The sequence below is a fragment of the Hippocampus bargibanti genome, linkage group LG12, assembly GCF_051943395.1.
Source record: "Hippocampus bargibanti isolate YZ-2025 linkage group LG12, ASM5194339v1, whole genome shotgun sequence".
Classification (NCBI taxonomy): Eukaryota; Metazoa; Chordata; class Actinopteri; order Syngnathiformes; family Syngnathidae; genus Hippocampus; species Hippocampus bargibanti.
Window position 1 is genome coordinate 20441170 of NC_142745.1, and position 288358 is coordinate 20729527.

General features: G+C 42.8%; 1 protein-coding gene and 1 long non-coding RNA gene across 2 annotated transcripts; one reads left to right on the plus strand and one right to left on the minus strand.

Annotated features, from left to right (window-relative positions):
- Positions 1–11096: 11096 nt before the first annotated feature.
- LOC148890849 (uncharacterized) lies at positions 11097–13057 on the minus strand. The gene is made up of 3 exons (XR_016116660.1): positions 12897–13057; positions 12606–12707; positions 11097–11209 (listed from the first exon to the last, which is right to left on the minus strand). It is a non-coding gene; the product is annotated as an uncharacterized LOC148890849 (long non-coding RNA).
- A 44808-nt stretch (positions 13058–57865) lies between these two features.
- On the plus strand, positions 57866–218653 carry tafa1b (TAFA chemokine like family member 1b). The gene is made up of 5 exons (XM_089010948.1): positions 57866–58617; positions 68978–69102; positions 191330–191470; positions 206968–207092; positions 218602–218653. Exons 2-5 carry the CDS (start codon positions 68979–68981, stop codon positions 218626–218628), a joined length of 417 nt encoding a protein of 138 aa, XP_088867074.1. The 5' UTR covers positions 57866–58617; position 68978; the 3' UTR covers positions 218629–218653.
- Positions 218654–288358: the final 69705 nt, after the last annotated feature.

Below are 288358 nucleotides of genomic sequence, written 5' to 3' on the forward strand. Positions count from 1 at the left end.
ACCTCGTGTTGTACCCAAAAGCCGCCAGAAGGCCAGAAGAGGGCGTCCAAGCGCCATATAAGGAATTTATCAGCCTGTGGAAACGGAGGTGGCCACAGGAGGTCGCCATTTTGTGCCTCTTTTTTGGGTGAGAGATTTACCCCCAATTTGGCCTCAAAATGGCACAAATAAATTCTTTAATCGATTGCAAACATGTATGCTTTCCTCTTCAGAACTATTTGAATCATATTCATAACAGGATGTGTAACAAGAAAGCATATTCTCAGAATCTGAAGCCATTGTTTTGATTCACTAGCAATGCATTGATTGGCGTGACGTCACGAACTGGGGGGGACTTTCTGAAAATGCCCAATTCGCAGCTCAATTTTTTGCAGATTTTGGACACTTTAAGTCATTTTTATTGGTGTTTTGCATTTGACTAAAAATTTTATACTGCATGTTTTGGGTATTTTAGATGCTAAAAAAACGTTTTTCTGATGTCAATTAAAATAACAAAAAAGTGACATCGGTTGTCCTTTAAGTAATTTTTATTGGTGTTTTGCATTTGAATAAAAATATCAGCTTGCGTGTTTTGGATATTTTACATGCTATGAAACATTTTTCTGATATCAGTTAGGAAACAAAAAACTGATGTTGGTTGTCCTTTAAAGTGACGTGTTTCTTTCTGCGCCAAGCTCTCCCCCACTTGAAGGAAAATTCAAGGCAAACAATCACCATGCAGGAGTTTTGCATCTGCGAGTTGACAATTAACAGTTGTAAATGCCAATCCTCAAGTCAGGAACAAACCACGCTCCTCCATCCCCGAATGGCATATTGGGGCCGCTTTGATTGACGGACGGAGAAAAGGTATCAAACTTGTTTCGAGTGACAACGGCGATGTTTGGTGGAAATGGAAGGTGGATTGAGGAGGAGCGAGGCCAGCGCATTACACACACAAACACCACCTAAAAATGATGGAAGTGCACAAAATCCAATTCCAAAGACTAATCATAGCGATGCCGAAGGGGTGTGAAAAGCGGGTGCTGAGGTGGAACCGCGTGTCCGATGAGATTACAGGAGCACACGTTAACATCCAGTTCACCCAGCGTCTCGCAATGGAGACAAATCAGCCAGTCTTTAAGCACAAAGGCTCGACTTACATCCATTGCCGAGTTCATGAAATGAAAAGATGAAAATTCTTCTTTATACATTTAAAGGACAACCAACGTCACTTTTTTGTTCCTAACTGACATCAGAAAAACGTTTTATAGCATCTAAAATACCCAAAACGTATGATATTTTTAGTCAAATACAAAACACCAATAAAAATGACAAAGTCTCTAAAAAGTACTTATTAATGGGATATTTAACCTTCCAGTCTACACTCTGCTTTTGCATCAAAGTTGAAATGAGTCCAAATTTCACTGTTTTCTATCCCTTTTCTCACCATTTTACTTGTTTTTTCCTCCTTTTCTTTTTTTTGGTTTCAAGCTCTGTCTTCTGCCTCTCGTGTGTGTGTGTGTGGGTTTTCTCTCTGTCTCTGTCTGCCTGTTTCTTTAATGTTTAACCCTCCTACACACACTGCTGGGTTCTTTACCAATCACGTGGCTTTAACCGAAGACGCCATTTTGTTTTTTGCAGAACGGCCTTACTCTCTCTCTCTGTCTGTAACCCAAGCCCCCACTGCTGCGTTCTTGACTAATCACGTGGCTTTAACCGACGACTGGGGGCGGTGAGTAGAGGACAAAAGAAGTCTGCTGCCATTTCCTTGTTTGGAGAACGGGCTCATTCACGAACGACACATCACTCATTTTGGCAGCTGCGTGTGTATCCCGAAAAATAGTTCCTATGCCAAGGTAAAATTTTCATAAATGTAACGTTCGTAAACCGAAAAGTTCGTAAGTCAAGGGGTTCGTAAACCGAGGTCTCACTGTAGTTTTGTGACACTAAGTCATTTTTATTAGTGTTTTGCTTTTACCTAAAAATATCAGCCTGCGTGTTTTGGGTAATTTTAGATGCTATTAAACGTTTTTCTGATGTCAGTTAGGAAACAAAAAAACGGTGTCGGTTGTCCTTTAAAGCCATTCATACATAACCTTGCCCCCCATACCTATCTAACCTCCTTCAAATTTCTATTCCCTCTCGATCCCTCTTCCTGTCTCCACTTCTGTGTGCCCCCCCCCCTGCCCATCTCAGCACGATGGGGGACAGAGCTTTCAGCTGCTCTGCCCCCACACTCTGGAACTCACTTCCTCCCACCTTCAAATCCCATCTCAAAACCCACCTATTGCATTTTCTGTGTCGCTCTTTCTCTTGTTTCTATTTATAATTGTATTTTATTTATTGTATTCTATTTGTAATTGTATTTTATTTATAACAATATCTATGCTTGTCTGTGACTGTAAAGTGTCCTTGAGAGCTTTGAACGGCGCTTAAAATCAAATATTATTAGTATAGTATTATTATTTATAACAGCCCGGCACGGTTCGGACGTGTTGCAAGCTGAGACAGTACGAGAAGGGAGGAAATAAAGAGGAAATAAAATTCACAGAAAGGTCTCGCCTTGGTTGTCATGCCGGGCCAAACTTGCAAAGGCGTTGCTCACCTCTCCTGGCGAAGGGGAGATGCCGTGGAGCAAAGTGAGGAGAGGAAGCGGCATTTGGCATTCTGGAAGCAACTCAGTCCTCCTTGTCACTAGTCCACCCTTGCCGGCGAACACAAAGAGCATCATGCATGAAGCCCAGAATGTTTCTGAGCGCGTGCCATGCGGTCGCCGCCCTCTGGAAAAAGTCTGTCCGGCATCGGCTGCGAACGCCGCTCGGCGTCGGAGGGGTCGCGACTTGCAATTTTCACCCTTGACTGCAACCGAAATCCTTTGACCGAAAGGCGAATGAGCGCCGAACACCTTTGAAATCCAGTTTTCTGGTCCCCATCAAATCTGGTTCCAAATGGGACCAAAAGTCAACTGTTTTGAAGCATCGAGCCAGAATTCCATCATTCCTCCCTCCATTGCGAATCATTTGCCATTCACGCTTGGTATTGAAATTGGCCATGTCATTGGCAGAAAGACTCGCCCCCTTTTTTGAAATAGATTTTTAGGCTATGAGGGGAAGCTCCATTGGGAATTCTTTCTTCTTCTTAATAATAATAATAATAATATACTACTACTACTCTCATCTCATCTTCCGTACCGCTTATTCCTCATTAGGGTCGCGGGGGTTGCTGGAGCCTATCTCAGCTGTCTTCGGGCACGAGGCGGGGGACACCCTGAATTGGTTGCCAGCCAATCGCAGGGCACACAAAGACATACAACAGTCACTCTCACACTCACACCTAGGGACAATTTGGAGTGTTCAATCTGCCTGCCATGCATGTTTTTGGAGTGTGGGAGGAAACCGGAGGACCCGGAGATTCCCACGCGGGTCCGGGGAGAACATGGAATCTCCACACAGGGAGGCCGGACCGGGACGCGAACCGGCGACCTCTGCACTGTGAAGCCGTTGTGCTAACCACTAAACTACCGGGCCGCCGCCACTACTACTACTACTACTACTACTACTACTACTACTACTACTACTACTACTAATAATAATAATAATAATAATAATAATAATAATAATAATAATACAAGGCGGCCCGGTAGTCGAAGCAACCGGCTTCAAGTGAGAGAGTTTGCAGAAGACATGAAGGCAGAGAAGAGTGTGAGAAGAAGAAGAAGACAGCTGAGATAGGCTCCAGAACCCCCGCGACCCTAATGAGGAATAAGCGGTACGGAAAAGAAGAAGAAGAAGAATAATACATTTCTAAGCGCCTTTCAAAACTCTCAAGGTCACTTTACAGTCACAGGATCAATTTTTCTGCAGGTGAGAAGCGGCAGTGGCAGCGACATGCGCCAGCGTTCACTCAAGCCGGAAGTAACTCAAATAGATAGAAAGCTAGCTAGCTAACTCATAGACAGATAATAGATAGCCAACTATCTATCTAGATAACTAGCTAGATAGCTACATAGCTAATAAATAGCCAGCTACATAGCTAGCTAGACAGATAGCTAATAGATAGCAAATAGATAGCCAGGTAGGTAGCTAGCTAATAGATAGCAAACGTAAAGCAAATAGATAGCCAGTTAGGTAGCTTGCTAATAGATCGCAAATAGATAGCCAGACAGGTAGCTAGCTAGTTAATAAATAGCAAATAGATAGCAAATAGATAGCAAATGGATAGCAACTAGATACTCAGTTAGGGAGTCAGCTAGATAACTGGCTAGATACCCATATAGCTAATAAATAGCCAGCTACATAGCTAGCTAGCTATACAGATAACTAATTGATAGCCAATAGATAGCCAGCTTGGTAGCTAACTAATAGATAGCAAATGGATAGCAAATAGATAGCGAGATAGCAAATAGATAGCCAGCTAGGTAGCTAGCTAATAGATAGCAAATAGATAGCAAATGGATAGCAAATAGATAGCCAGAAAGGTAGCTAGCTCACACGTAGCAAAATAGATAGCAAATGGATAGCAAATAGATAGCCAGCAAGGTAGCTAGCTAATCGATAGCAAATTGATAGCAAATGGATAGCAAATAGATAGCCAGCTAGCCAAATAGCAAAGAGATGCAAATTGATAGCAAATACATGACCAGCTAGGTAGCTAGCTAATAGATAGCAAATAGATGGCAATTAGATACCCAGCTAGGTAGCTAGATAGATAGCTAAATAGCCATATAACTAATAAATAGCCAGCTACATAGCTAGCTAGCTAGAGAGCTAATAGATAGCAAATAGATGATGACAGGTCATGAATCCCGGGCACCATTCCGGTGCAGACAAACATTGGCTGTCTGTCAAAAACGGTACTTAAAAGTCGGACGTGTTTATCTTGGCGCTGGTGGGGCAGGCCAATGCCTCCTCATTATTCCTTGCTGATGGTGCCTGGCCAAGGTTAATTAGCGGAGGTTCCCCTGAGGTTCCTCCGGCGACGCAGGATGTGTTTAGGATTGTGGAGGCAAGTCGACGCAAGCAAGGTTAATGCACGAGCGGCTCGCTTTCGTCCGTCCGCGCTCGACCGTATGCTGTGGGAGCGCCGACCGTTGACGCCAAACTTGTTTTGATGACCGTTATCGACGTAACATTATTTGGGTGGGATTGCCTTTGCAGCGCAGGAAATGGAAAATGGCTACAGTGATAACTTGGCTTACAAACTTAATTGGCTCCTAGACAGAGTGTGTAAGGCAAAAGGCGTGTATCCCAAAAATTAATTTCCCATAGGAAACCATTAAAATGAGAATAATCCGTTCCCAGGTCCCCATAAAACATAATTTCTACTTTCTAATTTTCTAAGCATTAAAACTACACAAAATATACCTTATTGTATGTATAATAAATGTGCTATGGTATTATAATTAAAGAAATAAACTGTACTGTATAATAACTACTGTATGCCCTCTGCCCGTCTCACCACGATGGGGTGCAGAGCCTTCAGCCGCTGTAATCCCAAACTCTGGAACTCACTTCCACCCAACATCCATAATATTGACTCCCTTCCTACTTTCAAATCTCACCTCAAAACCCACCTGTTTAAACTTGCTTTCATGGTCTAGTTTAATCTGCTATTTTACTATTTATTGTTTTATTCATGGTTTTATTGTTTTATGTATTGTTTTTGTTGTAAAGTGTCCTTGGGTGTTCAGAAAGGTGCTTGAAAATTAAATGTATTATTATTATAATTAAGTTGTTTTATTTACCTTTGTGATGGTCCTTGGTGGCTTGATGGAATGGGGTGGCCGGTTTCATTAGCATTAAACACTTGATGAGGAACCTTGCCTTCTTCTTTCACCATCTTGAGGAATAATGCCTTGTAGGTGCTTTCTCTGCAATGATTTTACCTTGTTCCTCATCAATTGTGTTCTGTTTAGCTGGGTTGATAGCTTTTTGCATCAAGCGTACAGATGGCTTGTGTGGGTTATTTGTGGAGCCTGATTGATGCAGTCTACACTTTGTCTTTGAACGATCAAAGTTGAAACGAGTCCAAATTTCACTGTTTTCTATACATTTTGTCACCCTCTCTCTGTCATCTGCCTGTCTCTTTAATGTTTAAACCACCTCCCCTCACTGCCGCGTTCTTGACCAAACACGTGGCTTTAACCGACGACTGGGGGCAGGGAATAGAGGACGAAAACAAGCCGGCTGCCATTTTCTTATTAGGAGAACGGGCTCGTTCGCGAACGACACATCACTCATTGTGACGCTCCGTGTGTATCCCGAAAAATAGTTCGTATGTCAAGGTAAACTGTTAATAAATTTAACGTTTGTAATCCGAAAATTTGTAAGCCAAGGGGTTCATAAATCGAGGTATTACTGCAGAGTGAGACCTCAACTTACGAAAACCTTATCTTATGAACTTTTCGTCTTACGAATGTCAAATTTATGAAAATTAAACCTTATAATAAGCACTATTTTCATAACACACACCCACCACGGCTGGTGGAGTAATCTTTGGCGGAAGAACACCAAAGCACACGACCTTCGGATCTGGCGGCGTGATCTTTGGCGGAAGCACACGACCGAACAGCGCTCCAGCCGCCGCTACTTTCCACATCCCCTCATTGAATGCACACGTCGATCGCCTTCTTGGAGCTTTTTGCTGATAATTTTACTATGATGGGACCGAAAAAAAACCCACCACAGGCTCTTGTTCAGCCCAAGAACACACAAAATAAAATGACCGTCGCTTAGAAGAAGGAGATAATTGAAAAACACGAACAAGGTGTGCGTTTGTGTGATTTAGTGGCCGAGCACGGCTCTGCTAAGTCAACCATTGCTACCATTCTGCGGAACAGAGAAGCCATCAAAGGTGCGTCTGTTGCAAAAGGTGTTTCCGTGCTCTCAAAGCGACGGTCTCGAGCAATCGAAGAAGTTGAAAAACTTCTGTTAATTTGGATTCACGAAAAGCAGCTATCCGGCGACAGCGTGATTAAAGCTATTTTGTGTGAGAAAGCACGGCTAATTCATGCCGATATCGCCATCCGCCAACCTGAAAGTTCGGCGCTTATTGAGGATTTTAAAGCCAGTAACGGATCGTTCGAGAACATCTGAGGAGGAGATGGCTGCAGCATCAAGTGAGCTCATAATGTTGGCAAAGTGGAATGATGTGCAGGCTTTTACCGAACAGTTCCATCCAGAAAATACTGTGGCTCTGACAATCATCAACATGATGAACGATAATGTGATGCCTCAGCTTCGTAAGACCTTACAAGTCAGAAAGCAACAGGTGTCAATTAAGAGGTTTTTAATCAGCAAAAATGATGAGTCTTCAAAGAAAAAAGAAGAGAAGCCACACCAGAGGTTAAGTTACCAACAGTCCTTATGGAAGGTGACTATCCTTCCATAAGCCATCAACGACCATCAAAAAGGTAAATAAAACTTTATTTTACAGCACAGTTTATTTCTTTAATTACAGTCCTCATGTAATGTGCCTCTCTTTCCAAACAGCAATTTCCTTTGACCTTCGACCTCCAACGCCATTCCATCAAGCCATCAATGACCATCACAAACGTAAATAAAGTGACTTTATGATACAAAGCAGTGTATTTCTTTCATTACAATACAATAGCACATTTATTATCCAGAGAATAAGGTATGTTGTGTGTAGTTTTAAGGCTTATTGAGTTGAAACGTATATTTTATGGAAACCCGGGAACGGATTATTCCAATTTTAATGGTTTCCTATGGGATTTTTTTTTAGATACACACTTTTCGCCTTACACACTCCGTCTGGGAACCAATTAAGTTTGTATGTCGAGGTCTCACTGTATTTGCAGCCGTAAGGCTGCGGCTCCATCACTTGCCCCTCCCCTGCCCACTCCCTCTCTGGAAATGACCTATTACTGACTGCCTTCAATTATGAATGGAAAAATAAACGTCATCATCATCATCATCATGATCGCCCATCAGTGGCGGAGCTGTTTGTCAGTTTTGCAATGAGCGTATTGTCCTTTACTGCTATTGTGGCAGGAAGAAACGTATTTCTCCGTTGATGAATACCATAATAACACGCAAGCGCATTCATACAACTCTCTCCCAGCCCTGCCCCCCTGCCCCTTCCCACTGCCACACTCACTGAACTCTGAGTACATGCTACACCCTGTACTATCATCCTGAATTGTTTTTTTTTTCTTTTTTTCTGCAAGACCTCACTTCAACCTTTTTTTTGTTTTTTGTTTTTGCATTACTACACTGTGTCACTTTACATACGACACTACCTCACTTTACATTCAGAAATGACATGTATTGTCTGTTGTCAATTGTCTGTCTTTTTTTAGCCACATTATAAGTGCCTTGCACGCTGCGTCCTAGTGGACATTAATTTCATCTGTGCTGTATGCAGTGTTTGAAATCATGTCTGCCCGGAGGCCGGGGTGTACAACTTTTACGTCGGGTGTACAACTTTCAAAGCGTTTTGGCCCGGGTGGCCGACAACTTCTTCAAACAGAATATTTTTTTCAAATCAAACGTTTGTTTTATTCAATAAAGCAAAAGCTACAAGCAAATTGCTACGAGCCATGTGGACCCCTCTTTCTAAGAGCCTTTAGACACTCTCAAGTACATTTTACAGTCACGGTATAGTCCGAAGCACGAAACAGGCTTCTGATTGGCTGTCGTGTCAAGTATGCAAATTGACAAACAAATGTTCGTTTGGCAATTTTCATTGGCAAATTGGCATTTGCACTGTGACTGTAAAGTGTACTTGAGAGTTTTGAAAGGCGCTTAGAAAGAGGAGTCCACGTGGATTCTAGCAGACAATGCAAAACAAACATTGCATTGTGCGCCATGACGACAAACGACAACTGGAGCAAAATCTTCAGCATGTGATATTTACCATAAATTAAGCAAGGGATCATTTGCGGTAGGTACTTCTTTAATTAAAAAAAAAAATCTTTATACAGAGTTGTCTGCCTGGGTGTCCGCTAACTTTTTGTCATGTGTTTCAAACACTGTTATCAATCCTTAATACTTTGCAACAATGTTTTTTTGTGTGATTAGTCATCTTTTTGTGTTTCAAGTTGTGAAAAATGGGGCAGGCAACTTTATGGCCGGGCAGGCAACTTTATGGCCAGGCAGGCAACTTTTTAGAGTTGTCTGCCCTGGTGTCAGCTAACTGTTTGTGTGAGTTTCAGGCACTGCTGTATGTCATGCATATTAGCATATTTGACAATAAAGCTGACTTTGACTTTGACTTTGATACACCCTGAATTGAACCTCGACCAAAGTCCATCTTCAAACGTTTCCTTGAAGATGATTAGGCAAGCTGCACATTGATGACAAAACTGTTCAACTCCATAACAACCTCCAGCCCACCTCGTGCCCCCTCCAACAGGAACAAGATGATTTATCACACCAATATCCCCTTCAGCACCTTCCTGATTACTTTGATTCCTCTATTGACATTTCCTACTTCCCCATCCGCATGCATTTTTCATGCTTACCCCGGAACTCCACGGGGTAAGCACTTTGGGCATGCGTGCTCGCATGCGGCAATCGGACACACTTTTTAGCCTCAATTAACACATTTGCCCTCTGTCCCGCCGGTGTGTCACTGTTGAGTGCTATGCACAGTTGTTTGAACACGCCGAGAAAACATATTGACCGGGGCATTCTCATTTTTCAGCAAACTGAGCCTAATTTAAAGGACAACCGACACCATTTTTTTTGTTTCCTAACTGACATCAGAAAAACGTTTTATAGCATCTAAAATACCCAAAACACGCAGGCTGATATTTTTTGTCAAATGCAAAACACAAATAAAAATAACTTAGTGTCCCAAAACTGCCACAAAATGAGCTTGGTACTGGGGAGATTCAGAAAGTGCCGCCCCCTTGTTCGTGACGTGACTTTTGGTCACACACTGCCTTGCTCCAGAATCCAAACAATGGCTTCAGAGAGTTCAGATTCGGAGAAGATGCTTTCTTGTTACTCATCCAGTTATGAATTTGATTCAAATACTTCTGACTAGGAAAGCTAAATGTTTGCAATCGATTAAAGAAGTCCTTCCGTATCAATTTGAGTCGTCTGGACTCCAATGTAGCACCCAGGAAATGCACAAGATGGCGCACAAACTCCGTTGGAAATGGGCTGATTTGTCCGCTGGGAATTTGCATCAACTTAACACCTTCTTTATGGTGTTACCACTACTGGTAGTCTTGGTGCGACACACAACGATTCACCATTGCGTTATTTATGTAGTTTTCCTTCTAATTTCGCAATCAACATGTTTTTTTCAGATGAAAAAAAGTACCCAGAATGCATTGTGTGTCGCTTTCTCGGTCAGGGGCGTTCCCTCCGTGACGTCACTTTGGGCATCGTCATCAACTCGAAAACAGACTTCCTGAATATTCAGCGCAAGTCTTAAAACGTAAAATATAGCTACATGCGGTGGAATCTTTGTAAAATGCGATCATTAGAAGTCATTTCAAGTGATTTTACAAATTATGGACGCAACTCGCAACTTGTCCGGCCGGAGGTGTCGGTTTTCCTTTAAACCTTTCTTTTATATCCGAATCTGAATCACTGAGTAGAGCCCCCACCTGATGCTAGATGTAAATAGGGGTCCAATTGGAGAAGCTTGATCAAGGCATACGGCGTGTTATTGGCAGAGCCGTGACACTTGATATCAGAGCTCAAGAGACAGTGGGGATTGACAGGTTGTTGCAGACTCCCGGCAGGGTGGGCGCTATCTCGCCGTGACTGTTGCGAGACCGTCTGGAGCTGCACTGCTCTGATTGGTGCCGTAATGACCCCTTGCTGAGCGTACACTCATGATAGATTGTTGGGGGAAGCCGCAAATTTCTCACAGCACCTTTACGTTGCTTGTTTCTCGGGGGGGGGGGGGGGGGAGGGTGCGAGGAGACTGAAGACGAGATCAAAAAGGGTCCAACTTCATTAGGTCCACCGCCACCTGGAAAGTCAAAGTGGGAAGCAACCATTCTGTGGTGAGCCCCCACCCATGATCTTTTTCTAACCCTCCTCCCAAGCATGTTTCTCTTCTCCTCCACTTTGTCTTCTCTTTCCAAGCATGGTTTTGGTCTCATCTCTTGCCCTGTGCTCTTTATTATTGCGTTGCCCCTGTGCCCACCAGAACCCCCAGTGACCTTTCAAGATGTGCTATGTAGTTGTCACGATCTGGTTGGCGACCAACGGGTGGCGCTGCTAGGCCCCGACTGCAACCTGCAAAGCTATTGGTCATTCCAATCAGTGACAGTTAAAAGGACTCCCGGCACGATCATTCATTGTCAGGTCATTGTATGTGTTTGCTTCACCCTGTCAGGTTTGTTTCATCTTGGTCGATTTTTACTCATGGTTCTCTTTGATACTTTCTACTTTTCTGTACAGATGACTTTGACGTTTGAGATTTTGTTCCTGCTGACTTTATTTTAATACAATTTGTCAATTACACCTTGCTGCTCCCTCCTGCCTGCTTTTTTGGGACCCACCAGCATCACCACCTTGCAAACCGTGACAGTAATGACGAGCTATTTAGCTAACTATCTATTAGCTATCTATTAGCTAGCTAGCTTTCTATGTATTTGAGTTACTTCCAGGTTAAGTGAACGCTGGCGCGTGTGGCTGCCGCTGCTCACCCAAAGAAAAACTTATCCAGTGACTGTAAAGCGACCTTGAGAGTTTTGAAAGGCGCTTAGAAATGAAATGTATTATTATTATGAGCTCGCTATTAGCCATCTAGTAGCGTTCTAGCGGACTGGCTAGCTATCTATGTAGCTATATATTATCTATCTATTAGTGGTCTAGCTGGCTGGCTAGCAATCTAGCGAGCTATCTATTAGCTATCTATTAGTGGTCTGGCTAGCTGGTTATCTATCTAGCTAACTATATATTCGCTATCTATTAGCTATACGTCTGTGTAAGCTCTCAGTCGTACAGGAGTGGTCCATCGATGAGAAGGTTTCTTCAGCCGTCATCTGTACAAAAGTGAAGGTTTCGGACGTTTCGCCTCCTATCCAAGAGGCTTCGTCAGCAAACACTGACGAAGCCTCTTGGATAGGAGGCGAAACGTCCGAAACCTTCAAAATTGTACAGATGACGGCCGAAGAAACCTCATCGCTATCTATTAGCTGGCTAGCTTTTTATCTATTTCAGTTACTTCCAGGTTGAGTGAATGTTGCCGCGTGTGGCTGCCGCAGCTCACCCACAGAAAAACTTATCCAGTGACTCTAGCGACCTTGAGAGTTTTGAAAGGTGCTTAGAAATGTTGTATTATGATTATTATTATTATTACTTTTGAGGACTGTCTGAGGGAGCTGTTTAGAAATCCAGAAAGGACCACGGCCTACACCGGGCGGTTTCTATTCCTTCTCTGTGCCGACCAATGTGCATTATCGTCAACAACAGCATGCAGTCTGTATAAAAAAGCATTTTTTTGTCAATTCAGTCACGCGTCCGACAACAAGTCATCCAACAAAACAAAAATTGACTCCGAAGAGAGCCTGTAGATTTCTATGAAGTCATATACAAATATGTGGCTTTGTATGTATGAATACAAACACCAGGGACTACAAGCAGCAATGATGAACACAACCTCACGCAGCAAAAAGAAAGAAAAGCAAATCATACTTGGAGTCGCGCTGCCATCTTTCAGCGATAGAGCCATCGTGCGCAGATGTGATTGGGAATGGAGCCGGGGTACGCGTATGACTCCAGTGGGGACCCAGCAGCCTGCAGAGCAATTTCCGTAAGATTGGGTGCTAAAATTTGATTTACAATCTACTCAGGTGAAAAGACTGCATTTGCAATAAATTACAGTGATTCTTCAAGCTGCACTTGCGTTTGCCTCGTGTCAGTATTGTTATGCGAAAAGGTAGGCGCAGCATGTTCTTCAAAACAATGCCAGCCATGTGAATCCACCTTAATATGTCGTTGCACAGCCGTCGTCTATCCTGTCCGCCGGCCTGTAAATTTAAAGGACAACCGACGCCACCACACAAGTTGTGTCCATAATTTGTAAAATGGCTTCAAATGACTTCTACTGAGTGTATTTTACAAAGATTCCACCGCATATAGCTATATTTTACGTTTTAAGACTCGCGCTGAATATTCAGGAAGTCTTGTTTTTGAGTTGGTGACGAGTCCGTACGTGACATCACTAAAGTACCGCCCCTGACCGTAAAAAAGACGCATTGTCGCGGTCCTTCCATCACGTCAATGTATTTTGCTGTACTTGTTTGGTCTGGGGACCTCGTGTTGCACCCAAAAGCCACCAAAAGGCCAGAAGAGGGCGTCCAAGCGCCATAAAAGGAATTGATCAGCCTCTGGAAACGGAGGTGGCCACAAGAGGTCACCATTTTGTGCCTCTTTTTTTTGGTGTGAGAGATTTCCCCCCAATGTTGCCTCAAAATGGCACAAGTAAATTCTTTAATCGATTGCAAACATGTATGCTTTTCTCTTCAGAAATATCAGAATCATATTCATAACTGGATGTATAACAAGAAACAAGCCATTGTTTTGATTCACAAGCAATGCAAGGCGTCTTGGCGTGACGTCACGAACTGGGGGCGGGACTTTCTGAAAATGCCCAATTCGCAGCTCAATTTTTTGCAGATTTTGGACACTTTAAGTCATTCCGATTGGTGTTTTGCATTTCACTAAAAATATACTGCGTGTTTTGGGTATTTTAGATGCTATAAAACGTTTTTCTGATGTCAGTTAAAAAACAAAAAAGTGACGTCTGTTGTCCTTTTAAATTAGGCTCAGTTTGCTGAAAAATGAGAATGCCCCGGTCAATATGTTTTCTCGGCGCGTTCAAACAACTGTGCATATCACTTTAAGACTCACGCTGAATATTCTTGTTATCGAGTTGGTGACGGTTCCTGACGAGAGGTCACATCAGGAACGCTCCTGAATGAGAAAGCAACACACAATGCATTTTGGGTACTTTGTTTGGTCTGAAAACATCGTGTTGATCAATGTTGAGGGCGAAATTAGTAGGAAAACATAAATAACGCGATTGTGAATCGTGTGTTGCACCAAGACTACTATTTGATACTATTTGCCACAAATTCCCAGCAGACAAAGCAGTCCATTTCCAACGGAGCTTGTGCGCCATCTGTGAATTTTCTGGGAGCTACATTGGAGTTCAGACGTTGTTACGGGTTCATCACTGGATGAGTAACAAGAAAGCATCTTCTCTGAATCTGAAGCCATTGTTTTGATTCAAGAGCAAGGCACGACGTCCTGCCGTGACGTCACGAACAAGGGGGGGGGGGGGGGGGGGGGGGACCTTCTGAAATTCGTCATCTCCGAGGCCATTTTGAAGTAGTTTTGGGACACTTGAAGTCATTTTTATTGGTGTTTAGCATTTGACTAAAAATATTATCCTGCGTGTTTTGGGTATTTTTGATGCTATAAAACGTTTTTCTGTTGCCAGTTAGGAAACAAAAAAATGGTGTTGGTTGTCCTTTAAAGCCACACTCGACTCCCTTTCTTGTCAGGGAGCCTCGAGGAACAGCGGTCCTGAGGGTGAACATTTGGGCGAGTGGGGGAGGAGAAGCATCTCTATTCAACTCACCTACCGGATAACAGTCCGCCTATTTACCCAAGTGAGCGCACACTGAAATCTGAAATAACACCTGGGCTACTCTGTGATGCCAAGGAGTACTTGGCAACCGCCCCCGAATGAATGACGGTGGACAATTCCTGTCTGTCACGACCTTGGGACCTTGGAGAAAAGCACACGCTGCTCAGCGCTCTCCGGGGAAAGCAAGTGGATCGCAGGCTCATGAAGAAATACACAGTCAATGTTAATCCTTCTGGGACCGAGTTGGGAGGGGAGAGGGCAGTTTCCAAAGGAGCCAAACAATGGCGTGTGTGTGATAAAGGCGGAACGAGAGATGCACTCCAGTGGAGAAAATTGCTTCTGCCCGGGCAGAGGGGAGCAGTCAGAGTGTCACGAAAAGGTGACATGCGTGTACAGGAACAGGCGGGCGTGCAGAGTCAACCCAGGAAAGGGAAGGATGGAGCCAGGACACCCAGATGGAGAGACAAGGGCACATTCACATCATAGCTCTAAGCCTTCAGAATTTGACACAATGAGCAGTGGGACTGGGGGGGGGGGGTGTTCTACGCAATTGCACACAAGTTACCGACGTGCAAATCAACAACCCTGTGATGGCTGTACTCTACCTACCTCACTATAACTTCACTTCGGTCTTTTACTAACATGATTTGAATACAACAAAGCAGTGTCTGAAACTCATGCCAAAAATTTAGCGGACACCAGGGCAGACAACTCTGAAAAGTTGCCTGCCTGGCCATAAAGTTGCCTGCCCCATTTTTCACAACTTGAAACACAATAAGACGACTAATCACAAAAAAAACATTGTTGCAAAGTATTAAGGATTGATAACAGTGTTTGTAACACATTACAAAAAGTTAGCGGACACCCGGGCAGACAACTCTGAAAAGCCGCCTACCCGGCCTTAAAGTTGCCTGCCACATTTTTCACAACTTGAAAGAATAAGATGACTAATCCCCCCCAAAAAAACATTGTTGCGAAGTACAAAGGATTTTTTAAATTAAGGAAGTACCCACCACAAATGCTCCCTTACTTAATTTATGGTAAATATCCCTCGCTGAAGATTGTGCTCCAGTTGTTGTTTGTCGTCATGGTGCACAATGCAATGTTTGCTTTGCGTTGTCTGCCATGCCGAGTATGCAAGTTGCCAAACAAACATTTGTTTGGCAATTTGCATACTCGGCACGGCAGCCAATCAAAAGCCTGTTTCGTGCTTTGGACTACACCGTGACTGAAAAGTGTAGTAGAGAGTTTTGAAAGCCGCTTAGAAAGAGGAGTCCATGCACGTGGCTTGTAGCGCTTTGCTTGTAGCTTTTGATTTATTGAAAAACAAAACAAATGTTTGACTTGAAAATAATCTTTTTTTTTTTTTCTTGAAGAAGTTGTTGGCCACCCGGGCCGAGACATTTTGAAAGTTTTACGCCCCGGGCCTTATTTAAAACACTGTTGATAATCAGAATATATAACAGAACAACACTTTAAAATGAAGTAATTGATGTAACTACCACAAATGCTCCCTTGCTTAATTTATGGTAAATATCCCTTGCTGATGATTCCGCTACAGTTGTCGTTTGTCCATACACTGTTGGGCATGTTGCACAATGCAATGTTTGCGTTGCGTCGTCTGCTACAAGCCACGTGAACTCCTCTTTCCACGATGCTTTTAATGTATGTTTACCTTTTGTTAGCTTCTTTTGAATCTTTCTTCTGGGGCTGAGGTTTTGGCTTGATTTCTAACCACTTATCCATTTTTCTTGTGTTCTCTGTGCGTCTGCCTTGGAAAATGATACGCAAATGCACCCGGAAGCATGAAGTTATTTGATGCAGGCTTCTGATTGGCCGCCAAGTATACAAACTGCCAAACGAACTGAAATTCCCAAATTTCCAAACCGAACGAAGATTTCGAAATCGGAGAGTAAACGTTTGATTTGAAAAATAAATCGTTCTTTTTTTTCTTAAAAAAGTTGTCGGCCACCCGGGCGGAGACGCACGCCCCGAGCATCCGGGTAGACGTTATTTCAGACACTGCAACAAAGTCAAATTTGTGTGAGAGCAGAGTGAGCAGATGGCCAGAATTCATTCATAGGGGGATGGAGCTGGAAATTAAAATGGAACTGAGCGGCTAATGTTCAAATAATGGGGCTCACGATGAAATGCTGCGCTGATTCAGTTCTCGATTGTGTGATTCACAGGATCCCCGAGACATTCCGGGGACTGATTTTTATCAAGCGGTCTGGACACAATAACCCATTTGGGCTACTTGTCGTCAATCCACAAACAAACAAATGAGCAATACACTCAAGGAAATTACATCTGTCTTTGGAAAGGATCCAGGTCAAACTGTCAGGGGAAAAACTCTGAAAACTAAATCCATAACAAAGTCCTGAAAACCAAAAGAGTCCAAAGTAATAAACAAAAAATATGGCTGAAGCAAAAAATAAATAATAGTACAGGAACCGAAACACAAACAAACAACAACCCGATGCTGAGTGGTCTTGCCCGGTGGAGTGCTTTTAAAGCAACAACCGGATAATGACCAACAGGTGCGCTACCTGTTGATCACAAACATGATGCTACCCTGCTATGCCCCCGCCTTTACCCTGAGAGAAACCAATCTGCATGCATCTTGATGAGTGTGGCACGTCACCAGCCAGCAAAACCGTAGGAAGGTCTATAATCGATAACTGTCATGAGGAAAGGACAACCGACACCATCGGTCAAGTTGCGTCCATAATTTATGAAATCACTTCCAATTACTTCTACTGAGCGCATTTCACAAAGATTCCACCGCATATAGCTATATTTTACATTTTAAAACTCCCGCTGAATATTAAAAGGAAGTCTTGTTTTCGAATTGATGACGATGCCCTAAGTGATGTCATGGGGGGAATGGCACTAACCGAGAAAGCGAGACACAATGCATTTTGGGTACTTTTTTCGTCTGAAAACACTGTGTTGATCGCGAAATTAGAAGGAAAACTACATAAATAACGCAATGGTGAATCGTTGTGTGTCGCAGCCAATTGCGGTAACACGCATAAAGACGGTGTAAGTTTACACAAATTCCCAGCGGACAAATCAGCCCATTTCCAACAGAGCTTGTGCGCCATCTTGTGCATTTTCTGGGCGCTACTTTGGAGTCCAGACGGCTTGAATTCATACGGAAGGACTTCTTTAATCAATTGCAAACATTTATGCTTTCCTCTTCAGAACTATTTGAATCATATTCATAACTGGATGAGTACCATGAAAGCATCTTCTCCGAATCTGAACTCTCTGAAGCCATTGTTTTGATTCTGGAACAAGGCAGTTTGTAAAGGCGTATCCTGGCGTGACGTCACGAACAAGGGGGCGGGACTTTCTGAATCTCCCCAGTTCCGAGCTCATTTTGTGACAGTTTTGGGACACTTGACGTTATTTTTATTGGTGTTTTGCATTTGACTAAAAATATCAGTCTGCATGTTTAGGGTATTTTAGATGCTATAAAACGTTTTTCTGATGTCAGTTAGGAAACAAAAAAATGGGGTTAGTTGTCCTTTAAATATAACAAGATGACACAAACCTGACAGGGTGAAACAAATACAATGACCCAATGATACAATTGGTACAATGGTTGTGCCGGAAGTCCTTTTAACTGCCACTTATTGAAACGAACAACACCTGTGCAGCTGCAGGCGGGGTCGACAGCGCCACCCATTGGTAGCCAACTAGAACGTTTCAGGTAGGTAGGTAGTGTAACTGGCGGGTATATTGTCATTGGTTGCCATGACAACAAAAATATAATTTCTTTGGTCTTGTTGTTCTGTGTAAAAGTGTTTAATAACGTATCTATGAGAACCTTTATATGTGTGTTTTTCTTAAAATCGTCTTCAATAGTTTATTTATAATGTTTTGTGATTATCACTTCCACTTCCGTGGCATGTGTTTCGGTGTACTACAGTAATCACTAGAGACAGGACGAGCGTAATGCTAGATAGAGAACGACAGTCTAAAGTCTACGTCACAGTCTATCTACTTTCGGTTCGTAAGGTGCACACGGTACGTTATTAATTTCCTTATTTACTGTATGTCTTGTTGAACTTATTGTAATGTGGTCATTTTAATGTCCTTTAGTTTTCACTGTGTTCCAGGTGTTCCAAGTGTTCCACAATGAACGTTGTGACATCAGTATGAAGCGTCATCCTTGACCGGGGTAGATACAGGGAGGTCGGCAGGTAGCAGTGACATGCGGTGAGGTTCATGGCTGGTGAGGCATTGACGTCATCACAGTCAGATTTACAAACCTATGAACTCCACAGAGTAGCTTATTCACCATTTGATTGGCAACGGTTAACGTGTTTTGTTTAAAATGTCATGTCAGCATTCTTTATATACTGTATACAAACTGTAGCATAGAAAAAAAGAATGAAAAAAAATGTTATTATCGTGTTACCTTTACTTTAAATGAAGTCCAAGTCTCTCTGTCTCAATGAGATCACTGCCAGTGAAGAAAGTCGTCCTTGATCAGTCCTGTTCCGACTGTATGTTTTCAGTCTTTTGTGCTGAGAATGACCGCTCCACTGATGCTGTATTAGCTGGAACAGTGAGCACGAGCTAGAACAACTTTGTCGCTTCAGGAATAGTTTCAATGAGATCCTTCTTGGCCAAAAAGCTGAGAAGCTGTCCAGGAGATTTATATTCATCCCTCACCATTTGTGAGCTATACAGTCCGGTGTCGGTCTTCCTTTAATTATTATCTCCTGCTTCAATTGAAAGTCCAATTTAGAAAAGTCTTTCAATTTCAATTTAGATATGTAATCCACCATTCTGAAAATAAACCCAAGCAACACGAAAAAAAAAATGACTGGATGGTTGCACTTAACTTGCTAACTGTTTACTGTAGCTTGCTGTCACTAATTCTATTATTCTGCAGCCGAGGAGTCGCAAGAAGAATCTGTAATCACCAGCGCCCCCTGTCATGAGGCAGGAGAACTGTGTGCTTCACCTATGCACACAGTTTTGATTAAAAAAAAAATAAAAAAACAAAAACTGTCGTACAGTGTTTATAATGTACAGTGACTGTACATTATATACACTTATCCATTTTTCTTGTACAGTGACTGTACATTATATACACCAGCTAAACTGTAAAAATTTAGTTCATATACTAAAAGCTTTTGAACACTTTAATAGCGATATGCAGAGGGACAGCAATGCGGTCTCACTGCAGAGCAAGCTGTTCGGTTCTAATTCCTGTTTCTCACCTGGTTCGGAGTTCAACAAAGTTCTGTGATGAAATACCAGCGGGGACGATAGATGGTGAACAGAAAAACTACTTTATTCTCGTAAAACAAAAAGAGATATCTCTCGTCGGAGCGGGGAGCCAAGAACACAAACACAAGAAGAGCAAGAAGAACAAAGCCCGCCCGCTCAACTGGTTTTTAAAAGTAATCAGCAGCGATCTGTCGTCCAATCAGCTACGGACAAGTATTGGAAGTCACACAGCAGCGATCTGTTGTCCAATCAGCTACGGACAAGTATGTTGGGAGAACATCAGACTGAAAGTTAATATTGTTACATTCTGCTTTCACAACTATTCAACTAATAAGCTTCATAGATCCATGTAGACTAAATTAACATGCAATAACATAATATGTACTAAGCTAAACATGGAATTGGATTGGATTGGATATGCCTTTATTAGTCTCACAGTGGAGAAATTTACATTTCACAGCAGCAAAGTGATGAAAGGAATGAAAGTAGAAAAACGAAATACATGAGCTGCTGGAAAGGCAGCCACTCTCGCGGCGCCGTCTTGAAGTCAAAAGAACAAAAAAAAAAAACTAGAGACAATATGACAAAACAAAGACACAGAGAGACATTCATTCTTCAGGACTTGCTGTACCTTCTTTGTGATGACATGAAGCAGTTCTAGATGAAAGAGGAGAGGATCAAAGCGTCTTTCCACCAGTGGATCAGGGACATCATGGTGGAATGTGCATGTCAACTACAAGCTAAATGTTGAAAGCAAACACTCAGCTGTAGCATCGATTGACGAAAAGAGATTGTCTCACATCTCCTGTTCCACATAAATCCGCTTCAATTCCAAGCCGCGACAGTTACACATACGCATCGGCGCACTGCGCTGACGCTCCTTTCTTCTTATCGCGGGTTCCTCAAGCCATGCATCCATCCAGCCGCAGACTGTCCAACAGCACTGACCTTTCCGCTAAACAAAGCGGGGCTGTGAAGATGCTGCCCATTACAGGCGCAAAAAAGCACAATGGCCCCTTTGGTGTCCAGCGATGGCAGTCAAATGGCTCCGACATTCCTCCCATTCAAATACAGTACTGGCATATTCATGCTGCCGAAAAGGCGCAACCGCTCAGCACAGTCTCCTCCTTGATGAATGTCATGGTCAAAAATGTTGAAAAACAATCTGTATCCGTTCCACACGATGCACAACAACACAAAGTGACAAAAGAAAACACAAAACAAGACAAAAACAACCAAAAAAAGCAAGGTTCATGAGAGCACTTGCTGAGGCTGCCTACTCGGGCGCCATCTTGGACTTCTTTAACAATAAACATATGTTTACTAATCTAAGCATGAAATAACATAATATGTTTACTAATTTGCATAAGCACTCTATCAAAACCAGCACAGTTAGCATAGTGATTGCGCAATCCACGGTGAGGCTCAGCCGGCTGGTGCCTCACCGCTCGTCTCTACTTAGTATTTGAACGGGAAATGTGAAAATTCAGCGACTTTGAAAAAAAAAAATCCAAAAATGGTGAATTTAAATGGAAAAGAAGGTTAAAGTGCAAATCAATAAATAAATATAACTGTTTAATTTATTTTGTCATTTGATATTTCCATGATGACAGGTGAGGCACAGCCTCACCTGCCTCCCCTGACTGTACGTCACTGGTAGGTAGATAGATTTCTTTTTTTTCTTCTTTGGCCAACTTGCTGTATGTCATTCAGCAACTGATCAATACATCATTCAGGGCGACCAGCAGCTGGGCACCCACGAATCTCCCATCTATTTTTCATGGCTATGTTTTGCATTCGTCACACTGGCCGCCTCTCTCGTTAGCCATGTCCTTTATTTTGTCTGTTGTGAGTAATGTTCTTTCCCCCACCCCTCTTGCGATATATCTCATCACCCACTCACGCACCTTTTGTATGGCAGCCCGCTCCGCACCCATGAACCCGCCCGCATTGTGCGGCTGATTTTTGTGCGGGTCTGCCCACTCGCTCCGCTGGCTGTCTTACTTCCATCTCCTTCAGTCAACATCCTTCGAGCTTCACTGTGGAGCGCAACGGTGAACCTTCGTCTTCCTACAACCATCAGCGTAGCGACAGGATTTCAGTCCTCAAATGAAATACTGTCAGAGATGTTCGGTCGGACACTGTGGACAAAGGCTCGAACACAGGAAGATTGTCTTTTACTGCCGGCAGGGGAAGGATTCATTCAAGACAGACGTCCGAATTCTGCAGCCCTCTCCCATGCTACAGTAAAGTCTCATTATATCAATATCATTTATATTGATAATACTGCTTATTATGACACTATTTTCATTTCCCGTGCACATTTCTAGTCTTTTTAAGTATAATTAGTTCCGTTTAGTACGATTCGTGGTTTTTACGATAATCCGGTTACTACGGTGCTCTTTTTCATCTCCCGCCGGCCATTTTGCTATGTTCATATCGATACAAAAGATATTTAAGATGAATCAATATTTGCTTAGGGGATTCTATACAGTACCACCATTATCGAAATCTGTATCGGTCGCTGTATCGGTCGCTGTATCGGTCGCGCCATCGGTCGCACCATTGGTCGACTTTGTCACGTGACTTGGTCACGTGAGTTTGTTACGTGACCAGCTCCCGTGTAGCAGACGCCATTTTCATTTTTAGACGCCAGCTCGTGTGTAGCAGACGAGATTGAAGTGTTTGTGTTAAAAGGTAAAAATGGGAAGCAGAAGAAGATTGATGACTGTTTAAAATTGCATACATAATACAGTAAGATGTAAGTGTTGCAGTTTCCCTATTGTGTTATGTACATGGCCACTGTACTGTATATGAATGCAATCGTTTTTTTTCAACAATGTTTATTGTTTTGTCTGCTGAAGCGTGATGATTTTGAACCACCTAAAGAATATCACCGGACCTCTGCTAGATCCTCTTCAGTTTGCCTACCGGGCAAACAGGTCTGTGGAGGATGCAGTCAACATCGGACTGCACCACATCCTCGACCACCTTGACAACACAGGAACCTACGCAAGGATCCTGTTTGTGGACTACAGCTCTGCGTTCAATACCATCATCCCAGAACTCCTCATCCCCAAACTTCTCCAGCTTGGTGTGTCCCCCACGATCTGCCAGTGGACCCTCAGCTTCCTGACAGGACGGACACAACAGGTCAGACTGGGAAATATATCATCCACAACACGAACCACGAGCACTGGAGCCCCGCAGGGATGCGTCCTCTCTCCATTGCTCTTCTCTCTCTACACGAACGACTGCACCTCAACGCACCCAGCTGTCAAATTCATAAAGTTCGCAGATGACACCACGGTCATCGGTCTCATCAAAGACGGCGACGAGTCTGCGTCCCGACAACAAGTGGAGCAGCTGGAGCTCTGGTGCAGCCGTCACAACCTGGAGCTGAACACGCTCAAGACAGTTGAGATGATGGTGGACTTCAGGAAACATCCATCACCACAGCTACCCCTCACACTATCCAACTGCCTGGTGTCAACCGTTGAGACCTTCAAGTTCCTGGGAATCACAGTCTCCCAGAACATGAAGTGGGAGGTCAACACCAACTCTATCCTGAAAAAGGCCCAACAGAGAATGTACTTCCTGAGGCTGCTAAAGAAGCATGGCCTGCCACAGGAGGTGCTGCAACATTTCTACACGGCTGTCATCGAATCCATCCTGTGTTCTTCCATCACCGTTTGGTTCGGGGCCGCCACAAAAATGGACAAAATCCGACTTCAACGGACAGTTAGGACGGCGGAAAAAATCATTGGCACCGCCCTACCCACACTCGAGGACTTGCACACTGCAAGAATCCAAACTAGGGCGCGGAAAATCCTACTGGACCCTCCGCACCCTGCCCACCACCTTTTCCAGCTACTCCCCTCAGGCAGGCGCTACCGATCCATGCGCACCAAATCCAGCAGACATTTAAACAGCTTCTTCCCCCAAGCCATTAACTCTTTGAACTCTTTCAACAGTAGCCAAAATGGAACTGTATAGTGCCACTTAGCAGTTTTTTTGACAACGATACTAGTGCAGCGTGTTCTACCGGAAACAAATTCCTTGTGTGTTCTACATACTTGGCAATAAAGATGATTCTGATTATGATTCTGATTCTCATCTCATCTCATTTTCCGTACCGCTTATTCCTCATTAGGGTCGCGGGGGTTGCTGGAGCCTATCTCAGCTGTCTTCGGGCACGAGGCGGGGGACACCCCGAATTGGTTGCCAGCCAATCGCAGGGCACACAAAGACATACAACAGTCACTCTCACACTCACACCTAGGGACAATTTGGAGTGGTCAATCTGCCTGTCATGCATGTTTTTGGAGTGTGGGAGGAAACCAGAGGACCCGGAGAAAACCCACGCAGGTCCGGGGAAAACATGCAAACTCCACACAGGGAGGCCGGACCGGGATGCGAACCGGCGACCTCTGCACTGTGAAGCCGGTGTGCTAACCACTCGACTACCGGGCTGCCCCTGATTCTGATTCTGATTTTGAAAATTACTGTACAGTCCATACTGTGTATTAAAGGACAACAGATGTCACTTTTTATTCAAATGTAAAACACCAATAAAAATGACTTTACGCCAAGACGTCTTGCATTGCTTGTGAATCCAAACAATGGCTTCAGATTCGGATAACATGCTTTCTTGTTACACATCCAGTTATGAATATGATTCAAATACACTGTAGTTCTGAAGAGTAAAGCATACATTCAAGTCCAAGATGGCGCCCGAGTAGGCAGCCTCAGCAAGTGCTCTCATGAGCCTTGCTTTTTTTTGGTTGTTTTTGTCTTGTTTTGTGTTTTCTTTTGTCACTTTGTGTTGTTGTGCATCGTGTGGAACGGATACAGATTGTTTTTCAGCATTTTTGACCACAACATTCATCAAGGAGGAGACTGTGCTGAGCGGTTGCGCCTTTGTGGCAGCATGAATATGCCAGTACTGTTTTTGAATGGGAGGAATGTCGGAGCCATTTGACTGCCATCGCTGGACACCACAGGGGCCATTGTGCTTTTTGCGCCTGTAATGGGCAGCGTCTTCACAGCCCCGCTTTGTTCAGTGGAAAGGTCAGTGCTGTTGGACAGTCTGCGGCTGGATGGATGCATGGCTTGAGGAACCCGCGATAAGAAGACAGGAGTGTCAGCGCAGAGCACCGATGCGTATGTGGAACTGTTGCGGATTGGAATTGAAGCAGATTTATGTGGAACAGGAGATGTGAGACAATCTCTTTTCGTCAATGGATGCTACAGCTGCGTGTTTTCTTTCAACATTTCGCTTGTAGTCGACGTGCACATTCCACCATGATGTCCCTGATCCACTGGTGGAAAGACGCTTTGATCCTCTCCTCTTTCATCCAGAACTGCTTCATGTCATCACAAAGAGGGTATAGCAAGTCCTGAAGAATGAATGTCTCTCTGTGTCTTTGTTTTGTCATATTGTCTCTATGCTGTCATATTATTTGTTATTTATTTTTTTTTGTTCTTTTGCCTTCAAGACGGCGCCGCGAGAGTGGCTGCCTTTCCAGCAGCTCATGTATTTTGTTTTTCTACTTTCATTCCTTTCATCTCTTTGCTGCTGTGAAATGTAAATTTCTCCACTGTGAGACGAATAAAGGCATATCCAATCCAATCCAATACATGTTGTCACGGTTTGCAAGGTGGTGATGGCGGGTGCGGATCCCAAAAAGCAGGCAGGAGGGAGCAGGAGGTTGTTTGAGAAAATGTATTAAAATAAAGTCAGCAGGAACAAAATGTAAAACATCAAAATCATCTGAACGGAAAAAAATATGAATTAGCAAAAGAAGACCAAAAGTAAAAGTCTGCCAAGGTTAAACAAACACATACACAATGCATGCAGCAACCAAGCAGCAAACAAACAATGAACCGGCACCGGATGGTCGTTCCGGGTGTCCTTTTGACTGCCACTGATTGTAACGACCAGAACCTGCGAGGCTGCAGGCAAGGCTGACAGCATTACCCGTTGGTCGCCAATCCGAACGTGGCAGTCTGCCACTGATCGGGACGACCAGCACCTGTGAAGGTGTAGGCGGGGCCGACAGCGCCCCCCGTTGGTCGCCAACCAGATCATGACACATGTTTGCAATCGATTAAAGAATTATATGTGCCATTTTGAGGCAACATTGGGGGAACATCTCTCACCCCCCCCAAAAAGAGGCACAAAATGGCGAGCTCATATGGCCAGCTCCGTTTCTTATATGGCGCTTGGATGCCCTCTTTTGGCGGCTTTTGTTAATGCAGTTCGGCGCAGGACGGATATATCGACTGTACGGTTATATCGACATTTTTTCTAACTCCCGAGAATATCGATATAACGAGACTTTACTGTATTTATTGAGAGTAGATGCAAATTAATGTGATACATTAGTAAAACATGATTTTCTTGATGAGAATACCACACCCCTGGACGTTCTAAGCACAAACAGCTGTAAGCAATAAAACATAGATATTTCAATTGGTTGTCTCTTCCATGAACTGATAGATTTGTAACCTGGCCAATGAGCTCTTGCTGTGAGGGAGTTTCAAGTCCTAAATCTAAGTCTAAGGAAGGTGTAATAAGTTATAATAATTTACATAATTACAGTGAGACCTCAACTTTCGAATTTAATTGGTTCCCAGACAGAGTGTGTAAGGTGAAAAGTGTGGATCTAAAAAAAAATCCCATAGAATACCATTAAAATGGGAATAATCCATTCCCGGGTTTCCATAAAATATATTTTTCAACTAAATAAGCCTTAAAACTACACACAACATACCTTTTCCTTTCGGCTTTCCCCTCAGGGGTCGCCACAGCGAATTAATGTCCTCCATCTATCCCGGTTTTGTGCATCCTCTTCTCTCACACCAGCTACCTTCATGTGCTCTCTGACCACATGCATAAACCTCCTCTTCGGTCTTCCTCTCGGTCTCCTGCCTGGCAGTTCAAGGCTCAGCATTCTTCTCCCGATATAGTCACTCTCTCTCCTCTGGACATGTCCAAACCTTCTCAGTCTGGCCTCTCTGACTTTCTCTCCAAAGCCTCTAATATGAGTTGTCCCTCTAATGCACTCATTCCTGATCCTATCCAACCTGGTCACTCCCAAATAAAACCTCAACATCTTCAGCTCTGCTACCTCCAGCTCTGCTTCCTGTCTTTTCTTGAGCGGCACCGTCTCCAGTCCAAACATCATGGCTGGTCTCACCATTGTTTTATACACTTTTCCTTTCATCCTAGCTGAAACCCTTCTATCACACATCACACCTGACATTTTTCTCCAGCCACTCCAGCCTGCCTGGGCACGCTTCTTCACCTCTTTTCCACACTCTCCATTGCTCTGGACAGTTGACCCCAAGTACTTAAAATCCTCCACCTTCTTTATCTCTTCTCCCTGTAGCATCACTCTTGCACTTGGATCCCTCTCATTCACACACATATATTCCGTCTTGCTGCGACTGATCTTCATTCCTCTCCTTTCCAGGGCATATCTCCACATCTCTAGTTTCTCCGCCACCTGTTCCCCGTTATCGCGACAGATCGCAATGTCATCTGCAAAACATCATGGTCCAAGGAGATTCTTGTCTAACATCGTCTGTCAGCCTGTCCATCACCAGAGCAAACAAGAAGGGGCTCAGAGCTGACCCCTGGTGGAGTCCCACCTCCACCTTGAATTCCTCAGTCACACCAACAGTACACCTCACAACTGTCTTACAGTTGTGATACATGTCTTGTACCGCTCTGACATACTCCAGACTTCCTCATGCAATGCCACAGCTCTTCTCTGGGCACCCTGTCATACGCTTTCTCCGGATCTACAAAGACACAATGCAATTCCTTCTGACCTTCTCTATACTTCTCTATCAGCATTCTTAAAACAAACACTGCATCTGTCGTACTCTTTTTTGGCATGAAGCCATACTGCTGCTCACAAATGTTCACTTCTGCTCTTAGTCTAGCTTCAACTACTCTTTCACACAACATACCTTATTCTATGTATAATAAATGTGCTATTGTATCGTAATGAAAGAAATACACTGCATTGTATCATAAAGTCACTTTATTTACATTTGTAATGGTCATTGATGGCTTGATGGAATGGCGTTGGAGGTCGAAGGTCAAAGGGGATTGCACATTACATGAGGACTTTAATCAAAGAAATAAACTGTGCTGTGAAATAAAGTTTTATTTACCTTTTTGATGGCTTATGGAAGGAAAGTCGCCTTCCATAAGGACTGTTGGTAACTTAACCTCTGGTGTGGCCTCTTCTTTTTTCTTTGGAGAGTCCTCATCATTATTGCTGATTAAAAACCTCTTAATTGACACCTGTTGCTTTCTGACTTCTAAGGTCTTACGAAGCTGAGGCATCACATTATTGCTCATCATGTTGATGATTGTCATAGCCAGTCTTTTCTGGATGGAACTGTTCGGTAAAAGCCTGCACATCATTCCACTTTGCCAACACTGCCTTTATTACGGCGTGAATTAGCCGTGCTTTCTCGCATAAAATAGCTTTACTCACGCTGTCGCCGGATAGCTGCTTTTAGTTAATCCAAATTAACAGAAGTTTTTCAACTTCTTCGATTGCCCGAGACCGTCGCTTTGAGAGCACGGAAACACCTTTTGCAACAGACGCACCTTTGATGGCTTTTCTGTTCTGGAGAATGGTAGCAATGGTTGACTTAGCATATCCGTGCTTGGCCACTAAATCACACTAACGCACACCTCGTTCGTGTTTTTCATTTATCTCCTTCTTCTCAGTGACTGTGTGTCTTCTTGGGCTGAACATGAGCCTGTGGTGGGGTTTTTTTTGGTCCCATCATAGTCAGCAAAGAGCTGCAGGTAGGCGATCGACGTGTGCATTCAATGAGAGGGGGTGTGGAACGTAGCGCCGGCTGGAGCGCTGTTCGGTCGTGTGCTTCCGCCGAAGATCACTCCGCCAGATTCGAAGGTCGTGTGGTTGATGGACCAGCCGTGGTGGGTGTGTATTATTAAAATAGTGCTTATTATAAGGTTTAATTTTCATAAATTTGACGTTCGTAAGATGAAAAGTTCGTAATATAAGGTGTTTGTAAGTTGAGGTCTCACTGTAGTTACATAATTTAGTACTTCTAAATTATGTGCAAGGCTGGATCTCCTAGATGAAGATGGCAGGTTAACAAGCTGTGTCTGACCCATGGTTTCTGTGCTTTTATTGTGTACTCGAGTCACACATGTTCACTAAGCATATAACATGAAACCTTTAAATATAATAACTTAGATTCTGCCGAATATCTATCCAATACCACCCAAAAAATGTTTTTTAAAGTGCAAGTAATTCTGCAAATGTGCGCGTTTAACAAAAAAAAAAAAAAGAGGACCTTGTCGTTGGCATGAATGTGGGCGGAAAAGGAGTCTAAGATGGCGCCTGAGTAAGCCGTCAGCGAGTGCTCTCATGAGCATTGCTTTTTTTGTTGTTGTTTGTGTTTTCTTTTGTCACTTTGTGTTGTTGTGCGTCACGTGGAACGGATACGGATTGTTTTTGAGCATTTTTGGCCATGACATTCATCAAGGAGGAGACTGTGCTGAGCGATTGTGCCTTTTCGGCAGCATGAATATGCCAGTACTGTTTTTGAATGGAAGGAATGTCGGTGCCATTTGACTATCATTGCTGGACAGCTCTGGGGCCATTGTGCTTTTTTTGCGCCTCTAATGGGCAGCATCTTCACAGTCCTGCTTTGTTCAGCGGAAAGGTCGGTGCTGTTGGACAGTCTGCGGCTGAATGGATGCATGGATGCAGCATGTCCACGTTAAGATGGATGGATGCATGCCTTGAGGAGCCCGCAATAAGAAGAAAGGAGCGTCAGCGCAGAGCACCAATGCGTCTTTGGAACTGGCGCGGCTTGGAATTGAAGCGGATTTATGTGCGACAGGTGATGCGAGACAATCTCTTTTCGTCAATGGATGCTACAGCTGCGTGTTTGCTTTCAACAATTCGATTGTAGTCGACGTGCACATTCCTACATGATGTCCCTGATCCACTGGTGATAAGACGCTTTGATCCTCTCCTCTTTCATCTGGAACTGCTCCGTGTAACAAAGAGGGTACAGAAAGTGCTGAAGAATGAATGACTCTGTCTTTGTGTTGTCATATTATTTGTTATTTCGTTGTTTTGTTCTTTTGACTTGAAAACGGCGCTGCGAGAGTCGCTGCCTTTACAGCAGCTCCTGTATTTTGTTTTTCTACTTTCATCTCTATCATAATTTAGCTGCTGTGAAATGAAAATTTCTCCACTGCGAGACTAATAAAGGCAAATCCAATCCAATCCAATCCAAAAGAAAAACGCCAGGATGAAGGCCTTTCGTTACTTTTCTTCCCTTGGATTGACTTTAGCAGTGTTTCAAAATGGGGGAGAGCCCCCCCCCCCCCAGCCCCAATATTTTCACGAGTCATCGTAAGAAAGAAGCAATCCACTTTCATAGGATACCTTGTAAAACATAGATGAATGTTTTTCCAAAGTGGAATGAGCGTCACTCTGAGCTGTGTTCGACCTTGACGATGGTTTATGTATAATACATGGAAGAGCACAATGACAAGACGTGTCCCCTGCCCATCCATGTTTTATTTATTTTGCAACATTTGATCTGCGCTGACCTGGGATCAATTTGTGCTCTGCTCTTTTCCAGCCCCAGAGCCCAAAAAGAACAAAGATGAACGAGCTTCATTTCCCCGTCACCAACGCACGGTCGCACGCAACCAAACAGCAGTGGGGCAAACAATCTTCAATCGACATTAATTGGTTGCAGATGCAGCGTAGACCGGGAAGGCGGGGTCCAAACTTTCACCTTGTGAGAGGAATACGTCTGTGTAAGCTCTCAGTCGTACAGGAGTGGTCCATCGATGAGAAGGTTTCTTCAGCTGTCATCTGTACTTCTTTGAAGGTGTTGGACGTTTCGCTTCTTATCCAATAGGTTTCGTCAGCGAACTAAGATTTGCTGGTATACCTACTGTCCAGACGTAGCGGTGCCAGACTCTGCTATGATAGGTCCCTGCTCTCAGTTTGTGGGGATTGCCCAGTTTGCCATGGTATACCAGAGCAAATGGGGCAATCAGGCCAGTCGTAGACCCAATAGTCTATAGAAGTGATCAGTGCAGCCTCAGGGAATAGTCCTCTGCAGGAGTCTTGCACCGCCACCTTTGGACAGTAGGCACACACATATATATATATATATATATATATATATATATATATATATATATATATATATATATATATATATATATATATATATATATATATATATATATATATATATATAGGGCCAAAACTACCAGCAAATTTTAGTTAGCTGACAAAGCCTCTTGGATAAAAAGCGAAACATTCGACACCTTCGTAGAAGTACAGATGACGTCTGAAGAAACCTTCTCATCATTGTGAGAGGAATGGCGTTTTGGGGATGTAGCTCAATATTTCCCGTTGCTTCTGCGTCTGAGTTTTCATCCTGAGCAAGAATCATCTAGATCAGGGGTCGGGAACCTATGGCTCTTTTGATGATTCCTTGTGGCTCTAGCTAGCTAGCTTTCTAGCTATTTGAGTTAGTTCCGGGTCGAGTGAACGCTGGCGTGTGTGGCTACCGCTGCTCACCCACAAAAAAAAACTGATCCTGCGACTGCAAAGTGACCTTGAGAGTTTTGAAAGGCGCTTAGAAATGAAATGTATTATTAGTTATTATGGCTCGCCGATAAAACTACATACGAATAAAGGTTTTCTGATTCTGATTATTCTGGCTTTTTCGCTGTTCATTTCCTGTTTGGGCGGCAGTTGGTGGAAAGCGCAATTTTGATTGAATGATACTGACCTATGGTTGTTGCAGGGGTCGGGAACTTATGGCTCGTGAGCCATATATGGCTCTTTTGATGATTGCATCTGGCTCGCCGATAAAACGAAATACATATTCTCGCTTTTTCGCTGTTCATTTCCTGTTTTGGCGGCAGTTGGCGAAAAGCGCAATTTTGATTGGATAATACTGACCGATGGCCGTTGATGTCAAAACAGGTAAACGCCCCCTTTTAAAATAAGCCTGACAAGTAAAAAAAATACGAGTATCGTACACTTCAGGTTGAATGGACGGAAGGATTCGCCTTTGTGGAGAGAAAAAAACTTGATTCTAGTTTGCAATGACACAATACAATAAATGAAACAGTTGAATATCAATGGCACTTTGACAAGCCCCATGCTAACGTTTGCATCAATATACTTCTGTGAGAGACAGCAGAAAGCAAGCGTGCAAGCCAATGAGCAGTGTGCAGGCTAGCTAGCAGTAACTTTGCATATGGACCCAGAAAGTTGACTTTTATTCCGATCGTTTGGCTGGATTTTTTTTAACAATCATGAGGAACGGAAAATTATTCATATTAATGGTGAGTATTATCACAAAGTTATTTTAAATAATACATTCTGACATTTTGTCGAAATCACATGCATGCCTGTTTGCGTGTGTGTCACTGTAAAACATTTCTAAATATTTTCGTCAAAAAAGTTCCCGACCACTGTTCTAGAGGCACGTCAACACATGGACCATCTCAATCCTGTCGTCCGTTCGAAGTGTTACGCTTCATACCCACTTTGGTTTGACACCGTTGCTCCCAGTGTCAAAGATGGTGACGTGCGTTGAGACCACCTTCGGAGATGGCTCACATCACTCGCTGCCGACCAGCTGTTTTCCAAGGCCGGCTTGTGGTTTGTGCTAAAGGGCACATATCGAAATCGTTACGCCTTTGATATATGCAGCTGGAACACTTTGGAGAACAGAACTCTCATAGGTCGCTTTTGTGCTTTGGGCACAATGAATTCACCCGATGCCTTTGAAAAGGTCAGTCATGACGGGCTCGGACCCCTCCGGGTGAAACGCCGATATCCTCATATTGGCCAAACGCGCCTAAAATGGTTCCCGCGGTGCCTTTCTGTGAAACCCGGGGATCCGTCACTCTCTCAGCAGTGACAAACAAAGCCAATTGTGTCAGCGCTCATTTATTTTAATCCGAAAGACCTGTTGCCCGGAAGCATCAAACAGTGGGGGGATTGGAGGGGTCGGGATAATATGCAGAGGGGGTTGACGATGGGGCACGGTTGCTTTGACAAAGCTGCAACGTAATGCCTCATGTGTTGGCTTGCAAGGGGCAAAAAGAGCAATGAGCAGTGTTTGAAATAACATCTGCCCGGATGACAGAGGCGTGTAACTTTTACGCCGGGCGTACAACTTCCAGAACCTCTCTGCCCGGGTGGCCGACAACTTTTTACAGAAAAAAAAAATATATACAATATTTTTTTTAAATCAAACGTTTGCTTTATTTTGATTTCGAAGTATTCGTTCGGTTTGAAATTTCGGGAATTCCGGTTCGTTTGGCATTTTTTAATTTTGGTTAGTTTGGCAATTGACATTCTCGGCAGCCAATCAGAAGCCTGCATCAAATAACTTAGCGCCCGGACTTTCCCGAGCATTATCAGGTCGTGTATTTGCATATCATTTTCCAAAGGAAATGCACAGAGAACACAAGAAAAATGGATAAGTGATTAGGAATCAAGCCAAAACCTCAGCCAGAGAAGAGAGACTCAAAAGAAGCTAACAAAATTTATGACGCTACAAAACGTAAACATACATTGAGAGCATCGTGGAAAGAGGAGTTTGCGTGCCTTGCAGCAGACGACGCAACGCAAATATTGCACTGTGCATGCTTCCGGGAAGTGTATGGACAAAAGACAATTGGAGGAAAATCATCAGCAAAGGATATTTACGACAAATTAAGCAATTTGAGCATTTGTGGTAGGTACATTTTAAAGTGTTGTTTGTTATATATTCTGATTATCAATCCTTAATACTTTGAAAACAATGGGGTTTTTTTTCGATTAGTCGTCTTAATGTGTTTTAAGTTATGAAAAATCGGGCAGGCAACTTTTCAGAGTTGTCTGCCCTGGTGTCCGGTATCTTTTTGGGATGAGTTTGAGACACTGCAATGAGAGAGTTGAGAAAAGCAGCTTTGCTTCTGGAAACGTGATTGGATCCATGTAAACAAGTTCTCTTGAAAAAAAAAGGCTACTTAGCAGTGTCTGAAACAACGTCTGCAACTTTTACGTCGGGCATACAACATACAAAACATCTCCGTCTAGACGGCCGACAACTTCAAGGACAAAAAAATGTTTTTTTTTTTTAATCAAACGTTTGCTTGATCCAATAAAGCAAACGTTTGAACGAAGATTTCAAAATTGGAATAAATTATTCCAATTTTGAAATCTTCGATAATTTTGGAAATTTCTGAATTTCAGTTCATTTGGCAATTTGCATACTCGTCATGTCAACCAATCTTCGTGCTTCCGGTGTCACGTTTTGCAAGGTGGTGATGGCAGTTGTGGATCCCAAAAAGCAGGCAGGAGGGAGCAGCAGGTTTTATTTGAGAAATTGTATTAAAATAAAGTCAACAGGAACAAAATCTAAAACATCAAAGTCATTCAAACAGAAAAATACAAAGTATCAAAAGAAAAACCAAAAATAAAAGTCTGCCAAGATGAAACAAACACATGCACAGCATACAATGCATACACAATGCACAATGCATACAGTGCATACAATGACCCGACGCCGAATGGTCGCGCCGGGAGTCCTTTTGACTGCCACTGATTGTAACGACCAGAACCTGCGAGGCTGCAGGCAAGGCTGACAGCACTACCCGTTGGTCGCCAATCCGAACGTGGCAGTCTGCCACTGATCGGGACAACTAGCACCTGTGCAGGTGCAGGCGGGGCCGACAGCGCCACCCGTTGGTCACCAACCAGATCATAACATCCGGACTTTCCCGAGCGTTATAAGGTCGTACATTTGCATGTAATTTTCCAAAGTAGATGCACAGAACCTCAGCCCCAGAAGAAAGATTCAAAAGAAGCTAACAAAATTTATGACGCTACAAAACGTAAACGTACATTATTCCGTGACTGTAAAATGTCCTTGAGAGTTTAGAAAAGCGCTTAGAAATTAAATATAATATTATTATTATTAAAAGCATCATGGAAAGAAGAGTTGTAGCTGACGACACAAAGCAAACATTGCACTGTGTAACATGCCGAACAGTGTATGGACAGATGACAACTGGAGCAAAATCATCAGCAAGGGATATTTGTGATACATTATTTTTTTTTGCGATTAGTCGTCTTATTGTGTTTCAAGTTGTGAAAAATTGGGCAGGCAATTTTATGGCCAGGCAGGCAACTTTGCAGAGTTGTCTGCCCTGGTGTCCGGTAACTTTTTATCATGAGTTTTAGACACTGCTACTTAGGCAAAAGTAAGCGGGTGGAGAAAAACTATGACATGAAAAAGAGGAACGAAACATTTTTTTGGACTGCATGAGCTGCGATAGCGACAATCGTCAGCGACATCTCTGCTTCATTCATTGTCAACATTCTTGCCCAAGCGCGTCCTGACAATATCACATCCGAAAGCAGTCAGACGGCAGTTTTCGGATTCGGAGGATGATCTGCGGTCGATGTTTATTTTTCTCTGGAGCGGCCTTCTCACAAATGTGACAAGTAAAATAACAACATAAAAACATCGATGGAACAAGAAATAAAAAGGCGATTTGTGTTGCAGAGGGACGCCCGCGGAAAAGGTGGAGGCACAAACGGCGTGAAGAAATTTGCAATTCAATTAAACCAGAGCAATTGTTTTTATCTGGAGTGCGGGTTCATCAAGCCAATTAGTCTTTTCAGCATGGAGGCTAATCGCTAGAAGCTTTAGATAGCGCCAGTCAATTTTAGCTGACCGAAGTGCAGGAGAAAACACACAAAGGCCGTCTTATCGGTTCGGCAAGCCCCACGTTTGGGGTTTCTGTCAACAGCGGGAATTCTTTTGACCTACCTGGTGACATTCATGCACGAACCGAAACCACTTGATCCTCTGCTGACTGCTTTTGGGCAAGCGGGTGGTGAACATCATCAACAAGTGCCACACAGTGCTCCAATTGGCTCGGAGAGCTCGCGGATGCAAGGCTGGAATTCACTGGCAAGTCGTGACGTGTGATGATTACAGCCGCCAAGGTCAAGGTCTGGGTCAGTCAACAGCAAAACCAAACAAATACAAGAAAGGTGGAAGAAATAAATGGAATGGATGAAAAGGTTTCTTGAGCCGTCATCTGTACTTCTTTGAAGGTGTCGGACATTTCGCTTCTTATCCAAGAGGCTTCGTCAGTGAACTAAAATCTTTTGCTGGTAGTCTTGGCCCTATATATATCCTTACTGTCCAGACGTGGCGGTGCCAGACTCTGCTATGATTGGTCCCTGCTCTCAGGTTGGGGGAAGCAGAGCACTACTCCCTGCGGCTACACTGATTATTTCTATTGTCTGGACTGATTACTTCTATTGTCCTGCCTGAGTATGGGGTCTACGACTGGCCTGATTGCCATATTTGATCTGGTATCGCCTCATCAACATAACTAAGCCTATGTTGCCTAAGAAGTTAGTTGTAGGAACGATCCAAATATAACTTCATCTCACCATGGCGATATAGTGAAGGGTTTTGCTGTTTTATGAAAATAGCTTCTTTTACTCCCCGTTCAAACAATCTATTTTCTTTCGCTAAGATTTTAACCTCATTGTCGTCAAATCAGAATCAGAATCAGAATCAGAATCAGAATCAGAATCATCTTTATTGCCAAGTATGTAGGACACACAAGGAATTTGTTTCCGGTAGAACACGCTGCACTAGTATCATTGTCAAAAAAAACTGCTAAGTGGCACTATACAGTTCCATTTTGGCAAATGAGTGGTTGCTAGCTTTTACGTGCATATGTACTGACGATTGAGGCCCACTAGTAGCAAAACCCTTAAATAAATGTGCCCGTCATGGTAATTCCCATTGATCAGTTATCATTTCAGTGATTTCCACTGTATGTGGAACTGTCGCAGCTTGGAATTGAAGCGGATTTATGAGGGACAGGAGATGTGAGACAATCACTTTTCGTCAATGGATGCTACAGCTGCGTGTTTGCTTTCAACATTTAGCTTATAGTAGACGTGCACATTCCATCATGATTTAATTAATTTTATCTGTGCTGTATGTCATGCATATTAGCATATTTGATAATAAAGCTGACTTTGACTTTGATGTCTCAGATCCACTGCTGGAAAGGACGCTTTCATCCTCTCTTAAGCGTCCCAGTACCAGTACGCTAAGTCGACCATTGCTACGTGTGGCTAAGGGTGTTTCTGTGTTGTCCAAGCAACGGTCTCAGGCAATAGAAGAGGTTGAAAAACTTCTGTTGATTTGGATTAAGGAAAAGCAGCTAGCAGGGGACAGTGTGAGTGAGGGTATTATCACAGAGAAAGCATGGCAAATTCACTCGGATATCATCAAGAGGCAACTACATCAACGGCCATCACAAAGGTAAATAAAACAACTTTATTATATGGTCGTTTATTTCTTTAATTATTTTTCATCTAGAACTGATTCATGTCACAAAGAGGGTACAGAAGGCGCTGAAGAATGAATGACTCTCAGTGTCTTTGTGTTGTTGTATTATTTGTTATTTAGTTGTTTTTTGTTTTTTGACATTATGTTACGGGTTGAGTGAACGCTGGCGCGTATAGTTGCCGCTGCTCACCGGCAAAAAGGAATATCCTCTCACTGTAAAGTGTCCTTATGAGTTTTGAAAGGTGCTTATAAATGAAATGTATTATTATTAAACCGACGTCCTCGCTCAGGAAGGTTTGGGAGAAAATACATTTGATAGACGCCGCAGATTAATCATCTGGGTTAAAAACAGCCATATTTCTGTCCCGACCCCCCTGAGCAAATATCATCCGACAACTCACCCGTACAAAGATTGATGGTTGAAAACAGATTGTCGACGTCTGCAAATCATAACGGCTGCGCTATCGGCCGATGCCAGGAAACATGTTGATGGTTTTTGTCGCAATTTATCACGCATGCCGGTTTAGGCCGCAAATCTAACAGTGACATTTGTGGGCTTCAGACATCATTGGCGGCAGAGGGAGCACAAAGGGGCTTTGTTACTCTTGCAATGCGACGTGAAGGGGTCTATGGGGTGCTGGGACTTGGAGTGGTGGGATAGTCACAACGAAAGCAAAAGGTCCTCATCAAGATCTCGTTTGCGGGAAGTCGGTGCAGTCACCAAGAGGGATTCGGGATCCGTGATTAAAGGACAACTGACACCTCTGGACAAGCTTCGTCCATAATTTGTAAAATCATTTCAAATGACTTATACTGAGCGCATTTTACAAAGATTCCACGGCATGTAGCTATATTTTACATTTTAAGACTCGCGTTGAATATTCAGGAAGTCTTGTTTTCGAGTTGATGACGATGCCTGACGTGACGTCACGTCTGGGACGCCCCTGTCCGAGAAAGCGACACACAATGCATTTTGGGTACTTTGTTTGGTCTGAAAACATCGTGTTGATGGCGAAATTAGAAGGAAAACACATAAATAACGCGATGGTGAATCGTTGTGTGTGCACCAAGACTACCATTTGATAGTAGTTGACACAAATTCCCAGCAGCCAAATCAGCCCATTTCCAACGGAGCTTGGGTGCCATCTTGTGCATTTTCTGGGACGCTACATTTCAGTACAGACACCTCAAAATGACACGGAAGGACTTCTTTAATCGATTGCAAACATTTATGCTTTCCTCTTCAAAACTATTTGAATCATATTCATAACTGGATGAATAACAAGATTCAAGATTCAAGACTTCGAATCTGAAGGCATTGTTTTGATTCTCGAGCAAGGCAAGACGTCCTGGCGTGACGTCAGAAACAAGGGGGCAGGACATTCTGAAACTCGCAATTTCTGAGGTCATTTTGAAGTAGTTTTCGGCCACTAACTCATTTTTATTGGTATTTGACATTTGACTAAAAATATCAGCCTTCGTGTTTTGGGTATTTTAGATGCTATGAAACGTTTTTCTGATATCAGTTAGGAAACACAAAAATGTGTTGTTGTCCTTTAACTGACAATTAAAGGTTAGGTGCAAAATTGGCGTTTCGGGTGCTCGCAGAGAGAGCGGGAGGAAAACAAAGGACGACTGGCATTGACAAACCTGAACTGGGCGCTGTTAAAAAAAAAAAAAAAAAAACAGTGTGTCGCAGCGCCAACCAAGAGTGCGCTGGTTGCGCTCAATTCCATTAAGCGTGCAGTGTGCAGGGTGAGCAGAAAAGAAGATGAGGCACCCCGGGGAGTCTTCAACTTGTATTTGGTTCTCCGTGAACATCCTCTCGGTGGGCAATTGAATCGGTTTCGCTTCTTCACTCCTTGCGCGCTCGGGTCACATTTTAGCCTCATAGAAATACATATCAGCTCACAAAACACGATGTCAATGTCGGGCAAATTGTTCTACTCAAAATGATGCTTTGCTGCTGACCGAGTATAGTGATACCTCGGTTTACGAACCCCTTGGCTTACGAACTTTTCGGTTTACGAACATTAAATTCATGAAAATTTTACCTTGGCATACAAACTTTTTTCGGGATACACACGGAGCTGCCTCAATGAGTGATGTGTCATTCGCGAACGAGACGGTTCTTCTCACAACAAAATGGCAGCCGGGTTGTTTTGCTCTATTCCCTGTCCCCAGTCTTCGGTTAAAGCCACGTGATTGGTGAAGAACGCAGTTGTAAGGGGGGGTTACAGATAGAGAAGCCGTGAAGCCGTTCTCCAAAAAGAAAATGGCTGCCGACTTTTTTTTGTACTCTATTCCCTGCCCCCAGTCTTCGGTTAAAGCCACGTGATTGGTCAAGAATGCAGCAGTGAGGGGAGGTGGTTTCAACATTAAAGAGACAGGCAGACGACAGTGAGAGAATATCAACTTTGATCGTTCAAAGTAGACTGCAAGGTTAAAATATCCCATCAATCAGGCTCCACAAACCCGCACAAGCCATCTGTACACTTGATGCAAAAAGCTATCAACCCAGTTAAACGCAACACAATTGATGAGGAACAAGGTAAAATTATCGCAGAGAAAGCACCTGCAAGGGATCATTCCTCAAGATGGTGAAAGAAGAAGGCTATGTTCCTCATCAGGTGTTTAATGCTGATGAAACCGGCCACTCCATTTCATCAAGCCATCAATGACCATCACAAAGGTAAATGAAACGACTTTATTACATAGTAGTTTATTACTTTAATTATAATACCATAGCACATTTATTATACATAAATAAGGTATATTTTATGTAGTTTTAAAGCTTAGAAAATTAGAAAGTAGAAAATTATGTTTTATGGCACAGATGTCAAAGTCAAGGCCCGCGGGCCAAATCCGGCCCGCCACATCATTTTTTTTCGGCCCGCGAAAGCAAATAAAACTTTTTAAATTCCATGATGATTGCTAAAATTTCTCCACTGTGAGACTAATAAAGGCATATCCAATCCAATCCAATCCAATCCAATCCAATCCAATCCAATCCAATCCAATTCAAAATCTGAGCCAAAATTTCATATTTTTGGATGTCAACCACAATAAAAGTCATTATTCTTGACTTCAGATTTGAAAACGAGTTATTCATTAATTTGCTGTGTACTCTATATATAATATTTGAGGGGATTTAAACATTCTAATGGGTTCCCCAAATTCATAACGGCCCTCGAGAGGAAACCATAACTACAATGTGGCCCGCGGCAAAAAATGACTTTGACACCCCTGTTTTATGGGGACCTGGGAACGGATTATTCCCATTTTAATGGTTTCCTATGGGAAATTAACTTTTGGGATACACACTTTTCACCTTACTCTGCCTGGGAACCAATTAAGTTCGTTTCACTGTATTTCTAAAAATATTTGTATTTCTGTGTTGTCCTGTGTTGTATTTTAGAAATACAACACAGGAAAATAAAGCGGTACGGATGGATGGAAACATAGAGAAGGATTTTCCATTTCACACCAATGCTGAAAAGGTTGACTGGCGATTAAAAGCAATAAATGAAGTGCCATTTTCCACAGCAATCAAACTCGGGTAAGGATAAATCGGTGTCTTCTTTTTCGATTGATTTGACATGGAGAATATCAGCCGCGACTTTAAATGAAATGGGCTGGCTCCTCGGCGTGCTAAATTTTCCCGCGGTTAGCCCGGGTGCTGCCACATTTATTGTGTGAAATATAAGGCAATAAAATGTATCTTTGAAAACGGCGATCATTCTCTTTGCAGCGCAGCCTTGTCATTCATGTTTTTTGTTTGTTTTTAATTCACTCATTGAAGATCGGGAGTACGCGAATTATGAATTTTACAGCTTCATAGATACGAGGAGATGCACAAATGCTTTGTTTGTGCCGTACGCCATCAGATAGCCGTGACTCAAAGGTCAAGTACACCCTTGCAGTGTAAACGCCTGATGGAGTATGTTACAGGTGTCAAAGCCAAGGCCCGGGGGCCAAATTTGGCCCGCCACATCATTTTATTTTGCCCGCGAAAGCAAATCCAACATCTGAAATTCCATGATGCTTGTTAAAGTCTGAACACAAATTTCAAATTGTCCCATGTAGACTACAATAGCAGGCCATCATTCTTGATTTCAGATTTGAAATCTAGTTCTTCCTTGATTTGTTGTGCGCCCTATATGTAATAGATGGAAGGGATCGAACATTCTAATGCTTATTGACTAAGAGAACCATAAAAGTAAAATATTTAGAAATGATTTTCAGTGAAAGCCACACCCATGCGAGCACGCGCACACACACAAACACACACATACACACACACACACACACAAAGCCCAGGAGCCGCATTGAAGCAGCCAAAGGAACCACATGTGGCTCATAAGCCACGGGTTGGCCACCCCTGATGTCTCATCTCTCATCTCATCTCATTTTTCGTACCGCTTATTCCTCATTAGGGTCGCGGGCGTTGCTGGAGCCTATCTCAGCTGTCTTCGGGCACGAGGCGGGGGACACCCTGAATTGGTTGCCAGCCAATCGCAGGGCACACAAAGACGTACAACAGTCACTCTCACACTCACACGTAGAGACAGTTTGGAGTGGTCAATCTGCCTGCCATGCATGTTTTTGGAGTGTGGGAGGAAACCGGAGGACCCGGAGAAAACCCACGCGGGTCTGGGGAGAACATGCAAACTCCACACAGGGAGGCCCGACAGAGACGAGAACCGGCGACCTCAGCACTGTGAAGCCGGTGTGCCAACCACTCGACTCCCGGGCCGCCCCACCTCTGATGTATGGTATAAAATGTTAGTGGTCCTCACAAGACTAGTCATACGCAAACACGCACACAAACATGCACGCAAACACGCACACAAACACGCACACACGCGCGGCCACTCTTCAACAAAATGTCAGAATGCATTATTTAAAATTACTTGGTGATAGTACTCACCGTTAACATGAATTGTTTTCCGTTCCTCGTGATTGGTAAAAATCCAGCCAAACGATCGGAATGAAAGTCAACTTGCCGGGTCGATAGGCGAAGTGACTGCTAACTAGCCTGCACATGGCTCATTAGCTTCCACACTTGCTTTCTGCTGTCTCTCGCAGAAATATATGGATGCTAACGTTAGCATGGGCCTAGTTAAAATGCAACTGACATTCGACTGTTTCATCGATGGTATTGTTTCATTGCAAATTAGAATCAGAACCTTTTCTCTCCACAAAGGCGAATCCTCCGGTGCATTCAAGCTGAAGTGTACTCGTCATTTTTTTTACTCGTCATCTCAATCCAATCGAAATTGCGCTTTCCCCCAACCTAGGTCAGTATCATCCAATCAAAATTGCGCTTTCCGCCAACTGCAGCCCCAACAGGTAATGAACAGAGAAAAAGCGAGAATATGTATTTTGTTTTATCGGCGACCCATATGCAATCATCAAAAGAGCCACAGGTTTCAAGGTTTGCGAGGTGGTGTTGGTGGTGGATCCCTAAAAGCAGGCAGGAGGGAGCAGCAGGATGTATTTGACAAATTGTATTAAAATAAAGTCAACAGGAACAAAATCTAAAACATCAGTCATCTGAACAGAAAAGTACAAAGTATCAAAGTAAACCAAGAGTAAAAGTCTGCTAAGATGAAACAAACCTGACAGGGTGCAGCAAACACATTCACAGTATATACAATGACCCGACACCCATTAGTCGTGCCGGGAGCCCTTTTAACTGCCACTGATGAAGACGACCAACACCTGTGCAACTGAGGGCGGGGCCGACAGCACGACCCATTGGTCGCCAACCAGAATGTGACAGTCTGCCACTGATCGGAACGACCAACACCTGTGCAGGTGCAGGCGGGGCCGACAGCGCCACCCGTTGGTCACCAACCAGATCGTGACTGTAGGTTCCCGACCCCTGTTTTAATGGCTTCCCCAAATTCACACCAGCCCCCGAGAGGAAACAGGAACTACAATTTTGCCCGCAGCAAAACATGGCTTTGACAACTTTGGTGTCTGTTGTGGTTCTTGTGTCCACTTAGCAGGCCCTCGATACGCAGATGTCTGCCGGCCGAAATTGGCCCAACGCTCGCCGGGGTCACCTGATTCAGAAGAATGGGTTCAATATCAAGCTTCCTGGTGATCCAATCTTTTGAATCGAGTGTGTTGCAACAGAGGAGCCCCCGAAAAACATGCAGAACAGGGGCTCTCCTGAGTTGGACGCCCCCTGCCCCTGTGTTAAATGATCTAACCTGTTTACGAGCACAAGTGTATTGCACCTTCGCAATGCATGACTTTGTTGCACAATACAGTGATACCTTGGCACACGAACTTAATTGGTTCCCAGACAGAGTGTGTAAGGCGAAAAGTGTGTATCCCCCCAAAAAAATCATTTCCCATAGGAAAACATTAAAATGAGAATCATCCGTTCCCAAGTCCCCATAAAACACTATTTTCTACTCTCTAATTTTCTAAGCCTTAAAACTACACAAAATATACCTTATTTTATGTAAAATAAATGTTCTATGGTATTATAATTAAAGAAATAAACTGTACTAAATAATAAAGCAGTTTTATTTACCTTTGTGATCGATGAGAAGGTTTCTTCAGCCGTCATCTGTACAAAAGTGAAGGTTTCGGACGTTTCGCCTCCTATCCAAGAGGCTTCGTCAGTGAACTAAAGTCTGACTGGTCGTATCGGCCCCATTTATATATCCCTAATGTCCAGACATGGTGGCGCCGGACACAGCTATGATAGGTCCCTACTCTCAGGTTGGGGGGGCAGAGGACCCCTCCCTGTGGCCCCACTGATTGTTCCTACATTCCTGACTAACGACTGGCCTATTACCCCCACTCCCACCGGTATCACCTCATCAGCATAACGACCCTCATCAGCATTACGAAAGTTGCCTAACCTGTTTTGCCTAAGCAGGCTATTGTATGAACGATCCAAATTGAACCTCACCCCACCAGACCGGTTTAATGAAGGATTTTGTTGTTTTATAAGAATCGCTTCTTTTACCCCCCTTTCAAACCATCTATGTTCTTTCGCTAAGATTTTAACCTCATTGTCATCAAATGAGTGGTTGCTAGCTTTTAGGTGCAAATGTACTGCCGATTGAGGTCCACTTATATTATCCCTGCGATGTTGATAAAGTCTTTTTTTGAGAATTTGTTGAGTCTCCCCAATGTACTGCTCTTTACAATTTTCATTCTTACAATGTATGGAATAAACTACATTACTTTGTTTTTCATTTGGTAGCCTATCTTTTGGATGCACCAATTTTTGCCTTAACGTGTTTATCGGTTTGAAACAAGTAGGAATTTTATGTTGCCAAAGGACTCTTTGTAAATTTTCAGAAACTCCTGCAATGTACGGTACTGCTACTCCTCTCCTTTTTTTATCTTGAGAATTATTGGTTTCATTCACTATTCTTTCTTTCTGACATTTGTTGAATGACCACTGAGGGTACCCACAGTTAGTGAGTGCGCTCCTGATATGTTTAGACTCCTTTTCTCTACCTTCAGTGCTAGTTGGTATTAGTTTAGCCCTATGCTGGAGGGTTCTGATAACTCCTAGTTTATGTTGTAAAGGGTGGTTAGAGTCAAAAAGTAAGTATTGGTCAGTTTGCGTAGCCTTCCTAAAGACTTCTGTTTTTAGCGCTCTGTCCTCTTTTATAATTACTTTACAATCCAAGAAGGCTAGTTGGTTCTCTTGAATGTCCTCACGAGTAAATTTAATGTTGAAGTCTACAGAGTTGAGGTGATCTGTGAAGGATTGAATTTCTTGTTTCTTAATTATGACAAAAGTATCGTCCACATATCTGAACCAGTGTCTAGGTTTTGTCCCTGGGAAGGATGTGAGGGCCTGTTTCTCCATCTCTTCCATGTAAAGATTAGCCACTATGGGTGAAACTGGTGAGCCCATAGCACAACCATGAATTTGTTTATAAATTTTTTCCCGAAATTGAAAATACGTAGTATTAAGGCAGATTTCTAATAATTGGCAGATGTGATCCGGTTTAAGTTTGGTTCTTTCATGCAGAGAAACATCCGCCAGCAGCCTCGTCTTCACCACTGAGACTGCTGCTGGGGTTGGGACAGATGTAAAGAGAGAAGTCACATCGTATGATGCCAAAGTTTCCTCAGGTTCCAATATGAGGTCTTTGATCCTCTCTACAAACCCTGTGGTGTTCTCTACGTGATATTCTGTGTTACCAACCAACGGAGCTAAAATAGTTTAAAATATTTGGCTACATTGTATGTAGAGGAGTCAATGCTACAAACAATGGGTCTGAGGGGGAACCCTTCTTTATGTATTTTTGGCAGGCCATAGATACATGGCGTGGCCTCTCCCGGGTATAATCTAAAATACATCTGTTTGTCTATATGTTTTCCTTTCTCTAACTTTTGGAGACAGTCAATCATTTCTTTCTTGTATCTATTGGAAGGGTCCCTTTTTAGTTGCTCATACGTGTTAGAATCACTGATTAACCTATTTATTTTGTCTTCATAATCCAATGTGTTGAGAAGCACTGTGCATCTGCCCTTGTCTGCTGGCAAAATAGTAATATTTTTGTATTTTTGTAGAGTAGTTAACGCCTTTCTCTCTTCTAATGTTATGTTGGACGGAGGAAGTTTGGCACTACTGAGAAGAGCTGATATTTTAATGCGTAGATCATCTGCCTCTGCATACGAAAGTTTGTTATTTTTAATAGCCGATTCAGTAGCTGTGATATAATCTATTGTAGGTATAGTTTTAGGAGTCACTGAGAAATTTAAACCTTTGGTAAGTACCGCCTTTTCTGTCTCTGAGAGATCTCTGTCTGACAAATTTTTGATCCAATTCTCCCTTGCAAACTGTTGATTCCTAATTTCTCGCGTGTTTACCAGTAGCTGAGATTGTTTCAGTAAAAGTAATTTTTGAAATTTACCCTTTTGTCTCTCTTTGGTTTTGCTGTGGTGCCTCATATAACCGGATTTAGTAAATTCACACACTTCCTGATATATTTTGTGGGTAAGTTTAGTTTGTAATCGCTGATAATAAGTTTCTATTTCTGACTGTTTGTTTTTTATCTCTATGTTAAGTCTCCTAATTCGCAAATTTAGAATTTTCCTCGTATAATTTTGTTGAATTTTATCGGCTAAGTATCCGGGTTCCAGGGGTGCTTGCTTCAAGCATTTAGGAATTAACCGGCTCTGTCTACATCTAAGATTGAATCTGAGGTGGTTCTTTAAGTCAGCTAATTTAAAGGTGGCCTTTTCTAAGTTACGTACCAGCAGAAGGATGTCTCTCCCAAAGTTGGCAGCAATACGTCTGTGTAAGCTCTCAGTCGTACAGGAGTGGTCCATCGATGAGAAGGTTTCTTCAGCCGTCATCTGTACAAAAGTGAAGGTTTCGGACGTTTCGCCTCCTTTCCAAACTGACCAATACTTACTTTTTGACTCTAACCACCCTTTACAACATAAACTAGGAGTTATCAGAACCCTCCAGCATAGGGCTAAACTAATACCAACTAGCACTGAAGGTAGAGAAAAGGAGTCTAAACATATCAGGAGAGCACTCACTAACTGTGGGTACCCTCAGTGGTCATTCAACAAATGTCAGAAAGAAAGAATAGTGAATGAAACCAATAATTCTCAAGATACAAAAAGGAGAGGAGTAGCAGTACCGTACATTGCAGGAGTTTCTGAAAAATTACAAAGAGTCCTTTGGCAACATAAAATTCCTACTTATTTCAAACCGATAAACACGTTAAGGCAAAAATTAGTGCATCCAAAAGATAGGCTACCAAATGAAAAACAAAGTAATGTAGTTTATTCCATACATTGTAAGAATGAAAATTGTAAAGAGCAGTACATTGGGGAGACTCAACAAATTCTCAAAAAAAGACTTTATCAACTTCGCAGGGATAATATAAGTGGACCTCAATCGGCAGTACATTTGCACCTAAAAGCTAGCAACCACTCATTTGATGATAATCAGGTTAAAATCTTAGCGAAAGAACATAGATGGTTTGAAAGGGGGGTAAAAGAGGCGATTCTTATAAAACAACAAAATCCTTCATTAAACCGGTCTGGTGGTGTGAGGTTCAATTTGGATCGTTCATACAATAGCCTGCTCAGGCAAAACAGGTTAGGCAACTTTCATAATGCTGATGAGGGTCGTTATGCTGATGAGGTGATACCGGTGGGAGTGGGGGTAATAGGCCCGTCGTTAGTCAGGAATGTAGGAACAATCAGTGGGGCCACAGGGAGGGGTCCTCTGCCGCCCCAACCTGAGAGTAGGGACCTATCATAGCTGTGTCCGGCGCCACCATGTCTGGACATTAGGGATATATAAATGGGGCCGATACGACCAGTCAGACTTTAGTTCACTGACGAAGCCTCTTGGATAGGAGGCGAAACGTCAGAAACCTTCACTTTTGTACAGATGACGGCTGAAGAAACCTTCTCATCGATGGACCACTCCTGTACGACTGAGAGCTTACACAGACTTACCTTTGTGATGGTCATTAACCACGGCTGGCGGAGTAATCTTCGACGGAAGAACACCAAAGCACACGACCGAACAACGCCCCAGCCAGTCGACCTTTCCACACCCCCTTTCTGTGAGTGCACAAGTCGATCGTCTTCAACGATACTTTTGCTTTTATGGGACCAAAATCAGCCGAAGAAGACACAAAACAAAATTACAGTTGAGGAGAAGAAGGAGATCATTGAGAAACACGAACAAGGTGTGCATTTGTGGCGTCACAGGTGCGAACCGCGGCTTTATGTGACCTGACACATCTCCCACGCTTGGAAATGGTATAAAGGTGCATCCGTCGCGGGACAGAAGATCAGAATCATCTTGGACTCAGACACACACGCAACTCCCAGAGACCTGCTCAGCATCGGACGGAGTTTCACAGTACGACTTGCTGGACTCCACGCCACGATCAAGCGCTGCGAGACATCTGTGTGTCACTTTCCTGAGAGTACCTTTCTACTAGCATTCTACAAATAAAGAGCCCTGTACCGATATGCTAAGTCCACCATTGCTACCATCCTTCGCAAACGGACAGTTAGGACGGCGGAAAAAATCATTGGCACCGCCCTACCCACTCTCGAGGACTTGCACACTGCAAGAATCCAAACTAGGGCGCGGAAAATCCTACTGGACCCTCCGCACCCTGCCCACCACCTTTTCCAGCTACTCCCCTCAGGCAGGCACTACCGATCCATGCGCACCAAATCCAGCAGACATTTAAACAGCTTCTTCCCCCAAGCCATTAACTCTTTGAACTCTTTCAACAGTAGCCAAAATGGAACTGTATAGTGCCACTTAGCAGTTTTTTTGACAACGATACTAGTGCAGCGTGTTCTACCGGAAACAAATTCCTTGTGTGTTCTACATACTTGGCAATAAAGATGAGTCTGATTCTGATTCTGAACAAAGCTTTACACAAAGGCGTTATTTACTCGATGCTTTCACGTGACTAATTACACCGAACTTGTCACGTGCGAGATGACAGCGGTGAGGTGATTGTTAGCCGCAATTGCGTAAGTTTGTTGCTTTCCTGGATCGCAAGTTTTTGCACCCCATATGCCATTTTATGTTGCCAAGCTCGATAGGCTGGACGGATCGCCCCCGCCTGCCTTCTTTTGTCGCGTCATTCCGGGTCTGTGGAATCATCGGACTCGTGCCTTTTGTTGTAATAAAATCTCTGCCAGCACCTACGTCTCTGCCGCCTACTTAGGGACCCAACCCCTTTTATTAATGTTCTGACGAGTCAGGTATCCCTGTCAGGCTCGGAACGTGACAGTATCATTGTGTTCAGCTGATAGAAAAGTCTTGGCATGATGTTATCCTTCGATCCTTGAAAGCAGCATGGAATAATTTGTGATGTGCAGGCATTTATTGAACAGTTCCATCCAGAAAAGACTGTGGCTATGAGAATCATCAACATGATGAATGATAATGTGATGCATCAGTTTCGTAAGATCTTACAAGTCAGAAAGCAACAGGTGTCAATTAAGAGCCATCAACGACCATCACAAATGTAAATAAAGTGACTTTATTATAGATCTTGCTCTCACTATAAGCAGTGCCTGAAACTCATGACAAAAAGGGGCAGACAAAAAAAGTTGCCTGCCCCATTTTTCACAACTTGAAACACAATAAGACGACTAAACGCAAAAAAAAAAACATTGTTGCGAAGTATAAAGGTTTTTTTTTTAATTAAGGAAGTACCTACCACAAATTTCCAGCAAGTCCTGTATTTTGTTTTTCTACTTTCATTCCTTTCATAACTTTGCTGTTGTGAAATGTAAAATTCTCCACTGTGAGATGATTAAAGGCAAATCCAATCCAATCCAAATGATCCCTTGTTTAATTTATGGTAAATATCCCTGGCTGAAGATTTTGCTCCAGTTGTCGTTTGTCGCCATGGTGCACAATGCAATGTTTGTGTTGCGTTGCCTGCTAAAAGCCAAGTGGACTGCTCTTTCTAAGCGCCTTTCAAAACTCTCAAGTGCACTTTACAGTCATGGTGTAGTTCAAAGCACGAAACAGGCTTCTGATTACACTATAACGTGACTGTAAAAAAAGTCCGGCGCCACCAGGTCTGGACATTAGGGATATATAAATGGGGCCGATACGACCAGTCAGACATTAGTTCGCTGACGAAGCCTCTTGGATAGGAGGCGAAACGTCCGAAACCTTCACTTTTGTACAGATGACGGCTGAAGAAACCTTCTCATCGATGGACCACTCCTGTACGACTGAGAGCTTACACAGACGTGTGACTGTAAAGTGTATTTGAAAGTTTTGAAAGGCGCTTAGAAAGAGGAGTCCACATGGTTTGTCGCGATTTGCTTGTAGCTTTTGCTTTATTGAATAAAACAAACGTTTGATTTGAATTTTTACTTTTTTTCTTAAAGAAGTTGTCGGCTAACCGGGCCGAGGCGTTTTGAAAGTTGTACCCCCGACGTAAAAGTTGTACGCACCGAGCCTCCAGGCAGATGTTATTTCAAACACTGCTGTAAGGCAGATTTCACCACACGTTCATCCATAAAAAAAGGAAACGAGCTGGGTTTAGGGCTAAACACATTATTAGTATTATCATTTGCTAGCTATCTGCTGTTAGCTGTCTAGCTAGCTAGCTATCCACTATCTAGCTTGCTGGCTATCTGGCTTGGTAGGTCGGACCACCCTGGACCACCATTAGATTAGATTGCAGTCCAAAAATGTATCCTGTGACTGTAAAGTAATCTTGAGAGTTTTGAAAGGCACTTATAAATGAAATGTATTATTATTATTATCATCACTTGCTAGCTGTTTGCTAACTATTAGCTATCAGGCTGGCCAGCTATCTATTCACCATATATCTGACTGGCTATCTAGCTGACTGGATATCTATCTAGGTATCTGTTGGCTAATGATTGGATAGCTTGCTCATTTTCTATCTATTTGAGTTACTTCCGGGTTGACTGAACGCTGGCGCGTGTAGCTGCTGCTGCACACCCACAGAAAAAAACCTTATCCTGTGAGTGTAAAATGACCATGAGAGTTTTGAAAGGCGCTTATAAATAAAATGTATTATTATTATTATTATTAATGTATTTATTAATTTATTTATTTTTATTTATTGTATGTATTTATTACCCCAACCCCATCCCTCTTCAATTGCTGCTGTGGACTGCAAATTTCCCCATTGCGGGACGAATAAAGGTATTCTGATTCTGATTATTTAATGTTTTTCTACTTTCATTCCTTTCATAACTTTGCTGCTGTGAAATGTAAATTTCTCCAATGCGAGACTAATAAAGGCAAATCCAATCCAATCCAATCCAATTATTATCACTTGCTATCTATTTGCTATCGATTAGCTATCTGTAATAATAGCTCTCTAGCTAGCTATCTGTTCACCATCTAGCTGACTGGCTATCTAGATAGGTATCTTTTGGCTAACAATTGGCTAGCTAGCTCGCTTTCTCTCTATTTGAGTTACTTCCGAGTTGATTGAACGCTGGCACGTGTAGCTGCCGCTGCTTACCCACAGGAAAGAAAACTTATCATGTGACTGGCCCGGTAGTCGACTGGTTAGCACACCGGCTTCACAGTGCAGGTTCGCGTCCCGGTCCGGCCTTCCAGTGTGGAGTTTGCATGTTCTGCCCGGGCCCGCGTGGGTTTTCCTCCGGTTTCCTCCCACACTCCAAAAACATGCATGGCAGGCAGATTGACCACTCCAAATTGTCCCGAGGTGTGTGTGAGAGTGACTGTCTTTGTGTGGCCTGCAATTGGCTGGCAACCAATTCAGGGTGTCCCCTGCCTCGTGCCCGAAGACAGCTGAGATAGGCTCCAGCACCCCCCGCGACCCTAATGAGGAATAAGCCGTACGGAAAATGGATGGATGGATCATGTGACTGTAAAATGACCTTGAGAGTTTTGAAAGGGGCTTATAAGTGAAATGTATTATTATTATTATTATTATTATTATTATTATTATTATTATTATTATTATTATTATTATTCTCATAAAGCACATGTTGGACGAACTGATCTTCATTTGAGCGGCGGTAAACAAACTTTGGTCCAGAACCTTTTGTGGCACGCCTTCCATTTCTCAGCGGCCGCACGACGTAAGGAAAAAAAAAACGTCACGCTGGGACGCTTGACTTGAAGTTGAAACTCTCTCTCTGTCGTCTGCCTGTCTTTTGTTTGTTTAAACCACCTCCCCCCACTGCTGCGTTCTTGACCAATCACGTGGCTTTAACCAAATACTGGGGGTGGGGAATAGACTGACAATAACAGTCGGCTGCCATTTTCTTGTTAGGAGAACAGGCTCGTTCGCGAACGATACATCACTCATTGTGGCGCTTTGTGTGTATCCCGAAAAACACATAAAGAGTGCCAAACAGGAAAACGGGGGCGATCAGACTGGAAACAGATGAATGAAAAACTTTACGTGCAGCGACATTTTTTTGTGTTGTCAACCAACCTCCTTGAAGTGAGAATAATAATAATAATAATACATTTCATCTGAAGCGCCTTTGAATGAATGACCTGAATGAGAATAAGTGACCTTCTTTATTCCCGAAATCTAGACAAGTCATCAGAATCAGAAAACCTTTCATTGTCCCACAATGGGGAAATTTGCAGTCCATAGCAGCAATTTGAAAAGGGGTGGGGGCGGGGTGAAAGGATAAAAATGTGAGAAGACTGAGGTGTACAAAAGTATGAGAAGGAGCGCTGCCTCTCCCGGTCATTCTCCACCTGCTGTCAATTCTCTAATCACGGACATGGGGCATTTATACGGTTCGCGATCACCTCGTCAATGCCGGATGATTGACTCACCTCACCACCGTACCTGGACTCTTCCTTCGAAGCGCGAGTGTATCCGGTCCGAGGTATTTTCCCTGCGTCCCGTAAATGTATGTCATCTTCCGGGATTGCGTAATTTTGCACCATCGTGTGCCATTTGCTTTTTGGCGTAGTAAGCGGGTCGGATCACCCCCTGCCTTCTTACTCGCTGTGTTTTCTTTTATTTGTGAATAAACTTTCTGCTTCGTTAGTACGTGTCTGCTTTGGATCCCAAACATTCCACTACGTTCCGACGAGTCAGCTGCCGTCACTCTCGCTCGGAACGTAACAGGTACGGATGACGTGGCTACAGGATGTTCTTTTCTCTTAAAATATCTATCCAATGACACTTGCTCTCACTCCCACAGTCACATCACTAGATTTCACAGCCTCCTTATTCTTTAATATCGTACTGATCGTAGATTTCGCCATGCTGTATTCCCTAGCCCAGACATTGGCAACCCGCTGCTCCGGAGCCGCATGTGGCTCTTTCACCCCTCTGCTGCGGCTCCCTGCGGCTTTAGAAAATAAATAATGAGTATTTAATTTAATGTATATTATTTTAGTTCGTTCGTTTTTAAAATGTAATTCTAAACTTGAAGATTATGGTCATTATAAATAATGCAAAATAAAACGTATTCAATTTTTTTGTCGCTCATAATATACGTCACAACCATCGACAGTGGACGTATATCCCGTCACAACCGCCAAGTTGCACACGATTTCTTGAATTTTTCGAGCCCCAGGTAGGCCAACTATGGATAAATCTAAGAAAAGAAAAGTGTCTGAAGAAAACAGAACGTTTAATGATACGTGGGCAGATTCGTTCGCCTTCACCGCTGACGAGACGGATTTACCAGTATGCTTAATATGTAATGAGAAGTTAACAAAAAGTCAAATGTCGCAAGACATTTCCAGAACAAACACACAGCTTTTGCTAAAAAATATCCGGATGGAGATGAGAGAAAAACACGTTTCGGAACTGATGCGGAAGGCTGATCAGAGCAAAAATCATTTTCTGAAGTGGATGAAATCTACAAATTCAGCTACATATGCTAGTTTTGTGGCCGCTCAGGAAATAGTGAGGCACGGGAAGCCGTTCACAGATGGAGAATATATAAAATAATCATTCATTAAGATGTTAGAACATCTATTCAGACTTTAAAAACAAGAGTGAAACTGTGCAGAAAATCAGGGACATGCCCCTCTCTCACGCCTGACAGACGACAGCTTACAGTCCTGTGTGAAGATGAAGGTAATGTCATACAGCCCTGATGTGCAGAGGCTGTGCGCTGAGGTGCAGGAGCAGAAATCACATTAACCAGGTGATAAATATTGTATTTGCCATTTTGCAAATATTCTTTTTTTTTTCAAATAGACATTGAGTATTCTATTTGAAAGTAATCTTCAAACCAACGTCTTTTTTTTCGGACTTTAAAATGTTTTTGTTGCGTGCAGAAATGTAATTTCGCTTCTCTGTAACAGTTCATTGATTCATAAATGCAACACACTAGTTTGTTTATGCATATATAAAGGTAAAAAACGATGATGAAAAGATGCAGTGTTGTATTCATTTTAAATGTCAAAAGGATTTTGTGGCTCCCAGTGTTTTCTTTTCTGTGGGAAATGGGTCCAAATGGCTCTTTGAGCCGTAAAGGTTGCCGACCCCTGCCCTCGCCAGATCAGACACTCGCACACCTCCTTCATATTTTGTGATTATTTCTTTCTTAAATGCAATAGTTGTACGCACTACTTTTGTTTTGTCACTTTAAGCAGCACTTACTTTCTTTGGAGGCATGATTAGGGGCTAAAACTCTTCGTACACCTATATTAAACGCTACAGCAAAACGCAGCACGTCCGCAAGCGACAACAGTTGGTCACAGAGAGAGCGATACACCCGTACGCCGCTCAGCACCCCACCCTCGCATACGCACTCACGCGTCGTATTGGCATTCGAACACCGCTTGGTGTTCGAACACCTATACGTTCGAACAACGATTGGTGTTCGAACGCCCAAGCAAGAATATCTCGAATATTTTGTTCGAACTCCGATTTGTTCGAACTGTGGGGTGTTCCAGAACCGAGGTACCACTGTACACCCCTGACCGCAAGAGAGGGCAAATTCAACTGCAGGATGGCGCACCTTCTCATACTTTTGTATACCTCAGTCTTTTCACATTTTTATCTTTTTACCCCACCCTCACCACCTTTCAAATTGCTGCTTTGGACTGCAAATTTCCCCATTGTGGGACAATTAAAGGCTTTCTGAAAAGGAATTTCTTGATGAGGCTGTTTCTGTTACTGAATCACGATTTTTTTCCTCCACCAAACTTGACTGAATGGTCCATGCGGGTTCCAACAGGTCTTCTGCAGTATTTGCACTTCAATGGACGATTCGTCAGAAAAATCATGGTTTGGGCTTACATCGGTTGCTGAGAGTGGTAGTGAGACCTGTTGTGACTCAATTTAACTTCACATAGGGTCGTGCCTCGACTGGGATTACCACCTTATCGTGGTGAGGCACTTTGCAGGATTCTTGCGAAAATGCTTTTTCGTCTTACATCGCACATTACTGAAGATATCCTCCCAGAGCCACAATGCGGTATCAGAAAGGACCGAAGCACTCTGGACATGATCTTTACTGCACGACAAGTTCAGGAGAAATGCAGGGAACAAAGCAAGGACCTCTATATCATCTTCATTGACCTTACCAAGGCCTTTTACACAGTTAACCCTGGATGGCAACATCAACAGCCTGAAGTATCAAAAAATTCTTGCTGCCCATTACATCCCAAACCGCAAGGGAGGGAAAATTCTGCAGCAGGATGGTGCTCCTTCTCATACTTCAGCCTCCTCATCAAAGTTCCTGAAAGCAAAGAAGGTCGAGGTGCTCCAAGATTGGCCAGCCCAGTCACCAGACATGAACGTTATTGAACATATCTGGGGTAAGATGAAGGAGGCTTGGAAGATGAAACCGAAGAATCTTGATGAACTCTGGGAGTCCTGCAAGACTGCTTTCTTTGCCATTCCAGATGACTTCATCAATAAGTTAATTGAGTCATTGCCGAAACGTATGGATGCAGTCCTCCAAGCTCAGGGGAGCCATACACGATATTAATTATTTTTCTAAGGCATTATGACTTTATGTTCTGGCATTATTGTAGCATATTTGTGTATTCAAAATGGAATATATGTATAATTTCTACATTATTTTTGTATGTGACAAGACTTGTCCAAGCAAAATCCGAACTTTCTGTCCTAATTAAATAATACAACTCAATGAATGATACAAAACTTTATATTGGTATAATAAACATAATCTCGAGGGTTTTGACTTTCATATAAACCATTTCTAATTCCTATAGATCAACGACAAGTCAAGTTATTATTTGTTGTTCCTACAACTTGGATAAGCGACAAGACTTTTGTCAGGGACTGGTATAGTGTAACTGTGCAAAAATGTTTCATAAAAAAACTGTCCATAGTGCAAGTATAAAAAAAGCATATTGATATATGTAGCTGTATTACATCAGCATAAAGTTTACTTATTAGTTTATGAAATGTGATACGATAATTTTTTTCTGCTACTTTCAACAACGCCAAAATCACTCGCTAGGTATTAGCTATCTGTCATGATCTGGTTGGCAACCAACGGGTGGCGCTGTCGGCCCCGCCTGCACCTGCACAGGTGCTGGTCGTCCCGAGCCCTGGCGGACTGCCATGTTCGGATTGGCGACCACCGGGTAGCGCTGTCAGCCCTGCCTGCTGCCTCGCAGGTGCTGGTCGTTACAATCAGTGACACTTAAAAGGACTCCCGGCACCACCATTCGCTGTCGGGTCATTGTTTAATGCTGTTATATGCATGTGTGCACGTGTTTGTTTCATCTTGGCGGAATTTTAATCTTGGTTTTCTTTTGATACTTTGTATTTTTTCTGTTCAGATGATTTTGATGTTTTACATTTTGTTCCTGCTGACTTTATTTTAATACAATTTTTCAAACACAACCTCCTGCTCCCTCCTGCCTGCTTTTGGGATCCGCACCCGCTATCACCACCCTGCAAAACGTGACGCTATCTATTTGCTAGTTATTAGCTATATAATCGCTATTTATTAGCTATCTATTTGCTAGCTAATAGGTATCTAATCGCTAGCTATTAGCTAGCTAGCTAGCGATTTGAGTGAACGCTGGCGCGTGTGGCTGCCGCTGCTCACCCACAGAAAAAAATATCCTGTGACTGTAAAGTGACCTTGAGAGTTTTGAAAGGCGCTTAGAAATCAAATGTATAATAATAATAATAATAATTATTATTATTATTATGGCGGCGCGGTAGTCAAGTGGTTAGCACTCCGGCTTCACAGTGCAGAGGCCGCCGGTTCGCGTCCCAGTCCGGCCTCCCTGTGTGGAGCTTACATGTTCTCCCTGGGCCCGCGTGGGTTTTCTCCGGGTGCTCCGGTTTCCTCCCACACTCCAAAAACATGCATGGCCGGCAGATTGACCACTCCAAATTGTCCCTATGTGTGAGAGTGACTGTTGTACGTCTTTGTGTGCCCTGCGATTGGCTGGCAACCAATTCAGGGTGTCCCCCGCCTCGTGCCCGAGGACAGCTGAGATAGGCTCCAGCACCCAACGCGACCCTAATGAGAAATAAGCCGTACGGAAAATGGATGAATGGATAATAATAATAATAATAATAATAATAATAATCCCCTTTCAAATTGCCCTGTGGACGACTAAAGGTTTTCTGATTCTGAATAATAAATTGTATTTCAAACGCCTTTCAAAGCTCTCAGACACTTTACAGTCACAACCATAGATACAATAAATAAAATACAATTATAAATAGTGTATTAGAAATAATATATTAGAAATAAATTATAAATAATCTATAAATAATACAAAAATATGCTTGTGCTTGAATAGTGTATTAGAAATAATATACTATAAATAAATAAATTATAAATAATCTATATAAATAATATAAAAATGTGCTTGTGCTTAACTAATTCAAGCTTTCAAAACGTGCAACTCTTGAAGAAAAACAACCAACCAACCAAACAAACAAACAAACAACCAAACAAACAAACAAACAAACAAACAAACAAACAAACAAACATACACACACACACACACACACACACAAACAAACAAACAAACAAACAAACAAACAAACAAACAAACAAACAAACAAACAAACAAACAAGTGCGTTGCCAGCTGCTTATGTAAAGCTCTGGCAAGACTCCTCCCGCCCACCGAACGAGCGTCGTCCGGTTTGGCTGGCTCTAAGAGCGAATTGGACTCTGAGGCCTCGAGCGCTGCGGGGTGACGCCGGCCAGAGTATCACGGATACGCTCGAACGCGCTCGGGAGCCAGTGGGAGGCTGCTCTGGCGTGTCAACAACGGCGGCTTCATCGAGCATTGCTTTGCGGATGAAAAGAGTCCATGCAGAAAAAGGCGTTCGTGCTCCGAGGCATTTCACTCTAAACCCCCCCCCCCCTTCCTCGAGCTGGGCTCGATTGCGCTCGGCACCCGCTCCCTCACACGAGAGCCGAGGCTCTGTGATCCAGACGCTGTTCAGTGTTCTGCGAGCGCCTCCGAGAGAGGACCGAGAGGAGGGGAGAGGGACGCAGCAGAGGGAAGACAGAGCAGACGTTTCATGCGTCCCCACGAGCGCGACCAGCACAGAAGAAGCTCCCGCTCCTCAGCGCAGAGAAACGGAGCGAGAGAGGAAGAGCAAAACACGACTGCACACAAGACAAGTGCACATGACCACGTGATGACATGAGCCTCCTCCCCGTTGTCCGTCCGGGCGGGTGACACCGAGCCGGCGCTGCGCTGGCTTTGGTGACTCTTTCCAAGGAGGTGAGCGGCGCACATCCACAGGACGGACTACCCGGGATCGAAAAGAAGAGTGCAGACCCCCTCATTTTTTTGGCTTCTGGGTCGGGCTCATCTGCAATCTCGGGGAGAAAGCTTTCTTCATGATAGGTGAATTTCAAGGCGCCTGAGTCCGCTGTTCCAACCGAGCCTCGGTCCTCCTCAACTCGTTCTTCAGGTAAGAGGGCTGAGGGGCATACGCGTTGACTTAGGCACGGGGGAGGGGCTTATAAATGAAATGTATTATTGTAAGAAAGCCTCCTGAACTGTGAAATGTGTTATTATTATAATAATAATTATTATTAACTTCTCGAAGCGTTCGGATCACACGCGGCTGCGAGTAAAAGCTAAACCAATAAGTAGGGATGTGACAAAAATTTCCAATAATCATTTATCACACATTTTACCATATTAACGTGCATTTAAATATATTTCAAATTGTGTATAGATAATTGTTCTATGACAATTATTAAGGAAATAATGGACTGTTTAATTTTCGAAATGAGGGGATTTTCTGCTTGTAATTACACAGTTCAAAAATAGAAAGTCTGTGACCGAGTTCTTTATTACAGTTTAAACGATCATAACGTTCTTAATTTTTGGCAGTTCTTAACGGGTTAGGTACCATTTGGAAAGCTTTTGAAATTCTAAACAAGAACAGAAACTACAAGAAAAGATTCAAAATATAATTTAGCAAATATCAACGATCGAATGCAGGCAGATTTTGGTCTGAAATCAAAAATCTTCTTCTTTTCCTTTCGGCATTTCCCTTCAAGGGGTCACCACAGCGAATCAGTGTCGAATCAGTGTCCTCCATCTTCAGAGGTTTGAATGGCTGTCACTAAATACTAGGAAAGGAAATTGTGAGCTCTAGAAATATATATGCTAATGCTTCGTATATATATATATATATATATATTCTACCACTTTTATGACTTATAAAAATACAACTTACTCACCTTTATAACCTGTAGTGTTTGCAAAAAGAGCGTAAACGTAATTGATTTTTTCCCCCGTTTCTCGTTGTCATATTCGGAAATTCCAAGAACCAGCATGGAAGGAAAAGTGTAATACGTCATCATAAGGTGCATAGCGTGGAATATTCCACGAAAAACGATTATGTACTTCACAAAAATGCAATAATATACGACTGCGAGTACAGAGTGCGCTCAATTCACTGGACAGAAACAATCGCGGTGGAATATAGGTCACTGCAGCGTACCTACAGTAAGGTTGAGTTCATCAAGTTGGGTTTGTCGCCGCCATTTGCTTCAGGTCCGGCTGATGTCTCAATGCAAACCAAAAAGTTTGCTTGTTTCTCCCGCTGGAGTGACTAATATATGCCGCTGGCCGTTCAAAAAAAGGTTGGTTGAGGTCTTATTGGTTTGAAGGGGAAGCTTTGCCCCCGCCCCTGCCTCTCGATTGTGATGCCGGCAGAAAGCAGCTCCTTTTGATAGTGAGTGTGCAGATGTCTTCCACCGTACTCTGCACAGTTGAGCATCTTCATCCTGTTAGGTTAGAATATTACGAGCTAATATTAGCGTTAACAGTTACGTTTAAAGGACAACGACACCACTTTTTTGTTTCCTAACTGACATCAGAAAAACGTTTGATAGCATCTAAAATACCCAAAACACGCAGTCATATGGAAAACACCAATAAAAATGACTTAAAGGACAACCGACGTCACTTTTTTTTTTAACTGACACCAGAAAAACGTTTTATAGCATCTAAAATACTCAAAACACGCAGTATGATATTTTAGTTAAAGGCAAAATACCAATAAAAATGACTTAAAGTGTCCAAAATCTGCAAAAAATGAGCTGCGAATTGGGCATTTTCAGAAAGACCCGCCCCCATTTTGTGACGTCACGCCAAGACGTCTTGCATTGCTTGTGAATCAAAACAATGGCTTCAGATTCGGAGAATATGCTTTCTTCTTACACATCCAGTTATGAATATGATTCAAATAGCTCTGAAGAGCAAAGCATACATGTTTGCAATCGATTAAAGAATGTATTTGGGCCATTTTGAGGCAACATTGCGGGAAAATCTCTCACAAAAAAAGAGGCACAAAATGGCGACATCCTGTGGCCACCTCCGTTTCTACAGGCTGATAAATTCTTAAATGGCGCTTGGACGCCCTCTGGCGGCTTTAGGGTGCAACACGAGGTCCCCAGACCAAACAACTACAGCGAAATACATTGACGTGATGGAAGGACAATGCGACAATGCGTCCTTTTCACGGTCAGCAGGCGGTACTTTTCTGACGTCACGTGAGGACTCGTCACCAACTCAAAAACAAGAGTTCCTGAATGTTCAGCGCGAGTCTTAAAACGAAAAATATAGCCATATGCGGTGGAATCTTATTAAAATACGCTCAGTAGAAGTCATTTGAAGTGATTTTACAAATTATGGACACAACTTCTCCGGGGACGTCGGTTGTCCTTTAAAGTGTCCCAAAAGTTTCAGTTCAGAAGGTCCCGCCCCCTTGTTCGTGACGTCACGCCAAGACGTCTTGCCTTGCTCGAGAATCAAAACAATGGCTTCAGATTCGGAGAAGATGCTTTCTTGTTACTCATGCAGTTATGAATATGATTCAAATAGTTCTGAAGAGGAAAGCATAAATGTTTGCAATCGATTAAAGAAGTCCTTCCGTGTCATTTTGAGGCGTTCTGGACTAGAATGTAGCGTCCCACAAAATGCACAAGATGGCGCCCAAGCTCCATTGGTAATGGTTTTGTCTGCTGGGAATTTGTGTCAACTAGTATCAAATAGTAGTCTTGGTGCAACACACAACAATTCACCATCGCGTTATTAATTTGTTTTCCTTCTAATTTCGCCATCAACACGGATCAACACGAAGTTTTCAGACCAAACAAAGTACCCAAAATGCATTGTGTGTCGCTTTCTCGGTCAGGGGCGTTCCTGACGTGACGTCCCTTAGGGCATCGTCAACAACTCAAAAACAGGAAGCGTCGGTTGTCCTTTAATCTTTTAACAATTTAGAATTTTTCCGTGACGCTACATTGGAGTTCAGATGCCTCAAAATGATCCGGAAGAACTTCTTTCATCGATTGCAAACATTGCTGCTTTCCTCTTCAGAACTATTTGAATCATATCCATAACTGGATGAGTAACAAGAAAGCATCGTCTCCGAATCTGAAGCCATTGTTTTGATTCTCGAGCAAGGCAAGACGTCCTGGTGTGACGTCACGAACAAGGGGGCGGGAACTTCTGAAACTCGCAATCTTCGCAATCATTTTAAAGTAGTTTTGGGACACTTTAAGTCATTTTTATTGGTGTTTTGCATTTGACTATAAATACCAGCCTGCGTGTTTTGGGTATTTTAGATGCTATGAAACGTTTTTGTGATGTCAGTTAGGAAACAAAAAAATGGTGTCTGTTGTCCTTTAAGATGAAAAAGAAATGCATCCAGGTGACTGTTGATGGAGAGGGGGTGGGCATCCATAAGGACGGCGTGAACGGGGATTTCAACTAGCCCAGTTGAGCTCGAACTGAGAGCGCCAGGTCTCGTTGCAGCGTATTCGCCGGCGACTGAAACGATAGGAAGACCCAAACGGACAGGCTCTATTCAATCCGCCTCCGTACATAACACACGATGAGCGACACGATGACCCCCAATGATCTTTCAGTGTCATTTATTTGATCCATGGAAGAGTAGAGGCAGAAACAAAAACAAAAACCAGGAAGGTGGGCTTTGCATTGACACAAAGCTCCTTCCTCCTTTCTGCTTTTGCGCCATGAATTAAAGATGAGGGCCCCAAAGGCCCGCCTGGAGCGCAGGTCCAGCTCACCCATAGATGGAAATCCATTTGCTCCTCTTCTTCCTCACCGTCGCTGAACTGTATTGGTCAGAGAACCTTAAAATGCTCTCAGATGCAACGACGTGGCAATACAATTGCTTGTTTGCAAGAAATCAGGACACTTTTGTACAGATTGCTTGCATCTTCTTCTTTTACTTTGGCATTTTCCCGTCAAGGAGTCGCCACAGCGAATCAGTGTCCTCCATTTTCAGAGGTTTGATTGGCATGTTTGTTTTGGCCAAGCTTTTACGTCGGATGCCCTTACTGACACAACCCTCTGTATTTATCCAGGCTTGGGACCGGCACAATAAGACACTGGCTTGTCTCCCATTGGGGCTACAGAACAAGCAACTCTATGAACTTAATAAAGATGAAGATGCTCAGGAAAAGGCTCCCAAAAACACAGTGGTCATCGGCACAGCAGCATGTGCAATGTCCAAACTGTTCCAGCTAAATAAATGACATGTTGTTAGAAAATGGATGACATCAGTAAGCTGTTTACTGGCTATTTTTTTTTTGAGTGAACGAAAAAAAAAATCACAATGACTACAACAGGATTTTGTTTTCTTGATTTTCTCTGAACAAGACACGTTCACTTACCTCTCAGACAGATTCCACCAAATCAATGAGGCCAATTTTCGCCCTATTTAGTGGAGTACATCTTAAAGAAGGGGTCGGGAACCTTTTTGACTAAGAGAGCCATAAAAGTAAAATATTTAAAATTGTTTTTCAGTGAGAGCCACACGCACGCGCGCGCACATACAAACGCTCGCGTGCGCGCGCACACACAAACACGCGCGCAGACGCGGCCACTTTTCAACAAAATATCAGAATGTATTATTTAAAATAACTTTGTGATGGTACTCACCGTTAACATGAATGGTTTTCCGTTCCTCGTGATTGGTAAAAATCCAGGCAAACGATCGGAATGAAATTCAATTTGTCGGTCCACAGGCAAAGTTGCTGCTAGCTAGCCTGCACAAGGCTCATAAGCTTCCACACTTGCAGTCTGCAATATACTTCTCGCAGAAGTATGTTGATGCTAACGTTAACATGGGGCACGGACATTCGACTGTTTCATCGATGGTGTTGTTTCATTGCAAATTAGAATCAGAACATTTTCTCTCCTCTAATGCTCCGGTGCATTAACGCTGAAGTGCACTGGTTGGGCTCATTTAAAGGGCCGTTTACCTGTTTCAACATGACGGCCACTATCATCCAATCAAAATTGCGCTTTCCGCCAACTGCAGCCCCAACGGGAAATGAATGGTAAAAAAACGAAAATATGTATTCAGTTTTATCGGCGAGCCATAGGCAATCATCAAAAGAGCCATATGGCTCGCGAGCCATAGGTTCCCGACTCCTGCCTTAAAGGATAACCGACGCTTCCGGACAAGTTTTGTCCATAATTTGCAAAATCGCTTCAAATGACTTCTACTGAGCGTATTTTACAAAGATTCCTCCGCATATAGCTATATTTTACATTTTAATACTCGTGCTGAATATTCAGGAAGTCGTGTTTTTGAGTTGGTGACGATTCCTGATGTCACGTCACTGAAGGAACGCCCCTGACCGAGAAAGGACACACAATGCATTTTGTGGCACTTTGTTTGGTCTGAAAACTTCGTGTTGATCCGTGTTGATGGCGAAATTAGAAGGAAAACACATAAATAACACGATGGTGAATCGTTGTGTGTTGCACCAAGACTGCTATTTGATACTACCTGACAAAAATTCCCAGGAGACAAATCAGCCCATTTCCACGGAACTTTGTCGCCATCTTCTGCATTTTTTGGGTGCTACATTTCTGTCCAAATGCCTCAAAATGACACTGAATAAATTCTTTAATCGATTGCAAACAATTATGCTTTCCTCTTCAGACCTATTTTAATGATATTCATAACTGGATGAGTAACAAGAAAGCATCTTCTCTAAATATGAAGCCATTGTTTTAATTCTAGAGCAACGCTAGACGTCCTGGCGTGACGTCACAAACAAGGGGGTGGGACCTTCTGAAACTGAAACTTTCTCAGATCATTTTGAAGTAGTTTTGGGAGACTTTAAGTCATTTTTATTGGCGTTTTGCATTTGAGTCCAAATATCATCCTGCGTGTTTTGGGTATTTTAGATGCTATAAAACGTTTTTCTGATGTCAGTTAGAAAACAAAAAAGTGGTGTTGGTTGTCCTTTAAAGCCAGGGTGCACAGCCCACAAAGGGTGCTTTCTCCCACCCTTGCATACGTCCCCAAAATACACGTCCATTTAGGCAACAGGTGTCAAAGTCAAGGCCTGGAGGCCAAATCTGGCCCACCACCTCATTTTATTCGGCTGGCGAAAGCAAATCAAAACTGTGAAATTCAACGATGCTTGCTAAAGTCCCAACCCAAATTTCAAATTGTCCCATGTAAACCACAACAGCAGTCATTATTCTTGACTTCTGATTTGAAAACTGGATCTTCATTAATTTGTTCTGCGTTCTGAATGTAATAATGTAACAACAATAATAATAATACATTTCATTTTAAGCGCCTTTCGAAGTTCCCAAGGACATTTTACAGTCACAAACAAGTATAGGTACTATAATAAATAAAATAAAATCACAAATAGAATACAATAAATGAAATACAGTTATAAATAGAAGCAAGAGAAAGAGCTACACAGAAAATGCGATTCTAAATAGGTGGGTTTTAAGATGGGATTTGAAGGTGGGAAGAGAATCGATGTTACGAATGTTGGGAGGAAGTGAGTTCCAGAGTTTGGGGGCAGAGCAGCTGAAAACCCTGTGTTGGGGTAATTCGGCATATAAACATCCCTAAACATCGCTCTGTAATCTTTGTTTACATTTTGAACTTCCTCATACGTCATATCCTGCCTTCCTTTACATGATGTCACATTTTCATTACGTCACATCCTGTCGCGTCATATACTATGCGCCGTATAAATACTCCTGCAGCCCGTTTTCTCTCTCTCTCTCTCTCTCTCCATGCTCCCTCCACGGCCGACACCGCGATGCCTCCCCGCTCTACTAAATTAAATCAACTTTCTGTTCAAGACCTGGCTCCCTGATGGTTTCACCATCCATCTCCATCAACACCCGTAGAAGCAATGAACCAAGGGCGAACGATAAAAATAATCCAACACCCTGTCCCCCATCGTGCTGAGACGGGCAGGGGGGAGCACACAGAGGTGGAGGGAAAAAGAGGATCTGAGGGAACGAGAGGGAATAGAAATTTGAATAAGTATGAAGAATATAATATGAAGCATGTAGGTAATATAATATGTAGTATCAGTGTCTGAAACTCATGACTAAAAGTTAGTGGACACCCGGTCCGGCAGGCAGACTACACTGAAAAGTTGCCGGCCCGGCCATAAAGTTGCCTGCCCGATTTTTCACAACTTAAAACACAAAGACGTCTAATCGCCCAAAAAAATACAAACATTGTTGCAAAGTTTAAGGTTTTTTTTTTTTTATTAACGAAGTACCAACCACAAATGCTCCCTTGCCTAATTTATGGCAAATATACCTTGCTGAAAATTTTGCTTCAGTTGCTGTTTGTCATCACGGTGTACGTTGCAACATAGGCGTTGTGTTGTCTGTTGAACGTTACGTGGACTCCACTTTCTCAGTGGCTTTCAAAACTGAAATACACTTTTCAGTCAGGGTGTAGTCCGAAGCAGGCTTCTGATTGGCGAACGTTCGTTTGGTCTTTTGCATACTCTGCACTGGCAGCCTATCAGAAGCCTGCTTCGGACTACACCCTGACTGAAAAGTGTACTTCAGAGTTTGTAAAGACGCTGAGAAAATGGCATCCATGTGGCTTGTAGTGGTTTGTTTGTAGCGTTTGCTTTATTGAATAAAACAAACGTTTGATTTGAAGAACGTTGTTGGCCATCTGGGCTGAGATGTTTTGAAAGTTGCATGCCCAACGTAAAAGTTGTATGCCCCCCAAAAAATGATTTTGTCACCTGTGGTTTAGGCGAAGAGTCTGGGCTGCGCACAAGAGTTTGTCTGAAATGGTGTCAGGGATGTTCGATCGGACACTGTGGACAAAGCATCTGACACAGAAAGATTTTCTTTTACTGCCGGCAGGGGACACAGCCGTTCAAGACAGACGCCCAAATTCTGCAGCCCTCTGCCAAGCTATTTATTGAGAGTGTATGCAAATTAAAGTGATACATTAGTAAATCATAGTTTTCTTGATTAGAATACCACGCCCCTGCACGTTCTAAGCACCAACAGCTGTAAGCAATAAAACATAGATATTTTAATTGGTTGTCTTTTCCGTGAACTGATAAATTTGTAACCTGGCTCTTCCTGTGAGGGAGTTTCAAGTCCTCCTGTGACGAAGGAGTTTCCCAAGTCCTAAATTCTGTCCAAGGCCAGATCTCCTCGATGAAGATGACAGTTTAACTGGGCTGTGTCTGTTTCACTCAGATTGACTCTGGCCATCTGCACCTTTACTGTGGGCTATTGTTTGGTTGGCCAGCTAAGCATTGGACTTTTAAATATAACTTCTTATTCTCCATTAAAGGGGGCACTGAGGTTGACTGGTCCAGGGTATCCCCAAAGTCAGCGAGGTGAGGCTGGCCATCACCCGCTCATACCAAGTTTGCTCCTCATGCTAGACAGGATTGCGGACGTTGTCGTGATGGCCGCACGCTCGTCTCTCCCCGTCGGCCACATTTGGGCCAATCAGAAGTGACGGCCAATGGCGGCAGGTGCTCCCGTTTTGGCACGCTCGCTAAACGGTGCTCCTCCAAAGTCCGTCGGCGGGAGATGACGAGAGAGTTTGCCCGCGGGTCGCTTTTCATGCTACTCAATGGCCAATGCGTGACAATGATGCCGATTGAAATAACGAAAGACCTTCAGCCCAAAATGAATGGCCGCCTTTTAGAAGATGAGGTGCAATGAACATAAACGACTCAGCCTGCAGGCAAGGATAAACACGAGCGTTAATACGTATTGTTTACCATCGATGGGTAACTGCGCCGACGTTTGCGTCCACACAACAGGAACCCATGAAAAATTCATGCCTGTTAAGCAAAGAAAAACAGCCCTCTTACCCTCAGATCATTTTGGCCACCTGCCCATGAGCTTAAAATGGCGGCAGCTGTCCAAATTACAATGCAATACATTGATTTATATAGCGCTTTAACAACAGCTGAAACTGGAACAAAGCGCTAATATGGAAAAAAAGGAAATGCTGCCCCCATTTGGAAGGGAAAAATCATTGCCAGGGGCCTGGCCAGCACTTTATCGGCCCCCAAACAGGAAAAAACAAAACCTGAATATATTTGGGAATGGTCATATTTTCCATTCCCAAATAACTTTGTGAATGGCAGTTCACGAATTAATTCATGAACTAATTATAATTCACATCAGTTTGTGATTCAGAATATTTTTAGGCCAGCAGAGAACGCTTTGCAGGCCTTGACAGTTTTAAGTCATGTTTTCAATTGCCGAATAATTAACCGTGATAAACGAGGGATTACTGTGTACCAAAGCAAACAATGTTTGAGACTTTACCGCCCCCTTTTGGACTAAATGTGTAACACGCTGTTATGTTACCTTGTATTCAAATTATCTTTCCGTTCTATTCCAAAACAGTTGGAACATTGTAATTGTTCTTATCCCGTGACTGTAAAGTAATAATACAGTGATCCCTCGGTTTACGACCCCCTTGGCTTACGAACTTTTCATTTTACGAACGTTAAATTTATGAACATTTTACCTTGACATACGAACTATTTTTGGGATACACACGGAGCTACCACAATGAGTGATGTGTCATTCGCGAATGAGCCCGTTCTCCTAACAAGAAAATGGCAGGTGGCTTGTTTTGGTCCTCTATTCCCCGCCCCCAGTCGTCGGTTAAAGACACGAGATTGGTCAAGAATGCAGCAGTGAGGGGAGGTGGTTTAAACATGAAAGAAACAGGCAGACGACAGAGAGAGAGTGACAAAATGGATTTCAACTTTAATAGTTTAAAGGCAGAGTGTAGACTGCAAGGTTAAAATATCCCATGAATCAGGCTCCACAAATAACGCGCACAAGCCATCTGTACACTTGATGCAAAAAGCTATCAATCCAGCTAAACAGAACACAATTGATGAGGAACAAGGTAAAATTATCGCAGAGAAATCACCTACAAGGGATCATTCCTCAAGATGGTGAAAGAAGGTTACGTTCCTCATCCAGTGTTTAATGCTGAGGAAACCGGACACTCCATTCCATCAAGCCATCAACGACCATCACAAAGGTAAATAAAACGACTTTATTATACTGTACAGTTTATTTCTTTAATTCTAATACCATAGCACATTTATTATACATAAAATAAGCTATATTTTGTGTAGTTTTAAGGCTTAGAAAATTAGAAAGCAGAAAATTATGTTTTATGGGGACCTGGGAACAGATTATTCTCATTTTAATGGTTTTCTATGGGAATTTTTTTTTTGGGATACACACTTTTCACCTTACACACTGTCTGGGAACCAATTAAGTTCGTAAGCCAAGGTATCACTGTACATTTTATTTATTAGCAGCTTTCAAAACTCTCAAGGTCACTTTACAGTCACAGGATCAGTTTCTTCTGTGGGTGAGCGGCGGCAGCCACATGCGCCAGCGTTCACTCAACCCTGGCTGGGCGGGGGGTGAGTACGTCATCCGCATGTTCCGTCTCCTTTCTGAGTGTGTGTGCCCTCCCACAGAATGGCCTGTTTTTTGGCGGCGTGGGTCGGCTTGGGCGTCCTGCTGCTGTCGCAGGCGACGCTCTACCAGTCCATCCAGCAGCACCAGGTGGCCCGGCCTGCCCGCACCGACATTCTCACCCTGGGTAAGCGTCCGCACATTTTTCTGGGCCAGCCGACGAGATGCTTTTGACTTTGCTTCGAGCGCTTCCCTCAACGACTCATTGCGGGACATAAAGCCTTCAACTTCAAGTCTTGCTGAACCCTCCGACATTGGTGGGGAGTTTTTGCGCAATGGTGACCGGCTGTTAAACAAACGCCGCTGGATTTTGTACCTCTCACTTTGCTTCACGCATCAGATGACTTAAAACGATCAATCCGGGCCAGTTTTTGTAAGCAGCATGTCAGAAAATTGAATTCCAGTCGCTCTTCTCCCAAATTGCTGACACGTTAAAAATGGAAACGGTGACGGGAAGCGTCTGATTGGCTTGATGGAGGAGCCATGAGAAGGACTTTGGGAAGGAGACACGGATTACATGGATTATAAAGGGAAATGTTTTGATTTGCCACCACATCGGTTTGCGAGCAGGTTTCTGGAACGGATTATGGTCGAAAACACAGCTTTTACTCTATCAAATTTGTTGCGTATGTCACGAGACTGATTTGAACTTTGGGGCTTCACGCAAAATCAACAATCGCAGAAAAAGGCATTTTTTACATACATTTCTTCCTCCTTATCTGATGGCGTCCGAGGGACGATCATGCTTTGTGTCGGCTGTATTTATTTGGATGTATTTTTTATTGATTGATTGATTTTAATGCTACTGGGCAATGAAGTCTCGGTCCGGTTTACTGTCTTTTGCTGAGGATGAGACATCAATCTTACTCTGCCGCTGACCAGAAGTGCTTGCTCTCGACTGAAATGCAGTGATGAATATTTCTATTTCAATTGATTTTGTAATCAGAGAGAGGCTCCCGTTTCACTGCGGCCCGTACCTTCTTGTATAAATAGATCTGACTGTAATAATGATGATGGTGATGATGATGACTTCTTGGAAAAGCTGCTGTACCTTGAACAATGACAGGAAGGAGGGTTGTTTTCTGTAAGTTTTGTCAAGGTCACCTGGAGCTCAGAGTACCCTTTCACTTTCTCAAGCCTAACAGCGAAAAAAAATGAACTTCTCCTTGCCGGTACCAAATCCACCCTACACAAAGCAAACAGTTTCTCTCTCACCATTGACAGTTCAACCATGTACCCCTTCCTTCGACTTTATTATATAGTACAGTTTATTTATTTAATTATAATACCATAGCACATTTATTGTACATAAAATAAGGTATATTTTGTGTAGTTTAAGGCTTAGAAAATTAGAAAGTAGAAAATTATGTTTTATGGGGACCTGGGAACGTCTTCTTCTTCTTCTTCTTCTTCTTCTTCTTCTTCTTCTTCTTCTTCTTCTTCTTCTTCTTCTTATTATTATTATTATTATTATTATTATTATTATAATTATTATATATTATTTAAATGGTTTCCTATGGGAAATTAATTTTTGGGATAAACACTTTTCGCTTTACTCTGTCTAGGAAGCAATTAATTTCGTAAGCCAAGGTATCCCTGTACTTCTGTGAGAGGCAGCAGAAAGCAAGTGTGCAAGCTAATGAGCAGTGTGCAGGCCAGCTAGCAGTAACCTTCCGTATGTAACCGGCAAGTTAACTTTTATTCCGATAGTTTGGCTGGATTTTTACCAATCATGAGAACTAGAAAACCATTCACATTAATAGTGAGTATTATCACAAAGTTATTTTAAATAATACATTCTGACATTTTGTTGAAATCACATATATATATATATATATATATATATATATATATATATATATATATATATATATATATATATATATATATATATATATATATATATATATATATATATATATATATATATATATATATCTTCTCGTCCATCTACGCCCGGGCAATAAACAGCTATGCCCTGCCAGTGATCAGATACCCTGCAGGAATAATAAGGTGGCCAAAGGAAGAGATTCAGAACACGGATGTTAAGACCCGAAAACTCCTCACCATGCACGCGGGTTCCATCCCAAGTCCAGCACCCTGAGACTGTACACAAGCCGTAAGGAAGGAGGCCGGGGACTAGTGAGTGTGAGAGCCACTGTCCAGGATGAAACATCCAAGCTCCATGAATACATCAAAGAGAAGGCTCCAACGGATGATGTACTCAGAGAATGTCTCGGACAATGGGGAACAGTGGATGAGGTAATGTAAGAGGGACAATCATGGGAGGAAAAGCCCCTACACGGGATGTACCACCGAACCATAGTAGAAGTGGCGGATCTCAATAAGTCCTATCAGTGGCTAGAGAGGGCTGGCCTAAAGGACAGCACAGAGGCACTCATCCTGGCTGCCCAAGAGCAGGCCCTGAACACCAGAGCCATAGAGGCAGGGATATACCACACTAGACAAGACCCAAGGTGTAGGTTGTGCAAAGAGGCACCTGAGACAATCCAACACATAACTGCAGGGTGTAAGATGCTGGCAGGGAAAGCCTACATGGAGCGCCATAACCAGGTGGCTGGCATAGTCTACCGAAACATCTGTGTGGAGTATGGACTGGAAACCCCAAGGTCAAAATGGGAAACACCTTCCAAGGTGGTGGAGAATGACCGAGCAAAGATCCTGTGGGACTTCCAGATACAGACCGACAAGATGGTAATGGCCAACCAAACAGATATCGTGGTCATAGATAAAGGGGAAAAGAAAGCCGTTGTCATGGATGTAGCGGTCCTGAGTGATGGAAAGAAGGAACATGAGAAAATCGAGAAATACCAAGGGCTCAGAGAGGAGCTGGAGAGAGCCTGGAAGGTAAAGGTGACAGTCGTGCCTGTGGTGGTCGGAGCACTCGGGGCAGTGACCCCCAAACTCGACGAGTGGTTGCAACAGATCCCGGGAACAACATCGAATATCTCGGTCCAGAAAAGCGCAGTGCTGGGAACAGCACGGATACTGCTCAGAACCCTCAAGCTTCCTGGCCTCTGGTAGAGGACCCGAGCTGAAATGGGGGACAGACACCACCCATGGTGGGTGAGACGAGGATTTTTTATATATATATATATATATATATATATATATATATACAGTAAAGTCTCGTCATATCGATATCGGATATATCGATAGTCCCGGTTATATCGATACTATTTCTATGCACGCACGGAGAAAATTACATGCAAACAGGGTCGGATATATCGATAGTCCCGGTTACATCGATATTTTTTCGGACTCCCTTGAATATCGATATAACGAGACTTTACTGTATATATATATATATGTACACACCAGAAAATATGGTCCATGTTGTCTCTCCTCCTGTTGAATAATGTTGGACATATCACCCTCCGCGACACAAAGACAAATGCTGACAGTGCATACCACAAAAATGAGTTCAAATATATCTTCTATTATTTTTCTGTGCTCGAACCCTATGTTTCCCTTACAAATAGCCGCACTGAGGCAGAGATTGAGTAAGCAATCGCTTGACAGCTTGTTCATCTGTGAAAGAAGCAGCGTAGCTGGTGCCAGCGAGCCTCTCGCCTTCCTCACGTCCTGCTCGCCTGCCTCAAGATTGATGGCGGCTTGATTCTCCGCAGCCAATTTCGCTCTCTCTAGAAATAATCCACTTCATTGACGGATGGGCTGAATGTGACGTGACAGGCAAGGTGGGAGAAACGTTGGACATTAGGGCCACCATTCCATTTGACAACAACCCAGGAAGTCGTTTCGCGCAGCCCTCTGTCCTGCCAAAACTAAGCGTTGCACTTTGACGCTAAAGTTGCGCGATTCGACCTTGTCGTGACAAATAATAATACATTTCATTTATGAGCACCTTACAAAACTTTCAAGGTCACTTTACAGTCAGAGGATTAGTTTTTTTTTCTGTGGGTAATAATAATAATAATAATAATAATAATAATAATAATAATAATAATAATAATAATAATAATAATAATAATTATTATTATTATTATTATTATGACATTTTAAGTGCCTGTCAAAGCTCTCAAGGACACTTTACAGTCACAGACAAGCATAGCTACTATAATCAATAAAATACAATCACAAATAGAATGCAATAAATACAATACAATTATAAATAGAAATGCAAAAGCAATGATATGAATTGTTCAATGCTTCAGAAGACATTGGGCCTGAAGACACAGGGGGCCTGTCGCAAGATTAGATTGTGTTGGATTTGCCTTTATTAGTCTTGCAGTGGACAAATGTACATTTCACAGCAGCAAAGTGATGATAGGAATGAAAGTTGGAAAAACAAAATACAGGAGCCGCTGGAAAAGCAGCCACTCTTGCGGCATTGTCTTGAAGTCAAAAGAACAAAAAAAAAAACCTCAATAACAAATAACATGACAACACAAAGACACAGAGTCATTCATTCTTAAGGACTTTATGTACCCTCTTTGTTAGATAACGGTGTTTAAAGGACAACCGACACCACCGGTCAACTTGTGTCCATAATTTGTACAATCACTTTAAATGACTTCTACTGAGCGTATTTTACAAAGATTCCACCGCATATAGCTACATTTTAAGACCCGCGCTGAATATTCAGAAAGTCTTGTTTTTGAGTTGGGGACCATTCCTGACAGGAACGCCCCTGACCGAGAAAGCGACACACAATGCATTTTGGGTGCTTTGTTTGGTCTGAAAACTTCGGGTTGATGGCGAAATTAAAAGGAAAACACAGAAATAACGTGATGGTGAATCGTTGTGTGTTGCACCAAGACTACTATTTCATACTAGTTAACACAAATTCCCAGCAGACAAATCAGCCCATTTCCAACGCAGCCTGGCCGCCATCTTGTGCATTTTCTGGGACGCTACGTTGGAGTCCTGATGGCTTGAATTGATAAGGAAGGACTTCTTTAATCGATTCCAAAGATTTATGTTTTCCTCTTCAGAACTATTTGAATCATATTCATAACTGGATGAGTAACAAGAAAGCATCTTCTCCGAATCTGAAGCCATTGTTTTGATTCTAGGGAAAGGCAAGACGTCCTGGCGTGACGTCACGAACAAGGCGGGACCTTCTGAAACTCGCCATCTCCGAGGTCATTTTGAAGTAGTTTTGGGACATTTTAAGTCATTTTTATTGGTGTTTTGCATTTGACTAAAAATATCAACCTGCGATGCTATAAAACGCTTTTCTGATGTCAGTTAGGAAACAAAAAAATGGTGTCGGTTGTCCTTTAAGCGAGCGTTTTATTTTATTCTCAATCTGACGGCGGAGTTTACGACACGAAAACCCAGTGACGAGGAGTTCATTTCCATCACCGAATCATTTCCGAGCGCTCCAGGTGAGCACACACATACGTGGGCCATCTGAAGTCATAATCTGGGTGCCTCTAGCGCTGAGGTGTCGGGGTGTCTTGCAAATTCATTCACCCATACCAGCCCCGAGAATGTCTTTGCACGTAAGCTTTTAGGGCTTCATTTACTACCTGGTTCTTGCGTGATGGCAAATTAGCATGACCGATTGAGGGCTAAACAAAATTCTATGTAATTCCATGGAGCTCTGGTCATCCCATTTTTCTGATGTTGGTGAAAAGAGAAGGATGTGACAAGCACCGAGCGCTCGCCCTGCCATTAGCAAGCCATTTTGGAAATACAGTGATACCTTGGCTTACAAACTTAATTGGTTCCTAGACACAGTGTGTAAGGCGAACAGTGTGTATCCCAAACATTAATTTCCCATTGGAAACTATTAAATATGAATAATCCGTTCCCAGGTCCTCAATAAACATAATTTTCCACTTTCTAATTTTTTAAGCCTTAAAACTACACAAAATATACCTTATTTTATATATAATAAATGTGCTATGGTATTGGAATTAACTAAATAAACTGTACTGTATAATAAAGTCGTTTTATTTACCTTTGTGATGGTCGTTGATGGTTTGATGGAATGGAGCGGCCATCTTGAGGAATGATTCCTTGTAAGCTTTGGCAGCTTTATCGTCACAACTGGTTGCCTCACCATGACGAATGACACTATTAATCCCTGTACGACGCTTAAAGTTCTTCAACCATCCGTGGCTAGCCTTGAAATCATCAATGGATAACGAACTTCCAGGTTGCCTCTTGACAATGTCCGAGTGAAGTTGCTGTGCTTTCTCTGCGATAATTTTCCCTAGTTCCTCATCAATTGTGTTCTGTTTTGCTGGGTTAATAGCTTTTTGCATCAAATGCAGAGATGGCTTGTGCAGGTTATTTGTAGAGCTTGATTGATGGAATATTTTAACCTTGCAGTCTACACTCTGGCTTTGAACTATCAATCAAGTTGAAATTTCATTGTGTTTTCTATCCATTTTTTCACTGTCTCTCTGTCGTCTGCCTATCTATTTTTATTTGCAGGTCCGTATTTCTGTAACCCCCCCCCCCACTGCTGCGTTCTTGACGTGTGGCTTTAACCGAAGACTTTTGGCGGGGAATAGAGGACAAAAAAAGTCGTCTGCTATTTCCTTGTTAGGAGAACGGGCTCGTTTGCGAACAACACATCACTCATTGTGGCGCTCTTTGTGCATCCCGAAAAATATTTTGTATGTGAAGGTTAAATTCTCGTGAGTTTTACATTCGTAAGCCGAAGAGTTCGTTAGCCAAGGTGTTCGTAAGCCGAGGTATCACTGTATTGCAAAAGCAAGGATCACCGCACCGTGTCGTAAAGACGTTTTTTGTGGGGCCTTCCGGCTGTCGTCGAGTGCCTCATGAGGTTTCTCATCCTTTGGAGGGTCACTTAGTGATTCAAGAGTCCTTCAAACCCGCGAAGTGAATTTGGTGAAAATATCATTTTACTTTTTGTAGTATGAACTTTTTACTGTCATTAACCACGCACACAAAAACATGAACACACACAGTGAGTAAAAAGTGTGTGTATCCGGGTGAAATGAAAATACACACAAAAAAATCATTTTGGGTGAATTTGTGAGGACCTCTCTGAAACTTTAACAGATGCATATAGAGACCCTCTAGAAGCCTTTAGAATGAAAAACTTGTGAGGACCGGCCAAGGTCTTCACTTGTCAAAAATGTCCTCACTACGTATGGTATAAAATATTAGTGATCCTCATAAGACTAGTCATACAAACACACACACACCCTATGACCGGACCCTGCGCCAGTTCACTTGGAGTAGCAGTAAGACCATGGACTGATCGGCAGCCAATCACAGCTATGCAGTGGGCAAAATGCGCCAAAACACAAGAGTCGGTCAGAAATGAGGCAGCCTTAAATCAATGGCAAGAGCTTTTCTTGAACTTGAGAAGGTTTTCACTGTCTCTCTGTTATCTGCCTATCTATTTTTATTTGCAGCTCCGTATTTCTGTAACCCACCCCCCCACTGCTGCGTTCTTGACGTGTGGCTTTAACCGAAGACTTTTGGCGGGGAATAGAGGACAAAAAAAGTAGTCTGCTATTTCCTTGTTAGGAGAACGGGCTCGTTTGCGAACAACACATCACTCATTGTGGCGCTCTTTGTGCATCCCGAAAAATATTTTGTATGTGAAGGTTAAATTCTCGTGAGTTTTACATTCGTAAGCTGAAGAGTTCGTTAGCCAAGGTGTTCGTAAGCCGAGGTATCACTGTATTGCAAAAGCAAGGATCACCGCACCGTGTCGTAAAGACGTTTTTTGTGGGGCCTTCCGGCTGTCGTCGAGTGCCTCATGAGGTTTCTCGTCTTTTGGAGGGTCACTTAGTGATTCAAGAGTCCTTCAAGGAGGAAGCCCTTGAACGCCTTTTAAATGATCTCCACTTTTCCGTCACAGTATTAGAATGCTTATTGTCATGCATGGCCTTTTGCCCAACGCAATGTCGGATTTCGATAAAGGTGTTCAGACGCACCAGACGGCGGTGATTTAGAAAGACAACCCAAAATAATGAATGGATGAATGCCTCTTGAGTCGCCGGGCTTGTCGTTTTCCAGCCCCCTCACATCTCACGGGATGCCTTTGCGCCATCTGATAACCTGGTGAAAGACTCTAGGAGACTCACCGGCATCATATGATCGCTTGCGCTTCGTGGCTTTTCAAGACTCAGCTCGGCCGTTGTCATTCAGGTGCCATCCGGCGCTTTCTTTACCTCGGGACTGGGAAACTTCTATCTATCTCCTCAACGCTATCGGCCCCCACTCGGACGATTTATCATGGATCAAATGAGACAATTTGTCACGGATTAGTGCACTTAAATGTCGGCATGATAGTGGGAGCAGTCAGTGGGAGCAGTCCGGTATCCTATTACACTGTGCCTTATGGCCAGAAAGACCTTTTTCTACCCCTCCCCTGAGGGGGCAACAGGGCCTAATCAAAGAAGCGGCATCGACAGCTTGAAATTTGGAATATAAGACCCAGCGATTAATTCCACAGCGGCGATATATGAGCACGTTTTATGATGGGTGGCCAATCCGGACTCAGAACAGTGAGGCCCTACCATAGGTAGATGTTTATTTCCATAGACATGCCATGCCACTCTCATGTTTAGCATCATCTTGATGACAACTTAACTCTCAACTCCTTAAGATGAAACCCAATGGGAGCCGTTTAGTGAGAACAGCAGATGTCCCAAAATTGAGCCAAGTGGAACACCACAGGACAGAGGGCCGGATAAGTGACTCAAATTCAGACTTGACAGTTTTACAGCGATACCTCAGTTTATGAACTCCTTGGCTTACAAACTTTTCGGTTTACGAATGTGAAGTTTATGAAAATTTTACCTTGGCATACAAACTATTTTTCGGGATACACACGGAGCGCCACAATGAGTGATGTGTCGTTCTCCTAACAAGAAAATGGCAGCCAACTTTTTTTTAGTCCTCTATTCCCCGCCCCCAGTCTTCGGTTAAAGCCACGTGATTGGTCAAAAACGCAGCCGTGAGGGGGGGGGGGGGGGGGGGGGGTTAAACATTAAAGAGACAGGTAGTCGACAGTGAGAGACTGAGAAAATGGATAGAAAACAGTGAAATTTGGACTTGTTTCAACTTTGATAGTTCAAAACTAGAGTATAGACTGCAAGGTTAAAATATACCATCAATCAGGCTCCACAAATAACCCGCACAAGCCGTCTGTACACTTGATGCAAAAAGCTATCAACCCAGCTAAACAGAACACAATTGATGAGGAACAAGGTAAAATTATCGCAGGGAAAGCACCGACAAGGGATCAATCCTCAAGATGGTGACAGAAGAAGGCTACGTTCCTCATCAAGTGTTTAATGCTGATGCAACTGGCCACTCCATTCCATCAAGCATCAACGACCATCACAAAGGTCAATAAAACGACTTTATTATAGAGTACAGTTTATTTCTTTAATTAGAATACCATAGCATATTTATACATAAAATAAGGTATATTTTGTGTAGTTTTAAAGGACAACCGACGTCACTTTTTTGTTTCTTAACTGCCATCAGAAAAACGTGTGATAGCATCTAAAATACCCAAAACTCACAGTATGATATTTTTATTCAAATTCAAAACACCAATAAAAATGACTTAAAGTGTCCAAAATCTGCAAAAAATTGACCTGCGAATTGGGCATTTTCAGAAAGTCCTGCCCCCAGTTCGTGACGTCAATGCAAGACGTCTTGCATCACTGGATAATCAAAACAATGGCTTCAGATTCAGAGAATATGCTTTCTTGTTACACATCCAGTTATGAATATGATTCAAATAGTTCTGAAGAGCAAAGCATACATGTTTGCAATCAATTAGTTGTAGTTATTCCCTGTCATTTTGAGGCAACATTGAGGGGAAATTTCTCACCAAAAAAGAGGCACAAAATGGCGACCTCCTGTGGCCACCTCCGTTTCCACAGGCTGATAAATTCTTTATATGGAGCTTGGAAGCCCTCATCTGGCGGATTTTTGGTGCAATACGAGGTCCCCAGACCAAACATTACAGCAAAATACATTGACGTGATGGAAGGACCGCTACAATGCGTCTTTTTTCGGTAAGGGGTGTTCCTTTAGTGACGTCACGTACGGACTCGTCACCAACTCAAAAACAAGAATTCCAGAATATTCAGCGCGAGTCTTAAAACGTAAAATATAGCTATATGCGGTGGAATCTTATTAAAATACGCTCAGTAGAAGTCATTTGAAGCCATTTTACAAATTATGGACACAACTTGTTCGGAGACGTTGGTTGTCCTTTAAGGTTTACGAAATTAGAATGTAGAAAATTATGTTTTATGGGATTATTCTCATTTTAATGGTTTCCTGTGGGAAATTAATTTCTGGGATACACACTTTCCGCATTACACACTTTGTCTGTGAACCAATTAAGTTCGTAAGCCAAGGTATCACTGTATTTTCAAGTGACAACTCAATCTCCATCCATTTTTTTAAAAATTGCTTTTGTATAATGACGCTTATTGGGAGCGCCCCCATCACTACTGAACTTTCTATTTTAAGAGGTCGTGGTTGTCATTTCCAACCTCCTCTTATTTGCCTACAGCGTCATGCATCATTAGCTTCTTTGTTTTTACGATAACATATGCGGGTTCTCTCTCACCTCTGTGTCCCGAGAGCCCTCAAGGAATCTGCTTTTTAAAAGGAAATAGTGAGTTTATGTTAATAGGATGAGGGATATTTTTTACCAGCAGGTAATTGTGATGCGGTGGTACGATGCAGTGGCAACATTTAAATCCACACTAAAGGGGAAAATGGGCCTGCTTGACGCATATGTTTCTGGCCGACTCGCTTTCTTTTCATTTACTCCGGGGCTGTCAAATTGGGTTGTCTTGTTTACGTTTCTCATCAATGCCTAAATCTCAGTTTTTTCTTTAATGTTTTTTAAGACCACTCTGTGTGTGTGTGTGTGTGTTTGTATGACTGATCTTGTGAGGACCACTAACATTTTGTGAGGACATTTTTTACAAGTGAGGACCTTTTGGCCGGTCCTCACAAGTTTTTCATTCTAAAGGCTTCTAGAGGGTCTATATATGCATCTGTTAAAGTTTTCGAAATTCACCCAAAAATATTTTTTGGTGTGCATTTTCATTTCACTTGGATACACTTTTTACTCACTGTGTGTGTGGTTATGTGTGTGTGTGCGTGGTTAATGAGAGGAAAAAGTTTATGCCCCAAAAAGTAAAATGATACCACCACATGGGTGAGGACTTTGAATGTACCCATTCAGAAACCTCACTCCTACTTTATTTCTGTTTCAAGTCCACTTTTTATTTCTTTGTTTTGAAAGAAGTTGGAGTGGGAAATGGGGTGACATTTGTGTTCAAATGTAACTCTAGTTCTTCTCTAAACTTATCATCAGCGGTAGTTTTCACTCCTTATCTGGAGTTATCAGGACCTCACAAAACATTGAAACAGAAATGTGTGTGTGTGTGTGTGTGTGTGTGTGTGTGTGTGTGTGTGTGTGTGTGTGTGTGTGTGTGTGTGTTCACTCGATAGTGTTGCACAGCAAATAATAAGTATAGACAACATCACCGCAATGGAAAGGTGGCAGCTGGCTGATTTTGTGATGGGAATCCCCGCAATAAATGAACAATGTATGAGGCAGCATTTGCATGAGCCAATCTGTGGCCAAGGGTCCTTCTCTCTTTCCTGCTTTGTGCCCTTGATAGATTTTTAACCTTTCAACAATTCTCCAGTGGACGCCGCCAACAATCAGTTTTTTCAGTTTGTTGTGAGCTCAGCAAAGAATGACTGAAAATTGTTCTTGAGTCTACCGGGGGGGATGGATGAACGTGTGACTGATATGTGGCTTTTCTCGCTGCCACTTCCAGCCGTTATCAGAAAATAGAGCCGCTATTAAGTCCACATTTAACGGGTGCAAATCGCAGTGACTACATTGTTGATGGAGCATGCTTATTCTCCTGAATTTCCTGATTGGTCTTTGTGCACAAAGCACAATTATTATCTACACCGGACAGGGTCGAAACGCTTTCACGGCTCGCATTTCCCCCTGGATGCACGCATGGATGGACGGATGCCTCTCTGAAGCATTCATGCCATGAATGCGTGTTCAATGGTACTACCACTGCAGGGCAGTCAAGTCGGACCGCCGATTTGATCAAGGAGGTTTTTACGCTTCCATTCAATAATACAGGTAACATCCGACTTACGACTGAGTTCCGTTCCGACCAAACGATCGTAAGTCAAAATGGTCGTAAGTCGAAATCCTTTCAAAATGTTGAATAGAAACACGGAGGCTAAATGACTCCCAAACTCCCCTCTTAAAATGTTAAAAATAGGGTCTGGATAATATAATATAATATAATATAATATAATATAATATAATATAATATAATATAATATAATATAATATAATATAATACGTCTGTGTAAGCTCTCAGTCGTACAGGAGTGGTCCAGCGATGAGAAGGTTTCTTCAGCCGTCATCTGTACAAAAGTGAAGGTTTCGGACGTTTCGCCTCCTATCCAAGAGGCTTCGTCAGCGAACTAAAGTCTGACTGGTCGTATCGGCCCCATTTATATATCCCTAATGTCCAGACCTGGTGGCGCCGGACACAGCTATGATAGGTCCCTACTCTCAGGTTGGGGGGGGCGCGGGACCCCCCCCTGTGGCCCCACTGATTGTTCCTACATTCCTGACTAACGATTGGCCTATTACACCCACTCCCCCCGGTATCGCCTCATCAGCATAACGACCCTCATCAGCATTGCGAAAGTTGCCTAACCTGTTTTGCCTGAGCAGGCTATTGTATGAACGATCCAAATTGAACCTCACACCACCAGACCGGTTTACTGAAGGATTTTGTTGTTTTATAAGAATCGCCTCTTTTACCCCCCTTTCAAACCATCTATGTTCTTTCGCTAAGATTTTAACCTCATTGTAACCTCAATATAATATAATATAATATAATATAATATAATATAATATAATATAATATAATATAATATAATATAATATAATAATATACTGCACACTCTTCATTGCTTTTGATAGTCAGACACTGCCACTGCGAGTGAAACTGACGTGCCCGAAAAGGGATGTAACCAAGCAAGCACTAAGTCTGTCTCTCAGTGGCTTTAGGTCACCGAGCGTGACCAAACAAATTGAAAAACAAAAGCGCGCAAGCTGGTTGAAAATGCTTTGCGTGTCCGCCTCACAGTCAGGAGGCTCTGCTTTGCAATCTGGGATTAGTCTCCCTTGAGTGGTGTCTGCATGTTCTCCCCACGCTTGTGTCGCTTCTCGCTTTCACTTTCTTCCAACTCCCAAAAACAAAAATATGCTTTTTAGTTTACTTTATTTTCTGGTGTATATGCAGTGTCTGCAATAAAGTCTGCCCGGAAGCCCGGCGCGTGCAACTTCTTCGTTGGCTGTACAATTTACAAAACGTCTCCGCCCGGGGGGCCGATGACTAAAAAAAAAAAAAAAAAACGATTTTTTTTTCAAATCAAACGTTTGTTTTATTCAATAAAGCAAACATTTGAACGAAGATTTCAAAACCGATTTCGAAATCTTCGTTCGGTTTGTAAATTTTGGTTCGTTTGGCAATTTGCATACACGGCAGCCAATCAGAAGCCTACTTCGTGCTTCCGGACTTACCCGAGCCTCATAAGGTCGTGCATTTGCACATCATTTTCCAAAGTAGATGCACAGAACCTCAACCCCAGAAGAAAGATTCAAAAGAAGCTAACAAAATTTCTTACGCTACAAAAGGTAAACATATGATGATGATGATGATGACGATGATGATGATGATGATGATTATTATTATTATTATTATTATTATTATTATTATTATTATTATTATTATTATTATTATTATTAAAAGCATCATGGAAAGAGGAGTCCACATGGCTTGTAGCAGACAACGCAACGCAAACATTGCACTGTGGACCATGAGCAAGGGATATTTACCATAAATTAAGCAAGGGAGCATTTGTGGTAGGTACATCCTTAATAAAAAAATCTTTCATACTATGCAACAATGGTTTTTTTTTTGCGATTAGTCGTCTTATTGTGTTTCAAGTTGTGAAAAATGGGGCAGGCAACTTTATGGACGGAGAGGAAACTTTTCAGAGTTGTCTGCCCTGGTGTCCGCTAACTTTCTGTTATGAGTTTCAGAAACTCGTATAAGACTTGATTTTCTTGAAAATTTGACCACCATGCGCCTTAAACACAGGTCAGTGCACCTTAGATGTGAAGTCATATTGAGCCACAACCGGTCTCGCAACGACTGTCAGCAGCCACCAACTCCCCCTGGAAAAAAAATTGAAAATACACCATTCATTGGGGGTGCGCCTTAAACGCCAGAAAATACGGTAAATGGACACTCACAATTATGTCTCTATGTCTTGGCCAATCAAGATGATTCTGATCACACGCATGCACACACACATGCACACACACACACACGCACACACGCACGCACACACACACACACACACACACACACACACACACACACACACACACACACACGCACACACTCATACAAACACACACACACACACACACACACACGCACACATTCTTGTTTCAATGATTTTGTGAAGTCTGGATAACTCCAGATAAGGAGCGAAGACCACCGTTGCTGATAAGCTTAAAGAAAAGTGTTACATTTGAACACTAAATGTCACCCCATTTCCCACTTCAACTTCTTTAAAAACAAGGCAATAAAAAGTGGACTTGAAATTGAAGTAACAGCAGGAGTGAGAATTCTGAATGGGTACATTCAAAGTCCTCACCCCTGTAGTGAATTTGGTGAAAATATCATTTTACTTTTTGTAGTATGAACTTTTTACTGTCATTAACCACGCACACAAAAACATGAACACACACAGTGAGTAAAAAGTGTGTGTATCCGGGTGAAATGAAAATACACACAAAAAAATCATTTTGGGTGAATTTGTGAGGACCTCTCTGAAACTTTAACAGATGCATATAGAGACCCTCTAGAAGCCTTTAGAATGAAAAACTTGTGAGGACCGGCCAAGGTCTTCACTTGTCAAAAATGTCCTCACTACGTATGGTATAAAATATTAGTGATCCTCATAAGACTAGTCATACAAACACACACACACCCTATGACCGGACCCTGCGCCAGTTCACTTGGAGTAGCAGTAAGACCATGGACTGATCGGCAGCCAATCACAGCTATGCAGTGGGCAAAATGCGCCAAAACACAAGAGTCGGTCAGAAATGAGGCAGCCTTAAATCAATGGCAAGAGCTTTTCTTGAACTTGAGAAGGTTAATCACCGCTGGAGAATGGAGCAGAGCTCTGAGTTTTCCTCCCCGAGAGGTGCGCCGCACACCGCCTGTGCTGTCGGTACACTTTAATTGAAAGGAAAGCGCCAGCCCCTCGTAAGGTCTTAAAGGCTTTGCCGAGCAAACCGTGTCATTCCCTGATGAAACGGTGGAAGACGAGCGAAAGACCTCGTAATTCCCTCGTGGCCGAGGCCGCTTTTACTAGGGCGCTCGAATTAGATTCTTTGCGTTTGATATTGGGGCAGTAAAACGAAGACATGCTCCTTCTTCACGAGCTGGGGAGACGCAGGTGAGTTTTCAAACAGCACGATGACCGCGATCAATTGACACCAGTGATGGAAATAGGACTACACGACGGAGGCACAAATGTCACCGCCCACACTCAATGTACAAAATTGTCCTGAGGTGAGAGCGTGTGTGCTAACTGGGACTGGTTGGCCACTCGCTGAGGTTTGTAACGGAGATTCCCTTTAGATCACAGGTATCAAGTCAAAAACAAAAAACATAAACAAGCCAAAAACAAAAGATGGACACTTAAAGGACAACCCACGCCTCCGGCCAAGTTGTGTCCATAATTTGTAAAATCACTTCAAATGATTTCTACGAAGCACATTTTACAAAGATTCCACCGCATGTAGCTATAGTTTACATTTTAAGACTCACGCTGAATATTCGGGAAGTCTTGTTTGTCGCAGACAACGCAACGCAAACATTGCATTGCGGACAAACGACAACAGTGGCAAAATCTTTACACAGAAATGTTTTTTCTGCGATTAGTCATCTTATTGTGTTTCAAGTTGTGAAAAATGGGGCAGGCAACTTGGTGTCCGCAACTGTTGTCCGCTAACTTTGTGTCATGAATTTTAGACACCGTTTTTCCAATAATTTTGACAAATTCGGCGGGACGGATTAAAAAAACGGCTGTATGTGGCCCGCGGACTGTAGTTTGCCCATGTCTGCTTTACAGTCACAGACAAGCATAGATACAATAATAAATAAAATGCAACTATAAATAGAATACAATAAATAACATACAATTATAAATAGAAACAAGAGATAGAGCTACACAGAAAATGCAATTTTAAATAACTTTGCTCCATTTAGCAGGAAAAAAATGACACAGACAGGTGGCAGACTGTCTCATTCCATCACTTTTGCGTCTCCCTCTGTCTTTAAATGGACGGAATCCACAGAGAATGAAGCCATCTGTGGCAAAATGATTTGTCAAGGTTGAGAACACAGACGACCGTTTGAGCAAACAATCAGGTCGCTCCTACGGCAGCAACGAATGTCAAACGTGCACAAACAAAAGATCGGACCAGTAACGTTGACGCAGGGGCGTGGTATTCAAATCAAGAACACTATGTTTTACTAATGTATCACTTAAATTTGCATCTACTCTGAATAAATAGCTTGGCAGTAGGCTGCAAAAGTTGGGCGTTGGTCATGAATGGCTAAGTCCCCTGTCGGCAGTAAAAGACAATCTTCCTGTATCAGAATCAGAATCAGAATCAGAATCAGAATCAGAATCAGAATCAGAATCAGAATCAGAATCATCTTTATTGCCAAGTATGTAGAACACACAAGGAATTTGTTTCCGGTGGAACACGCTGCACTAGTATCGTCGTCAAAAAACTGCTAAGTGGCACTATACGGTTCCATTTTGGCTACTGTTGAAAGACTTCAAAGAGTTCAAAGAGTTAATGGCTTGGGGGAAGAAGCTGTTTAAATGTCTGCTGGATTTGGTGCGCATGGATCGGTAGCGCCTGCCTGAGGGGAGTAGCTGGAAAAGGTGGTGGTGGTGGTGGGCAGGGTGCGGAGGGTCCAGTAGGATTTTCCGCGCCCTAGTTTGGATTCTTGCAGTGTGCAAGTCCTCGAGAGTGTGTAGGGCGGTGCCAATGATTTTTTCCGCCGTCCTAACTGTCCGTTGAAGTCGGATTTTGTCCATTTTTGTGGCGGCCCCGAACCAAACGGTGATGGAAGAACACAGGATGGATTCGATGACAGCCGTGTACAAATGTTGCAGCACCTCCTGTGGCAGGTCATGCTTCTTTAGCAGCCTCAGGAAGTACATTCTCTGTTGGGCCTTTTTGTTTTTTTGTTTTTGTTTGTTGTTTGTTTTTGTTTTTTTTTGTTTTTGTTGGGTATTTGAGCCTTTGTTCACAGTGTCCGACCGAATATCTCTGACACCAGTATAACAACTCAGAGTTTACAAACAACCATTTCTGACATTCAAAAACAACAAAAAACAAATCAGTGACCCAAATAGCCACCTTTCTTCACAAGGACACTCCAAAGCCTTCCATTCATTGATTCTGTCAGCTTCATGATATGTGGAGCATCATCATTGCGTGCAGAAGCAACCACAGCCTCCCATACACTGGTCAGAGAAGTGTACTGTTATCCCTTCTTGCAGATCTCACATTTCATGGGGAACCACGGGTTCTGTATGGGGTACAGATCAGGTGAAAAAGGGAGCCACACAATTATTTTTTCATCTTTTCTATCCTTATTGACCAGCCACGCTGTGGAGTATTTGGGCGTATGTGATGGAGCATTGTCCTGCATGAAAATCATGTTTTTCTTGAAATATACCAACTTCTGTACCACCGATTGAAGAAGGCGTCTACCATGAACTAGCAGTATGACTGGGAGTTAAAGGACAACCGACACCATTTTTTTGTTTCCTAACTGACATCATAAAAACATTTTATAACATCTAAAATACCCAAAAGATATAAGCTGATATTTTTGTCAAATGCAAAACACCAATAAAATGACTTAAAAGTGTCCCACAACTGCCACAAAATGAGCCTGGAACTGGGGCGATTCAGGAAGTCCCGCCCCTTTGTTCGTGACGTCACGCCAGGATACTCCTTCACAAACTGCGTTGCTCCAGAATCAAAACAATGGCTTCAGAGAGTTCAGATTCGGAGAAGATGCTTTCTTGTTACTCTTCCAGTTATGAATATGATTCAAATAGTTCTGAAGAGGAAAGCATAAATGTTTGCAATTGATTAAAGAAGTCCTTCCGTATCAATTCGAGCCGTCTGAACTCCAATGTAGCGCAGAGAAAATGCACAAAATGGCGCATAAGCTCCGTTGGAAATGGGCTGATTTGTCCGCTAGGAATTTGTGTAAACTTACACCTTCTTTATGTGTGTTACCGCAATTCGCTGCGACACACAACGATTCACGTGTTATTTAGGTAGTTTTCCTTCTAATTTCGCTATCAACACGGATCAACGCGATGTTTTCAGACCAACCAAAGTACCCAAAATGCATTGTGTGTCGCTTTCTCGGTCACGGCCATTCTCTCCGTGTCGGGGATTGTCATCAACTCAAAAACAAGACTTCATGAATATTCAGCGCGAGTCTTAAAACGTAAACTATAGCTATATGCGGTGGAATCTTTGTAAAATGTGCTCAGTCGAAGTCATTTAAAGTGATTTTACAAATTATGGACACAACTTGTCCTGATGTGTCAGTTGTCCTTTAAGTTTGACTCATCCTCAACCTGAAAAGGTCCCACAAGCTCATCTTTGATGATACCAGCCCATACCAGTACCCCAGCGCCACTTTGCTGCCGTCTGAGTCGGAGTGGAACTTTCTGCCCATTATTGATCCAGCCACAGGCCCATCAAGACTCATTCTCATTTCATCAGCCAATAAAATCTTAGAAAAATCAGTCAGGAGATATTTTTTTGGCCCTGTATTGGCGTTTTATTTTGTGTCTCTTGTTCAGTGGTGGTCATTTTTCAGCCTTCCTTACCATGCCCTTGTCCCTTAGTATAGCATACCTTGTATTTTTTGACACTCCAGTAATGTTGACACAATGAAATATGGCAGTACTGGCGGCTAATGACATCTTGGCAGTTTCATGCTTGATTTTCCTCAATTCTTGGGAAGTTTCTTTGCACCATCTTTTTAGAAACGCGCTTCCTGCAACCCTGTTTGCTGTTTGCCACAAAACGCTTGATTGTTGCAGGGATGAGAATTTTCCGCCGATGACCATATAAAACTAAACATGTATTCTTGCTTTTTCGCTGTTCATTTCCTGTTTCGGCTTGTGTTGGCGGAAAGCGCAATTTTGATTGGATGATACTGATGCTGGTTTGCGGAAAGTGCCATTTTGATTGGATGATCTTGATTTAGGTCTGATGATGTTGAAACAGGTAAACGCTCCTTTTGAATAAGTGGATGAGTAAAAAAAATAGTTTGAATAGACTGAAAGATTCGCCTTTCGTTCTAATTTGATAGATTCTAATTTGCAATGAAACAATAGCATCGATGAAACAGTCGAATATCAGTGGCACTATGACAAGCTCCATGCTAACGTAAGCATCAATATACTTCTGTGAGAGGCAGCATAAAGCAAGCGTGCAAGCTAATGAGCAGTGTGCAGTCTAGCAGTAACCTTGCGTATGTACCCGGCAAGTTGACTTTTATTCTGATAGTTTGGCTTGATTTTTACCAATCCCGAGGAACAGGAAACTATTCACATTAATGGTGAGTCAGGGGTCGCCACAACGAATCAGTGTCCACTAGAGTATTAGCACAAAGTTATTTTAAATAATAAATTCTGACATTTTATTGAAATCACACATGCATATACAGTGACACCTTGGCTTATAAACTTAATTGGTGCCCAGACAGTGTTTAAGGTGAAAAGTGTGTATCCCAAAAATTAATTTATTTAATTAATAAAACATAATTTTCTCCTTTCTAATTTTCTAAGCATTAAAACTACACAAAACATACCCTATTTTATGTATAATAAATGTGTTATGGTATTATAATTAAAGAAATAAACTATACTATATAATAACGTCGTTTTATTTACCTTTGTGATGGTTGTGATGGCTTGATGGAAAGGATAGCTTTTTGCATAAAGTGTCTCAAGGAGCTCTGGGTTGTACATCTTGGAAGTTGTGATATTGCAGCAGCAACAGATTCAAGCAGACACACTAGAAACATCATTAATAGCTGGTTCCCTTGCTTGTCTTCATTTCAAATTGAACTGATGGCTAGTGCGGGTTATTTGTGGAGCCTGATTTATGGGAATTTTAACTTTGCAGTCTACACTCTGCCTTTGAACTTATCGAAGTTGAAACAAGTCCCAATGTGACTGCTTTCTATCAATTTGCCATCACTCTCTCTGTTGTCTGCCTGTCTCTTTAATGTTTAAACCACCTCCCCTCACTGCTGCGTTCTTGACCAAAAACGTGGCTTTAACGGTAGACTGGGAATAGAGGACCAAAACAAGCCAGATGCCATTTTCTTTTAGGAGAACGGGCTCGTTCCCGAACGACACATCACTCATCCTGGCAGCTCCGTGTGTATCCCGAAAAATAGTTTGTATGCCAAGGTAAAATTTTCATAAATTCAACGTTCGTAAACCGAAAAGTTTGTAAGCCAAGGTGTTTGTAAACTGAGGTATCACCGTACGTATGAGTGTCTGTGTGTGTGCGTGCGTGTGCGTGTGTGTGTGTGTGTGCGTGTGCGGCTCTCACTGAAAATATTTATAAATATTTTGCATGTATGGCTCTCTTCGTCAAAAAGGTTCCGACCCCTGCCTTAGCGCATGCTTCACTTGGCAGCACCCTCCCCCATCTAATTCCTTCTTCGAGAAGAGTCCCTTTTTTTCTTTTTTTTTAAATTTCCCCTTCCATCTTGAGCAAAGGTAAAGTCTTTTGTTCCCTTTCGTCTCATCTTAATAAGGGGACGCTTTTTCCGTGCCGCTCAAAGCTCTCATTTCATCACTTTTCCACCGCTGACTTTCCCGAGACGCAAGTGTGCGCTTTCACACACTTCAAACTTCGGCAGACGCTGCACAATTGTACTTGGTAGGTAGAAGGGCACGTACGTTATGTGGCTTAGGTCGATCGGTCGCCATACAGAAAGTGTACCCTGGGCCTTTTTATTGCTCGTGTTGTTTCCATCAAAAGCCCTCATCGGATCAGAGCCAAGCCAGAAAAGACCTGAACTGACAATCTAAAGGTCACACTTGCCTCCATTATTCATCAAGTCAGCCATACCCAAGTGTTGGCAAAGAAAAGACATGGCGATGAAGATATGGCTTGGAAAAGGTGCCCCCTTTTTCTTACCACATGCAGTCTTGGGAAAAAAGTATTTGTGGGTGGGCAGGGGGACAAAAAAAAGAAAGACATGAAGGGCACGAGCCATGTGTTTGAAAGCCCCCCTTTTGGGGAATTGTTCTTTTAAAGGACAACCGACACCCTTTTTTGTTTCCTAACTGACATCACAAAATCGTTTTACAGTGATGCCTCGCTACTTCACGGTTCACTTATCTCAGCTTCAGTGCATTGCAGATTTTTTTTCAGCGGAAAAAAACGTTTTTTAATTAATGGCATGCAAATATGCAAACAAACAAAGTAAAAGAAACAACACTGCAAATGACACTGCATACAAAGCGGAATAAAATCAAACACACTGGCTTTGATCAGCTCATGGAGCATTCTACTTCTAGAAATCGGGCCATATCGGTTGATAAAAATCTTCTTGCTAAAAAAAATAAAGAGTGCCAACAACTACCGATAACAATGTTCTTCTCTCGGAGAAAGACTCCTTCAGTCGAAAAAGACGCTACAGCGCAGCGCAGTCAGGACGAATAGGCACTGCAGCAAAATATTGTTTTACAACACCGTTCTTTAAACTATTAAAAAAGAGGTTTGATTTTTTTTGTTTCATTCTGTGGTATGTACAGTTTTGCATTGTTTAAAAAAACAAAAAGCTAACTACATTGTACTTTGCGTATTTCACCTATCACAGGCTATTTTTGGAACGTATCTCCCGGGATAAACGAGGGTTCACTGTATAGCATCTAAAATACCCAAAACACACAGGCTGATATTTTTAGTCAAATTCAAAACACCAATAAAAATGACTTAAAGAGTCCCAAAAGTGCCACAAAATGAGTTTGGAACTGGGGAAATTCAGAAAGTCCCACCCCCTTGTTCGTGATGTCACGCCAGGATACTCCTTCACAAACTGCCCTGCTTCAGAATCAAAACAATGGCTTCAGATAGTTCAGATTCGGAGAAGATGCTTTCTTGTTACTCATCCAGTTTTGAATATGATTCAAATGGTTCTGAAGAGGTAAGCATAAATGTTTACAATCGATTAAAGAAGTCCTTCCGTATCAATTTGAGCCGTCTGGACTCCAACGTAGTGCCCAGAAAATGCACAAGATGGCGCACGAGATCCGTTGGAAATGGAAACACAATGATTCTCGTTATTTATGTAGTTTTCCTTCTAATTTTGCGATCAACAGGGTGTATTCAGACAAATCAAATTACCCAAAATGCATTGTGTGTCGCTTTCTCGGTCAGGGGCGTTCCGTTCGTGACGTCACTGAGGGCATCGTCATCGACTGGAAAAGAAGACTTCATGAATATTCAGCACGAGTTTTAAAACGTAAACTATAGCTCTATGCGGTGGAATCTTTGTAAAATGCGCTCAGTAGAAGTCATTTGAAGTGATTTTACAAATTATGGACGCAACTTGTCGGCTGTCCTTTAAGAATCCCACCTCTCCCAATTGAGGGCGCACATACCAATATTTTTTTCGGCTATGCAACACATCCATCGACATTTGAAAGCTCACATCCTTTTTGGTGGTGCTCGCACAAATTGGTTCAGAACACCACATGCTGCGTTTCACACACGCTGCGTTTCACACACGCATGGCAAAACAATGAGCACTTCCAGTGTCACCTAAAGGTGTCATTCAACATTCCAGCATAGTTGCAGTCAAACGTAAATTGAATAAGGATTCATTTACTGATGATTTGGTGGCTATCAAACAACAACAACAAAAAAAAAAACACAAACCCAATTCAAATGAGTTGACGGTCATCAGCAGTGAGTCTCAATCGACTCTCTTGTCATGTACTGTGGAGAAAAGTGGCAAGTGAGATGCTGCGGAAGAGTAGTCTGCATTCACACCCCACAAAATGAAAATACAGTGATACGTTGGCTTACGAACTTAATTGGTTCCCAGACATAGTGTGTAAGGCGAAAATTGTGTATCCCAAAAATTAATTTCCCATTGGAAACCATTGAAATGAGAATAATCCGTTCCCAGATCCCCATAAAACATTTTTTTTTACTTTCTAATTTTCTAAGTCTTTAAACTACACAAAATATACCGTATTTTATGTATAATAAATGTGCTATTGTATTATAATTAAAGAAATAAACTGTACTTAATAATAAAGTAGTTTTATTTACCTTTGTCGGTGAAGGAAGGTATACATACTGTGTGTCCAGGAGATAAGGTGGAAAGGGAGCAAGGCTAGAAGCTTAGGGTCAGGGTTTAAGTTGTTCTATCGTGGTGAAGACAGAAAGAGAAATGGAGTTGGGGTTATCTTAAAAGAGGAGTTTGTTAGGAATGTCTTAGAAGTAAAAAGAGTATCAGATAGAATGATGAGTCTGAAGATAGAAATTGAAGGCGTGATGTTCAATGTTGTTGGTGGGTATGCCCCACAAGTACGATGTGAGCTGGCGGAGAAGGAGAAATTTTGGTTGGACTTTGATGAAGTCATACAGAACATCACAAGAAGTGAGATGGTTGTAATTGGTGGAGACTTCAATGGACATGTTGGGGCAGGAAACAAAGATGATGAGGAGGCGATGGGCAGGTTTGGACTCCAGATGAGGAACGCTGTAGGACAGATGGTGGTTGACTTTGCTAAGAGAATGGAAATGGCTATTGTGAATACTTTCTTTCAGAAGAGACAGGAACATAGGGTGACCTACAAGAGTGGAGACAGAAGTACACAGGTAGACTACATTTTGTGTCAACGGCGCCATCTAAAGTAAATCAGTGACTGCAACGTAGTGGTTGGTGAGTGTAGCCAGACAGCATAGGTTGGTGGTGTGTAGGATGACGCTGGCAGTAAGGAAGATGAAGAAACCAAAGGCTGAAGTGAGGACAAAATGGTGGAAGCTGAATAAAGAAGAGTGTTGCATAACATTTAGGCAGGAGGAAAGACAAGCACTGGGTGGGCAAGAGGTCCTTCCAGATAACTGGCAAGTGCAAGAGTGATGCTCCAGGGGGAAGAGATAAAGAAGGTGGAGGATTTTAAGTACTTGGGGTCAACTGTCCAGTGCAATGGAGAGTGTAGAAAATAGGTGAAGAAGCGTGTCCAGGCAGGCTGGAGCGGCTGGAGAAAAATGTCAGGTGTGATGTGTGATAGAAGGGTTTCAGCTAGAATGAAAGGAAAAGTGTATAAAACAGTGGTGAGACCTGCCATGATGTTTGGACTGGAGACAGTGCCACTGAAGAAAAGACAGGAAGCAGAGCTGGAGGTAGCAGAGCAGAAGATGTTGAGGTTTTCTTTGGGAGTGACCAAGCTGGAAAGGATCAGGAATGAGTACATTAGAGGGACAACTCATATTAGAGGCTTTGGAGAGAAAGTCAGAGAGGCTCAGATGGTTTGGACATGTCCAGAGGAGAGAGAGCGACTATATCGGGAGAAGAATGCTGAGGATTGAACTGCCAGGCAGGAGACCGAGAGGAAGACTGAAGAGGAGGTTTATGGATGTGGTCAAAGAGGACAAGAAGGTAGCTAGTGTGAGAGAAGAGGATGCACAAAACCGGTTTAGATGGAGGGGAAAAGCCGAAAGGAAAAGAAGAAGTGATGGTCGTTGATGTCTTGATGGAATGGAGTGGCCGGTTTCATTAGCATTAAGGACTTGATGAGGAAGGTAGCCTTTATATTTCATCATCTTGAGGAATGATCCCTTGTAGGTGCTTTCTCTGCGATAATTTTACCTTGTTCCTTATCAATTGTGTTCTGTTTAGCTGGGTTGATAGCTTTGTGCATCAAGTGTACAGATGGCTTGTGGAGATTATTTGCGGAGCCTGATTGATGGGAATTTTAACCTTGCAGTCTACACCAGGTATGGGCAAACTACGGCCCGCGGGCCACATATGGCCCGTTAGGCTTTTCAATCCGGCCCGCCGAACTTGCCCAAATTATAGTACAAACAGTGTCTAAAACTCATGACAAAAAGCTCGCGAACAACAGGGCAGATAACTGAAAAGTTGCCGGCCCCATTTTTCCCAACTTGAAGCAAAATGAGACCAATCCCATTAAGAAACATTGCCACAAAGTATAAAGTTTTTTTTAAAAAATCAAGAATGCACCAACTACAAATGCTACCTTGCTTAATTTACGGCAAATGCGCATGGCTGTAAATTTTGCTACAGTAGTCGATTGTCATTGTGGTGCACAATGCAACGTTTGCATTGATTCCTACGAGCCACTAAGCCCCTTTCATAAGTCTCACGTACACTTTACAGTCACGGTTTAATGTAAATTTACGTTTTGTAGCGTCACATATGTTGTTAGCTTCTTTTGAATCTTTCTTCTAGTTTGAGGTTCTGTGCATCTATTTTGGAAAATGACATGCAATTGTACGACTTTGTAACGCCTGCGAAAGTCCGGAAGAAAGAAGCAGGCTTCTGATTGGCTGCCGAGCCGAGTATGCAAATTTCAACTGCAGGTAGTCTATGTTTGTGTGCTCGGCGACAGTACACGTGTATTGTTTGCGCGTGAGTGAGGAGTTTGTTGAGCGCGCGGTCAGGACAAACCATCTATGATTTGGCGGAATTTAACACAAGTAGGTATTATTGAGCTTGAATATTTCGTTGTGTAATAATATGTTTTGAATGTTGAAAGTGATTCAATTTTTCAATAAATGTTGATTTCTTTGCCCCTTCGATGGAAACTTAAAAACAGACGCAATCTTGATGCATATGTTATTTTAATCTATTTCCATTTCCTCCTCCAAGTATCTGCGAAATAGTCTGTAAATGCCATATCTTGCATATTCCTTGAGACAAATTTATTAACTGATCAGGGATATTTTTCACATTTGAAAGACAGTTAATAAATTGGGTTGTAGTGTTTTTACTGTGCTATGAGGTTTGTACATACTACGTTTAAAGGACAACCGGCACCATTTTTTTGTTTTTGTTTCCCACTGACATCAGAAAAACGTTTTATAGCATCTAAAATACCCAAATCAGGCAGGCTGATATTTTTAGTTAAATGAAAAACACCAATAAAAATGACTTCAAAATGAATCCGGAAATGGTCAGTTTCAGAAGGTCCCACCCCTCTGTTCGTGACGTCACGCCAAGAGGTCGTGCCTTGCTCGAGAATCAAAACAATGGCTTCAGATTCGGAGAAGATGTTTTCTTGTTCTTGTTCTTCTGAAGAGGAAAGCATAAATGTTTGCAATTAATTCTAGGAGTCCTCCCATATCAATTCGAGCCGTCAATGACAGCAATGTAGCACCCAGAAAAAGCAGAAGATTGCGCCCAAGCTCCGTTGGAAATGGGCTGATTTGTCAGCTGGGAATTTGTGTCAGCGAATATCAAATAGTTGTCTTGGTGCAACACACAACGATTCACCATGGCGTTATTTATGTGTTTTCCTTCTAATTTCGCCATCAACACGGATCAACACGGATTAACACGAAGTTTTCAGACCAAACAAAGTACCCAAAATGCATTGTATGTCGCTTTCTCGGTCAGGGGCGGTCCAAACGTGACGTCACATGGGGATCGTCATCAACTCGAAAACAACACTTCATATATTCAGCGCAAGTCTTAAAACGTAAACTATAGCTATATGCTGTGGAATCTTTGTAAAATACGCTCAGTCGAAGTCATTTGAAGTGATTTTATAAATTATGGACATAACTTGTTCGGAGTATATCCGGCCCAAACACTCCCTCCAAATGCTCCTGGCCCGGCCCCTCTGTCAAATTTTAGAACTCAATGCGGCCCGCGAGTCAAAAAGTTTGCCCACGAGTTGAAACGAGTCAAAATTTCACTGTTTTGTCTCAAAATTTCTCATTCTCTCTCTGTCGTCTGCCTGTCTCTTTAATGTTTAAACCACCTCCCCTCACTGCTGCGTTCTTGACCAAAACCGTGGCTTTAACCGAAGACTGGGGGCGGGGAATAGAGGACAAAAAAAAGTCGTCTGCCATTTTCATTTTGGAGAACGGCCTCACTCTCTCTCTGTCTGTCAACCACCCCCCACCCCCACTGCTGCATTCTTGACCAATCATGTGGCTTTAACCGAAGACTGGGGGCGGGGAATACAGGACAAAAGTGAGTCGGCTGCCATTTACCTCTTAGGAGAATGGGCTCGTTCGTGAATGACACATCACTCATTGTGGCACCTCCGTGTGTATCCCGAAAAATAGTTTGTATGCCAAGGTTAAATTGTCATAAATTTAGCATTCGTAAACCCAAAAGTTCTTCAGCCAAGGGGTTTGTAAACCGAGGTATCACTGCAGTTGGGTTGGCCTTTTTTACATCTCTTCTTCAGACGCTGTTCCCAAGGAAGCATCTACGCGCAGCGTGTCTGGTTTGATTGATTTGTGATTTCCAAGCATACTGGGGCTTCACCACCGGGCACTCTCCAATTCCCGTTGTTGCGGTTTTGGGTAAAAATTTTGACGAAGCGAGGTGGCAGCGGCCATATTTGATTTTCTTGAGCGGCTCACCTCCTTTTGCTGTATTGTGTCAACACACCGCCTCCGCAGAACAATGATCATATTGTGCGATCCCCCGTTGCGCAAAGAGAGCACATTTCCCCACTCCACTTCTTATTCCTTTTTTATGATTTTGAGCTCACTGTATCAGCGGAATCACTGCAGCGCTTTCCACCGCTGCAAAAACAGCCTTGCTCGAGTGTGTCGAGCCCGCAGGGCTCTGCGGCTTTGATCCAATGCACAATAGTGAGTGTGCCAGGGAGCAAATCAGGCATATGTGCTCACACACCCTTACGCAAATGAGAACAATGCTCACATCCACCAACGAATGCTCACACACATCACCCCCACACCCCTGCCTCCCGCCTATATATCCTATTTGATTGCGTCTTACTGCGGTTGATAGGGAGATGAGCCCGATTCGAGGTCGTCTGGGATGGAGGCAACTAACTTTAGTGCAAAACCCATCCTCCCCTTATAGACTGACAAGTAATTATGCTTAGGGGAGGAGCCAAAGAGGGGGAGCAGCCAATGAGAGGGAAGAACAAGTTCCCACTATGTTGCCAATTAAAATTCATCCCCAAGGATGTTAAGGTGCAAATGCGTGTGTGGCGGAGCATACACTTTCGGTCTTACAGTACAAGGTGAGGCGAGGAGTTTTATCCATTGAACTGCTTTTCCACACGGCGGGGTTTCGCTGGAGCCTCTCCCAGCTGACTTTTCTTCAGTGAAAAAACTCAAATTCTCCTCGTTGGTACCAAATCCACCTTGAACAAAGCAAACAGTTTCTCTCTCACTAATGACAATTTGACCGTTTCTCCCTCCCATCAGGTCAAAAGCCTGTCAAAAGTGTCATCCTTGACAGCACACTATTTTTCCCCTTTCATGTAAATAACTTAACCCGATCTGCGTACTTCCATCTACACAATATCAATCGTCTTTGCCTCTCACTCCTCACACCACTGCTATCCTCGTTCATAGGCTTGCCACCTCCCGGATTGACTATTGCAATTCACTTCTCCTTGGTGTCCCTCAGAAACTTCTCTACAAACTTCAACTCGTCCAGAATTCTTCAGCCCGGATCATCTCCAGAACTTCATTCTTTCACCACATCACCCTCATCCTCCAAGAGCTCCACTCCCGGTCAAATATAGAATCCACTTTAAAATTATTATTTATTCATTTAAAGCTATCCATAACCTTGCCCCCACCCATTCCTATCTGACCTTCAAATTTCTATTGCCTCTCGTTCCCTCAGATGCTCTTTCTCCCTCCACCTCTGTGTGCCCTCCCCCCACGTCTCAGCACGATGGGGGACAGAGCTTTCATCTGCTCTGCCCCAAACTCTGGAAGTCACTTCCTCCCAACATTCGTAACATGGATTCTCTTCCCACCTTCAAATCCCATCTCAAAACCCATCTATTTAAAATTGCATTTTCTGTGTAGCTCTTTCTCTTGTTTCTATTTATAATTGTATTTTATTTATTTTATTCTATTTGTGATTGTATTTTATTTATTAAAGTACATATGCTTGTCCCTGACTGTAAAGTGTCCTGGAGAGCTTTGAAACGCGCTTAAAATAAAATGTATTATTATTATTCTTTTCGCCAAAGGCAGAGGCTCCACCGAACTGCTCGCCTGCAAGTAGTCATAGGGCGTGCGTACCGCGCCGCAATGTGTGGCTGTGGTAGGCCACACATCAGATTCCTCCACGAGCGTGTCGTCTGACCTGCGGCCGCGTGGGACATGCGCACTGTGAATTCACTCTGAGGCGATGCAATATTAATGGCTACTTTGACTTAAAGGACAACCGTCACCTCCCGACAAGTTGCCTACATAATTTGGAAAATCACTTAAAATGACTGTGACTGAACGTATTTTACAAAAATTCCACCGCATATTGCTGTATTTTACTTTTTAAAAGTCACGCTGAATATTCCGGAAGTGACATTACATTCGGTACGCCCCTGACCAAGAAAGCTGCGCATAATGCATTTTGGGTACATTTTTCATCTGAAAACACAGTGTTGATTGCAAAATTAGAAGGACAACTACATAAATACATGTAACGTGATTGTGAATTGTTGTGTGGCAGCCAATTGCGGTAACACGCATGAAGAAGGTGTAAGTTTACACAGATTCCCAGCGGACAAACGAGCCATTTCCAACGGACCAAAGCAGTATAGCGCCAGCGGAGGCGAACGAGGAAGCTAACCGGAGTTAGCGAATCGGCGCTAGGATAGCAGAAGTCTGATGCATGTTAACTCATTTAGTCACACTGCATGCTAACTGTGAGCTCAGCTGGTGAAAGAGAGCAATCGCCATATTAGTGGAACAAACCTATCAGACAAACATCTACTTTCCGCCGTGTCATTTGTTACTCTGTAGCGCTGTCTGAGCTCTCTCTCTCGTCTCAACATCTTTGATGTTCGTGTGCTACTCAAATTGTGCCGCTGTCTCTTTTGTGTGTGCTTAAAACCCACCCCTCTGTCTTCGACCACAGATTTTAACCAATTACGGGTAGCTTTACGGCTCTTATAAACGTCTCCATATACTGGACGAAACGCTGCTTGTGCGCCATCTTGGGCTGCTACATCGGAGTCCATATCTCCTTCATTGGTTTCATCGCTTGCAGACGGATCAAATTGATACGGAAGGACTTCTTTAATCGATTGCAAACATTTATGCTTTCCTCTTCAGAACTATTTGAATCATATTCAGAACTGGATGAGTAACAAGAAAGCATCTTCTTCGAATCTGAAGCCATTGATTTGATTTTAGAGCAAGGCAGTTTGTGGGTGGGCCAATCCTAACGTGACATCACAAACAAGAGGGTAGGACTTTCGGAATCTCCCCAGTTTCGAGCTCATTTGTGGAAGTTTTGGGACACTAAGTCATTTTTATTGGTGTTTTGCATTTGACTAAAAATATCAGCCTGCGTGTTTTGGGTATTTAAGATGCTATAAAACGTTTTTCTGATGTCAATTTGGAAACAGGAGATGTTCTCACAATGTTTCTTCCCTTCAGAACGGAGGCTGCGACAATGTATGTACCTCATGCTTGTGACAACACAAGCTCATCCAAAAAAAGGTTTTAGTATCCACGCCAGGGACTGGCCAGATGTTTGGCCCACAACATTGCAGTGACATCAGCTCAACTAAGCAACAAGCGCATGCAATAAAGGCTCAGTAATTATTGGAGAACTTTGCGCTCTCTCTCTCTCTTTCTCTCTCCACTAATTAAGAAATGACAAGTGCTCCAGCTAATTTGGGCCAATCAAACAGAAACAGGCTCGTTTGTCACAGAGTTTCAATCACACCAGCGGGGGAGAGAGAGAAAGAAAATATAGGAAGGTTGTTACACCAAGTCTCCTTTGTTTGTTTTCCCCCTTCGGGTCTGTATTTGATCAAGCTCAAATATTACATTGAACGTTCAGGTAGCATAGACTCGACAGAAGCATTTCCCTCAGTACATCCGGCATCCACTTGTCCTTCATGGGAAGTCACGCCACACAGACGAAATTATACAAAAAGGCTTCTTAAAGGACAACCGACACCTTCGGACAAGTTGTGTCCATAATTTGTAAAATCACTTCAAATGACGGGCGGCCCGGTCGTCGAGTGGTTAGCACACCGGCTTCACAGTGCAGAGGTCGCCGGTTTGCGTCCCTCCCCGGCCTCCCTGTGTGGAGTTTGCATGTCCTCCTCGGACCCGCGTGGGTTTTCTCCGGGTCCTCCGGTTTCCTCCCACACTCCAAAAACATGCGTGGCAGGCAGATTGACCACTCCAAATTGTCCCTAGGTGTGAGTGTGAGAGTGACTGTTGTATGTCTTTGTGTGCCCTGCGATTGGCTGGCAACCAATTCAGGGTGTCCCCCGCCTCGTGCCCGAAGACAGCTGAGATAGGCTCCAGCAACCCCCGCGACCCTAATGAGGAATCAGCGGTACGGAAAATGAGATGAGATGAGACTTCAAATGACTTCTACTGAGCGCATTTTACCAAGATTCCACCGCATATAGCTATATTTACGCTGAATATTTAGGAAGTCTCGTTTTCGAGTTGATGACGATCCCAGAAGTGACGGCACGGAGGGAACGCCCGTGACCGAGAAGGCGACACACAATGCATTTTTGATACTTTTTTTCATCTGAAAAATTTAGAAGGAAAGCTACATAAATAACGCAATGGTGAGTGTCGCACCAAGACTACCAATTGCGGCAAAACACATAAAGAAGGTGTGAAGTTGACTCAAATTCCCAGCAGACAAATCAGCCGATTTCCAACGGAAATTGTGCGCCATCTTGTGCATTTTTTGGGACGCTACATTGGAGTCCAGTCGGCTCAAATGGATATGGAAGGACATCTTTAATCGATTGCAAACATTTATGCTTTCCTCTTCAGAACTATTTGAATCATATTCATAACTGGATGAGTAAGAAGAAAGCTTCTTCTCCGAATCTGAACTCTCTGAAGCCATTGATTTGATTCTCGAGCAGGGCAGTTTGTGACGGTGTATCCTAACGTGACGTCACGAACAAGGGGGCGGGACTTTCTGAATCTCGCCATTTCTGAGCTTAGTGTGTGGCAGTTTTTGGGAGACTTTAAGTCGTTTTTATTGTTGTTTTGCATTTGACTAAAACTATTAGCCTGCATATTTGGGGTATTTTAGATGCTATAAAACGTTTTTCTGAAATCAGTTAGGAAACAAAAAAAAATTGTGTCGGTTGTCCTTTAAATGTACGGGCAATATTGAAAGTACATACACTTAATTAGAAGCGGTGCTTAACCATTGTCGTCTTCATTCTTAATTCATTCACTGTCAGACGAAGTGCAAAAATGTGTCCAGTCGAGGGCCAGGGTTTTTGTCATTTTCACTCAAATTGCTGGACCGGCAGAATATTGAGTTTTAGCACTACATAAACAATTCAACAGACTCATCTTTCATCAGAAAAATGAGTTAATTCTTAAATTACAGGATATGGGTCGGGAGTTATCTGAGCTACAAATGGGGGCGGCTATACAAAATTCAACACAATACATACGTATCGATTTATATAGCGGTTTGACAACCACTGAAGCTTTTACAAAGCGTTAACATGGCTTAAAGGCATATGCTGCCCCTTCGTGGAAGGGAAAAACATTGCCATAGGTCTAACCAGCGCTTTAACGGCACCCGAATAAATTCGGGAATGGCAGTGAATGAAAAACACTGTTTGACTCATTCAATGGCAGCTGTTTTTCTTAACTTGGGGGGCATTTCACCCCAATTTTGAAGGCCACCAAAACATCGGGTCGAACATAAATACAAGTTATCATGGTATACAAAGAAAAGAAAGCCTCCACCCTCCTCTTTCATCATGAACAAAAAGTCAATCTGCCTTGCATCGTTCTGTCGTCAACAGCAGTTGAACATGGGTAGAAAATACTTGATATGCTGAAAACCGCTGCTTTTTGTCAAAGGATGCATTTGAAGGAGAACGTATGAAAACCCCTGGGCGATAGACATATACAGTGATACATGGCTTACGAACTTAATTGATTCCCAGACAGAGTATGTAAGGTGAAAAGTGTGTATCCCACAAATTAAATTCCCATAGGAAACCATGAAAATGAGAACAATCCGTTCCCAGGTCCCCATAAAGCATAATTCTCTCCTTTCTAATTTTCTGAGCCTTAAAACTACACAAAATATACCTTATTTTATGTGTAAATATGCTATGATATTATAATTAAAGAAAAAAACTGTACTCTGTAATAAAGTCGTTTTATTTTCCTTTGTGATGGTCGTTGACGCTTGATGGAATGGAGTGGCCGGTTTCAACAGCATTAAAGACTTGATGAGGAACGTAGGCTTCTTCTTTCACCATCTTGAGGAATGATCCCTTGTAGGTGCTTTCTCTGCGATAATTTTACCTTGTTCCTCATCGATTTGGTTCTGTTTAGCTGGGTTGATAGCTTTTTGCATCAAGTGTACAGAATGTTTGTGCGGATTATTTGTGGAGCCTGATTTATGGGAATTTTAACCTTGCAGTCTACACTCTGCCTTTGAACTATCAAAGTTGAAACAAGTCCAAATTTCATTGTTTTCTATCCATTTTGTCACTCTCTCTCTGTTGTCTCCCTGTCTCTTTAAATGTTTAAACCACCTCCCCTCACTGCTGCGTTATTGACCAATCACGTGGCTTTAACCGAAGACTGGAGGCGGGGAATAGAGGACAAAAAAATGTCGGCTGCCATTTTCTTTTTTGGGAGAATGGCTTCACTCTTTCTCTGTCTGTAAACCCGGCTTTAATATATTTTTATTTGCAGCTCTGTGTTTCTGTAACCCCTCCTCACTGCTGCATTCTTGACCAATCACATGGCTTTAATATAATAATTTTGGAATAGAGGACCAAAACAAGCCGGCTGCCATTTTCTTTTAGGAGAACGGTTACGTTCGCGAACGACATATCACTTTTTGTGGCAGCGCCGTGTGTATCCAGAAAAATAGTTTGTATGCCAAGGTAAAGTTTTTATACATTTAACATTTGGAAACCGTAAAGTTCGTAAGCCAGGGGGTTTGTAAACCAAGGCATCACTCTACTGCACTGACGGGAGGATGTTTGCACGAGGTGACCACTGTCTAATCCGTGCATTTGCTATCTGTAGAACAACTTAAAAGGAAGCAAATCAATCAAATGAATACCATAATCCAGATAGAGCGCAAAAAATGGAGGCAGGTGGAGTGCAGATGGCAACGTCAATTTTCCGTCTGTTGTCTGGAGGAGCGAATTAAAAGCGGAGTGCGGGTCTTGTTTTATGTCTAATGCAAGCGTAATGGGAGAGCCGCCCACGTTCCCTTTAGAACAAAAATACATATAGCAGCATGTCGGCGCAATTACGGGCACATCAACACTCATCTTATGCTCTCCTTTTCTCCCTGAATGATGTTGTTTTGTATGCGGGATCTACACAAGCAGATTACATCCAACAAAAACATCAAGCTGAAGAAAGTTAGGGGTGTCAAAGTCACTTTTTTGCTACATGCCACATTGTAGTTATGGTATCCTCTCTCTGGAGAAGAAAATAGAATGTTTAATTCCCTCCACATATTACATATGGAGGGTTTTCAAATTTAAAATAAACAATAATGACAGTAATTGTGGCGCGTCTGTGTAAGTTATCAGTCGACAGAAGTATATATATACACACACATATATATATATATATATATATATATATATATATACAGTAAAGTCTCGTTATATCGATATCGGTTATATCGATATCGGTTATATCGATAGTCCCGCTTATTACGATACTATTTCTATGCACGCACGGAGAAAATTACATGCGCGCAGGGTCGGATATATCGACAGTCCCGTTTATATCGATATTTTTCGGACTCCCTAGAATATCGATATAACGAGACTTTACTGTATATATATATATATATATATATATATATATATATATATATATATATATATAATTATATTATATATTATATATTATATATTATTATTATATTATATATATTATATATTATATATAATATAATATATATAAAAAATGGGAATAATCGTCATATATATATATATATATATATATATATATATATATATATATATATATATATATATATATATATATATATACAGTAAAGTCTTGTTATATCGATATTCTCGGGATAGAAACAGTATCGTAATAAGCAGTACTATCGATATCACCGATGTCGATATAACGAGACTTTACTGTATATATATATATATATATATTTTTTTTTATTTTTGACGATCATTCCCATTTTAATGGTTTCCTATGGGATTTAATGGTTTCCTATGGGATTTTTGTTTGAGATACACACTTTTCGCCTTTACACACTCTGGGAACCAATTAAGTTCGTAAGTTGAGGTCTCACTGTATATATATATATATATATATATATATATATAAAATAATCTAGACGGAATTCCCATCACTACTCTGCATGGTTTCCAAAGACGTCCCTCATCACCTAAACTGATGTTCCAGCCCTTGTTTAGCATATTATAGCACAGAGAAGAAGTTCGGAACCCAGAGGGAGGTCAAAGCGCAAAGTTAATAGCCTGGGGGTGATTGAATGGTGCCGCTCAACGGAGAGGCCGCCCTCCATCTTGCTTATCTTGTGTTTGCTCAATTTCCTCTGTGTACATGGGCGCACCTGGGCTCTGTCTGCAGCCTTCCAACACTCCACAGCGTCACACACGCCTCGGAAGATAATAGCCAATCCCGCTCCCCCGCGCTCCCAAATCGTGGCCACAACACCTTGTGCTTTGTTTACGATTTCCGCAAAAGAATCCGTGTCCTACAGGCGTCGAGCCATTACAAAAATGGACGCCCCACCCGCTCTCTGGTGGGGGCCACTCACTTTGTGCTTTTTCAGAGGGGCGGCATTTTGCTCTGTCGTCTGATGACGATGTCGATGATAATTCAGGGCTACATGTCCAGCGCAATCGTTGCGTTGGGCAGAAAAAAAAGGAACGTGTGTCGGTGAAAATATTGAACTGAAAACAGTGAGATGTTGTCAGAGATATTCGATCGGACACTGTGGACAAAGGCTCAAACACAAGAAGATTGTCTTTTACTGCCGGCAGAGGACGCAGCCATTCAAGACAGACGCCCAAATTTTGCAGCCCTCTGCCAAGCTATTTATTGAGAGTATATGCAAATTTAAAGGACAACCGACACCCCGGACAAGTTGCGTCAATATTTTGTAAATCACTTCAAATGACTTCTACTGAGTGCATTTGACAAAGATTCCACCGCATATAGCTATATTTTACCTTTTAAGACTCGCGCTGAATATTCAGGAAGTCTTGTTTTCGAGTGAATGACGATTCCTGACGTGACATCACATTAGGAACACCTGAGACCGAGAAAGCGACACACAAAGCATTTTGGGTTCTTTCTTTGGTCTGTGTTGATCTGTGTTGATGGCGAAATTAGAAGGAAAACTACTAATGCGATGGTGAATCGTGAATCGTTGTGTGTCACACGCATGAATAAGTTTACACAAATTCCCAGCGGACAAGTCAGCCATTTCCAACGGAGCTTGTGCGCCATCTTGTGCATTTTATGGGCGCTACATTGGAGTCTAGACGGCTCGAATTGATACGAAAGGACTTCTTTAATCGATTGCAAACATCTATGCTTTCCTCTTCAGAACTATTTGAATCATATTTCACAAGAAAGCATCTTCTCCGAATTTGAACTCTCTAAAGCCATTGTTTTGTTTCTGACCAAAGTGACGTCATGAATAAGGGGGCGGGACTTTCTGAATCTGCCCAGTTTTCGAGCTCATTTTGTGGCAGTTTTGGGACATTTGACTAAAAATATCAGCCTGTGTGTTTTAGGTATTTTAGATGCTATAAAACAGTTTTTCTGGTGTCAGTTAGGAAACACAAAAAATGGTGTTGGTTGTCCTTTAAGTGATACATTAGTAAAACATAGTTTTCTTGATTAGAATACCACGCCCCTGGACATTCTATGCACCAACAGCTGTAAGCAATAAAACATAGATATTTTAATTGGTTGTCTTTTTCATTAACTGATAGATTTGTAACCTGGCTAATGAGTTCCTCCTGTGAGGGAGTTTCAAGTCCTAAATTCTGTCTAAGGAAGGAGTTAACCAAATACTAAATTATGTCCAATGCTAGATCTCCTGGATGAAGATGACAGGTTCACAAGTTGTGTCTGTTGAATTCACATTGACCCATGGTTTCTGTGCTTTCATTGTGTACTCGAGTCACACATGTTCACTAAGCATATAAAATGAAACTTTTTTAAAATGATAACTTCTATTCTGTCTAATCTCTATGATATGTCGAGTGGCGCCTGGGGGGGGGGGGATGCCTTGCCTCACTATGCATGGCATGTTCTCCCCGCAGCCCCGTGAGTTGTCTGCTCCCCCAAAAACATGCATGCTCGGTTGATCAAGCTCTCTGGGTTAAATTGTCAATGCCTGAAAACACACAGTATACGAAACGGGATCCGCCAATGCGTTCGTGTGAGTCTTCCTGTTCCCATCCGTCAGACGATAGCTAACGGACATCACTTGACCAAAGTCCTCTGGGAGGGGGCGGACGTTTTATCTTGTGAGAGAGGCGATCGGACAAGTCATTTTACGGTGTCGCTCGTGTGCCTCTTTACAAGTAACTGCGGCGCCTTGCGTTTCACGTTTGTCTCACGACAGCAATTGATTGGCGGCGCTAAGTGAGTCGCCATCAAAGTCAGCATCGTAAAGGAACAGATGGCGGCTAGGGCTGCGTCTTCATCCCGTTCGTCTTTGCGACTGGTGCCTGAAATAGTAATAATAATAATAATAATAATAATAATAATAATAATAATAATAATAATAATAATAATAATAATAATAATAACACATTTCATTTAGAAGCGGCTTTCAAGACTCTAAAGGTCACTTTACAGTCACTGCATAGGTTTTTCTGTGGGTGAGCAGCGGCAGCCACATGCGTTAGCATTCACTCAAACCCGAAGTAACTCAAATAGATAGAAAGCTAGCTAGTTAGCCAATCGATAGTCAACAGATACCTAGCTGTATAGCCAGCCAGCTAGATAGTGAATAATAGATAGATAGATAGCCAGATAGCCAGTCAGATAGCTAGCTAGCCAGCCAGAGCTAATAGATAGCAAACATTTATCAAATGATAATAATAATACTAATAATAATACATTGCATTTATAAGCGCCTTTCAAAACTCTCAAGGTCACTTTAAAGTCACAGAATACGTTTTTCTGTGGGAGAGCAGTGGAAGCCCCATGCGCCAGCGTTCACTCAACCCGGAAGTAACTCAAATAGATAGAAAGCTAGCTAGCTAGCCAATCGATAGCCAACAGATACCTGGCTAGATAGCCAGCCAGCTAGATAGTGAACAGATAGATAGCTAGATAGCCAGATAGCCAGCTAGCCAGCCAGAGCTAATAGATAGCAAACAGCTAGCAAATGATAATAATAATACTAATAATAATACTAATACTAAATCCTAAAAACAATACATATAATTTATAAGCACCTTTCAAAGTTATCAAGGTAACTTTACAGTCACTGGATACGTTTTTTTGTGGGTGAGCGGCGGCAGCCACGTTCGCTAGCATTCACTGACTAAGTAACTCAAATAGTTGTATTAAGTTCATCCTGTCTACTTGATTTGATTTGTCTACTTGACCTGTTTCGCCGAATTAAGGTAATTGAACACCTAAAAAAACACTGTCTGTAAGAAAAGAATCTGTTGTAAATTAGTAACTCAAATATATAGAAAGTTAGCTAGCCAGATAACTATAGATAACGCATAGATAGCTAGATAGTTGAATAACTCAAATAGGTAGAAAGTTAGCTATCTAGCTAATAGATAACAATAGATAGCTAGCTAGATATATAGCCAGCCAGATCGTATTTTGTACAACCACCCCCATTTCAAGCTCAGATAACTCCATCTCACTTACGAATTAACTGTTTTTTTCTGTTGAAAGAAGAGAGTGTATGGTTTCTTACGCTGAATTGAATGTTAGTTAGCAAAACGAGACTCACTCGCGTTAGCGTGACTCAAGGTGAGATTTGACCAATGTCAAGCCAAAGTCACGAGCGCCGAGCAGCGGGACCAGGCAATCCACTGCTCTTATAAAATTGCCGCTCTTCGACAGTGGAAGCTCATCTGGCAATGAAGGAAGGCAGTGTTTGCTGCCAACGAGAGGCGCTTAACCCTGATGCGCGGCTCGTGCCGAGGCATTTAGCGCTTCATTTACCGGCAAGTGGACGTGTCGGGCGCTCTCGGGAGTGATTCTTTCTCCTTATGTGTCATCTCGCTCAGCCGTGCGCTGTCACGCCACTCGTCTTTAGTTCCGACTGAACAATTGCAATCTGGTCACGTGGCTGATTCTCCTTCACTTGTCCGTCTCCTGCCGGCTCATCCAACATCATAGGTTGTCCAAAACAGGAACTGATTGATACACAAGTCCATCGATGAGAAGGTTTCTTCAGCCTTCATCTGTACTTCTTTGAAGGTGTCGGACGTTTCACTTCTTATCTAAGAGGCTTCTTCAGTGAACTTAAATCTTTTGCTGGTAGTTTTGGCCCTATATATTTTCCTATAGAATTTTGTGTTGTTCATACTTATTTCAAACCGATAAACACTTTAAGGCAAAAATTAGTGCATCCAAAAGATAGGCTGCCAAATGAAAAACAAAATAATGTAGTTTATTCAATACATTGTAAAAATGAAAATTGTAAAGAGCAATACATTGGGAGACGAAACAAATTCTTAAAAAAATAATTGAGCAACACCGCAGGGATAATACTAGTGGGCCTCAATCTGCAGTACATATGCACCTAAAATCTAGCAACCACTCATTTGACGACAATGAGGTTAAAATCTTAGCGAAAGAAAATAGATGGTTTGAAAGGGGACTAAAATAAGCGATTTTCATAAAACAGCAAAACCCTTCACTATATCGCCACGGTGGGATGAAGTTCAATTTGGATCGTTCCTACAACTAACTTCTTAGGCAACATAGGCTTAGTTATGCTGATGAGGCGATACCAGATCAAATGGGGCAATCAGGCGTACACCCCATACTCAGGCAGGACAATAGAAGTAATCAGTGTAGCCACAGGGAGTAGTCCTCTGCTCACCCCAACCTGAGAGCAGGGACCAATCATAGCAAAGTCTGGAACCACCACGTCTGGACAGTAGGGATATATATATATATATATATATATATATATATATATATATATATATATATATATATATATATATATATATATATATATATATATATAGGGCCAAAACTACCAGTAAAATATTTTAGTTCTCTGATGAAGCCTCTTGGATAAGAAGCAAAACATCCGTCACTTTCAAAGAGTACAGATGACGACTGAAGAAACCTTCTCATCCATGGACCACTCCTGTACGACTGAGAGCTTACAGACGTATTGCACAAGTACTTGAAAACTGGATCTTGTGGCCACATCACTTTTGCCATTTATTGCATTTGATCCCCCACATACTAAGTCAACTTTTTGCATCTTGAAGCAGTGTCTGGAACTCAACACAAAAACTTAATGGACACCAGGGCAGACAACTCTGCAACTCTCAAGTTGCCTGCCCCATTTTTCACAACTTGAAACACAATAAGATGACGGATCACACAAAAAAACAGTGTTGCAAAGTATTAAGGATTGATCAGAATATATAACAGATCAACACTTTAAAATGAAGTAATTTATTTACCTACCACAAATGCTCACGTGCTTAATTGATGGTCATTATGCCTTACTGATGATTTTGCTCCAGTTGTCGTTTGTCCATACACTGTTCGGCATGTTGCTCAATGCAATCTTTGCGTTGCGTCGTCTGCTAAAATCCACGTAAACTCCTCTTTCCACAATGCTTTCAATGTACGTTTACCTTTTGTAGCGTTATAGATTTTTATAGCTTATTTTGAATCTTTCTTCTGGGGCTGATGTTTTGGCTTGATTCCGAACCACATATCCATTTTTCTTGTGTTCGCTGTGTGTCTACTTTGGAAAATGATATGCACCCGGAAGCAATAAGTTATTCTATGCAGGCTTCTGATTGGCTGCCGAGTATGCAAATTGCCAAACGAACCGAAATTCTGAAATTTCCAAACCGAATGAAGATTTCGAAATCGGAATAAAGGAAACATTTGATTTTCTTGAAAAAGTTCTCGGACACCCATCCACTCATCCAACCCCATCCATCCATCCACCCTACCACCAAACCAACCCTATCCATCCGTCCACCCACCCAACCACCCACCTAAAATCCATCCAATCAACCACCCATCCATCCAACCATCCATTCACCCTCCCAACCCCACCCATCCACCCACCCATCGACTCTTCGAACCCCATCCATCCATCCAACGACCAACCCAACTCCATCCATCTGTCCACCCACCCAAAATCCTCCATCCATCCATTCATCCACCCAACCACCACCCAAAATCCATACAATCAACCACCCATCCATCCAACCATCCATCCACCCATCCAACCCATCCATCCATCCATCTAACCACCCAAAATCCTCCATCCATCCATTCATCCACCCTACCACCCACCCGAACTCCATCCAATCCAACCCCATCTATCCAACCCCATCCATCCATCTAACCACCCAAAATCCTCCATCCATCCATTCATCCACCCTACCACCCACCCGAACTCCATCCAATCCAACCCCATCTATCCAACCCCATCCATCCACCCACCCACCCACCCATCCTAGCTAGCGAGCTGGCTATCTCATCAGTGAGTGTTGACCTAATGAAGGTGTTTGTGTCTGAAGTCAGTCTAGCATAATGCTGCTGGGGCCATACTTTTCCACATCTTAAAATATTCAGTCGACTCAATGGCTCATTTTAATGAGCAGCATAGAAGAGAAAAGACCCATACAGCAGGGAATGCTCAAATGTTGCTCATCTTCTTTTTGGCCGCAATGCGAATCCCTCGGGAGATCTCCAGACCGTGCAGCAGTTTACCGCACGCATCTGTGCAGACCTCTTCATTTTACACTCTAATTAAATAATGGGATGCTCAGTGAGCAAGCGGCGGTGCTGTTGAGAAGAGCAACGCGCCATCGCAAATACACCGCTTAGGGCAGGTGTCGGGAACCTATGGCTTGCGAGCTATTTCTGGCTCTTTTGAAGATTGCATCTGGCCCGCCGATAAAACTAAATACATATTCTCACTTTTTCAGTTGGCGGAAAGCGCAATTTTGATTGGATGATACTGACCTACAGCCGTTGATGTCGAAACAGGTAAACACCCCCTTTTAAAGCAGCCTGATGAGTAAAAAAATGAGGATTTACCTTAGTGGAGAGAAAAAGTTATGCCATTCAATATCAGTGGCTTTGACAAACCACATGCTAACGTTAGCATCAATATACTTCTGTGAGAGACAGCAGAAAGCAAGCGTGCAAGCTAATGAGCAGTGTGCAGGCTAGCTAGCAGTAACTTCGCCAATGGACCCAGCAAGTTGACTTTCATTCGGATCGTTTGACTGGATTTGGTACCAATTATGAGGAACGGAAAACTATTCATATTAATGGTAAGTATTATCACAAAGTTTTTTTCAATAATATATTCTGACATTTTGTAGAAATAGTGCGTGTTCGCATGCATGCGTGAGTCAGTGACGTGCGGTGAGGTTCATCGCTGGTGAGGCACTGACGTCATCATAGTCAGATTTACAAACATATGAACTCTACAGAGTAGCTTATTCACCATTTGATTGGCAACAGTTAACGTGTTTTAATTGAAAACAGATTCCTATCTTACAGACAGTGTACTGTCGGTGTCCAAATACCTGACATCTTTCGGCGTCTACTTCCGCCTTTTGTTGAAAATGTCATGTCAGCGTTCTTTATATATACAAACTGTAGCATAGACAAAAATAATTTATAAAAACGTTATTATCGTGTTACCTTTACTTGTAAATGAAGTCCATGCCACTCCTTCTGAAGAAAGGCATCGATAACTTCTTTGTAGAAGCCTTCCTTAACTTTCTTCAGTTTTAAAAGTCTCTCTGTCTCAATGGAGATCACTGCCAGTGAAGAAAGTCATCCTTGATCAGTCCTGTTCCGACTGTATGTTTTCAGTCTTTTCAGTGCTGAGATTGACAATCTCGTCTACTTCTACATCAACAAATGGGGCTGCACTGATCTCCTTTTTAATGTCATTTCTAATGACATCAACAACTGCTTCTGCATTGAATTGTTCTGTATTCTGTTTCACAGGCCAGAAAATACAGTGGATGTCTCCAAATATCTCGCTAGCTTGTCATCTTTCTCAGCGAAAGCATGTAATAGTTCAACATATACGCCACGATTAGCAGAGCCTTTACTTTCATCATTTCCACGAAATGCCAGCTGTTGTTTGGCAAGGAAGCAGGTGGCATTGATGAGATCTTTTAAAATCTCCCGGTTCTCCTTTAACTTAGCATTGTGGATGCTGATGTTGAGTCTTCGCTGTTCATCCGAAGCCAACTCGATCCTGGACATCCCAAATATTTTTAGCGCAATTTGACTTTGGATGTGCGCGGTCGACCGCTCCTGTTTGATAAGGCTCCGTTGTAAATTTTTTAGGTCGCAATATCCCATTCGAGTCCAGACATTGTCATAAGTTGAGAACAGAAGGCAGGAAAAGCAGAAATGGCGGTTTCTTGCTTGACATCCACACAGCCAGCATTTTCGTGTGTACCACTGTGTCTGAAAAGAGCGAGTATTCTGTCCCGTTGTCTGAAGCAAACATTTTAGCTCCGGTGTTGGGCTTCCTTTAATTATTACCTCCTGCTTCGATTGAAAGTCCAGCTGTGGAGTCGCAAGTATCTCTGGAATCACAAACGCCCCCTGTCATGAGGCGGGAGAACTGTGTGCCTCACTCACCTACGCACAGAGTTTTGATAAAAATAAAACAAAATAAACACTGTAGTACAGTGTTTATAATGTACAGTGACTGTACATTATATACACCAGCGAAACTGTAGAAATTTAGTTTGCGTTTGAACGCTTTAATAGTGATATGCAGAAGGACAGCAATGCGGTCTCACTGCAGAGCAAGCCAGCACAGTTATAATAGTGATTGCGCAATCCATGTTGAGGCTCAGCCGGCTGCTGCCTCACCGCTCGTCTCTACTTTGTATTTGAACAGTAAATGTGAAAATTCAGCGATTTCGAAAAAAATCCAAAAAGGTATGGACGCAATCTGCCGCAACTTTGCAAAGGTGTGGTGTGGAACTGGGGCTTTCACCGCAGTGAACTGTTGCAATCGAGGGCAAAGAGGGACCCGCCGAAGCAAAGTCATGTGTGAGCGATTGTTTCTACACTAAGAAATGGAAGTGCCATGTCAGGCGGGAAGCGTTGGTTGCAGACCAAATGTGCGAAGGGAATCTGCGGTCAACTACCCAAGTGGAAATCTTGGTCCACCGGGAAGCAGAATAAATGCAATGATGGGTGTCAACCACACCAGCTGCCGAAAGAATAGACAAAATGAAATGTTCCTAATGTTGTTGATGTCCTTGTATAGGCTTGTATAGGCTGCTATACTTGGCTAACGAATTTTGCGTCTTACGAACATTAAATTCCCGAGAATTTAATCTTGGCATACGAACTATTTTTGGCGATACACACAGAGTGCCACAGTGAGTGATGTGTCGTTGGCGAACGAGCCCGTTCTCCTAACAAGGAAATGGTAGCCGACTATTTTTTGGTCCTCTATTCCCCGCCTCCAGTCTTCAATAAAGGCGCACATGATTGGTCAATAACGCAGCAGTGAGGGGGTGAATACAGAAACACAGAGCTGCAAATAAAAATAGATTAAAGCTGCATTTGATTGGTCACCTGACCCGCACAAGCCATCTGTACACTTGATGCAAAAAGCTATCAACTCAGCTAAACAGAACACAATTGATGAGGAACCAGGTAAAATTATCGCAGAGAAAGCATGGCAACTTCACTCGGATATCATCAAGAGGCAACCTTGATGATTTCAAGGCTAGCCACGGTTCGAGAAGTTTAAGCGTCGTACAGGGATTCATAGTGTCATTCGTCATGGTGAGGCAGCCAGTTCTGACGATAAGCTGCCACAGCTTACAAGGAATCATTCCTCAAAATGGCCACTCAATTCCTTCAAGCCATCAACGACCATCACAAAGGGAAATAAAACGTCTTTATCATGCAGTAGAGTTTATAGGAGTATAAGGTGGCACCCGAGTAGGCAGCCGTCAGCAAGTGCTCTCATGAGCCTTGCTTTTTTTGTTGTTTTTGTCTTGTTTTTGTGTTGTCTTTTGTCACTTTGTGTTGTAGTGCGTCATGTGGAATGGATACGGATTGTTTTTCAGCATTTTTGGCCACGACATTCTGACATGCTGAGCGGTTGCACCTTTTCGGCAGCATGAATATGGCAGTACTGTTTTTGAATGGGAGGAATGGCGGTGCCATTTGACAATCTCTTTTCATTAATGGATGCTACAGCTGTGTGTTTGCTTTCAACATTCAGCTTGTAGTCGACGTGTAATATTCCACCATGATACCCCTCTCCTCTTTCATCTGGAACTGCTTTGTGTAACAAAGAGGGTACAAAAAGTGCTTAAAGGACAACCGACGTCACTTTTTTGTTTCCTAACTGACATCAGAAAACACTTTATAGCATCTAAAATACCCAAAATGTGCAGTATGATATTTTTAGTCAAATGCAAAACACCAATGTGAGACTAATAAAGGCATATCCAATCCAATCCAAATCCAATCCAATAAAAATGACTTAAAGTGTCTAAAAAGTATTTCGATTTGAAACCGGAAGTGGCCAGTTTCAGAAGGTCCCGCCCCCATGTTCGTGGTGTCACGGCAAGACGTCTTGCCTTGCTCGAGAATCAAAACAATGGCTTCAGATTTGGAGAATATGCTTTCTTGTTACTCATCCAGTTATGAATATGATTCAAGTAGTTCTGAAGAGGAAAGCATACATGTTTGCAATCGATTAAATAATTTATTCCGTGTCATTTTGAGGGGGGCAATGCAGCAGCGAATGTGTGTCATCTGAGGGAGGGGGGATATTCAGCACCGAAAAGAGGAAGAAGAGGGCGACAAAGCTCCGTGAAACGGGCTTATTAAGTCCTTCCAATTTTTGTCAGTGAATATCAAATAGATGCTCGGTGCCACACACAAGGATTCACCATCACATTATTTATGTGTTTTCCTTCTAATTTCACCATCAACACGGATCAACACGAAGCTTTCAGACCAAACAAAGTATTGCAAAATGAATTGAGGTGATGCTAGGTATGTCCTTTCTCGCTGAGGGGCGTTCCTTCAGTGACGTAGGGTGAGGACTCGTCCCCAACTCAAAAACAAGACTTCCGGAATATTCAGCGTGAGTCTTAAAACGTAAAATATAGCTATATGGGGTGAAATATTTGTAAAATACGCTCAGTAGAAGTCATTTGAAGCCATTTTACAAATTATGGACACAACTTGTCCGGAGACGTCGGTTGTCCTTTAAGAATTAATGACTCTCTATGTCTTTGTGTTGTCATGTTATTTGTTATTTAGTTTTTTTGTTCTTTTGACTTTAAGATGGCACCGCGAGAGTTGCTACCTTGACAGCAGCTCCTGTATTTTTTCATAACTTTGGTGCTGTGAAATGTAAATTTCTCCACTGCAAGACTAATAAAGGCAAATCCAATCCAATTTATTTAAATACAATACAATAGGACATTTATTATACATAAAATTATATATACATAAATACTATAATACATAAAAGGTTGATTTTTATAGTTTTAAGGCTTAGAAAATACAACATTATTTTTTATGGGAACCTGGGAACGGATTATTATTATTATAATGGTTTCCCATGGGAAATTAATATTTGGGATACACACTTTTCACCTTGCGCACTCTGTATGGGAACCAATTAAGTTTGTAAGCCAAGGTATCACTGTAATACACTTCGTCATGCAATGACAATTGCGCAAACAACGCAAAGACAAAAACACAGTAGAGAACGTTAAAAAATGATGACTGAAGATGATCCATGGAGGCTCGTCTCAAGTCAGTCTGGCAAAAAAAAGATTGTCCAGTTTAAGAGCCAAGTTCAGAAATGCTGGTGTAAATCCCCAAAGCAGACCCCCCTGGCCCCCACTGCCCCACCCAACAAGAGTGCGCCGATGTAAATCATGAATAATGGTGCAGCTGGCTTCCCATTTAAGTTGAGGTTCTAATATGTTTTGCGGACCCCCTCTGTCAGCAGCCGACCCCAGAGTACTTTTGCTTTTAATGTTGTCGACTTTCTTGGCGACATGCAGACAAGACTTTTCACAGCCTCCAGCACTTTGGCAGGAGTTCGTCTTCTTTCGCCAAAGATGAATACATCGTGTTTTTTGCAAGCCGCACATGAATTATTCACGCTTTGTAAGATCCCGTATCCCTTCCCTCAACAACAACGGTGGCCAGCCGAGGCGGGCGGTCGAAATTGTTCAGCCATTTGGGCAACGCTCGCTCATTGGTTTAGAATTTAAAATTGAAATTCAGTCTGCAAGTCAAACGCGGTTTTCCAACTTCCGTCGGCTAATTTTCCGGCGGCGAGGAAACGACAAACGGCAATGGGTGAAAGGAAATACAGTGATACCTAGGCTTACTAACTTAATTGGTTCCCAGACAGAGTGTGTAAGGCAAAAAGTGTGTATCCCATAAATTAATTTACCATAGGAAACCATTAAAATGAGAATAATCCGTTCCCAAGTTCCCATAAAACATATTTTTCTACTTTCTAATTTTCTAAGCCTTAACACTACACAAAATATACCTTATTTTATGTATAACAAATGTGCTATGGTATTATAATTAAAGGAATAAACTGTACTGTAAAATAAAGTCGTTCTATTTACCTTTGTGATGGTCGTTGACGACTTGATGGAATGGAGTGGCCGGTTTCATCAGCATTAAACACTTGACGAGGAACGTAGCCTTCTTCTTTCACAATCTTGAGGAATGATCCCTTGTAGGTGCTTTCTCTGCGATAATTTTACCTAGTTCCTCATCAATTGTTGTTTTTCTGGGTTGATAGCTTTTTGCATGAAGTGTACAGATGGCTTTCACGGGTTATTTGAAGAGCCTGATTGATGAGATATGTTAACCTTGCAGTCTACACTCTGCCTTTGAACTATCAAAAAAGACAACTGTCAAAAAATTTCAGTTTTCTATCCATTTTGTCACTCTCTCTCTCTGTCGTCTGCCTGTCTCTTTAATGTTTAACCCCCCCCTCACTGGTGCGTTCTTGACCAATCATGTGGCTTTAACCAAAGACTGGGGGCGAAGAATAGAGGACAAAAAAAAGTCGGCTTCCATTTCCTTGTGAGTTGAACAAGCTCGTTCGCAAACGACACATCTTTCATTGTGGCGCTCCGTGTGTATGACGAAAAATAGTTTGCATGCCAAGGTAACATTTTTATAAATTTAAAGTTCATAAACCGTAAAGTTCGTAAGCCAAAGGATTTGTAAACTGAGGTATCACTTTAATGGAAAGTGGAGCCATAATGTAACCCCCCTGCGGACATTGGATTGAAGACGGCTGCGCTTCAGTCAAGGGCTGTTTTTCGTGTGCGGTGAGATGAAGCGGCAGCAATGGTGTTTGACAACCGTGGCGATTTACAACATCATTTTAGTCACATTTTTAGTCAAATGCAAAACACCAATAAAAATGACTTAAAGTGTGCTGAAACTGCAAAAAAAAAAATGAAACCGGAAGTGGCCAGTTTCAGAAGGTGCCGCCTCCTTGTTCGAGGTGTCACCCCAAGACGTCTTGCCTTGCTGGAGAATCAAAATAATGGCTTCAGACTCGGAGAAGATGCTTTCTTGTTACTCATCCAGTTATGAATATGATTCAAATACTTCTGAAGAGGAAAGCATACATGTTTGCAATCAATTAAAGAATTTATTACGTGCCATTTTGAGGTATGTGGGGACGCGAAATGTAGCACCAAAAAGAGGCAGAAGATGGCGACAAATCAATTAATCAGCCCGTTTCCACGGGCTGATTAATTCCTTACACTGAGCTTTTTTGCCATCTTCTGCCTCTTTTGGTGCTACACGAAGTTTTCAGACCAAACAAAGTACAGCAAAATGCATTGACGTGATGGAAGGACTGCTATAATGTGTCCTTTTTTTGGTCAGGGGCGTTCCCTCAGTGACGTAACGTGTAGACTCGTCACCAACTCAAAAACAGGGCTTCCGGGATATTCAGCGCGAGTCTTAAAACGTAAAATATAGCTATATGCGATGGAATCTTTTTAAAATACGCTCAGTAGAAGTCATTTGAAGCGATTTCACAAATTATGGACACAACTTGTCCGGAGACGTCGGTTGTCCTTTAATTATGAAGACTGCAAAAAGTGTCCAAGCAAAACTAAGCCTCATGCGGTGTGGATAAACACTTGTTTTCAGATGAGTTGTAAAAACATTTTGCTGAAGCTAAATTTAGCCCTGATGAAGCAGATCGGTTGCGAGGAACACCACCTTGCTTGCCACTAAAGTAGCGCTGGCATATATTTTCCTTTATCATTTTGCAAGACAAAGAAAAGCAAAGCTTGACCAAGTGACGTTTCTGTGCTACTATTAGCATAATTGCATGTCACACTGGAAACTCGCAGTGACGAACGACATCCTGAAAGTAGGCCATTTGGTTTTAGGCATAAATTTGCACAAAGAGTACTTTACAAAAACACGGTGGGGCTAATACAAGACCGATTACGGCAGCCGCGTGTTTGGATATATTGCAGGCGGTAACCAGTTTGCAGGTCTCGTGTTGATGTGTACACCTCCGCTTCGCTCAGTGGGGTTAATGCAGCCAGAAATGAGAAGATCCAAAACGGCACCACTTGGCTCGATGTGCGCCACCATTTGTTGATCCATTTGATGGTGAATCTTTTGCTTCCTGTTTAAAGGACAACCGACACCATTTTTTTGTTTCCTAACGTTTAATAGCATCTAAAATACCCAAAACACATAGGCTGATATTTTTAGTCAAATGCAAAACACCAATAAAAATGACTTGGTGTCCCAAAACTGCCACTAATGAGTTTGAAACTGGGGAGATTCAGAAAGTCCCGCCCCCTTGTTCATGACCTCACGTTAGGATTGGCCCACCCACAAACTGCCTTGCTCCAGAATCAGAACAATTGCTTCAGAGAGTTCAGATACAGTGAAGATGCTTTCTTGTTACTCATCCAGTTCAGAATCAGAATCAGAATCAGAATCAGAATCAGAATCAGAATCATCTTTATTGTCAAGTATGTAGAACACACAAGGAATTTGTTTCCGGTAGAACACGCTGCACTAGTATCGTCGTCAAAAAAACTGCTAAGTGGCACTATACAGTTCCAGTTATGAATATGATTCAAATAGTTCTGAAGAGAAAAGCATAAATGTTTCCAATCGATTAAAGAAGTCTTTCCGTATCAATTCGAGCCGTCTGGACTCCAATGTAGCGCCCAGAAAATGCACAAGATGGCGCACAAGCTCCGTTGGAAATGGGCTGATTTGTCCGCTGGGAATTTGTGTAAATTTCCAACTTCTTTATGCGTTTTACCGCAATTGGCTGCGACACACACCGATTCACCATCGCGCTATTTATGTAGTTTTCCTTCTAATTTCGTGATCAACACGGGGTTTTCAGATGAAAAAAAAAGTACCCAAAATGCATTGTGTTTCGCTTTCTCGGTCACGGGCGTTTCCTCCGTGACGTCACTTTGGGCATCATCATCAACTCGAAAACAAGACTTTCTGAATATGCAGCGCGAGTCTTAAAACGTAAAATATAGCTATATGCTGTGGAGTCTTTGTAAAATGCGCTCAGTAGAAGTCATTTGAAAACCATTTTGAAGACCATTTGACAAATTACGGACGTAACTTGTCCGGAGGTGTTGGTTGTCCTTTAATTGAAAACCTGGCCCTCCCTATTAGAGGCCACATGTAGGTGAGGCTCTGACTCTGGCTAATTAATCCGCCGAGACCACTGGCAGGGCAGCTGTGAATGTTGCTAATGAAGCCGGGCATTTTGGGGTTCCCACGGTCAAGCCGCCCTCGCTCTGTGAAACGGAGAGTGGAATGAGAGGCCCTCGCTCGGACCATGAGCAACACCAACGCGTCACGTGTTTGACAGCTCTCCTTGGCGTTTAACTGTCGACCGTGGCGCATCCCCCGTTCGCTCTCTCCGATAGGAGCCGCCCGTTGACGTGGACGTATGTCTATTTCTGCCCAAAAAGGAACAAACTAGACAAAGATGAGCCTCTTGATTGAACACACAGCAGCTCCCCTCTCTTCCGGCAAATTGCCGTTTTCGTGTTTATTATGTTTGTTAAGTCATTATAAGTGCCTTGCATGCTGGGTCCAAGAGTACAGTAAATTAATATGTGCTGTATGTCATGCATATGAGCATATTTGACAATAAAGCTGACTTTGACTTTGATTATTTATGCGCCATCTTCATCAAATGGCACAAAAATCGAAGAAAAATCCTCTTTGCTTCCATGGTCCGGATTCACTGCATGTGGTTTACATGTCACATGTAAACCACAATAACAGTAATTAGAAATGAAATGGATTATTATTATTATTATTGGATTGGATTTGGATTGGATTTGCCTTTATTAGTCTCACAGTGGAGAAATTTACATTTATTTATTATTTATTATTATTATTATTATTATTATTATTATTATTATTAATAATAATGGGGTTGGATAGATGCAATAAGTTATTCTATGCAGGCTTCTGATTGGCTGCCGAGTATGCAAATTGCCAAACGAACCGAAATTCTGAAATTTCCAAACCGAATGAAAATTTACAGTGACAAAAAAATCAAATAAAAAAGAGATGGCAAGCTCGCTCCCACGCAGACTCCTTGTCGAATAAATCCTTGTCCGTGTACACAGTGAATGTGGGTCAGTATCATCCAATCAAAATTGCGCTTTCCGCCAACTGAAAAAGTGAGAATATGTATTTAGTTTTATCGGCGGGCCAGATGCAATCTTCAAAAGAGCCAGAAATTATCTAAATCCTTTTGTTGTTCTCCCCCCCAACCACCCAAAAAAAGAAAAATCGGCATATTATTATCCAACCCCATCCATCCACCCACCCACCCACCCATCCTAGCTAGCGAGCTGGCTATCTCATCAGTGAGTGTTGACCTAATGAAGGTGTTTGTGTCTGAAGTCAGTCTAGCATAATGCTGCTGGGGCCATACTTTTCCACATCTTAAAATATTCAGTCGACTCAATGGCTCATTTTAATGAGCAGCATAGAAGAGAAAAGACCCATACAGCAGGGAATGCTCAAATGTTGCTCATCTTCTTTTTGGCCGCAATGCGAATCCCTCGGGAGATCTCCAGACCGTGCAGCAGTTTACCGCACGCATCTGTGCAGACCTCTTCATTTTACACTCTAATTAAATAATGGGATGCTCAGTGAGCAAGCGGCGGTGCTGTTGAGAAGAGCAACGCGCCATCGCAAATACACCGCTTAGGGCAGGTGTCGGGAACCTATGGCTTGCGAGCTATTTCTGGCTCTTTTGAAGATTGCATCTGGCCCGCCGATAAAACTAAATACATATTCTCACTTTTTCAGTTGGCGGAAAGCGCAATTTTGATTGGATGATACTGACCTACAGCCGTTGATGTCGAAACAGGTAAACACCCCCTTTTAAAGCAGCCTGATGAGTAAAAAAAATGAGGATTTACCTTTGTGGAGAGAAAAAGTTATGCCATTCAATATCAGTGGCTTTGACAAACAACATGCTAACGTTAGCATCAATATACTTCTGTGAGAGACAGCAGAAAGCAAGCGTGCAAGCTAATGAGCAGTGTGCAGGCTAGCTAGCAGTAACTTCGCCAATGGACCCAGCAAGTTGACTTTCATTCGGATCGTTTGACTGGATTTGGTACCAATTATGAGGAACGGAAAACTATTCATATTAATTGTAAGTATTATCACAAAGTTTTTTTCAATAATATATACTGACATTTTGTAGAAATAGTGCGTGTTTGCATGCATGCGTGAGTCAGTGACGTGCGGTGAGGTTCATCGCTGGTGAGGCACTGACGTCATCATAGTCAGATTTACAAACATATGAACTCTACAGAGTATCTTATTCACCATTTGATTGGCAACAGTTAACGTGTTTTAATTGAAAACAGATTCCTATCTTACAGACAGTGTACTGTCGGTGTCCAAATACCTGACATCTTTCGGCGTCTACTTCCGCCTTTTGTTGAAAATGTCATGTCAGCGTTCTTTATATATACAAACTGTAGCATAGACAAAAATAATTTATAAAAACGTTATTATCGTGTTACCTTTACTTGTAAATGAAGTCCATGCCACTCCTTCTGAAGAAAGGCATCGATAACTTCTTTGTAGAAGCCTTCCTTAACTTTCTTCAGTTTTAAAAGTCTCTCTGTCTCAATGGAGATCACTGCCAGTGAAGAAAGTCGTCCTTGATCAGTCCTGTTCCGACTGTATGTTTTCAGTCTTTTCAGTGCTGAGATTGACAATCTCGTCTACTTCTACATCAACAAATGGGGCTGCACCGATCTCCTTTTTAATGTCATTTCTAATGACATCAACAACTGCTTCTGCATTAAATTGTTCTGTATTCTGTTTCACAGGCCAGAAAATACAGTGGATGTCTCCAAATATCTCGCTAGCTTGTCATCTTTCTCAGCGAAAGCATGTAATAGTTCAACATATACGCCACGATTAGCAGAGCCTTTACTTTCATCATTTCCACGAAATGCCAGCTGTTGTTTGGCAAGGAAGCAGGTGGCATTGATGAGATCTTTTAAAATCTCCCGGTTCTCCTTTAACTTAGCATTGTGGATGCTGATGTTGAGTCTTCGCTGTTCATCCGAAGCCAACTCGATCCTGGACATCCCAAATATTTTTAGCGCAATTTGACTTTGGATGTGCGCGGTCGACCGCTCCTGTTTGATGAGGCTCCGCTGTAAATTTTTTAGGTCGCAATATCCCATTCGAGTCCAGACATTGTCATAAGTTGAGAACAGAAGGCAGAAAAGCAGAAATGGTAGTTTCTTGCTTGACATCCACACAGCCAGCATTTTCGTGTGTACCACTGTGTCTGAAAAGAGCGAGTATTCTGTCTTAAGTAGCTCCGGTGTTGGTCTTCCTTTAATTATTATCTTGTCGATTGAAGCAAATTCTTTCAATTTTTAGCTCCAAGCAACACGTGTACTGGGGCTTGCACTTTACTTTAACTGTTTACCTCCTGCTTCGATTGAAATTCTGCAGCTGTGGAGTCGCAAGTATCTCTGGAATCACAAGCGCCCCCTGTCATGAGGCGGGAGAACTGTGTGCCTCACCTATGCACACAGTTTTGATTAAAAAAAAATAAAAAAAACAAAAACTGTAGTACAGTGTTTATAATGTACAGTGACTGTACATTGTATACACCAGCTAAACTGTAAAAATTTAGTTCGTATACTAAACGTGTTTGAACGCTTTAATAGTGATATGCAGAAGGACAGCAATGCGGTCTCACTGCAGAGCAAGCCAGCACAGTTATCATAGTGATTGCGCAATCCATGTTGAGGCTCAGCTGGCTGCTGCCTCACCGCTCGTCTCTACTTAGTATTTGAACAGTAAATGTGAAAATTCAGCGATTTTGAAAAAAAATCCAAAAAGGTATGGACGCAATCTGCCGCAACTTTGCAAAGGTGTGGTGTGGAACTGGGGCTTTCACTGCAGTGAAATGTTGGAATCGAGGGCAAAGAGGGACCCGCCGAAGCAAAGTCATGTGTGAGCGATTGTTTCTACACTAAGAAATGGAAGTGCCATGTCAGGCGGGAAGCGTTGGTTGCAGACCAAATGTGCGAAGGGAATCTGCGGTCAACTACCCAAGTGGAAATCTTGGCCCACCGGGAAGCAGAATAAATGCAATGATGGGTGTCAACCACACAGCTGCCGAAAGAATAGACAAAATGAAATGTTCCTAATGTTGTTGATGTCCTTGTATAGGCTTGTATAGGCTGCTATACTTGGCTAACGAATTTTGCGTCTTACGAACATTAAATTCCCGAGAATTTAATCTTGGCATACGAACTATTTTTGGCGATACACACAGAGTGCCACAGTGAGTGATGTGTCGTTGGCGAACGAGCCCGTTCTCCTAACAAGGAAATGGTAGCCGACTATTTTTTGGTCCTCTATTCCCCGCCTCCAGTCTTCAATAAAGGCGCACATGATTGGTCAATAACGCAGCAGTGAGGGGGTGAATACAGAAACACAGAGCTGCAAATAAAAATAGATTAAAGCTGCATTTGATTGGTCACCTGACCCGCACAAGCCATCTGTACACTTGATGCAAAAAGCTATCAACTCAGCTAAACAGAACACAATTGATGAGGAACCAGGTAAAATTATCGCAGAGAAAGCATGGCAACTTCACTCGGATATCATCAAGAGGCAACCTTGATGATTTCAAGGCTAGCCACGGTTCGAGAAGTTTAAGCGTCGTACAGGGATTCATAGTGTCATTCGTCATGGTGAGGCAGCCAGTTCTGACGATAAGCTGCCAAAGCTTACAAGGAATCATTCCTCAAAATGGCCACTCAATTCCTTCAAGCCATCAACGACCATCACAAAGGGAAATAAAACGTCTTTATCATGCAGTAGAGTTTATAGGAGTATAAGGTGGCACCCGAGTAGGCAGCCGTCAGCAAGTGCTCTCATGAGCCTTGCTTTTTTTGTTGTTTTTGTCTTGTTTTTGTGTTGTCTTTTGTCACTTTGTGTTGTAGTGCGTCATGTGGAATGGATACGGATTGTTTTTCAGCATTTTTGGCCTCGACATTCTGACATGCTGAGCGGTTGCACCTTTTCGGCAGCATGAATATGGCAGTACTGTTTTTGAATGGGAGGAATGGCGGTGCCATTTGACAATCTCTTTTCTTTAATGGATGCTACAGCTGTGTGTTTGCTTTCAACATTCAGCTTGTAGTCGATGTGCAATATTCCACCATGATATCCCTGATCCACTGGTGAAGAGACACTTTGATCCTCTCCTCTTTCATCTGGAACTGCTTTGTGTAACAAAGAGGGTACAAAAAGTGCTTAAAGGACAACCGATGTCACTTTTTTGTTTCCTAACTGACATCAGAAAACGCTTTATAGCATCTAAAATACCCAAAATGTGCAGTATCATATTTTTAGTCAAATGCAAAACACAAATAAAAATGACTTAAAGTGTCTAAAAAGTATTTCAATTTGAAACCGGAAGTGGCCAGTTTCAGAAGGTGATCGTGTTCGTGGTGTCACGGCAAGACGTCTTGCCTTGCTCGAGAATCAAAACAATGGCTTCAGATTTGGAGAATATGCTTTCTTGTTACTCATCCAGTTATGAATATGATTCAAGTAGTTCTGAAGAGGAAAGCATACATGTTTGCAATCGATTAAATAATTTATTCCGTGTCATTTTGAGGGGGGCAATGCAGCAGCGAATGTGTGTCATCTGAGGGAGGGGGGATATTCAGCACCGAAAAGAGGAAGAAGAGGGCGACAAAGCTCCGTGAAACGGGCTTATTAAGTCCTTCCAATTTTTGTCAGTGAATATCAAATAGATGCTCGGTGCCACACACAAGGATTCACCATCACATTATTTATGTGTTTTCCTTCTAATTTCACCATCAACACGGATCAACACGAAGCTTTCAGACCAAACAAAGTATTGCAAAATGAATTGAGGTGATGCTAGGTATGTCCTTTCTCGCTGAGGGGCGTTCCTTCAGTGACGTAGGGTGAGGACTCGTCCCCAACTCAAAAACAAGACTTCCGGAATATTCAGCGTGAGTCTTAAAACGTAAAATATAGCTATATGGGGTGAAATATTTGTAAAATACGCTCAGTAGAAGTCATTTGAAGCCATTTTACAAATTATGGACACAACTTGTCCGGAGACGTCGGTTGTCCTTTAAGAATTAATGACTCTCTATGTCTTTGTGTTGTCATGTTATTTGTTATTTAGTTTTTTTGTTCTTTTGACTTTAAGATGGCACCGCGAGAGTTGCTGCCTTGACAGCAGCTCCTGTATTTTTTCATAACTTTGGTGCTGTGAAATGTAAATTTCTCCACTGCAAGACTAATAAAGGCAAATCCAATCCAATTTATTTAAATACAATACAATAGGACATTTATTATACATAAAATTATATATACATAAATACTATAATACATAAAAGGTTGATTTTTATAGTTTTAAGGCTTAGAAAATACAACATTATTTTTTATGGGAACCTGGGAACGGATTATTATTATTATAATGGTTTCCCATGGGAAATTAATATTTGGGATACACACTTTTCACCTTGCGCACTCTGTATGGGAACCAATTAAGTTTGTAAGCCAAGGTATCACTGTAATACACTTCGTCATGCAATGACAATTGCGCAAACAACGCAAAGACAAAAACACAGTAGAGAACGTTAAAAAATGATGACTGAAGATGATCCATGGAGGCTCGTCTGAAGTCAGTCTGGCAAAAAAAAGATTGTCCAGTTTAAGAGCCAAGTTCAGAAATGCTGGTGTAAATCCCCAAAGCAGACCCCCCTGGCCCCCACTGCCCCACCCAACAAGAGTGCGCCGATGTAAATCATGAATAATGGTGCAGCTGGCTTCCCATTTAAGTTGAGGTTCTAATATGTTTTGCGGACCCCCTCTGTCAGCAGCCGACCCCAGAGTACTTTTGCTTTTAATGTTGTCGACTTTCTTGGCGACATGCAGACAAGACTTTTCACAGCCTCCAGCACTTTGGCAGGAGTTCGTCTTCTTTCGCCAAAGATGAATACATCGTGTTTTTTGCAAGCCGCACATGAATTATTCACGCTTTGTAAGATCCCGTATCCCTTCCCTCAACAACAACGGTGGCCAGCCGAGGCGGGCGGTCGAAATTATTCAGCCATTTGGGCAACGCTCGCTCATTGGTTTAGAATTTAAAATTGAAATTCAGTCTGCAAGTCAAACGCGGTTTTCCAACTTCCGTCGGCTAATTTTCCGGCGGCGAGGAAACGACAAACGGCAATGGGTGAAAGGAAATACAGTGATACCTAGGCTTACTAACTTAATTGGTTCCCAGACAGAGTGTGTAAGGCAAAAAGTGTGTATCCCATAAATTAATTTACCATAGGAAACCATTAAAATGAGAATAATCCGTTCCCAAGTTCCCATAAAACATATTTTTCTACTTTCTAATTTTCTAAGCCTTAACACTACACAAAATATACCTTATTTTATGTATAACAAATGTGCTATGGTATTATAATTAAAGAAATAAACTGTACTGTAAAATAAAGTCGTTCTATTTACCTTTGTGATGGTCGTTGACGACTTGATGGAATGGAGTGGCCGGTTTCATCAGCATTAAACACTTGACGAGGAACGTAGCCTTCTTCTTTCACAATCTTGAGGAATGATCCCTTGTAGGTGCTTTCTCTGCGATAATTTTACCTAGTTCCTCATCAATTGTTGTTTTGCTGGGTTGATAGCTTTTTGCATGAAGTGTACAGATGGCTTTCACGGGTTATTTGAAGAGCCTGATTGATGAGATATGTTAACCTTGCAGTCTACACTCTGCCTTTGAACTATAAAAAAACACAACTGTCAAATAATTTCAGTTTTCTATCCATTTTGTCACTCTCTCTCTCTGTCGTCTGCCTGTCTCTTTAATGTTTAACCCCCCCCCCCCCTCACTGGTGCGTTCTTGACCAATCATGTGGCTTTAACCAAAGACTGGGGGCGAAGAATAGAGGACAAAAAAAAGTCGGCTTCCATTTCCTTGTGAGTTGAACAAGCTCGTTCGCAAACGACACATCTTTCATTGTGGCGCTCCGTGTGTATGACGAAAAATAGTTTGCATGCCAAGGTAACATTTTTATAAATTTAAAGTTCATAAACCGTAAAGTTCGTAAGCCAAGGCATTTGTAAACCGAGGTATCACTGTAATGGAAAGTGGAGCCATAATGTAACCCCCCTGCGGACATTGGATTGAAGACGGCTGCGCTTCAGTCAAGGGCTGTTTTTTGTGTGCGGTGAGATGAAGCGGCAGCAATGGTGTTTGACAACCGTGGCGATTTACAACATCATTTTAGTCACATTTTTAGTCAAATGCAAAACACCAATAAAAATGACTTAAAGTGTGCTGAAACTGCAAAAAAAAAAATGAAACCGGAAGTGGCCAGTTTCAGAAGGTGCCGCCTCCTTGTTCGAGGTGTCACCCCAAGACGTCTTGCCTTGCTGGAGAATCAAAATAATGGCTTCAGACTCGGAGAAGATGTTTTCTTGTTACTCATCCAGTTATGAATATGATTCAAATACTTCTGAAGAGGAAAGCATACATGTTTGCAATCAATTAAAGAATTTATTACGTGCCATTTTGAGGTATGTGGGGACGCGAAATGTAGCACCAAAAAGAGGCAGAAGATGGCGACAAATCAATTAATCAGCCCGTTTCCACGGGCTGATTAATTCCTTACACTGAGCTTTTTTGCCATCTTCTGCCTCTTTTTGGTGCTACACGAAGTTTTCAGACCAAACAAAGTACAGCAAAATGCATTGACGTGATGGAAGGACTGCTATAATGTGTCCTTTTTTTGGTCAGGGGCGTTCCCTCAGTGACGTAACGTGTAGACTCGTCACCAACTCAAAAACAGGGCTTCCGGAATATTCAGCGCGAGTCTTAAAACGTAAAATATAGCTATATGCGATGGAATCTTTTTAAAATACGCTCAGTAGAAGTCATTTGAAGCGATTTCACAAATTATGGACACAACTTGTCCGGAGACGTCGGTTGTCCTTTAATTATGAAGACTGCAAAAAGTGTCCAAGCAAAACTAAGCCTCATGCGGTGTGGATAAACACTTGTTTTCAGATGAGTTGTAAAAACATTTTGCTGAAGCTAAATTTAGCCCTGATGAAGCAGATCGTTTGCGAGGAACACCACCTTGCTTGCCACTAAAGTAGCGCTGGCATATATTTTCTTTATCATTTTGCAAGACAAAGAAAAGCAAAGCTTGACCAAGTGACGTTTCTGTGCTACTATTAGCATAATTGCATGTCACACTGGAAACTCGCAGTGACGAACGACGTCCTGAAAGTAGGCCATTTGGTTTTAGGCATACATTTGCACAAAGGGTACTTTACAAATCACGGTGGGGCTAATACAAGACCGATTACGGCAGCCGCGTGTTTGGATATATTGCAGGCGGTAACCAGTTTGCAGGTCTCGTGTTGATGTGTACACCTCCGCTTCGCTCAGTGGGGTTAATGCAGCCAGAAATGAGAAGATCCAAAACGGCACCACTTGGCTCGATGTGCGCCACCATTTGTTGATCCATTTGATGGTGAATCTTTTGCTTCCCGTTTAAAGGACAACCGACACCATTTTTTTGTTTCCTAACGTTTAATAGCATCTAAAATACCCAAAACACATAGGCTGATATTTTTAGTCAAATGCAAAACACCAATAAAAATGACTTGGTGTCCCAAAACTGCCACTAATGAGTTTGAAACTGGGGAGATTCAGAAAGTCCCGCCCCCTTGTTCATGACCTCACGTTAGGATTGGCCCACCCACAAACTGCCTTGCTCCAGAATCAGAACAATTGCTTCAGAGAGTTCAGATACGGTGAAGATGCTTTCTTGTTACTCATCCAGTTCAGAATCAGAATCAGAATCAGAATCAGAATCAGAATCAGAATCAGAATCATCTTTATTTCCAAGTATGTAGAACACACAAGGAATTTGTTTCCGGTAGAACACGCTGCACTAGTATCGTCGTCAAAAAAACTGCTAAGTGGCACTATACAGTTCCAGTTATGAATATGATTCAAATAGTTCTGAAGAGAAAAGCATAAATGTTTCCAATCGATTAAAGAAGTCTTTCCGTATCAATTCGAGCCGTCTGGACTCCAATGTAGCGCCCAGAAAATGCACAAGATGGCGCACAAGCTCCGTTGGAAATGGGCTGATTTGTCCGCTGGGAATTTGTGTAAATTTCCAACTTCTTTATGCGTGTTACCGCAATTGGCTGCGACACACAACGATTCACCATCGCGCTATTTATGTAGTTTTCCTTCTAATTTCGTGATCAACACGGGGTTTTCAGATGAAAAAAAAAAGTACCCAAAATGCATTGTGTTTCGCTTTCTCGGTCACGGGCGTTTCCTCCGTGACGTCACTTTGGGCATCATCATCAACTCGAAAACAAGACTTTCTGAATATGCAGCGCGAGTCTTAAAACGTAAAATATAGCTATATGCTGTGGAATCTTTGTAAAATGCGCTCAGTAGAAGTCATTTGAAAACCATTTTGAAGACCATTTGACAAATTACGGACGTAACTTGTCCGGAGGTGTTGGTTGTCCTTTAATTGAAAACCTGGCCCTCCCTATTAGAGGCCACATGTAGGTGAGGCTCTGACTCTGGCTAATTAATCCGCCGAGACCACTGGCAGGGCAGCTGTGAATGTTGCTAATGAAGCCGGGCATTTTGGGGTTCCCACGGTCAAGCCGCCCTCGCTCTGTGAAACGGAGAGTGGAATGAGAGGCCCTCGCTCGGACCATGAGCAACACCAACGCGTCACGTGTTTGACAGCTCTCCTTGGCGTTTAACTGTCGACCGTGGCGCATCCCCCGTTCGCTCTCTCCGATAGGAGCCGCCCGTTGACGTGGACGTATGTCTATTTCTGCCCAAAAAGGAACAAACTAGACAAAGATGAGCCTCTTGATTGAACACACAGCAGCTCCCCTCTCTTCCGGCAAATTGCCGTTTTCGTGTTTATTATGTTTGTTAAGTCATTATAAGTGCCTTGCATGCTGGGTCCAAGAGTACAGTAAATTAATATGTGCTGTATGTCATGCATATGAGCATATTTGACAATAAAGCTGACTTTGACTTTGATTATTTATGCGCCGTCTTCATCAAATGGCACAAAAATCGAAGAAAAATCCTCTTTGCTTCCATGGTCCGGATTCACTGCAACGTTTTGAGGTTTAATTGCCTTGTTCTTGAAATCAGACATGATGTCTTTGAATGTCGGGAAATGCTTTAGTCCACAGGTGTCAAAGTCAAGGCCCGGGGGCCAAATCATCATTTTATTCGGCCCATGAAAGCTAAATCAAACTTGTGAAATTCCATGTTCATCAATCAAGCTAACTAGCTAGTTAGCTTTCTCACTAGTGATCAAGCTAGCTAGTCATCAAGCTAGCTAGCTCTCAGTCTATATAAGCTCTCAGTCGTACAGGAGTGGTCTATCGATGAAAATATTTCTTCAGCCGTCATCTATACTTCTTTGAAGGTGTCGGACGTTTAGCTAGATCTCTTTCTATTCAGGTCGATGTTTAATTCCTTAACTCTTTCGTCCCAAGTAGGCATTTTGATTTTCTTCCCCCACAGCCTACAGAGCCTGCAGCCTAGCTTTGTAGTGTGCTCCCTGAGAGGCTTCAGCAGGAAATTAACTAACATAACTAACATGTGTGTTCAAATAAACTGTTATAACTTCTTTATTTGTTGTTCAATCTTTATGAAACCTTCAGTAAACTTTCATAAAATATAATAGAATAAGATAACAAAGTTTTTTCGTAAAATTGATTAGTTTTAGAAAATTATTGCAATGTTAATGAATTTTTTTTTTTTCCCAAAACCTACAAATGACAACAAAATGCATTCACAACAAGTCACATATGCACGAAATAAACCAAGAATGCATTTAAAATAATCCCGGATGTTTTTATTTGTAGTATGGTTTAAAACATGGAATGCATAGGTTCACCTTGCATTGCTCACAACCTGTTCTTGGCTCCCGACAAATTTTCTTCTTTGCACACTCTTTACATGTTCTCTTTTTATCCAATTCTACTGGCCAATGAAGGAGGGCAACAGTGCCATTCTCCTGTCATTCTCTTTTTCTTTTCCTTCTGTAATTGCCAAACAACTGATGAGCTAAGTTTGACCTGAATTCTAACTGAGTCATTTTTCGGATGTGACCTGTTCTGGTTTTCACTTGATGGTTTGGAGAGAGTTTCATCAGCATAAATCCATTGCAAATACAAATATCCACTAGAAAGCAGAAAATGTATTTCCACCATTTGAGTGATTTTCTGGAGATAGCGTATGAAGCACGTAGTTGATCAGTCCGAAAGTATTTGAATGGTGATAGAAGTTCATCAATGCAGTCACAAACGACTGATGCCAAAATGTCTTTATCAAGATGGTCATCTATTTAATTTTCATCAGGATCTGGAAAGACATACAGTACATGGGTATTTTTGAAAAAAAAAAAAACAAAAACATATGGACCTCCGTTTCAATAATTATATTGAGAATGCAAAGCTATGAGGTACTGCTATTAGTGGAAAACGCACCATTCACTTACAATTATTCGCATCGGGTACCAAGTCAGGATCAACAATATCATCATGAAAATAGCGTTAGCGTTAGAATGTTCCGAATTCGGGACATTTTAATATTTCTTGGTAAATAAACAAGTTAGTGTTAGTTCATGCATTTCAGTATCAAGGTAAACCTCTTCTGAATAGCTCATAAAATAGTTACAACATATACTTACGTGGTATTTCATCCATGACGAAAAATAGAAGGCGCTTTGAAGATGGAGAGCACATTGTGTTGCACATGGAGATGATGTCACTGACGCTTTTAAAGGGAAAGCTGCATATAAGCTATTTTAAAGAGACATGTAACTTGTGCCGCATCAGTTTCAATCGGCACTTGAACTGCTACCTTTCATTTTTTCGATCTAGAAGCACAATCGTCCGTAAAGGGTTAACATCCATTTACGGCCCGCCTGTAGTCGGCATCCGGCATTATTTGTTATCGCTTCAGCCCAACTTGAGGCGTGACTCGGGATACACGGAAGTAAAAACACGACTGTAGTTGTTTGCCGGGAGGAATGAGTTAAAATACAGGTGTCAAAGTCAAGGTCCGGGGGCCAAATCATCATTTTATTCGGCCCACGAAAGCAAATCAACTTGTGAAATTCCATGTTCATCAATCAAGCTAACTAGCTAGCAAGCTTTCTCACTAGCGATTGAGCTAGCTAGTAATCAATCTAGCTAGCTATCCGTCTGTATAAGCTTTCAGTCATACAGGAGTAGTCTATCGATGAATAGATTTCTTCAGCCCTCATCTGTACTTCTTTGAAGGTGTCGGTGTCACGGTTTGCAAGGTGGTTATGGCGGGTGCGGATCCCAAAAAGCAGGCAGGAGAGAGCAGGAGGTTGTATTTGACCAATTCTATTAAAATAAAGTAAGCAGGAACAAAATGTAAAACATCAAAATCATCTGAATGGAAAAAATACAAAGTATCAAAAGAAAACCAAGATTAAAAGTCCGCCAAGATTAAACAAACACATGCACTGCACACAATGCATACAATTGCATCCAACAGCATACAATATGTTCAACAGCATTCAATGACATTTAACAATGACCCGATACCGAATGGTCGTGCCAGATGTCCTTTTGAGTGTGACTGATTGAAACGACTGGCACCTGTGCAGGTGCAGGTGCAGCCGACAGCGCCACCCGTTGGTCGCCAACCAGATCATGACAGTCGGACGTTTAGCTTGCTCTCTTTCTATTTAGGTAGATGGCTAATTCCTTATATTACAGGTGTCAAAGTCAAGGCACGGGAGTCAAATCTGGTCCGCAAAAGCAAATCGAACTTATAAAAGTCCCTGATGCCTTCCCAACCCAAATTTCAAACAGTCACATGTAAACCACAATAACAGTAATTAGAAATGAAATGGATTATTATTATTATTATTGGATTGAATTTGGATTGGATTTGCCTTTATTAGTCTCACAGTGGAGAAATTTACATTTATTTATTATTATTATTATTATTATTATTATTATTATTATTATTATTATTATTATTTGCTATCTATTTGCAATCTATTAGCTATCTAGCTCACTATCTATTCAAAGTCAAGTCAAAGTCAAAGTCAGCTTTATTGTCAAATATGCCAATATGTATGACATACAGCACAGATGATTTTACTGTCCTCTCGGACCCAGCATGCAAGGCACTTATAATGACTTTAACAAACATAATAAGCATGAAAACACCAATTTGACGGGAGAGGGGAGCCGCTGCGTGTTCACGCGCCGCCATCTTGGGAAAAAAAAAATAAAAATAATAACAAATATGACAACACAAAGACACAGAGTCACTCATTCTTCAGGACTTGCTGTACCCTCTTTGTGATGACATGAAGCAGTTCTAGTTGAAAGAGGAGAGGATCAAAGCATCCATGTCAGCAGTGGATCAGGGACGTCATGGTGGAATTTGTACGTCTACTACAAGCTAAATGTTGAAAGCAAACACGAAGCTGTAGCATCCATTGACTCACATCTCCTGTCCCACATAAATCCGCTTCAATTCCAAGCCACGACAGTTCCACATACGCATCGGCGCTCTGCGCTGACGCTCCTTTCTTCTTATCGCGGGCTCCTCAAGCCATGCATCCATCCAACCGCAGACTGTCCAACAGCACTGACCTTTCCGCTGAACAAAGCGGGGCTGTGAAGATCCTGCCCATTATAGGCGCAAAAAAGCACAATGGCCCCTTTGGTGTCCAGTGATGGCAGTCGAATGGCTCCGACATTCCTCCCATTCAAAAACAGTGCTGGCATATTCATGCTGCCGAAAGGGGCAACCGCTCAGCACAGTCTCCTCCTTGATGATTGTCGTGGCCAAAAATGCTGAAAAACAATCTGTATCCGTTCCACGTGACGCACAACAACATAAAGTGACAAAAGAAAACACAAGACAAAAACAACAAAAAAAGCAAGGATCGTGAGAGCACTTGCTGATGGCTGCCTACTTGCGCCATCTTGGAAAAAAAAAACTATCTCTATCTAACTGACTGGCTATCTAGCTAGGTATCTGTTGGCTATCTATTAGCTAGCTAGCTAGGTTTCTATCTATTTGAGTTACAGTAAAGTCTCGTTATATCGATATTCTCGGGAGTCGGAAAAAATATCGATATAACCGGACTATCGATATATCCGATCCTGCGGCATGTAAATTTTCTCCTTGCGTTCATATAAATAGTATCGTAATAAGCAGTACTATCGATATAACCGATATCGATATAACGAGACTTTACTGTACTTCCGGGTTGAATGAACGCAGGCGCGTTTGGCTACCGCTGCTCGCCCACAGAAAAACTAATCCCGTGACTGTAAAGTGACCTTGAGAGTTTTGAAAGGCGCTTAAAAATGAAATGGACTATTATTATTATTATTATTATTATTATTATTATTATTATTATTATTATTATTATTATTATTATTATTATTGACTTCAAATTTGAACTTTTATCATTTTGTCAGAAGGAACCAGCGCTGCCCGGATTCTCAAAAGGAAGGAGGATGCGCTTCGCAGGCGCGTGTCTCCAAGAAGGCATTTACGCTCTTTTCCACCGCTATCGATTATCGGGCTACCGCTCAGTGTGCGCTGAGGCACGCAGCATCGACACTCGCTGTGGCCAAAGAATGCTGGCTTTTTCTTCTTCTCCTTGGCCAAGCGTTAATGGATTTTATTCACGCGGCGATGACAGAGTTGGACAACATTGCCGGCATCATACCCCATTGACAGTCTTGCTTTGCACCACAGGCATGGTCGCGACCACATGTTTCTCTCTGTCTTACTCTTCAGCGGCATCAGATGGCTGTTTTGACGGACACGGTGGCCGCATTTCCATTCGTCATGTAAGGCAGGGGTGTCAAAGTCATTTTTTTGCCGCGGGCCACATTATAGTTATGGTTTCCTGTCGAGGGCCGTTATGAATTTGGGGAAGCCATTAGAATGTTTAATCCCCTTCACATATTACATAAAGAGCGCACAAAAAATTAAAGGACAACCGACATTTTTTTTTGTTTCTTAACTGACATCAGAAAAAAACTTTATAGCATCTAAAATACCCAAAACACACAGGCTGATATTTTAGTCAAATGCAATATACCAATAAAAATGACTTAGTGTCCCAAAACTGCCACAAAATGAGCTCGGAACTGGGGAGATTCAGAAAGTCCCGCCCCCTTGTTCGTGACGTCACGCCAGGATACGCCTTTACAAACTGACTTGTTCCAGAATCAAAACAATGGCTTCAGAGTGTTCAGATTCGGAGAAGATGCTTTCTTGTTACTCTTCCAGTTATGAATATGATTCAAATAGTTCTTGTCGCGTTTTGCGAGGTGGTGATGGCGGGTTCGGATCCCAAAAACCAGGCAGGAGGGAGCAGGAGGTTATTTGACAAATTGTATTAAAATAAAGGTCAGCAGTAACAAAATGTAAAACATCAAAATGATCTGAATGGAAAAAATACAAAGTAGCAAAAGAAAACCAAGTGTAAAAGTCCGCTAAGGTTAAACAAACACGTACACAATGCATGCAGCAAACAAGCAGCAAACAAACAATGAATCGGCACCGGATGATCGTGCCCGGTGTCCTTTTAAGTGTCATTGATTATAACGACCAGCACCTGCGAGGCTGCCGGCAGGGCTGACGTCGCTACCCGCTGGTCGCCAATCTGATCGGGACGACCAGCACCTGTGCAGGTGCAGGCGGGGCCGACAGCGCCCCCCGTTGGTCGCCAACCAGATCATGACAGTTCTGAAGAGGAAAGCATAAATGTTTGCAATTGATTAAAGAAGTCCTTCCGTGTAAATTCGAGCCGTCTGGACTCTAACGTAGCACCTAGAAAATACACAAGATGGCGCAAAAGCTCCGTTGGAAATGGGCTGATTTGTCCACTGGGAATTTGTGTGAACTTACACCTTATTTATGCGTGTTACCGCAATTGGCTGCGACACACAATGATTCACCATCGCGTTATTTATGTAGTTTTCCTTCTAATTTTGCAATCAGTACGGTGTTTTCAGACGAAAAAAAGTACCAAAAATGCATTGTGTTTTGCTTTCTCGGTCACGAGCGTTCCCTCCGTGATGTCACTTAGGGCATCGTCATCAACTCGAAAACAGGACTTCCTGAAAATTCAGAGCGAGTCATAAAACATAAAATATAGCTGTATGCGGTGGAATCTTTGTAAAATGTGCTCAGTAGAAGTCATTTTACAAATTATGGACACAATTTGTCCAGAAGTGTCGGTTGTCCTTTAATGAATAACTAGTTTTCAAATCTGAAGTCAAGAATAATGACTGTTATTGTGATTTGAGTCCAAAAATATGAAATTTTGGTTAGGATTTTAGCAAGCATCTTGGAATTTCAAGTTTGATTTTGCTTACGCGAACCGAAAAAAATGATGTGGCCGGCCGGATATGACCACCGGGCCCTTACTTTGACACCTGTGATGTAAGGCTTTCCCGTAGTATAACGAGTTCGTTTTACGTGATGTCATTGGCAGCCAAATGGTTTCGTGTGGCCTTGTTGGCACAAAAAGAACCGCCTGGCCTCCTTGACTGGTGTTTGCCTTTTATCACTGTTCTATTTTCATGCCCTCATTTTGGCGCTGGGCAAAAAAAAAAAGCCTTTCACTTCAAGAGTTCACCATTCCTTCGACAAATCCGATCGGCCACGCATGGGCTGAAGCCGAAGCCTGTCTACGGCGTCTCTGAGCTTAGATCGTCATCTGCGGCGTCTCTTGGTCTGCTTTCATCCCTTGCGTCCGCTTTTATTGAAAAATCGGTCGCTAAAGTCTCGAAAACGGCGGTTTGAAGCTTCCAATAGAAGACAGCCACCCCATATTTCTCTGTGGTGGATTTTGGGGATAAAACTCCAATGAGTCATACGCAGCCCCGGGGGGCCGAGCAGAGAAATAGTGATAGCTTGGTTTCCGAACTTCATTGGTTCCCAGACAGAGTGTGTAAGGCGAAAAGTGTGTATCCCAAAAATTAATTTCCCCAAGGAAACCATTAAAATGAGAATAATCCGTTCCCAGGTCCCCATAAAACAGATTTTTCTAATTTCTAATTTTCTAAGCTTAAAAACTATACAAAATATACCTTATTTTATGTATAATGAATGTGATTTGGTATTATAATTAAAGAAATAACAATAAGAAATAATAAGAAATAATAAGAAATAATAATAAGAAATAATGTACTGTATAATAAAGTCGTTTTGTTTACATTCGTGATTGTCGTTGATGGCTTGATGGAATGTTTCATCAGCATGAAACACTTGATGATGAACGTAACATTCCTCTTCACCATCTTGAAAAATGATCCCTTGTAGGTGCTTTCTCTGTGATAATTTTACCTAGTTCCTCATCAATTGTGTTCTGCATCAAGTGTACAGATGGCTTGGGCGGGTTGTTTGTGGAGCCTGATTGATGGGATATTTTAACCTTGCAGTCTACACTCTGCCTTTGAACGATCAAAGTTGAAACTCTCTCACTGTCATCTGCCTGTCTCTTTAATGTTTAAACCACCTCCCCTCAATGCTGCGTTCTTGCTTTAACCGAAGACTGGGGCGGGGAATAGAGGACAAAAAAGTCGGCTGCCATTTTGTTTTTGGACAACAGCTTCACTCTCTCTCTATCTGCAAACCACACCCCCCTAACTGCTGCGTTCTTGACCAATCACATGGCTTTACCTGAAGACTGGGGTGGGGAATAGAGGAAAAAAACAGTCGACTGCCATTTTGTTGTGAGAAGAACCGGCTCGTTCGCGAACACATCACTCATTGAGGCAGCTCCGTGTGCATCCCGAAAAAAGTTCGTATTCCAAGGTAACATTTTCATAAATTTAACGTTCATGAACCGAGGTATCACTGTTCTTTGTTTCAAGCTGCCGGCTCGGAAGAAAAAAGCCACACGCAGCTCGAATCCGGGACTCGGAAACGTGGCTCGAGTTTTCAGTCACGGCAGCTCCCCCGCCGGGATCCGGTCAGCCTGTCAATAGGATAGATTAGTTTTTTTTCCGACTGGAGAGAAATAATCGCTCAAAGCTGTAATTAAAGCAATAATGACATTAGTCCTGCGGTGAATCCCTCAACACATCACAAATTCGCTGGACAAGCGTCCGAGCAAACGAAGAGCCCTCGCGAAGGACAAGTGGATAGCAAAGACGTTGGTGCACCGTCGGGATCGCCGTTGTTCGGATGCTTGGTGCGAAATTGAGACGAGCCCAAAGCGGCATCTGTGTTGTATCCGTCTCGACTGGCCTTCCCGCGGCTTCCTTCAGCCTTTTGATGTTGGGGCGACGCACATCCCCGCTTGACCTTGTGGCGCGTTAATCGCCTCATTAATGGACAACCGACATAATTTTCTTGTTTCCTAACTGACATCAGAAAAAACATTTTATAGCATCTAAAATACCCAAAAGACACAGGCTGATATTTTTAGTCAAATGCAAAACACCAATAAAAATGACTTAAAGTGTCCCAAAACTGCCACAAAATGACCTCGGAACTGGGGATTTTCAAAAAGTCCCGCCCCCAGTTCATGACGTCACGCCAGGACGTCTTGCCTTGCCGGAGAATCAAAACAATGGCTTCAGATTCGGAGAAGATACTTTCTTGTTACTCATTCAGTTATGAATATGATTCAAATAGTTCTGAAGAGGAAAGCATAAATGTGTGTGAAAGAAAGAAGTAGAAAAACAAAATACAGGAGCTGCTGTAAAGGCAGCCACTCTCGCGGCACCGTCTTGAAGTAAAAAAAAACAAAACAAAACAAAAAAACTAAATTGATAGTGTTTTTATGCACATTCGTAAACATTATGTTATTCCATGTTTAGCTTAGTACATTTTATGTTATTTCATGTTTAGATCAGTACATATTATGTTATTGCATGTTTTGTTTAGTTTAGTTTACATGGATTTATGAAGCTTATTAGTTGAATAGTTGCGAAAGCAGAATGTAACAAGTATCAACTTTCAGTCTAAATGTTCTCCCAATACTTTTCCATAGCTGTTTGGACAACAGATCGCTGCTGTGTGACTTCCAATACTTGTCCGTAGCTGATTGGACGACAGATCGCTGCTGCTTCTTCTTGCTCTTCTGTGTGCTTCTTGGCTCCCCGCTCCAACGAGAGATGTGCTCCTTTTGTTTCACGAGAATAAAGTAGTTTTTTTTCTGTTCACCATCTATCGTCCCCGCTGGTAGTTCATCACAGAACTTCGTTGAACTCCGAACCAGATGAGAAACAGGAATTAGAATCCAACATAAATAATAAATAACATGACAATACAAAGACACAGAGAGTCATTTATTAGCTATCTAGCTATCTATTAGCGATATAGCCATCTAACTGGCCAGCTATCTATCTAGCTATCTAGTAGCTATGTTCTTGAGAGTTTTGAAAGGCTATGGCCGTTGATGTTAAAACATTAAACGCCCCCTTTTCAATAAGCCTGATGAGTAAAAGAAATGACTAGTCGAGTATCGTACACTTGAATGGATGGAAGGATACGCCTTTGTGGAGAGAAAAAGTTCTGCTGTGATTCTAATTTGCAATGAAACAATACCATGAATGACATCGTTGAATATCAGTGGCAGTAGTTTCGACTATGGACCCGCAAAGTGGACTTTCATTCCGGTCGTTTGACGGGATTTTTTTTCCCCAATCATGAGTAATGGAAACTATTCATATTAATGGTGAGTGTTATCACAAAGTTATTTAAAATAATATATTCTGACATTTTGTTGAAGTCACGTGTGTGCGTGTTTGCGTGCGTGCATGTGTGTGCGTGGCTCTCACTGAAAAACATTTCTAAATATTTCACTTTCATGGCTCTCTTAGTGAAAAAGGTTCCCGACCCCTGCCGGTGAGAAGTAGCGAGTGTGGCTCTAGTCATTCATTTATCAGCAAACGACAGCTCGAGCTGTGGGGCAGAGGCCGGTCAGCCATTGAGAAACGGATAGGATTGATTGATGCACACGTCCAGGGCAGGTGTGCCGGTCTGCTTTTGGATGATTTCGTCGCTTCATTTTATTTACAGTGATACCTTGGCTTACGAACTTAATTGGTTCCCAGACAGAGTGTGTGAGGTGAAAAGTGTGTATCACAAAAACATATTTCCCATAGGAAAACATGCAAATGAGAATAATCCGTTCCCAGGTCCCCATAAAACAAAATTTTCTACTTTCTAATTTTCTAAGCCTTAAAACTACACAAAATATACCTTATTTTATGTAGAATAAACGTGCCATGGTATTATCATTAAATAAATAAACAGTACTATATAATAACGTTTTATTTACCTTTGTGATGGTCATGGATGGCTTGATGGAATGGAGTGGCTGATTTCATCAGTATTAAACACTTGATGAGAAACGTAGCCTTCTTCTTTCATCATCTTTAGGAATGATCCCTTGTCGGTGCTTTCTCTGCGATAATTTTACCTTGTTCCTCATCAATTGTGTTCTGTTTAGCTAGGTTGATAGCTTTTTGCCTCAAGTGTACAGATGGCTTGTGCGGGTTATTTGTGGAGCCTGATTGATGGAAATTTTAACCTTGTAGTCAATGCTCTGCATTTGAACTATCAAAGTTGAAACGAGTCAAAATGTCACTGTTTTCTATCCACTCTTTCTCTGTCGTCAGCCTGTCTCTTTAATGTTTAAACCACCTCACCTCACCGCTGCGTTGTTGACCAATCACGTGGCTATAACCGAAGACTGGGGGCGGGGAATAGATGACAAAAAAATGTTGGCTGACATTCTATTTTTGGAGAATGGCTTCACTCTCTCTCTCTGTAACCCCCACCCCCTCACTGCTGTGTTCTACGTTCTTGACCATTCACGTGGCTTTAACTGACGACTGGGGGCGGGGAATAGAGGACCAAAACAAGGCGGCTGCCATTTTCGAGTTAGGAGAACGAGCTCCTTCGCAAACGACACATCACCCGTTGTGGCTGCTTCGGGTGTATCCAGAAAAATAGTTTGTATGCCAATGTTAGACAAGGGGTTCGTAAACCGAGGTATCACTATTTGTTTATTTGCGGTGCTTGCGGATGCGCGGCGTACAAACAGGCTTCGGCCCACAACCGAGTCCCACTTGCTCAATTGCGGCCCCAAGCTTTGCCTTAATTTATATTCCTAGCGGTCTTTGGAGAGTCTCAAGTTGTTTCTTTGTGAGGGGATCCATCAAGATGGCAGAGGAAAAACAGCCGAGGAAGGAGCACAAGTCAATTGGGAGCAGGGTGCACATCAGAGGAAACAATAGTTGCTGAATTATTGAGTCCTTCCTGTGCGTGTGTGCCATCAGCCATTTGCCCCGGGCTTAATGGCTCTCTAAAAGCCAGCGTGAGACAGGCCAAATAGTCTTTCTTTTTCTCTTTCCAAACGTAAAAAGGCCAAACAATCTTGCATTTTAGGTGTGCGGTACGTCACGCCATCATTTCAGAATCAGAATCAGAAAATCTTTATTCCTTCCACAATGGTGAAATTTGCAGCAGCAATTTGAAAGGGGAAGGAATGGGGGGGTGAAAGGATAGAAAAACAAGATAATCAAAGCATAGTAAAATAAAAAATGTCAGCAGACTGAGATGTTTACTGTAAATGTGCAAAACCGTTTCATAAAAAAACTGTACATAGTGCAAGTATGAAGAAAGGCATATTGATATATGTAGCTGTATTGCATCAACCCATATTTAAAGTACAAGTGTACATTTTTTTTTCATGTGATGATTGAGAATTGCAAAGCCTGACAGCAGTCGGTATGAACGAGCGGCGGTACCTCTCCTTCTTGCAGCGCGGGTGTAACAGTCTCTGGCTGAAGGAGCTATCCAGTGCTGTCAGGGTGGGCAGGAGGGGGTGAAAGGATAGAAAAACAAGATATTCTAAGCATAGTCAAATAAAAATGTGAAAGGATAGAAAAAAACCTGACTGAGATGAATACTGTAAATGTGCAAAACCGTTTCATAAAAAAACTGTACATAGTGCAAATATCAAGGTATATTTATATAGATGTATTGCATCAACCCATATTTACAGTACAAGTGTGTATTTCTTATTTTATTTTTTTCACATGTGATAATTGAGAAGCCTGACAGCAGTCGGTAGGAACGAGCGGCGGTACCTCTCCTTCATGCAGCACAGGTGTAACAGTCTCGGGCTGAAGGAGCTACTCAGTGCTGTCAGGGTGTGCAAGAGGGGGGAGGGGCTGTCCATCATAGCTTTTAGTTTAGCAAGTGTCCGTCTGTTGCCCACCTCCTCCAGAGAGTCTCGTGAGCAGCCCGAGACAGACCTGGCCCTCTTGACCAGGCACTTCAGTCTTTTGTATTATTTCAACGATAATCCGCCTGAAGCCAGCTGGGTCCCGCAACATGCGCCATGGTCTTCACGACAAGCGCTGTGGAAATTGGATGGACAGATCATAAAAATAATGTTAATCATCCATGCGTTTTCTGACCTGCCGAAGACTGGGGGCGCGGAATAGAGGACAAAAAAATGTTGGCTGACATTTTATTTTTTTGAGAATGGCCTCATTCTCTCTCTGTCTGTAACCCCTCACCCCTTACTGCTGCGTACGTGACCACTCATGTGGCTTTAACCGAAGACTGGGGGCGGCGAATAGAGGACAGAAACAGTCGGCTGCCATTTTCTTGAAAGGAGAACGACACATCACTCATTGTGGCGCTCCGTTTGTATTCCGAAAAATAGTTCGCATGCGAAAGGTAAAATGTGTATAAATGTAACGTCCGTAAACCGAAAACTTCATAAGCCAAGGGGTTCGTAAACCGAGGTATCACTGTATCCCAATAAGCTTGACTTGCACCTCGGCCTCAATGGCACGCAAGTGGCTCCTCCGCACTCGGCGCAGACGTAGCAAAGAGTGCTGCAACTGTGTGACGGCGCGGGTGTGAAGGCTGTCAGGTCATTCAAATCAACGTGGGGCAGAGCCATACGTGTCTTCTCCTGTTTTGGACTCTTTGCAACTCTAATAAAATTCTACATCTAATTCAATCAGCCAGTAGTACTTTGCCGTGTCGCCCGCAATATTCTCGTACGGGGTTGGGCCGACGAACTCATTTTTAAATTAGCATTTATCCTGACGCGGGAAAAAAAATGAAACACACGCACTTCGTTCAGCAGGAGCTCATCTGCCTCGGAGGAGGCTCTGCTTGTAGGCAGTGGGGGTGGGGGTGGGGATTTCCAACCGGTGAGACTTTGTTGTCGGAGGAAAGGAGCGATCGGCAGATCTGATCGCTCGGACGATGCTTTTCGCGCAATACGCTTTCAAACAGCTTTGCATCTCGGTCGTCATCACTGAGACCACTTAAAGCAGTGGTCCCCAACCTTTTTTGCGCCACGGACTGGTTTAATATCAAATATTTTCGCGGACCCGCGGATAAATACAACAAAATAAAATGATACGACGGGCATGGAAACAGTTTTTTTTTTATTTCTTTTAAATATAATAATAAATGTGAATCCATTGTGTTTTTAAACAACTTTATTAGCAGAGTCCTGGTAATATCGCGCCAACAACAAGATTATGTAACATCGTCTCTGCCCCTTAACGCTCTATGGTCACAATGGTAATGTTTAAACGTGCCTTCAAATTAAGATACACCACAAAAACAAGTACAAAGCGCATGAAAAATACAACTCACTACAACTGAATCAGTGGGACCCCTGATCTTGTTTCTCTGCAACGAGACGGTCCCATCTAGGGATAATGGGAGACAATGACACCCTAAGTGTCTTGCTTATGTCCAGTCTACTCCGTAGTTTTGTTTTGGTTGCTGTCACTGCAGAAAACCCTGCTTCACACAAATAAGATGTCGGAAACGGAAACAGGGTTTTCAGTGCTGTTGTGGCGATCTCGGGGTATTCTGCCGTCATTTTAATCCAGAACACCGGCAGAATTGTTGTCTCAAACATACTTTTAAGTCTGCCATCATTTGTGAACTCCAGCAGTTCTTCTTCCTCTTGCACAGGCCTGCTGGATTCACCTGGTGATAATTGGGTTGCGGATCCATTCCTTGGCAGTTCGTGGGTCTTTTATGGCTGGGAAGTAGCGCTGGACCTCTTTTAAAAGCAAAGACAGGTGACAAGAGTAAATCATAGACGGATGTAATCTGGTAATTTTTCATTTTTCAAAATAAAACATATCTCGAACTCAGATAAAAAATCAAACGGAAAGTATGTAAATTATGTATTCTTTCTGCGCAGCCCGGTACCAACGGACAAAGGACCCACGGACCGGTACCGGTCTGCGGCCCGGGGTTTGGGGACCTCTGACTTAAAGGACAACCCACACCATTTTTTATCCTAACATAGAAACATGTATTATAGCATCTAAAATACCCAAAACATGCAGGCCAGATTCAGAAAGTCCCGACCCCTTGTTCGTGACATCACTTTGGGTCACAAACTGCCTTGCTCCAGAATCAAAACAATGGCTTCAGAGAGTTCAGATTCGGAAAACGATCCTTTCTTGTTACTCATCCCGTTACGAATATGATTCAAATAGTTCTGAAGAGGAAAGCATAAATGTTTGCAATTGATTAAAGAAGTCCTTCGGTATAAATTCGAGCCGTCTGCAAAAGATGAAACTGGTGAAGATCTGGACTCCGATGTAGCACCCAGAAAATGCACAAGATGGCGCACAAGCTACGTTTTGTCCATTATGTGAAGCCGCTTATCAGAGCCGTAAAGCCGCGCGTGCTTGGTTAAAATCCGTGGTAGAAGACGGAGGGGTGGGTTTTACGCACACACACAAAGGGGACCGCCACAATTCGAACACGCACACGAACATCAGATGTTGAGATGAGAGAGAAAGCTCCGACAGCACTACAGAGTAAAAAAATTACATGGTGGAAAGTGGATGTTTGTCCGATCGGTTTGCTCCACTAATATGACGATTGCTCTCTTTCACCAGGTGAGCTCACAGTTAGCATGCAGTGTGGCTAAATGAGTAAACATGGCTCAAACTTCCGCGATCCAAGCGCCGAATCGGTAACTGTGGTTAGCTTCCTCGTTCGCCCCCGCTGGTGCTCCACTGCTCTGCTCCATTGCTGATTTGCCCGCTGGGAATTTGTGTAAACTTAAACCTTCTTTATGCGTGTTACCGCAATTGGCTCATACACAATGATTCACGATTGCGTTATTTATGTAGTTTCCCTTCTAATTTCGCGATCAACACGGTGTTTTCAGATAAAAGAAGTACCCAAAATGTATTGTGTGTCGCTTTCTTTGTCTGGGGCGTACCTAATGTGACGTCACTTTCGGCATCGTTATCAACTCGAAAACAAGACTTCATGAATAATCAGCGCTAGTCTTAAAACGTAAAATATAGCTATATGGGTTGGAATATTTGTAAAATGCGCTCAGTAGAAGTCATTTGGAGTGATTTGAAAAATTATGGATGCAACTTGTCCGGAGGTGTCGGTTGTCCTTTAAGTGCATTTTACTGGTCAATGACGGCCGGTCGGTCAAGCTTATCAGTTCTCAGACTCTTGTCATCAGTATGATCTTGAATTGAGTTCTCGAAACCAGGTCCAGAATATCCAGGAGTAACCCACCGCAGCGGCCTTGGAATCATGTGACCACTTTTTGTCGTGGGAATTTACTGTTTACTTCCGAATTACCATCTTAAAAGGAGCCCGGCATCCATTTCTTCCCCGCTTCAAAGACCCAACCTGCCAGCACCAGTGAACAGACACGAGGCAATTAGACATCAAAAGCCGCCGTGCTTTGTGGCCCACTGCATTTGCTCTGTCACAAGTCACCTTTTGCAGTGCCTGAAACAATGTCCGCCCGGACGCCCGAGGCGTGCAACTTTTACGTCGGGCATACAACTTACAAAACGTCTCCGCCCGGGCGGCCGACAACTTCAAGGAAAATAAATAAATAAATAAACGAAAGATTTGTTTTTAAATTACATGTTTGGTTTATTCAATTCGAACAAAGATTTCGAAATCTGAATAAATTATTACGATTTCGAAATCTTCGTTTGGTTTGGAAATTTTGGAATTTCGGTTCATTTGGCAATTTGCATAACCAGCACAGCAGCCGATCAGAAGCCTGCTTTGTGCTCCTGGACTTTCCCGAGCGTTATAAGGTTGTGCATTTGCATATCATTTTCCAAAGTAGATGCACAGAACCCCAGCTCCAGAAGAAAGTTTCAAAAGAAGCTAACACAATTTATAACGCTAGAAAAGGTAAACGTACATTATCCCGTGACTGTAAAGTGTACTTGAGAGTTTTGAAAGGCGCTCAGAAATTAAATGTATTATTATTATTATTATTATTATTATTATTATTATTATTATTATTATTATTATTATTATTATTATTATTATTATTATTATCCATCCATTTTCCGTACCGCTTATTCCTCATTAGGGTCGCTGGGGGTGCTGGAGTCTATCTCAGCTGTCTTCGCGCACGAGGCGGGGGACACCCTGAATTGGTTGCCAGCCAATCGCAGGGCACGCAAAGACGTACAACAGTCACTCTCACACTCACACCTAGGGACAATTTGGAGTGGTCAATCTGCCTGCCATTCATGTTTTTGGTGTGGGAGGAAACCGGAGGACTTCGGGGAAAACCCACGCGGGCCCGGGGAGAACATGCAAACTCCACACAGGGAGGCCGGACTGGGACGCGAACCGGCGACCTCTGCACTGTGAAGCCGGTGTGCTAACCACTTGAGTACCGGGCCGCCCTATTATTATTATTATTATTATTATTATTATTATTATTATTATTATTATTATTATTATTATTATTATTATTATTGTTGTTGTTGTTATTATTATTATTATTAGTAGTAGTAGTAAGTAGTAGTAGTAGTAGTAGTAGTAGTAGTAGTAGTAAAAGCATAGTGAAAAGAGGAGTTACCGTAGCATGTAGCAGATGATGCAACGCAAATTGTATTGTGTGACATGACGAACAGTGTATGGACAAACAACAAGTGGAGCAAAATCATCTACAAGTGATATTTACAATAAATTAAGGAACGGAGAATTTGTGGTAGGTCCATCCTTAATAAAAAAAAATCCATAATACTTGCGACAATGATGTTTTTTTTGCGATTAGTCATCTTATTGTGTTTCAAGTTGTGAAAAATGGGGCAGGCAACTTTATGGCCAAGCAGGCAACTTTTCATACTTGTCTGCCCTGGTGTCTGGTAACTTGTTGTCATGAATTTCAGACACTGCCTTTTGCCTTGACAAAGCCTTTTTTTTCTATATGTATTGTTATTCTCTCAAACTCAGACGTTTGAATGCAAAAAAACATTTTGAATCGACTATATCAACGGAATAGTGCAGAGAAGGTGCGCATTTGAGGATATTAGCGCTCGACTGGAAGTGTGCGTCAAATTCACTGCAAATTGCCATCACCTTTTCAAAGTCAAAGTCAGTTTTATTGTGGAATATGCGAATATGCATTACATACAGCACAAATGAAATTAATGTCCCCTCGGACCCAGCGTGCAAGGCACTGAGAATGTGGCTAAAAAAGACAGACTATTGACAACAGACTCTTCTTTTCCTTTCGGATTTTCCCATCAGGGGTCGCCACAGCGAATCAATGTCCTCCATCTATCCCGGTTGTGTGCATCCTCTTCTCTCACACCAGCTACCTTCATGTCCTCTTTGACCACATCCATAAACCTCCTCTTCAGTCTTCCTCTCGGTCTCCTGCCTGGCAGTTAAATCCTCAGCATTCTTCTCCCGATATAGTCGGTCTCTCTCCTCTGGACATGTCCAAACCATCTCAGCCTGGCCTCTCTGACTTTCTCTGCAAAGCCTCTAACATGAATTGTCCCTCTAATGTACTCATTCCCGATCCTATCCAACCTGGTCACTCCCAAAGAAAACCTCAACATAATCAGCTATTGCTACCTCCAGCTCTGCTTTCTGTCTTTTCTTCAGTGGCACTGTCTCCAGTCCAAACATCATGGCTGGTCTGACCACGGTTTTATACACTTTTCCTTTCATCCTAGCTGAAACCCTTCTATCACACATCACACCTGACATTTTTCTCCAGACGCTCCAGCCTGCCTGGACACGCTTCTTCACCTCCTTTCCACACTCTCCATTGCTCTGGACAGTTGACCCCAAGTACTTAGAATCCTTCACAACTTTCACAACTTGAAACACAATAAGACGACTAATCGCAAAAAAAAAAAAAGGTTGCAAAATATTAAGGATTGATAAACAATATATAACAGAACAACATGCTCCCTTGCTTAATTTGTCGTAAATAACCTTTGCTGATGATTTTGCTCCAGTTGTCGTTTGTCCATACACTTCCTGGCAGGTTGTACAGTGCAATATTTGTGTTGCGTCGTCTGCTCTCAATGTACGTTTTGTAGCGTCATAAATTCTGTTAGCTTCTTTCGAGTCTCTCTTCTGGGGCTGAGGTTTTGGCTTGATTCTTAACCACTTATCCATTTTTCTTGTGATCTCTGTGCGTCTACTTTTGAAAATGATATGCAAATGCACCCGGAAGCAGGAAGTTATTCGATGCAGGCTTCTGATTAGCTGCCGAGTATGTCAATCACCAAACGAACCGAAATTAAAAATTGCTGAACGAACCGAAATTCCAAAATTTCAAACCAAACGAATATTTCGAAATTGGAATAAAGCAAACGTTTGATTGGATTATTTTTTTTTTTCCTGGAAAAAGTTGTTGGCCACCCGGGCAGAGAGGTCCTGGATTTTGTACGCCCGGCGTAAATGTTACACGCCTCGGGCAGACGTTATTTCAAACACTGCCTCTTGCAAAGTTTTCAACCTTTATTTGAGCAGCTCTCTGCGTCGTCCCGCGAAAACGCACCACCCAAAACCCGACCGTTTTGGCAGCAATAACAAAGTATGCCATCGCTTGAAAGCCGGAGAAGGCACCTCCTCTCGACGGCCCGGGAATAAAAACGCGACGGTTGATAAATGATAGCACGATGGCGACATTTCCCACCATTCGGGATATGTAAATCAGTTTGTCCTGAAATATCAGTCGCGATTGGAAAAGCGGGCCAGTGGATTTGAGATTGCTGCTCTGGCTGGTTGACCTTTGAGTGACTCCAATGCATGCAGACAGCCGAAGTGGAGCCTGATGAATGCGTTTGGTCTTTTCCCAACTGGGAGAGCAGATGCTCGTGAAGGCGGAGGACGGAACACGCTTTTCTTCCCTCCCGCTCTCACTTCTTCCTCCCTACTTTTAATTTCATGTGAGATATTTTGGGAGAATGGTGGGGCGCTACAGTTTTGAAGGGGTCTGCAATGACATGCTATTAACTCTCCTGGCGTTAATCTTAATGCTTGATGCCAGAGGACTGTACACAATCCATTTTAATGCAATTAGCTCTTGCCAGGGAGGATGACTTATTCAATAGGGCTATAATTGCATCCTCAAGTTATCCCCCCCCCACCTCTTTTCATGGTACGTTCATTCTGGAGAAGTAATTACTTTCATACGCTGTTAAACACATGGCGCCACTGACATTTTCTGGAGAAGATGTGGGCACCAAGGCACTACTGCGCTTCTCCGCCATACAAAATCAGATGGAATTTAGTCGACAAGCAATACATCTATGCACCTAAAAGCTAGCAACTACTCATTTGACGACAATGAGGTTAACATCTTAGCAAAAGAAAATAGATGGTTTGAAAGGGTAGTAAAAGAAGCTATTTTCATAAAACAGCAAAATCCTTCACTAAATCATCATGGTGGGGTGAGATTCAATTTGGATCATTCGCACAACGGACTTCTTAGGCAACATAGGCTTAGTTATGCTGATGAGGTGATACCAGATCAAATGGGGTGTTCAGGCCAGTCGTAGACCCCATACTCAGGCAGGACAATAGAAGTAATCAGTCAGGACAATAAAAGTAATCAGTGTAGCCGCCCGTCCGTCCATCCGTCGGTCCGTCTATCTATCTATCTATCTATCTATCTATCTATCTATCTATCTATCTATCTATCTATCTATCTATCTATCTATCTATCTATCTATCTATCTATCTATCTATCTATCTATCTGTCCGTCCGTCCGTCCGTCCGTCCGTCCGTCCGTCCGTCCGTCCATCTATCTATCTATCTATCTATCTATCTATCTATCTATCTATCTATCTATCTATCTATCTATCTATCTATCTATCTATCTATCTATCTATCTATCTATCTATCTATCTATCTATCTATCTATCTACCTACCTACCCACCTACTCACCTACCCACCTACCTACTTACCCACAAACCTACCCAAACCCACCCACCGACCCAACCCACCAACCCATCCATCCATCCAAACCACAAAACGTCCTTTCGCCATTGGTAGTATGGTCACTTGTATGAAAAGGTAATAGAGAGAGCCCAAGGAGGTCTGTGATGAATGGATGGGTGACAACATCTTGGTAAAGTGAAGTCCAGTGCAATGCACGAACAGACGCCTAATGTAAGCCGCCGGGAGAATCTTCTGTTGCTCTAAAGTCTATAAATAATGAAGATGAAAGTAAACTAGGACTCGAGAAATTGTAGTGAGGCTCTGAGCAGCCCAGGGTCCCCGATCATGGGGGCGGGGGGGTTTCTGGTCCACCCACACTCCGTCCCAAGCCTCCCGTTAGACTTGCCGACTGGAATGATGAACTGCTATGCAACGGTTTCACATATTTTCATGATTTTATTGTAGTGGTAGAAGAATTTGAGCACTTGGTCACTCATTTCAAATCCAGTCGCATTTTCCTCACCCTACTTGGCTGCAAATTACTCAACTTGGATGTCCTTTGTTGGTATCCTCATCCCCACCCCCCCTCACTACAACCCCATTGGCTGACTTGCTTGTCAGAGGTCAGACCGTTGATGGCCCCAAGAGTCCTTTTTGGACTACCTACCTACTACCTTTTTGGTGGCAGCTGTATGTCCAGATGTATTCATTCACATGTCCTCAAAGCTCCTCTGAGCCAGCTGACGAGCCACATTTTCAACAAAAAAAACAACAAAATCTGAGCCTGTCGGCTGTGCAGATTGCTGAGACAGTTTATGCTGACCATTGAAAAAGCGCCAAAATTGGCTTGAGCCCACAAGTGTGAAAGTCCCTAGACACAGTGAATGTCATAGGTGTGGTGAGGGCCCCCAGGTGAATGTCATTGAGGAAGGGATGTGTGCATGTCTTTCCATCAATTTTCTTTCTTTTGCAATTTTTTGATGGTAATACTAGTGCAGTGTGTTCTACCGGAACACACAAATTCATTGTGTGTTCTACATACTTGGCAATAAAGATGATTCTGATTCTGATTCTCAAAGCGCTCGACCGAAAGCGTTTCCAGCGTTTGATGTGTGCAGAACTCAAATTTGTGTTCGTCACGTCTGTCTCCTTTGAAGCGAATAAGTATTTCTTGATATTTTGAACTATTAACTGAATTCTATCCAGCCCATGAACCGAAAGATTGCTGTTCGCCAGCTGCTCACAGTCCAAGGTTTCATGCCTGGATAACCTTAAAGGACAAAAAGACATCCGGACAAGTTGCATTCATAATTCGTAAAATCACTTCAAATGACTTTTACTGAGCACATTTTACAAAGATTCCACCGCATATAGCTATATTTTACGTTTTAAGACTTGCGCCCAATATGCGAACATCCCGAGAAGTGAGAGGGTTGTAATTGGTGGAGACTTCAATGGACATGTTGGCGCAGGAAACAAAGATGATGAGGAGGTGATGGGATGGTTTGGACTCCAGATGAGGAATGCTGAAGGACAGATGGTGGTTGACTTTGCTAAGAAAATGCAAATGGCTATTGTGAATACTTTCTTTCAGAAGAGACAGGAACATAGGGTGACCTATAAGAGTGGAGGCAGAAGTACACAGGTAGACTACATTTTGTGTCAACGGCGCCATCGAAAGGAAATCAGTGACTGCAAAGTAGTGGGAGTAGTGAGAGTGTAGCCAGACAGCATAGATTGGTGGTGTGTAGGATGACGCTGGCAGTGAGCAACATGAAGAAACTAAAGGCTGAAGTGAGGACAAAATGGTGAAAGTTGAAAAAGGAAGATGGCAAGGGTTGGGTTGGCAAGAGGTCCTTCCAGATGACTGGCAAACTACAGCGAACATAATCAGAGACACAGGTCGGAAAGTACTTGGGGTATCGAGTGGAAGAAAGGTAGATAAGGAGACTTGGTGGTGGAATGGGGAGGTGCAGGAGTGTACAGAGAAAGAGGTTAGCAAAGAAGAAGTGGGACACTGAGAGGACGGACGAGAGTAGACAGCAGTACAAGGAGATGCAGCGCACGGTTAAAGTAAAGGTGGCAAAGGCCAAACAAGAGGCCTATGATGCTCGGCTGGACAGCAAGGAAGGTGAGACTGATCTTTACAGGCTGGCGAGACAGAGAGACAAAGATGGTAAGGACCTGCAGCAGGTTCGGGTGATTAAGGATAGAGATGGCAATGTATTAACAGATGCCAGTAGTGTGATGGCAAGATGGAAAGAGTACTTTGAAGAATTGATGAATGAGGAAAATGAGAAGGAACAAAGAGTAGAAGACGTGACTGTTGTGGACCAAGACGTAGCAAGCATTAGCAAGGATGAAGTGAGGAGGGCGCTGAAGAGGATGAAGGGGAGAAAGGCACTTGGGCCTGATGATTTACCAATCGAGGTATGGAAATGTCTTGGAGAGGTGCCGGTGGTGTTCCTGACTGGGTTATTCAACAAGATCTTAGATGGTGAACAGATGCCTGAAGAATGGAGACAAAGTGTACTCGTGCCCATTTTTAGGAACAAAGGAGATGTGCAGAGTTGTACTAATTACAGAGGAATAAAGTTGATGAGCCATACAATGAAACTCTGGGAAAGAGTAGTTGAAGCTAGACTAAGAGCAGAAGTGAACATTTGTGAGCAGCAGTATGGCTTCATGCCAAAAAAGAGTACGACAGATGCAATGTTTGCTTTAAGAATGCTGATAGAGAAGTACAGAGAAGGTCAGAAGGAATTGCATTGTGTCTATCTAGATCTGGAGAAAGCGTATGACAGGGTGCCCAGAGAAGAGCTACAGACTTTTCATCTTACACACTCTGTCTGGGAACCAATTAAGTTTGCAAGCCAATATATCACTGTATTTTTATATTGGATGCCACAGTGTGCTGAAATGGCTTTTTTGGGGGTAACCATTTCTCCACAAAACCACCAAAATGCTTTACATTTCAAAGATTGGAGCAAGGTATGCGAAACGCCAGCTCACGCGCAGTAATCTCCCACCATATAGCAAGCCGGCTAGTTGCCGTTGGCTCGATAAGCTTTGGGCGGGACATCACATCTTGATGTGGCACCATTAGAGGCACCCGCTGTCTCCTCTCTTTCAATCAAGGCCGCAAAGGAGAAAAACCAGGAGTGCTCGCACCGCAACAACCTGTAAGAGGATTTGGTCCAGAGATGATTGATGACTTGATCATTGGAAAGATTCCATCTCACTTCCCAGCAGACATGACCAAGACAATAAATGTTGCGCTTGACTGTGAGGCATGAGGACGCATGAGGAAGTCTGGAGTGACGGAAAAGTATGTTAGAGCGGTACAAGACATGTATGACTGTAAGACAGTTGTGAGGTGTGCTGTCGGTATGACTGAGGAATTCAAGGTGGAGGTGGGACTCCACCAGGGGTCAGCTCTGAGCCCCTTCTTGTTTGCTATGGTGATGGACAGGCTGACAGACGATATTAGACGAGAATCTCCTTGGACCATGATGTTTGCAGATGACATTGTGATCTGTAGCGAGAACAGGGAACAGGTGGCGGAGAAACTAGAGATGTGGAGATATGCCCTGGAAAGGAGAGGAATGAAGATCAGTCGCAGCAAGACGGAATATATGTGTGTGAATGAGACGGATCCAAGTGCAAGAGTGATGCTACAGGGAGAAGAGATAAAGAAGGTGGAGGATTTTAAGTACTTGGGGTCAACTGTCCAGAGCAATGGAGAGTGTGGAAAAGAGGTGAAGAAGCGTGTCCAGGCAGTCTGCAGCGGCTGGAGAAAAATGTCAGATGTGATGTGTGATAGAAGGGTTTCAGCTAGGATGAAAGGAAAAATGTATAAAACCGTGGTGAGACCAGCCATGATGTTTGGAGTGGAGACAGTGCTACTGAAGAAAAGACAGGAAGCTGAGCTGGAGGTAGCAGAGCTGAAGATGTTGAGGTTTTCTTTGGGAATGACCAGGTTGGATACGATCAGGAATGAGTACATTAGAGGCACAACTCATATTAGAGGCTTTGGAGAGAAAGTCAGAGAGGCCAGACTGAGATGGTTTGGACATCTGGGTGCTACATCGGAGTCCAGATATTCACAGGTTTCATCACTTGCAGACGGCTCAAATGGATACGGAAGGCCTTCTTTAATCGAATCATATTCATAACTGGATGAGTAACAAGAAAGCATCTTCTCCGAATCTGATGCCATTGTTTTGATTCTCCATCAAGGCAGGACGTCCTGGCGTGATGTCACGAACAAGGGGGCGGGACCTTCTGAAACTGAAACTTCCTGAGGTCATTTTGAAGTAGTTTTGGGACACTTTAAGTCATTTTTTATTGGTGATTTGACTAAGAATATCAGCCTGCATGTTTTGGGTATTTTAGATGCTATAAAACGTTTTTCTGATTTTCTGACAAAAAATGGTGTCAGTTGTCCTATAAAGGTAGAGAAGCTACGCGACTGATTTGGTATTTTGAAGCACTCATTGGAATGGCCGCTGTACAATACGACGAGTCTGTCTCAAACTTTGAAAAGCTGTTGGGTAGTTGGACGTCAAAGGAAATTGAACTCATGCAGAAAGAGCAACTGGCCGTTTGCGCTCGAAGCCAGAATCGGCGCTGATCTTCCCGAGCTCATTTATAAATAATCCCCTGAGGGTGGGTGCGCTCCAAAGGAAAAAAAAAAAACGGAGGAAGAATGTCTCTGTCAAAGAAGATTTCACTGACGGGGCGCTAATGTCGAGCAATCCGGACCTCCCGTAACAGTGGAGGGATGTAGCCGTTGTATCTTTGGGCTGCGAGCCAGCGTCACGTCTCGCTGCGACATCCCTTTCATTGACCCGCTTCTGCAATATTTACCATGTCATTTTGCGCTTCCTGCAAAATTCAACTTTTGACATCTTGACAAAGCGTGTGGCGTATGAAATTCTCCTGACAAAAATTACGTCGGATGACGTAATTGGTGCGCTAAAGCCCAAGAGTTGAAATTGGTCTGTAACATCAGTTGGAATTGCAAATGTCTTCCCAAAAAAATAGCTAAAATCTAGCGAGCTATCTAGCTGGCTATTTATTAGCTGTGTATCTATCTAGGTAGCTATTAGCTAGATAGCTTTCTTTCTTTCTATTTGAGTTGTGAGTTTTGAAAGGCGCTTCGAAATGAAATGGATTATTTTCTTTTTTATTTATGATTAGTGGTATTTATTTATTTATTTATTTATTTATTTAGACTCCCAAATAACCGACGCCTCCGGACAAGTTGTGTCCATAATTTGTAAAATCACTTCAAATGACTTCTACTGAGCATATTTTACAAAGATTCCAGAGCATATAGCTATACTTTACGTTTTAAGACTCGCGCTGAATATTCAGGAAGTCTTCTTTTCGAGTTGATGACGATGCCTGACGTGACGTCACGTCTGGAACGCCGCTGACCAAGAAAGCGACACACAATACATTTTGGATACTTTGGTCTGAAAACTTTGTGTTGATCCGTGTTGATGACAAAATTAGAAGGAAAACACATAAATAACGCGATGGTGAATCGTTGTGTGTTGCACCAAGACTACTATTTGATACTAGTTGACACAAATTCCCAGCAGACAAATCAGCCCATTTCCAACGGAGCTTGGGCGCCATCTTTTGCATTTTCTGGGCGCTACTTTGGAGTCCAGATGCCTCAAAATGAGACGGAAGGACTCCTTTAATCGATGTCAAACATTTATGCTTTCCTCTTCAGAACTATTTGAATCATATTCATAACCGTATGAGTAACAAGAAAGCATCTTCTCTGAATCTGAAGCCATTGTTTTGATTCTAGAACAAGACAAGACGTCCTGGGTTGACGTCACGAACAAGGGGGCGGGACCTTCTGAAACTCGCAATTTCCGGGGTCACTTTGAAGTAGTTTTGGGACACTAACTTTTTATTGCTGTTTTGCATTTGAATAAAAATATCACCCTCCTTGTTTTGGGTATTTTAGATGATATAAAACGTTTTTCTGATGTCAGTTAGGAAACAAAAAAAATGGTGTCGATTGTCCTTTAACTCTTTCCTCCCTGGCATGCATTTTGCATTTCTTCCCCCACAGCCTACAGAGCCTGCAGCCTAGCTTTGTAGTGTGGTCCCTGAGAGGCTTCAGCAGGAAATTCATAACTAACATGTGTGTTCAAATAAACTGTTATAACTTCTCTATTTGTTGTTCAATCTTTATGAAACTTTCAGTACACTTTCATAACAAATAATAGAATAAGATAACGTTTTTTTTTGTGAAGTTGATTAGTTTTAGAAAATTATTGCAAGTTAATGAAGATTTTTTTTCCAAAACCTGCAAGTTACAACAAAATGCATTCACAACAAGTCACATATGCACAAAATAAACCTAGAATGCATTTAAAATAATTCAGGATGTTTCTATTTGTATGGTTTAAAACGTGGAATGCATAGGTTCACCTTGCATTGCTCACAACCTGTTCTTGGCTCGCGACGAATTTTCTTCTTTGCACACTCTTTACATGTTCTCTTTGTATCCAATTCTACTGGCCAATGAAGGAGGGCAGCAGCGTCATTCTCCTTCATGCATTCTCTTTTTCTTTTCCTTCTGTAATTGCCAAACAACTGATGAGCTAAGTTTGTCCTGAATTCTAACTGAGTCCTTTTTCAGAGGCGACCTGTTCTGGTTTTCACTTGATGGTTTGGAGAGAGTTTCATCAGTATAAATCCATTGCAAATACAAATATCCATGAGAAACCAGAACAGGTATTTCCACCATTTGAGTCATTTCCTGGAGATAGCGTATGAAGCACGTAGTTGATCAGCTCGAAAGTATTTGAATGGTGATAGAAGTTCATCAATGCAACAGTCACGACTGTGTCAGATGCCAAAATGTCTTCATCAGCATGGTCATCTATTTAATTTTCATCAGGATCTGGAAAGATATACAGTACAGGGGTATTTTAGAAAAAAAAAACATATGGACCTCCGTTTCAATAATCATATTGAGATTGCAAAACTATGAGGTACTGCTATTAGTGGAAAACGCACCATTCACTTACAATTATTCGCATCGGGTACCAAGTCAGGATCAACAATATCATCATGAAAATAATGTTAGCGTTAAAATGTTCCGAATTCGGGACACTCCTTATTTTTAATATTTCTTGGCAAATAAACAAGTTAGTGTTAGTTTATGCATTTCAGTATCAAGGTAAACCTCTTCTGAATAGCGCATAAAATAGTTACAACATATACTTACGTGGTATTTCATCCATGATGAAAAATAGAAGGCACTTTGAAGATGGAGAGCACATTGTGTTGCGCATGAACGAGATGATGTCACTGACGCTCTTAAAGGCAAAGCTGCTATAACCTGTTTTAAAGGGAAATGTAACTTGTGCCGCATCAGTTTCAATCGGCACTTGAACTGCTACCTTTCATTTTCTTATTAGCTTTCTATTAGCCAGCTAGCTAGCTTTCTATCTATTTGAGTTACTTCCGGGTTGAGTGAACACGCGTGTGGTTGCTGCTACTCACCCACAGAAAAACTGATCCTGTGACTGTAAAGGTGACCTTGAGAGTTTTGTAAGGCGCTTATAAATGAAATGTATCATTATTATCTCATCTCATTTTCTGTACCGCTTATTCCTCATTAGGGTCGCGGGGGTTGCTGGAGCCTATCTCAGCTGTCTTCGGGCATGAGGCCTGAATTGGTTGCCAGCCAATCGCACGGCACACGAAGACATACAACAGTCACTCTCACACTCACACCTCGGGACAATTTGGAGTGGTCAATCTGCCTGCCATGCAAGTTTTTGGAGTGTGGGAGGAAACCGGAGGACCCGGAGAAAACCCATGCGGGTCCGGGGAGAACATGCAAACTCCACACAGGGAGGCCGGACCGGGACGCGAACCGGCAACCTCTGCACTGTGAAGCCGATGTGTTAACCACTCGACTACCGGGCCGCCTCATTATTATTATTATTATTATTATTATTATTATTATTATTATTATTATTATTATTATTATTATTATTATTATTATTATTATTATTATTATTGGCTAATGTTGTTAGCGGATATTGTTCTGAGGCCAGGGCTGGACTTGTTCCGTGTGATCAGGCCCGATGAGGAATTTGCCTAATCATTTGGAGACCCTTAACCTACGACAATGATTGACCTGAACTCAACTGTGGTGGCAGGACAGAAGCAGAAGTGTCGGGAAGGCCAGGCAGGCACCACGTCAAATCTTTATTCATCGCATGATACGATTCATACGCATTCCAAACAAACGTCCAACTTCATACTCGAGCTTTTGTGGCGACTGTCAGTGATCGTGACAACGTTTTCCATTTGTGAATATTTGCCACTACTTGTGAGTTCGCGTACGCCTGCAGTAATTTCATTAAGATGCATGACAAGGGAAAAAAGAATGTCATTTGCATGATGAAAAAAAAAAATCCTCACACCCTGATCCTGCCGCGCCGTTTGGGAACACAGAAAAACAAGTTGGACTCGGTGCACGTATCATAGACGAACGTCTTCATTCGCTCCGGCCAAAACTGGCTGTACTGCTTTTGGCCCTCCCACCTTGACTTCTTCTTTTCCTTTCGGCTTTTCCCTTCAAGGGTCGCCACAATTTTGTGCATCCTTTTCTCTCACACCAGCTACCTTCATGTCGTCTTTGACAACATCCATAAACCTCCTCTTTGGTCTAGATGGAGAATAAGAAGTTGTCATATTTAAAAGTTACATGCTGTTATATGCTTTGTCAACATGTGTGACTTGAATACACAATTGAAGCACAGACAACCTGGGGTCAATCTGAGGTCAACAGACACAGCTTGTTAAACTGTTAATCTTCATCTAGGAGATCTGGCCTTGGACAGAATTTAGGACTTGGGAAACTCCTTTATCACCGGAGCAATTTACGACTTGAAACTCCTTCATAGGAAGAGCTCATTAGCCAGGTTACAAATGTATCAGTTCATGGAAGAGACAATGTTTTATTGCTTGCAACTGTTCGTGCTTAGAACTCAAGAGGGGTGGTATTCTAATCAAAAAAACTATGTTTTACTAATGTATCACATTAGTAAAATTTGTATATGCTCTCAATAAATAGCTTGGCAGAGGGCTGCAGAATGCAGGCGCCTGTCATGAAAAAGACATAAAAGACAATCTTTCTGCGTCCGAGCCTTGGTCAACAGTGTCCGATCGAACATCTCTGACAGCTTTCCTCTCGGTCTCCTGCCTGGCAGTTCAAGACTCAGCAAATTTCTCCCGATATAGTCACATAGTCACATGACATTTTTGTCCAGCCATTCCAGCCTTCCTGGACACGCTTCTTCACCTATTTTCCACACTCTCCATTGCTCTGGACCCCAAGACCCCAAGTACTTAAAATACTCCACCTTCTTTATCTCTTCTCCCAGCAGCATCACTCTTGTACTTGGGTCCCTCTCATTTACACCCATACCCATATATTCCCTCTTGCCGCGACTGATTTTCATTCCTCTTTTTTTCCAGGGCAAACCTCCACCTCTCTAGTTTCTACTCCACCTGTTTTCTGCTCTCGCTACAGATCACAATGTCATCTGCAAACATCATCGTCTAAGGAGATTCTTGTCTAACATCGTCTTGATGGGTTTAAAGTGATCATTCGTTCCTGGTTCATCGCTTTTCAGCGTGTTAGAAGTGGGATGATGAAATCAGCAGGAAGCCAGGTGTTGAACAGAATAAGTTATTTTAATCTTGTAGACAGCAGGGACATTGTGAGGTCGGTTGAGGAGAGGCAGAGAGGAAGAGAGGAGGAGGAAGAGGGAAGATAGACGCGCTGGGAGAGCATTTATGTAAGACGGACAGGATTTGATGCAATAGGATGTGACGTAATAGGATGTGACATCATGTAAAGGCAGGCAGGATATGACGTGTCAGGATCCAAGAAAAACAAAACGATGCAAAAAGCTGTTTAAAGATGTTCGTGTAGCGAATTACCCCAACATATCCCCCCTGACGATCATATCTAACTTCGGTGGAGGTGAATAGAAAGAAGAAAGAAAAAAGAAAAAAATCACAAAATAGAACAATCTAATTAAAGTCATGTCATCTGCTACAACAGTCAAATCTTCATGGCATCCTGGATGGTTATCACCAGGACGACGAGGGGGAACGACATTGTTTGTAGCATTTATCGTAAGCAGCGGGTGACTGGGAAAAGGGTGTGATCTGTCGACGCGGCTCCCGTGACGTGCTTCGGGAATCTCCTTGATGAACGATGTCCTTGCGAATCCTGATGATGCTTGTGGCTGCTAAGACGGCTAGCAGCTCCGCGAACAGTCCATCCCACGTTGGTGTGGCCCACGTCCTTCTCGTCAGACCGCAGCTTCGTCCTGTGGAGAACAAAAAGAGACCTGTGCCAGGTCACATGTCGACAGGATGGTTTCATTCTACACAACACATTTTCTGGGTGTCTCTTTCCCTGTATGTCTCATCGTTAAGGCTCTGCAATGCAGTTTCTCACACAAATGGCAGTAAATCATTGTTAGATGTTAGTTGGTTAGTACATGGTAGTGGTTAGTGAATATGCATTTCTTGTAGCTGTTTTCAATGTCTGCTATTGTTCCTTCAGGGAGTGAGACCTCTTCTGTGTGAACTACCTTGCCCCTCTTAGTCACCATCCAACTACATTTCTCCAGCCCGAATGACATCCCGATATCACTGCTGTAGATCCTGGTTGTGTGGATCAGGGAGTCTATGTCCCTTTCGCTCTTAGCATACAGCTTTATATCATCCATGTAGAGGAGGTGACTGATCGTAGCTCCATTTCTGAGGCGGTATCCATAGCCTGTCTTGGCGATTATCTGGCTGAGGCGGTTCAGTCCTATGCAGAACAGCAGTGGTGAGAGTGCATCACCTTGGTATATGCCACATTTGATGGACACTTGCGTTAGTGGCTTGCCATTGGCTTCAAGTGTGGTTTTCCACATCCTCATCGAGTTTGCAACAAAGGTTCTCAGGGTCCTGTTGACCTTATACAACTCCAAACATTCAGTGATCCATGTGTGTGGCATCGAGTCATATGCTTTCTTGTAATCAATCCAGGCTGTGAACAGGTTTGTATGTCGCCCTCTAGTATCTCTACCAGTGCATTTCTGTGCTTTGCTCATGTATTGATCTGTGGCGTCACGCCGCAATCAAGCTCTGCACGTCACCTGCCTGGGAGATCTGACAACGAACCTACTTACAAATAAAGAGAAACATCAAACTCTTTATTGGCGAGCTAGCCAGGAGCATTTTTTTCCCTCCTCCTCAGCCCAATCAACTCTCCAAATGGAAAGACCCAGATTTCCCAGCCACCCGTGAACCCGGCATCTTCACAGCAAGACCCCTCGAGCCGAGCTCCCGATGGGCCGCCACCACCCGTGGGCGCCCCGACCCCACCGTGAAACCTGCCGCACCCTGATGGCCAACAACGTCCAATTCGCCTGGCGACTCTGCAACTAGCTGCATCGTATATGTCCACGATCGGACATCGTCGGACATCGCTTATGTCCACAATCGGACTTCGGGAAGACGCTTCATGGCCGACTCGGCCTCCGACGTCATCGTTCTTCCTCAGCGTCCTGCAGAGCGCCATGGCAGCGCGATCATCGCCACCGTCGCCGATGACCGGCCTGTCCGTGCCCGGCAGCATGACCAACCCCACGCTCCTTCGTCCTCACAATCCCTCATCGATTCCCCGACTCGACCGACCGACCCCAGCCGAACAACTCACGGTGAGAAGACCTTCCGGCATCGACTCGGCGGCCGCAATGAAAGTTTCCATCGATCGACCCAAACTGGCAGTCGTAGAGCACTTGTTGCCGTGCTCCCGAACAACGACTTCAGGCACCACGAAACCTCCTCAGCAACCTCCCCACCGACGCCTGCCATGCCTGGTGACCGTCATCATGCATGGCCTCACTATGTCGCAGAGTGACTCTTGTTTTTATTTCTTTTTCCTTCTTCGCTTTCACCGACTTCGGATCCAGGAGGGGAGCCCTGTGGCGTCACACGTGTTTATGATTTTGAAGTGCGCCTTTCAACCCTTGCATGTCTTTCAATTCCTTGATCTCCTTGATGTGCGTCTCACCCTGACGCATATCACACGCTTGAAAATGGTATAAAAGGAGCTGTCGCGGGACAGAGAAATGGGGCGAACCACGGGGCAGAATCATCTCAGACTCATCTCGGACTCACAGACTCAAAGCGACTTGCTCGACTCCACGCCGCAATCAAGCTCTGCGCGTCACCTGCCTGGGAGATCTGACAACGAACCTACTTACAAATAAAGAGAACCATCAAACTCTTTAGATCCATGTGTCCACTTGCCTTGGCCGCAATGATGCCTGACAAGAGCTCCATGTTGTGGAGAGAGAGGTTATTGGCCGATAGTTGGAAGGAACTGCATCCTTTGAGGAATCCTTCATGATCAGGATTGTTCGCCTTTCGGTTAGCCATCCTGGGTGAGTCCCATCCATCAGCAACTGGTTCATTTGTGCTGCTAGGCGCTCGTGGAGAGCTGTGAGTTTCTTTAGCCAGTAGGTGTGGACCATATCCGGGCCTGGTGCCGTACAGTTTTTCATACCTGAGACTCTTTCTTGTATATCTGCCGCTGTGATGGTAACTAGGTTCTGTTCAGGGAGGTTGCTGTGCTCCTCTTTCAGAGTCACCAGCCATTGTGCACTGCTGTTATGTGTGACCACCTTCTCCCATATGTCTTTGCTGTATCTTTTAGTTTCCAGCCTTGGAGGGTCTGCTCTGCTGTTAGAACCCTGCCACTGAGCGTACACTTTCGCAGGTTGTGTTGCGAACAGCCTGTTTATTCTTCTGGCCTCATTCTCTTTCGTGCACCTCTTTAGGCGAATGGAAAAGGCCTGGAGCCTTTGTTTGGCAGTTTCGAGTGCTTCAGGTATGGTCATCTGCGTGGACCTCTTGGGTATTGGCCTTTTATTCACGCCTCTCTGGGTCTCCGTCAATTGACTCACATCTTTCTGAGCCGCCTTGATCTTAGCCTCCAACCTTAGCCTTCCGTCTTTTCCTGGTGGGGAATGAATCTCGTGGCTCTCATGGTTGCTCTTGTAGCCAAGCATCTCTACGATCACTGATGCTGAAGCGTATATCAGCTCATTGGTGTCCGTGACCGTTCCAGTCAGGATCGTTCTCAGTGCTGCATTCACAGTTTCCATGAGACTTTCAGGTGGTACTTCACATAGCCGTTGTAATCGGTTTCTTAGTTGCCCAGTTGTCATTCTTGCCATGATCTTATCTCTCAGGTCAGTTGCTGCTTCGCTCAGCATTTCATTCATTGGGGCTGGCTTCCCAATCTCATCATTCATTGGGGATTGCCTCGCAATCTCTGGTTGAACCTCTTCCTCTAATGTGGTTGTACCTCATCAATCTCAAGTTCTGATAGCAATTGCCGTTTGTGGATATTGGAACACTGAGCTACTATTTGTTTCGTGGTCAACCGTGACTGTGGGTTTCGAAGTAACTATTCACTCGGGTTGCTTGAGTAGTTGCACTCCAACAGAGCCATGTTATAGCATCTCGTCCATCTCCGCTTAGTTCCAGTAGCCCATTTTTGATCAAGGTGCTCTGGTTCCCCAGCACCCGACGCAGACCTTGTTTGGCCGTGAGACGTCTGAGCCGGCATGTCATTCGATTTATTGTCTCTCATCATTGTATGAAGTTGTGCTCATTTTCTCTGCCCCAAGTGGGATTCGAAACCCTCATCTCCCGTATGCCAAACCGATCTAGCTCTCTCTCTCTCTCTCTCTATCTCTCTCTCTCTCTATATATATATATATATATATATATATCTCTCTCTCTCTCTCTCTCTCTCTCTCTCTCTCTATAGATAGATATAACCGGGATATATATATATATATATAACGAGACTTTATATATATATATATATATATATATATATATACACACAACTCGATGGACGACGAAAAAAGGGAAGGGGTTGGATCTGAAATACACGATGGAGACAATAAGTTCAAGAAAGGTCTTTTACTGATACACGCAGGGTAAAACAGAAGGTGACCAATCTGCGTACTGCTGGGTGACAGGGTCACAACAGTGAACACACCAGCGCGGACCGAGCGGGAACCGGTGGCTTTTATAGCCAGAAGGCACAATCAAGGAAATGAGCAACAGGTGAATGAGTCCGGAAAGCAGGGGGGGAGGGGCGCGCTCCTGAGGCTAAGGACGATGTGACACTTTCAGGGACGAATGAACAAATGAAATGTGTACCCTGGGTGTGACGCAATTCTCCTTTCGCCCCTGAAAAGCCCAGATAGCGGCCATTGAGACGTTTATCCGGCTGGATCTGGAGTTTGCGCTGTGTCAGCCGTTGCCACCAAGTTGTTTTGAGCCCCATTTTTTTTCTCACACTCAGACGGGCAAACTTGGAAAATTGACAATGCCTGCACAGAAACGGCGGCGTTGTTTGCTCCCGTGGGTCACGCACAGGAAAGGCATGTCTTCTGAAAAAGTATATGGCGCGTACGCTCGACTCCATTTGGACTGGTGTGATGGTCTCTGCGATGAAGTTGAACGAAGTGAATTCTTTCCGAAAATGAAGGGGACATGTCCCCAGCGAGACAGACGCCCGTGTCTACCGCTGCCAAACACAGGTTCGTTTCTCACGGAGATGAAGGGACAGACGTGTCTTTCAAGCCGACTATGCTCTTCCACGCTGAGAACAAGGAACACTTTGACTATTCAAGACTTGTGGGGGCTAACGGGGGCGGGGGGAAGCGAAGGAGGCGACGGCCTGCTCTGTGAGCCATTTGATCACACACTGCGCTGTGAGGCGGCGCCGAAGCTCGGGCTCAGCGATGCCAAACGCTCAGAGGAGAGTGTCCTGTCGAGACACTCTGACATGATAGAATATGATGCAAAATGGAAAGATGTTTTGCATAAATACTCATCACGCTCCAACATTTCTCCACTTGGGCGAAATGTTTCTCGCTGCTGTTTTGCCGCACCTGTCAATGATCCGGCTGAGGTGGACGGCGCAATTTCTCGCAGCCTTAATCTGATAAGCCTTCACCTGAACCATTCGAATTGGACTTCATCAAATCGAGCACGCCCGACGCCTCTCTTGCACCTTCTTCCATTACACTCTGCCTCTCTGAAATTAAATCCTGGTTTACCCATAACTTCCTCAAACTTAACAGCGAAAAAACTAAAATTCTCCTCGTTGGTACCAAGTCCACCTTGAGCAAAGTTGTCTTGGTGCCATTCTTGACAGCACACTATCTTTCCACTCCCATATAAATAACTTAACCCGGCCTGCATACTTCCACCTAGGCAATATCAATCGTCTTTGCCCGTCTCTCACTCCTCAGACCACTGCTATCCTCATTCATAGTCTTGTCAGCTCCTGGATTGACTATTGCAATTCACCTCTCTTTGGTGTCCCTCAGAAACTTCTCCACAAACTTCAACTCGTCCAGAGTTCTTCAGCCCGGATCATCACCAGAACCTCATCTTTTCACCACATCACCCCCGTCCTCCAAGAGCTACACTGGCTCCCGGTCAAATATAGAATCAACTTTAAAATTCTTATTTATACATTTAAAGCTACCATAACCTTGCCTCCCCAGACCTATCGTGACTTTCTTCAGATTTCTATTCCTTCTCGTTCCTTCAGATCCTCTTCCTACCTCCACCTCTGTGTGCCCGCCCCCCTGCCCGTCTCAGCACGATGGGTGACAGAGCCTTCAGCTGCTATGCCCCCAAACTTTGGAACTGACTTCCTCCCAACATTCGTAACATCAATTCTCTTCCCACCTTCAAGTCCCATCTCAAAACTCACCTATTTAAAATTGCATTTTCTGTGGAGTTCTCTCTCGTTTCTATTTATAATTGTATTTTATATATTGCATTCTATTTGTGATTGTATTTTATTTATTATAGTACCTATGCCTGGCTGTGACTGTAAAGTGTCCTTGAGAGCATTGAAAGGCGCTTAAAATATAATGTATTATTATTATTATTATTATTATTATTATTATTATTATTATTATTATTATTATTACTTGTGCAACCGGTGGTCGGCCGTGTCGGGGGCGCCATTCCCTTTGTACTGACCAGATCAGGGGCGGCCAATAAGTCGATCACAAGTGACCGGTAGAGCGCCAGCTGGTCCCAAGTCTATCGCGATGGGTCGAATGGAAAAAAGACAATCTCTGTGTCGCTGTGCGCGGGCTATTCTTATGATGTCCTTTTGTGCGAGTTCACATGGTACCCTCAGCATCGTAAAATCCCATACAATACATATTGATTTATATAGTGCTTTAATAACAGCTGAAGCTGCAACAAAGCGCTTAACATGGACATGTATCGTATACAGTGATACCTTGGTTGACGAACACCTTGGCTTACGAACCTTTCGGTTTACGAATGTTAAATTTATGAAAATTATACCTTGGCATCCGAACTATTTTTCGGGATACACACGGAGTGACACAATGAGTAATGTGTCGTTCGCTAACTAAGCCCGTTCTCCTAACAAGAAAATGGCAGCCGACTTGTTTTTATCCTCTATTCCCCGCCCTCAGTCTTTGGTTAAAGCCACGTGATTGGTCAAGAACGAAGCAGTGAGGGGGGGGGGGGGGGGTTACAGACAGAAAGAGACTGAGGCCGTTGTATACAAAAAGAAAATGGCAGCTGACTTTTTTTGTCCTCAATTCCCCGCCCCCAGTCTTCGGTCAAAGCCATGTGGTTGGTCAAGAACGCATCAGTGTGAGGGTCGGGGGGGGGGGGGGTATTAATGACACAGGCAGACGACAGAGAGAGTGAGAAAATGGATAGAAAACATTGAAATTTGGACCAGTTTCAACTTTGATAGTTTAAAGGCGGAGTGTAGACAAGCCATCTGTACACTTGATGCAAAAAGCTATCAACCCAGCTAAACAGAACACAATTGATGAGGAACAAGGTAAAATTAGAAAGAAGGAAAAAGGCTACATTCTTCATCAGAATCAGAATCAGAATCAGAATCAGAATCAGAATCATCTTTATTGCCAAGTATGTAGAACACACAAGGAATTTGTTTCCGGTAGAACACGCTGCACTAGTATCGTTGTCAAAAAAAAAAAAAAAAAAAAAAGTGTTTGCCACTCCATTCCATCATGCCATCAACGACCATCACAAATGTAAATAAATTGACTTTATTATACAGTACGGTTTATTTCTTTAATTATAATACCATAGCACATTTATTATACATAAAATAAGGTATATTTTGTGTAGTTTTAAGGCTTAGAAAATTATAAAGTAGAAAATTATGTTTTGTGGGGACCTGGGAACTGATTATTCTCATTTTTATGGTTTTCTTTGCGAAATTATTTTTTGGGAAACACACTTTTCGCTTTACACACTCTGTCTGGCAACCAATGAAGTTAATAAGCCAAGGTATCACTGTCATGGTTTCCCCTAATTCATAACAGCCCCAGAGAGAAAACCGTAAGGACAATGTGGCACACAGCAGAAAATGACTTTGACACCCCTGCTCAATGTTGTCTATTAGATTGAAATATTTCTCATTCTGAGAATAATGATTGCTCTCTGTCCTGATGAAAAACAAATTCCGCAATTTAACCGGCGCCATAACCACACGCCTGACACAACAAAAACAAACGTACAAAAACAAAGTTTGTAAAGGTAATCTGGTGTTCCGTCTGCCTGTCTTCAAGTTGGCCTTTTTCAAGGTGAGCTTGCCATATCATAATAAAATGTTTGCTGCGGTCTAATTAAATGGCGACCTTTGAACTCTAACGAGAGCTCCCATGCATATTAAGATGGCTCATTTGGATATCATCTTCTAAGTTCAAAGCAAGACATGCGCACACAGACAATCGCAGAGCCTTTTAATCATTACCTATCCCAAGTCATTCAAGAGCAATCTCCTCCATCACCTTTCCATTTCTACAGCCCATAAATTCAGGGCTTATCTCATTTATTTTTCCTTAATTATTCGAGAGGACCGTAAAGGTGGCAATAATGAAGAGGAGGACAAAACTGCTCTTCGGGGGCTCATTAGACGCTCTTTGTTTGTGATGTTTGTGATGACCTCTGCCTTGACTTTTCTGCCCAGAGGCCCAAAACCAGCTGACAAAAACCCCTGGACCGATGACTAAATGCTCTGGTGCGCCAGTCCTGCTATGCCTCCTTCCTTAGACAGAATTTAGGATTTGAAACTCCCTCACAGGAAGAGCTCATTAGCCAGGTTACAAATCTATCAGTCCATGGAAAAGACAACCAATTAAAATATATGTTTTATTGTTTTCAGCTGTTAGTGCTTAGAACGTCCAAGGGCGTGGTATTCTAATCAAGAAAACTATGTTTTACTAATATATCACTTAAATTTGCACATACTCTCAATACATAGCTTGGCAGAGGGCTGCAGAATTTGGGCATCTGTCTTGAATTACTGTTCCTGTGTTTGAGTCTTTGTCCGCAGTGTCCGATTGAAAAGACAACCAATTAAAAAAGCTAAATCTATGCCTGAAACAATACTTGAATGTTTCCCGCCGGTACGAACGTGATCCATGGATGGATGGCTGACGGGTGGCCAGCTCGTATTGCTCGAAGTCTGTTGCGCGTCAGCGCACATACAGCAAACGAAATGAAGCACATAGTTCGAGAGACTCCTGAGCTGCCCTTTATACGCTGATGATGTCATAAATTAACGCGGGGATCACTTTTGTCGTTAATGTCACACATCCAATTAATTTGCTTCTCAGTAATCCTGTCTTGAATTTAACTATTATGAAGTGCCACCCAAAATGGCTCATATATCGAATGGGGGCCATTCTTTACGTTTTTGGCAAATTGAAACTGCTGTGTTGACATTTATACTCATATTCCCCTTTATACTCATGCGAGCACAAATACTGAAATGAAACAAGATTGTGAATGAGCTGGTTGGATTTTAGATGTTAGGTGTCAGAGATGTTCGATCGGACACTGTGGACAAACACAGAAAGAGTGTCTTTTACTGCCGGCAGGGGACGTAGCCATTCAAGACAGACACCCAAATTCTTCAGCCCTCTGCCAAGCTATTTATTGAGAGTTGATAGAGATTAGACAGAATAAGAAGTTATCATATTTAAAAGTTTCATGCTGTTATATGCTTAGTCAACATGTGTGACTCGAATACACAATTGAAGCACAGACAACCTGGGGTCAATCTGAGGTCAACAGACACAGCAATTTAAACTGTCAGCTTCATCTAGGAGATCTGGCCTTGCACAGAATTTAGGACTTGGGATACTCCTTTATCACGTTATTTACGACTTGAACATTCTGCACAGGAATAGCTCATTAGCCACGTTACAAATTTATGAACTCATGGAAAATACAATGTTTTATTGCTTACAGCTGTTGGGGCTTAGAACGTTCCAGGGGCATGGTATTCTAATCAAGAAAACTATGTTTTACTAATGTATCACTTAAATTTGCATATACTCTCAATAAATAGCCTGGCAGAGGGCTGAAGGATTCAGACATCTGTCACGAATGGCTACGTCTCCTGCCGGCAGTAAAATACAATCTTACTGGGTCCGAGCCTTCGTCCACAGTGTCCGATCGAACTTCTCTGACAAGAGTATATGCAAATTTAAGTGATACATTAGTAAAACATCGTTTTCTTGATTCGAATATCACACCCCTGGACGTTCCAAGCGCCAACAACTGTAAGCAATAAAACATCGATATTTTAATTGGCTGTCTTTTCCATGATTGATAGATTTGTAACCTGGCTAATGAGCTCTTCCTGTGAGGGAGTTTCTAGTCCTAAATTCTATCTAAGGAAGGAGTTAACCAAGTACTAAATTATGTCCAAGGGTAGATCTCCTAGATGAAAATGACAGGTTGACAGGCTGTCTGTTGAACTCAGATTGACCCATGGTTTCTGTGCTTTCATTGTGTACTCGAGTCACATATGTTCACTAAGTATATAACATGAAACTTTAAAGGACAACCGACGTCTCCGGACAAGATGTGTCCATATTTCGTAAAATGGCTTCAACTGACTTCTACAGAGCGTATTTTACAAAGATTTCACCGCATATAGATATATTTTACGTTTTAAGACTCGCACTGAATATTCTGGAAGTATTGTTTTTGAGTTGGTGACGAGTCCGTACGTGACGTCACTGAAGGAACGCAACTGACCAAAAAAAAAGGACACATTGTAGCAGTCCTTCCATCACGTCAATATATTTTGCTGTGCTTGTTTGGTCTGAAAACGTCATGTTGCACCAAAAAGAGCCAGAGGAGGGCGACCAAGCTCCATATAAGGAATTTATCAGCCTGTGGAAACGGGCTGATTAATTCCTCACAGGGAGCTTGGTCGCCATTTTTCTGCCTCTTTTCTGGGACGCTACATTGCAGTCCAGATGCCTCAAAATGACACGGAAGGACTTCTTTATTCAATTGCAAACATGTATGTTTTCCTCTTCAGAACTATTTGAATCATATTCATAACTGGATGTGTAACAAGAAAGCCATTGTTTTGCTTCTCCAGCAATGCAAGACGTCTTGGCGTGACGTCACGAATTGGGATCGAGACTTTCTGAAAATGCTGAATTCGCAGCAAATTTTTTTGCAGATTTTGGACACTTTAAGTCATTTTTATTGGTGTTTTGCCTTTGAATAACAATATCATACCGCATGTTTTGGGTATTTTAAATGCGAAAAAAGTTTTTTCTGATGTCAGTTAAGAAACAAAAAAGTGACGTCGGTTGTCCTTTAAAATATGATAAATTCTATTCTGTCTAATCTCTATCATTAGTCAGTTCTCATATTTTGTCCGTTTCATCTTTGATTCGTCTTCGCAGAGGTTAGCCTACCCACCTCTCTTGATTAAAATAAAAATAATCATAATAATCCAATAATCATAATATTCCACACAGTCATTCAGTGTCCAGGTGAAAATTCTTGACACCACAGAATCAACTTTGGAAACCAGAAGGAATGGGAAAGAAAATCTTCTTCTTTTCCTTTCGGCTTTTCCCTTCAGGGGTCGCCACAGCGAATCAGTGTCCTCCATTTAACCCGGTTTTGTGCACCCTCTTCTCTCACACCAGCTACATTCATGTCCTCTTTGACAACATCCATAAACCTCCTCTTCGGTCTTCTTCTCAGTCTCCTGCCTGGCAGTTCAAGGCTCAGCATCATTCTCCCGATATAGTCACTGTCTCTCCTCTGTACATGTCCAAACCATCTCAGTCTGGCCTCTCTGACTTTCTCTCCAAAGCCTCTAATATGAGTTGTCCCTGTAATTCCTGATCCTATCCAACCTGGACACTCCCAAAGAAAACCTCAACATCTTCAGCTCTGCTAAGCGCCAGCTCTGCTTCCTGTCGTTTCTTCAGTGGCACTGGCTCAAGTCCAAACATCATGGCTGGTCTCACCACAGTTTTATACACAGTACTTTTCATCCTAGCTTCAACCCTTCTACCACACATCCTACCCGACATTTTTCTCCAGGCGTTCCAGCCTGCCTGGACCGCGCTTCTTCACCTCTTTTCCGCACTCTCCATTGCTCTGGACAGTTGACCCCAATTACTTAAAATCATCCAACTTCTTTATCTCTTCTCCCTGTAGAATCACTCTTGCACTTGGATCCCTCTCATTCACACACATATATTCCGACTTGCTGCGACTGATTTTCATTCCTCTCCTTTCCAGGGCATATCTCCACATCTCTAGTTTCTCCGCCACCTGTTCCCCGTTCTCGCTACAGATCACAATGTCATCTGAAAGCATCATGGTCCAAGGAGATTGTTGTCTAACATCGTCTGTGAGCCTGTCCATAACCATCGCGAATAAGAAGGGGCTCAGAGCTGACCCCTGGTGGAGTCCCACCTCCACCTTGAATTCGTCCGTCACACCAAAAGCACACCCCACAAATGTTTTACAGTCATGATACATGTCTTGCAATGCTCTGACATACTTTTCTGTCACTCCAGATTTCCTCATGCGTCCTCATGCGTCACAGTCAAGCGCAACATTTATTGTCTTGGTCATGTCTGCTGGGAAGTGAGATGGAATCTTTCCAATGATCAAGTCATCAATCATCTCTGGACCAAATCCTCTTACAGGTTGTTGCGGTGCGAGCACTCCTGGTTTTTCTCCTTTGCGGCCTTGATTGAAAGAGAGGAGACAGCGGGTGCCTCTAATGGTGCCACATCAAGATGTGATGTCCCGCCCAAAGCTTATCGAGCCAACGGCAACTAGCCGGCTTGCTATATGGTGGGAGATTACTGCGCGTGAGCTGGCGTTTCGCATACCTTGCTCCAATCTTTGAAATGTAAAGCATTTTGGTGGTTTTGTGGAGAAATGGTTACCCCCAAAAAAGCCATTTCAGCACACTGTGGCATCCAATATAAAAATACAGTGATATATTGGCTTACAAACTTAATTGGTTCCCAGACAGAGTGTGTAAGATGAAAAGTCTGTATCCCAAAATTTAATTTCCCATAGGAAACCATTAAAATGAGAATAATCCATTCCCTGGTCCCCATAAAACATAATTTTCTACTTTCTAATTTTCTAAGCCTTAAAACTACACAAAATATACCTTACTTTATGTATTATAAATGTATTATGGTATTATAATAAAAGAAATAAACTGTACTATACAATAAAGTCGTTTTATTGACCTTTGAGAAAGTCGTTGATGGCTTGATGGAATGGAGTGGCCGGTTTCATTAGCATTAAACACTTGATGAAGAACGGAACCTTCTTTCACCATCTTGAGGAATGATCCCTTGTAGGTGCTTTCTCTGTGATAATTGTATCTAGTTCCTCATCAATTGTGTTCTGTTTAGCTGGGTTGATAGCTTTTTGCATCAAGAGTACTTATGCGCTTGTGCGGGTGGTTTGAGGAGCGTGATTGATGGGATATTTTAACCTTGCAGGCTACACTCTGCCTTTGAACAAAGTTGAAAACTCTCTCACTGTCGAAAGCATGACTCTTTAATGTATAAACAACCTCACTGCTGCATTCTTGACCAATCACGTGGCTTTAACCGAAGACTGGGGCGGGAAATAGGACAAAAACAGTCGGCTGCCATTTTGTTGTTCGCGGACGACACATCAGTCATTGAGGCAGCTCTGTGTATGAAAAAAGTTTGTAAGCCAAGGTAAAATTTTCATAAATGTAACGTTCGTAAACTGAAAAGTTTGTAAGCCAAGGGGTTCGTAAACCGAGGTATCACTGGAGATGATCATTGCCTCATGTTGACTGATAGTGTTTTTATACACATTCGTAAACATCCTATGTTATTTCACGTTTAGTTTAGTCTATATGGATGTATGTAGTTTATTAGATAACTTGTTGCATCAGTAGGGTCCAACACATATTCATTTTCAGTCTAAAGTTCTCCCAAACCCGTCCCTTTTGCTGATAGGCCTGGTCGAGATGATGTCATCGCTGCTGTATGATAAAACTAGGTGAAAAGGGCAGCCCTGTCTCTCTTGGCTTCCCCGCTCCGACTAGACATGTCATTCTATTGTTTGCAAGAATAAAGTAGTCTTTTCTGTTCACCATTTATGGTCCCTGCTGGTATTTCATCATAAAACCCAGTTGAACCAGAACCAGGACGAGATACAAGAATTAGAACCAACATTGACTAGCCCACGTTTAGTCTTCCTCCGCCCCGATTCCAATGACACCAACACGTCAAACGTATCTCGAGTGCTGTGCCAAGCACAAGAACCAAACTTTGAACCTCAAAACCATCCGCTATGGTTCGAGGTCTAGCTATGATATTTTTACACTACTGGGGTGTATTTCTGCACGTGTATGTTTTGCTGTTGACGAGTCTCACTCTCATTGGGAAACATGAATCGTAATTGTGTCCTTCAGTCTCGTCGCGATTGTTTCAATCCACTCGATTTCCCCCCGGTCATCTGTTTCCTGCCCTTGCTGCATCTGACTGCAAGGTCGCTCTTCAAATGTCACATTTGGTAGCGCCCACCAGTTCGTGGTTAGCACACAAAATTGTTCTTCTTTTTTTTCTTCTTTTTGTTGGCTTTTGTTTATCTCTCTGGCCGCTCTCAGTTCATGCAAATTTACTCATTCACTTCACAGTTCTCTCCTGTATCTTCTGGTGCGCCCCAAGGCTCTGTCCTGGGACCTCTCCTCTTCACCAACCTTCTTCCCCTTGGCAATATTCTCTGTAAATTTGTTATACACTTTAATTGTTTTGCGGATGACACTCAGCTCCATTCTCCAGCAAACCTGACGCCTCCCTTCCACCTTCTTCTCTTTCACTCTGCCTCTCTGAAATTAAATCCTGGTCGACCCATAACTTCCTCAACTTTAACAGTGAAAAAACTTACATTCACCTCGTTGGTACCAAATCCACCTTGAGCAAAGCTAACAGTTTCTCACTTATTATTGACAATTTGACCGTTTCTCCCTGCCATCAGGTCAAAAGCCTAGGTGTCATCCTTGACAGACCACTATCTTTCCACTCCCACATAAATAACTTAACCCGATCAGCGTACTTCCACCTACGCAATATCAATCGTTTTCGCCCGTCTCTCACCCCTCACACAACTGCTATCCTTGTTCATAGTCTTGTCACCTCCCGGATTGACTTTTGCAATTCGCTTCTTCTTGGTGTCCCTCAGAAGCTTCTCCACAAACTTCAACTCGTCCAGAATTCTTCAGGCCGGATCATCACCAGAACCTCATCCTCCAAGACTCCACTGGCTCCCGGTCACATATAGAATCAACTTTAAAATTCATATTTATACATTTAAAGCTATCCATTAGCTTGACCCCCATACCACCTGACCTCCTTCAAATGTCTATTCCCTCTTGTTCCCTCACATCCTCTTCCTCCCGCCACCTCTGTGTGGCCCCTCTGCCCGTCTTAGCACGACGGGGGACAGAGCTTTCAGCTGCTCTGCCCCCAAACTCTGGAACTCACTTCCTCCCAACATTCGTAACATCGATTGTCTTCGACCCGCACCACATAGAGCTCTCTAGCGCGGAACGTACAGAAAGCGTAAACCCAGGCCCGTTTTGCAGGTTGAAAAAAAACATCTCATGTCGATGATGGCAGGCATTTGAAAAAAACACTCGCCATCTTTGTAATGCTTTTTTTCAATGGGACAAATTGGAGCGCATGTACTTAGTGGGTAATTTTTTCTGTGAGCGGCCTTGAAACGAAGGCCTAAATCCAAGGTTCGTACACATGCTGTGCCATTCCATTGGAAAATGTGTGCGTTTGTCATTGGAAATGTGGTGACATGCACCGCGCTGCTTTAGTCACTGTACACTGCGCACGATGAGTCTTGTTACGTTGTTACGTTGAAGTAATCGGCCATTGTTTTACTGCCACCTTGTTTGACTACAATTGTGTGACTGCTAAAGGACAACCGACTCCTACAGCCATGTTGCGTCCATAATTTGTAAAATCACTTCAAATGACTTTGACTGAGCGCATTTTACAAAGATTCCTCCGCATATAGCTATATTGTACCTTTTAAGACTTGCGCGCAATATTCATGAAGTTTTGTTTTCGAGTTGATGGTGATGCCCTAAGTGACGTCACGGAGGGAACGCCCCTGACCGAGAAAGCAACACACAATGCATTTTGGGTACTTTTTTTCATCTGAAAACACAGGGTTGATCGCGAAATTAAAAGGAAAACTCCATAAATAACGTGATGGTGAATCGTTGTGTGTCGCGGGCCAATTGCGGTAACACGCATAAAGAAGATGTAAGTTTACACAAATTCCCAGCGACCAAATCAGCCCATTCCCAGCACTATCTTGTGCATTTTCTGGGCGCTACATTGTAGTCCAGACGGCTCGAATTGATACGGAAGGACTTCTTTAATCGATTGCAAACATTGATGCTTTCCTCTTCAGAACTATTTGAATCATATTCATAACTGGATGAGTAACAAGAAAGCATCTTCTCCGAATCTGAACTCTCTGAAGCCATTGTTTTGATTCTGGAGCAAGGTAGTTTGTGAAGGAGTATCCTGGTGTGACATCACGAACAAGGGGGCAGGACTTTCTGAATCTGCCTAGTTTCCAGCTCATTTTGTGGCAGTTTTGGGGAACTTTAACTCATTTTTATTGGTGTTTTGCAATTGACTAAAAATGTCTGCCTGCGTGTTTTGGGTATTTTAGATGCTGTAAAAGTTTTTCAGATGTCATTTGGGAAACAAAAAAAAATGCTGTCGGTTGTCCTTTAAGGCCAGGTCCTCGCAAATGACTTGTCAATGTCAAGACCCGTTTGCGGCAGCTTTTTTTTTTTCGACTAAATATTCCAGTCATGTTGATTTTCATTTCACAGGCTGCCTGTCTCAAATTTACAACACATTGCACGATGGACTTTACGGCCTCTCCTGTTACGAGAACCTCGATTTGTAAAACGAAACAAATCACGAAACGCAGGATCATAAATGCCGGCAAATTCCAACGTCTGCATCACAGCAAACCATCAAACGCGTTGTCGGTAAAACTTTTTGCCACTTTCATTTTGTCGCTTTCATTTTTTTTTTGCTTGAGTTGAAATAAAGAATCAATCCTTGCATTGGACCGAATGTTCCCTTCCAAATAAAGACCAATTTCCAATGGCTACTCAATAGTGTCATTCTAGCGGGTGCTTCCCATGACTCGAAATGGCCAATTTACTTGCTCATTTTACCATCCTGCACTCTTTTACGCTGCGCACTGACCTGTGTCCTCTGGACCTTGAATAAAGTTCAGGCCGTACTAACCCCAGACGGAGCATCTGTGCTACTTCATTTTCTCCCCTATTGTGTCGTATGTTTGTGTGTGTAGGTGTGCGTGTGTGTGTGTGTGTGTGTGTGTGTGTGTGTGTGTGTGTGTGTGTGTGTGTGTGTGTGTGTGTGTGTGTGTGTGTGTGTGTGTGTGTGTGTGTGTGTGTGTGTGTGTGTGTGTGTGTGTGTGTGTGTGTGTGTGTGTGTGTGCGTGTGTGTGTGTGTGTGTGTGTGTGTGTGTGTGTGTGCGTGTGTGTGTCGGGTCATTACGTGATGAAAGTTTGCCAAAAAAGTTATAACAAAATGTTTTTTTCTTATTGCGCAGCATTATTGAGTTGGTAAGCACTTCTTTCAGTGCTCACAATTTCGATTGTGTTCAGCAATCCGATATTTTGGGCTAGATATTAATAGAGGCAGCCAGAGGTAGCCTCATGCAATTTTCTTTCAGTACGTTTGTTCCAAAAGGTAATGGGCTAAGTTTTGTGTGAAACGACGTTAGAAGGATCTTTCAAATCGATAGAATCTGAACATGGTGCCCTAAAGGGAGCAATTAGCTTGATCATACGATGGTGTTGTTGCCAACGTACTTCCCTCTGTCAATTGGAGCCAATTTTCATCATTTCGTCCCTGATCCACTGGTGAAAAGGACGCTGTGATCCTCTCCTCCATCTTGGGCTGCTTCATGTAACAAAGAGGGGGCAAAGAGTGCTTAAAGGAAAACCGACACAATTTTTTTGGTTCCTAACTGACATCCGAAAAAAAGTTTTATAGCATCTAAAATACCCAAAACACGCAAGCTGATATTTTTAGTCAAATGCAAAACACCAATAAAAATGAGTTAAAGCGGCCCAAAACTGCCACAAGATGAGCTTGAAACTTGTCAGATTCAGAAAGTCCCGCCCCCTTGTTGAAAGCATAAATGTTTGCAATCGATTAAAGAAGTCTTTCCGTATCAACTGGAGCCGTCTGGACTCCAATGTAGCGACCAGAAACTGCACAAGATGGTGCACAAGCTCTGTCGGAAATGGGCTGATTTGCGCGCTGGGAATTTGTGTCAACTTACACCTACTTTATGCGCGTTACGGCAATTGGCCACGACACACAACGATTAACCATCACGTTATTTATCAGAATCAGAATCAGAATCATCTTTATTGCCAAGTATGTAGAACACACAAGGAATTTGTTTCCGGTAGAACACGCTGCACTAGTATCGTCATCAAAAAAACTGCTAAGTGGCACTATACAGTTCCATTTTGGCTACTGCTGAAAGAGTTCAAAGAGTTAATGGCTTGGGGGAAGAAGCTGTTTAAATGTCTGCTGGATTTGGTGCGCATCGATCGGTAGCGCCTGCCTGAGGGGAGTAGCTGGAAAAGGTGGTGGGCAGGGTGCGGAGGGTCCAGTAGGATTTTCCGCGCCCTAGTTTGGATTCTTGCAGTGTGCAAGTCCTCGAGAGTGGGTAGGGCGGTGCCAATGATTTTTTCCGCTGTCCTAACTGTCCGTTGAAGTCGGATTTTGTCCATTTTTGTGGCAGCCCCGAACCAAACGGTGATGGAAGAACACAGGATGGATTTGATGACAGCCGTGTAGAAATGTTGCAGCACCTCCTGTGGCAGGCCATGCTTCTTTAGCAGCCTCAGGAAGTACATTCTCTGTTGGGCCTTTTTCAGAATAAAGTTGGTGTTGACCTCTCACTTCATGTCCTGGGAGACTGTGATTCCCAGGAACTTGAAGGTCTCAACGGTTGACACCAGGCAGTTGGATAGTGTGAGGGGTAGCTGTGGTGATGGATGTTTCCTGAAGTCCACGATCATCTCTACTGTCTTGAGCGTGTTCAGCTCCAGGTTGTGACGGCTGCACCAGAGCTCCAGCTGCTCCACTTGTTGTCGGTACGCAGACTCGTCGCCGTCTTTGATGAGACCGATGACCGTGGTGTCGTCTGCGAACTTTATCAATTTGACAGCTGGGTGCGTTGAGGTGCAGTCGTTCGTGTAGAGAGAGAAGAGCAATGGAGAGAGGACGCATCCCTGCAGGGCTCCAGTGCTCGTGGTTCGTGTTGTGGATGATATATTTCCCAGTCTGACCTGTTGTGTCCGTCCTGTCAGGAAGCTGAGGGTCCATTGGCAGATCGTGGGGGACACACCAAGCTGGAGAAGTTTGGGGATGAGGAGTTCTGGGATGATGGTATTGAACGCAGAGCTGTAGTCCACAAACAGGATCCTTGCGTAGGTTCCTGTGTTGTCAAGGTGGTCGAGGATGTGGTGCAGTCCGATGTTGACTGCATCCTCCACAGACCTGTTTGCCCGGTAGGCAAACTGAAGAGGATCTAGCAGAGGTCCGGTGATGTTTTTTAGGTGGTTCAGCACGAGGCGTTCAAAGGACTTCATGACCACAGACGTCAGAGCGACAGGTCTATAGTCGTTCAATCCCGAGGGTGCTGGTTTCTTTGGAACTGGGACGATAGTAGACTGTTTGAAGCAGGATGGGACTTCACACTGCTCCAGGGATCTATTGGAGATTTGTGTGAAGACCGGAGCCAGCTGGTCAGCGCAGACTCTCAGGTAGGAGGGGGACACTCTGTCAGGTCCTGCAGCTTTCTTGATCTTTTCCTGCTTGAAGAGCCGTCTAACGTCCAGTTCGTGGATCTGTAGGGCAGAGGGCGGAGATACGGTAGTTTCTGGTAATGGTGGGCAGACAGGGGAAATGGTGGTGTCCTTTTCAAATCGGCAAAAGTATGTATTTAACTCATCAGCCATGCCATTGTTGTACACTGCTTGGGGGGAAGGTAAACGATAATTTGTTATTGCTTTCAGGCCATTCCACACCGATGCAGAGTCGTTAGCGGAGAACTGTTTGTTAAGATGAGCACCTCAGTGCATAGCGGAGGGGGGACGAACAGGTGATCCGTGGGGCAGCCTCTGGGGATGGGGGCCGTCCCCTGGGCTTGCTGAACTTTCCTCTCAACCTCCCACCACAGGGCGCCCAGGATGCGCAGGGCCGGCAGGATGTTGGCGGTGATCTCCTCCCTTTCTGCCGGCTCATGAATGCGGGATAGGGCATTGGGCTTGGTGTTCTGCGACGCTGGGCAGTAGGTGAGAGAAAAGTTGAAACCGGTGAGGAAGAGTGACCAGCGGGCCTGTCGTGAGTTAAGTCTCTTGGCAGTCCAGATGGCCGCCAGGTTTTTATGATCCGTGTAGATGGTGAAGGGGTGTGTAGCTCCCTCAAGCCAGTGTCTCCATTCCTGCAGAGCCAGGACGACCGCCAGCAGTTCCCGGTTGCCAACGTCATAGTTGGCTTCGGCGATGTTAATTTCCTTCGTCAGACTGTTTCGCGCAAGTTTGTAAACTGCTCGATCGCCGCTTTTAAATGCGGATTCTTTCTCTTTCCTAAGATGCCTGAGTTTGGGAGTGAACTATGGCTTGTTGTTGTTGAATGAGCGGAAGGACTTTGTTGGTACTCACACGTCCTCACAGGAACTGATGTATGATGTTACAGTGTCTGTGTATTCATCCAATGTGCCCGTTGAAGTTTCAAAGACGCTCCAATCAGTGCAGTCTAAGCATTCTTGTCGCGATAACTTTGCTTCATCTGTCCATGTTTTAACTGTCTTGACTACCGGTTTTACACATTTGAGTTTCTGTTTGTATGTGGGAATTAAGTGGATTAAATAGTGGTCAGAAAGACCCAATGCTGCATGCGCAACAGACCGGTATGCGCCTTTGAGTGCTGTGTAACAATGATCTAGAATGTTTTCTCCTCTGGTGAAACAGTCAATATGCTGCTTATATTTGGGAAGTTCACGGTTTAAACGTGTTATGTAGTTTTGCTTCTGATTTCGCGATCAACATGGTGTTTTCAGACGAAAAAAGTACCCAAAATGCATTGTGTGCCGCTTTCTCGCTCAGGGGTGTTCTGAATGTGACTGTGAATGTCACTTAGGGCATGATCATCAACTCGAAAACAAGACTCCATGGATATTCAGCGCAAGTCTGAAAAGGTAAAATATAGCTACAGTAAAGTCTCGTTATATCGCTATCGGTTATATCGATAGTACCGCTTATTACGATACTATTTCTATGACCGCAAGGAGAAAATTACATGCGTGCAGGGTCGGATATATCGATAGTCCCGGTTATATCGATATTTTTCGGACTCCCGAGAATATCGATATAACGAGACTTTACTGTATATGCGGTGAAATCTTTGTAAAATGCGCTCAGTAGAAGTCATTTGAAGTGATATTACAAATTATGGACGCAACATGTCCGGAGGTGTCGGTTGTCCTTTAACAATGAATGACTCTCTGAGTCTTTGTGTTGTCATTTGTTATTTATTTATTTACTTATTTATTCCTTCAAGATGGGGCCGCGAGAATGGCTGCCATTCCAGCAGCTCCTGTATTTGTTTTTCTACTTCTTTCATTCCTTTCATCTTCCTTTCATAACTTTGCTGCTGTGAAATGTAAATTTCTCCACTGCGAGACTAAAATTTCTCCACTGCGAGACTAATCAAGGTAAAAGCAATCCAAATGATGCTACCTGGGATGCATCGTTCAGTTTCTGGCTTGAGCCTACGGCTTTTTTTGTCCTTAAGCAAGATAATAGAACTGCCGTGCGCGTTCAAGAATATCTGCACACCTAAAGACCATCAACGTAGGTTACGTCCTGCATATGATTGACCATTTTTTCTATTCATGTGGGTTTTTTTTTCTCCTTCTATTCACAAAGTGTTGCTTGTGTTTGTGTGCCGGCAAAATGTTTTCAACATTTTGCTGTCCAAACCACAAACATAACAAAAGCCGTAATGGGGATTTCAACCGTTAGGACCCCAGAACCCCCTCAACCGGCCCGCCCCCAGCTCTCATGACGCCGAGCGTTCCGGGTGCACGGCTCACTCTTGGGCCTTTTGAATCAGCTTTGTCACGCCGCTCCCTCCGGATTGGGCTCATTTCACGCTACTGAACCGGTGTCGATAAAGCTTTTGGTGAATGAGGCATGCCGCAATCGTTCACTTGAAGACCCTTAAAGACCTGAGTGACTGAGTGTCACCAGTCCGCGAGAGGAGGCCCATACAGGTGATAAAGAATCGACCTTGAATTTCTTATTCCTACTCATCAAATTAGATGTAAATAATAATGATAATAATGCATTTGATTTCTAAGCGCCTTTCAAAACTCTCAAGGCCAATTTACAGTCACAGGATAAGTTTTTTTCTGTGGGTGAGCAGCGGCAGGCACACACGCCAGTGTTCACTCAACCCTGAATTAACTCAAATAGATAGAAAGCTAGCAAGCTAGCTAGCGAATAGATAGCTAATAGCTAGCGAATTGATAGCTATCAGCTAGCGAATAGCTAGAAAATAGACAGCCGAAAGCCAGTAAATAGAGAGCTAATAGCTCACAAATAGATAGCCAATAGCCAGTGAATAGATAGCCACCGGCCAGCGAATAGATGGCCATTAGCCACGGAATAGATAGACATCTGCTAGCGAACAGATAGCCAATACCTAGCGAATAGATAGCCAATAGCTAGCGAATAGCTTGCTATTGGCCATAATTTTCTACTTTCTAATTTTTCAAGCTTTAAAACTACACAAAATAGACCTTATTTTATGTACAATAAATGTGCCATGGTATTGTAATTAAAGAAATAAACTGTACGGTATAATAAAGTCATCTTATTTACCTTTATGATGGTCGTTGATGGCTTGATGGAATGGAGTGGCCATCTTGAGGAATGATTCCTTATAAGATTTGGCAGCTTTAGCATCAGAACTGGCATCCTCACCATGACAAATGACACTATGAATCCCTGCACGACGCTGAAAGTTCTCGAACCATCCGTGGCTAGCCTTGAAATCATGAATGGATGAGGAACTTCCAGGTTGCCTCTTGACGATATCCGAGTGAAGTTGCTGTGCTTCCTCTGCGATAATTTTACCTAGTTCCTCATCAATTGTCTTCTGTTTAGCTGGGTTGATAGCTTTTTGCATGAAGTGTACAGATGGCTTGTGCGGGTTATTTGTGGAGCCTGATTGATGGGAAATTTTAACCTTGCAGGCTACACTCTGCCTTTAAGTTCAAACAAGTCCAAATTTCACTGTGTGTTGTATCCATTATCTCTCTCTCTCTATCTCACTGTCATTCACCTATCTATTATTACTTGCAGCTCTGTGTTTGCTGCGTTCTTGACCAACCACATGCTGCTTTAATCTATTTTTATTCGCAGCTCTGTGTTTGCGTAACCCCCTAACCCCCCTCACTGCTGCGTTCTTGACCAATCACGTGCAGTTTTAACCGAAGACTGGGGACGGGGAATCGAGGACAAAAAATAGTCTGCTGCCATTTCCTTGTCAGGAGAACGGGCTCATTCGCGAACAACACTTCACTCATTGTGGCGCTCTGTGTGTATCCTGAAAGATTAAATTCTCGTGAATTTAACATTTGTAAGCCGAAAAGTTCACTAGCCAAGGCGTTAGTAATCTGAGGTATCACTGTAGTTTGCCTTCGACGCAGAAATATGCCTCCTGCCTCCTGTCACGCCCTGCCTTTCGCATAATTACTGAAGAGATGAATGTCAAATGTCATTGAAGCAAACATAAAATCGAATTATCCGGCCGGGTCTATTTCTACTCCTCCCAGGGATTTATCTTCCTACGCTGTTCATTTTAACGGCGGCTGTTATACAAGTCGGCATCCCTAAATGGGGATTGTGTAATTCCTGATAAAATATACATTTGTATTATCTGCCAAGAGGAGGAACATGAAAAGTTGCTTTCTGGGACTGCCACCGAGTTCCTCATTTGCAAAACAGTCGACAATGCTTTGTAGCATGCTTAAAGGACAACCGACACCATTTTTTTTTTTTTCCTAACTGACATTAGAAAAACGTTTTATAGCATCTAAAATACCCAAAACACACAGGCTGATATTTTTTGTCAAATCCAAAACACAGATAAAAAAGACTACCACATAAGGACCTCGGAACTGGGGATTTTTAGAAAGTCCCGACCCCAGTTCATGACGTCACGCCAGGACATCTTGCCTTGCTCTAGAATCAAAACAATGGCTTCAGATTCGGAGAAGATGCTTTCTTGTTACTCATCCAGTTATGAATATGATTCAAATAGTTCTGAAGAGGAAAGCATAAATGTTTGCAATCGATCAAAGAAGTCCTCCCGTATCAATTCGAGCTGTCAGGACTCCCATGTAGCGTCCCAGAAAATGCACAAGATGGTGCCCAAGGTCCATTAGAAATGGGCTGATTTGTCTGCTGGGAATTTGTGTCAACTAGTATCAAATAGTAGTCTTGGTGCAACACACAACGATTCACCATCGCGTTATTGATGTGTCTTCCTTCTAATTTGGCCATCAACACGTATCAACATGAAGTTTTCAGACCGAACAAAGTACCCAAAATGCATTGTGTGTCGTCACGTCAGGCATCGTCATCAACTCGAAAACAAGACTTCGTGAATATTCAGCATGAGTCTTAATACGTAAAATATAGCTATATGCCCTGGAATCTTTGTAAAATACGCTCAGTAGAAGTCATTTGAAGTGATTTTACAAATTATGGACACAACTTGTATGGGGCGTCAGTTGTCCTTTAATCGGGTGGGGGTGGGGTAGAGGGTTCTCTTTAGTGCTAAACAAATCAAATAACATTTACCGCCCCTTAAATTCACTGCGCAAATCTCAAAGAGCAAAGTCAGATGGAGTAGCACAAAAACACTGAGCGAACTTTGCCTTTTTTTGGGCAATGGGCACACCGGAAAAGATCTTTGCTCACTTCCTCTTTCTTGGTCAGCGCATCATTCTCAGCCTTCAATTTGTATGCGGCAGCCATTCCGCCCCGATGCCGACTTTACACCCGTGAACGATAGCCGTGTAAGTGCCGAAACAATTAGGATGGGGCGTGAGGGGTAGACTCAGTCAGGTCCGGTCATTTCATGTTAGCCCAGCTTTCATTGACCGTAACGCTCTTTCAAGAATATTCAAGGTTTAGTTCAGAGCTAATTTGGTGGAACGGCGAAGTAGCTGCCGAGAAGGTGCTGGCTGAGCTTGCCCGCCTTGGAGCTGCTGCGCCCACGACAATGGCCTGTTTTCACTATTTTTCTAGCGACAGTGATACCTTGGCTTCCGAATTAATTGGTTCCCAGACAGAGTGTGTAAGGAGAATAGTGTGTATCCCAAAAATTAATTTCCCATAGGAAACCATTAAAATGAGAATAATCCGTTCCCAGGTCCCCATAAAACATATATTTCTACTTTCTAATTTTCTAAGCCTTAAAACTACACAAAATATACCTTATTTTATGTAAAATAAATGTTCTATTGTATTATAATTAAAGAAATTATTTGTACTATATAATAAAGTGGTTTTATTTACCTTTGTGATGGTCGTTGATGGCCACCATCTTGAGGAATGATCCCTTGTAGGTGCTTTCTCTGCGATAATTTTACCTAGTTCCTCATCAATTGTGTCCTTTTTAGCTGGGTGGATATCTTTTTGCATCAAGTGTACAGATGGCTTGTGCGGGTTATTTTTGGAGCCTGATTGATGGAAATTTTAACCTTGCGGTCTACACTCTGCCTTTCAACTATCAAAGTTGAAACAAGTCCAAATGTCACTGTTTTCTATCCATTTTGTTACTCTCTCTGTCATCTGCCTGTCTCTTTAATGTTTAAACCACCTCCCATCACTGCTGCGCTCTTGACCAATCATGTGGCTTTAACGGAAGACTGGGGGCGGGCAATAGTGGACAAAAAAATGTCGGGGCCATTTTCTTTTTCGGAGAATGGCTTCACTCTCTTTCTGTCTGTAAGCCCCACCCATCACTGCTGCGTTCTTGACCAATCAAGTGGCTTTAACCGACGACTGGGGCGGGGAATAGAGGACCAAAACAAGCCAGCTGCCATTTTCTTGTTAGGAGAACTGGCTCGTTCGCGAACGACACATCAGTCATTGTGACAACTCCGTGTGTCTTCTTCTTCTTTTCCTTTCGGCTTTTCCCTTCAAGGGGTCGCCACAGCAAATCAGTGCCCTCCATCATTAGAGGTTTGATCCCGAAAAATAGTTCGAATGCCAAGGTAAAATGTTCATAAATTTAACATTCATAAACAAAAAAGTTTGTAAGCCAAGGGGTTCGTAAATCGTGGTATAACTGTAGCTTGATTCAGATTGTTACACCAGACCAGTTGAAGCAGCATCTGTTTGTTTTGAAGAAAAAAAAAAAACCCTCCTTGCCTCACAAACTCAGCTTGCAGGTGGCATCGTCTCATTTCCACTTGAGTGCATACCAATTAAGGAGTAAAACAATTGTTGGGGGTGTGTCGTTTTCCTCTCGGCTTTGTTTATTCCCGTGGCCATACAAAATGTAAATAAGTTGATAAGTGAGCGATAAAAGCGGCAAAGAAACGACAATGGTTGAAAACTGCAAGCTGAGAAGCTGCTGGCCACGGACGAGCCAATTATTCTTCCTTCCTTTGTGGGGAGTATTTTTTTCCCAAAAGTATATGCGACGAGATGAGAAGAGAGTGGACGCACGCTTGCTGAGCCACATTCTTTGTCACTCGGAAGATGGAAATATTTTGTGCCAGCCCAATTTTCGTGAGCAACAACGCATGTGCCTTTTCGACAATGTGACCATTTAAAGGACAAACGACACCATTTTTTTGTTTCCTAACTGACATGAGAAAAACTTTTTATAGCATCTATTATAGCATACCCAAAACACAAAGGGTGATATTTTAGTCAAATGCAAAACACCAATAAAAATGACTTAAAGTGTCTTAAAACTGCCACAAAATGAGCTCGGAACTGGGCTGATTCAGAAAGTCCCGCCCCCTTGTTCGTGACATCACTATTAGTGCACACACTGCCTTGCTCCAGAATCAAAACAATGGCTTCAGAGAGTTCAGATTCGGAGCAGATTCTTTCTTGTTACTCAGCCACTTATGAATATGATTCAAATAGTTCTGAAGAGGAAAGCATAAATGATTGCAATTCATTAAAGAAGTCCTTCTGTATCAATTCGAGCCATCTGGACTCCAGTTTTAGCGCCCAGAAAATGCAAGATAGCGCACAAGCTCTGTTGCAAATGGGCTAATTTGTCCGCTGGGAATTTGTGTAAACTTAACCTTCTTTTTGCGTGTTACCGCATTTGTCTGCGACACACAATGATTCACCATCGCATTATTAATGTAATTTTCCTTCTAATTTCGCAATCAACACGGTGTTTTCAGATGGAAAAACGTACCAAAATTCATCATCACTTAGGGGATCGTCATCAACTCAAAAACAAGACTTCATGAATATTCAGTGCAAGTCTTAAAACATAAAATATAGCTATATGCTGTGGAATCTCTTGAAGTGATTTTACAAATTATGGACGCAACTTGTCCGGAGGTGTTGGTTGTCCTTTAAAATGCAACATATCAAAGACATCCAACTGCATCTTATCGCCTTGTCCTTGTTCGGTTTTAATGTGGAAATCATGGGAAAAGAGCCCACTGTCCCTGCCCCTGCACCTGCTCCCGAGTCCAACAAATGCCATCGCTCTGTCCTGGGACCTCTCCTCTTTATCACCTACCTTCTTCCCCTTGGCAATATTCTCAACATAAATTTGGTGTACAATTTCATTGCTTTGCGGATGACACCCAGCTCTCTCTCAACCCGACGCCTCTCTTCCACCTTCTTCCATTTTCACTCTTACTCCTACAACTTCCTCAAACTTAACAGCAAAAAAAGGGAAATTCTCCTCATTGGTACCAAATCCACCTGAAGCAAAGCGAACAATTTCTCTCTCGCTATTGACAATTCGACCGTTTCTCCCTCCCATCTGGTCAAAAGCCTAGGTGTCATCCTTGACAGCACACTATCTTTCCACTCCCATATAAATAACTTAACCCAATCTGCGTACTTCCACCTACGCAATTTCAATCGTCTTCACCCATCTCTCGCCCCTCACACCACTGCTATCCTCGTTCATAGTCTTGTCATCTCCCAGATTGACTATTGCAATTCACTTTCCTTGGTGTCCCTCAGAAACTTCTCCACAAACTTCAACTCGTCTAGAATTCTTCAGCCAGGATCATCACCAGAACCTCATTCTTTCACCACATCACCCCCGTCCTCCAAGAGCTCCACTGGCTCCTGGTCAAATATAGAAGCAACTTTAAAATGATTCTTTATACATTTAAAGCTATCCATAACCCTGTCCCCCTTACCTATCTGATCTTCTTCAAATTTCTATTCCCTCTCGTTCCCTCAGATCCTCTTCTTCCCTCCACCTCAGTGTGACCCCCCCACCCCCACCCGTCTCAGCACGATGGGGGGATCATAGCTTTCTGCTGCTCAGCCCCCAAATTCTGGAACTCACTTCCTCCCAACATTCGTAACATGGATTCTCTCCCCACCTTCAAATCCCATCTCAAAACCCACCTATTTAAAATAGCATTTTCTGTGTAGCTCTTTCTCTTGTTTCTATTTACAATTGTATTTTATTTATTGTATTCTATTTGTGATTGTATTTTATTTATTATAGTACCTATGCTTGTCTGTGACAGTAAAGTGTCCTTGAGATCTTTGAAAGGCGCTTAAAATAAAATGTATTATTCTTCTTAGTATTATTATCGCTTGCTGTTTGTTTCCCGTCCCCTCTTTGTGTCCAGCACTGATGCCGGCCTGTTGCCCCTAACCCCGAAAATTCACCAGTCCTTCTCATTAGCGGCTTTTAATTGGCAGTTGGACCAAGGTGAAAACAATGAGGCATTGATCTTCTTCAACATAATCACCTCATCCGGTCGCCCAGTGGCCACTGCTGTCACTTTGGGCCTGTGAGAGAAAAATGAGCCTCGTCGATGCCCTTCACTTCCCCTCCGTCAAATCTGAAGCGCACAGCCGCTCACTCTGTCTTGGCGGTTTGCTCGGACCCCTTTGGCTGCCTCACAAACATGGAGGACGCCATCCGTCAAGCCTATGCTAGCGTGCCGACGGTACAAACAGTGGCGGCTGATGTAATCTCAACGTTTCCCCGTGAAATGACACCCCATTGTCAATTCAACGGACGCAGGGCTTTCGCTGTGAACTTTTTTTTTACAGCAGATTGGCAAATGTTTGTGTCTCCATGAGTGTTGCAGCATCTTTTCTCCAAGACCGCCAGAAACCTCGCCGAAGAAGATCCAATGCCTTTTGGTCACCTGGCCCCATGTGTGTGCGCTGCGCAGTAACAAGATGTTGCATCCTGTTCATCCTGCCACTTTTCTCCTCCGTCCTGGGATGGCTTCCCTCTTTAATTGTAGGACGCGGGTGTCTGTTGCGCTGCCTGTCCAGAAAAGATAAAGCGTTTTTCCCCGGGTGCGAGGAAAGGAGAGCGCAATGATGGAGGGCCCTGCTCCTGCAGTTCGGCTGCCCGAATTAGCCCCTCGCTTTATAATTGTGTGAATGGGGCCACTGGTAACGGCTCCCTCATTTCTCTCCGGCGTGGGCGCTACCTGGCAGTGACTCGACACAATCGGCACCCTCTCGTTCTCTCACTTCAAGACCGGGACCCGAACCAGCAACCTATGCACTGTGAAGCCGGTGCGCAAACCACCCATTCATGGTATATTTTTTATTGCAGATTAGAATCACGGCAAAACATTTTCTCCCCACAAAGGCAAATCCTTCCGTCCATTCAAGTGTACGATACTCGACTAGTCATTGTTTTTTACTCGTCAGGCTTATTGAAAATGGGGCGTTTACCTGTTTCAACATGAACGGCCATAGGTCAGTATCATCCAATCAAAATTGCTCTTTCCACCAACTGCCGCCCAAATAGGAAATGAACAGCAAAAAAGCGAGAATATGTACAGTACAGTATTTAGTTTTATCGGCGAGCCAGATGCAATGATCAAAAGAGCCATATATGGCTCGCGAGCCATAGATTCCTGACACCTGATATATAGTATATACAGTAGAGATAACAGTTGGCCAGGGCAACATGAGGCATTGATGTGTATTTGTTGTCCACAGAGGGAGGCACATGTGAGGTGATTGCGGCCCACCGATGCTGTAACAAGAATCGCATCGAGGAACGCTCGCAGACGGTCAAGTGCTCCTGTTTGCCAGGCAAAGTGGCAGGAACGACGCGCAACAATCCCTCCTGCGTGGATGGTGAGGTGACATCTCGCATCCGTTCATTATCACGTCAGCTAAAGGGCTGACAAATAGACGCTTTGGGAGTACAGCGGTCCGTAAAATGACATAATAATTCCAACACATCTGTGTAAACTGTCAGTCGTACAGGAGTGGTCCATCGATGAAATGGTTTCTTCAGCCGTCATCTGTACTTCTTTGAAGGTGTCGGACGTTTCGCTTCTTATGAAAAGGCTTCGTCAGCAAACTAAAGCCTTTTGCGGTAGTTTCGGCCCTACATATATCCCGACTGTCCACATCGCAGGGATAATACTAGTGGGCCTCAATCGGCAGTATATATGCACCTAAAAGCTAGCAACCACTCATTTGACGACAATGAGGTTAAAATATCAGCGAAAGAAAATAGATGCTTTGAAAGGGGAGTAAAAGAAGCTATTTTCATAAAACAGCAAATTCCTTCACTAAATCGCCATGGTGGGCTGAGGTTCAATTTGGATCGTTCGTACAACCGACTTCTTAGGCAACATAGGCTTAGTTATGCTGATGAGGTGATACCAACACAGTGTTTTCAGACGAAACAAAGTACCTAAAATGCATTGTGTGTCGCTTTCTCGGTCAGGGGCGTTCCCTCCGTGATGTCACTCCGGGACATCGGTTGTCCTTTAAAGGTTGTGTCCATAATTTGTAAAATGGCTTCAAACAGACTTCGACTGAGCATATTTTACATATTACGTTTGAAGACTCACGCTGAATATTCAGGAAGTCTTGTTTTTGAGTTGATGACGAGTCCGTACGTGACGTCACGAAAGGACCTCCCTTGACTGTAAAAAAAGACGCTTTGTCACGGTCCTTCCATCACGTCAATGTATTTTGCTGTACTTGTATTGTCTGCGGACCTCACGTTGCACCCAAAAGCCGCCAGAAGGCCAGAAGAGGGCGTCCAAGCGCCATATAAGGAATTTATCAGCTTGTGGAAACGGAGGTGGCGACAGGAGGTCGCCATTTTGTGCCTCTTTTTTTTGGGTGAGACATTTTCCCCCAATGTTGCCTCAAAATGGCACAAATAAATTCTTTAATCGATTGCAAACATGTATGCTTTCCTCTTCAGGACTATTTGAATCATATTCATAACTGAATGTGTAACAAGAAAGCATATTCTCCGAATCTGAAGCCATTGTTTTGATTCACAAGCAATGCAAGACGTCTTGGCGTGACGTCACAAAATGGGAGCGGGACTTTCTGAAAATGCCCAATTCGCAGCTCATTTTTTTGCAGATTTTGGACACTTTAAGTCATTTTTATTGGTGTTTTGCATTGAACTAAAAATATCAGACTGCATGTTTTAGATTCTATAAAACGTTTTTCTGGTGTCAGTTAAACAAAAAAGTGACGTCTTTTAAAGGACAACCGACACCTTTGGGCAAGTTGCGTCCATAATTTGTAAAATCACTTCAAATAACTTATATATTTTACGTTTTAAGACTCACACTAATTATTCAGAAAGTCTTGTTTTCGAGTTGCTGACGATGCCTGACGTGATGTCAGGTCTGGAACCCCCCTGACCGAGAAAGCGACACACTACTTTGTTTGGTCTGAAAACTTTGTGTTGAGCCATGTTGATGGCGAAATTAGAAGGGAAACACATAAATAACGGCATAGTGAATCGTTGTGTGTTTCACCAAGACTACTATTTCATACTAGTTGACATAAATTCCCAGCAGACAAATAAGCCCATTTCCAATGGAGCTTGGGTGCCATCTTGTGCATTTTCCGGGATGCTACATTGGAGTCCAGACCCTTCAAAATGATCCGGAAGGACTTCTTTAATCGATTGCAAACATTTATGCTTTCCTCTTCAGAACTATTCCAATCATATTCATAACTGGATGAGTAACAAGAAAGCATCTTCTCTGAAGCGTCATCGCATCTTCTGAAGCCATTGTTTTGATTGTAGAGCAAGACAAGACGTGCTGGCGTGATGTCACGAACAAGGGGGCGGGACCTTCTGAAACTCGGCATCTTCGGGGTCATTTTGAAGTAGTTTTGGGACACTTTAACTCATTTTTATTGGTGTGTTTTGGGTATTTTAGATGCTATAAAGCGTTTTTCTGATGTCTGTTAGGTAACAAAAAAAGGTGTTGGTTGTCCTTTAAATCAACGCTCACCGAATGGAAGAATATCTGGCAGAGTGTGACTTTTTTTGTTTCACAACGTCATGAGGAAAGTTTAGAATACAAGTTGGCAAAGATCAGGCGAATCAAAGCCTACCTCACAAAAATTCAGGCAAAGAAGTCAAAAATAATCTTTTGTTCATACATTGACGCCTTAGCAGGTTTCAGGCTCTCCAGCCACAAATCTTTTGATTCCATTAACGAGCGCTTTCAGGTGAAAAAAGGTGGCGCCCCCACATGTTTTTGTTTATCGCGCCAAACAAAAAAAAAAACAAGAACCTTCAAATGTTCCATTTTGAGCGGAAGCTGCGCAACAAGTTGAGGAACTGAGCCAGTCGTGCGTTACCGTGATCTAGAGGTATCTACAGTGATACCTCGGTTTACGAACCTCTTGGCGAACGAACTTTTCGGTTTACGAACGTCATACGAACTTTTTTCGGACACGGAGCTGTCTCAATGAGTGATGTGTCGTTCGCGAACGAGCCCGTTCTTCTAACAACAAAATGACAGCCGACTGTTTTTGTCCTCTATTCCCCGCCCCCAGTCCTCGGGTAAAGCCATGTGATTGGTCAAGAACGCAGCAGTGAGGGGGGGGGGGTTAAACATTAAAGAGACAGGCAGATGACAGTGAGAGAGTTTCAACTTTGATAGTTCAAAGGCACGGTGTAGACTGCCAGGTTAAAATTCCCATCAATCAGGCTCCACAAACAACCCGCACAAGCCATCTGTGCACTTGATGCAAAAAGCTATCAACCCAGCTAAACAGAACACAATTGATGAGTAACTAGATAAAATTATCACAGAAAAAGCACCTCCAAGGGATCATTCCTCAAGATGGTGAAAGAAGGCTACGTTCTTCATCAAGTGTTTGATAATGATGAAACCGGCCACTCCATTCCATCAAGCCATCAACGACCATCACAAAGGTAAATAAAATGACTTTATTACAGAGTACAGTTTATTTCTTTAATTATAATACCATAGCACATTTATTATACATAAAATAAGGTATATTTTGCGTAGTTTTAAGCCTTAGAAAATTAGAAAGTAGAAAATTATGTTTTATGGGGACCTGGGAACGGATCATTCTCATTTTAATGGTTTCCTATGAGAAATTAATTTTTGGGATACACACTTTTTGCCTTACACACTGTCTGGGAACCAATTAAGTTTGCAAGCCACCTTGGCTTGCAAACTTAATTGGTCACTGTATTTAGCTTAGATACTGCGAGAGACAAAACTAAGGCCTCGTCTATTGCGATTATGTTCATCTTGAACACCCCCCCCCCCAAAAAAAAAAAAAACGTCAAGTGTCGCTTGTAGCTTCTCAGCTTTGAGAATATAATTAGAATCAGGGACAGGAGAGAAATCAAATCAGGAGGGCGATGGTATGAAATTAGCATTTAGTTCGAATATTTCTCGATTTATTTATTTAGCTATTCAGCTATCTAGCTGGCTATCTCGCTAGCTAGCTATTTGCTATCTAGCTATCTATCGAGCTACCTATTAGCTATAGAGCTATCTTGCTGGCACGCTAGCTATCTAGATGCTAGCTATTAGCTATCTAATGGCTAGGTAGCTAGCTTTCTATCTATTGGAGTTACTTCCAGGTTAAGTGAACGCTGGCAAGTGTGGCGGATGCTGCTCTCCCACAGAAAAACTGATCCTGTGACTGTAAAGTGACCTTGAGAGTTTTGAAAGGTGCTTACAATAAAATTGCTATCTATTAGCATTTAGTTCGAATATTTCTTGATTTATTTATTTAGCTATTCAGCTATCGAGCTGGCTATCTCGCTAGCTAGCTATTTGCTATCTAGCTATCTATCTAGCTACCTATTAGCTATAGAGCTATCTAGCTGGCACGCTAGCTATCTAGATGCTAGCTATTAGCTATCTAATGGCTAGGTAGCTACTTTCTATCTATTGGAGTTACTTCCAGGTTAAGTGAACGCTGGCAAGTGTGGCTGATGCTGCTCACCCACAGAAAAACTGATCCTGTGACTGTAAAGTGACCTTGAGAGTTTTGAAAGGTGTTTACAATAAAATTGCTATCTATTAGCTGTCTCATTTGCTAGTTATCTGTTAGTTATATATTAGCTGCTAGCTAACTTGATCTACTGCTTAAATAAAAATAATTGAAAAATAATAATAAAAATAAGAAAACATAAAATAATAATACAAAATAAAAAACCACATAATATCAAAAATAACAAATTATATGACAACACAAAGACACAGAGTCATTCATTCACCAAATCCAGCAGACATTTAAACAGCTTCTTCCCCCAAGCCATTAACTCTTTGAACTCTTTCAACAGTAGCCAAAATGGAACTGTATAGTGCCACTTAGCAGTTTTTTTGACGACGATACTAGTGCAGCGTGTTCTACCGGAAACAAATTCCTTGTGTGTTCTACATACTTGGCAATAAAGATGATTCTGATTCTGATTCTTCAGCACTTGCTGTACCCTCTTTGTGACACCAAATCCAGCAGACATTTAAACAGCTTCTTCCCCCAAGCCATTAACTCTTTGAACTCTTTGAACTCTTTCAACAGTAGCCAAAATGGAACTGTATAGTGCCACTGAGCAGTTTGTTTTTTTTGACGACGATACTAGTGCAGCGTGTTCTACCGGAAACAAATTCCTTGTGTGTTCTATATACTTGGCAATAAAGATGATTCTGATTCTGATTCTGATTCTGATGAAGCAGTTCTAGATGAAAGAGGAGAGGATCAAAGCGTCCTTTTTACCAGTGGATCAGGGACGTCATGGTGGAATGAGCACGTCTACTCAAACCTAAATGTTGAACAAATACAAAGCTGTATCTCACCGCCACTGTCCATCGTGGCGACAAGGTTGTTGTGACTGGCGCTGATTTCTACCATATGCTATGATGAAGCGTGCGGTGTCTCGGCCAATACGGCGGCGTCTCTCAGCATTCGCCCGCCCGCTTTCTTGGGGAAGGGCTCATTTCGCTTGCTGGGTGAAGCTTTTGGGCTGAAGTTACGACAGCAGCTCAGCGGCGTCTGCCGTCAGATTATCCTCGTAGCGGCACTCAATTATTAGCTTTGACGGCGAGAAGCGCGTCCCAGTTATGTCACAGCCAACCAGGCTCTTAGTCGGGCGCGTCTCTTTGAAAAGTGAAACGTTCGTCTCTTATCCAGCTTTGCTTGCGGCCGCGCATTGCCCGGCCCGCAGGAAATACCTTGTAATCAATGAGCTATTTGAAATGGAACATTTCAAATTGTAACATTGTCGCTCCATAAAGGCCGCATCTTTAAATAATTGAGTAAGCGTTCCAATTGTACAAGCCTTTATTGGCCCTTAAAGGACAACCGGCACCATTTTTTTGTTTCCTAACTGACATCAGAAAAACGTTTTACAGCATCTAAAATACCCAAAACATGCAGGCTGATATTTTTAGTCTAATGCAAAACCTCCTCTCGGTCTCCTGCCTGGCAGTTCAAGACTCAGCATCCTTCTGCCAATATAGTCACTCTCTCTCCTCTGGACATGTCCAAACCATCTCAGTCTGGCCTCTCTGACTTTCTCTCCAAAGCCTCTAATATTAGTTGTCCCTCTAATGTACTTATTCCTGATCCTATCAAACCTGGTCACTCCCAAAGAAAAGCTCAACATCTTCAGCTCTGTTACCTCCAGCTCTGCTTCCTGTCTTTTCTTCAGTGGCACTGTCTCCAGTCCAAACATCATGGCTGGTCTCTAAAAATGATTTAAAATGTCCCAAAACTGCAACAAAAGAGCTCGAAACTGGGGAGATTCAGAAAGTCCCGCCCCCTTGTCCGTGATGTCACGCCAGGATACTCCTTCACAAATTGCCTTGCTCCAGAATCAATGACTTCGGAGAGTTCAGATTCTGAGAAGATGCTTTCTTGTTACTCATCCAGTTATAATAATAATACATTTTATTTCTAAGCGCCTTTCAAAACTCTCAAGGGCACTTTACAGTAACAGGATAAGAATGTTTATTTCTGCGGGTGGGCAGCGGCAGCCATTCGCGCCAGCTTCACTCAACCCGGAAGAGTTATGAATATGATTCAAATAGTTCTGAAGAGGAAAGCATAAATGTTTGCAATCGATTAAAGAAGTCCTTCCGTATCAATTCGAGCCGTCTGCAAGCATTGAACCCGGTGCAGATCTTGACTCCAACTAGTGCCAAGAAAATTCACAAGATGGCGCACACGGGCTGATTTGTCCGTTGGGAATTTGTGTAAACTTACACCTTCTTCATGCATGTTACCGCAATTGTCGGTTGTTGTTAAAGGCGTAATAGTTACAAAAATCAATTTCAATACTGGATATGACTTGAGCTTTGTAGCGGTTATCAAACACATGCTCTCCCATATTGGGAACAGATCACTGCCATTCTTTCTTGCACCGACGTGGCACCAGAGCATCTTCAATTCGCCTCCTTTCTGTTTTGCGGTACAAAAATGAAACGGCTCGTATCGTATCGTTTCTCAGATTGCGTCAGTGTCGCACAACGTACATTCCGTCGTTTTCTGGCCGCTTCCATTTCGAAACGCATAGATAATTTCACACCATATTTCATATTTTCCTACTTTCACCTCTTCTTGCCAGGGTTTTCAGGGCTCCTTCTGCAGCTGCACAACTGTTGGTCGTTTTCTGTTTAAAGGTCAGCCGACGCCTCCGGACAAGTTGTGTCCAAAATTTGTAAAATCACTTCAAATGACTTCTACTGGTCGTATTTTACAAAGATTTCACGGCATACAACTATATTTTACGTTGTAAGACTCGTGCTGAATATTCAGGAAGTATTGTTTTTGAGTTGGTGAAGAGTCCTCACGTTACGTCACCTAAGGAACGCCCCTGACCGAGAAAGCGACACACAATGCATTTTGGGTACTTTGTTTGGTCTAAAAACTTCGTGTTGATCCGTGTTGATGGCAAAATTAGAAGGAAAACACATAAATAACGCGATGGGGAATTGTTGTGTGTTGCACCAAGACTACTATTTGATACTAGTTGACACAAATTCCCAGCCTACACATCAGCCCATTTCCAACACAGATTGGACGCCATCTTGTGCATTTTCTGGGACGCTACATTGGAGTCCTGATGGCTCGAATTGATACGGGAGTAACAAGAACATGAGTAACAAGAAATCATCTTCTCCGAATCTGAAGCCATTGTTTTGATTCTCGAGCAAGGCAAGACGTCTTGGCGTGATGTCACAAACAAGAGGGCACGACCTTCTGAAACTCTGCATCTCCGAGGTCATTTTGAAGCAGTTTTGGGACACTTTAAGTCATTTTTATTGGTGTTTTGCATTTGACTAAAAATATCAGCCTGCGTGTTTTGGCTATTTTAGATCCTATAAAACATTTTTCTGATGTCAGTTAGGAAATAAAAAAAATGGTGTCGGTTGTCCTTTAAACCAAGGGTGTCAAAGTTTTGCGGCGGGCCACATTACAGTTACGGTTTCCTTTCGGGGGACCGTTATAAATTTGGGGAAGCCATTAGAATGTTTCACCCCCTCCACATATTACATCTAGAGCGCACAACAAATTAATGAATAACTAGTTTTCTATATAACTCAAGTCAAGAATAATGAATGTTACTGTATTGTGGTTGATATAGGACAACTTGAAATTTGGATTTGAACTTCCGCAAGCATCATGGCACTTGACATGCTTGATTTGTTTTCGTGAGCCGAATAAAATGATGTCGCGAGCCATATTTGACCCCCGTAATAAAGATGATTCTGATTCTGATTCTTCAGCACTTGCTGTACCCTCTTTGTGACACCAAATCCAGCAGACATTTAAACAGCTTCTTCCCCCAAGCCATTAACTCTTTGAACTCTTTGAACTCTTTCAACAGTAGCCAAAATGGAACTGTATAGTGCCACTGAGCAGTTTGTTTTTTTTGACGACGATACTAGTGCAGCGTGTTCTACCGGAAACAAATTCCTTGTGTGTTCTATATACTTGGCAATAAAGATGATTCTGATTCTGATTCTGATTCTGATGAAGCAGTTCTAGATGAAAGAGGAGAGGATCAAAGCGTCCTTTTTACCAGTGGATCAGGGACGTCATGGTGGAATGAGCACGTCTACTCAAACCTAAATGTTGAACAAATACAAAGCTGTATCTCACCGCCACTGTCCATCGTGGCGACAAGGTTGTTGTGACTGGCGCTGATTTCTACCATATGCTATGATGAAGCGTGCGGTGTCTCGGCCAATACGGCGGCGTCTCTCAGCATTCGCCCGCCCGCTTTCTTGGGGAAGGGCTCATTTCGCTTGCTGGGTGAAGCTTTTGGGCTGAAGTTACGACAGCAGCTCAGCGGCGTCTGCCGTCAGATTATCCTCGTAGCGGCACTCAATTATTAGCTTTGACGGCGAGAAGCGCGTCCCAGTTATGTCACAGCCAACCAGGCTCTTAGTCGGGCGCGTCTCTTTGAAAAGTGAAACGTTCGTCTCTTATCCAGCTTTGCTTGCGGCCGCGCATTGCCCGGCCCGCAGGAAATACCTTGTAATCAATGAGCTATTTGAAATGGAACATTTCAAATTGTAACATTGTCGCTCCATAAAGGCCGCATCTTTAAATAATTGAGTAAGCGTTCCAATTGTACAAGCCTTTATTGGCCCTTAAAGGACAACCGGCACCATTTTTTTGTTTCCTAACTGACATCAGAAAAACGTTTTACAGCATCTAAAATACCCAAAACATGCAGGCTGATATTTTTAGTCTAATGCAAAACCTCCTCTCGGTCTCCTGCCTGGCAGTTCAAGACTCAGCATCCTTCTGCCAATATAGTCACTCTCTCTCCTCTGGACATGTCCAAACCATCTCAGTCTGGCCTCTCTGACTTTCTCTCCAAAGCCTCTAATATTAGTTGTCCCTCTAATGTACTTATTCCTGATCCTATCAAACCTGGTCACTCCCAAAGAAAAGCTCAACATCTTCAGCTCTGTTACCTCCAGCTCTGCTTCCTGTCTTTTCTTCAGTGGCACTGTCTCCAGTCCAAACATCATGGCTGGTCTCTAAAAATGATTTAAAATGTCCCAAAACTGCAACAAAAGAGCTCGAAACTGGGGAGATTCAGAAAGTCCCGCCCCCTTGTCCGTGATGTCACGCCAGGATACTCCTTCACAAATTGCCTTGCTCCAGAATCAATGACTTCGGAGAGTTCAGATTCTGAGAAGATGCTTTCTTGTTACTCATCCAGTTATAATAATAATACATTTTATTTCTAAGCGCCTTTCAAAACTCTCAAGGGCACTTTACAGTAACAGGATAAGAATGTTTATTTCTGCGGGTGGGCAGCGGCAGCCATTCGCGCCAGCTTCACTCAACCCGGAAGAGTTATGAATATGATTCAAATAGTTCTGAAGAGGAAAGCATAAATGTTTGCAATCGATTAAAGAAGTCCTTCCGTATCAATTCGAGCCGTCTGCAAGCATTGAACCCGGTGCAGATCTTGACTCCAACTAGTGCCAAGAAAATTCACAAGATGGCGCACACGGGCTGATTTGTCCGTTGGGAATTTGTGTAAACTTACACCTTCTTCATGCATGTTACCGCAATTGTCGGTTGTTGTTAAAGGCGTAATAGTTACAAAAATCAATTTCAATACTGGATATGACTTGAGCTTTGTAGCGGTTATCAAACACATGCTCTCCCATATTGGGAACAGATCACTGCCATTCTTTCTTGCACCGACGTGGCACCAGAGCATCTTCAATTCGCCTCCTTTCTGTTTTGCGGTACAAAAATGAAACGGCTCGTATCGTATCGTTTCTCAGATTGCGTCAGTGTCGCACAACGTACATTCCGTCGTTTTCTGGCCGCTTCCATTTCGAAACGCATAGATAATTTCACACCATATTTCATATTTTCCTACTTTCACCTCTTCTTGCCAGGGTTTTCAGGGCTCCTTCTGCAGCTGCACAACTGTTGGTCGTTTTCTGTTTAAAGGTCAGCCGACGCCTCCGGACAAGTTGTGTCCAAAATTTGTAAAATCACTTCAAATGACTTCTACTGGTCGTATTTTACAAAGATTTCACGGCATACAACTATATTTTACGTTGTAAGACTCGTGCTGAATATTCAGGAAGTATTGTTTTTGAGTTGGTGAAGAGTCCTCACGTTACGTCACCTAAGGAACGCCCCTGACCGAGAAAGCGACACACAATGCATTTTGGGTACTTTGTTTGGTCTAAAAACTTCGTGTTGATCCGTGTTGAGGAAGCCATTAGAATGTTTCACCCCCTCCACATATTACATCTAGAGCGCACAACAAATTAATGAATAACTAGTTTTCTATATAACTCAAGTCAAGAATAATGAATGTTACTGTATTGTGGTTGATATAGGACAACTTGAAATTTGGATTTGAACTTCCGCAAGCATCATGGCACTTGACATGCTTGATTTGTTTTCGTGAGCCGAATAAAATGATGTCGCGAGCCATATTTGACCCCCGTGTTTTGACTTTGACCAAAATGATGTCTGCATCACGCGGGCCATGCGTGGGGCTGAATGCTGGACTGATCATCGACTGATCAAGTCCAGGCTCAAGCTGAGAATTCGACCTCCTCATAAGAAACAGCAGCCCCAAAGGCGTCTTAACACCAGGGCCCCGGAGTCCCCAGAATGTGCAGCCAGCTACCGCCACAAGCTGGCAGAGGGACTTGCCAGATCAGTTAAAAAATATAAATACTGTGCCTTGAAAAAAAAATTCTGGCCCTGATGGACTTCCAAGGAAATCTTCAAGAGCGGCAATAATCTCCTGACACGGAAGCTTTACCACCTAATCTGCAACATCTGGCAAAAGGACATTCATCAGGAATGGAAAGACAGCAACATTGTAACCATTTAAAAAAGGAAGGGGGACAAGTTTGTTCTGTGGAAAGCCGTGCCATCGCCCTACTTTCTGACCGGCAAGATTCTTGCAAAAGTAATGCTGTTACGTCTTACATCGCATTACCGAAGACATCCTCCCAGAGACACAATGCGGCTTCAGGAAGGATCGAAGCACTATGGACATGATAATAGCTGCGCCAGCTTCAGGAGAAATGCAAGGAACAAAACAATCACCGTTATCGGACCTTACAAAGCCATAACACAGTTAACCGTGACATTCTCTGGACCACACTGCAGAAATTTGGCGTCCCCTCCAAATTTCTGCATCCTAAAACAGTTTTATATATTATATATTTTTTATATTTAATAAATTTTAAGATTTTTTTTTTCATATTGTACTGTTCACATTGAGTGTTGCACAGTTACTGCTTTGAAAGGACTCCCAGCCGGATCACTCAAGGAAGGATTACTGTTTGTTTGCTAATGTTTGCTAATTGCCTCAAGTTCATGCATTGTTCATGTCTTCATGTTTCACTCTTGTTCTCGGTCATGTTCGCTCTTATGCTATGGTCACAGTTAATTTTTAGCTTCAACCATGGTTACAGTTTTATTCTTTGAATTTTTGCTTCTTTCATGTCCACGTTCCCAATTTTATTTTTCTCGTTAAAATACAATTCGTTAATAATAATAATAATAATAATAATGCAGCTTTCAAAACCCCCAAGGACACTTTACAGTCACTGGATAAGAACTTTGTGTGTGAGTGCGCGCGTGTGTGTGCGCGCGTGTTTGCGCGCGCTCTCTCTTGAGAACAGTTGCAGCCGCATTTTTTTCACCTGGACAACGACACCAGTAACGGTGACCTTGATGTTGAAAGCAGGTGGAAAAAATTGAGGACAACAATTCATCAAGCTGCCTCTGAGACCATCGGCTTCACTCAGAAACGTCATCAAGACTGGTTCGATAACAGCTCAGCTGCCATACAGGAGCTTCTGGAAGCCAAGCGCAAAGCCCATACCACACTTCTCTCCAACCCTCATTCTCCACTTCTCCTCTCTCACTACAAGGCCATCCGTGGTGAAACACAGAAACAGCTGAGGATGATGGAGAACAAGTGGTGGCTCAGCAAGGCCCAAGAAATCCAGAGGCATGCAGACAACAACAACACACACGCCTTCTATGATGCTGTAAAATCCCTGCACGGCCCACGAAGACAACACATTGTCCCAGTTAAATCTGCAGACGGTTCTGTACTACTGAAGGACAAACAGCTAATACTTGAGCGCTGGGCAGAGCACTTTGACTCCCTGCTCAACCAAGTAAACCCTTCAGACACATCTGTCCTTGACTCCCTCCCAGAGCTTCCAACAGTTCCCTCCCTTGATGAACCTCCTCAGTTCACAGAGGTCCTCTCTGCAATCCGGAGCCTTAAAAACAACAAAAGCCCTGGCCCTGATGGACTTCCAGCTGAGGTCTTCAAGAGCGGCGGTTATCTCCTGACACGGAAGCTTTACCACCTCATCTGCAACATCTGGCAAAACGGGACACTTCCTCAGGAATGGAAAGACAGCAACATTGTCACCATTTACAAAAGGAAGGGGGACAAGTCAGTCTGTGGCAACAGCCGTGGCATCTCCCTACTTTCTGTTGCTGGCAAGATTCTTGCAAAAGTAATGCTGTTCCGTCTTACATCGCACATTACCGAAGACATCCTCCCAGAGACACAATGCGGCTTCAGGAAGGATCGAAGCACTCTGGACATGATCTTCGCTGCGCGCCAAGTTCAGGAGAAATGCAAGGAACAAAACAATCACCTTCATCGACCTTACAAAGGCATTTGACACAGTTAACCGTGACATTCTCTGGACCATACTGCAGAAATTTGGCGTCCCCTCCAAATTTCTCGGCATCCTAAAACAGTTCCACAGCGGCATGCAAGCAACTGTACTTGTTGGTGGCCAGCAATCTTCCCCGTTCCCTGTGGAAGTCGGGGTGAAGCAGGGCTGTGTACTGGCCCCTGCTATATTCAACCTGTTCCTGATGGCAGCTACGCTCCTCTTCCATAAGTCCATCCAGGAAGGTGGCGGCGTACAAATCCAATTCCGCCTGGATGGTAACCTGTTTAACATCAGACGCCTACAGGCCAAGACCAAGACCCTGATCAGCGGCATCCACGAGCTACAGTATGCAGATGATTGTGCTCTGCTGGCCCACAGCCCAGCTGCCATGCAAAATGCCCTTGATACCATGTCCTCCGTCTACCGATCACTCGGTCTCGTGATCAATGTAACCAAAACGGAGGTCATGGCAAAAGAGAGTTCTCCAACCCCAGCGTTCACCCTCAGTGGCACACCCCTCAAGGTTGTCCAACAATTCAGCTACCTCGGCAGCATTCTAACACCCTCCTGTCTAATTGATGATGACGTCCAGGCCCGCATCCATCAAGCCTCCAAAGCTTTTGGCAGATTGCGTACTCGTGTGTTCGAAAACAACCACTTAAGAACTCCAACAAAAGTCGCAGTCTACCAAGCAGTGTGTGTGTCCACGCTGCTATATGGCGCAGAAGCCTGGACCGTCTATCGACGCCATGTGAGACGCCTTGATGCATTCCACATCAGGTGCCTCCAACGAATCCTTGGCATCACCTGGCAGGATCGTGTTCCACACACCGACATCCTTCAACGCACTGCCTCCACCAGTATCGAGGCCATACTGGCAAAGAGGCAACTTCGGTGGGTTGGACATGTCATCCGGATGCCTAGCTGCCGCTTGCCTCGACAGGTGCTTTATGGACAACTCTTGTCAGCGAATAGGAAGCCTGGTGGTCCTAAGCTGCGATACAAAGACCAGCTTAAACAGACTCTAAAGAACTGCAACATCAAGCCCAGCGATCTGGAGTCTGCTGCAGCGAACAGGCCACTGTGGCGCTCCTTATGCCACGAAGGGGTGACACAACTTGAAGACAAGCGCACCCAGAGGAGGATCGTGCGGCACGAGCAAAGACACCTTTGTGCTGCTTCAGTACCGCCTCGCCAGCCCGGTCCTGGCCTCACATGTCCTGAATGTGGCAGGATTTGTGGCTCCAGAATCGGGCTTCATAGTCACCTACAGTGGCATCGCCGCCAGCGCCAATAACCACTGTCCAATACCCCACAAAGCAATGGAAGCGACGTCATCCTCGACTTCGATGGACTGCCAAGAGAGAGTTTTGACTTTGACACCAGTGTTAATAATAAATAATAATAATAATAATAATAATAATAATAATAATAATAATAATAATAATAATAATAATAATAACTTTGCTGCTGTGAAATGTAAAATTCTCCACTGTGAGACTAATAAAGGCAAATCCAATCCAACAATCCAATAATAATAATAATAATAATAATAATAATAATAATAATATAATAATAATAATAATAATAATAATACAATTCATTTATAAGTGCCTTTCAAAACTCTCAAGGTCGCTTTACAGTCACAGGATAAGTTTTTCTGTGGGTGAGCAGCCGCAGCCACGCGCCAGCGTTCACTCAACCCGGAAGTAACTCAAATAGATAGAAAGCCAGGTGGCTAGCCAACAAATAGCTAATAACTAGCTAGCTAGATAGCCAGCCAGACATATCGCTATATAGCTAATAGCTAGCTAGCTTGATAGCTGGCCAGTATCTATTGTTCACGTTTGGTATCCTAGGGACAGGAAGCCATAAATGCATAATTGTGCTAACCAGTATTAGCATGTAGCCACACTGAGCAAACTGCTGTAGGCGATGACACTATAACATTTCTCAACTGTTTTATATTTATTATATATTTTTTATATTTAATAAATTTTAAGATTTTTTTTTTTTCATATTGTACTGTTCACATTGAGTGTTGCACAGTTACTGCTTTGAAAGGACTCCCAGCCGGATCACTCAAGGAAGGATTACTGTTTGTTTGCTAATGTTTGCTAATTGCCTCAAGTTCATGCATTGTTCATGTCTTCATGTTTCACTCTTGTTCTCGGTCATGTTCGCTCTTATGCTATGGTCACAGTTAATTTTTAGCTTCAACCATGGTTACAGTTTTATTCTTTGAATTTTTGCTTCTTTCATGTCCACGTTCCCAATTTTGTTTTTCTCGTTAAAATACAATTTGTTAATAATAATAATAATAATAATAATAATAATAATAATAATAATAATAATAATAATAATAACAATGCAGCTTTCAAAACCCCCAAGGACACTTTACAGTCACTGGATAAGAACTTTGTGTGTGAGTGTGCGCGCGTGTGTGTGCGCGCGTGTTTGCGCGCGCTCTCTCTTGAGAACAGTTGCAGCCGCATTTTTTTCATCAGTATCATTTGATGCAGTGGTGAAAGACTTCACACCAAATGGCGGGCTCCGCACCTCCTCAACATCCGAATGAGGAACGCTATCCTTCTCCGTCTATGCTCACCTTCTCCGTCTATGCCCACCTTCTCCGTCTATGCTCTCCTTCCCCAGCGTCCATCGTCATCGGCAAATGGTGGTGTGAGATGGAGCCGTGTCTGGAGGGAGAAGAGTGCAAGACTTTGCCCGACAATTCCGGGTGGATGTGCTCCTCCGGGAATAAAATCAAGACCACGAGGGTGAGACCTTGACACACATACACACGAGATGCATTGAACATGATGCTTTTTCATGTATCTCCACACATCATTTATTTTGTACACACAGTGACATTTCCATTACACTAGATTTTTATTCCCTTTTTCAATCCTAAAAACAGTGTCTGAAACTCATGATAAAAAGTTACTGGACACAGGGCAGACAACTCTGAAAAGTTGCCTGCCCGGCCATGAAGTTGCCTGCCCCATTTTTCACAACTTGAAACACAATAAGACGACTAATTGCAAAATAACCCATCGTTGCAAAGTATTAAGGATTTTTCAATTAGGGATGTACATCCACAAATGCTCCCTTGCTTAAGTTATCGTAATATCCCTTGCTGATAATTTTGCTCCAGTTCGTCGTTTGTCCATACACTGTCCATCATTTTGGACAATGCAATGTTTGCGTTGGGTATTCTGCTACAACCCACGTGAATTCCTCTTTCCACTATGCTTTTAATGTACGTTAAATTTCTAAAAACTCTCAAGTACACTTTAAAGTCACGGGATAATGTACGTTTACGTTTTGTAGCGTCATAAATTTTGTTAGCTTCTTTTAAATCTTCTGCGGCTGAGGTTCTGTGCATCTACTTTGGAAAATGATATGCAAATGCACGACCTTATAACACTTGGGAAAGTCCGGATGCACGGAGCTGGCTTCTGATTGGCTGTCGTGCCGAGTCTGCAAATTGACAAACGAAACGCAATTCCCAAATTTTTCTTTTTTCTTGAAGAAGTTGTCGGCCACCCGAGCCGAGATGTTCTGCAAGTTGTACGCCCGACGTAAAAGTTGCACGCCCCGTGCGTCCGGGCAGACGTTATTTCAGACACTGCTAAAAAGTTTCAAGTTAAGTTTAAAATGTCTGACCTTTACCAGAATCCAGCTGTGCATTGCAACTAAAGTTAAAATCCAATTCAAGTGGCTTGCACACCCTAATGTCTTTAAATGCCCTTGGTCGTCTTCTTTTCCTTTGTCTGGTCACATTATTAGAAGATCACTGGTCTGTGAGAGAGAGTGAATATATTGGAAGTTGGATGCTGAGCCTTGAACCGCCAGGCAGGAGAACGAAAGGAAGGCCTAAGAGGAGGTTTATGGATTGTAAATGCTGTTGATACGTTTGTCTATAACTGCTATCCCAGGGTTGACCAGCAGAATGCTGTGCTTTATTTTTCTTGACATTACATTGGGTTGTTGTCATTTCCGGAACAGGTTTTACTTTCCGCACTTCTTTAAGTTACAGTAAAGTCTCGTTATATCGATATTCAAGGAAGTCCGAAAAAATATCGATATAACCGGGACTATCGATATATCCGACCCTGTTTGCATGTAATTTTCTCCGTGCGTGCATAGAAATAGTATCGATATAACCGGGACTATCGATATATCCGATATCGATATAACGAGACTTTACTGTAGTTGTATTTTACTGAGAAGACGGCGAGAATGGACATGCTTTATCACTGTACTGTCTAGCAAGGAAAAGATAAAAAGGACGATATCAAAACTTCATAAGCAGGCAAAGTGGTTTGTACGATTTTATTGCATATGTTGCATTGATGTAAAGTCCAAATGTTTATGTATAAATAATAGCTATATTTTTAGACTTCTTTGTAGTTCTACGGTGGTGTCGTTGGTGATTCATCATGCAAGTGAAATCACATTAAAGAATTAACCATCAGTACAAAGAACTGGAGTCCTCTGTTTCGAATGGATGTTGTCAAAGAGGACATGAAGGTAGCTGGTGTGAGAGAAGAGGATGCACAAAACAGGGTTAGATGGAGGACATTGATTCGCTGTGGCAGCCCCTGAAGGAAAGCCGAAAGGAAAGATGACTGGTCTTTGGTGCAGAAGGCCAGTTAGTGGAAGCAATCCTCCTTGGATTGAATTTAGCCCCGTGAACAAACGAAAGAGACACTATATTCTTGAATATCAACAATTTCAACGGAAAACCACAACCATAGAATTGTATGTGCAAATCTTTCTTTCATAACTTTGCTGCTGTGAATTGTAAATTTCTCCACTGCGAGACTAATAAAGGCAAATCCAATCCAATCCAATCCATCCAAATAAATATAGAAAGATGGACGATTGTGTTTTTATAGCAATGTGAAGAGACGCCATTCAGTGGCACCCTCGCATTACACGTTTGCGAGCGCCCGCGCAAGCAAAAACAATCCTAAAGGGAGGCAGCGTCTGGGGCTCCACTCCTCACTCCATTCAAGTTAACGGCCACTCTTCCTCTTGGCTTTCCCTTTGGCGAGCTCAGCTGTCGCTGTGTGCCGCATACAAAAATAATGACACCAGTCAAAGTCCACCAAAGCCAGCAGTCCGGCGCTGCTTGATAGATTGCTCACCCGATTTGTATTGTTTGATCTGACTCACAACCAACCTGAATGTGATCGGCGGATAGAGAGATTTTTTAAAATCGTTTTTCGGTTGAGGATGATTTTCCAGTGGTGGAGCAAGGCCTTCTCTTGTGGCCTGAAAATATCGGAATCACAGACTACTGTGAATGATATTTTGTCTATGAATTCTTATGAAATCATTCCAAATTGTCTTTCAGCTTGCTTTTATTTATTATCCCTTGTGTTGCTTCTAGATGTTTGTTTACAAATTTAAGCATTTAACCAACCACATTTCAATCATTATTTGGAATGGAATAGCCTTTATTAGTCTCGTAGTGGAGCAATTTACATTTCAGAGCAGTAAAATTATAAAAGGAAGAGGAAAGGAAAGGAAGAAGTAGAAAAAAATCCAGTATACCTCAGTTTACGATCCCCTTGGCTTACGAACTTTTCGGTTTACGAACACTAAATTGTTGAAAATTTTACCTTGCCAAACTATCCAAACTATTTATCAGAATACAAAGAGAGCGCCACAATGAGTGATGTGTTGTTCGCGAACAAGCCCGTTCTCCAGTCTTCGGTTAAAGCCACGTGATTGGTCAATAATGCAGCAGTGAGGGGTGGGGGGGTTGAAACATTAAAGAGACAGGCAGACGACAGAGAGTGAGAAAATTGATAGAAAACAGTGACATTTGGACTCGTTTCAACTTTGATAGTTGAAAGGCAAATAACCCGCACAAGCCATCTATGCGCTTGATGCAAAAAGCTATCAACCCAGCTGAACAGAACACAATTGATGAGGAACAAGGTAAAATTATCGCAGAGAAAGCACCTACAAGGGATCATTCCTCAAGATCAGGGGTTTCAAACTCCGGTCCTCGAGGGCCGTTTTCCTACATGTTTTCCAAGTCTCCCAGGTGTGTTGCAACAGGGAGACTTGGAAAACATGTAGGACTTGGGCCCTCGAGGACTGGAGTTCGACACCCCTGCTCAACTTCATTCCGTCAAGCCATTAACGACCATCACAAAGGTAAATAAAAGGACTTTATTATACAGTACAGTTCATTTCTTTAATTATAATACCATAGCACATTTATTATATATACAATAAGTTATATTTTGTGTAGGTTTAAGGCTTGGAAAATTAGAACATAGAAAATTATGTTTTATGGGGACATGGGAACGGATTATTCTCATTTTAATAGTTTCCCATGAGAAATTAATTTTTGGGATACACACTTTTCACCTTACACACTCTGGGAACCAATTAAGTTCGTAAGCCAAGGCATCACTGTACAGGAGCTGCTGGAGTGGCACCCATTCTCGCGGCCCCATCTTGAAGTAAACAAAAAACATACAAAAAATAAATCAATAATGTGACACAACACAATAGACACATTAAATGCACTTTCTGCACTCTCTTTGTTGCATGAAGCAGTTCTAGATAAAAGAGGAGAGGATCAAAGTTTTTTTACCGGGGTCAGAAATCAACCCGGACGCCATCACAATCAATTCTGCGGGCCCCGTCGCATGAAAAGAAGTGTCGATCAAACTGTTGCTTTAACTAATCATATTTGGAGTCGGTGACACCAAGGCCTTAAGTTATTTCCTGGCAACACTACCCTCTAATGAACCTGTAAAATGACCTTGAGAATTTTGAAAGGCACTAATAAATGTAATGTATTATTATCAGTCGTAAATCACACCACTTTTTTTATATGAGTCACAGTCGCAGCTGTAGCTGCAGTCAAGGTTGTAACATCATCAAATAGTTATTAAAGGACAACCGACGTCTCCGGACAAGTTGTGTACATAATTTGTAAAATCGCTTCAAATGACTTCTACTGAGCATATTTTACAAAGATTCCACTGCATATAGCTATATTTCACGTTTTAAGACTTGCGCTGAATATTCCGGAAGTCTTGTTTTGAGTTGGATGACGAGTCCTCACCCTACGTCACTGAAAGAACGCCTGTTCAGTCAATTTACGTTTCCACGTTTTCCCTCCGAAAGGGATCCCAGAGAGACCACACTGATACAACAACTCACTCTCGTTATTTATTGTTGATTGAGTTTTGAATACATTGGTTCTTTTTGTTTGGTAGACGAGCAGTGAAGTAGGTCATAAACCTACAAATGGAAACACAGAATGTAAATGCAACTCATTCACAATCATTTCTATCACTGCTTTGACATGATTTAGGGTTTAAGAAACAGAAAGGTAGAACGTGGAAATGCAACTCACCAGGGGTGTGTCTCCCTCGGCTAACAGGAGCCACCTGGTTCAGAGAGCATTTATCTCCACAGCCACACCCACTCACCAATCACGCTGATCGGATTAACCCTTTCAAGTCTGCTTGTTAAGCCAAGTTTAACATGTGGTTACCTATTTACACAATAGCTCCCACTTGACTGACTGATGAATCAGAGAGGTCACCCCACATTAAATCATATTACAATATATATTGTTTTATTTTTATTTTTTCCACATCAGGTAAAAGTCCTTTCTTATTTACTGCACACGAAGAGGACGATGCCATTGTCCATGTTCGGGCACCTACCTTGACAGAACGGGTGTACTTTCAGTGTACGGTTGTGTGCGTGTTTTCATCTTCTTCGTGTATGTGCAAGTGTGGGACCTGGTGGCAGCGCTAGGCTTGCACCTACCAGCCCTGAAAGTGTGGGGGCAATGACATCGGGGAGCAGTGCCTACAGAACCAGAGTGACATCAGTCAACGAAACCAATGTTATGTCGAGCTGGGCCATGCTGATCTTCAATGGGGAGGAGGACCACCAGCCTCCTGACGTCTCTCCATAAGAATACGTGGTGTGAGGCCCCAAGCATTTGAAGCATGACCCAATCTTCTTCAGATGAGCTTTTTTCCAGCAAGATCTTGTTCCTTGAAGGTTTTGCACACAAATAGCCTGCCAGCATGCGCGTTGTCGCCACACACAGTGCAGCTAGTCGGATCGTCCTTTTGACCTGCAGCAGATTTAGTGGAGGCTTTCTTCACTTTCACGACTGGTGAACTTTTCTCCACTGCATCTTTTTCTATGGAGGTGGGCTCTAATTGGTCCAATTCTTCCAGGATTGCTTCCTGTTTCTTTAGGAAGTCCAGGAGGCAGTCAAAGTTGTTTGATGGAGAGAATCCGTTAGCAGGGTTAGTTCTGTGCACAATCCACTCCCTTTTCAGTGTGCTGGGAAGCTTGCTCTGCAGAGACTGGAAGACCACCTAATTCTTTACGGAATCCTCTTCTCCAAGGATCTGAAGGCTGGAATGTGCTCTTTCCACAGCCTGAATAAGTTCAATGGTTTTCCTGGGGTTGTTGCCTTTAAGAGAGGGAAGAGCTTGGACTTCATTGGTGATTTGCCAGACGATCTTCTGCATGTTCCCATACTTGTTATCCAGCAGGCTGAACACGTCAACTGCGGAGCCACAGCTGGAGAGAACAAGTTCCCTTTTTACCTTCTCATGCAGGCTGCTTAGTAGGTAAAACTTTGTCACAGCTTCTGCTCCCTGTGGGTTGCCTAGTAGCTGCAGTTCCGCCCATTCAGCCTTCCACCTGTAGTAGTCCCTAATATAGCCTGAGAAAGTGGGTAGCCGCGCCCTTTCAAGGCTGATTTGAGGCTTGAAATCAAATGCTCCTTCTTGCACAGTGGGCTGATTTGTGGTGAGAAAGGCTGGGTGATTGTGTTGGAAATTCCCATTCCAAAGTTGGAGGTTAGCGCTTTCTTGGTGTTAGGTTCAGGCTTTGGTTGCACAGGCTTATCTAGGAGAGAATGGATGTCTGTGCTGGACATTCCTGCTCCGATGTTGGAGGCCAGTGTTGTACCACTTGGATCCTCCTTTTCCTCTTCTTCCAGCTTGTTTGACAAAGCCAGGAGCCTCGTACTCATTGTTCGGTAGCATGTTCTTAGATCCACTACCTTACAGGCAGGAATCAACTCCTTCATTCCACCAGCATGTCACTGAGTTCGGTGACCTCTCTGTCTAGGCCTTAATTCAGCCTGCGGACCTTGATTGGTTGCTGAGGGCTGACTTCGTTCTCCTCAGCCTGAGTAACTGCCGACTCACCGATTTTAGACTGGGCGGAGAACATTGGATTGGATTGGATATGCCTTTATTAGTCTCACAGTGGAGAAATTTACATTTCACAGCAGCAAAGTGATGAAAGGAATGAAAGTAGAAAAACAAAATACCATTCCATTGCCATAGCCATTCCAAAAGGCTTCTACGGTGGCTCGTTTCACCTCAAGGAAATTTGCCTCAGCACTGAGACAGTCTGACCGTTTCATTGTCTGATTCTCTTAGGGCGTTGGCGTACTCAAGCCCGGCATCAACAACTTTAGAGAAGTCCATCTTGAAGCTCCTCCATTCATTTGGAACATCACTTGGATCCAGGAGTCCAGCCGCCACATAAGTAGTCAGAGCATTTCTTTTTCTGGTGAATGACGCCTGTGCTTTTGACCGTGCACTCTTGAGTTTTTTCATGTCATCCATCTCAATTCCATTTCTGTTGACTGGAGAGCCAACTGTTTGACCAGTGGTGGCCTTGTTGAGGGGCTTTGTTCCACTTATTGGTGCAATTGGCTCCTTTGCCCCAGATCAACAGGAATTTCAAAAGATGAATTGATTGAATTTGTCTTTGGGGTCTGAAACCCAGTTACAGACTACTGTACCGGGTGGCACAGTTGGTTGCTTGGGGTTAAGCTTAACCAGCAGTTCCAGGTCAGCTCCAGCCAGTCACTGGAGTGTTAGGTCGGCCAGGGCTGGGTTGGCTCTGTCTTTCAGGTGAGCAAGATACAACTCTACTTCACTGCTCGTCTACCAAACAAAAAGAACCAATGTATTGAAAACTCAATCAACAATAAATAACGACAGTGAGTTAAGTTGTATGAGTGTGGTCTCTCTGGGATCCCTTTCGGTGGGAAAACGTGGAAACGTAAATTGACCAAACGACGCCCCTAACCGAGAAAGGACATAGCTTGCATCACCTCAATCCAGTTTGCATTTGTTTGGTCTGAAAACTTCGTGTTGATACGTGTTGATGGCGAAATTAGAAGGAAAACACAGATAACGTGATGGTGAATCGTTGTGTGTTGCGCCAAGACTTCTACAGTGTATTTGATATTTGCTGACAAAACGTCCTAGGAGACAATTTCCACGGAGCTTTGTCGCCCTCTTCTGCCTTTTTTGGGTACTGTGAGTACTAAAGAGTTTGTCACTACATTTCTCTCCAGATGCATCAAAATGACCGGAATAAATTATTTAATTGATTGCAAATATGTATGCTTTCCTCTTCAGAACTATTTGAATCATATTCACAACTGGATGAGTACCAAGAAAGCATATTTTTACGAATCTGAAGCCATTGTTTTGATTCTCCAGCAAGGCAAGACGTCTTGTGGTGATACGACGGACAAGGGGGCGGGACCTTCTGAAACTGGCCACTTCCGGCTTCAATTTGAAGTCGTTTTTGGACACTTTAAGTCATTTTTATTGGTGTTTTGCATACGGACAAGTTGTGTTCATAATTTGTAAACTGGCTTCAAATGACTTCCACTGAGCGTATTTTACAAAGATTCCACCGCATATAGCTATATTTTATGTTTTAAGACTCTCGCTGAATATTCAGGAAGTCTTGTTTTTGAGTTGGTGACAAGTCCGTACGTGACACGTGACGTCACTAAAGGACCGTCCTTGACCGTAAAAAAGACGCATTGTTGCGGTCCTTCCATCACGTCAATGTATTTTGCTGTACTTGTTTGGTCTGGAGACCTTGTGTTGCACCCAAAAGCCGCCAGAATGCCGGAAGAGGGCGTTCAAGCGCCATATAAGGAATTTATCAGCCTGTGGAAACGGAGGTGGCCACAGGAGGTCGCCATTTTGTGCCTATTTTTTTGGGTGAGAGATTTTCCCCCAATGTTGCCTCAAAATGGCAAAAATAAATTATTTAATTGATTGCGAAAATGTATACTTTCCTCTTCAGAACTATTTGAATCATTTTCATAACTGGAAGTGTAACAAGAAAGCATATTCTCCAAATCTGAAGCCATTGTTTTGATTCACTAGCAATGCAAGGCGTCTTGGCGTGATGTCACGAACTCGGGGCGGGACTTTCTGAAAATGCCCAATTCGCAGCTCAATTTTTTTGCAGATTTTGCACACTTTAAGTCATTTTTATTGGTGTTTTGCATTTGACTAGAAATATCATACTGCATGTTTTGGGTATTTTAGATGCTATAAAACGTTTTTCTGGTGTCAGTTAAAAAACAAAAAAGTGACGTCGGTTGTCTTTTAAGTGTTGATTTTTTTCAGATGTAGCACTACTGAAGGCCTGTCAGAGATGTTCGATCGGACACTGTTGACAAAAGCTCGAACACAGGAAGATGGTCTTTTACTGCCGGCAGGGGACATATCCATTTAAGACAGACGCCCAAATTATGCAGCCCTCTACCAAGCTACCTATTGAGAGTATATGCAAATTTAAGTGATACATTAGTAAAACATAGTGTTCTTGATTTGAATACAACGCCCCTGGACGTCCCAAGCACAAACAGCTATAAACAATAGAACAGAGCGTCGATGCGTATGTGGAACTGTCGTGGCTTGGAATTGAAGCGGATTTATGTTGGACAGTAGATGTGTGACAATGTGTTTTCGTCAATGGATGCTACAGCTTCATGTTTGCTTTCAACATTTAGCCTGTAGTAGATGTGCAAATTCCACCATGACGTCCCTGATCCACTGCTGAAAAGTATGCTTTGATCCTCTCCTCTTTCTGTCATGAGCTGGTTGGCGACCAACGGGTGGCGCTGTCGGCCCCGCCTGCACCTGCACAGGTGCTGGTCGTCCCGATCAGTGGCAGATTGCCACGTTCTGATTGGCGACCAACGGGTAGCGCTGTCGGCCCTGCCTGCAGCCGCGCAGGTGTTGGTCGTTCCAATCAGTGGCAGTCAAAAGGACTCCCGGCACGACCATTCGGTGTCGGGTCATTGCATTGTGCAGTGTATCGATGAGAAGGTTTCTTCAGCCGTCATCTGTACAAAAGTGAAGGTTTCAGACGTTTCGCCTCCTATCCAAGAGGCTTCGTCAGCGAACTAAAGTCTGACTGGTCGTATCGGCCCCATTTATATATCCCTAATGTCCAGACCTGGTGGCGCCGGACACAGCTATGATAGGTCCCTACTCTCAGGTTGGGGGGGGGGGGGGGCGCGGGACCCCTCCCTGTGGCCCCACTGATTGTTCCTACATTCCTGACTAACGACTGGCCTATTACCCCCACTCCCCCCGGAATCACCTCATCAGCATAACGACCCTCATCAGCATTGCGAAAGTTGCCTAACCTGTTTTGCCTAAGCAGGCTATTGTATGAACGATCCAAATTGAACCTCACCCCACCAGACCGGTTTAATGAAGGATTTTGTTGTTTTATAAGAATCGCCTCTTTTACCCCCCTTTCAAACCATCTATGTTCTTTCGCTAAGATTTTAACCTCATTGTCGTCAAATGAGTGGTTGCTAGCTTTTAGGTGCAAATGTACTGCCGATTGAGGCCCACTAGTATTATCCCTGCGATGTTGATAAAGTCTTTTTTTGAGAATTTGTTGAGTCTCCCCAATGTACTGCTCTTTACAATTTTCATTCTTACAATGTATGGAATAAACTACATTACTTTGTTTTTCATTTGGTAGCCTATCTTTTGGATGCACTAATTTTTGCCTTAACGTGTTTATCGGTTTGAAATAAGTAGGAATTTTATGTTGCCAAAGGACTCTTTGTAATTTTTCAGAAACTCCTGCAATGTACGGTACTGCTACTCCTCTCCTTTTAGAATCTTGAGAATTATTGGTTTCGTTCGCTATTCTTTCTTTCTGACATTTGTTGAATGACCACTGAGGGTACCCACAGTTAGTGAGTGCTCTCCTGATATGTTTAGACTCCTTTTCTCTACCTTCAGTGCTAGTTGGTATTAGTTTAGCCCTATGCTGCAGGGTTCTGATAACTCCTAGTTTATGTTGTAAAGGGTGGTTAGAGTCAAAAAGTAAGTATTGGTCAGTGTGCGTAGCCTTCCTAAAGACTTCTGTTTTTAGCGCTCTGTCCTCTTTTATAATTACTTTACAATCCAAGAAGGCTAGTTGGTTCTCTTGAATGTCCTCACGAGTAAATTTAATGTTGAAGTCTACAGAGTTGAGATGATCTGTGAAGGATTGAATTTCTTGTTTCTTAATTATGACAAAAGTATCGTCCACATATCGAAACCAGTGTCTAGGTTTTGTCCCTGGGAAGGATGTGAGGATCACATCTGCCAATTATTAGAAATCTGCCTTAATACTACGTATTTTCAATTTCGGGAAAAATTTTATAATCAAATCCATGGTTGTGCTATGGGCTCACCAGTTTCACCCATAGTGGCTAATCTTTACATGGAAGAGATGGAGAAACAGGCCCTCACATCCTTCCCAAAGTGCCTTGCATGCTGGGTCCGAGAGGACAGTAATTTCATCTGTGCTGTATGTCATGCATATTAGCATATTTGACAATAAAGCTGACTTTGACTTTGAATTATTAATGTGATTTCTCACTGTTTTTTTTGTTTGTTTGCCAATCTAGTGGACGATAGCGCCATCTTAGACTGCCAGTTTAGTGACTTCTACATTTTAATTGGTTCTTTCCCTGAACCGATAGATTTGTAACCCGGCTAATGATCTTAAAATATGAAGGAGTAACAAGTCCTAAATTACTCCTTTGAAGAAATTTCCCAAGTCCTAAATTCTGTTCAAGGGCAGATCTTCTACATGAAGATGACAGGTTAACAAGCTGTGTCTGTTTACCTCAGATTGACCCCAGGTTTCTGTGCTTTCATTTTGCGCTTTGTGCTTTCACCAAACATATAACAACATGAAACTTTTAAATATGATAAGTTCCATTCTGTCTAATCTCTATCAAGGCCTAAGTGTCAAATGTGCAGTTCGCCATTGGATTTTATGCTACTTTGTCAGCCCCTTTGATTGCAATTGACCAGATGACCGCATTGTTTGGTGACTGGTGGCTCCATGAAATTTTCCGAACGGTGAGCTTTGAGGCTGCTTTTCTGTCCAACTCACAGATATCCTTTTGTCTCTGCCCTCTCTTTGCAGAACACCCAGCCATACTCCCCTTTTTAGCCATCCCCCCGATGCCCCCCCAGAAGCCAAATGCAGAGGAAACGTCAACCGAAAGCCAGCTGCATTCTCGCTTCTGTAAAGGTGAGTTTTTCTCAAGCTGATCTTTGTCTATTTTTACCGCTGCCCTCATGTAAGCAGCGGGACCGTCTCGTTGACCCGAATACTCGATGCACAATGTAATCCCGCTTGCGTATGATTAGTCGGGCAGGACACACATCCAAATGCGCCATCGCACCGGCCGTGATCACCGAGAGCGCATTTACAATTCTCTTGTCTCAAAAACACATGGCGCACCCGCATCGATTGCGCAATGCGATGGCTCGTTTCCTTCCCTTTGTTCCACGGCCCGATTTTTGGCGACTGCTCGCCACTCACCACACGACTCTGCCAATCCTATTTGGAACTGTGACCTGCTACTTAGTGTTGTTATATGCGTGGATGTTCCAGTCGTGAGTACACGCTCTCGTTTGATGTGCTGGGTAACGGTGCAGGTCGTTTGGTGTCTCTCCGCTGTGTACTCGAAGCACAGGCTTGAGTTGAGTTTTGGGCTCTTGTTTAAAGAACAAACGACACTTTCCGACCGCCTTTCTTCTCGTCGCGGGCTCCTTAAGGGAGAACCAACACCAAGTTGTGTCCATAATTTGTAAAATGACTTCTACTGAGCGCATTTTACAAAGATTCCACTGCATATAGCTATATTTTACGTTTTAAGACTCGCGCTGAATATTCAGGAAGTCTTGTTTTCGACTTGATAACAATGCCTGAAGTGACGTCACATTTGGAACACGCCTGACCGAGAAAGCGACACACAATGATTTTAGGTACTTTTTTTCGTCTGAAAACACCGTGTTCATCGCGAAATTAGAAGAAAAACGACATAAATAACACGATGGTGAACTGTTGTGTGTCACAGCCAATTGCGGTAACACGCATAAGAACGTGTAAGTTTACACAAATTCTCAGCAGACAAATCAGCCCATTTCCAATGGAGCATGTGCGCCATGTTCTGCATTTTCTGGGCGCTACATTGGCACCCAGATGGCTCTAATTGATACAGAAGGACTACTTTAATCGATTGGAAACATCTACGCCTTCCTCTTCAGAACTATTTGAATCATATTCAGAACTGGATGAGTAACAAGAAAGCATCTTCTCCGAATCTGAACTCTCTGAAGCCATTGTTTTGATTCTGGAGCAAGGCAGTGTGTGACCAATAGTGACGTCACGAACAAGGGGGCGGGACTCTCTGAATCTGCCCAGTTCCGAGCTCATTTTGTGTCAGTTTTGAGACACTTTAAGTCATTTTTATTGATGTTTTGCATTTGACTTAAAATATCAGCCTGCCTGTTTTGGGTATTTTAGATGCTATAAAACGTTTTCTAATGTCAGTTAGGAAACAAAAAAATGGTGTCGGTTGTCCTTTAAGGCTTTTTGCTACCCCAATCCGATCGCACAAACTGATTTTGGGCCACTGTCTCTGCCAAAGGCCTTTTATGCCGCACTCTGCTCGCGTATTTGACCCAAATTCCTCATTTGCCCGCCGTCTGAAACCAAATGGCGCAGGGATGAGAATTTTCCGCTAATCTGTGGTTTTCCAACTTTTTCAGACAAAAATGGCCATTCTCGAGAAAAGCGCAGATCCGTTGAGAATTTTTTTTTTGTGTGTGGGGGGGGGGCATTGGCAGTGCTCCAATCACCCCCCTTCCGCGAAGTCTCGGTTGGCGTGTGTGTGGGAGGGGAGACTCCACGTTAGAATCTAAGTGAGGGGTCGGGAGCCTATGGCTCTTTTGATGATTGCATCTGGCTCGCAAATAAAACTAAATATGTATTCTCGCTTTTTCGCTGTTCATTTCCTGTTTTGGCTTGTGTTTGCGGGAAGCGCCATTTTGATTGGATGATCCTGACTTGGTTGCTGTTGATGTCGAAACAGGTAAACACCCCCCTTTGAATAAGTGGACGAGTAAAAAGAATCAGGTTGAATGGACCGAATGATTCGCCTTTGTGGAGAGAACAGGTTCTAATTTGATAGATACTAATTTGCAAGAAACAATACCATTGATGAAACAGTCGAATGTCAGTGGCACTATGACAAGCCCCATGCTAATGTAGCATCAATATACTTCTGTGAGAGGCAATAGAAAGCAAGTGTGCAAGCTAATGAGCAGTGTGCAGGCTAGCTAGCAGTAGCTTCCCCTATGGACCTGGCAAGGTGACTTTCATTACGATCGTTTGGCTGGATTTTTACCAATAACGAGGAACAGAAAACAATTCATATTAATGGTGAGTGTTATGACAAAGTTATTTTAAATAATACACCTGAGTATAATCTTAGAGGACACATTTACAACACATAAGATCGGCGTTTGCTGGGAAGAAGCAAAAGATTAGAACAAAGCCGTCTGATTTTCTGCTGGTATAACTCAAGACTTGGCAAGTCTGACCCTTGTAGATGGCCAGCAAACAATAAAAAAAGTCCCATCAAGATGAAGTTGTCTCTTCTACAAATCATGCTTGAGTTGCTCGTCCTTTTTAGAAAAGGATGCAAACTTATTTGGAGGACCAGAGGGCGGCACGGGTGATGCAATCAAGCATTCAAGGATGAAATGCTGCCCAGCTGTCAGACCTGTAAGAGCGCATACCCCAGTGGATAATTTTTGGAAGTGGGAGAGCCAAAACACCCCACCTTGGCTTGAAACGGAGCTAGCTGCTTTTAGCATATCTCAACCGAGCTCATTGTTAGAAAACAGACTCCCATTCCCTTTTTGCTCCCATTCACTAAGCCCAGTGTCTGAAACTCATGACAAAACGTTACCGGGCACCAGGGCAGATGCCTCACCTGTCATCATGGAAATATCAAATGACCAAATAAATTAAACAGTTGTATTTATTTAGTGTACTTGTACTTTAACGTTCTTTTACATTTAAACACATCACGAGCAGTGAGGCAGCAGACTGCTGAGCCTCACCATGGATTGCACAATCACTACGCTAACTGTGCTGGCTTGCTCTGCAGTGAGACCGCATTGCTGTCCCTCTGCATATCGCTATTAAAGTGTTCAAAAGCTTTTAGTATATGAACTAAATGTCTACAGTTTAGCTGGTGTAAATAATGTCCAGTCACTGTCCATTATAAACACTGTACTAAAGTGTTTATTTTATTTTATTTTTATCAAAACTGTGTGCATAGGTGAGGCACACAGTTCTCCTGACTCATGACAGGGGGCGCTGGTGATTAGAGATTCTTCTTGCGACTCCTCGGCTGTAGAATAATAGAATTCGTGACAGAAAGCTACAGTAAACAGTTAGCAAGTTAAGTGCAACCATCAAGTCATTTTTTTCGTGTTGCTTAGCCTTATTTTCAGAATGGTGGATTACATATCTAAATTGAAAGAATTTTCTAAACCGGACTTTCAATCGAAGCAGGAGATAATAATTAAAGGAAGACCAACTGTATAGACCGACTGTATAGCTCACAAACGGTGAGGGATGAATGTAAATCTCCTGGACAGCTTCTCAGCTTTTTGGCCAAGAAAGATCTCATTGAAACTATTCCTGAAATAACAAAGTTGCTCCAGCCCGTGCTCACTGTTCCAACTGCTACAGCATCAGTGGAGCGGTCATTCTCAGCACAAAAGACTGAAAACATACAGTCGGAACAGGACTGATCAAGGACGACTTTCTTCACTGGCAGTGATCTCCACTGAGACAAAGACTTGGACTTCATTTCTAAGTAAAGATAACACGATAATAACTTTTTTTTAATCATTTTTTCTATGCTATAGTTTGTAGACAGTATATAAAGAATGCTGACATGACATTTTAAACAAAACACGTTAACTGTTCCCAATCAAATGGTGAATAAGCTACTCTGTGGAGTTCATATGTTTGTAAATCTGACTGTGATGACGTCAGTGCCTCACCAGCCATGAAACTCTCCGCACATCACTGGCTACAACCCATGTGAACTCCTCTTTCCACGATGCTTTTAATGTCCGTTTAATTTCTAAGCGCCTTTCAAAACTATCAAATACACTTTACAGTCACGGATAATGTATGTTTACATTTTGTAGCGTCATAAATTTTGTTAGCTTCTTTTGAATCTTTCTTCTGGGGCTTAGGTTCTGTGCATCTACTTTGGAAAATGATATGCAAATGCACAACCTTATAACCCTCGGCAAAGACGGAAGCGCGAAGCAGGCTTCTGATTGGCTGCCGTGCCGAGTATGCAAATTGCAAAACAAACCGAAATTCAGATTTCCAAACCGAATGAAGATTTCAAAATCGGAATCATTTATTCTGGTTTCAAAATTTTCGGTCAAACGTTTGCTTTATTAAATAAAGCAAACGTTTGATTTGATTTTTTTTTTGTTGAAGAATTTGTCGGCCACCCGGGCTGAGACGTTTTGTAAGTTGTACGCCCAACTGAAAACTTGCACATCCTGGCAGACGCTGTTTCAGACACTGCTAAGCCAATGGCCAATCGATAAGTGCTGGCGTCTTGGAAGGAAGGTTTTACCATGCCGCCCACCACACGGATGCATTTTCCAGGCAAAGGACACAAAGGGCGAAAGGACACGTCTGTCGCACGTCCCACCCACACACTCGGAGGTTCCAGTCACATCATTTGCACAGAATTCGCTGACGGGCATCAAAGCAAAATAAAATAAAAACATTTGGCAATATATGAGAAGCGTGACTTGATCTGACTGTGTCGGTATGTTCAACAGTCAATGGGAGGGGGAGAACGTAACAATTGCAAATTAACGCCGGAATAAAAATGGTGTCATCCGTTTGAACAATTGTAGAAGGGACAAAAAATGTCAACGCTATATCGTTCACGTTTCAAAATCCTGATTTCACGGGATGCATTTTCCATTCGCCAACAACCAATGACTTTCAGAGCGTAATACTCCAGACCCATATCACTTAGGAATTAACTAGCTGTCTATCTAGCTAGCTATCTCAAATACTATCTAACTGGCCACCTAGCTAGCTATCTATTTGCTATCTATTAGCTGTCTAGCTAGATGGCTGCCTATCTAGCCTATCAAGCTATCGATCTGTTTGCTGACTAGCTATCTAGCTAGCTAACTGACTGGCTATCTATTAGCTATGTATTAGATAGCTTGCTAGCTTTCTATCTATTTGAGTTTTTCCGGGTTAAGTGAACACTGGCGCATGTGGCTGCCGCTGCTTACCCACAGAAAAACTTACCCTGTGATTGTAAAGTGACCTTGAGAGTTTTGAAAGGCACTTAAAATAAAATTGCTATCTATTAGCTGTCTAACTAGCTAGCTAGCTATCTATTAGTTATCTATTATCTAGCTAGCGATGTAGAGAACACCACAGGGTTTGTAGAGAGTATCAAAGACCTTTTATTGGTACCTGAGGAAACTTTGGCATCTTACGATGTGACTTGGCTCTTTACATCTGGCTCTTACATCAACCCCAGCAGCAGTCTCAGTGGTGAGTACGAGACTGCTACCAACCAACGGAGCTAAGATAGTTTTTAAATATTTGGCTACATTGTATGTAGAGGAGTCAATGCTACAAACATGGAAGAGATGGAGAAACAGGCCCTCACATCCTTCCCGGGGACAAAACCTAGACACTTTGTGGACGATACTTTTGTCATAATTAAAAAACAAGAAATTTAATCCTTCACAGATCACCTCAGTCTTTAGGAAGGCTACGCACACTGACCAATACTTACTTTATGATTCTAACCACCCTTTACAACACAAACTAGGAGTTATCAGAACCCTCCAGCATAGGGCTAAACCAGTGACGTGAGTCAGTGGAGGCAGGTGAGGCACTGCCTCACCTGTCATCACGGAAAGCTGTCATGGAAATATCAAATGAAAAAATAAATTAAACAGTTAGCTGTATTTAGTGATTTGTACTTTAAGGTTCTTGTCCATTTAACTTCACCGTTTTAGGATTTTTTTCAAAATCGCTGAATTTTCACATTTACCGTTCAAATACTAAGTAGAGACGAGCGGTGACGTCAGTGCCTCACCAGCCATGAACCTCACCGCACGTCACTGGGCTAAACTAATACCAACAAGCGTTGAAGGTAGAGAAAAGGAGTCAAAACATATCAGGAGAGCACTCACTAAATGTGGGTACCCTCAGTGGTCATTCAACAAATGTCAGAAAGAAAGAATAGGTCTTGAAACCAAAAATTCTCAAGATACAAAAAGGAGAGGAGTAGCAGTGCCTTCCATTGCAGGACTTTCTGAAAAACTACAGAGTCCTTTGGAAAAACAAAATTCCTACTTATTTCAAACCGATAAACACGTAAATCAAAAATTAGTGCATCCAAAAGATAGGCTGCCAAATGAAAAACAAATTTATGTAGTTTATTCAATATATTATAAGAATGAAAATTGGAAGGAACAGTACATTGGGGATCGGATTGATTTTGGATTGGCTTTGCCTTTATTAGTCTCACAGTGGAGAAATTTACATTTCACAGCAGCAAAGTGATGAAAGGAATGAAAGTAGAAATACATGAGCTGCTGGAAAGGCAGCCACTCTCGCGGCACCGTTTTGAAGTCAAAAGAACAAAAAAAACCTAAATAAATAATATGACAGCACAAAGACAATATTACAAAACAAAGACACAGAGAGTCCTTCATTCTTCAGGACTTGCTGTACCCTCTTTGTGATGACATGAAGCAGTTCTAGATGAAAGAGGAGACGAGGGGCTGTGAAGATGCTGCCCATTACAGGCGCAAAAAAGCACAATGGCCCCTTGTTGGGAGACTCAACAAAATCTCAAAAAAGACTATCAACATCGCAGGGATAATACGAGTGGGCCTCAATCGGCAGTACATTTGCACCTAAAAGCTAGCAAACACTCATTTGACGACAATTAGGTTAAAATCTTCGCGAAGGAACATAGATGGTTTGAAAGGGGAGTAAAAGCAGCAATTCTCATAAAACAACAAAATCCTTCATTAAAAAATCCTTCATTAAACCGGTCTGGTGGGGTGAGGTTCAATTTGGATCGTTCATACAATAGTCTGCTTAGGCAAAACAGGTTAGCCAACATTCGTAATGCTGATGCGGTGATACCGTAGGGAGGGGGGCAAACAGGCCAGTCGTTAGTCAGGAATGTAGGAACAATCAGTGGGGCCACAGGGAGTGGTCCTCTGCTCCCCCCAACCTGAGAGTAGGGACCTATGATAGCTGTGTCCGGCGCCGCCATGTCTGGACATTAGGGATAGATAAATAGGGCCGATATGACCAGTAAGACTTTAGTTCGCTGACAAAGCCTCTTGGATCGGGGGCAAAACGTCCGACACCTTCAAAAAAGTACAGATGACGGCTGAAGAAACCTTCTCATCGATGGACCACGCCTGTACGACTGAGATCTTACACAGACGTATTATCTAGCTAGCTAACTTGATCTTGCGCTTTGTCTCGGAAAAAAACCTGGTCACCGTTTCTGGCTTCATAGCTTGATAACTTGATCTATTTGAGTTATTCCCGGTTGCATGTGACTGCCGGTGCTCACCCACAGAAAAACTGATCCTGTGACTGTAAAGTGACCTTGAGAGTTTTGAAAGGCGCTGATAAAGGAGATGTTTTATTATTATTATTATTATTATTATTATTATTATTATTATTATTATTATTATTATTGACCACATCTTCACATTTATTAATGCGAGCATCACTCAGAGAATTCGAATTGGTTGCGTGTGTTGCTCCCAGCGCAAGGCTTTTTTTCTATGGCTCTCTCCTAGCCGATTGTGTGTGGCAGATGTGCCAATTGACAACCAAATGTCCCACACGCTTTCTCACCCAAGGACTATTTCAAGGCTTCACTGAACCTCATGTGCGTATCCTCGAAATAGAACCGGAAAGCGAGACCTGATGACGATGATGGTGATATTTTGTTTTCTTGTTTAAGAAAGCCTGTAAAGCACAGGTATCCAAGTCGAGGCCCGGGGGCCAAATCTGAGCCACCAAATCATTTTATCCAGACCGCAAAATTTTATTTGTTATTGAGTTGTTTTTTCTTTACTTCAAGATGGCGCCGCAAGAGTGGCTGCCTTTCCAGGAGCTCTTGTATTTTGTTGTTCTACTTCTCTCTTTCCTTTCCTCTTCCTTTCGTGACTTTCCTGCTGTGAAATGTAAATTTCTCCACTGTGAAACGAATAAAGGTACATCGAATCCAATCCAAAAGCAAAACAAACTTGTGAAATTCTAGAATGCTTGCAAAAGTCCCAACCAAAATTTTGAATTGTCCCATTAAAACCACAATTGGTCTTTTTTTTTTCAAATTTGAAAACTAGTTAGTTATTCATTAAAGGGCAACTGACACCATTTTTTCTAGTTTCCTAACTGACATCAGAAAAACGTTTTATAGTATCTAAAACAGTGGTCCCCAACCTTTTTTGCGCCACGGACCGGTTTAATGTCAGACAATATTTTCACGGACCGGCGGATAAATACAACAAAATAAAATAATACGACAGGCATTGAGACAGTTTTTTTCTTTTTTTTAATATAATAATAAACGTGAATCCATTGTGTATTTTTATACAACTTTGTTAGCAGAGTCCTGGTAACATTGTTCCAACAATAAAATATGTAACATCGTCTCTGCGCTCTATCGTCACCATGGCAATGTTTAAACGTGACTTCAAAATAAGATACACCACAAAAACAAGTACAAAGCGCATGAAAAATAGAACTCACTACAACTGAATCAGTGGGACCCCTGAGCATGTTTCTCTGCAACGAGACGGTCCCATCTAGGGATAATGGGAGACAATGACACCCGAAGTATCTTGCTTATGTCCAGTCTACTCCGTAGTTTTGTTTAGGTTGCTGTCACCGCAGAAAACCCTGCTTCACACAAATAAGATGTCGGAAACGGCAAGAGGGTTTTCAGTGCTGTTGTGGCGATCTCGGGGTATTCTGCCATCACTTTAATCCAGAACACCGTCAGAGTTGTTGTCTCAAACATACTTTTAAGTCCGCCATCATTTGCGAACTCTAGCAGTTGTTCTTCCTTTTGCACAGGCATGCTGGATTGACCTGGTTTGTTGACAAATGTGTTGCGGATCCATTCCTTGGCAGTTCGTGGGTCTTTTCATGGCTGGGAAGTAGCGCTCAAACTCTTTTAAAAGCAAAGACGGGTGCTCGTGCATCAGCTGGGGGAATGAAGGCTCGGGCTCAGTCTCTTCCAAAAACCCCGCCAATGTTTGAAACATGTCAAATACGCTGCTATTCACGCGCCGTCCCCACAAATCCAGTTTGGCTTGAAATGCAGCTACTTTATCAGCCAACTTGAAGACAGTTGTCATTTTGCCCTGAAGTGACAGATTGAGTTCATTGAGCAGGTTGAATATGTCGTACAAGTAAGCTAGCTTTGCGACCCATTCCTCGTCACGGAAATGCGCCGCAAGCGGTGACTTTTCATTTTTCAAAATAAAACATAGTTCGGACTCAGATAATAAATAAAATGGAAATTATGTAAATTATTTATTCTTTCTGCACGGACCGGTACCAAATGACCCACGGACCGATACCGGTCCGCGGCCCGGGAGTTGGGGACCTCTGATCTAAAACACCCAAAACACGCAGGCGAGTATTTTTAATCAGTTGCAAAGCACCAATAAAACGACTTAAAGTGTCCCAAAACTGCCACAAAATGAGCTCGGAATTGGGCAGATTCAGAAAGTCCCACCCCCTTGTTCGTGATGGCACGCCAGGATACTCAAACAAAACTGCCTTGCTCCAGAATCAAAGCAATGGCTTCAGAGAGTTCAGATTCGGAGAAGATGCTTTCGTGTTACTCATCCAAATATGAATATGATTCAAATAGTTCTGAAGAGGAAAGCATACATGATTGCGATCGATTAAAGAAGTCCTTCCGTATCAATTTGAGCTGTCTGGACTCCAATGTAGCGCCCAGAAAATGCACAAGATGGTGCACAAGCTCTGTTGGAAATGGGCTGATTTGTCCGCTGGGAATTTGTGTAAACTTACACCATCTTTATGCGTGTTACCGCAATTGGCTGCGACACACTACAATTCACCATCGCGTTATTTATGTAGTTATCCTTCTAATTTTGCAATCAACACGTTTTCAGACCAAAAAAAGTACCCAAAATGTATTGTGTGCTGCTTTCTCAGTCAGTGGCGTTCCCTCCGTGACGTCACTTAGGACATCGTCATCAATTCAAAAACAAGACATGAATATTGAGTGCGAGTATTAAAAGGTAAAATATAGCTATATGCTATAGTTGTCTCCCATCGCTATAAGTGTACATTGTGGTATGCCATACTCATCAAAATGTTGCTTTTATTGTTTTTATTAAATGGAGTTTTTCTCCTTCCAGCTTTTGTGTATTGTTGTGCATACGTGTGCCTTTTATTTGTCCTGAATTCTGTCTGAAGGTGTCGGTTGTCCTTTAATTTGTTATGTGTTCCAGATGTAATATGTGGCGGGGATGAAACATTCTAATGCAGTGGTTCTGAATCTTGTTGGAACTACCAAACCCCACCAGTTTCATATGCTCATTCACCGAGCCCTTCTTTCGTGTAATTTATAGTATAATTTTGTACTAGTGCACGAAATGAATTGTGCATTAATATCACTTTGTTCAAACAACAAAACCAACACAGTCCATGAACTCAAAACAATTGACCTCAGTGTGACTTATGCTGTTGCCTTTGAGAGACCAGTTCAGATATGGGTAGCTTTACCAGTGCCCGTCTCGTGTCATTTTCAGAGCAAAGTCTGTTCCTTCTTAGTTTTTATGTCCAGCATCCTCGAAAACAATTGTTCATAAACATATAATAATAATATAAATCATTGTATTTGTGAGCGCCTTTCAAAACTCTCAACGTCACTTTACAGTCACAGGATGAAGTTTTTATCTGTGGGTGAGCAGCGGCAGCCACACGCGCCAGCGTTCACTCAACCCTAAAGCAACTCAAATAGATAGAAAGCTAGCGAGCGAGCTGATAGATATCTATAAGATAGCTATTAGATAGCTAATAGATAGACAGCTAATAGATGGCCATTTGATAGCAGCATTCACTCAACCCGGAACCCAGAAATAAATAGATAGAAGGCTCGCTAGCTAGCTAATAGGTATCTAATAAATAGTTAGCCAGATAGCTAATAGCTAGCTAATTAATAGTTAACTAGCCAGCTATATAGCTAATAGATAGCTAGCTAGATAGACTGCTAGCTATCTAATAGACAGCTAGCTAGCTAATAGACAGAAAATAAATATCAAATAGATAGCTAGCTTGCCAGCTGATAATTACATCAACAAATACCGTTGATGGCAGTGAATGAGTTCAACATTAGTACTATGTACATATGTTGTAACAAATGGTACAAAAAATCCAGTGCTTTTTCGGCAATAATGATACTTTTCCATTTGTTGACACTAAAATGTTGAGAGCGTTTTGGTTCTGAAGAGTTGCTGTCTAACCATGTTTTAAATATTCGTCTGACCACTTTCCTTTACTGCCCAATACAGTTAGCACGGATTAAAATATTAGGAAGGGACTCTCACTCAGACACTGTACAGCCCTCTTCAAGCTGTCGAATAGGGAGGTCTCACTCTGCTCCATAAACCAGCGACCTACGAGCGGACCGGTAGGAAATCTCAGAGCAGGATGCTTTCAATGACTGTGCCCACTAAATGCAGACTCGATTGAGGGGTGGACCTCTGCGGCGGAGGACCCACTGAACCCCCGAGACTGACTCACCGAACCCTTTGGGTTCGATCGATCTCACTTTAAGAACAACTGTTCTAATGGCTTCCTCAAAATCATAATGGCCCCCGAGAGGAAACCGTAAATACAATCTGGCCCGTGACAAAAAACGAGTTGGACACCCCTGCTGTAAATTGTTAACGTCGCTGTACAACATCTGCACGTCGATTGGAGCCTCAGCGCCTTTGGCAAGCTTGGCCAGGGGTGAGCTCGCCGTGTCCCAAGCACGGCCTCGCTCAATCGCGTCCGCACACCTGCCAAAGCCCACTCCAAATGTCACTGCTACATTGTTGTTGTTTTCCACCGTGGCATTTACAATTGGCTCATTTTGCACCCACCTCCAGGTGTCTTCTTAATCGAATGAGTCTGGGAAAGAAAAAAATAAATAGTGATACTTACGCTTAGGAACTTAATTGGTTCCCAGTAACTGTGTGTAAGGCGAAAAGTGTGTATTCCAAACATGAATTTCCCATAGGATACCATTAAAATCAGAATAATCCGTTGCCAGGTTCCCATAAAGTATAATTTTCAACTAAATAAGCCTTAAAACTACACACAACATACCTTATTTTATATATAATGAATGTGCTATGGTATTGTAATTAAAGTACTGATAATAATAAAGTAGTTTTATTTACCTTTGTGATGGTCGTTGATGGCTTGATGGAATGGATAGCTTTTTGCATAAGGTGTCGCATAAGCAACTCTGGGTTGTACATCTTAGAAGTTGTGATATTGCAACAGATGCAGGCAGACACACTAGAAACTTCATTAAGAGCGGGTTCCTTAGCTTGTATGTTCTCTTCAAATTGTACAGATGGCTTGTGCGGGTTTAGGTAGCTAACTAGCTTCCTATCTATTTGAGTGACTTCCGGGCTGGCGTGTGTGGCTGCTGCTGCTCACCCACGGAAAAACTTATCCTGTGACTGTAAAGTGACCTTGAGAGTATTATTTGTGGAGCCTGATTGATGGGATATTTTAACCTTGCAGTCTACACTTTGCCTTTGAACATCAGTAAAGTTGAAACAAGTCCAAATTTCATAGTGTTTTCTATCCATTTTCTTACCATTGCACTTTTTTTTCACTTTTGTTTTTTTGTTTCAAGGTCTGTCGTCTCCCTTTCGTGTGTGTGTTTCTGTTTCTGTAACACCCCGCTCACTGCTGCGTGTGTCCTGCTGTGTGTCCCCTCCCTCCTCTACCACGGATCTTGACCAATTACCGAAGACTGGGGGCAGGGAATAGAGGACAAAAAAATGTTGGCTGCCATTTCCAGCTCCTTGTTAGGAGCTCCAAGGACCGCATCGTTAGCGAACGACACGTCACTCATTGTGGCGCTCTGTGTGTTTGTCGAAGAATAGTATTTGTATGCCAAGATTATATTCTTGCAAATTTCAAGGACAACCGACACCTCCGGACAAGTTGCCCTCCATAATTTGAAAAATCACTTCAAATGACTTCTACCGAGCTCATTTTACAAAGATTCCACCACCTATAGCTATATTTTAAGACTTACGCTGAATATTCATGAAGTCTTGTTTTCGAGTTGATGACGATGCCCGAAGTGACGTCACGGAGGGAATGCCCCTGTCCGAGAAAGCGACAGACAATGCATTTTGGGTACTTTTTTACGTCTGAAAAACACAGGGTTGATCGCGAAATTAGAAGGAAAACGACTTAAATAACACGATGGTGAATCGTGTTATTTATTTATTTAGCTAAAGCATTCGTAAGCCGAGGTATCACTGTACAATGGAAGCCTGGAGTTAGTGAAGGCTCTTCCTCCTCCCTTCACAAGGCGCCTGATGGCATCTTCGCTGCATTTGGGTGGTTTAAGACAGCGTGGGTGAAGGTGAGGCTGCCCCAAATCCTTCAAAATAGGCCCACAAAATGGTGTAATTCATCGGAACCGGAACCTTGCGCACTTTTTGTTCTAACTAAGCATGTGCCTGTGTTTCTGTCCTTATGGTTTGCTGCTTTGTGTTGCAGATTCATCCAAGGACCTTACGAGGAGCTCCCTGGACAGAACTCCCTTTCTCCTCATCGACCCTTTCTCTTCCCGATGACCAGCGGACGACTCCGACGTCCAAAACGGATGGCAAGCAGATATGCCGGGACCAGAGAGAGGATGCCCACCCGGCTGGATAAAACAGCTTGGCGCACGTGGCCCCAATGATTTCAAAGCGCACTCATCCACTGTTTGATTGAGGGGCTCAGTGTTGGCCGGGGTCACCTGGACACCATGTATAGACTTTGACTGCCCACGACCAAAGTCTAAAGACGTGCACACGGAACTAAGCACAAAGGTGGGAAATGACCCCAACAACATTTTGTCTCTGCGTGGAGTCTTTGACTCGCTTCCAAGACGGCTTTTCTCTGGACTGCAGAGGTGGGCGGCCCATCAGGAGGCAAATTGAGCTTTTTTTTGTGACTTAAAGGGCCGCCACCCTTGGCCTCACATTACCAAGATTTGATGTTAATGTTGTTGAAAAAAAAAACTAAAGTGAAAAAAAACCAAAAAAAAACATAAAATTGATAGAAAACAGAGTGACATTTGGACTTGTTTCAACTTTATTGATAGATCAAAGACAGAGTGTAGACTGCAAGGTTAAAATATCCCATCAATCAGGCTCCACAAATAACCCGCACAAGCTATCTGTACAATTTGAAGAGAACATACAAGCAAGGGAACCAGCTATTAATGAAGTTTGTAGTGTGTCTGCCTGCATCTGATGCTGTTGCAATATCACAACTTCTAAGATGCTCTACTTTTCGGAGTATGTAAGGACACGTGCGTTTGCGCATGTGTGTGAGCGTGTGTGTATTGTGATCTAAATCCAAACCTTATCAGATGCAACAAATGGAAAAGTACATGTCAGACTCTGAAAGGCTCTCAACCCCCACTGTGGTATATCCCCCCCCCCCCCTCCCCCAGCCCATATCTGTTAAAAATGCAATTCACACATGTGGAAAGCCCCATACTTTAACGTGTACAACGACGACTGCTTCACTTGTCCTGGAAAAGGTAAAAAATAAGTATGAAAAAAGCGTCTGCCACAGACTGGTCATTTTGCAGTGCAGCGCCAACGTGCCTCCGGAAGCAACATTGTCTGAGTTTTCCACTCAGAGAGCCAAGCGGACCGGACAGAAAAACATTGTATACATGTATGTATACATTGTTCATTGCAGACAGTGTCTCCTTTCTCGCTAGAGTGTAATGAAAAGCAATCAAAAAGACAAGTAATAATAATAATAATAATATTTAATTTACAAGCGCATTTCTGAACACCCACTTTACAATAAAAACAACAATGCATAAACCAATAAAGCCATGAATAAAACGATAAATAATGAAATAGCAGATTAAACTAGACCATGAAAGCAAGTTTAAACAGGTGGGTTTTGAGGTCGGATTTGAAAGCACGGAGGGAGTCAATATTACGGATGTTGGGTGGAAGTGAGTTCCAGAGTATGGGAGCACAGCGGCTGAAAGCTCTGTACCCCATCGTGGTGAGACGGGCAGAGGGCATACAGAGGTGGAGGGAGGATGATGATGGGCCTGACAGGGAACGGAGATTTGAAGTAGGTCAGACAGATAGGGGGGGAAGGTTATGAATGACTTTAAAGGACAACCGATGCCTCCGGACAAGTTGTGTCCATAATTTGTAAAAATCACTTCAAATGTCTTCTACTAATCGTATTTTACAAAGATTCCACGGCATCTAGCTATATTTGACGTTTTAAGACTCGCGCTGAATATTCAGGAAGTCTTGTCTTCGAGTTGATGACGATGCCTGACGTGCCGTCACGTCTGGAACGCCCCTGACCAAGAAAGCGACACACAATGCATTTTGGGTACTTTGTTTGATCTGAAAACTTCGTGTTGATCCGTGTTGATGACGAAATTAGAAGGAAAACATAAATAATGTGATCGTGAATGGTTGTGTGTTGCACCAAGACTACTATTTGATACTAGCTGACAAAAATTCCCAGCAGACAAATCAGCCCATTTCCAACGGAGCTTGGCGCCATTTTGTGCATTTTCTGGGCGCTACATTGGAGTCCAGATGGCTCGAATTCAAGGACTTCTTTAATCGATTGCAAACATTTATGCTTTCCTCTTCAGAACTATTTGAATCATATTAATAACTGGATGAGTAACTGTCATGATCTGGTTGGCGACCAACGGGCGGCGCTGTCGGCCCCGCCTGCACCTGCACAGGTGCTGGTCGTCCCGAGCCTTGGCGGACTGCCACGTTGGGACTGGCGACCACCGGGTAGCGCTGTCAGCCCTGCCTGCTGCCTCGCAGGTGCTGGTCGTTACAATCAGTGACACTCAAAAGGAATCCCGGCACCACCATTCGCTGTCGGGTCATTGTTGTATGATGTATGCAATTGTATGCACTGAGTATGCATTGTATGCTGTGCATGTGTGTGTTTAATCTTGGCAGACTTTTACTCTTGGTCTTTATTTGCCTTTTAATTTGTATTTTTTTTCTGTTTGAATGACTTTGATGTTTTCGATTTTGTTCCTGTTGACTTTATTTTAATACAATTTCTCAAACACAACCTCCTGCTCCCTCCTGCCTGCTTTTCGGGATCCACATCTGCAATCACCACCTTGCAAACCGTGACAGTAACAAAAAAACATCTCCTCCGAATCTGAACCCATTGTTTTGATTCTAGAGCAAGGCAAGACGTCCTGGCGTGACATCGCGGACAAGGGGGCGGGACCTTCTGAAACTTCTGAAAGTTTTGGGACACTTTAACTCATTTTTATTGGTGTTTTGCATTTGACTAAAAATATCAGCCTGCGTGTTTTGGGTATTATAGATGCTATAAAACGTTTTTCTGAGGAAACTAAAAATGGTGTCGGTGGTCTTTTAAATGTAAACAGAAGTATCTTGAATTCAATACGAAATCGGCCCAAACCGCGCCCGCCGCTGGCTCACTGAGCGTCTCGTGTGCATTGATAAAATTCTCGGTGGGCTCCGAGTGCTTTTGCCACCTGCCATAGCTTCTTCCCCTTCCGAACGTCGTAACTCGTCATTAACTGCTTTGCGCAAGCTGTAATTGAGGCAAGTGCGGGATTGGCAAAGTTGCCTTGCGCAATTATAGTCATTATACTCCTAATTCATTGCAAATGTCGCCTTTGGAAAGAACATGGACAGGATGGGGCCAACGGTGGCGTGATCAGCCGCCTTTCCCCTCGGTCGCCCGGCAATTGTGCCGGGATGTATGCCACCTCTTGCCCCGAATGAGGGAGAGGGTGGGATCTGAATTAATGACAGCCTCGTGTTGAAGTTGTAAATCTTGAAAGTGCCGTTCTCGATTGGTCCCACCGCATCCGCCAGGTCTTCAACTTTATTGTTCCGGGCCGCAAATCTTAAAGGACGACCGATGCCATTTTTTTGTTTCCTAACTGACATCAGAAAAACGTTTTATAGCATCTAAAATACCCAAAACATGCAGGCTGATATTTTTAGTCAAATGCAAAACACCAATAAAAATGACGAAAACTGTCCCAAAATGCCACAAATAAGACCGAAACTGGAGAGATTCATAAAGTCCCGCCCCCTTGTTCATGACAACATGTAAGGATTGGCCCACCCACAAACTGCCTTGCTCCAGAATCAAAACAATGGGTTCAGAGAGTTCAGATTCGGAGAAGATGCTTTCTTGTTACTCATCCAGTTATGAATATGATTCAAATACAGTAAAGTCTCGTTGTATCGATATTCAAGGGAGTCCGAAAAAATATCGATATAACCGGGACTATCGATATATCCGAGCCTGTTTGCATGTAATTTTCTCCGTGCGTACATAGAAATAGTATCGATATAACCGGGACTATCGATATATCCGATATCGATATAACGAGACTTTACTGTAGTTCTGAAGAGGAAAGCATAAATGTTTGCAATCGATTAAAGAAGTCATTCCATATCAATTCGACCCGTCTGCAAACGATGAGACCGGTGAAGGAGATCTGCACTCCGATGTAGCGGCCCAGAACATGCACAAGATGGCGCACAAGCGGTGTTTCGTCCAGGAAATGTGTCTTGCACGTCCGTGCTCTCATCCAGTGCTAATAAAAAAAAGTCAAAGTCTTTCGTCTTCTGCTGCAGCTTGGCATATACATTAATCCCAATTTATTCACCGCGTTTGGTGATTGTACTCGCCGACAGACCTACGGCATTACATGCATCTTCCTTCTCGGGACACAACTCCTCCGCAACAGCATCCATACTGTTGTATTATTTTGATCGTTTGTCCCTGGATCATTGCTTCGATGGGTGTTGATGGAAGAGGATGGTTAAATCATCATCATGTAGAACAGAAAATTGTTTTAATCTTGGAGAGAGCGGAGGCATCGCGGTGTCGGCTTAAGGAGAGAGCATGGCGATAGAGAGAGAGAGAACTAGAAGAGAGAGCATTTTATACGGCGCGCAGTGTGTGACGCGAAAGGATGTGACGTAATGTAAATGCGACATCATGTAAGGGAAGGCAGGATATGACGTATCAGGAAGTTCAAAATGTAAACAAAGATTACAGAGCGATGTTTAGAGATGTTTGTATGGTGAATTACCCCAACATCTCCCCCCTGACGAACATATTTAACATCGGTGGATGTGAACAGAAAGAAGAAAGAAAAAAAAGAAAATCACAAAATAGAACAATCACAATGGAAACAATCTCAAATTAAAGTCATGTCATCGCTACAACAGTCAAATCTTCATGGCATCCTCGATGGTGATCACCAGGACGAGGAGGAGGAACGAAATTGTTTGTAGCATTTGTCGCAAGCAGGCCCCAGGGTGTGGTACGGATGGGCAGGTGTCTGGGAGAGTGTGTGTGAACTGTTGACGTGGCTCCAGTGACGTGCATGGGGAATCTTCTTGACGAACGGTGTCCTCGCGAATCCAGGTGAAGCTTGTGGCTGCTAGCAGCTACGCAACTGGTCCATCCCACGTTGGCGTGGCCCACGTCATCTTCTTCAGACCGCAGCTCCGTCCTGTGGAGAACAAAAGAAGACTTGTGCCAGGTCACATGTCGAAAGGATGGTTTCATTCTGCACATCACACTTTCTTGGCTTTTCTTTCCCTATCAAAATCTGTCTCATTGTTTCGGCTCTGCAATGCATTCTCACAGAAATGACATACTGTTATTGTTAGATGTTAGTTGGTTAGTATAAGTTAGTGGTTAGTGAGTCTGCATTTCTGGAGGGCACCACTTTCTTGGGGAATGACGTCATAGCCAACATCATTCACTACCAAAAGTGAAAATTTTGGCAATGATGATCTGAGCTATTGTTATTCCCCCCTGTTGAGACATGAAAAGTCTAAATTTGCCAATTGGGAACGTGTTTGCGCGGAACACGAACCATCTTTGACATTGCACAGATTATCAATTTGCATAAAACCGTTTGTCAATCATTGGTCCAAAATTTTGGAGGCCAAAGTTTGGCATGTCGCCACATTGCTTGGGTGGAGGACAGCCTTCCACAATTCTTTCGCACAAGTTGACATGGTCGGCAACATTATGGCAATCTGCGTAGATGGTCATAATACTCGCCTTTTGTCATTCAGTTGGAGGGCACCAGTTGGCAGTCAGTTTCGCTTTTGCATAGGACATCCATTCGCACAACCCAGTTTCATCTGCGGTCACCCCGGCACGGATTCCGCAGGAATCCTCACCTGCTGAAGGATCTCCTCCAAATTCTGAAAGAAGCTGGTTAGTGTGGAATATTTTTCATTCGATAAAGCCTAATTGTAACATTTCGTTGCTTGCTAGATGGTTGGATGAGAAATATGTGCAATAAAAATTGTCATGCATTTCAATAAATGCCACACGTTATGCTTTTGGAAATCAAAACTATTCTCAATAGGGGCTTTGTCATCGATCCCAAATCATCAGTTGGGTGTGCACTCTAGTTGTGTGGGTGCATCCCACCAGCCGTTGCGGCCTCTCCTTTGTTGGATTTCCTATGACAATTGAAGCAGAGATTACATTTTGTTTCCAAAGACAGCAAGAATAAAAATTTGGTTCGGATGATACTGTGTTTCAGCAGCATCTTCCTAGAAAATCACAGGATGGGCGGATGCAAATGGCTTGTGCATCTCACAGTTCATCAATTCGTCCTGCAAATGGAACAATTTCTTAACCACCATCCCAGCTGTTCGCGAATTGTTGCGTTCCACATCACCTGCACAAAAAGCATAATGAAAAATGTTTAGTCATCAAATTTTGCAACTCAATCTTGTCCTCTTCAAATTAATTTCTCCGCTCAGAAACTAATAAAGGTGAGTCCGATCAAATTCAATTTGTTACCGTGTTTATGAATCAAATCATCTGTTCTTTGATTTCAGGGGATGACAATTGTCAGGTCAAAACTAGTGTAATGATCACTCACAATCATTATTTCAATACATCTATTAACTTCTCCTTGTGAAAAGTCCAAATACCAACTGGTGAATCTCTTCCAAGTAATTAATCACCAGCGAATCTAGTTACATTTACTTTGCCAATTTCATCCTATTCAAGATAAATGCTTCTGTTACTTAGCCTAATTTACTGACTATTTTATGTAATTCTTCCAAATGTTCCTGTCATATACGAGAGGTCAACACCGTGGAATGTGGTGGGGGCCTCTGTGTGTTAAACCCCTCTTTGAAGCCCTGTGCCGAGAAAAACCCTTGATAAGAGGCATCGTAAATAACTCTGGGTTCTTGCAAATGGCCCAATCAAGCCGTATACAGAACAAGGTTTAGCTTTGTCTAATAAAAATAATCCTATTATTTTATAAATTCACTCTTTGATTCTGTTATTTTATACAAATTCCATTTCATTCTGCATTCACCCAAATCAGGATTTCAAAATTACTTGTCCCGATCGCAGACAAAACCATTGGAATTCTGACTTCAAGGTGTTCAATTCTCTTAGTGAAAACACTTTAATAGATCTAACAAAAAATATTCTACTTTTGCCTTCAAATTCACTCAAGTTCAGCCTCTGTTTATTCATTTGTTTGTAGGCTTATTTATTCGTTCACTCAGTCTAATTAGCCTGACTATTTAATTCAGTTTTTGTTTTAAGTAGACGGTATTCGTCAAAAACCTATGGGAAAAAGAAACAGTGTTGTGTCATTCATGAGGACGTCGAGCGGAGACGAAAGTCTCCACGCTGCATGGTTTGACAGGTTTCCAGATGAGAGAGGATAGTCGACTCCATGGCACCCGGTCGAGCCCTCTTGTAATGACATGGCAGCCACTCGTCCTGTGAAGAGAGGCCTCACGGCATAATCACATTCGGCAGGAACAACGTATTTTTTACACAACACGTTTGTGAATGTGAACGCAACAATTTTATTTTCGTTTATTAACTTATTCGCGAATCAATCAATTTGCCGATCTCAGAATGCGGCTGTGAATTCACCCCCACCCCCTCTTAAGGGCAGAGAAAAAAATGAGGAGGAGGAGGGAGTGGGCTGTCCGCATTCTCTGCTGGCAGACCACCCCCCGCCCCCTTTGTCTTAGCGAAGCTCACACAACGCGCATACATACACAACAATACATAAAAGCACACAATGCACGCACAAAAATACGTAAGACAAATACAAAGAACACGAAAGGGGAGACAAGAACACACACAAAGACAGCTCCCCCAATGGCCCCCTTCCAGCCGACCACCTTCTGCCCCCTGGACAATGAAACTCCCTGGGAAACCCTGTAGCAACGGCTAACAGTGCAGACCACGCGCTCATGTTGGTGAATGCATTGATATGACGGTAATCCATGATCTATTGCAGCTGCATTTGAACAAAAATAGAACACATAATCCCCTGGGTCAAAATAAAAAATATATACATTTTTCGGTTCATTGCTTCGACGGGTGTTGATGGAAGAGGATGGTTAAATCATCAGGGAGCCAGGTGTAGAACAGAAAGTTGGTTTAATCTTGGAGAGAGCGGAGGCATTGCCGTGTCGGCTTAAGGTGAGAGCATGGCGATAGAGTGAGAGAGAACTAGAAGACAGAGCATTTTATACGGCGCACAGTCTGTGACGCAAAAGGATGTGACGTAATGTAAATGCGACATCATGTAAGGCACAGGTGTCAAAGTCAAGGCCCGCGAAAGCAAATCAAACTTGTTAAATTCCACGATGATTGCTAAAATCTGAGCCAAAATTTCATATTTTTGGATGTCAACCACAATAAAAGTCATTATTCTTGACTTCAGATTTGAAAACGAGTTATTCATTAATTTGCTATGTGCTCTATATGTAATATTTGAAGGGTTTTAAACATTCTAATGGGTTCCCCAAATTCATAACGGCCCTCGAGAGGAAACCATAACTACAATGTGGCCCGCGGCAAAAAATTACTTTGACACCCCTGATGTAAGTGAAGGCAGCATATGACGTATCAGGAAGTTCAAAATGTAAACAAAGAATACAGAGCGATGTTTAAAGATGTTTGTATGGCGAATTACCCCAACACATACATTTCTTAACAAACTCTACGACCATGAAAGGCTTACCGCTGCTTGCTATCAGCTTAGCAACCCGAAAGCTGGCCCGAACGGATGCCTTCTTCAGCTGAGCTTGGCGTACAAATGTATTCTGCCGAGATAGTAGTCCACTTTTCGCTTTGAGAGTTTGTCTGCTCGTATTTGGCCTTGCAAGCTGTCGTACTTGTCTTTGTGACGGGATTCATAGTGTCGGCGAAGATTGTATTCTTTGAATACCACCACCGCCTCTTGACAGATGAGACAAACAGCCTTTTCTTTGCATTGAACATACAAATAATCGTTTGTCCACTGCAGGTTAAATACCCTCCATTCTGAATCAATGTTTCTCTTACCTAACCTTTTCGCCATTATTCCATTCTCTCTTTGTCAGGAAGGTTTACAAGAGAAAATGGGTCTGGGACCATATAGAGCAAACTGAGCGCACCTGAATGTACCACCGGACTCCCCTCCACTTCCTCATACGTCACTCACTTGTGTCGCGTCGCATTGTGACCGACTCCTTTAGCGTTCTATTGTGAGCAGGTGTGTTTGTATTGTTCAATCACAATTATAAACAACATACATTGATTACATTGATTAAAATAGGAACAGATAATGATCGAAAACCGACCTTTGACTTATAAAAGGATTTTTTTTTATTTTTCTGGAGGCCAAATAGGAAAAAAAATTATAGCATCTCTGGTATTGTTCAGGGGGCCGGGCCAAATGTGCTCATGGACCGGATATGGCCTCCGGGCCGTAGTTTGGTGACCACTGGTCTATGACAACGTGGGAACTCACCCAGTCAGTCGGCTCATCAATTTTCTTAATGTTCTCCATGTTGTCCAATTCTGATTTTAGCTGCTTTGTAGAGCAAATGGGACTTTCCTGCATGGATGTATGACTGGTAGCATACTTTTGTCCACTCTGATTGTGTATTCTCCTGGTAGACAGCCTAACCCTTGAAACAAGCTCATCAGTTGATCATATACTGTCTCTTTTTGTCTTTTTTGCGCATCCCTGGGAACTATGATGAAAGATAGCTTATGTAATTGGCCTTTATGTGTCACAATCACAATGCATTTTCCTTTCATTGGTATGACTGCACCCGCGTAAACTGTGACTTTCATGTTTGCCCTATGTATTTTTGGTCTCGGTCTGATCTTCATGAAATCAGTCTCTGAAATGACATTCACATTGGCTCCAGTAGCCAATTTGAATTTTAGATGAATGTCGTTCACTTTCAGTGTAGTTATCCAATTTTCTTCTCTTTCATCTTTTACAGCATTCACATAAATTTCCTCCACTTCATCATGATCATCTAATGCATCTACCTTGCCTTTCATTTCTTTTTTCCTGCAGCAACAAGCATAGTGATTTGCTTTGTCGCAGTTTTTACATATTTTCCCATATGATGGACACTGCTTTGGGGGATGTTGCGTACCACGAGTACAATATTTTTGTTTGAACATCCTATTTTTGTTGGGTTGTCTCACTCTTGCTTTCATCTCAGCAGTCTTGTTTTTGTTGAATCTGTGTGCATTTCTTTCCACTGCATCCACATTGCAGCTAGCATCATTTAGCACATGTTTGGCCTGTGGTTTAACAGTCTCAGCGGCTCTCCACAGTGCTAAGGCTTTTTCCAGGTCCAGATCTGATTCTCTGAGTAGCCTTTCTCTCAGTTTCTTGTCTGTAATGCCACACACTATTCTGTCTTTGATCAGTGATTCTGTTAATCCACCAAACTCACATGTATTTGAGCTGTTTCTCAGCTCATTTGCATATTGGTCAATAGTTTCTCCAACTGTCTGTACACATGTGAAGAATCTGTGCCTTTCAAATGTCACATTGCGTTTCGGAATGCAGTAAGCTTCAAACGTTTCCATTATTTTTGAAAGCTTCATCTTGTCATCCTAAGCATCAAATGTGAAGTTATTGTAGGCCTCTAGAGCTTCCTCTCCGATAACGTGCAAAAACATGGAGGATGCTTTCCTCTGTAAATGGCTTTCATCAGCTCCAATTGCAGAAAAATACTGTTCAAAACGTTGCTTAAATCTGTTCCAATTTTCAGCCACGTTACCTGTTAGCTGCAGAGCTGTGGGTAGACGTAAAGCTTCCATTTTTGTCGTTTTCTGCTGGGGGTTGTGCTCAATGTCTTTCCTCCATGGAATCTTCCGTTCCAAGTCCTTTTATCGTCCTCTTGTCTTCCAGACCAATTCTGACACCATGTGTTGCTTTGTGTAAGCGGGTTCGGTAAATGATACAACTTCTGGATAGAGTTGAGGTTCTTTAATAGGACGGCTGTGTTGGTTGGAGGGAGAAGGCAATTGACATGTGTGGCTCTCGTCAGACTGACTTGCAGCAGCGCTCATACTCCTTTAGTCTATAGCCAGGCATCACTACTTGAACATGCAAATACGATTTGCTCATATTGTGATGTCATGAGAGGCTAGCTCTCAAGGGACAGGACAAGGAGCGCAATGGGCGACAGGTTTGAATGCAAACAAATGTTTTAATAAAGGGTTTCAGGGGGAATTCACAAGCAACAAAGGCAAGAATAGTGTCTCTTCCAAATTCCTTGTGTGTGTGTGTTCTACATACTTGGCAATAAAGATGATTCTGATTCTGATTCTGATTCTGATTCCAATACTGTGACACTGAAGAGAGTTCTTTTCCATGTGTTTCTAGACCTCACCCCTCTTCTCAGGTAGCCTAGCCACCTTTAGCAGGGGTCCAAATCCAGTGTTCTGTCGTATGGTCCCAACTAGCGATGAGTTCTATGCAGCAATCAGTTTCTCAGGATATTTTCTGAGGCTGGAGTCTCCTCGGCTGTCCCTGGGCCAGACTCCGTCTCCGGTGGTGCATTTGCTGTCCCTAGGAGAGCACAGGCTGGGGAGAGTGAATCAGGGGGGTAGGCTTGAGTATTCACGACACGCATCTTACCTCTCCCTTCCGAGGTAGTCGGGTCAATCTTTCCTGTATTTCTCTCCACAGTGGGTGAAAGGCCGGGCAGTCGCGTCCAATCAGGAGGGGGACAGGGAGAGAGTCAACCACGCCAGCTACTATGCGGATGATTCCCTTGGTTGTGGTCATGGTGAGTTTGGTGGTGTGGTACTCTCTTGTGTCTCCGTGGACACAGGAGACTGGAAGGGTTTTCTCTGGAGACAACCTGGTTGGATCCACCAGCGTTTGGCGCACCAAGGTGACCAGGCTTCCGGAGTCCAGCAGGGCTTCAACATCCTGCTGATTCACTGTCACTGGACAGGTGGGGGGTCTTGTTAGTGAGCTGTCACTACCCCCCAGGAGGGAGGCATAATGAGCAGGGTGGGCACTGGAAGAGTCAGCGGTCGGCATGGACTCTTTCGTTGGTTTTCCACACTGCCATGAGATGTGTCCCGTCTCTCCGCATCTGTAGGATTGTCTGGGCTCAGTGCCCCTGGGTATCCGCCACTGCCTGGGTGGGCTTCTGATGCCGCCTGCAGCCATCTTGGCTGTGTTGGGGATCTTGGGGCGCTTGGGCACCTTTGTGCGGGCCATTCCAGTCCTGGGCGCGGATGTGTTGCCGGTTTCCTTTCTGGTCGTTCGCAGCATCTCCGCTGTGGCCTGGTACTGCTCCACTGCTGCCACTGTTTGACAGGCAGTATTCAGCGACTGCTGACTGATGATCTTTTTTGCCTCATAGAGCAGGGCCCGTAAGTAGCGATCCACGGCCATGGCCTCGACCACTTCAGCTGCCGTGCTCCTTTCCGGTTCCAGCCACACAGTGATGCGGGCCAATTCATGCATCTGTGCCCGTGGAGGCTGGTCTGGCTGGAAGACCCAGGTGTGGAAGCGCGGTGCCATCCCAAACTTGGTGAGCCCATGTCTGCTGAGAATTTCATCTTTTAGATAATCATAGTCTTCTGCTCTGTCTGCGGTCGAGTCCAGGACAGCATTCAGTGATTGCCCTGTCAGAAAGGGTGCTAGCAATCCCACCCATTGCTGCTTGGGCCACCTTTCTCTAGTGGCTGTTGCTTCAAATATATGCAGGTACGCCTCAATATCATCTGTCACCCCCATCTTGGCTAGAAAATCACCCGCCTTCACCTGGGGCATGTTCTTGGCAGCCATTTGTTTTTGCAAGAGCAATTCCTCTGCCTTCAGTTCATTTGCTCTCTTTTGCTCCTCTAGGAGAGCCAAATTGGCCTGGTATTGGGCTTCCTGACTTGCGAGAAGGGTTTTCAAGATGCCTTCCTTTTTTTCCTGTAATTGAAGATATTTTCAATTTGGAAAAAACATAACACAAACCATCTATGTCCATGCACTTATTAACGCTTGTCCAGTGCCCGCATCCTCCACCATATGTGATGTCATGAGAGGCTAGCTCTCAGCGGGACAGGACAAGGAGCACAATGGGCGAAAGTTTTGAATGCAAACAAAGGTTTTAATCAAGGTTTTCAGGGGGAATTCACAAGCAACAAAGACAAGAATAGTGTCTCTTCCAATACTTAAATCATAATAAAGTCTCTTCTGAGGTGAAACTGAAGAGAGTTCTTTTCCATGTGTTTCTAGACCTCACCCCTCTTGATGTCCTTCTCAGGTAGCCTAGCAACCTTTATCAGGGGTCCAAATCCAGTGTTCTGTCGTATGGTCCCAACTCTCAATGAGTTCCACACAGCAATCAGTTTCTCCACAGCGCACAGCAATGGAGCTTGTCTTCCCCAGCCTCCACACTCAGAGGCTCTCTGCCTTAAAAGCCTTGCTTGCCAATCAAGCCGTGATCAGCCACAGGTGTGGGGTTTGAATTGCTGCCTTCCACCAGATGGGGCTAAAACTCTCTCTGGGTGAAGCCATCTTAGGGGAATGTATTTGCCCTCCAGAACCCAGCCTCTCGTGACATCACAATATCATTACACACTCGTGATGTCGACGAGCTCACGTCGATATGATCGTCAATGGCAGCCATTTTCTTAAGAAAGAAAATAATGAAATGTCCCCAGCATGTGAATGAAAGTTTTCCCGGCATACTAGTGAAGCGGTGATGGTCATTCTCAAATGTGCTCCAAAAGTGCTTGTGAGCCTTTCCCGAGCTTCAGTACGTGCCCTTGGTGCTTCCATTTGAAACAGAGGAATCCGGGTTCTTTGTACTGATGGTTAATTCTTTATTGTGATTTCACACCACCGACACCACTGTAGAACAAAAAACAAGTACAGTGGAACCTCGGTTTTCGATCGACTCACAGTTCGAACAAATCGATGTCCAAACAAAATATTCGAGAAATTCTTGCTACGTAGTTCGAACACCAATCGGTGTTCGAACGCCGGTACGACGTGTGAGTGCATACGCGAGGGTGGGGTGCTGAGCGGCGTACGAGTCTATCGCTCTCTCCGTGACCAACTGTTGTCGCTTGCGGATGTGCTGCGTTTTGCTGTTGCGTTTAATATAGGTGTACGAAGAGTTTTAGCCCCTAATGATGCCGCTAAAGAAAATAAGTGCTGCTACAAGTGAAAAAAGAAAAGTAGTGCTTACGACTATTGCTTTGAAGAAAGAAATAATCGCAAAATATGAAGGAGGTGTGCGAGTGTCTGATCTGGCGAGGGAATACAGCATGGCTAAATCTACGATCAGTACGATATTAAAGAATAAGGAGGCTGTGAAATCTAGTGATGTGGCTGTGGGAGTGAGAGCAAGTGTCATTGGATAGATATTTTAAGAGAAAAGAACATCCTGTAGCCGAGTCATCCGAAGCTGTCACGTTCCGAGCGAGAGTGACGGCAGCTGACTCGTCGGAACATAGTGGAATGTTTGGGATCCCAAAGCAGGCGACAGAGACGTACTAACCAAGCAGGATGTTTATTCACAAATGAAAGAAAACACAGCGAGTAAGAAGACAGGGGGTGATCCGACCCACTTACTACGCCAAAAAGCAAATGGCACACGAGGGTGCAAAATTACGCAATCCCAGAAGATGACATAAATTTACGGGACGCAGGGAAAATACCTCGGACCGGATACACTTGCGTATCGAAGGAAGAGTCCAGGTACGGTGGCGAGGTGAGTCAATCATCCGGCATTGGCGAGGTGATCGCGAACCGTATAAATGCCGTGATTAGAGAATTGACAGCAGGTGGAGGGCGGCCGGGAGAGGCAGCCCCGCCCCCCGCTGTCAACTCGCACGTGACAGGAGCAAAGAGATTTGAACGTGTGAGCACCCCTCAGACAGAAGAGCTCCCCGAAGTGTTTATGGAAGGGGACTCCTTCCAAACAATAAATTTCCTTCCTCCGTCCACCTGCGCCTTCTGCTGACCACCACAAAGGTAAAAAATCATATTCATAATTCTTTTATTTCCGAATGTACAATTAGCCTGGGTTACATTTATGTTGATGTTATTTGTGTCTTTGCCATTTTTCTTAACATTTTCTGAGATATACATTGCTTTTATGTGTTGGTCAGCATTTTAATGTGCTATTTCATGCATAAAATCTCATCTCATCTCATCTCATTTTCCGCACCGCTTATTCCTCATTAGAGTCGCGGGGGTTGCTGGAGCCTATCTCAGCTGTCTTCGGGCACGAGGCGGGGGACACCCTGAATTGGTTGCCAGGCAATCGCACGGCACACAACGACATACAACAGCCACTCTCACACTCACACCTAGGGACAATTTAGAGTGGTCAATCTGCCTGCCATGCATGTTCTTGGAGTGTGGGAGGAAACCGGAGGACCCGGAGAAAACCCACGCGGGCCCGAGGAGATAATGCAAACTCCACACAGGGAGGCCGGACCAGGACGCGAACCTGCGACCTCTGCACTGTGAAGCCGGTGTGCTAACCACTCAACTACCGGGCCGCCCCATGCATAAAATAATGTATAAAATACTGTACTAAAAAGTAAAACATTCAGGGTGTTGGAACGGATTAAAACGATTTACATTATTTGTAATGGGAAAAATGTTTTTGGTGTTCGAACAAATCGGTTTTCGAACAGGGGCCTGGAACGGATTATGGTCAAGAACCGAGGTATCACTGTATAAAAATATAGCTATTATTTACACATAAACATTTGGACTTTACATCAATGAAATAAAACGTATGCAATAAAATCATACAAACCACTTTGCCCGCTTTCCGTTTGAAATAGAAGTGTTGATCTTGGTCCTTTTTATCTTTTCCTTGCTAAAAGTACAGCGATAAAGCATGTCCATTCTCGATCTTCTCAGTAAAAAGGAAATTTAAAGTAGCGCGGAAAGTAAAACCTGTACAACAACTGTTGGGGTAATTCGCTATACGAACATCTTTAAACATCGCTTTCTAATCTTTGTTTATGTTTTGGACTTCCTGATACGTCATATCCTGCCTTCTTTTACATGGTGTCGCACACCATTACGTCACATCGTATTGCGTCGCACACTGTGCGCCATATAAATGCCCTCCCAGTTTGTCTCTCTCTCTCCCTTCATGCTTCCTCTCAGCCGACACCGCGATGTCTCCGCTGTCTTCAAGATTAAACTAACTTTCTGTCCAACACCTGGCTTCCTGCTGATTTAACCATCCTCTGCCATCAACGCCCGTAGAAGCAATGAACCAGGGACGAACGATCAAGATAAACCCATTAACAACCCAATGTAATGTCAAGAAAAACTGAACTATGGGATAGCAGTTATAGACAAATGTATCACCAGTATTTACACACTTCATCGGTTTCCCGGTCTCGTTCCTGGGAATAGTTGGACAGTAGTGAAAAAGAAACCAAGGGAGAGTCTACTTTTTTCAGAGGTCAGATCAATGTAGAAGTCATTAAGGCGTCACGTGGAAGAGTCCACGGCAACAGGCTGGCCTTCGGGCAACTTTCCGCAAACACAATATGGCCCTCGGTCGAAAGCAGCCAGCCCACACAGCCAGTACAGTTAACTTACTGGCTCGTCGAAAGTTTGGACAAAGTGCAGAAAGAAACCATCATGCCTACGCGCCTGACTGAACTTTTTGTTCTTTTAGCCTCTCATGACTAGGCTGCTGCCAATCGAAAAGCAACGATGTGAGAGTGTTTGCAAAGTATGCTGGAATGCAAGTTTGCATTAACGGATAACCGATACCATTTTTTTGTGTTTCCTAACTGACATCAGAAAAACGTTTTATAGCATCTAAAATACCCAAAACACGCCGGCTGATATGTTTAGTTAAATGCAAAACACAAATAAAAATGAGTTAAAATGTCCCAAAACTACTTCGAAGTAAGCGAATTTCAGAAGGTCCCGCCCCCCCTTGTTCGTGACGTCACACCAGGACGTCTTGCCTTGCTCAAGAATCAAAACAATGGCTTCAGATTCGGAGAAGATGCTTTCTTGTTACTCCTCCAGTTATGGATATGATTCAAATAGTTCTGAAGAGGAAAGAATGAATGTTTGCAATCGATTAAAGAAGTCCTTCCGTATCAATTCGAGCCGTCAGGACTCCAATGTAGCGTCCCAGAAAATGCACAACATGGCACCCAAGCTCCGTTGGAAATGGGCTGATTTGTCTACTGGGAACTTGTGTCAACTGGCTGGGTTAGGCACCCATTCATCTCAGCATCAGCTGATAATAAACATGTCTTTACAGGAGCAGGAGGAACTAACTGAACTGAGACAAGATCGTGGCCTCAAGCTAACCTTTGCTGATCTACCTTTAGACAGTTTTTGGTTGGCAGCTGCCAAGGAGTTCTCCATGCTGGCTAACAAAGCTATTTTGACATTGCTCCCATTTTCCACAACATATCTGTGTGAGGTGAGCTTTTCAAGCCTGACTGCAGTAAAAACAAAAGACAGAGAAAGACTGAGAGCTGTGGAGGAAGAGCTTCGTGTGTGTCTTTCATCCATCCCGGCCAGGATATCAGCTCTCTGTTCGTCCAAACAGGCCCAGGTTTCACACTGAGTAAATATAAATACGTATGAAAGATTATAAAATACTTTTTTCTTTGTATTTAGTTAAATCCTATGTTATAATATAACATCATTCTTCAGCGTTTTAAAAAAGCTTATATTACCAATATAACATATTGTTATATATATTTTTTACCTGTCATTACCTGTCATATTGTGTTGCACATTATGTGTTTTGTGTATGCTGTGGCTGGTATATTGGTAATTATTAATAATATAATTTAAAAAATGTGAAAAAAGCATACATTTACAGTTAATACTTTTCCCCCATATTTTCAGCTGGGGGTGTGCCCCGAGATATTTCAACGGAAGAAATGTGCCTTGGCTTGAAAAAGGTTGAAAAACACTGCTTTAAGGTATAGTTTTATAACAATAAATCCGGCCGGCCACCTCATTTTATTGGATTGGCTGTACCTTTACTCGGCTCGCAGTGGAGATTTTTACATTACACAGCAGCAAAGTTATTAAGAGAAGAGGAAAGGAAAGAAAGAAGTAGAAAAACAAAATACCCGCCAAAGCAAATAAAACTAGTGAGATGCCATGATGCTTGCTAAATTCCCAACCAAGATTTTAAATTGTTGGATGTAAACCACAACAACAGCAGTGCTTGAAATAACGCCTGCCCAGACGCCCGGGGCATGCAACTTTTACATTGGGCGTACAACTTCTGGAACGTCTGCGCCCGTGTGGCCGACAACTTCTTCAAGAAAAAAAAAACCATTTTAATTCAAATCAATCGTTTGCTTTATTCAATAAAGCAAACGATTTCGAAACCTGAATATATTATTTAGATTTTGAAATCTTCGTTCGGTTTGAAAATTTCGGAATTTCGGTTCGTTTGGCAATTTGCAAACTGGGCACAGCAGCCAATCAGAAGCCTGCTTCGTGCTTCCATATAAGGTTGTGCATTTGCATATCATTTTCCAAAGGAGACGCACAGAACCTCAGCCCCAGAAGGAAGATTCAAAAGAAGCTAACATTTATTTTATTTACAAAAGGTAAACGTACATTATCCCGTCACTATAAAGTGTCCTTGAGAGTTTTGAAAGGCGCTTAGAAATCAATGTATCCTTATTAAAAGCATCGCAGAAAGAGGACTTCACGTGGCTTGTAGCAGACGACGTAAGGGAGCTTTTGTGGTCGGTGTATCCTTAATAAAAAAAATCCTTAATACTTTGCAACAATGGGTTTTTTTTGCGATTAGTCATTTTATTGTGTTTCAAGTTGTGAAAAATGTGGCAGGCAACTTTATGTCCGGGCATGCATCTTTTCATATTTGTCTGCCCTGGTGTTTTGACACTGATAACAGTCATTATTTTTTACTTATTTTTGTTTTTTTAATTTGCCATTAATTGTTGGGCACTCTGTAGGTAATATGTGAATGGGATGAAATATTTTAATGGCTTCTCCACATTCATAATGGCCTCCGAGTGGAAACTATAACTACAATATGGCCTGCTGCAAAAAAAATGATTTGATTTAGACAATTGACAATTGACAAAAAAAGGAACCTGGAAGTGGCCAGTTTCAGAAGGTCCCGCCCCCTTATTCGTGGTGTCACCCCAAGACGCCTTGCCTTGATGGAGAATCAAAACAATGGCTTCAGATTCGGAGAATATGCTTTCTTGTTACTCATCCAGCTATGAATATGATTCAAATAGTTCTGAAGAGGAAAGCACATATGTTTGCAATCGATTAAAGTCCTTCCGTGTCATTTTGAGGCATCTGGACTGCAATGTAGCGTCCCAGAAAAGAGGCAGAAAATGGCGACAAAGCTCCGTGTAAGGAATTAATCAGCCTGTTTCCACAGGCTGATTAATTCCTTACACGGAGCTTTGTCGCCCTCTTCTGCCTATTTTTGGTGCAACACAAAGTTTTCAGACCAAACAAATACAGCAAAATGCATTGACGTGATGGAAGAACTGCTAAAATGTGTCCTTTTTTCGGTCAGGGGCGTTCCTTCAGTGACGTAACGTGAGGACTCGTCACAAACTCAAAAACAATACTTCCGGAATATTCAGCGCGAGTCTTAAAATGTAAAATATAGCTATATGCGGTGTAATCTTTGTAAAATACGCTCAGTAGAAGTCATTTGAAGCCATTTTACAAATTATGGACACAACTTGTCCAGAGACGTCGGTTGTCCTAACTGACATCAGAAAAACGTTTTACAGCATCTAAAATACCCAAAACACGGTAGGCTGATATTTTTAGTCAAATGCAAAACGACTTTAAGGACAACCGATGCCTCTGTAAAAGTTGTGTCCATAATTTGTAAAAATCACTTCAAATGACTTCTACTGAGCGTATTTTACAAAGATTCCCCCGCGTATATTTTACGTTTTAGGACTCACGCTGAATATTCAGAAAGTCTTGTTTTAGAGTTGATGACTGACGTGACGTCACGTCGGGAACGCCCCTGACCGAGAAAGCGACACACAATGCATTTTGGGGACTTTGTTTGGTCTGAAAACTTCGTGTTGATCCGTGTTGATTGTGAAATTAGAAGTAAAACACATAACGCGATGGTGAATCATTGTGTGTCGCACCAAGACTACTATTTGATACTAGTTGACACAAATTCCCAGCAGACAAATCATCCCATTTCCAACGCAGCTTGGGCGCCATTTTGTGCATGTTCGGGGAGCTACATTGGAGTCCAGACGCCTTAAAATGATACGGAAGGACTTCTTTAATCGATTGCAAACATTTATGCTTTCCTCTTCAGAACTATTTCTTCCTAATTATAACTGGATGACTAACAAGAAAGCATCTTTTCCAAATCTGAAGCCATTGTTTTGATTCTAAAGGCATGATGTCACAAACAAGGGGGCGGGACCTTCTGAAACTCAATTTCCGACGTCATTTTGAAGTAGTATTGGGACACTTTAAGTCATTTTTATTGATGTTTTGCATTTGACTAAAAATATCAGCCTTCGTGTTTTGGGTATTTTTAGATTTTTTCTGATGTCGGTTAGGAAACAAATAAATGATGTCGGTTGTCATTTAAAACGTAAAATATAGCTATGGCGTAAAATATAGCTATGGCGCATTTTACAAAGACCCTACCGCATGGTGGGGTCTTTGTAAAATGCGCTCAGTAGACGCCATTTGAAGTGATTTTACAAATTATGGATGCAACTTGGCCGGAGGTGTCGCTTGTCCTTTAAAAGGCGATGAAATAATCACCAACGCGTTGCTTTCGGATGATCGTATTATGGCCGAGGGCATCCTTTGTCAAAAAAATGGGCGGAAAAAAAGGTTCCCAATCATGTTCATGATTCGATGATTCGTCGATCAGGAAATGGACTTGTGAGATTCATAAATCTTTTTTTTTTCAACGCTGTGACAGTTGTGGGTTTTTCTTTTTCTCCAGAGGTTGAAAGATGTTTCTCGTCCCGTCTTTCCCTACATTTGCTTGAATATTTCCCATCCCAGTAGGTCCGGTGCACGTAGTCCATAATATGTCAGCGTTTGGCACTCGGTTGACTTCAGTTAAAGGTTAGCATGTGTCTTTCAACTCGGACCGAGTGACTTGATATTGAACCGCGTCGGGCATGAATGCAAATGTCCCTCGGGCCACGCGCTCGATTCTCTTGTAAAATGCGAGCGCATTGAACAACGCTGTTTGAGTCACACGACGCCGTACGAGGCGTCAAAGCCGCCTTTGTGCTGGATGTCAAGCCAATCTGAAAGAAACGCATTTGAAAGCTTCTGCGGCTGTGAAATTGCCATGCTTTTACACAACACGCCGTGGGCTCACCCGGCGGACACGTCCCGTGCCGCCGCTCTCACTTGGTAAGTGAGAGCGAATCAAATCAAACTGGTGAAATTCTATGACCATCTATCAAGATAGCTAGCGAGTTATATAGCTAACCCTGGATAATCCCTTACATCACAGGTGTCAAGGTTAAGGTTAAATTTTGGATTGAGGGATGACTTTCAATAGATCGCAGCGATCGAGCTGCTCTGCTACTTACGACACCCTGACCCAGAATCAGGGCGTTTGCAGGTCATTTAGCACTGAGTCTTTGATACGCATGCGGTGTAGGTAACTGGAGAGGGTGCACCCATCATCCAAGCGCACCCCGGCCCAGTGTCGAGCAGCGTTCCGCACATATCTAAACCGGTGTCTAGGTTTTGTCCCCGGGAAGGATGTGAGAGCCTGTTTCTCCATCTCTTCCATGTACAGATTAGCCACTATGGGTGAAACTGGTGAGCCCATAGCACAACCATGAATTTGTTTGTAAAATGTCTCCCTAAATTAAAAATACGTAGTATTAAGGCAGATCCAATTCTCCCTTGAAATCTGCTCATTCCTAATTATTTGCGTGTTTACCAGTACCTGAGATTGTTTCAGTAAAAGTAATTTGATGTGACTTCTCTCCTTACATCTGTCCCAACCCCAGCAGCAGTCTCAGTGGTGAGGACGAGGCTGCTGGCGGACGTTTCTCTGCATGAAAGAACCAAATTTAAACCGGATCACATCAGCCAATTATTGGAAATCTGCCTTAATACTATGTATTTTCAATTTAGGGAGAAATTTTACAAACAAATTCATGGTTGTGCTATGGGCTCACCAGTTTCACCCATAGTGGCTAATCTGTACATGGAAGAGATGGAGAAACAGGCCCTCACATCCTTCCCGGGGACAAAACCTAGACACTGGTTTAGATATGTGGATGATACTTTTGTCATAATTAAAAAACAAGAAATTCAATCCTTCACAGATCACCTCTACTCGGTAGACATCAACATTAAATTTACTTGTGAGGACATTAAAGAGAACCAACTAGCCTTGGATTGTAATGTAATTATAAAAGAGGACAGAGCGCGAAAAACAGAAGTCTTTAGGAAGGCTATGCACACTGACCAATACTTACTTTTTGATTCTAACCACCCTTTACAACAGTATTTTTTTAGATTTACCCTTTAGTCTCTCTTTGGTTTTGCTGTGGTGCCTCATGTATCCGGATTTAGTAAATTCACACACTTCCTGATAGGTTTTGTGGGTAAATTTAGTTTGTAATCGCTGATAATAAGTTTCTATTTCTGACTGTTTGTTTTTTATCTCTGTGTTAAGTCTCCTAATTCGCAAATTTAGTATTTTCCTAGAATAATTTTGTTGCATTTTATTGGCTAAGTATCCGGGTTCCAGGGGTGCTTGCTTCAAGCATTTAGGAATTAAGCGGCTGTGTCTACATCTAAGATTGAATCTGAGGTGGTTCTTTAAATCAGCTAATTTAAAGGTGGCCTTTTCTAAGTTACGTACCAGCAGAAGGATGTCTCTCTCAAAGTTGGCAGCAATACGTCTGTATTTGGATTGTTCATACAATAGCCTGCTTAGGCAACACGGGTTAGGCAACATTCGTAATGCTGATGAGGTGATACCGGAGGGAGTGGGGCAAACAGGCCAGTCGTTCGTCAGGAATGTAGGAACAATCAGTGGGGCCACAGGGAGTGGTTCTCTGCTCCCCCCAACCTGAGAGTAGGGACCTATCATAGCTGTGTCCGGCGCCGCCATTCCTGGACATTAGGGATATATAAATAGGGCCAATACGAGCAGTAAGACTTTCGTTCGCTGACGAAGCCTCTTGGATAGTGTCATGATCTGGTTGGCGACCAATGGGGGGCGCTGTCGGCCCCGCCTGCACCTGCACAGGTGCTGGTCGTCCCGATCAGATTGGCGACCAGCGGGTAGCGACGTCAGCCCTGCCGGCAGCCTCGCAGGTGCTGGTCGTTATAATCAATGACACTTAAAAGGACACCTGGCACGATCATCCGGTGCCGATTCATTGTTTGTTTGCTGCTTGGTTGCAGCATGCATCGTGTACGTGTTTGTTTAACCTTGGCGGGCTTTTACTTTTGGTCTTCTTTTGCTACTTTGTATTTTTTCCATTCAGATCATTTTGATGTTTTACATTTTGTTCCTGCTGACTTTATTTTAATACAATGTGTCAAACAACCTCCTGCTCCCTCCTGCCTGCTTTTTGGGATCCGAACCCGCCATCACCACCTTGCAAACCGTGACAGATAGGAGGCGAAACGTCCGACACCTTCAAAAAAGTACAGATGACGGCTGAAGAAACCTTCTCATCGATGGACCACTCCTGTACGACTGAGAGTTTACACAGACGCCAAGCTAATCCAGGCTAATCCCTTACATCACAGGTGTCAAGGTTCAGGCCAAATCTGGCCCGCCACCTCACTTTATTTGGCCCGCCAAAGCAAATCAAACTGGTGAAATTCCATGCTCATCTATTGAGCTAGCTAGTGAGGTAGCTAGCTAACCCTTGCTAATCCCTTCATCACAGGTGTCAAGGTTAAGGCCCGCGGTCCAAATCTGTCCGGCCACCTCACTTTATTCGGCCCGCCAAAGCTTATCAAATGTGTGCAATTCCATGATCATCTATCAAGCTAGCTAGCGAGTTTGCTAGCTAACCCTGGCTAATCCTTTACATCACAGGTGTCAAGGTCAAGGCCCGGGGTCCAAATCTGGCCCGCCACCTCACTTTATTCGGCCCGCCAAAGAAAATCAAACTGGTGAAATTGCATGATCATATATCAAGATAGCTAGCGAGTTAGCTAGCTAACCCTTGCTAATCCCTTACATCACAGGTGTCAAGGTCAAGGCCCGGGGTCCAAATCTAGCCCGCCACCTCATTTTATTCGGCCCGCCAAAGCAAATCAAACTGGTGAAATTGCATGATCATATATCAAGATAGCTAGCGAGTTAGCTAGCTAACCCTTGCTAATCCCTTACATCACAGGTGTCAAGGTCAAGGCCAGGGGTCCAAATCTAGCCCGCCACCTCATTTTATTCGGCCCGCCAAAGCAAATCAAGCATGTCTATTGCCATGATGCTCGCTCAAAATGTCATTTTGTCCCACGTCAACGACAATAGTCGTCCTGATTCTTGGGGGACACACTAAGCTGGAGAAGTTTGGGGATGAGGAGTTCTGGGATGATGGTATTGAACGCAGAGCTGTAGTCCACAAACAGGATCCTTGCGTAGGTTCCTGTGTTGTCAAGGTGGTCGAGGATGTGGTGCAGTCCAATGTTGACATCTTGTAAGAGGCTCTGCCAGTGGACCCTCAGCTTCCTGACAGTACGGACACAACAGGTCAGACTGGGAAATATATCATCCACAACACGAACCACGAGCACTGGAGCCCCGCAGGGATGCGTCCTCTCTCCATTGCTCTTCTCTCTCTACACAAACGACTGCACCTCAACGCACCCAGCTGTCAAATTGATAAAGTTCGCAGACGACACCACGGTCATCGGTCTCGTCAAAGACGGCGACGAGTCTGCGTACCGACAACAAGTGGAGCAGCTGGAGCTCTGGTGCAGCCGTCACAACCTGGAGCTGAACACGCTCAAGACAGTAGAGATAATCGTGGACTTCAGGAAACATCCATCACCACAGCTACCCCTCACAATATCCAACTGCCTTGTGTCAACCGTTGAGACCTTCAAGTTCCTGGGAATCACAGTCTCCCAGGACATGAAGTGGGAGGTCAACACCAACTCTATCCTGAAAAAGGCCCAACAGAGAGTGTACTTCCTGAGGCTGCTAAAGAAGCATGGCCTGCCACAGGAGGTGCTGCAACATTTCTACACGGCTGGCATCGAATCCATCCTGTGTTCTTCCATCACCGTTTGGCTCGGGGCCGCCACAAAAATGGACAAAATCCGACTTCAACGGACAGTTAGGACGGCGGAAAAAATCATTGGCACCGCCCTACCCACTCTCGAGGACTTGCACACTACAAGAATCCAAACTAGGGCGCGGAAAATCCTACTGGACCCTCCGCACCCTGCCCACCACCTTTTCCAGCTACTGCCCTCAGGCAGGTGCTACCGATCCATGCGCACCAAATCCAGCAGACATTTAAACAGCTTCTTCCCCCAAGCCATTAACTCTTTGAACTCTTTCAACAGTAGCCAAAATGGAACTGTATAGTGCCACTTAGCCGTTTTTTTGACGACGATACTAGTGCAGCGTGTTCTACCGGAAACAAATTCCTTGTGTGGTCTACATACTTGGAAATAAAGATGATTCTGATTCTGATTCTGATTCTGTAATGAGGAGAATGAATAACGTGTCAGCACCGTTGCAATGATTTATGGAGCCTGGGCTAATTTGATTTGAGGCAAGCAAAGGGATGACTGGCTCAGTCGGCATGAGAATTTTCCGACTTTTTCAGACCAAAATGACCAAATAAAACTAAATATGTACTGTATTCTCGCGTTTTCGCTGTTCATTTCCTGTTTCGGCTAGTGTTGGCGGAAATCGCAATTTTGATTTGATGATACTGACGGCAGTTGGCGGAAAGCGTCATTTTAATTGGATGATCTTGATTTAGGTGCCGTTGATGTCGAAATAGGTAAACGCCCCCTTTTGAATAAGCGGACGAGTAAAAAAAATCAGGTGTTATGTCGGAGGAACGCGAGGAGACAACTTGTGGCAGTGTGGCATATGCCATATCAGATTGAATAGACCGAAGGATTCGCCTTTGTGGAGAGGACAGGTTCTAATTCGATAGATTCTAATTTGCAATGAAACAATGACAATGATAACATTTGCTAATAATAATAATAATAATAATAATAATAATAATAATAATAATAATAATAATAATAATAAATGATAATACATTTCATTTCTTAAGCACCTTTCAAAACTCTCAAAGTCACTTTATAGTCACAGGATCAGTTTTTCTGTGGATGAGCAGCGGCAGCCACACGCGCCAGCATTATCGCATCGATGAAACAGTCGAATGTCGATGGCACTATGACAAGCCCCATGCTAACGTTAGCATCAATATACTACTGTGAGAGGCAGCAGAAAGCAAACATACAAGCTAATGAGCAGTGTGCAGGCTAGGAAGCCGTAACCTTGCGTATGTACCCGGCAAATTGACTTTTATTCTGATAGTTTGGCTGGATTTTTACCAATCATGAGGAACAGAAAAGCATTCATATTAATGGTGAGTATTATCACAAAATTATTTTAAATAATACATTCTGACATTTTGTTGAAGTCACCTTGTTCAGATTGGTCGTAAATCAGATGTTACCTGTATGTGTAAATATATATATATATACATATATATGTAACGCAGTTGTGCACTTAGATTATTAAATTATGAAGGAAGTGACGCAACGGCGCACAGTGTGGCACTATGTCCCGCCCATAGTTCCAGACCAATCTGGAGGAGATTGATGGTGATTCGCAATTTTCTGTTGGTCTCAATTAACGCGCATTTTCATGACAATATCTTATTTTGTTTCCCCTTTTATACTGTCTAATGTTATCTAATTAGTTCCCTTATTCATTTCGAGTCCAGATTACTTTTTCTGTCATTATTTACTTCATGTTTTGTCGAGTGGAACTTTGAAGCACATGTGCTTCATAGTGCTTTTCTTTTGCGCAGTTAATCACAAGACGAAACCCATGCGACTTCACCCATCCCTTCTGCCATACTGTGTTGCAGGTAATAATTGCTTCATTTCGTTTTTATTGTACAATATTTAGTTTCTTGTGTCGTGTTTCATTTGCCCGTGAATGTTTGTGGCGGGTTGAACTGTGCGCCCTTGCAAGCGCACCGCGTGTTCTGCCGATTCTCCGCGTATGATGCGTTCAGGGACATCATGGAAATAACATTGAACGTGTGCTGTATTCTCTTTTTCTGTAAATAACCACTATACGATCACACGTTGTTAATTCAATTTTGTTATCTACAATGTTTTGCATTTGAGAACAATCTGGAGGAGATTGTTGTTAATCACAACACGAAACCCATGCGACTTCACCCATCCCTTCTCCCATACTGGGTTGCAGAAATAAAAGAAATAAGACACATCCACGCATCTGGTCTTATTAATACGGCAGCATCGTGGAGATGAAGACAGTCACTGTTGTGACACCCGTCACACACACACACACACACACACACACACATATATATATATATATATATATATATATATATATATATATATATATAGTATATATATATATATATATATATATATATATATACCCGGTTATATATATATATATATATACATATACAGTAAAGTCTCGTTATATCGATATCGGATATATCGATAGACCCGGTTATATCGATACTATTTCTATGCACGCACTTGAAAATTACATGCAAACAGGGTCGGATATATCGATAGTCCCGGTTATATCGATATTTTTTCGGACTCCCTTGAATATCGATATAACGAGACTTTACTGTATATATATATATATATATATATATATATATATAAACAGTATACGTATATGTGTGTGCCCCCTGTGCCTTTTTTTTCCAGACTTTATTCTCCTTTGTCATTCTCATCCCTGGATTCGACTCGACGGCACGTGGCCTTGGTAAAACACGAGGAGGAGCCCTGGTCCCAAGGAACAAACATCCATGCCGGATGAGAAGTTGTGACTTCAACAAAATGTCAGAATGTTTTGTTGAAGTCACATATGTATCAGTGACGTGCAGTCAGTGGAGGCAGGGGAGGCAGTGCCTCACCTGTCATCATGGAAAGCTGTCATGGAAATATCAAATGAAGAAATAAATTAAACAGTTATATGTATTTAGTGATTTGTACTTTAAAGTTCTTGTCCATTTAACTTCACCGTTTTAGGATTTTTTTCAAAATCGCTGAATTTTCACATTTACCGTTCAAATACTAAGTAGTGAGGCAGCAGCCGGCTGAGCCTCACCATGGATTGCGCAATCACTATTCTTACTGTGCTGGCTTGCTCTGCAGTGAGACCGTATTGCTGTCCTTCTGCATATCGCTATTAAAGCGTTCAAACACGTTTAGTATATGAACTAAATTTCTACAGTTTAGCTGGTGTATATAATGTACAGTCATTGTACATTATAAACACTGCACTACAGTGTTTATTTTGTTTTATTTTTATCAAAACGCTGTGCGTAGGTGAGGCAAACAGTTCTCCCGCCTCATGACAGGCAGGGGGTGCTTGTGATTCCAGAGATACTTCTTACTCCACGTCTGCAGAATAATAGAATTAGAGACAGAAAGCTACAGTAAACAGTTAGCAAGTAAAGTGCAACCCTGCAGTCATTTTTTCTTGTTGCTTGGCCTCACTTTCAGAATGGAGGATTACATATCTAAATTGAAAGAATTTTCTAAACTGGACTTTCAATCGAAGCAGGAGGTAATAATTAAAGGAAGACCAACACCGGAGCTAAAAGGTTTGCTTCAGACAACGGGACACAATACTCGCAATTTTCAGGCGGTCTGGTATACACGAAAAGGCTGACTGTGTGGATGTCCAGCAAGAAACCGCCTTTTCTGCTTTTTCTGCCTTCTGTTCTCAATTTGTGACAATGGCTGGACTCAAATGGGATCTTGCGACCTGAAAAATTTACAACGGAGCCTCATCAAAAATGAGCGAAGACTCAACATCAGTATCGACAATGCTAAGGTAAAGGAGAAGCGGGAGCTTTTAAAAGATCTCATCAATGCCACCTGCTTCCTTGCCAAACAACAGCTGGCATTTCGTGAAAATGATGAAAGTAAAGGCTCCGCTAATCGTGGCTACGATGTTGAACTATTACATGCTTTCGCTAGCGAGTCATTTTGGGACATCCACTGTATTTTCTAGCCTGTGTAACAGAATACAGAACGATTTAATTGAAGCAGTTGGTGATGTCATTAGAAATGACATTAAAAAGGAGATCGGTGCAGCCCCATTTGTTGCTGTAGAAATAGACGAGATTGTCATTCTCAGCACTGAAAACATACAGTCGGAACGGGACTGATCAAGGACGACTTTCTTCACTGGCAGTGATCTCCGTTGAGACAGAGAGACTTTTAAAACTGAAGAAAGATAAGGAAGGCTTCTACAAAGAAGTTATCGATGCCTTTCTTCAGAAGGAGCGGCGCATGGACTAAAGGTAACACGATAATAACGTTTTTTTTAATTATTTTTTTCTATGCTACAGTTTGTATACAGTATATAAAGAATGCTGACATGAAATTTTAAACAAAATACGTTAACTGTTGCCAATCAAATGGTGAATAAACTACTCTGTAGAGTTAATATGTTTGTAAATCTGACTATGATGACGTCAGTGCCTCACCAGCCATGAACCTCACCGCACGTCACTGATATATATATATATATATATATACAGTAAAGTCTCGTTTTTTTTTTTTTTTGTTCTTTTGACTTCAAGACGGCGCCGCGAGAGTGGCTGCCTTTCCAGCAGCTCATGTATTTCGTTTTTCTACTTTCATTCCTTTCATCACTTTGCTGCTGTGAAATGTAAATTTCTCCACTGTGAGACTAATAAAGGCATATCCAATCCAATCCAATCCAATCCAATATCGATATTCAAGGGAGTCCGAAAAAATATCGATATAACCGGGACTATCGATATATCCGACCCTGTTTGCATGTAATTTTCTCCGTGCGTGCATAGAAATAGTATCGATATAACCGGGACTATCGATATATCCGATATCGATATAACGAGACTTTACTGTATATACAGGTAACATCCGATTAACGACCAATCTGAACAAACGGTCGTAAGTCGAAATGGCTGTAAATCGAAATCCATTCAAAATGATATACTATATATATATATACAGTGAGACCTCAACTTACAAACACCTTATCTTACAAACTTTTCGTCTTACAAACGTCAAATTTCTGAAAATTAAACCTTATAATAAGCACTATTTTCATAATACACACCCACCACGGCTGGCGAAGTGATCTTCGGCGGAAGCACACGACCGAACAGCACCAGAGGTTAAGTTACCAACAGTCCTTATGGAAGGTGACTGTCCTTCCATAAGCCATCAACAACCATCAAAAAGGTAAATAAAACTTTATTTTACAGCAGTTTATTTCTTTAATTACAGTCCTCATGTAATGTGCCTCTCTTTCCAAACAGCAATTCCCTTTGACCTCCAACGCCATTCCATCAAGCCATCAATGACCATCACAAATGTAAATAAAGTGACTTTATGATACAATGCAGTGTATTTCTTTCATTACAATACAATAGCACATTTATTATACATAGAATAAGGTATGTTGTGTGTAGTTTTAAGGCTTATTTAGTTGAAAAGTATATTTTGTGGAAACCCGGGAACGGATTATTCCCATTTTAATGGTTTCCTATGGGAAATTTTTTTTGGAGATACACACTTTTCGCCTTACACACTCTGTCTGGGAACCAATTAAGTTCGTAAGTTGAGGTCTCACTGTGTATATATATATATATATATATATATATATATATATATATATATATATATATATATATATATATATATATATATATATATATATATATATATATATATATATATATATATATATATATATATATATATATATATATATATATATATATATATATATATATATATATATATATATATATATATATAACGAGATTTTACTGTATATATATATATATATATATATATATATATATATATATATATATATATATATAACGAGATTTTACTGTATATATATGTATATATATATATATACAGTAAAGTATCATTATATCAATATCGGTTATATCGATAGTACCGCTTATTACGATACTATTTCTATGAACGCAAGGAGAAAATTACATGCGCGCAGGGTCGGATATATCGATAGTCCCGGTTATATCGATATTTTTTCGGACTCCCGAGAATATCAATATAACGAGACTTTACTGTATATATATATATATGCATATATATATATATATATATATATGCCTTTTTTTCCAGACTTTATTCTCCTTTGTCATTCTCATCCCTGGATTCGACTCGACGGCACGTGGCCTTGGTAAAACACGAGGAGGAGCCCTGGTCCCAAGGAACAAACATCCATGCCGGATGAGAACATTCTCTTGGCGGGTCAAAGCTCTTGCGATAAACCGCCAGGCCAAGGACGCTCACCCGCGGACCTTCGAAACCATGGTAATCAGGACCACCCCCTTGCAATCCGGCTCCCTTGCTAATGACCCATGAACAAAACGGACATCCACCCAGGCCAACGAACATCATGATGGCTCCCTCGTTTGTTGTCAGGCGCAACAGTCTCGCAACGACTCAATTCCGTTTCCGGGGCAGCCCCTCGGTGACAGATTTCCATTAGTGGGCGCCATTTCAACCAACTACTTCTTCTTCTTTTCCTTTTGGCTTTTCCATTCAGATGTCACCACAGCCAATCAGCGTCCTCCATCTAACCCGGTTTTGTGCATCCTCTTCTCTCACACCAGCTACCTTCATTTCCTCTTTGACAACATCCATAAACCATACGCCTTCCTTTCGGTCTCCTGCCTGGCAGTTCAAGGTTCAGCATCCTGCTCCCGGTATAGTCACTCTCTCTCCTCTGGACATGTCTAAACCATCTCAGTCTGACCTCTCTGACTTTGTCTCCAAAGCCTCTAATACAGTGGTTCTTAACCTGGGTTCGATTGAACACTAGGGGTTTGGTGAGTCGCACTCAGGGGTTCGGTGGATCCTCCGCCACAGAAGTCCACCCCTCAGTCTAGACTGCAGTTAGTAGGCACAGTCATTGGAAGAAGGTGAATTAGCATACGAAACTAGTGGGGTTCTGTGACTCCAACAAGATTAAGAACCACTGCTCTAATATGAGTTGTCCCTCTAATGTACTCATTCCTGATCCTATCCAACCTGGTCAATCCAAAATAAAACCTCAATATCTTCATCTCTGCTACCTCCAGTTCTACTTCCTGTCTTTTCTTGAGTGGCACTGTCTCCAGTCCAAACATCATGGCTGGTCTCACCACGCTTCTTCACCTCTTTTCCATACTCTCCATTGCTGTGGATGGCAGCCGGCTGGTTATGGTCCTATATTCCCTGCCCCCAGTCTTCGGTTAAAGCCATGTGATTGGTCAAGGACGCAGCAGTGAGGGGAGGTGGTTTAAACATTAAAGAGACAGGCAGACGACAGAGAGAGTGATAAAATGAATTTCAAATTTGATAGTTCAAAGGCAGAGTGTAGACTGCAAGGTTAAAATATCCCATCAATTAGGCTCCACAAACCACCCGCACAAGCCATCTGTACACTTGATGCAAAAAGCTATCAACCCAGCTAAACAGAACACAATTGATGAGGAACAAGGAAAAATGATCGCAGAGAACGAACCTACAAGGGACCGTTCCTCAAGATGGTGAAAGAAGAAGGTTACGTTCCTCATCAAGTGTTTAATTCTGAGGAAACCGGCCACTCCATTCCATCAAGCCATCAATGACCATCACTACTTTATTATATAGTACAGTTTATTTATTTAATTATAATACCATAGCATATTCACTATACATAAAATAATGTATATTTTTGTGGAGTTTTAAGCCTTAGAAAATTAGAAAGTAGGAAATTATGTATTATGGGGACCTGGGAACTGATTTTTCTCATTTTAATGTTTTTTATGGGAAATTAATTTTTGGGATACTTTTCACCTTACACACTCTGTCTGGGAACCAATTAAGTTTGTAAGCCAGCATATCACTGTACTTGAAATCATCCACCTTCTTTATCTCTTCTCCCTGTAGCATCACTCTTGCACTTGTATCCCTCTCATTCACACACATACAGTAAAGTCTCGTTATATCGATATCGGATATATCGATAGTCCCGGTTATATCGATACTATTTCTATGCACGCACTGAGAAAATTACATGCAAACAGGGTCGGATATATCGATAGTCCCGGTTATATCGATATTTTTTCGTACTCCCCTGAATATCGATATAACGAGACTTTACTGTATATTCCATCTTGCTGCAACTGATCCTCATTCCTCTCCTTTCAAGGGCATACCTCCACAACTCTAGTTTCTCCGCCACCTGTTCCCTGTTCTCGCTACAGATCACAATGTCATCTGCAAACATCATGGTCCAAAGAGATTCTTGTCTCACATCGTTTGTCAGCCTGTCCATCACAATAGCAAATAAAAAGGGGCACAGAGCTGACCCCTGGTGGAGTCCCACCTCTACCTTGAATTCCTCCGTCACACCGACAGCACACCTCACAACTGTCTTCCAGTCATGATACATGTCTTGCACCGCTCTGACATACTTTTCTGTCAGTCCAGACTTCCTCATGCAATACCACAGCTCTTCTCTGGGCACCCTGTCATACGCTTTCTCCAGATCTACAAAGACAGTGCAATTCCTTCTGACCTTCTCAGTACTTCTCTATCAGCATTCTTAAAGCAAACTGCATCTGTCGTACTCTTTTTTTGGCATGAAGCCATACTGCTGCTCACAAATGTTCACTTCTCTTCTTCTTCTTTTCCTTTCAGCTTTTCCCTTCAGGGGTCGCCACAGCTAATCAATGTCCTCCATCTAACCCGGTTTTGTGCATCCTCTTCTCTCACACAAGCTACCTTCATGTCCTCTTTGACAGCATCCATAAACCTCCTCCTGCCTGGCAGTTCAAGGCTCAGCATCCTTCTCCCAATATAGTCTCTCTCCTCTGGACGTTTCCAAACCATCTCAGTCTGGCCTCTCTGACTTTCTCTCCAAAGCCTCTAAAATGAGTTGTCCCTCTGATATACTCATTCCTGTTCCTATCCAACCTGGTCACTCCCATAGAAAACCTCAACATCTTCATCTCTGTCCGGCCTCCCTGAGTGGAGTGTGCATGTTCTCCCCGGGCCTGCGTGGGTTTCCTCCCACATTCCAAAAACACGCATGGCAGGCAGATTGAACACTCCAAATTGTCCTTAGGTGTGAGTGTGAGAGTGACTGGTTGTTTGTCTCTGTGTGCCTTGCGAGTGGCTGGCAACCAATTCAGAGTGTCCCCTGCCTAGTGTCCGAAGACGGCTGGGATAGGTTCCAGCACCCCCCGCGACTCTAATGAGGAATAAGCAGTACGGAAAATGGATGGATGGATCTTCAACACTGCTACCTCCAGCTCTGCTTCCTGTCTTCAGTGGCACTGTCTGCATCACAAACATCATGGCTGGTCTCACCACCGTTTTATACACTTTTCCTTTCATCCTAGCTGAAACCCTTCTATCACACATAACACCTGACATTTTTCTCCAGCCAGTCCAGCCTGCCTGGACACGCTTCTTCGCCTCTTTTCCACACGCTCCATTGCTCTGGACAGTTGACCCTAAGTATTTAAAATCCTCCACATTATTTATCTCTGCTCCCTGTAGCATCACTCTTGTACTTGGGTCCACATACCTCCACATCTCTAGTTTCTGCCCCACCTGTTCCCTGCTCTCGCTACAGATCACAATGTCATCTGCAAACATCATGGTCCAAGGAGATTCTTGTCTAGCATTGTCTGTCAGCCTGTCCATAACCATAGCAAATAAGAAGGGGCTCAGAGCTGACCCCTGGTGGAGTCCCACCTCCACCTTGAATTCCTCCGTCACACCGACAGCACACCTCACAACTGTCTTACAGTCATGATACATGTCTTGCACCGCTTTGACGTACTTTTCTGTCACTCCAGACTTCCTCATGCAATACCACAGCTCTTCTGGGCACCCTGTCATACGCTTTCTCCAGATCGACAAAGGCACAATGCAATTCCTTCTGACCTTCTCTGTACTTCTCTATCAGCATTCATAAAGCAAACAGTGTATCTGTTGTATTCTTTTTTAGCATGAAGCCATACTGCTGCTCACAAATGCTCACTTCAATGGTACAGCCAAAGTGCAATCCGTTTTTTTCACCATGCCCTCTGTGACATTGCCTCAGCAAGCCGCTCGCTCATGGCTCACCCTCCACCGAATGAAGACAATGGCTGGATGTTTTTCAATCACCTGCAGCAGACTTACTGCGATCAATAAGGGACAAGCGACAGAAGTTTATGTCGCATATTCTGAGGAGAAAACATTGCGGTGGTATTTTTATTGTGGGGTGTGGGAATGGCGCTGGGGAGCTGAAGTGACCCAAGGCCCCCTCCGGCTGACGTCTTGATTCTTCCGTCTTCTAATGTCCGGCGCTATCGACAATATGTCGCGTGATGGATATAATTGCAATCATGCAATTTGCTTTTGAAGGCGGATTGAGAAAAAAATCCGAGTGGAGCCTGACGACGACGTGACGGGCCGCTGATTTAGCGCGGCTGACCGGCCTGCCGGGGGCTGTTGTGAGAAGCGAACGCTTTCAAAGCCAACGAGCTAATGTCCTCTGATGAGGATCTTTGCGCGTTGTCCCCCCGCGTCAGCATAAAGGACCGTGTGCAACATTTTGAAAAGTATTAAACTGTGGTTATTTCAATTTTAAGTTTAAAATGTGACAACAAATGCTCGAGAGCAACGTAACCAAACGGCGCATCACAACAACATGAGTGACAATCTGATGAAGGCGGAAGTACACGCCGAAACATATCAACTAAGTGGCTAGCTATCTAGCTATCTATATGTTGGCTATCTATTAGCTGGCTAGCTAGCTTTTTATCTATTTACTTCCGGGTTGAGTGAACGCTGGCTCAGTGTATTTGATAACTAACTTTCTAGCTAGCTGGCCATTAGCTACAAGCCATGTGATGGTAGTTGAAGGCTTGATGGAATGGGGTTCAGACTTCTCTTCCTGTGTTATGAAACTCCGGTTAGGCATCTTTTTCCAAAAAAGGCCGGTCTCATCTGCATTAAATACTTGCTGAGGAACATAGCCTTCTTCTTTCACCATTTCGAGGAATGATCCTTTGTAGGCTTCAGCAGCTTTACTATCAGAACTGGCTGCCTCACCATGACGAGTAATGCAGTGAATCCCTGTACGGCGCTTAAAGTTCTCGAACCATCCTTTGCTTGCTTTAAAATTACCAATAAACGGTGAACTTCCAGGTTGCCGCATGATGATATCAGAGTGAATTTGCAGTGCTTTCTCTGATATAATTGCTTTATTCATGCTGCTTTTCGTTATTCCAAATTAACAGATGTTTTTCAACCTCTTCTATTGCCAGAGACCGTTGCTTTGACAGCACGGAAACACCTTTAGCAACACTGCACGCACCTTTAATAGCTTCTTTGTTGCGAAGGATGGTAGCAATGGTGGACTTAGCATATTGGTACTGGGGCGTTTAGTCAGACAAACGCACACCTCGTTCGTGTTTCTCATGGATCTCCTTCTTCTCCTCGACTGTAATTTTGTTTTGTGTCTTCTTCGGCTGAACACGAGCCTATGGTGGGGTCTTTTTCGGTCCCATAACAGCAAAAGTATCCGTGATAAATCCTTGAAGACGAAAGGGGGTGTGGAAAGGTAGGCCGGCTATGGCGCTGTTCGGTCGTGTGGTTTGGTGTTCTTCTGCCGAAAATTACTCAGCCGTATGTATCCCGAAAAGTAGTGTGTATGCCAAGGTTTAATTTTCATACATTTAACATTCGTAAACCGAAATGTTTGTAAGGCAAGGTGTTCGTAAACCGAGGTCCCAACGTATTAGCTAACTATCTAGCTAGCTGGCTATTAGCTATATAGCTATCTAAGTGGCTATCTATCTAGCTATATATCTGTTGGTTCTCTATTAGCTATCTATTAGCTGGCTAGCTAGCTTTCTATCTATTCACTTCCGGGTTGAGTGAACGCTGGCACAGTGTATTAGCTAACTAACTATCTAGCTAGCTGGCCATTAGCTATATAGCTATCTAAGTGGCTAGCTATCTAGCTATCTATCTGTTGGCTATCTATTAGCTGGCATGCTAGCTTTCTATCTATTTACTTCCGGGTTGAGTGAACGCTGGCGTGAGTGGCTGCTCACCCACAGAAAAACGTATCCTGTCACTGTAAAGTGACGATGAGAGTTTTGAAAGGCGCTTATAAATGAAATGTATTATTACGTATTATTATTATTGTTATTGTATAAGCTTGGCCAAAACAAACATGCACATCAAACCTCTAAAGATGGAGGACACTGATTTGCTGTGGCAACCCCGTCAAGGGAAAAGCCGAAAGGAAAAGAAGAAGATTGTTATTATTATATAACCTGCCCACGCGTCTGCCAATCTCCCCCTCTTCAGGCACAAAGGGGTTTGGAAGGGGGTCCCAGATGTACAAACCCAAACAAGGGCGCCGAGAGGACGTTGCACAACCGACCGCTCGCGGGAAGAAGTGGCTGCGCATGACGCCAAAGCACCAAAGGTCAAGAAAAAATGAAGAAATGGAGAAGATAGAGTTTCAGCTTGGATGAAAGGTGGACTGGATCAAACTCCGACGAGACTCCCGAATTGCGCATGTCTGCTGCGGGGTTCGGCGTTTATCAGTCCCATTCACATTGGGCGCCACACGGGCCGTGTCGCCAAGGCTGCCGGGCTGGAGGCCGCCTTCAACAAAGACTCGCCTCCGGCGGCTAATTGCTCGGGCAAGATAAGCCGCTTTTGGGGCGGGGTGAGAGCGAGCCGCTCAGAGGAAGATGTTCGCCAATTGTTGGAACAGTTTATATACACATCCTAAAAAACATCCAATCTTATTTCATTTCTACTTATTTTCATGATAGTTAGTCTACACAGGTATCATCCGCGTTACGACCGGGTTCAGTTCCGACAAAACGGTCATAAGTCAAACGGTCGTAAATCGAAAAGCATTCTAAATGGCTGACGCGAGGATCACGTAATCATAACAAATAACGACACGCTGGCATCTCTTATACGACAGGATAGTATACGATGTCAACCTGTTGTTTTTAAGCAACATTTTCTATTGAATACTATTTGATACCAAAATGTTGACAGTTCATTTATGAATCTTGTAACTTTTAGTGTCATTTTAATCATTTTATATTTCGTATTAACGATCTTTATTACTGTGTCAGCGCACACGCTTTCTGCTGACCCAAATACGGAAGGCTTCCCACGCATGCAAACTTTCCAAAAATTGCTCTCCCTGCTAATGGAAAAGTCAGAAGAGGTCACCTATCTCGAAGAGGCAGCGGCGGCGACCGTGAGCCCAACAGTCGTTCCGTGGTCAAGTCAGACTCATTTAGATTTCCAACCGTTTTAGACTTGGACTGTAATTTCCAATGTATCCAATTGTTTTTCAGCATTTTCGGCCACGACATTCATCAAGGAGGAAACTGTGTTGCGTGCTTTTTGGAAGCACAAATATGCCAGCACTTTTTTGATTGGGAGGAGTGTCTGTGCCATTTGACTGCCATTGCTTGACAGTTCTGGTGCGATAGTGCTTTTTTGCAACTGTAATGTGTAGCATTTTAACAGAGTTTGTTCAGCAATAAGGTCGGTGCTTGTTGGACAGTCTGCGGCTGGATTGATGCATTGCTGAAAGGACAACCGACACAATTTTTTTTGTTTCCGAATTGACATAAGAAAAACGTTTTAAATCATCTAAAATACCCAAAACATGCAGGCTGGTATTTTTAGTCAAATACAAAACACCAATAAAAATGACTAAAAGTGTCCCAAAACTGCCACAAATTAACCTCAAAACAGGGAGATTCAGAAAGTCCCGACCGCTTGTTCGTGACGTCATGCAAGGATACTCTTTCACAAACTGCCTTGCTCCAGAATCAAAACAAGGGCTTCAGAGAGTTTAGATTCGGAGAAAATGCTTTCTTGTAACTAATCCAGTTATGAATATGATTCAAATAGTTCCGAAGAGGAAAGCATAAATGTTTGCAATCGATTAAAGAAGTCCTTCCGTATCAATTCGAGCCGTCTGGACTCCAATGTAGCGCCCAGAGAATGCACAAGATGGCGAGCAAGCTCCGTTGGAAAGGGGCTGATTTGTCCGCTGGGAATTTGTGTCAACTTACACCTTCTTTATGCGTGTTACCGCAATTGGCTGCGACACACAACGATTCACCATCATATTATTGATGTAGTTTTCCTTCTAATTTCACGAACACTGTAATTTCAGATGAAAAAAAGTACCCAAAATGCATTGTGTGTCACTTACTTGGCTCAGGGGCGGACCGAATGTGATGTCACTTCCGGCATCGTCATCAACTCGAGTACAAGACTTCCAGAATACTCAGCGTGAGTCTTAAAAGGTAAAATATAGCTATCTGCGGTGGAATCTTTGTAAAATGCCCTCAGTATAAGTCATTTGAAGTGATTTTACAAATTATGGACTCAACTTGTCCTTTAAGGGGGAACGTGAAAGACAAACAAGAAAAGTAAATGTGTAATTACATGTATGATTACATGTTTGATCATTTTTCTTATAAGCATCAGCATTCTTCATTGCAAGCATAATCAATGTATCATAAGCAAATGTATGCTAACTAAAAACAATAACCCTAACAGAGACAATCTCTTTTTGTCAATAGATGCTACAGCTTTGTGCTTGCTTTCAACATTTAGCATGTAACAGACGTGCACATTTTACCATGACGTCCCTGATCTACTGGTGAAAAGGACGCTTTGATCCTCTCCTCTTTCATATAGAACTGCTTCATTCAACAAAGCGGGTGAAGAAAGTGCTTAAGATTGAATGATTGTGTCTTTGTGTTGTCATTTAATTTTATTTGTTCACTGACTTTAAGATGGCGCCACAGAAGTGGCTGCCTTTACAGCAGCTCCTGTATTTTGTTTTTCTACTTTCCTTTCCGCTTCCTTCCATAACTTTGCTGTGCTTAAGAATGAATGGCTGTTTGTGTCTTTTGTGTTGTGTCACATTATTTATTTTTGTTGTTTTGACTTCTAAATACCTCCGTGAGAGTGGCTACCTTTATCGCAGCTCCTGTATTTTGTTTTTGCTGCTGTGAAATATAAATGTCTCCACTGTGAAACACATAAAGGTGCATTGAATCTAATATAATAAGGCACACTCCCAATGAGTGAAGGTTTTTTCTTCTTCTTTTTTTCATTTATAAGGTATACCACATTAGGAGTAGTGGCTTATAATTTCAGAGGCTGGGGTCACATTTTATCTATCCCAGTATGGACCGCGCACAACTTGTTCTACTTCTACCAATAACCAAACGGCAGCCAAAGGTTTCAACCAGAGTAAACATCAGACATGAATTTTTAATATGCTGTTATGTCGCTAGGCCGCAATTCCTCATGAGATGTGCAAATTGGCTGTCGCCAAACAGTCTTTGTGGCGGCCACTCGACCCACGGGAGCCATTGGATCCTAATTTGCTAGTTTGGAGCTGCTATCGCTTGGCTCCATTAAAGGACAACCGACACCATTTTTTTTGTTTCCTAACTGACATCAGAAAAACGTTTTATAGTATCTAAAATACCCAAAACATGCAGGCTGATATTTTTAGTCAAATGCAAAATACCAATAAAAATGACTTCAAGTGTCCAAAAACTGCCACAAAATGAGCTTGGAACTGGGCAGATTCAGAAAGTCCCGCCCGTGACATCACTGCTGGTCACACACTGTTGGTCACACACTGCCTTGCTCCAGAATCAAAACAATGGCTTCAGAGAGTTCTGATTCGGAGAAGATGCTTTCTTGTTACTCATCCAGTTATGAATATGTTTCAAATAGTTTTGAAGAGGAAAGCATAAATGTTTGCAATCGATTAACTTACCTGTCAACCTTGGCTAATAGCTGCCCTTATAAATGATTACGACTCCCATATAAAAGTTGTCGTACGCCGTACATTATTTGAAATGATAAAAAAACGCTAACACAAGCGGAAATGCAGACAGTTTACCGCACATGTGGACATTGTGCTTTTATCAATGCGCTGCGCTGCAATTAAAAATAAAAAAAAACATACGATTTAGGATTACTTTTGCTGGGTTGCCATGACAACAGTAGCAAACGGCGGCAGCATTGTCGTTGGCTACCAGGAGTTGAAACAAACTGGATAGCCAAAATGGTCTTTGTAAGATGGGTTCACAATCTTTTTTCCCTTGAATAAAAGTGGTAGTACGCTGTACATTATTTGAAATGATAAAAAAAAAACTATAAAATACGGGCAAAAGGTACAATAATAAGTACAAACATGTGGATTAACGAAGTCCTTCCGTATCAATTCAAGATGTCTGGACTCCAATGTAGCTCCCAGAAAATGCACAAGATGGCGCACAAGCTCTGTTGGAAATGGGCTGATTTGTCAGCTGGGAATGTGTGTCAACTTACACCTTCTTTATTCGTGTTACCGCAATTGGCTTCGATTCACCATCACATTATTTATGTAGTTTTCCTTCTAAGTTCGCGGTCAACACGGTGTTTTCAGACGAAAAAAGGTACCCAAAATGCATTGTGTGTCACTTTCTCGGTCACGGGCGTTCCCTCCGTGACGTCACTTACGGCATCATCATCAACTCGAAAACAAGACTTCATGAATGTTCAGGGCGAGTCTTAAAACATAAAATATAGCTACATGCGGTGGAATCTTTGTAAAATGCGGTCAGTAGAAGTAATTTGAAGTGATTTTACAAATTATGGACGCAACTTGTCCAGAGGTGTCGGTTGTCCTTTAAATGAGCTCGACAAGTTGAGAAAAAAAATAACATAAAAAAATCTACGTTGCACACAACTTCGCTCTCCACAAAGGAAATGCCCAATGTGTGTTCAGTATTCAAATCCAGCATTCCCTCCTTCCTGCGCTTGAACATTCGATCACTTCTTGAGGTCCTCAATACACCCTGGGCAAGCCGATTCGGTGACCGCGATCGCGCCATTTTATTGTACACTGATAAAAGTCATTTTTTTTCTGGCTCCGGTGGCTCTCTTGTTATCGTGTGACCGAAAAGAAGACACATCCCGTTCACCAGCTAAAGCTGACAATGAAAAAAAAAACTCACTTTTCTTTTCCTTTTGTTTTTTCACAAGGGGAAAAAAACACTTCATTTTCAGCGTTGAGAAGGTTTCGTCAGCCGTCATCTGTACTTCTTTGAAGGTGTCGGATGTTTCGCTTCTTATCCAAGACGCTTCGTCAGCGAACAGAGATTTGCTGGTAGTTTTTGATGCTACGTATATATCCCTACTGTCCAGACATGGCGGTGCCAGACTCTGCTATGATTGGTCCCTGCTCTCAGTTTGGGGGGAGCAGAGGACTATTCCCTGAGGCTACACTGATTACTTCTATTGTCCTGACTGATTACTTTTATTGTCCTGCCTGATTATTATTATCATTATAAATTGGCATTTTCGTGTTTATTATGTTTGTTAAAGTCATTATAAGTGCCTTGCACGCTGTGTCCGAGAGGACAGTAATTTCACCTATGCTGCATGTCATGCATATTAGCATATTTGACAAGAAAGCTGACTTTGACTGATATGGTCTACGACTGGCCTGATTGCCCCATTTGCTCTGGTATCACCTCATCAGCATAACTAAGCCTATGTGGTCTAAGAATTCTGCTGTACGAACGATCCAAATTAAACCTCACCCCACCATTTGGACAGTAGGGATATATATATATATATATATATATATATAGGACAAAAAACTACCAGCAAATCTTAGTTCGCTGACGAAGCCTATTGGATAAGAAGCGAAACCTCCGACACCTTAAAAGAGGGACAGATGACGGCTGAAGAAACCTTCTCATCGATGGACCACTCCTGTACAACTGAGAGCTTACATAGACTTCATTTTCAGGGGCACATGATTAACAAATGAAATCATGTTCCAACTCACGTTCTCCTTATGCAGCATCGGGCATGCTCAAGACATTGTGTGCAACCCAATTTAGCCAATCCAAATGATCCGAAGAATGTTTTAATAAATCCTTCACTGTCAGTTTGTTTCAGTGTGCTTATACTCGTGTTTTAAAGGCCAACCGACACCCCCGGACAAGTTGCGTCCATAGTTTGAAAAATGACTTCAAATGACTTCTACTGAGCGCATTTTACAAAGATTCCAGCGCATATAGCGATATTTTATGATTAAAGACTCGTGCTGAATATTCAGGAAGTCTTGTTTTCGAGTTGATGACGATGCCCTAAGTGACGTCACGGAGAGAACGCCCCTGAATGAGAAAGCGACACACAATGCATTTTGGCTACTTTTTTTCATCTGAAAACACAGTGTTGATCGTGAAATTAGAAGGAAAACTACATAAATAACGCGATAGTGAATCGTTGTGTGTCGCAGCCAATTGCCGTAACACGCATAAAGAAGATGTCAGTTTACACAAATTCCCAGCGGACAAATCAGCCCAAGCTCCATTTCCAATGGAGCTTTTGCGCTATCTTGTGCATTTTATGGGCGCTACATTGGAGTCCTGACGACTCGAATTGATCTGGGAGGATTTCTTTAATCAATTGCAGACATTTATGTTTTCCAGTGACGCGCAGTCACTAGAGGCAGGGGAGGCAGTGCCTCACCTGTCATTATGTAAAGAAAAAAAAATACATTAAATGATTGTATTTAGTAATGTGTGCTTTACAGATAATTTCCATTTAAAGTTACCATTTTGGATGTTTATTTTTTTGAAAATCGCGGAATTTCCGTTCAAATACTGAGAAGAGACATGCGGTGAGGCAGCTGCCCTCTGAGCATATACTCTCAATAAATAGCTTGGCAGAGGGCTGCAGAATTTGGGCGTCTGTCTTGAATGGCTGCGTCCCCTGCCGGCAGTAAAAGACAATCTTTCTGTGTCCGAGCCTTTGTCCACAGTGTACGATCAAACATCTCTGACACAATGTCTTCTGAGCAGCTCCCCTTCCCGTCTCAGCCAAAACGGGGTCGGGGGACTAATTGTCCTTGGAGTACCAGAGTTGTCATTTTTCCCTGGGTCATTTAATCCTCCGCCCACGGCCGCCTCCGCTGCTCACTCTTTCCTACTTTGCAACTTCATTCTGAGCCTTAATTGTCAAAGTGCTGCACAAGGCAACGGTCGGAACGCAGTCCAATCAATGTGACACATGTTATGCTGTTGTGCCGTCTCTATGGCAATTACTCGGATGGCGCGGCAGCGTGGCGGCGCTCCTTAGCCTCGAAACTCTTTCTCCCGGCACCGACGGAAATCAAGCGAGAAATATGCTCACAGCCAGGGCTAGCCCTGTAGGCCATGTAGGCGGAGGCGAGGCGGGGTACGCCAACGCAACTATCAGAAATCTCTCTCAGCAACCAAGAAGGAGCCTGCAACTGCATCGTTACTAAGTCTGTGTAAGCTCTCAGTCGTACAGGAGTGGTCCATCGATGAGAAGGTTTCTTCAGCCGTCATCTGTACAAAGTGAAGGTTTCGGACGTTTCGCCTCCTATCCAAGAGGCTTCGTCAGCGAACTAAAGTCTGACTGGTCGTATCGGCCCCATTTATATATCCCTAATGTCCAGACCTGGTGGCGCCGGACACAGCTATGATAGGTCCCTACTCTCAGGTTGGGGGGGGCGCGGGACCCCCCCCCTGTGGCCCCACTGATTGTTCCTACATTCCTGACTAACCATTGGCCTATTACACCCACTCCCCCCGGTATCACCTCATCAGCATAACGACCCTCATCAGCATTGCGAAAGTTGCCTAACCGGTTTTGCCTGAGCAGGCTATTGTATGAACGATCCAAATTGAACCTCACACCACCAGACCGGTTTAATGAAGGATTTTGTTGTTTTATAAGAATCGCCTCTTTTACCCCCCTTTCAAACCATCTATGTTCTTTCGCTAAGATTTTAACCTCATTGTCGTCAAATGAGTGGTTGCTAGCTTTTAGGTGCAAATGTACTGGCGATTGAGGCCCACTAGTATTATCCCTGCGATGTTGATAAAGTCTTTTTTTGAGAATTTGTTGAGTCTCCCCAATGTACTGCTCTTTACAATTTTCATTCTTACAATGTATGGCATAAACTACATTACTTTGTTTTTCCATTTGGTAGCCTATCTTTTGGATGCACTAATTTTTGCCTTAACGTGTTTATCGGTTTGAAATAAGTAGGAATTTTATGTTGCCAAAGGACTCTTTGTAATTTTTCAGAAACTCCTGCAATGTACGGTACTGCTACTCCTCTCCTTTTAGAATCTTGAGAATTATTGGTTTCGTTCGCTATTCTTTCTTTCTGACATTTGTTGAATGCCCACTGAGGGTACCCACAGTTAGTGAGTGCTCTCCTGATATGTTTTGACTCCTTTTCTCTACCTTCAGTGCTAGTTGGTATTAGTTTAGCCCTATGCTGGAGGGTTCTGATAACTCCTAGTTTATGTTGTAAAGGGTGGTTAGAGTCAAAAAGTAAGTATTGGTCAGTGTGCGTAGCCTTCCTAAAGACTTCTGTTTTTAGCGCTCTGTCCTCTTTTATAATTACTTTACAATCCAAGAAGGCTAGTTGGTTCTCTTGAATGTCCTCACGAGTAAATTTAATGTTGAAGTCTACAGAGTTGAGATGATCTGTGAAGGATTGAATTTCTTGTTTCTTAATTATGACAAAAGTATCGTCCACATATCTAAACCAGTGTCTAGGTTTTGTCCCTGGGAAGGATGTGAGGGCCTGTTTCTCCATCTCTTCCATGTAAAGATTAGCCACTATGGGTGAAACTGGTGAGCCCATAGCACAACCATGGATTTGTTTATAAAATTTTTCCCGAAATTGAAAATACGTAGTATTAAGGCAGATTTCTAATAATTGGCAGATGTGATCCGGTTTCAGTTTGGTTCTTTCATGCAGAGAAACATCCGCCAGCAGCCTCGTCCTCACCACTGAGACTGCTGCTGGGGTTGGGACAGATGTAAAGAGAGAAGTCACATCGTATGATGCCAAAGTTTCCTCAGGTTCCAATATGAGGTCTTTGATCCTCTCTACAAACCCTGTGGTGTTCTCTACGTGGTATTCTGTGTTACCAACCAACGGAGCTAAAATAGTTTTTAAATATTTGGCTACATTGTATGTAGAGGAGTCAATGCTACAAACAATGGGTCGGAGGGGGAACCCTTCTTTATGTATTTTTGGCAGGCCATAGATACATGGCGTGGCCTCTCCCGGGTATAATCTAAAATACATCTGTTTGTCTATATGTTTTCCCTTCTCTAGCTTTTGGAGACAGTCAATCATTTCTTTCTTGTATCTATTGGAAGGGTCCCTTTTTAGTTGCTCATACGTGTTAGAATCACTGATTAACCTATTTATTTTGTCTTCATAATCCAATGTGTTGAGCAGCACTGTGCATCTGCCCTTGTCTGCTGGCAAAATAGTAATATTTTTGTCTTTTTGTAGAGTAGTTAATGCCTTTCTCTCTTCTAATGTTATGTTGGACGGAGGAAGTTTGGCACTACTGAGAAGAGCTGATATTTTAATGCGTAGATCATCTGCCTCTGCATACGAAAGTTTGTTATTTTTAATAGCCGATTCAGTAGCTGTGATATAATCTATTGTAGGTATTTTGAAAGGCGCTTGAAATAAAATGTATTATTATTATTAATCGTTTTTTGCAACAATGTTTCTTGTTTTGTCTGCTGAAGCGTGATGATTTTGAAAATTACCATACATTCCATACTGTGTATTAAAGGACATCCGATGTCACTTTTTATTCAAATGCAAAACACCAATAAAAATGACTTCACGCCAAGACGTCTTGCATTGCTTGTGAATCCAAACAATGGCTTCAGATTCGGATAATATGCTTTCTTGTTACAAATACACTGTAGTTCTGTAGAGGAAAGCATACATGTTTCCAATCGATTAAAGGCACAACCATGGATTTGTTTATAAAATTTTTCCCGAAATTGAAAATACGTAGTATTAAGGCAGATTTCTAATAATTGGCAGATGTGATCCGGTTTCAGTTTGGTTCTTTCATGCAGAGAAACATCCGCCAGCAGCCTCGTCCTCACCACTGAGACTGCTGCTGGGGTTGGGACAGATGTAAAGAGAGAAGTCACATCGTATGATGCCAAAGTTTCCTCAGGTTCCAATATGAGGTCTTTGATCCTCTCTACAAACCCTGTGGTGTTCTCTACGTGGTATTCTGTGTTACCAACCAACGGAGCTAAAATAGTTTTTAAATATTTGGCTACATTGTATGTAGAGGAGTCAATGCTACAAACAATGGGTCGGAGGGGGAACCCTTCTTTATGTATTTTTGGCAGGCCATAGATACATGGCGTGGCCTCTCCCGGGTATAATCTAAAATACATCTGTTTGTCTATATGTTTTCCCTTCTCTAGCTTTTGGAGACAGTCAATCATTTCTTTCTTGTATCTATTGGAAGGGTCCCTTTTTAGTTGCTCATACGTGTTAGAATCACTGATTAACCTATTTATTTTGTCTTCATAATCCAATGTGTTGAGCAGCACTGTGCATCTGCCCTTGTCTGCTGGCAAAATAGTAATATTTTTGTCTTTTTGTAGAGTAGTTAATGCCTTTCTCTCTTCTAATGTTATGTTGGACGGAGGAAGTTTGGCACTACTGAGAAGAGCTGATATTTTAATGCGTAGATCATCTGCCTCTGCATACGAAAGTTTGTTATTTTTAATAGCCGATTCAGTAGCTGTGATATAATCTATTGTAGGTATTTTGAAAGGCGCTTGAAATAAAATGTATTATTATTATTAATCGTTTTTTGCAACAATGTTTCTTGTTTTGTCTGCTGAAGCGTGATGATTTTGAAAATTACCATACATTCCATACTGTGTATTAAAGGACATCCGATGTCACTTTTTATTCAAATGCAAAACACCAATAAAAATGACTTCACGCCAAGACGTCTTGCATTGCTTGTGAATCCAAACAATGGCTTCAGATTCGGATAATATGCTTTCTTGTTACAAATACACTGTAGTTCTGTAGAGGAAAGCATACATGTTTCCAATCGATTAAAGAATTATATGTGCCATTTTGAGGCAACATTGGGGGAACATCTATCGCCCCAAAAAAAAGAGGCACAAAATGGCGAGCTCATGGCCAGCTCCGTTTCTTATATGCTTATATGGCGCTTGGATGCCCTCTTTTGGCGGCTTTTGTTAATGCAGTTCGGCGCAGGACAGATATATCGACAGTACGGTTATATCGACATTTTTTCTAACTCCCGAGAATATCGATATAACGAGAATTTACTGTGTATATATATATATATATATACACAGTGATACCTCGGTTCTCGACCATAATCCTACTAAACTCTGGTCGAAAAGCGATTTGTTCGAACACCGAAACCATTTTCCCATTCCAAATAATGTAAATCGTTTTAATCCGTTCCAACACCCTGAATGTTTACCTTTTTAGTACAGTATTTTACACGTTATTTTAATGCATGAAATTGCACATTAAAATGCTGACCAACACATAAAAAGCAATGTATATCTCAGAAAATGTTAAGCAAAATGGCAAAGACACAAATAACATAAACATAAATGTAACCCAGGCTAATTGTACGTTCGTAAAGAAAAGAATTATGAATAGGATTTTTTACCTTTGTGGTGGTCAGCAGAAGGCTATATAACTATATATATATATATATATATATATATATATATATATATATATATATATATATATATATATATATATATATATAGTAACATCATATATATATATAGTAACATCTTAGACAAAACTAGACAAATACAAATAACAATGGATGTTTAAGAATGTGCATCTAAAATAGTTCTAACACAGCTATTCACGAATTTATTCGGGAATTAAAAATATAACGTAGAACGGCATTCCCGAGTTTCTTCGGGTTTCGCTTTTTTTTTTTTCTTGCGGGAGAGTGAAGATCAAGTCCCAGTTTATCTTGTGTGTGTGAATTTCAGAACTGTATGTAATGTATTTCCCTCCCACAGTTGTACATTGCTAAATAAAATGCAGCCTCCAATCGCCCCGTGAAGAGCATGGAGGAGGCGAGCCTTCTTTTCTGTGTTTTATTGGAGGAGAGAGCGGTGATCATGAAGCATTTTATTCACAATTACAAGTAGCAGAGATGAAAATAGTACAGTATGATGATGTTAGTAAATATTTCTACAGAGCCTGGTCGAAGTGGAGAATTCCCCCAACTCCCACACAGATTGCAAAAGGGAAGCTGGAGAAGCAGTATGTACACTAAAAAGACCTACAGTATTGAACACGCACACACGCGCACGCACGCACGCACGCACCTGTATGTATCTCACACACACACTCGTAAATCGTTCAAACACATGTCCACATCTGTAAATAGAACATTTTTGTTCTGTATGTCTGTTTCTGAATCTGTTATAAATCTTAATACAGGTAACATCTGAGTTGCGACCGGCTTCCGTTCCGACAAAACGGTCGTAAGTCAAACGGTCGTAAATCGAAAAGCATTCAAAATGGCCGACGCGAGGTTGATATGACAGAATAGTATACGATGTCAATCTGTTGTTTTTAAAGAACGTTTTCTATTGAATACTATTATATACCAAACTGCTAACAGTCAATTATAAATCTTATAACTTTTAGTGTCATTTTTATCATTTTATATTTCGTATTATCGATTTTTATTACTGTGTCCTTCTGCTGACCCAAATACGCACGGCTTCCCACGCATACACGCTCTTGAAAAACCGCTTTCCCTGCTAACGGAGAAGCTAGAAGAGGTCGCCCAACACACACGCTCGGACTTCGGCGGATGCCGAAGGAAAAAAGCCTCAAATAGGCGGTGGCGGCGTGGGCAGACGCGGCATTCTCGATGTGATGCCGCCGACACGATGCTACCGATGCGATGCCGCCTGTGCCGGGGACCGTAGCCCCCATTCTCGTCATCGCAGTCCCGCGCACACTAGCACCGACGCCCAATTCGCCTCGGCTTTCGCCTTGGCCGGTGGACACCCCCCCCTCCGGTGTCATGACACAGTCAATTGCTGTGCGACAGTGAGATACTGGCTGGCCAAAATTGCTCTGTGAGGACGTTGCGGTGACTGGCGTAGAATTTTTAAAAAAAGTCACACCGGTCGTAACTCGGATGTTACCTGTAAATGTAGTTTTGTCATCAAAAGTATTTTTCTTTTGTTGTTTCATAGTAGTAAACAACTGTCCAGGTATTTGAGGTGTCACTTGAAGTTAAAAATACAGGTAACATCCGACTTACGACCGGCTCGACTTACGACCACCCGTACTTACGACCATGACCTCCAGACTCTATTTTTAACATTTGAATTATACGCCTGGCACTGCAACGCGCTAGCAGGCCTCCAATGCGTACAACAATTTTGGCCAGCCAGCCAGCATCCCACTCTCACACAGCAATCGACCGTGTGATGGCACCAGAATTTGCGAGTCATTTAGCCTCCAAGTCTCTATTCAACATTTTGAATGGATTTTGACTTATGACCATTTTGACTTATGACCGTTTGGTCGGAACAGAACTCGCTCGTAAGTCGGATACGTGTATAATAATTGCAGTTAATAATATCTCTGCAAAAAAAGCTCATTTTCTTTTTGAAAAAAACACGGGCAAATGACAAGAAAGCGCCTGATTTTAACAGCCGATATCTCCAAAACCAAATCAGCTAGAAATGAACTTTTTTTCTGATAAAAACCAGCGCCTTCAAGAAGGCGTTGGTCCCCCTTTTGGGTTGCCAACTTGAAATCTGATTGGTTGGACAGTTTGATTGACACGTTTGATGTGAAAGGGCGTGCAGAACTGATTGTGAAGGCGTCCAGGTAGATTTCTGACCCTGGTAACTAATGATGGAAGAAATGTGATTGGTTAAATGCTTGAATACTGAAACAGGTATGGAAGCAGCGCAATAGGGGATAAGTAATGACAACATGAACAAGAATTCATGGACAAAATATAATTAACATCAGTCCGTGATTCACATATTTTTAGGTCAGCAGAGAAGACTTTGCAGGCCTTGACGGTCCGCCACTGTATTTTAGCGTGGCTTGTCGAGGCCCTTTCAAATTAGGATTTGGTGCAGGATTGTTTTTTTTTTTTCATTGGAGACTCGCGCTCATGTAACATGATGCGCCGGTCATGAAATTTTGAAGAGGCTCAGCTTACCAGACATGAATTCTGACGAGTTGTTGCGCAAAGAAGGGAAAGGGGAAAAAATCTGTTGAGTTCAAGATCAAGGCCTGTCTGTACTGCATCAAGGCCTGTCTGTACTGCATCAAATGAAACATCTGTGCGGAGTATGGACTGGAAACCCCAAGGTCAAAATGGGAAACACCTCCCAAGGTGGTGGAGAATGACCGAGCAAAAATCCTGTGGGACTTCCAGATACAGACTGACAAGATGGTAATGGCCAACCAACCAGATATCGTGGTCATAGATAAAGGGGAAAGGAAAGCCGTTGTCGTGGATGTAGCGGTCCCGAGTGATGGGAACATCAGAAAGAAGGAACATGAGAAAATGGAGAAATACCAAGGGCTCAGAGAGGAGCTAGAGAGAGCCTGGAAGGTAAAGGTGACAGTCGTGCCTGTGGTGGTCGGAGCACTTGGGGCAGTGACCCCCAAACTCGACGAGTGGTTGCAACAGATCCCGGGAACAACATTGGATATCTCGGTCCAGAAAAGCGCAGTGCTGGGAACAGCACGGATACTGCGCAGAACCCTCAAGCTTCCTGGCCTCTGGTAGAGGACCCGAGCTGAAATGGGGACAGACACCACCCATGGTGGGTGAGACGAGGATTTTTTTTTTTTTATCAAGTATATTTTTGAAGGGACTTTTCATGGTTTGATGAGGTTGCTTGATACTGAAAGGTTTCGACACTGAAATGATTGCATTTATGGGTTGCCCCTCACGACCAAGCTTCAGACAACCACCCTGCAATGCCTCCCTACTTGGTTAATCTGATTCATAATTCGTAACAATAAAAAAAAGAGCAAAGGTTGATCCTTGAGGAACACCGCTAGGCCAAAATAATCAATCTGACTGATAAACTTTCAAAGAAACACTGTCTTTGGTTATTGAATGAACAATTTCACCACAATAAAGCATATTTAGAACAGCCAATAGCATATAGAAAACCTGACACACACACACACACACACACACACTCTCTCTCTTGGCAGTCCATCGAAGTCGAAAATGACGTCGCTTCCATTGCTTTGTGGGGTATTGAACAGTGGTTATCGGCGCTGGCGTCGATGCCACTGTAAGTGACTATGAAGCCCGATTCTGGAGCCACAAATCCTGCCACATTCAGGACATGTGAGGCCAGTACCGTGCTGGCGAGGCGGTACTGAAGCAGCACAGAGGTGTCTTTGCTTGCGCCGCACGATCCTTCTCTGGGTGCGTTTGTTTTCAAGTTGTGTCACCCCTTCGTGGCATAAGGAACGCCACAGTGGCCTGTTAGCTGCAGCAGACTCCAGATCGCTGGGCTTGATGTTGCATTTCTTTAGAGTGTGTTTAAGCTGGTCTTTGTATCGCAGCTTAGGACCACCAGGCTTCCTATTCGCTGACAGGAGTTGTCCATAAAGCACCTGCCGAGGCAAGCGGCAGCTAGGCATCCGGATGACATGTCCAACCCACCGGAGTTGCCTCTTTGCCAGTATAGCCTCGATACTGGTGGAGGCGGTGCGTTGAAGGATGTCGGTGTGTGGGACACGATCCTGCCAGGTGATGCAAAGGATTCGTTGGAGGCACCTGATGTGGAATGCATCAAGGCGTCTCACATGGCGTCGATAGATGGTCCAGGCTTCTGCGCCATATAGCAGCGTGGACACACACACACACACACACACACACACACATATTTTTGTTTCAACAGTTTTGTGAAGTCCGGATAACTCCCAATAAGGAGTGAGGACCACCGTTGCTGATAAGTTTAAAGAACTAGTGTTACATTTGAAGACTTGTCACCCCATTTCCCACTTCAACTTCTTTAAAAACAAAGAAATAAAAAGTGGACTTGAAACTGAAACAACAGCTGAAGTGAGGTTTCTACATTCAAAGTCCTCACTCCTGTAGTCTCATCTCATCTCATTTTCCGTGCCGCTTATTCCTCATTAGGGTCGCGGGGGTTGCTGGAGCCTATCTCAGCTGTCTTCGGGCACGAGGCGGGGGACACCCTGAATTGGTTGCCAGGCAATCGCAGGGCACACAAAGACGTACAACAGTCACTTTCACACTCACACCTAGGGACAATTTGGAGTGGTCAATCTGCCTTCCATGCATGTTTTTGGAGTGTGGGAGGAAACCGGAGGACCCGGAGAAAACCCACGCGGGTCCGGGGAGAACATGCAAACTCCACACAGGGAGGCCGGACCGGGACGCGAACCGGCGACCTCTGCACTGTGAAGCCGGTGTGCTAACCACTCGACTACCGGGCCGCCCCACTCCTGTAGTGAATTTTGTTAAAATATAATTTTACTTTTTGTGGTCTGAACTTTTTCCTTTCATTAACCACGCACACACACACACATAAACACAAACAGTGACTAAACCAGGGGTGGGCAAACTTTTTGACTTGCGGGCCGCATTGGGTTCTAAAATTTTACAGAGGGGCCGGGCCAGGAGCATTTGGAGGGAGTGTTTGGGCCGGAAATACTAAACCTAAAGCATTGAAGGACAACCGACGCCTGCGGACAAGTTATGTCCATAATTTATAAAATCACTTCAAATGACTTTGACTGAGTGTATCTTACAAAGATTCCACAGCATATAGCTATAGTTTACGTTTTAAGACTTACGCTGAATATTCACGAAGTCTTGTTTTCGAGTTGATGACGATCCCCATGTGACGTCATGTTTGGACCGCCCCTGACCGAGAAAGCGACATACAATGCATTTTGGGTACTTTGTTTGGTCTGAAAACTTCGTGTTGATGGCGAAATTAGAAGGAAAACACATAAATAACGCCATGGTGAATCGTTGTGTGTTGCACCAAGACAACTATTTGATATTTGCTGACACAAATTCCCATCTGACAAATCAGCCCATTTCCAACGGAGCTTGGGCGCAATCTTCTGCATTTTCTGGGTGCTACATTGCTGTCCTTGACGGCTCGAATTGATATGGGAGGACTCCTAGAATCAATTGCAAACATTTATGCTTTCCTCTTCAGAACTATTTGAATCCTATTCATAACTGGATGAGTAACAAGAAAACACTTCTCCGAATCTGAAGCCATTGTTTTGATTCTCGAGCAAGGCAAGACGTCTTGGCGTGACGTCACGAACAGGGGGGTGGGACCTTCTGAAACTGGCCATTTCCGGATGCATTTTGAAGTCATTTTTATTGGTGTTTTTCATTTAACTAAAAATATCAGCCTGCCTGATTTGGGTATTTTAGATGCTATAAAACGTTTTTCTGATGTCAGTGGGAGACAAAAAAAAAGGTGCCGGTTGTCCTTTAAATGTAGTGTGTACAAACCTCATAGCACAGTAAGAACACTTCAACCCAAATGTGAAAAATATCCCTGATCAGTTAATAAATTTGTCTCAAGGAATATGGCGTTTACATACTATTTCGTAGATACTTGGAGGAGGAAATGGAAATAGATTAAAATAACATATGCACTGTGATTTATCAAGATTGCGTCTGTTTTTAATAAGTTTTCATTGAAGGGGCAAAGTTAAAGAAATCAACATTTATTGAAAAATGGAATCACTTTCAACATTCAAAACATATTATTACACAACGAAATATTCAAGCTCAATAATACCTACTTGTGTTAAATTCCGCCAAATCATAGATGGTTTGTCCTGACCGCGCGCTCAACAAACTCCTCACTGACGCCCTCGCCTTCACTCGCAAACAGTACACGTGTACCGTGGCCGAGCACACAAACATAGACTACCTGCAGTTGAAATTTGCATACTCGGCACGGCAGCCAATCAGAAGCCTTCTTCTTTCTTCCGGACTTTCGCAAGCGTTATAAAGTCGTGCAATTGCATATAATTTTCCAAAATAGATGCACAGAACCTCAGCCCAGAAGAAAGATTCAAAAGAAGCTAACAATATATGTGATGCTACAAAACGTAAATTTACATTAAACCGTGACTGTGAAGTGTACGTGAGACTTATGAAAGGGGCTTAGTGGGTCGTAGGAAGCAATGCAAACGTTGCATTGTGCACCGCAATGACAGTCGACTACTGCAGCAAAATCTACAGCCATGCACATGACCGTAAATTAAGCAAGGTAGCATTTATAGTAGGTGCATTCTTGATTTAAAAAAAAAACTTTATACTTCGTGACAATGTTTTTTTAATGTGATTAGTTGTCTCATTGTGCTTCAAATTGTGAAAATTGGGCCAGGCAACTTTTCAGTTATCTGCCCTGTTCTTGGCTAACTTTTTGATGAGTTTTAGATACTGTTTTACTATAATTTGGGCAAATTCGGCTGGCCGGATTAAAAAGCCTAACGGGCCACACGCGGGCCGTAGTTTGCCCATGTCTGGACTAAACAGTGTGTGTATCTGAGTGAAATGAAAGTACACACCAAACATCATTTTGGGTGAATTTGTAAGGACCTCTCTGAATCTTTAACAGAGGCATATACAGACCCACTGGAAGCCTTTGGAATGAAAAACTTGTGAGGACCGACCAAAAGGTCCTCACTTGTCAAAAATGTCCTCGCTACGTATGGTATAAAATGTTAATGGTCCTACAAGACTAGTCATACAAACACACAAACTCTCTCTCTCTCTCTCTCTCTCTCTCTCTCTCTCTCTCTCTCTCTCTCTCTCTCTCTCTCTCTCTCTCTCTCTCTCTCTCTCTCTCTCTCTCTCTCTCTCACACACACACCTTGTGGTTTTGCCTTTATTGTCAGTGCTACAGGACCACCCGGTCAAGTCAGGTAAGACTTTACATTGT

Coding starts and splice junctions, on each gene's coding strand:
- tafa1b (XM_089010948.1), top strand. CDS start 68,979: ATGGCCTGTTTTTTGGCGGCGTGGGTCGGCTTGGGCGTCCTGCTGCTG. Junction 69,103..191,329: donor CACCGACATTCTCACCCTGG/GTAAGCGTCCGC, acceptor TGTTGTCCACAG/AGGGAGGCACATGTGAGGTG. Junction 207,093..218,601: donor ATAAAATCAAGACCACGAGG/GTGAGACCTTGA, acceptor CTCTCTTTGCAG/AACACCCAGCCATACTCCCC.